This window comes from Columba livia, chromosome 2 (genome assembly GCF_036013475.1).
Source record: "Columba livia isolate bColLiv1 breed racing homer chromosome 2, bColLiv1.pat.W.v2, whole genome shotgun sequence".
Classification (NCBI taxonomy): Eukaryota; Metazoa; Chordata; class Aves; order Columbiformes; family Columbidae; genus Columba; species Columba livia.
In genome coordinates this window covers 33,782,894-34,031,934 of record NC_088603.1, presented here as the reverse complement: position 1 = coordinate 34,031,934, position 249,041 = coordinate 33,782,894, and the positions used below count along the sequence as shown (strand labels likewise).

Below are 249,041 nucleotides of genomic sequence, written 5' to 3'. Positions count from 1 at the left end.
CAGTTACTTCTGTGTCACAGAAAATACTTCATTTCTAGCCTCATCCTTGATGCAGTTCCACAGCAGCTGTATATTTGGCTATGAGCCCCAAAGGCACATCTGCCAGGTGAAGGACCACGTGAGACTACAATTGGTATGGAATTAAGGGGAATCTCAATATAAGAGTATGTTAGTTGTGTCTCTTTCTGCTTAGTTATAGGAACAGCAGGATTTTGAACCTAGGCTGAATTTCAGACACTACGTTTTTCTCCTATCCCCTTTTGTCGCCTACCTATTGCAGTTAAAAGCTAAATAGTAATTATTTCATGTATTAAATACAGGATTGCTATAACATGACACTTGAAACCATACCTAAAGTCTAGGGTTGAGAGTGAAGCTGCCAGCAATTGGATTCATACAGGCAATATAATGACTGTTATTAATTTCTTTAATACTTAGCTTCTGCCTATCATACCTGAGAAAGAAAATGTAGCTTGATTAATATTTGTGACAAAATACCATGCATTTTCCAGGCTTAACCTCAACTGAAGAATCAGGATTTCTGCCCTATAGGAAAGTGCAAAAATATGAATGATAATATCATTTAATGAGGACATTTAACCAGGAAACTAGTGTGACGCCTCCCATGCTAAGGAATATCAAGCTGATTGTCTTAAATTTCAGCATATTCTCCAAAACGCAGTGCTTACATGGTGCTGAATACAGATTATCAGATAAAAAAATTACTACAACAGTGAACAAATTAATTCAAATGCCCTACATATTTATCAGAACCTTGAGATGTAATTTTAAGTTTATACAATTTTTATTCAATTGCACTGCTTCCCTTAGAAGTGTAAGGAAAAGAGTAACTCCAGAAAACTCTAAGTCATCTTGAAAATACAGAATGTGTTAAGCATTATTAAAATATTGAACTTTACTATGATGCGATCCTCAACTTTTGCCACTTAGGGAAGTACTCCCCAGATTCACAAGAAAGGATTCATCGTCCATGGAAGCTTGATTTCTAATTGCACTTTTTCTATTTTGTGCATGGAAGTAAAAACCTGCAGAAATCATTAGGAGTTTGTTAAAACAGGACTAGAAACTAACAATCTCTCTTCCTTTGAAGGTTGTATATTTTTGTTGTCAAAACGATCACACAAACGTTTTGCACAAATGAAACTACAGTAATTGGTAGACTTCAAGGAAAACTTTCCAGAGTATCGCAGTGACTGGGGCTCTAATCTTCAGCAAGCAGCCAGATTTCAAAAGCTCTCTCTGCCTCATTCAGAGTAGAGACTTGAACCAAAGGCAGTTATGAAACATTTAGATCATGGTTACAACCCTTACTGCACAGAATATAATTTAATTCAGATTTTGTAAGCATGAGATTTCTCACTCAATACTGCTGAGCAAGAATAAAAAGATTTCTCAAAAATTTTGTGCATCTAGCCCAGATTTTTTTTTTTGTCCAGTCAATAGTGTTTTTTAAGACTTCAATATTTGTCAAAAAGAGAGCGAGAAAGAAAAAAAAAGTAATGAAATGTAAGCATATGTTTTATATGGTTTTACAGTGAAATAAATAATTCACAAACCTTAATAATGATTCTGTCTGCCCAATTCAAGAAAGGTAACAAATGTTTCCGACGACATTTCTGGCTAGTTGTAGACAGATAAAACGATGGTTACTGACTGGAGAAGAAAAGTAAATAGGTAAAAATTAAAGGTGTGCTGGAGAACAAGACAGAAATGTAGGATCTCCATATATTTGCAACTGGATGATCATAAATTCGGGGAGGGAAAGCTGTGCCTGCACTTATCCTACTTTTCTGCCACGAAAGTGTAAAAGCTTTTTGCAGAAACTATGTGCACACAAAAGGCTTAAAGTATCTTAATACCTCAAAATCTTAGGTGAAAGAAAACTTTCTCCTTCTGTTAGTTGAAGTACATGTATACCTGTCCTTTTAACCCCCAAATTAGGAGTACACCTTCTTGATTCTTAACCTTATCTAAATTTTAGATCGTGTCCACAATTACAATCTATAACTCCTATTTTTTAAAATACTTCATTATCGCAATAGGGAAATGTATTTTACTAAATTCCATTGTACATAAATGCTTATGCAAATTTCTTCTCTGTTCCAAACTTCAGTACTATTGAAGAGCCCAAACTTAATGTACCAATATTAGTTTGCATCAGAACCTGCCTCCAGGTCCTGTTCTACAGGCAGAGAGGGTGAGATGTAGGCCTTGGGGGAATGCTAAATAAAATTGAACACTACGTGCTAATCTCACCCACTCTAGCAGATACCTCAAAAAAAGTTATGTGGATACAGATAAGATGGGAACTGGCAGAAAATACTGCTGATTAAAAGTGATATGATCTGTAAGAAAAGTCTTCTAACCTCTAAACTATAGAAGGAACATGGCAATGTAGTGAATAACTGTATGTGAACAAGTTGAGGTCTTAAGCTCTTCTTTTTGAACTGACACTTAATTTAAATTGCTTGTTTGTGCAATTTGATCTGAATGCCTCTTTCCATTAAAAAAAAAAAAAAATTAAAAAATTCAACACTTTGCTCCAAACTATTGCTTGGAGTGATAACCTAATATGCTTAAGGAAGGCATTTCAGTGTACCGCTTGAATGCATTTTATAGGAAGAAGCATTGGTTCACGCAAATACAAAAATAACAAGCAGCAGTTTTTAGCTATACATGACAATACAGAAACATTCCGTCACAGCTCATTGAAAAAAATGTTGTAAACACAACAGAAAGCAAACACAATATATTTTTTTTCCTGAATTCTCATGGAGTTCTTCACCCTCTGTGGTTAGCAGAGGGACTTGGCTGAATAGCAGTGGGCAGAAGGAAGAGCTGCAGACAGCCAGAGAGTCCACTTCTCTGTTCATCTCTTAATATTTCCCAGAAGGAGTGGTGGATGTTTTACAACACTGACTTAAAACCTGGAGGAATACTACTAACATTTCACAACAAGTCCTTAAAGGTTCATAACCTGTCAAATTTTACATCACAGTACAGCTGACAGGTGCTAAACACTTGCAGAGAAAGCCCCTGTGATGCTGACTTCACTTATTTGGTTTATATAAGAAGTTTTCTGAAAGAAGAACACACAACCTTTGCTGCCTAGGAGCTCCTTTCCTCACCTTCAATTTGCAATGGAATGTATTATGCTTTGGTGCTCCAGTGCATTGGTCACGGGTGCTGCTGGAGTGGCAGTCATTCGTTAAAAATCCCCTCTCTAATCAGAGGAATACCTGAAAACGTTTCAAGGCTGATTCCCCATTGAAAGACCTATGACAGTTTACGACAGCTCATGATCTCACTCTGACGAGACAGCAGATTTCTTTTCTCCTAATCTCTCTGTTCATTTTGAGGGGCAAAAAGGTGACTAAATTTTGTTAATCCAGGATTCTATGTTAACATGAATTTGGAAACACTTCAAAGACTAAAATAAGGTACAAAGTAAACTGAAAGTGGTATTTGCTTATCTGACCGTAATACAGAAGAAATCAATATGAGATAAGAACGAAAAAGCACAGTAAAAACTTATCCAATGGAGATTTGAGGATTTATACATATTTTAAGCCTACTAACAAGCTGATCCTTTAGCAGCAATGTAGACTGGCTAAAAAAAAAAAAAAAAAAAAGATTGCAAATTAGTTGATTTAAGCATTAAGCAAACTTAAATTCTCCTAAAGATTTTATCTGAAGACTTGAATTTTGGAAAGTTTTTAAAAGTGAGAATTTGCTGTCTTTCTTTTCCCAGACTTTCTCCAGTGCTTTTTAGTGCTGTGAAAAGTGGTACAGTGAATAGGGCACATAATTTTTTTTTCTGTGTAGTTGCATCAGTTCAAGTTACTGCAAGGATTAAAATAAAAAGGCGAAGAGGGGATATCTGCTGACAGTTGGGCTCTCCCTTGATTGTGCTGCTCATGAAAAGCAGAAGAGACATGGAGCTTTAATGAGTCTACTTTACTTTGACTGTCTGACTCCTCTTGTTCCAAAAGCTACCAGCAGTGTAACATTTTCAGCCAAAATACAGCCCCCGTTTGCTTGTGTGTTATATTAACATTTCCTTTGCTCTGCATCCATCTCACCTATGGAGACTACAAACTTGTCTAGAGCGGCATTGCCCTCCTTGGGGATTGCACAGTGCCCAGCAAAAACAAGCTCAACTCCTGACTGCCCTCATTGTTACATCTACAGGCACAATGCAAGGACACCCAAGCTAGCCAAACCTGGCTCAAGGCTTCTTGACAACATAAATAAAGCCAAATTTTCTCTTGTTCACATGCACCAAGCAACTTGTGGGAGCACAGTGTCAGTTTGTCCCAAACAGTTTCATCCTTCTCCTTTCCTCTTGCCCTCCCCAACATCACTACACCTCCCACTTTGCAAAGCAACGAGATTGCCAAGACTCAGAGAATGACAGTAGCCAACAGCTGTGATGACCATAAAAACTGCGCAATATTTTTCACCTTTGATGTTGAGGAAAGGTAGATTTCTTGCATCTAAATGGAAGTTACTCTGGAGCACTGCTGATGTTGTGCAGTGGTTGAGAGGGATATTAGCCAGGAGATAGTCTTCAGAGAGAACAGCAAACCTATCACTTAGAAACAATGATTTTCCTCCTCCAGCATTTCCAAAAAGCGTGACTGGTTTGCCTTTTGTTAAGAGTAAATCAATGAAATATTTGAGATATGTAGTCTCAGATATGTGAACAAAGATTGCCTATAATTGAAAGGGAAACAAACCAAAATAGTCAAACACTTACACAATACAATCGAGCTTTAAAAGCAAACAGTAATTTCTGTCTCTCTATGGCTAGGACTGATTCTAAAAAGCAATGAAATGGAATACACCATTCTATTATTCTCAAACATAATTACTAGAACAAAATGTTCTACTGGATTACTTTTTACACAGCCTTTCTACTTGGAAATATGTATTCCATCTCCTTTATAGAAAGATTTTGAAACCAGGTTGTAGCTGAAATGTGTTGGTTGCACCACAGCCTTTACAGAATGCCAGTCTCCCAAAAACTGGTAGAGAAACGAAGGTTGGTGCAACAGATAGTTTGTTTAATTTTTCAATTAGTATTTCCATTTACTTTTTGGCTTAGCTTTCAGCATACCTAAAGCTTTTTGGGCAAATAGTTGGAAATAGACTGTCTTTACTTACTGTAAACATTGCCTGATAGTAAACCTCAAAGAGAACTTGTCACAGGATAGCTGGTAATGGATAATGTCGTCTGATGGTCAGCTTCACGTTTCTATGTCCACAAACTTCTAATCTCCCCAGGAAAACTCTTACTCATCTATGCATTTAAAAATACAAAGACCCACAAGTTAATGCAATCAAGACACCATGAAACATTTGACAATATCCTATGCAAAATACTGAAAAAAAGAGCAAAGACAACCAAACCCCCAAACTTAGGCAGTTGCAACCAATAGCTCATGCTTTCTATTTCTCCACTGACAAGTGTATTTCATACTATCATAACTTCTCTAATTTGTATTCCAAAAATATAATGCTAACTTTGTAATTTTACCAAGATTGTAGTGGAAATGTGATAAAGTGATTTACTTCCCTTAGAACTCATACACTTTTGTTAGCATAAAAAGAATTTAACTGGCAAAAGAATACCCATGTATAAAGCTGCCAACAGAAAAATTAACATTTTACTTCAATTGGTGGTGTACAGCTGCTGTGGGCATTATTTTCAATGATTATATAGACTTGGAGACTGAATTTCTCCTACTGTGGAAAAAGGGTATAAACCACTAACAAACTGAATACAGTGTGTCTTTGGTAGTGCTTTAAAAATACAAAAATCAATAGAACTTCATTGTTTATACTCAACACTCAGCTCAGTACATGGCCCAGATAGCAAGATCCAAATGCATCTAGGGGATGTTACTTCCAGAACATTTAAGATGATGTCAGAAATGGTGACAAGGCCATAAACCATCCCTGTATCTAGTAATGCTCAGCATGAGGTCACTGGTGTGCACTGTACCTGCAGGGGTGCATCTGGATGCACATCGGGACTCAGGACCTCATCCACCCAGGGCAGGAACTTCCTCGTCTCTGGATCAAGGTAATAATTGAGCACTGTGACCTGGGATGGAAACTTCACTGCTTTCATCTTCTTATGCCACCAGAAGCTGAATTAATGTTGGTGATCTGAAAGCTATAAATTGACTCTGCTCCCTCCAGTCAAGTTAGGTTATTTACAGATGAGGTCTGATAGCTAAAGTACACAGTACCACAGGCCAACAAATCAGATGCATGGGCCATTGCTCTCCACCCCATCAATATTAGTGAGTAGAAACCTGCATATACAGCTTTATATTTGTTTAAATATGTAGGTAGGTGTGTATATATATACTGTTTTTCAATGTATCTGTTTTTCAAGCATGGTGAGATACTGTGGTCATTTTCATTAACTTACCTGATCTTGAGAGAGCAACCCACCAAACACCCAAATACAAAAAAAAAAAACAAAATACATCTCATAGGTCTCTCTGGGGAAATCCATTGGCACACTTTCAGGGATCAGCAAACAATCCAGCAGAAAACAGTGTTTGCAATAAATAAATATGTGAAGAGAATGATCTGTGAGTCTTACTCCATTGGAAGATGACAGTGACCTCAAGAAGGTATTTAAATTTAAGTAGTGAGACTGCAACTTCTTGCTGTGCTTCTTATTGTCCAGGAGCTCCTTTCTGCTCTACTCAAAGCAAGGTATATGAAGAAGACGACAAAGCTCAGGCGTGTACATTATGGCAAGTTTTCAGCACTCATACTCAATAATTAGTTTATTCTTCTCATATTGACTTATTTAGAAGCAGGTAAACACTCAGAAGAGTTTAGAATGAAAAAGCATTTTAAGTACATTTAAAATGTCAATGTAAGGATGTGCAGTATCAGATCATTTATATATGAAACAAACAGAGCTCAGCTCCATTCTTCAGTAACATTTAATAATGTAGGGACTCATTATCAGAGTATGAGAGTAACTAACACTAATGAATTTAGAGAGCATTTAATTAGAGAGAGGCAGAATGCGTGTATAGAGAGATGAAATGGCTAGCCGTAAGCTACTTAAGACATTACTAACAGAAGCAACAAAAGAACTAAGGAATCAGGGAATTACATGCAGTGCCGCAGATTACATTTCTTCTTGTTACAGTGGATCGCTACAAAACAAAACCTCTGAATCTCTGTACGTCTCCAAAATAAGGGTCCAGGTTTGCTATATAAGAAACTCTCAATTTCATCTCACATACATTTCAGATACACAGTAATTTTAAGTATTTTTACTCCTGCATAGTACCACATACTTGGTGGATGTTTTAGAAATACTGTTTCTTAAAATGCAAGTAGTTTTAATACTAATGCATACCTAAACCATATTATTCTCAGGAATAGGAGTAAGAGTTTTAAATCTTGTTCTGAGTTGTTCTAAGCAGGGAGGCACATATTTATCAAAGAGAACAGTCAAGTTGGCCTTTTCGGATTGGTATTTCCTTCTTTCTATCCAGCTGGCAACATACCTTCAAAACAAATTGGAAAACAACTTACCTTTTTTTTTTTTTTATCAAAAAGAGGTTAAAAAGATAAAAAATTTCTTCCCTCTAGCTTTGAAATCCCAACTTCTGTTGACTTTTGAGAACTATTAGTGACTGCCTTTAGTGCAATGCACAAATATTACTGCACTGGCTGCAAGTCAGACATAAGTGCCAACAGCCTTACATTTTTATTTGTTCATGCAAAGGTCAAGACACTGCTGCATTTCTAAGAGCTATTATGATATTAGCACATGGTTACACTCCATTTCCTTGACTCTATGTTTTATCCCAAGGAGGGCAGGAAAAAAGAACCCAGATGATACTTTGTTCCTGCTGTCAAGGGGATAGACCACCTAAAAGCAGGTGAGAACAAGAATTCTGTGTTTGTTTTATGTTCTTTGAGAACAGATTACTTAAAATACCAGTGTGTAAGATGTACACAAGACCGAGGATTACATGACATCCAAGTTCAATGTGACTTGCATTGCAGGTATCTATAATTGTATATATAACCCCATCTGCCTGAAAAGCCTGACTATATGTAATTAAAGACAAAAAAGTAACCCTTCTCATTTAGTTCCTATCAAAACCAAGTCTAAAATTGCTTATCATTAAGCTAATTATAGCATGCTTCAGGTTAACAGCCACATGCCTTCATATCCCCAAGGATTAGGCAATTTTATCCTCTGCTCGTGTTCACACAGTATTAGTCAAACAGTCTAAACTGATTATTTACTCATTGACATCTATTCTATTTGGGCAGTTTGTTGCCCACTGTTTCCATCTCTACACTCCTCTGTTTGCTGTGGGAGATTGAGTAGCCTCTCTATGTCCTCACCACTCCTCTGATCCTCATCACCCTACGTGGGCAGCTTGTACAGACTCATACTGCTTAATTAAAGTCTCATACTGACAAGATTTCTCTGGGAAATATGTGCACTGAAGGCTTCTTGTCCCAATGGCATACAGCTCTAACACAGACAGAACCAGCTGAAATGTTGATGACATACTGCAATGCTGCAAAATTGAATTTTGACATGAAACAGCAGTAATACTGCTTGAAAATAAAAACATGGACTGACAAATGTTAAAAAGATTCCCTTACTACCTTTTTTAAGAACTGTTTTGGATCAACTCAACAAATGTAAAAGGAAAAGGTCACGTTGGACTGCTTCAAGTTAATGTATCATGCCTTGAATAACTAAATTCCCTTTTATACATGAAAACTCATTATTGAGAAAACATTGTTCTCATAAGTAATTTGCATGAAGTATAGATAGGAAACAAGTTAAAAGAGCTATATTGTGATTTAGAGGAATAAGAGAAACCAAATCCAAGCCAATGTAAAGCAGTCTCCCTCGCAGTATCAAAGATGGTGATAATTACTAAAAAAGCTGTCAGAAAAATTAGGCAAGCTATTTACTTCTTGCTACTGCCAGATTTGCATTACAAAAAGCACAGAGTTAGTTCACTACTTGTATTGGGTTTATCTGGCAAGGTTATGGTAACTGGGAGGCTACAGGAGTGGCTTCTGTGAGAAGCGGCTGGAAGCTTTCTCCATGTCTGACAGGGCCTGTGTCAGCCAGCTCCAAGATAGACCTGCTTCTGGCCAAGTCTGAGACCATCAGCAATGGTGGTAGCACTTCTGGGACAACATAGTGAAGGAGGGAAAAATACCCTACACAACTTCTGCTGGAGAGAGGAGTGAGACTATGTGAAAGAAACAACCCTGCAGGCACCAAGATCAGCGACGAAGGAGAGCAGGAGATGCTTCAGGCACCTGAGCAGAGATTCCCCTGCAGCCTGTGGTGCAGACCACAGTGATGCCAACTGTTCCCCTGCAGCCCATGAAGGTCCATGGTGGACCAGAGATTTATCTGCAATCTGGGGAAGACCCCACATCAGAGCAGGTGGATGCCCAACGTAGGCTGTGGCTCCACAGAAAACCTGTGGTGGAGCAGATTCCTGGCAGGACCTGTGGTCACATGGGGATAGGAGCCCAGGCTGGTGCAGATTTGCTGGAAAGACTTGTGACCCCGTGGGGGACCCACACTGGAGCAGTTTGTGAAGAACTGCAGCCCGTAGGAAGGAACCATGCTGCAGAAGTCCATGGAGGACTGTCTCCCATGGGAGGGAAACCACGCGGGAGAAGGGCATGTGTGAGAAGTCCTCCCTCTGAGGAGGAAGGAAGAGCAGATGTGATGAACTGTGATGAACTGACTGCAAACACCATTCCTTTGTCCCACAGCACTGCTAAGGGGGACAGGGGTAGAGAATTTAGGAGTAAAGTTAAGCCTGGGAAGAAGGGAGGTGGGGGGAAGATGTTTTAAGGTTTTTCGTTAGCCTCATTTGATTTTGACTGGTAATAAATTAATTTCCCTGAGTCAAGTCTGATTTGCTCATGACAGTAGCTGCTGAATGATCTTCCTGTCCTTTCCTCAACCCATGAGTGCAACGTTGTACTTTTCTCCCCTTGTCCAACTGAGGAGGGGGAGTGATAGAGCAGTTTGGTGGGCACCTGGCATCCAGAGAGAGTCAACCTGTCACACCTCTGCCTTGATTAAGCAGTACACATAAGAGGGGAAAATAAAACACTTAACTGATGGTGAAATTTTCTAAACTGCATATTTGAGAATATACATGGCCATCAACTAAATCATCCCACTATTATCAGAACAAAAACTAGAAGTAAGAATTAATATAAATAATGGAGTCTACTCCCACTAATCTTCAAGATTAATCCTAAAAACACTAACTAATGTTATTAGGTACCCATGATTCCACCCCAGGTCCTGGGTATTCAGATAGAGAACACCAGCTCTAGATACTGTAGCTGGTGTAGTAGCTTTTAAATGGTGTAGCTCAAATAGCAGCCACATTGATGGAGTCATAGGTACATGTTCATTGCTTGTAAGGGTCAGAACCTAGAAATCATTGGTAAAATTTGCATCAGAAGCAAGCTAAGATACATTGTCTAACACGAACATGATCAAGGCAAGCATGGATTTATTATAGACCCACAAAGGAGCAAGGATTGTCTGCAACACCACACACACACACACAATTTCTTGGATGTAGCTAAACACACTTTATTTGAAAATTGCTACAGCTTTTTACTTCAGAAACACAGATGAGGAAAAATTCAAAAAGTTTTACTTGATCTTGTTTGAGTTTTCCACAGTTCCATTTATTCAGAAGATGACTAGCCTGCTTCATCAGTGTGAATTCTCTTGAGAGCTGCTAGAAGCAGAAGAGGCAAAGTCCCTCTCAGTGTCAATAGAAATAAACAGAAAATGATCCAGTGCAGGAGCCCAAAATTAGGTGCTCTGACACGTCCCTTGGTAAAGCCACTTCCTGTTCATTAGCTGAAGGCAGGCTATGTAGCTAGCCCCAGGGAGACACCTCACTGAGGAACCAGAGACCACGTCACTAGGTAGGTTTAAGTTCTTAAGACAGGAAAGCTTAAGAGGATGGGCTAAACTAAAATCAACTTCCCAAGGTTACATTCAGATTTTAGATTTGGATATCATTGCATTATGGCATTTCAGATAGCCAACAAAATTGGTTTAACTGTATAATGAACAAAAAGAGAATACGAAGGCTGGGTACTACTGCTTAAAACTGAATTATTTAGATTTCCTAACACTAACTTCCTAATTACAGTGAATAGAGAACTTCATGTATAGAATCTTCAGTCTGTTTTACTAAGAGGCTTTCCAAATACCAGTTTCAATAATCTTATGATTGACATCTTGAATTACATCCATTCATACACTAGGAGGCACAATCCACCTTGCAGTATACATAGTTACTTGAATTAAGCCTTTTAGTTGTACAAAATGAGCAAGACACAATGTGTTACTCAGATGCTAAAATATTACTTAGCAATAGTGAAAACCAAAGAAATTATAAGAATGGAAGAAGAAAGGAATACACACTGAAAAACTATCTCCAGAAAAATAAAGGAAGAAGAAAATGTGAAAAAAGGCAGAAGGATAGCCACTGTACTTGCTTCTCTGATGCTCACCTTGTTATCATCCATAACAGTGTTGGGTGACTCAGTTCACCTAGGATCTATATCTTCATCCAGAACTAACACTTTTCATCCTTCATGGGTAATATTAACTCACTCTCTCAGAAGAGATGATAGGAGACCTGCAAATTATATTTCAATAGAATCTCATCACTTCAGTGCTTAAATAACAACACTGCACAGCAATTAAAACTTCAGAAGACTTAATGCATCACTAAAACAAGAAGCTTTTGTAGCATCAAAACCATACTTCTCTCTTTGGCTTGCTTATTAGATGGTAATTCAAAGTAAAAATAAAAAATATTTTCAGTCAATACCCGATACAGCAAAATGACTGCATTTTATGTAATAATGACCTATTTCTGTTATGATTACAGGAGAGTATGTCATTAGTCTTAATGATATGGGTGAGATACGGGAGGTTTCATAGGCCTGGGGGGAGAGTAACTTACCCTTCAAGGCAGTAGAATTGGCATCATTCAGGCTAGTACTCTTCTATCTACTAGCATCCTGCCCTGCCTCCAATCTTTCTATAGCCACCAGTGCTCTGAACCCACATTTCATTTCACCAAAACATAGAAAAACACAATAATTTGGTCTCTAACACCTCCTCTGAATTCTGGCACTATTCGTTTCTGATTGAGAATGATGCCTCCAGGAAGAGGTTCCAGTAAGAACATGTGTGCTACTTCCCATCTTTCCGTTCTCGTGTTGCAGGGTGTATAAAACCAAACAGCTCATCAGCTGCCAGAGCTTTTGGGTTAAGGTCATTCCAAACAGGCTTTTGTTTCACGTTCATGTGTGAGTGCTTCCAACACCTAAAGAGGAGGCAAAGGCTGCATGTTAGTGTCACAATTTTGATACAATAGAAATCGTTGACTTTCTTCCTGAACTGGGCCTTTGACTGAAAAACCCTGCACTCAGTCAACTGTTCACCCTGACTTAATCTTGCCTCTGTGCTAGTTTAGCCTCAAATTTCATTAGGCCTAAGGATAGGAAAGGAGAATCCCATTCTGAAGTGGCTGTACTCTGCAGTCCATCTTCTCTAATAGAAAGTGCTGAATGGGAAGAAAATCTGCACAGCTGCCAACGTTTAGTAGCAGAAATGGGCAAGCATTATCTATTAGAAATATTTGTCTAGTGTTTTGGCAATATATTTCACAATTGCTGTCTAGAAGCCTAATTAAACCATCCTGCCTCTCCTTTCAGAACAAATATTTCTTAGTCTATCTGTCAAACTGAATGCTCATTACTTGGTGCGATGACTAATTTTCCTTTGGGACATGCAAACAACACTTAACAACATAGAATTTACTTGTAACATTTAAGCTTGGCCATTGCACAACATGTGGCTGACTGGATGGCATGAACATGTGTTGTTACACTGCAGCCCAAGGCAAAGGCAACATGCAGAACGTTTTCTGCAGGACCCATGGTAATTTGTTTACAATGTGAGACATAAACCATGCTGTGTAAGTAGGCAGGTACCTTATTCTCTCCAGTCTCCGCATTTCCAATGACAAACACAATGATGCACTCCCAGCAGCTCCTCCAGCTGAACAAGCCACCACAGAGAAAGGATACAGGGTGAATGCCTTTCCTTTCCCGTGGTCCTCTAAACAGACACAATTATTCACAAAAATCATGTTCCCTTCATGTTCCTATTTCCTTTAACAGGATAAATGGACTTACACCTTCTCAGCACATTTGCTGTATCAAGCAACACTGTTTGTCTCCCAGAAAACAGGAAGAGAATTGGCTTATATTAATTAATGCAGTTACCTCAACAAGTGAGAACAAATCTTATTCTGTTTTACAGAAATATAGTCCAGGAGGATTGTGTCAGCCCAGGGATACAGAACAGTTATGACAATTTTGCCATCAATTTAGCAGCATGAATTCCACACTCAGAACAGTTGTGCAGCTATAATTCCATAAACTACAAAATCAGTCCACTAAAGGAACATTTTTATTCCAAATATGTAGTTCTGTGAGCTGTAGAATGGCAATACCTTGTCTGCTTATGGATTTCTGTCTTGGTGAAGAGCATCCACATTAAATTTCTAAAGTCCAATAGGAAAAAGTCAGTGTTCCTCAGCACTTGTCTTCTGATAAACCCAGTGAGCAGAAATCAAAATACTCTATTATGAAGTATGCAAACTTCATAATACCCCAAGGTATAGATTATTGTCTTTCACCTTTCTGCCAGGATAATGGAACAAGATAGACTACAGCAGAAAATTATTTATAAATCCTGAAGTCACATCTAACCAGCTTGGTTATTTCAGTTTCCAATAAACACTAATAAAGGAATGTGCTACTGTGTACAGCAGGTGTAGATACTTCTTGAAGGTGGGTGGGAATGGACCTTCTTAGTAGTCCAAAGCAGCACACTTTTTATTTGGTCTGTATAATAATCAGTGTTTCTAAGTTTCACCTTTTCACCCTGCCTGTCATTCACACTAAAATGAGTGTTTAAATTTAGCTTATAGATAATTCTTAAGCATGTGCATGCATACATACATGTACATGCACATTTTTAGTGCACAGCACAATGGGCATTATATCATACAAAAATACCAGAACACAATAAAGGCACATATAACCAAGCACATTCCAAATCCACACCTGCTTATTTATAGGCTTTTGCCCCTGTACTCTTCTTTCCTCTCTATAAATAATCATGAACAATTAATTTGCTGCCGAGTACAAAATGCTTGGTGTTGTACACAAACAAACATGTTTGTCAATGTAGACAGATTTTTTTGAACAGGATGCATATTTCTTTATGGGCATATTTATCATACTGATGTGTGTTACTGCCATGACAAAATGCCTTTGAAATACCAAGACACTGAGGACACCTTATCAATACCATGACATACTCAAAAATAACCTTCATGTCTAATACAACCCTTTTGCAATTATTTTGATTGAAACTCTTAAGGGGAGTAATTAAAGGCAATGAATTCTTTTACTTTGAGAATAAAGCTCTCTTCAGGCTGCAAGAGAAGCTACAGGGTAGATTGTTTAACCATCTGTTCAAATTGCAGGTTCCTCTTCCTCAGAGCATCCAGAGCTGGAAACAGGTCACTGATCAGGCCCATGAAAATTGGAATATCATCTGTCACTACGTTAGGCCAACTGAAGTCTCATAAGGCTTGCATAAGCACCTGGAAAAGGATGGTAAACAACACATAGCAAGAGCATTCAATCTTCCCCTTTTTAGTATTCTGGTTTTATGCAAAGGCAGAACACCAGAAACAGCTCCTACTCTTAGTTGCTTTTAAGTGAAGATTTTACCTGATCTTTAGATCTGTTCTTGTCTCCTTGTTTCAGTGATCCAGCAGCTACCAAAATGTACTCGATAGCATGAGGTCCCCAGCTGTAATGGTCCTGTGAAAACATTAACTATCCATGCTAGCAGAGGAAATAAAACTCTGTGGTAGTATTTAAGAAGAAAACAATCAGTTTACATACAGAGTAAAATGACATCTTTTTAATCACTTGTAGTCTTGCAGTGGTTTCAGGACAGTGTTGGAAGTCTAGTAAAGAAGAAAAAAAGCAGGGTGAGTATCTGTTTAATTTTTAGTATTCCACTGCTTTGTTCCATATTTTAAATGATAACATTTGTACTATCAAGTATTGTATTAATTGCAACTACACCTCCATGATGAAACAAGGCAAGCAAAAAATTGCTGCCAAACTTGTACTAATTCAACCTGCTGCTGGCAATACTTTTCTGTTTCCAAAAGAGAATACTGGACAGACTATCAACATATTTTGCAAACAGCTCCAGCAGCAAAATTTAAGGAAAAAAGAAACATCTTCTTAGCCTAAAGGGAAAGCCTAGAGAGTTTTGGTAAGCGAAGGACAGAGAAAAAGCCTGTATCTTCCCCTAAGTCTTGCTAGTGAGAAGGCAGATACCCAATGCAGAAGGCACAACTATTTAATCACACATAGGCTCTTGCATCCCTCTTCCTCTTTTTTCTGGGGCTGCTTAACATTCACCGCTTTCCCTTTCCTTCCTAGGTAGGATAGAAGTAGAAAGAAAAAGAGTTTGGAACATTTTGGAGAGGTAAACAATTTGAACAACAGCAGCTTGTACAATTGAAGGAAACGCCTCAACAGCCAATTTTGCAATGGCTGAAAGGCTCAACATTTAAGGCTACACCTACACTTAAAGGTGTTCTTGCAGCTACCATATGAACAGCTGGGTAAGTATGTGGATGATCAGCTCCCCTCTGAACTCTGTGTGGCTGCAGCCAAGAATTACATGGCCACCATCTCTTTATGTTAGCGTGCATCAAATCATTCTTGGTGGTCTGAAGTTTGTTTCCTTCATGTGCACAAACTACCTAACTCTCAATTTCAAAACTCCATCTGGGGTTGTGACTACCCTACTGTCAGCACGCAAACTGGCTACCAGGCAGGTAGGGTTTCAGAACATTAGCTGCACCCACAACTAGGGCTTCAACATAAATACAGCTTAGTTGATGTTATTACCCAAACCAAAATAAATTAAAAAAAATAAACAAAAACCAAACAAAATCAAACAGACACGCAAACCACCACCAAAACACAACAACAGCAACAACAAAAAACCACAACTCCACCACCACCCCTCAGCCCCACCCCCAAAAAAGAGGGAAACAAAACCAGTAGCAAATCCATAAGTTAACAAACACAACTTTTAAAAGATGTCACTACCTGCTTCCACGATAGCAGCACTCCATAACTGTGAATCAAATGCAAAAGATATATCACAAAGAAGAAAAAAATAAAAAGCAATTTTCAACTTCAGAACACTTCATCATCAGTAAGAAAACCTGCCACTTTTTTTTCTGAGATACTAGACACTGAGTGTCCACAATGAAAATGAGTCTCTACATTTTATAAATGTTACAGCCAGCAAATGAATTTAAACATGGAGATGGTTAGGAAAATAGAAAATATTAGGAACATACTGGGCTTAATGAGATTTTCTTAGATTTAGGTAAATTTTTTTTTTTTTCTTCTCATTTTTTTTTTGTTTTGCTGTCTGATGGACTGTTAAAGAGCAAGCACCTTTACAGCAGCCTGTCATGTGGACTGTACAGTATACAAAGACTTTAAGACACTCAGGTTATTTACTATGGGATGACAGGACCAGAAATCCTTTCCTTCACGGCATATGATCTGAAATCCCTGACAACCCTGTTCTGAAGCAGTTTCATCAGCTGCGGTCCTAAGTGCCACCAAAGGTTTGTTGAGAACCCCAAAAGCCCCAACATTGGACCAATATTTTAAGAGTTCTCCAAACTGCTCTGTGTTTTCTGTGGCAGCCCAGATTTTTAATCAAAGGGATTTTTTTTTCTCCCATTTCCATTACAACAAATAATATTTAAAAAAAAAACCAAAACAACAAAACAAAACCAAAAACAACAACCCAAAACATAACAAGAACATTCTAGCTTTTGCTTCAAATGTTAATATTGTGTATCATTGTGTATCACTATTATTAATATTAAAATTGAAAATAAATGTACGAGTGATTTTTCTGACTCCAGAAAATTACTCCAGGACAAAGTAATCATTAAAGTTGACGAATCCCTGTTCTAGCAAAGCAGACAATATTGCTGTCTTAAGATGTACAACATTCAAATTCATTATCTCTTGAAATATTGCAAGAATGTGTCAGAAAAACTCCACGATATTTAAAGATAATTTCAAAATTATGCATACATGAATATAAAGTTGCTTTTGCTTTCATAATGGCCCTGCCTGCTAGAGTTTATGGCTTAAGGCTGAAGGGTTCTCCAAGTTCTTCTTTCACTAATAAAATTGAATATTAAGAATGTCTTGTGAAAAATGGTTCAGCTGGAAATGAGTAAGCAGCATGCATATGGGGAAGAAATTATAAACTTTCCAAAGTCTTATTAATTGTAGATTTTTAAGATAACTGTTCTGAATAATAATTCTTCCTAGTATACTAATTAAACTTTAGCAATGCTTTATTTCCATTTTCAAACAATCCTCCACTTACTGAGGAAAGCTTAAACAACATACATCCAAACAGAATACATTATTTTTTATTCATAATAATTCTTACTTCAAGGTTTTTCTCTTCTCCATCAGACATTTATATTTCTAATATAGATACTACACAACAGCACAATGCAGTTCAACCATCCCAGGTATGAAGCAGTGATATACAATTACTTAATGCAAAATTAATGCATTACAAATGTCCTAAGATCAGAGGAAATGGGACTTTCTTCTAAATTAATATTTAACAATTTAGTAAGGATAGACATGTGATTTAAAGTGTCTTCAAAATAAAAGATAAGACTATGTATAATAATAGATATCTTTTATCTATAATGTCCAGCCACACTGTTTCCAAGTGACTCTGTGTTAGTTAACACATGGAACAAAAAAGCCCAAACAGACCCTCACCTGTTTAGGAAGCAGTTCCCTGCAGAGAATATACAAGTTAATAAGCTTCTTGGCTAACAGGCGTGTAGCAATAAACTGTTCTGCAATCAACATCATTTCACAGATCAGTTCAATGTCAGGGACAGCCATGGCACAGGGTCTAAGAAAGAAAACAGATTTGTTATTTAAACACAATAAGAGTAAGTCCCTTAAAACAAATGACTGTTGTGTGCAAACATTTTAAAAGACAGAGCTGGAGAAAATCACAATTAAGAGTGTCAGTCAAAGCTAACAAGGACCTTACTTCAAAGCAAGAGGAGCTAATTAGGTACTGTTGATTGTCAGCATTCAGTAGTGTTTCTGTACACAAAGGAGGCAGTGGAGAAATGCAGGGTTGGGAGACAAGGTACAACCCGGAGCAGGCACAGTGCAGTGGCAGTGTCACCTGCCACCAGCAACTGCAGGACATGGTAAACAGCTTTACAGGGTCTGGAAGACAAGTGCAACACCATGCCATTGCTAGAAATGACTTTTTTTTGTTCAGGGTCTTAACTCTTTTACATAAGGTTACAGTTCCTTTTGGAGGTTTCACTGTTCCTTTTTTAACTATAACCTTTAGTTCAAACTTTTAGAACAAACCTATGGTCATTTTAATGATATAGAAGAGAAAAAACTCCAGTTAAAAATGTAACATGAAGGAATAATGCAAAGGCTAAACAATTTCCTCACTAATAATCACTACTTAAGTTACATAGTAGCAGAGAAGAGACCTTGAACTTGGTTTTCATGCCAGCTGCAAACCAAGAAATTTATCCCTTGGAGCTTTTCTTAGTACTGACAAACACAAAGATTTCTCTTGTTCCCAATTCATGTTTACATATTACAAAAATAAGACCGGGGGTTTATTCCAGCAATATATTTCTGACAGAAATCAATAACGTATGGTCTAGAAAAAGAGTACGCACCAATCTGTTAAACAATTTTTAAGTAAGCTATTCCCTCAGAAGCATTTATTCGTAAGCCCAAACAAGCGCTGCTATCTGCGTTGTGGTCAATTATAAAAAATTATACACTATTCTACCTAAGGTAACCAACACCTTTCTTGCATTTAAAATAATAGCTTGCACAAGATACATCGGGCTGGTAGTATTTAATATATCTTCTCTACCTCGTGAGATTTTATTAGGTGATAAATATGAGGATTTAATGCTTTACCAGTTACCTCCTAGCCTTTCCTGTGCCTTGTAGAATGGATAAGAGCTACTACAGAAATCAGCTACAGCACTAAATTTCCGAGTCTCAAATGGAGCAGTGCACATTTCAATTCCAAAGGCTTTTTCTTTCTGTGACAACTGAGTAAAGGTAACACGTTAGCTCCATGTAGCAAGTACATTTTGAATTCTTTTTTTTTAAGCAGCAAAACCAAAGAAAATCATAATAGAAAGCATATCAAATAAAGCAATTATCTGACTATCTTTCAGTAGAGATTTTGCTAATTAGTATTATTTCATATTTCCTACTATTTTTTTTTCCAAAATTAAAAAAAAGAAAAAGTAACAACAAAAATAATCAATGAATGACAAAAAATATTCACATGCATTTTCTATGCTCTGTTAGTCCACTGAGAGATGAAACACCTGGTAGCAACAGCAATCCTTCCTCCTCCCTTTTCAAACGTCACATCGAGCTGACTGTGGAGGACGTGGCTGCCAAGACAGCTGACTGTTCAAATGCAGAAAGAGTGGATGGAGTCCCTGTCACCTTGTCCTCCCCTGTACAAGGTTCTGAACTGAGGGGCTACCCAACATCGTTCCCTTGGTGGGCACCCATCCTGCTTTGCCTTGAAGGGATCTGACATGGCAATTATGAGAAAGCTTGGTAAAGCAATGGCTAAGTTGACAGTCTTTGCATAGGCAGATGAATTCAAAGCCTAACCTCCTCCTCATAAACACTTGTTACTTATTGCTTGTTACAAATGATTGTAATTTAGACTCTAAGAACAAGAAAGCTAATTGCTGCTGCTGCCCATTCCTGCCATCTCAAGCAGGATGTTTGATTGGCAAGAGGACGTGATGTGCCTGAGCAAACAGCTTTCTAACTTTAGCAAACTTTGCGTCTTTCTGCAATTAAAGCATGAAGGAGTATGGTGTGTCAGGAATTCCATGGCTAAAGCAGAAATAAAAATCAAACATCAAAATCTTGATGTACTTTTAATACAGAAGAAAAAAATATCTGTGTTTCAGCTTGCTCACAGAAGCCACAGTGATGCCCAGTTCTGCCCTAAATTTCTGCCTTTAAAAAAAATCAAAGGGATTTACTGCTCAGAGAAGCAGATCCCAGATAGCATGTCTCTACTTGTGGCTCCCCAGACAGCCTGGCAATGCCTTGCAGCTTGCCCCATTGAACTTCAATATGTTGAGAAATGAAAACATTTTTTTTTTTTTTTTCTCAAGTCTTGATTAAACCAGTGAAAAGTGTTAATGCAGGAGGAAGGATTTCAAATAACATTTCTTTTTTTTTTTTTAAGCAAGCACCATGTCATTTAAGTCAAGGATCATTACCACATGGTCCAAAGTGCAGCTCCAACACTTTGAAAACTTTCTTCCTTGCAGCACTAGTGTTAAGATATAAAGAATAGTACTTTAAGAAAAAGATGATGGACTGTCCTACAGTGCCCAAAAGCATATTAATTTTTTTGCTGTGCACAATACTTTTCACAGCTTCTCAAACACACATCCAATATCGTACTGGGCAAGGGTATGCAGCTTTATTTTCAACTGGTAGTTACAAAACACCTATGAACATATGCATGCCTAAACCCATGGAAGAATGTGATAGTTAGACACTTTCCAAATGACCATTTTACTAGGTTAAGCCATCTGTGAGGATTCCTACTTACCACAAAACAGCAAACACTCCTACACATATTTAAGTACATTCCATGTGTTCACAGGTACCTTTAAAATTTTAAGTAGATTAAAAAAGGCAACACATACATTTAATTTCCCTTGCACTTACAGTGTGCAGGCAGGCACAATGTGAATACCAAATTTTATTTTTTATTTTTTTTTTTTTCCACAGAAATGCTGAATCAAACCCAAATTGCAATTCACTGCAAACCAAGGCTGGTAACATTAGGTGAAATATGTACTCTAAGTGCAGACTTGAGATACTCGTATACCATAAAACTACACTATAGCATACTTGCCTGAACAGAGCTTTGAGTTTTTTAGGTAGTTCTGTCCAACCTGCACATCCTGGGTTCATCATAATAAACATTCCAATTGATTACTTTGATGTAATGTTTTCACCAAGGAGAAAAAATCTGTTATAACAAAGATGATACTTGAAGAAATTTTGCAGTTGGATTAGACGTAAACAACTGCATCATACAAAGCCAGCCATGAGTGGTCAGATGACAAAGGTGCTTCTGGGCCTGGACCCAGTCTCACATAACAGCCAAGGCAAGTGCCTGGGATGGTTTACTGGAGCTGAGCAAACAGAGAGAGGCATTTCCCTGACAGGCACCAGCTTTGAGTAGTCTGTGCCTCTGGCCAGCACCGAATTTGGAAGGGAAGGACTGGAGTGTTAGAGCAACAAAGAGTGCATATGGCTGAAGTATGGCTATAGGAGGAACTGTTTTTTAAAACATATATAGAATAGATGAGTCTGGCAGGGATGTGGGGAATTTGAAAGGGCCAAGAGGCACCACTGAGTAAAGGAAGCAGAGGAAGGAGAACATGGTGTGGTGGAAACACAAGGTATGTCTCAAAAATGCTGGGAAACCCTAGAACCCCCGAGACTTCTTCCAAGGCTGCAGCCCATCACACTTCTCACCCACATGATACAATGTTTTCATATGGCAGGACTCGAATAAGAGCAGAGTTTCAACAGCAAAGTTGTTGGATTCCTGTAGGGCCAGGAGTTCACTCAGGTTTATTGCTACATTTTGAAGAGAAAGTTTTTTGTTATTTAATATCATTTGTTATGCAGGTGATTTAATGTTACCATCTTCTCCCTTACTGCATTTACAAAGGACTTGCATTTCAGAGGAACAGCGGGAGAAGATTGTACTGATTCAGTATTTATAGACTGCACAGGAAAATAAAGCAGCACTGCTAAACCACTTATTTTTCTTGTTCATAATGGCATCATGGATAGTCTTTATTTGTACTGCCACCACTGACAGAACTTCTAAGATGTGATTGAATTCATCAAAACATTCCCAAGCTCCTGTCTGGACCAAACCTTTATAGATACTCCCCACAGATTAAAATTAAAAGTGAAAGACTCAAGATCTTTTTATTCAAAGCAACAATTTCCAATATACTTCATAAGAAAAAGAAACTAAAACAACTGTATTCTATTTTCATACAGCTTAACAGAACATCTCACCTTGTAACCCATCTGCTCAAACAGCTGAAGACTTACACCATCATACCAAGAGCACAGCTGAGATCTTTGGTGGTCTCTTACCTGTGCTGGCTGGTTCCATAGGAGCACATCTCATTGTTAAGTGCAGAGAATGGGTTAGAGTAATGTAACACCTGAACACAAGAAAAGTGATTGTTAACATTGCAAGGAACATCTGCAACATTGGGAGTTGTTTTTTTTTTTTTCAAACCTTGTGTTTTGTGGGTGATACGAGTCAATTTTCTGATTATAATTTAATGTCCTAAACCACAAACATAGCTCTTCCACATTCATGTAAAACCATGATGCGGTACTACCAGAAAATGCTTATTATGGATATAAAAAACAACCACATCAACATTTTAAGAGAAAAGGAATATCCTATCAGTGGCCACACAGGACAGGAAACAGGAGGCTGTAGTTGCGGTTTTGTTTCTTTGAAAGATTTAAGTCCCAGGATTGTCCCCCTCAACTAAGGGTCATAAGCATGAAGCCAGCCAGGATTCCTGAGTGCATCTTTCTGCATCACTGATTTTGACAAGAAATTCTGTTTTGGAGCCAAAATATTGCCAGAAGAATTCTCTACTGTTTGCATGAAAAAAAAAGTACTGGTTTGGAATTTAACAAACACAATATTGCTGAAAACTCCTGATTAACCTTGGTATAGATCCACTCATACTCTTCTTCAGACTAGACACTGAATATGCAAGAAATAATTCAGTTATTTTAAAAGTAATGGACATTAAAATCATACCATTACTTAAGTATGCACAGCCATGCTCAAAGACATCGTGTCTTATAAAATACAAATGAGGTATGAAAGAATACTGAACTTCTGAGAAACATTTAACTTTTTATTCACTGAAATAGATAGACACTGTTATTAGTAATAGTCACCACCTGTCAGTCAAAGGTGTAATAACTAGCCAAGGGGTATTTCCCCGAGTACTCATAAAAGCACTGAAACTGCGTATTGCAAATGTTGGCAAAACAGTGTTTCTGGCCATCATCCCATCTATGGCGTAGCTGTGACACCCAAGCAAAAGCTGGGGAACTGGTGACCTAGAAAGCCATTGCAGAGCCATTATGCCAGGTAGGAACTATTCACATGACAGAAATGAGACCTATCACAAAGCTGAAGCTGTCATCAGTAGATCTCACACCTCATTCCTAGCCACTTATGAATAACAACGAGTACAACCAATTATAAAGTATTAGATGCACCTCGAGGCACTTGTGCTTTTATACAGATGCAAGTGCAATGCAAGATCTTTTTTAATAGAGCTATTACAGCAAAACACACTGCCACTTATTAAGCCAAGACCTCTCCTTACAAACAACGCAGTCTTTGCCTGGGAGCAGACATTACTTTGACGAGAATGACTCATTTTACTCCTTGAGCCTTGTTCCTTCTTGTCTTAATGCTATTCTAGAAACTCATTTTATTCCTACAGCTCAGGAGGTCAGAAGGAAAATGAGAATTCTTTCCCATTTAAATCCCCATCCAATGAAACTTTCTGTGCATTCAAACCAGCAACATGTGCAAGCCACCTTAGTTTTACTTAAATAAAGTTACACATAAAGCAAGCATTTTGGTTTAAATAAACACTCAAAATTGCAATTGTTTGCACTTAAAGAGTCACCACAGTACAGGAGTGCCTTACACATGCACATGTATGCCTCTAAAAGGAGAGCAAAACACACTGTGAACAAGTAAAGGCCAAATAAGTAGCAACATTTGAGAAAAATCCTCAGAATGCCCAAGGATCATCTGCGCACAGGTTTGTGATCTGATATTTAAAGGAAATATCTTGCTGCTTACAGAAAACCTGCTAAAAATTAGAAGGGTTAGCAGTAAGCTAAAAATTGACGCCTGACACTTTTTCAGGTAACTTTTAAATCCAGAAGGCAGTAGCCTGTGAGAATGTGGACATGGCACACAGCTCTGAAGCAGGGTGTCTTCATTATTATACCTATTCCACCTCTACTGTCTTGGTGCCCACATGCAGATCCAGACTTGGCTTAAGCACTATTAATGCCTGTCAAAACCACTAGAATTTTGCGTGTAAAATATAGGCAACCTAAACACCCACCTTCTGAGCTACAAAGCTTGCTACTCCATCTCTGGCATGAACATCTATGGTGCAAATGGTCATGATTTTCTGTCAATAACACACAGAAAATTCTCCAAGGAACACAGTAATAAGAGCATTTAGCTGAGAGACCCGAAAGGATTTAGGTAACCCTCTAAGACCAGATGGGTCCCAGTACCATCTACCATTATTGCTACTAGACATTAGTTCTGCCTACATCATTAATTAAATCACCACAAAAAACTGGCCTGTATGTACAAATTTACTCATATTAAACATGATATGCCAGAAGAAATCCTGGTTTAAACAGACATTTGAACCACCTCCAACACAATGACAACCCACATTAGCACAAATACTTAAGATGGTTAGCTAGGCAGGATAAGAGGAATGGATGGATAAGAAAATGTGCAGGAAGACGAGTTGTCAGTTTTGTGGTTACAATCTCTGTAGAGATATGCACAAGAGTCTGCAAAAATTGTACTAATTGCATGAGAACATTTATTTGCAAACTGTTTGAAAGTAGACCTAAGGTAAGATTTTAAAAGCAGGCAAAGAAATGAAGACCATAAAATATTATATTAATTTATTATACAGAGTAGAAAAACCATATGGAATTTTTCAGGTTTCATATTAATAGGAAAGAAAAATATAAACAGGTACCTCATGTAATTCTAAGGAGACAAATATAACTAACTTTAATAGAACAATATAATTTATGGGGTAGTTAGTGTGAGACAGAAATATGCTCGTACATGTTTCAAAACTCTGGCTTAAAAATGGGCGGTGAAATATTGAGGCCTAAACCACTATGTTTTCTGTATTATTTTTATATTATATAGAAGAAGAAAGTAATATTTTTATATAATATACAAACAGAAGGTAATGGTCCACGCAAAAAAGTTTTGAGAATCACCATCTAAGCCCTAACAGAGTTTGAAAATGCTTACAAAAATAAAGCCAGAGGGTAATTTCACTGGCAGTGCACTGCCACCTGCAGAGGTGTCCGGATGATCTTTCTTAGTCCATTCATTTTACAGCAGAACCACTCGAAAGTCCTCACCACGTGTTATGGCCAGTCAGGAAGCAGCAACAACACGAGGCATCATTCTGCTCTGCTTGCAAAGTGATCACAGAAATATAACCTGAGCAGATCACAGAGAGGGAAGCAGAGATGGGGGGGAGGGGGGCAGGGCAGTTAAATAAAAAAAAGGAACATAAAAAACTACTCCAGGAGATGGATATGTTTGGAACCTATGTCACAACTTGCAGCAGATACATTAGCCAGAATTTACTAAACAAACAAACAAAATTAAAATACCACACACACCTCAAAAAACCCCCAAACCAATCCAGCAAAACCAAACCATGCTATTTATTTCAGCTTTCTATTTAATAGTCATGAACTGGAAATTTGGCTAACACTTTTATCGGACCTTTTTTATACATCTGTTCTTCAGTGGCCAAAAGTTCTGTATTTTAAATGGTACACTGTGTGAAGGTATTTCTTTTGTTTAAAGCTTGCTACCCAATAGCTTCAGGGAGTGCCTATTAGTTCTTGTACTATGCAAAACAGCAAACAAAGACTAATCTTTATCCAACTTCTCTATTTCAGGGGTAATTTTAGACACCTCTATCAGATTTACACTCCTCCTTTAAAGTCTCTTTCATATGTAATATTTTCCTTTGGCAGATTTTCTAGGTCTCCACAAATAGAAAGAATACTCACACCAGGACAGAGACATTCAAGAGAGGCTGGAGGTAAATAAGGGCAAAGCAAAATTGAAACAGTAGAAGGAACCCTTCTGAAACATGATCAAAACTAATTAGAAGTAAACTGCTTGGTTTGACACCGACAAAACCAACAGTTTTGGCTTCCTTACACAAATACATGGGTTTAATATGTGTGTGTGTGTGTACTGGTTGAGTACCCTGTTCTTGCCACACTGTTGTGGTTGATGTTTGGCACTGTATTTGCTTTTATCTTTCATCTCAGTTCAGAATAATCACACAGGAAAAAAAAAACCCACACAGTAATTAAGATGTGATAAAAATGTCCATGATATAACAGTAATGGAAGCAAAAGGCATATTTCTTTTTTTCCAGCTGATGCTAACAGCAGTTTATTTACTACAGGATTAAAATTATTAAATATGCCACTCATCTCTTTTTATGAAACCATTTTCACACTGCACTTATTTTCACTGAAATAAACAAAGAAAATATACATACCTGCTTCTTGTGGCAATCCCTCAGGGCTGACACCAAGCCCTCTTCCAGCTTACCAAATGCCATTTCCACATCTGAAACCCACCACTTCTACGTCCAAAACCCATCAGATTTATGAACCAGTAAGTGCAACCTGGGTGGGGGAGTCAAAACCCTACTGTTCTCTGTGCTTCTCTTCATAGGCCAGTATCACTTCCATGAAACAGACACACACCATTTTGTGTACAGTTTCCTCAAGGTGTTGCAACCAAGAGACTGCTTTTTGAAAGAAAAAGCCAAAACATGCATAAGTTTATGCATGTAACATAAATGGTATATTTTATACTAACAATATAGGAAGTTCATCTCATTAATCTTTACAAAGGATTTTCTTTACATCAACATGCTTTATAAACTTGAACTGAGAGTGGGGTTTTTGTTTGTTTATTTCTTCTGCTTTCTCTCTCCTATTGCCTCTTCAGTAGGATTTCATTCAGAGGAACCCCTCCCAGTTACCAAGATACCAGACATTTTGTTTTACACATCCATTTGGCTTAAACACACAGACATACTGCCTTAGAGCTCCGAATATGAAAGTATGAAGTTTTGCTCCATGACTGCAGAATGGAAAACACAGACAATGCAGTCTTTCCTATGTCTCCGTGCACTCAAATGTAGCTGTGTCTTGGAGAAACTAACTCTAAGAGGCAAGCTGCATACATTTACTCATTGAGTCTGGGGCCTCCCTGCTGAGACAATCAATCATTAGAACCACATGCAACATTGATTTTATGCAATGTGAATGCTTATCCATTCAGCACTGTTCTGAGAACAATAAGTTATTGTCTCAGAAGCTGCTGAACTGTTCTTTCTGACCTACCACTACCCAGTTAGCACACATACTGGCTGGCCAATTAGCAAACACAAGGCTCAAAAACAGCTAAAAACCCAGTTCAGCTGACAGGGGACATGGGAGAGAGCTGCAGATCTGGAGAGGCGTGTGCTAAAGGATAAGAGGGGAGGGAACCTGAAAGTATAATGGAAGACGAAATAAAAGGACAAAGGAAGAGAGGAAGTATGAGAAATTCAGCACCCAAATGTAGGCTTCATCAGTTCTGTGGCTTTTAGTAATTTTTTTCTTTTCGCTGCTTTTTAACACTTAAATCTCTACACTTCTTGCATGAATCTTACAATTGTATTTCTTATTCTAATAATTTCAGCTCATAGTACTTCAATTGATCTTAGCAAGTAATATGCACTGAATGTCCAAGTGATTCATCAACATTTCGTTCTGAAATTTTAAAGACAATTAAAAAAAAAATAGTATTGTCCATAACTGGATGCCAGTTGAACAAATAATAAGAGTGCTTCTGATTTCCCTGATGGCACAAACTGACATGGTGATGTTATCTGACTGTGTGATCACTACACAGGAGGTTTTTATAGGAAAAGCTGGGGTTAATCACTTTATTGTCAGTCATAAGGAGAATCTGAAGGACTCAGTATAGCTCAGTATAAATAGCTCAGTATAAAACTGAGAAGTCTTAAAATTGTTATTACTTATGGCTAGTGAATATTTCACAAATTGTCAATTCAGATCTAAATGCCTTGTATAACTACACACCTCTCCAAAGACCATGGAGGCTGAAGATGACTGTCTACACACCAACGTGCTCTATGCCTGAAAACTAGAACAGAAGATACGTTGGGTTGCTCTTTTTATACGTGGCACATAGCAGTGAGTGGATGAAACGAGCCACCGAGATTTAGTTATGTAAAGAAGCTAACAAGACTCTGTCATCATGTTTGAAAAGGTTCACCATCCAACCGTTTAAGCCTCACAAGCCCTTCATCCTCTTGGAGAATATCAGTTCTTCTGTTAGATGTCACATGGCATCTATAAGGGCTTTGCCTCAGACACATGAATAACTCTGGCACTCAAAAAATTAATGGCCACAGCTGGATAGTCACTGAGGCCAGGACTATCATCTGGCACATAGATAACATAGTATAAAGCTTGTGAAATACATCAAAGTGCCTTCGCTTTTATACAAATTGGTCTCAAGGTGTCAGAAGACCTAGCAGATTGCTGTTCAAGGGAGGAAAACAGAAGGAGAGCTACAAAACCCAAAACCATTCCTCGTACAGTGGTCAGAAGATCAGTCAGAAACAGCCTGACAGAGACCATAAAATCATTCAGTCTTACTTATCATCACTCCACATAGCATGCTTGAAATTTGATCAATCAGCACCAGAAGCAGAATAGATTTCCTAATTTCATTGACCTTTTCTATTTCTAATCCCCACAAACCTACAATTCAAACATCCAAATAAATGCAAATTGCACATATCTAGATTTCCAACATGAGCCAGGACAGGATTTGTAACACTTTTCCTCAGCACAGTGGTTTCATCGCCCCTTTCTGAACACCATGTACCTGTCCTAGCTAGGGGGAAAACGTTCACTACCTTCTGTATACAAAGTGTTTCTATTTGTAAAGTAAATTAACACTCGGAAGCAAAAGTGTTGCTCTATGATACTCTTGCCTTGCACGGCTAGCTGGAAAGCTTGCCTTTCTGTAGACAAAATGAAGTACAATAGTGTGCAAGGAGGTTCACATGTTTCAGCTGTGTTCCTTTGAAATGATGTCTAGCAGGTCTGGTGAAGAAACAAAATAGAGGCAAGGAAAAGCTATGTACTTACTTTCCATTCAGCCAGAGCTTTTTTCACAAAGAGAAAGTCTAAAAAGAGTACAGAGATCTTAACATTGCCTGCGTTTAATCACGTTAAAGCTAAGAATTCCCTCCTAGTTAAGGAAGAATTCAGAACAATACAATACAATCAATTTTTGATTTAAAACAGTAACAATGAATACTACCATAAGGACGAGATAAGGTGGTGAACTTTACATGGTGCCAGTCCATGCAAGAGAAAAACAAGGTAAATAATTACTTTTATTTTAATAATAAAGAATGCAAATTTCACTCCTGTTATTCTCCCTGGTAAGGCAGAGACTCCTGTAATAATGTTAATTCAGTATGTTATATACACACCTATCAAATCAATACTCAAACTAAACTATCAGTATGTTATTATTATTAAAAAAAAACTATTTAATAACCCACTGTAAATAGTTCAAATATAAGATATAAGTAAACACAAAACGTTAGCTGTACTACGAAGCCTCTGTTGATTTCATCAAATCTGTTTGCATGTTCAGGCAACTGGCTTTTGATATCTCCAGAGACAGTGAAAATACTTTCTAGATGAGACCATGTGTGTTGAACTTCCATCCAAATGGAAATGACAGAAACTGCCACGTTTAATTTATTTTGCCAACCTTTCACTTGTTCAGTGAAATATACCACATATTTACTTTTCAGAATCATTTGCAGCTGAACCTAGAAAAACCAAAAACAGTGAAAAACTGCACTAATCAAAATAATTTATCAAACAGAGGAACTAGAGTTAATAAGAGTTTAACTAATCCTCCTTTGACTCATTATTGTATATCATAACAGATACCTTTTAATAAAATGTTGTCCATTTACAGTGTTCAATGATTTGCTTTTAAACGTAAGAAAATATAACCTTAGAAAGCTGTAATTTTGTTAACTCCTACATGGAAACAGGTGTTTGGCTTTTTTTTTTTTTTTTTAGTAAATATAGTTACATAGCATACATATAATTTCCCAATACTAACATCTGGATAAGACATTACTCTCTGCAATAAAGACTCAGGAAAAAAGTTTTAACTAAGCAAGTGTATCAAGGGAGTAAATAACATTGATATACTAATGTTTTTCCTATTAATTAAATCCTTACTTGATTGTGGTCTAAAGTTTGAAGCAGCTGTCCATCTGTCTTTAATAAAGGAGCTCCATTCCTGTGATGCTCTTCATAAGAAAATTCCATGGCAGTACATTCTTGTCTAATTTCTCTCAAAACCTTGGGACAAGAAAAGTAGTAATAACATCTGTCTATACATATCATATTGCATATTTTGAGTTGAGAACTTCAAATTATATTTAATTCACAGTAATGGTAAACTACACCACAGACAGGAAGTTAGTTTCACTAGGCTGTGAATTTTGCTCCCTACGTAACATGAAAATATTCACTTCTATTATTAATTTCTCGAAACAAAAACCTTAATCAAATAGATAGTTTGTTACACACTATTCTGCAAAAGCAGGAGGAAAATATAGGCACTTCTCACCTTTCCAGTACCCAATTCTTTCACAGCATCGTCAACTATACTTTGGACTTCATCCTCTATAATACCTTATGAAGCTGGAGTCCCAGAAGGCATGTCAAGGTAATGTCTTCTGCTACTAAAAGCCTGACCTGTAAAACAAAGAGACAGCAGAGCACAAAATAAGTGTTCAAATAAGAAAAGTCAGATATAAGCATATAACAGTATTCAAACAGAATCCAAGTAAAAAACAATGAAAAAAGTTATATGCATTCTAAATACTGGACATACTTTCAGATCTGTACCAAAACCATGAACTTAATCAGTCTAGCTGAAATGTTTCTTCATGCTGTTGCTGTATTTTTTCCATTTTGAAACAGTTTCATACTGTGACACATTGTATATCATAACACTAAAAGGCAAATTTATTTTCACGGCCACCATTGAAGCTGATGTAAGCTACGGGCACAGTAGTTGCACACCAGCCTTCTTTGGCATGGTGAGGGCAGTGGGGGTTTCCCATATTTTGTTACTGGTTTGTATTACATCAATTAAAAAAAAAAAAAAAAAAGCTTTATAATTTTAATCAAGGCTTTGAAAATATTTAACACAGGCAAAAATATTCAATACAAACAAAAATCTTGTGCTAGGCCTGTTTAGGAGCTTTTGGCACTAAAAATAATTATAAATGTTCTTTTTTTTAAACTGTATGTGAAAAATCTTTGGTATATTGGAGTAGAAATATTCTGTTATACTCACACTCTTCTGTGGTTTTCTTTCAGCTTTCCAGATTATTTCATTTTAGAATGACTGAGAGTTGAACCTCAATTTATTTTTTTCCAAAATGTTTAAAACACTTTTTATTCAAATTTTGGAAACCAACAACCTGCCCATGTTATACCCTAGGAAGAAAATCTCTGGGAGTCTTTTTGAGAAATTAAAATAACTTTTGGTGGTGGTGGTTATTTGTTCATACAAACTTCTTTACTTTTCCAGCTATATGATCAACAGTCAGGTAAAATGTATACATCTTTCCTTGTTCTGGCACCCCTCTCTTTTTTTTTTTCCTCCTTCTCCTACCTGCTGTCAGGTCAGTAGTCTCTCTACACACAAATTCTTAAAAACATATTAGTAGGCTTACACTTCAGGTGGCCTTTCTTTCCTTACCTTCCATTTCCTTCTGCCCATCATTTCCTCTGATCACTATTAAGAGATGTTCTCTTTTGCTCTCCAGAAAAGTTTCTAGCCACGTTGCTTGGTTTTCTTATAAATATTTAACACGAATTATTACTGGGAAGTATTCCCCTGTCCCAGACAAGACAGAGAACCTTTCAAGCTTACTCCCATTTTCAGGCTCAGCAGGGGCAAAGTCAGGTGTGGAAGAACCTTCTAATTTAACAAGCCAGATCTGCCTTAGAATCATGGAATCATTTTGGTTGGAAGAGACCCTTAAGATCATTGAATCCAACCATAGTTCTCTTGAGATAATTGAGTCCTTTTTTTTTTTTTTCTGAGCAAGGACCACAAATTCACTTCTCAGCCCACAAGATGCCTGTCTGAAACCTCAATCTCTGCTCCACTTAGACATTGTATAGTTGGCAGCAGTGTCTTTGCCACATGGCTGACAGTTCTGCTGCATCTATGGGTAGAGAATGAAAGACCATTTCAAGAGTCTCTCTGCCTGAATACTTACACTTGTCATGTTTGTGACCCGGTACTGGTGTCTGTCTCTAATTGCGGCATTTCGCAACTCCAGTATTGCTCTCCATGATGACATCAGATGCTTGGCCTTTTAGTCCAAGGCCCTATACACATCCCAGGAATGAACTTTTCTATCCAAAGACCACATTTCCTAATGAATAGGATTGAAATAATTGCAATAATTACTTTCCATTGACAGCCACCTTGTTTATAACTTCAAGAAAAATTTAAGAGGTTTGTCAGAAAATTCTGCTTTCCTGTTGCATGTGCAGATACGTGGGGCAGCTGTAAGTAGTACAATGCTAGGGAAGATTTTATTTGGAGTAATTGGTTTATGTGGAAGATAAAGCAAAGGCTCTGGAAATGTACTTTCCAGTACAGCACTTAAAATAATGGAACTGTGTTAACACTGTGTTTGCACTGTGATTTTATTATTACAGTTGGATCAGAGCCATTTACTTTACCACAGCCCAACAAATCAAGTCAAATTTTCTTATTGGAGATAAAAGTATTAATAAATTTAATATATTCAAAGCCCCCATTCAAAGGTATAAGGGAGACCTCATGCACACTGAAGCATGATGAACATGACACAAGCAATCAGCTCATGGGCAGTGATCAGCACCTTCTCTAGTCCACAACCTGTCACATGTGCCCAGTGACTGATGCAAAAGCAGAAGGAGAACACATTTATCTCAACACTCTCCTCATTTTTACCACCCCTATCACAGCATATGACCCCTGGTATTGTAACAAGTAGAGTGTTGTAATTTTGAAGCAGTTTAAGCCAAGACATCTGCTGATTCTTCTCTTGAACCACTACTGATTGGGTATGTGATGAAAGCTATTTATTCCTGAATTAAATCATTGTGTAAAGAAAAAGAAACTTTATACCCATTAGGTTAAGAACTTCCTTGCATACTCAATTATTATTGTTCCGTAGGTGTCTTACAAATAGCCTGGGGGCCTCTGTTATTTTTGCTTCATACTTCTCTTGTCTCATGGGAACTGTCTTCTGCAGGGCTAATATCAACAAAACATTGAAAATACAGAGAAACAGAGAAAGAGTGCTCCCTTTAGAAAGGAGCATCTTTGCTGCAACTCCCAACACTCTGGAGCTATGTCTTAGATCAGAGCAGATAAACCTCTGCAAATTTAATCTGTCTCTCAAAATAATGCCTTCCTTCTAGTCTGTCATAAACCCCACCTTCTTTATTCCTTCATGTACTGCTTCAATTCAGAGACATGACAGCATGGTTTGGCCCTGTATAATACCTCCACAGGGACTGCAAATTGATCCAGAAGAATAAAGTTTTAAAGGAAAGCTCCCAAGCCAAAACATGTCCAGAACAATCAGTCTGGATTCAAGCAATAAATCCACTGAAACACCAAAGTGGGAGGGAAGAGTGAGAATGGGGTGGCACGAAGACAGATAAATTGCAGAAAGAGACAGCTATGGAACCTGCCTTGGCAAAGCTTCTGAGCTCCATGTCCATCTGTTCCACATTAATCTGTCTCCACTGGGTTTTAGCCCAATCATCAATGCTGTTCTGAAGCAGAAAGCACAGATAAGTGTCAACATTTGGTAAAGACAATCTTCTGCTACATAACAGATAAATGGATGCAGGGTAAAGTCAGTCAAACAGCAACAGCTCCTGAACCTTATTTTTTTCAACCCTACACTACTACTACCTAAAAGTACACAAATATTCCATCTTCTCAAAATTGAACCCAAAACCCAAGCATTTAAACAGTTTCAATATTTCAGTATCCGACAGGTATGCATACATAACCTTCTTGTGCTATTAAACACACACCTGTATCTACTGCTAATATAGATATACTTGAGAGATGTGGCAGAAACTGCCCTACACCCCCTCTTGATAACACAAATGCCAAGCAAACAACTGTGGAAAGAAAATCTAGTGCATGTATTTTTAACCTTACCTATGAAAAAAAACTTCTAGAGGCAAAGAGAACTTTACAAGGCTGATTGCCCACACAGGTCTGTACACTGACTTTTCTGGACTCTTACTTCTTGTCTTCTACAGTCTTCTAATGTACAATCCTCAGTTCTGAAGTGGAATTTTCTGGCTTTTTGAATTTTTACTCATTGATTTTAAGTAGTCATGCAGGTTGTTTGCATTAAAAAGGCTAAAAATGAAACTACAAAGGTTGTTTTGTTTTGGGATTATCTTGAAATTGGTTAACTTGAGAACAGAGATATTTTTGCTCTGAGTATCCTAAAACATAGCAACTATAATTTCAAAAACAAAAGCAACATGAAAATATTCAGTATTTTAAACTTAAAAAAAAAAAAAAAAAAAACAAAAAAAAACCAACACACAAGCAAAACCAAAACAAACCCAAAACTATAAACACTTATAGGATCAAATTAAAGTATAAAATTGAGAATATAGTCTAACTTTATATTTTTTCAAAAATCTTACACTAATATAAACACTAATATACCAAATTTCTTGAGCAACTGCACTTCTTTTTGGCATTATTTCATTTGCTTGTAGCCTGGAATAGCTACTTCAAATAATTCTGTGGGTTCCTGTGTTGGTAATATGTCATTTTCCAGCATTTCAAGCTCTTGATTAAACTCGAATAGGAAGAGAGCACTCAAAAAAGCACAGTTATAGTGTATATTGAGCTTAGCCAAACCTGGCAGTGAAATCTACAGATCCCGTATATATTATTCAATATAAGAAAAGCTGAGATCAATTATTGTAAAGAGGTTAAAAAGCTGCATTTGCATTGTCTTTCAAAGCACCCAGAAGGCATATGAAATACTCTACATTCAAACCATAAAATTAAAAGTGGTACAGAAAACAATTATACTCATACAATAAACCTCTTAACTTACTAAACCACTACTTCTTAAAGTTGTACAAATATGAACAAACTCTCTTCACAATCTTTTTAAAAGATCTACTAAATAATCCACTTTAGATTACTGCATTATGCACATTATGCTGATTTTTTTAAAGAACATGAATAAAGAGTATGAGCAAGTACTCTCGTTTTTGTTACTTATTTTATTCGTGAGTATATGCAACACTAGAAGAGAAGCAAGAGAAACCTAGATTTGTTATTGCTAGAATTATACCAGCTTCTTGAAAAAAGAAGAAACAAGTTCCATCTACTTACCCTGATGAAACACAGGTAATGACACCTGTCACTAGTCATATTCTCATAAAAAAACCCAGAGATAAAAAAGACTGACCACAGAAACCAACATACATCAAGTAAACTGCCTTTTCTTCTGATAACTGCAACCTCAGATGCCTGAAGAGGAGTTACTTTGTGCTTTACTGACACAGCTCTCTTCTTAACAGCATTCATTTTTTCAGGCAATTCCAATTTAATAAAGTAACATCATCTTGAAGGAAAAAATATAACAGTATCTCACATGGCAGAAATGTATCAGTAAAATGTGTATATTGACAGTGAGGATACCCGAACACCTGCATATGAATAAGAAATAACAGTGGAGGATTTATTTAACCACAAGCTAAACTCTTATGTCATAGCTTTTACTCGAATTTTTGTCAGCTCTAAAATAATTAATTTTATGGATCATTTGTAATCATAAACCAGTTTAACTTAATGAACTCAGTAATTTTATGTACATTCACATAAAACTTAATTCAGAAATATGTTGGGGATCTTCCACACAGTAAAACAGCTCCACTCCTGCTGTTTTATTTTCAAATATAGAAAGCTGACCTGGAAATAGCTTTCTCATTCTACAAATCTCCCCAAGATCTCCAGGAAAAAAAAAATAAAAATCAGTAAACAATGAAAAACAAACAAACCCACAAAACAACAAACCCCCCACACCATTCCATCAGGATGGGAAAAAAAAACCTGACAGATTCTTTGTCTGTGTCAAAAGAAAGTAGAACAACAATAAGCCCGAATCCAGGTCACTTCAGAGTAACTAGAAGACTAGTTTAAGGTACATGTCAAAAATCCAACATTTACGTTCCTAGTCATCCCCTCTATCTGGCTTGGATCACGTTGACAGAGAAACAGAAATTCCACTGTGGACTGGAAAACTTACTGAAACTGGTAAGATGTTTTCAGATTGACTAATTAGATTATCTGATTAAAACTATCAGTTGAACTTCTACCCAATTCTATGTAATACTGTTTAGAGTGTAGTGCATCTACCAGAACAGACCACATAAAGGTCTCTCATATGCAGACGCTTCTCTAGACAAAAAGGAGGATACACCCTTGTGTATTAGCAATGTCAGTGATCAACAGCTGGAATTGTTATTGATTGTTATTTAATTCACGTCTGTCTAGTGCTCCTACAGGAACTTTCCATTCCTTGTGTTGCCATGTAAAAGCACGTTTACTGAAGGATCAGGAGAGAAGGAAGAGATGGGACACAATTTTCACGTAACTTGGATGTCTAAGTCCCACATAAGTATCTTTGAATGTCTTGCCACCATAGAACAATAATGTTTTTCTTTCTTCCAATCCCTAACATTCTGTGAGTCACATAATCATAAAATGTTAGGGATGGAAAGGGACCTCAAAAGATCATCTAGATTTTAGTGTTGACTGATCCAAAAAATCATTGTGCAAATCTTTTACAGTTATTGAAAATAAGTTCTGAGAGTACTACTGAGTACATTTCAATGCATAAACAGGAAGTGTTCAGAATATACCAGAAATTTTGAACTGTACACACGCACAACATGGATGTTAAATTTACTGGAGTAAGAGACCATATTATGCAGATCACACTTGTTTAGTGATTAGTGATGCCTCATTTAAGGGCTGTTAACTTTCACCAAATCAGTGACTATAAACACTTACAGATGAGGCAGAGTAGGATCAAAATATTTCTATTTGTTCCTTCAGTTCTTTAGACCATTTGAGGTTTACTGAAGTAACTGGTATATTTTTGTTAATTATTCCACTCTTTTTTCTGCCTACTTAGTAGAACAGAAGTGAAGCCATTATGTACCGACAAGACGTAACGTTTTATTTTCACATTGCGACATAACTTTTTAAGGTGTTCATCATGTATACATCTGCATTTATTCAGTTCTTCATAATATGTTTCCAATCAAATATTGTAATTTGGGCTAAATATCTCCATGATGACTGATTTTTGTAGAAAGCTTCCAAAGATAGCTAAGAGCTTGAAAATAAAAATTAGAAGCACAAACCAAAACAACAAAAAACAGCAAAAAAGAATAAAACAAATTAAGCATCAGAGTTCTCTTCCTTTAATACTCTACCCTCTATTTGATATCTCATCCAAAATTCTTCTGAAGTATTGGAACTGTACCAAGCTATACTATGGTTATGTGCCATGTACTGATAAACAGACCACATATTTCCAAATAAGCTCTTAAATTGTGCTAAATAGATGAATTCTAGAATGCCAAAGAACAAAAAGTCAGCTTAGATCTTAGAAAGTATAGAACGAGGATTTCCAGACCCAGGCATCTACCCCACACTCAAGATTCTTTCTAAATCCTACCCTGCATGTTTCTAACCTATCTGTTTTCTCTCCTTTTTCCAGATATAGTCTCTCTCATAAGTCAGTAGGATCTTCCTCCAGTGTCTCACATCAATACAGTCTTAATTATATGTTCATTTTTTTTTGGGGGGTGGGAACCCTACTGCTGTAAAAAAAGTTACCAAACAAGACAGAAGCAGAAGTGATTTCTCTGAGGATAAGTCATCTTCCATTCTTCTTGCTATGATTAAAGACAAGTTATCTGCCTTTTGAAAAAATAAATTTAATACTGTATTGTCTGAATTCAGTGAGAAAATAAGTTTAGAAAGAAATGGGGTAAACACCAATGTTAAATGCAAGATACTCATTTAAGTGCTAACAATGCCAAAAGCAACAACCTAAAGGAAATTCATTGACACAAAATTTATAGTTGTGTTAATCATTACTGCCTTATACTTACGACAACTAATTTGCAATAATTTGACACAGTTCGAGTGCAATGCGTACAATGCCATAGACATGTATGGCTAAAAGGGACTTCAAGAGCAAGCAGACTGTATTCCTGCCCCAAGGTGAGGTGTGCTATAGCTCTGCCATTTCCAGTAGATGTTTTTCTAGCCCTCCCTGAAAGACTTTTGAATAATGAGGAGTTTGTCACTTCCCCTAGCAATCTCTTCTAGAGATTCATTACATTTGGCATAAAGTGGTCTTCCCAGTCAGACTTGAACTTTCTGTACTTTAAATGAAGTTCATTATGTTCTTGACGTAGAGAACAGAAGTCTTTAATGCATTTGTCTGTTCTGTCTTTTCTTCTTTAGCCTCAATAACCATCAACAGATCATCTTTCCTGATTTGTAATGCTTATACTTGTGCACAATACTCTGTTGGAGACCTCATCAATGGTCATTAAAAGGTGAGATTTCTCGTTAACAATCTTACATACTTACTTCTTTCTTAATAACATAATATCACTTACTCAGGTTCTACATAGGACAACTCCTAACTTGTATTTTGAAGAACTGTTGCTGATCAGTTGTTCCCTTTCTTACATCTGAACTATTCCTGCCTAAGAATAACTCATACTACTGCAGAAACACACTCCAACTACCCAGGCCAACTATGCCATACTCTGGATGGAAAGTCTGGATGCATCTGTCATCCATGAGATTCTCCATACCTTGTGCAGTCAAGTGCAAATACTGAATGTCAGCGAGTGGGGAATCTGCCTGTTTCTTTGAACTATGAATCTGGCCTCAGCCATTAGTTAACCTCTGGAAAAAACCTGTATTCAGAACATCATTAAAATTATAGTAGAATCAAAGAACTCAGTTTGATTCTGCAACTGAAATACATGTTAATCAGTATTTCTGGGCATTCCATTCACAAATATCTTACCTAGATATAAAGTATAATTTAAACAATGCACAAAACTATTTTTTTAATAATAAACAAAGAACAGATTCATGTGTATGGATACTGATCTTGAACATGGATTCTAACCCTGAACAGTCATGAAATCCTATACAAAGAACTGAGGCAGGACATCTGTCAGGATCCAGGATTTGGGCTTTGAATTCAGTATAATAATCTTCAAACTCCTGTAATATTAAAGTGAAAATAAAAACATAAAATGCATTTCTTTTCAATAGGAAGAAAATAGGGAGAAAAGATAAAGAGCAGCATATGGTTACACTAAACACACAGCTGGCCTCTGACACTGAACAAGCTTCTGAGATTATTTTATTTCAGGTTTTTCAGTACTATTTTAACTGATGAGCTGATCAGTGCTACCTAACAGCGAAGCTTTTTTTTTTTTTTTTACAGAAACTGAATTAGAAACTGAAGCACTGCCTTAGCCATACAGATTATTTTCAAATAACAGTGTAAGATCTATACGTGTGTGTACTAGTGATAGATCTATACCTGTGTGTACTAGTGATATAGACATTTAAGAAAAACAAATTATTAAAATATTTTGTTTAGGAAGCTTGATAAGAGTGACAGACACCTATGTCAAGTAATATCACTCCTTACTTTTATGCTGTTTCACCCTGTTAACCCTCCCATTAAACAAGGGACTTCCCAACAAGTTTATACAAGCCCAAATTATCTCTGTTTATAATCCTTAAGTAGGATATTATAAGCATCAGACTTCAGCTACTCAGACACTTGAAGTCAACTCACTAAGTAAACAGTATCTTTTGACTCTGACTCATTGTTACATTTAATTAGATTATCTTAAGAATCCACAGCTACCACATGTATTAGGCAACAGAACAACAGGGGTTTTTTTTTATAGCACAGCTGTACTTTTTTAATACTCAAGGTGATTGACCGTGGTCACAAATGAGGTCTTTTGGATAAATAATACCAGACCAGAAAACATAGGTCCATATTAATGTAACTTCATGCTGGCTCTAAAGGGAGAGCTCCAGCATCTTCTGCCTTGTCCTGTAACACAAACAGTAACATGTCCATGTAAAGCTACACTTGTCCCTTTGTAAAATATATTAAACATTGATCATCTTTGAGAAAATATTACTTTTTTTTTTTTTTTTTTCTTTACAGTTTGGCTGTATCTCCATTCTGTTGCAAGCCACTAGAAAAATAAGTAAAAAGCAGTACCAGTAGCCAATATGGACATTTAAACAAAATGCAGCATCTTTAGAAAGGTATATCAAATTAACTTGTTTATTTAACAATTTTCTTTTCTAACCCACTCCCCCCTCAACTAACATGGGTTTTGTTTGTTTGTGTTTCTCTTTAAACACACTGCACAAACCCCCACATATATAACAAAAACATATGATAGGATGAACTACATGCACTTCTCCATAGCAAATAAAGAAACTCAGATTTAGTTCTGTGACTGGGTGTGATATATATTTAAAAATATGTATATTTAACACATCAAGAATGCTTGTAAAGCAATCAGTCTGAGAAGTCCATATTTGTGCTCTGAAAGCTAAACATCCTTCGCTCCTCTTTGGATTCAAACCCCCCTTGTCATGCCACCAACCAGACCATTGCTCTGTTCTGGATTTTGGGCCTTTGCATCCACATATGAACCAAACACCTCACATTGCCTATTCAGAAGCACGTGAAACTGGTTTTTGGAAATATGCGGACACTATTCATACATCATACACTGAATAACATGAACCTTGAAGCTTCTGACAAACAAATTAGCTATAAGATGACAGCTATTGTTTGATAAACCTCCTGATTAGTACTGTCAAACCCAAAGGCGAATAGTTTCTGAAGAAACTGGGGAAAAAAAAAAGAAAAAACGCTTTACTGATGACAGTAAAAATAGCACAGTAATTGGTGCTTGGTATTCCACTTGAACTTCTGTCAACATTAAGCCTGCCATACATGACTAAGAATGGCTCAAACTTGAAAACTAACACTCATTGACTGTGCTTTACTTCACAATAAGCTGGAAAGTCAACAAGCTTACAATCCACAATGATCATCCAGAAACATGCTGTAAAGGCTTCTTTTGTCCTAAGACAGGTCACTAAGGAAGGACTCACTGCCTCAAAAATTGATCCTTACAATTGATCCTTACCACCTTACAATCTACATCTGGCCAAATATGATAATTGCTGTACTTTAACTAGTATCTTAAAACTATCATTCCAGTGTCTCAGCACCATTTACATTTATGTACTGAGTATGTAGGGAAACCTTCATAGGAGTAAATGCAAAACCAGGCGAACTACATACAGATGTGAGAAGGGGTGTCTTGAAACCACGTCTCCTACAGACAAGGATGTTTCCGAGCATCCTGCTGCCTCAGAAGGCAGGCAAAAATAAAGAACCAAAACACACAACCAGCAGTAGGTCTCTGCTGCCACTCATCCTTTCTGAGGCTGCTTTGTAGCTTTGTGTGGTGATTAGCAAGAGTTTAGTGTGAATGGGAAGGGATTTTATCAAGAGTGACGAAATTGAGAAGCACAATATAGTGAGTCCTAACCTGAAAATATGGGAAGCTTTGCTGTGGATTTTAAAGCAGTACCAAAGATATTAACAACTTTGCAAGGCTTCTTCATGAATTAAACCTGTGCTATTCATTTAGTTCAAATCTGGTTTACAACTATTCCTTTGGGTTTTTAATTACCTGGATTAAGCCACATATTTGCAAGAAAAATCAGCATGCATACACACAGAATATATTTCCTACCACATCTAACAGAACAGTACATTTTTCTGTTCTGCTAATAATTACTTTACTAATAATATCTATTATTTTAATAGCAACTTTAAGATTTCAGAAAAATTTGCTTGTTAAAATAACACTTTACCCAAAGCATGTGTTCCTTTCTCCTTGCTGTGCTGCCAAAAACATCGTGCAGTAGGTCTGAGCTGAATGCCAGCAAAGCTGACACCCATCAGGGAGGTTGAACCCACCTCCTCATTGTCTGCAGGTGTGCAAATCCAGCATGGCTTGTGGGTAAGCAGGTGTCAGGAGCACGGCAAAATGGCAGGGACACACCTAGGAAAGTCAGCTGGTCTGAGGATTTTGGGGGTCATCCAACAGAGAGACAGAATTTCATTTAAATGAAGTGCATTCAGCAACCAGATTAGAAAAAAAAGTATGTTTTTAATGTCAGTTGCTTGGGGTGATTGAATCGTGCTTATGATGGTGACCTTTTGGATTAGGATGGCAAAGAAGAGAGTCATCCTGGGGCACCCATTAAATCTGCAGCTGGCACTGGGGCATTGTTACTCCCCAGCTTCTGCATTACCTTCCCTGGCCAGGACACAGACCTGTGAGGGGACAGGTGGGGTGGGGCTCACCAGCCTACTCACTTCCAGAGAAATTTAATCAACACCTCCCCATTCTCAAAGACAGTGGGTCCAGGGCCAAAAGGGAGAATGAATTTGGCTGCTGTTCTGCCGGCCATACCTGTGAGGGGAGCAATCACTGGGCACCTCTGTTCCCCTCCCCATGCATAAAGCTGAAAGCATCCTCTGCGCTGGGAGCGGAGCCTGCTCTGAAGGCAGCTGAGTGTTCCAGCCAGCAGGCACCAAGGCCGACCACATGATGCAATAAGATACTTCTATATCTGAATTTGTGTTAAAAGTGAATTAAATCCTTCCGAAAGCACCATTTTCCAACTTCACAGATAGCTCTAGCTATGAATTAACACCAAAAATGTTTAAAACAACCAAATAAGCCTGCTATGAACAGTAATAAACATTCTTTCTGTCTTATCAGATACGTGTACTGTGGCTGTTAGTGGGCATTGTGTTAAGAACTACTTTAACTACTATTGCAAGACTTCACTATATACCAATCATTTTAAAAAACTTCTCTATTTTTCAAGTAGAATCAACTGATTTATTTACACCAGAACTGTATATAAATTATACCCTAACACTCACAAAAAAAAGCTCACAGAACTGACTGTCAACAAAAAGTAATCAATAACCTTTTGTTGTTGTCATTGTTTGTTTTTTGTTTGTGGGTTTTTTTGTGGGTTTTTAAAAAATAATTTTGGCAATGTGTGTGTGTTGGGAGGAGGGGGATTTCATTTCAGTTTCTCCAAATTTATTTCATTCTCTCAGACTTCTTTGGTAAGAGTCATTTGAATGCTTCTCCACATGTAGCACTTCTAAATAATTCTGTCATCTAATCAGGAGAAGCACCCAGAATTCTTTTCTTAAGAAAATTAATTTCTAATTTAACTAGAAGTGGGAGACACTGAACACAGCTGCGCAGTCATGTCATGTCTAGTTCCGTTCAGCACTATATGATTCCCAGTTTCACAACCTTCAAGTTCACAGACATTTTAAAATAAACAAGAAAATAACAGCACAAATGCCCATGTGTGGGGTACAATATTACCATGTTATTATAATCTGAAGGATTGTGTGTTCTCTTTCTGAAAACTTCACAGCTTTCCAGAAACTCTTCATTCTTTCTGCAGACTTGCCCACTTAAAATTTTCCCTGCTGTTCCACCAAACTCCAGCTTTTCCAACTTTTGAAATTCCAACAGGTCAATTAAAGTTTCCCATATTAAATTAATAAAAATTAATTAATGGTATGTCTGTACAAAAAACAGTATCAGACCTTATGGTTTAGATGCTTTTTGCCTCATCTGACCTTCTCTCTTCCAGTTTGGCAGAGTGAGAAGTTAAAATCTGTGCCATCTTAAATAATTAATACAAAACAGTAGTGGAGGAACAACAAGTAATTCCAGTAAGGCTTTACCCTGGTTGAGCCACTTATAGGATTAAAAGACAAGTGGAAGCTAATCATCCCATAGAACATACAAATTTAACTCCATTTTAATTTTATCAGATTAAAAAAGCCTAGATTAAAAAGGGGAAGTACTACTAAATACATACATTCCTGTATAAACACATGATTTATTATCATAACACAAAATGTTGCTATGAAAATTAAACATAAATCTTTCTCAGAGGAGTAAAATTGAACCCACTTCATGCTCCTTTGCAACATGTGCCAAGTTAATTTCTGTGGTCTCTGATTTCACTTGAATGAAGTAATTGTTTTATGCCCCAAAGGGATGGAAATAACTATTTCCTTGTGTGTCTAGAAACACATACCACCTATTCTCTTCAGGAGCAAACCAGAAGAGCACCCTCATCAGCAGCCAGTCTGAACTCCTCCTGCAACTGCTTCCAGGCTCAGGAAAGCATTAAAAAAGGCCCCAGGAGAAGGAACCAGAAGCTATGGCTGTTCCCACCTTATACAACTATCCTAGCCACGATATTAGAAAAAATATTCTACACTCCTTTTCCAGCCTCAGATTTATCATCTTCCCTTGCTTGTTGGCACAGATTTAAAAGGGAAGCCGAAGAGTACTCCCTCATCCAAGGACTAGCCTAAAACACCACATTTTTTTCTAGCTATAAACAGATGACTCCTTCTTGGTTCTTAGAAATAAAGAGATGAGGTCACTGTGCTCGGGAGGAAGTCCCAGCCATGGGCTGCATGTGAAGGGCAGCACTTTTCTCCAGCAGCGTTCAAAATTCTGGGAAGGGCTGGATTTAGGAAATATGTTTTTCATTTTTCTTACTGCTGATACTAGTCTGCTTCTTGCACAGCATCCTATTCAACATTCCTAATTTTTCCTACACACTCTAATTTTGCACTCTAGATATTAGAAACCTGAGTCTTGCTGTCTGTATAACAGAGAATAGCCCATGTATCTCAGATATTATATTTATCCAGCAACATAGATGACAGGTGATACCTCAATCTTCAGTAAGCAGTTCAGGGACACATCAGATCTGGAAAACAACATCTCAGATCTGGAATCCCATGGTTTAAATTTCTTGCCACAGGTGAAATAACTCCACAATCTCTTCCTGTGAGTAAAGAATGAACTCTTAAAGCTTTCTAAGGTAGTTTTAGCTATTTTCACATGCTTCAGCTTCTCCTTTGAAAAGATTTTTCTGATTAAAGATACAACCTCAACTACATGGAATGAAGAAGAAAATTTTTTTAAAAGTAACTTTTAAAAATTCAGTCATAATATGAGTCATAAAGTTACTTTCCACTTTGTATAAGAACACAAAAATAATATGTATTATCTTTTAAAATTGTTATCCCTAACTATCCTAGTTTGTAAAGTATCTTATCATGCATCTCTCACTTTTGAGATACTCCCGTAGTATATTCAACCTGTTACAAATCCCTCCAGCTAGACTGACCCTGATGTATCAACTTTTGTACAGTGAACTTCCAACAAATAATGATGAAGGGACTTTTCTCCCCCAATAAAATTATATTGGAAATGTATTCACCTGTTTGCCATAACACAGAGCCTTCGGCTACTAATTCTCACATAGCATACGTTGTGCCAGCACATACAGAAGTGCCAACATAAGTACTTCTAGTTTTTCTCATTTAGTAAATTAACAGTAGAGGTCTTCCCCCAAACTCAGAATCAAACCTAATGTATAATTCCAGACAGTAACATGAATAACCTGAAAGAGAGAACCAGGATTCATGGATAACACTGTCTGCGTGCAGTAAGCCAGGAGCAGGGCGGGGGAGGCCGGGGTGAGTAGTGATGAGGACAGGACTATAGATTGTTTTTTGTTGTTCTTACTTTATCCCAAACCAGTATAACTTGCATTTATTACAAATTCACAAACACATAAGGTTAATATCTTTAATTAAGGCAATGCAAGTAGCATTGGCAGACGAGGAGTGGGGAAACTAAAACCTTCTCCTGGTTGTAGTTTTCATTCTATCTCCCCCTGCCATATTCTTCTAGTGCATATTGCCATCCCTCCTAGGCACATCTTGCCCTCTCTTTCTCCCAGCCTTACAAGCTAAGAATTATGTATGATTCCATCCAAACTTTTTGGCACCACTTCAAAACATGCCATTTTGGGCTGACATCAGGTTCTGTCCATCAGTGCTTGTCTTCTAACAGAGCACAATAATTTGTCAGGCATTCCAATGAATTTCAATGAAAATTTTATAAGTTAGCCTGTTAATGTCCAGTTTAAACATGTGAGGAAGGAGATGGTGCAAAGTCAGAGTGGCAAAATGGGCCTTGCCATATTTTGTAACACAAACATATAAACAGACAAAATGTACAACTCGTTCACTCCACCATTACCATCTTCTATTTCCTAGAAAAAGTCCTGAGAAGCAGGATAACAGCTGCTTTCTTTGGCCTTTAAGATCTTAGTAATTTTTTGAACAACAGGACTCTGAAGCTAGAATTTAACAAAGGAAAAAGCAAGTAATTAAAGATCAAGGCCACCTGTCAAAAGCATAAAAAAAGAAGGGAAGTACAGTACTGTGATTGTACAGAGCTCTTCTCTCCCCACTCCCCTTTACATCTAAGGATGAACGACACTGAACTTTGGAATTTCGTTCTGATCAGAGGAAAACCGTAAGAAGAAACCTTGGCTGCAACTATGGGAATGGGAAGAGGAGTTCTTCCTGACACCAGTCCTTTCAAAATTTGTGTTTTATTTCACATGATTTCCATGTGATATTCCATATCTTAGGAAACACAGCCTGTCCAGGACCTATGGTTTTCCTTATTGCTTTGAAGAGGTACTAACACCTGGAAGCAAAGCAGGAGAACTAACATTACAAATCAGTAATAACAGTAACTTGGCTATTAGTGCCACATTGCAAACTGCTCATTTAAATCTGAGGAAGACAAGCTAGCCCAAGCCACGCTTGTCAAACTTCTGACTATTTGAATCAAAAACAGCTCTATGTCTTCTTTTTCTAGCCACATAAACACATACCTGAATCTCAGTCAAATTGTACTGTAGATGGAAATTATGTTTTGGGAGAGTAAAAGTTATCAGTCAGCTGAAAATTAATATTGAGCAGCTTCAGAAGTTTACACCATTTGTATTCTCTTCTCCTTCCCTCAGGAAACAGAAACAGATTGCAAGTAGGGGAAGAAGGAAGCAGGCACAGTTCTATATACCCTATACCAAATATTTTCCTAGCAGGAGAAACAAATCTTTTAGTAGCACAAACCCTCCTTTCCATGGTTTAATAGCCACTAGTATATCCCATTTAAAGCCAGTTTACTTGCAGGCTATAAGCTCATATTTAAAAATATTTCCTAGAAATAGGCACTCATGTATCCTTTTGAAAGATATTTTTCTGTGATGCAAATGCATAACACTGATTACGAATTTTTTAAGTTCACACATCTATTTTAAATTCTTCATCTTCTTTCACTACTTAAACATTTCCTAACTTCTCTCCACATTGTTTCTTATACCATGTCAGTACAGGGTTGTGCTTAGGATAGTATGTAGAAACTCACAGCATGTTATTGTTTGTTATGACACTTAAAATTAAGCATGTGCTCAAACAGAAGTTATTTTGCTGAATTACGTCAAAGCCATAGATTCATTAAACTTCACACCAGCATCCCAAGTGAGCTTCTTGGAGGAATGTCTTCATCAGTGTGTGGATTTGAGTCACTTCAGGTCCTCATAAGGGTTAAAGTACATTATTGCAAAACATCAGAATAGATGAGCAACCTTTGAGTGCCAGAGTTCAGGGAGACAGAGTTCTTGCTATGAACTCAGTGCAGATGAAGATGTGCTGCTACATGTATACTGTGTCTCCTTTACTTCTCTCTGTGCCAGAGTTATTTACAAACAAAAAACTGAAAAATAACACAAACGGAAGCAATAAGTAAAATAGTGGTGCAAGTCTGCCCTTGCATAAGTAGTTACAAATCCGAGGTTCACTTTCAGGGTTTATTTTTGCTTGTTTTCATGGTGAAGGCATGAATTGCACAAGTGCAGCCACAGCATACCTGTTGCTTTGCACTTACAACTCAACTGTGCTGTGTAAGCAAGTAGGCAAAAACACAAGCTAGAGAAGCTAGGATGAGCAGCACGGTGTTTCTGTTTATCTGTTTTGACATTAATTCCTCTCCTGAGACCTAATTTATTAGGCCCTGATAGAGTAACAAATGTTTTCTTCAGCACTTTGGAGCTCGCACTCCCTCCAGGACTGCACTGGAAGACCTCCAGCTGCTCCAGCATGGTGGAGCCCACACCAGCTCTCCCCTCCTCAAAGCCTTCCCCAGATCTCCCACTCGGACCAGGTCCCATCTCGCCATGAAGAGGCCATGCCTTACCCTGCTGCATGCTCCTTAGAGACTCATAAAGCTGACATTAATTTAATGAGTTCATTTGTGGCTTTATGAAGGAGGTTATGCACCCTTAACATACTCCTTAAACTTCCCAACGTTCATAGATCTGACAGGGTTTGGGTTTGCTCCAATATGGAAAGAAGGAGCAAAAATGACATTTTGGGGGTTTATTTTGCTGTTCTGAACACTAAAGTCACAGTATGAGATGTCACTGGAGTTTAGAGATAAGATTTAAATGTCAAGGCTATAAATGAAACTCCTCATATATATACTGAGCAAGCACTAAATTCATGTCAAAATCTCTACACTTTCATTTCTCACTTAGTCTCTTCTTTGCAAAAGTTTAATATATTTTATTCTAAAAATATTTTTTTAAGCACTTTTTGCTGAAGACTATTGTTTTTATAACACAGGAGAGCAACACATGGAGACTGGAAGTTCCGAGATATTTAAGTTGAAAACTTCAGCAGGTGATACTGCTGGGAAATTTTGGCTTCTCTCTGCACAATATGCTAGTTAAGTAAACAGCCACAATAGTGCTACAGATACTGTTTGTGACAAGTATATCTTAGATATTTGTTTCCATAACATCAAACCAAAGCAGAAATAATCCCATTCTCATTTTAAGCAGAAATACCTAAACCAGCTGAATGCTTGTATCAGGTTTCACAAAATCAGCTTCCTTAATAAACACAGATTTAGCAATGAACTGCAAACTTAGTTGTCAACTTCCTCTTCTCTTTAAGCCAGCCCCGATTTGCCCTCAGCCTTTTTCTCTTCCTCACTAATCTTCAAAAAAACCAAAACCCTAACCTTTCCAAAGTGCCCAGCAGTGAATTTCAGATGCATTCAGGTTGCTGTGCTTGAAATCCTTCTCCTTTCAAGCTGATGGGAGTTTTGTCATGGGCTACAATCAGGAAGAGATTTCCTTCTCGGCAGGAGAGTTGCCGTTCTCTCCCTGCCCCTATTCATAACTCCTGTCTCTCAAGATCAAACTGCTGAGATAATGACCAGCCTGAAATCTGAAGGCTGCTAACAAAGTACTAAAGGACAGAAGATGAAAACTACTCTTTTTGTCATTGCCACCAGTATTTATACACAGTATCTGGAATACTGTGGCATAAATTGCACACACTTATACCCTTCTTGAAATCTCAATTTTTGTCATAGAACTGTAAGAGCTGTAAGTGTTCTGTGAAATCTGTTTGGCTGTCCTGGTCTTAAATTTGTGCTTCCTGCATCCCAACTATGGACATGAATCACTGAATATTGGTCTCTTCCTCAATCCAGAATTTGTTCCTGGGATCTGTAAATACAGAAACTTACTCAGAAGTGGATATTTCCATTCAAAACATGTTATTTTGATGAGCCAATTATTTTCAAGATTTTGAGAAAGAGTCACAGATAATAGGGATTAGAAGCACAGACATGACTCGGGACCTGCAAAGAGCAGTACGTCAGTTTTTGCTCTCATGACACTGCCTTTTCATACCAAGCATAGATCCACTGTCAATTGAAAGCAGAGCTTCAAGTGCAATTTTAAGGGAATTTTTACGGAAAGGTAGGAGTCTGATCTGGGTTATGGCCTCCCTGTAATATTCTTTTTAAGATATTCACGTAGACTCAGCTACACTTCAAAATGAAATATTTTGTTCTATTCCCAGAACTTTTACAAGACAAAGAAAACCAGACATTTTGTACCCAGCCCTAACTCTGAGTGTCTACTACACAGTGTTGTTAATAAAGCAAGAGGTTTCTATGCAACTTTAAGACGTAAACACTAAAAGAAATTGCACATATATTGATTTCATTACTTATGCCTTTTTCTTTAAGAATTTCTCGTGTAAATACTTGTTCTCATGTCTTATAAGAGTTATCAGGAGTTAAGCTGAGTTTTGAAACCCTGTATGTGAATCTCCTATGATTTACATTTCAGAAGCAGCACAGTTTTGGGAAAACCGGTAGAAAACTAAATACTACTTCTGTTTATTACTGCCCTCTTAGGAGCTTTCCTCCTTTATGAGCTGTAAAAGTCTTTAATCGTGTGACTTAATAAACTGTTTTTACATCATATAGTCAGCAGAGAGTCAGTTTGAGGTGATGATTCCCTGCGTGCTGGTGTGGCAGTTTCCCCATGCCGCGGCTCCTGCAGGAGAGGCGGTTCATCATCGGTGCCCACAAGGGAAGTGACTCATCCCTCGTCTTTCACAATGACATAGACTGGACAAGAAGGACAACACCTATCACTGCATCAAGGATGGCTCTAGACACCTGAGCACAGGAAAGAATATATACCTCATGCTGCAAACAATTCAGATGACAGCAGTCACATGCATTATAGGAAAAGCAACAAAATGAAAATAAGAGTGACACGCCACACAGAAGTTCGCCTCCAGCAGCAAGCCATCTCTGAGGAGTCTATAGAGAGTGGAGTAGCTGCTTTTTTTAAAGAGTCACTTTTTTTCTTTTCGTAAGAGTTATGCTGCATCACTTGTCTCTGCTGCCAGTTAAAACCTCATCCTTGTTTTTTACTGCTTTATTACAAGTATTTGGCTATAAATACCTCTTCTATGAATGCTATCATATGCTCAAGTGGCGTTTGAGACAGCTTCCCAAACTGAAGGTTCTTTCTGTTCTCCATTCCAAGGCCTTCTGTGGTCTTCCTCACGGCACTGATAGCTTTCTGCATCACTTCATGTGGCATCTGAAGCAAGTAAGATGCAGGTTATCAGTTTGACTGTGGCACTGTTCGGACAAAATAAAGACAACGAGGAGAACCTCCACTGCCCATCACTGGTCTCCAACAACCAATGCATCACAGAAATCAAAATCTCAGCCTGTTTTGTTGGGACTGAGGGGAGAAAGCAAGGTATATAAACAGGCAAGTTGCAAATCCAAAGAATGTTTTCCAGAACACCTATACTACATATACACACTCCTAAACCTGCTTTTCCAGCTTCCCTATAGATGTGCATTGACCTTTCCCAAGCCTTTGGGCTTCGAAACATGGTCATGCAAATCACCTTTTGAAAACTATACCTGGATACTTCACACCACCTTTCATCAGTACCATATTTCAATATACATAATTGCATTTAGTCATCTATATTCTCTCTGCCAAAAATTATTTATATTCATATCTTCCGGAGAGCTTGCTTTTTCACTAGCAGATACAGAATTACTGTCATGCTTCCAGACACAAGTGAGATTGCATTTTAGGACACGAGATGAGACTGCCACAGACCTAACTCTGCTCAACTCTATACATGTGATTCTTAAGTTAGTGGGCACCAAAATAATATTTCTGACAGCATAATCGCACTATAAATTATGTATTAATGTCCAAAAATAAACTAACTCTTCAAAATCTTGTTTGCCAGAGCTCTGTATTTCATGACTTGGCAGCTGTGCAAGTTACCGCGAATTTCACTGCTTGCTCAGAAATACAGAATCTGGATTTTTCATTGAAGCAAAATACTTTTAACCTACCTGAGAAAGTTAAAAGCCATAACTGAGTACAGGGTGGTCCCAGTTCACCCCACCACACCAACAAACATATATAGCATTAAGCGACACTTATGGCCATGTTGTAGCTCCCTGAATACCATCAGAGGACAAAGAGGGACTGAGGCATTTCCTCAGCAGAAGAATAATCCCCTCAGAGAAAGTCATCATGCTCCTAGCATAGACCAGCAACTAGAAGTAAGAAACAGCAACAGCCCTGGCCATAGCACAACTCCATCAGTAGGAGGAGAGGGGAGAGAAGGGGAGCTACACTGCGCACAACTAAAGTTTTCACAGATTTTCCAGTTGGACATTACATTAATGAAAACAACTAACTTGCCACAAAGGTTTTAACTGGGACCGAGCTTCACACAGTTCTCATATTTCTAGTTTTCAGCACAGATATCACATGGCTGGTACAGCAAAGAAGAAATCAATTACTTTTGTCCAAGTAAACAGCACGGAAGATCTTCAAACCACATACCTTAAAGGAAGAAAAAGGTGAGGATGGCAGGAAGACTACCACTATAAAGCATCAGCATTTCTAACCCTTGGTTAGTATCCCAGAGTTAACCTATTAAAATATATACAGCTTATTTGAGAAGAAATATACGTGAAGCCTCACAGTGATGCAAAGAAGAGTTACACAAACACATAATATTTGAGCCTGCTGATCAAATTGAGAATCTGGAATGAACTGGAAACTTCGTCCATTCCCCACTCCCCCTCAAAGAACAAAAACAAACAAAACCAAACAAACTAACAAAAAAAAACCTTTTTGTTTTGGGCTAAGAGTAAATTTCATTGAGACGACATTCTCACCACCTTCCCTGCTAGCCACTTCACTCTTTAGACTTCCAAAATAACCCAACCCGTGGAATTGAAAAACAAAACCAAACCAAAAAACCACCTCTGCTTTCTCCTGTTATCCACACTGCGCGAGGGAACAACAAAACCTCCTCGATTCCCCGGAGAACGCCCACCACGATGCGGCCGCGGCCCCCCGTAGGGCGGTAGGAAGCACCTGCGGCGGCTGCCGGCGTTTCCCGGACGCTGCCTCCCCCAGGCGGGTTCAGGCTCCAGCCCCACTGACCTGCCGCGCCCGGAACCGCTTCACAGAGCCGCGATAAGGGCACCGAGAGCTGCTCCGCTTCCTCCGCCGCGGCGATTTATTCCCCACCCGGTGCACACACCCCCCGCCGTCCCGTACTTGCCGCTCGCCGTGTCCCTTCTCCTGGGGATGGCGGTTCTCGGCCCTCCCCCGCTACCGCCACCTGCGCCGCCGAGGGCGGGCGGGGAGCCCAGGGACTGCTCAGCTCCGCTCCCTCCGGCGGCTGAGCGGGGGCGGCCCGGCCCGCCAGCCGCCTGTGGCAGCCCCAGGGGAGGGCGGCGGAGCCCCGGGAGAAGCAGCTGGAGAGAAGACCACAGGCGGAGTGGCCGGATTTGGAGGAATTCGTGATCATTAGCAGCATCGGGTCCTTATAGAGCAATACTTATACATCACTCCTCTCCCCACCACCTCTGGGAACGCATGAAATTCGGGTCCCTATCTCACCATCCCCCTTAACAAATGTTTACAAAACTGCCATAAATTAATTGTTTTCTTTCTGCTCATACTTGCTCCCCAGCACACCTCGGGGATTCCAGGACAGCCTATCAGATGGAAGCTGTTAGAAATAAAACAGACCACAAATGTCCAGTTCCCACTTGTGGCTAGCATCACTGCATCCCCTGGGACGTGTCCTGCCTGTCCTCACATAGGGACAGGGGCTTGGACGGAAACGTCACAGCTATCATGCCTTTATTTGGACAGCTCTTAGTTAAACTTCAGGTCATGGGAAAAGTAAATGCCTCTTACACAGTGGTGTGAGGACAGCTGCTTTCTGAAGTTACGCTCTTTGCATAATGAATATTTTCTATCTTGATTTAAGACTTCTCCGCGATTTGCTTTTTTAACAGCAGCAGAAACAGGTCACTAGTGATGGCCTTCACAACTTCACAGCTGCTTGAGCTGGCTGATTGTTTCTGATTAAGCACAAACGAAATACAGATACTTGCAGAGTATGTTTTCAACATAGTGAAAGCAAAAAATCTGTAGATGTTTGAGAAAAACGTCCATCATGTCAGCTGCAAAGAAAGACAGATTTATTTGGCATGTGATGGGTTTCTCTCCGAGGTTTCTTCAGTTTGGCCTGTACAGGCTGCTCATTCCTCTGTCAGCAAATGGTGGCCAGCCGTCTTGCTGGTTAGCCAGACTGTAGAGCACCTCTATAGGTGGCCACCCATCTCAGAAAAAGTTGTTTTCTCCCATGTGACTAATGCAACAGTACCATTATAAAATATGTGCATGCTCCTGGCATGGGCATCTACAAGATCTCTGTGATCAAGGAGTTTTTTTTTTTAAGAAAACCAGGTTGCATCAAGGGAAAAAATGAAACATTGACTATAAGCTGAGCTCAACTACTAGTGTATCCAAGAAACCAGTACCTGTAGGTGGGCAAAGCTCTGACTGTGCAGAGCCCTTCTCTGCTGCATTAAAGCTCTCATAAAAGTTAAGCACAGGTAGTGAGGTAACTCTCATCAATAGCAATCTACTGCCTGCCAGCTGCTGCCTGCCAGACCTAAGGAGCTGGCTTTCCCTCTAACCTTGTGCAATAAACTAGTGCTCCTTGATGATTTTTTCTGTCATTCTTCTGCAGTACTGAGGATGGTATATTTCTTCCCCCCTCCCTTTTTTTTTTTTCTGTGAGCACCTTTGTCCTCATATTCTCAGAAAAGGGGATTACTCCCCACTCTGCAGGGACCAGCTGGAGTACAGCACTGTGGCTGGGGCTTGGAGTTTGGATCTCTCACCAGTGCCATCCTTTTGCTTTTCATGTTTCATTTGGTTGACATTTAGCATGTAACCAACTTTTAGAGCACTTCCTACCTCTCTCAAGGAAACAGCAAGGAAACACTTTTCTTTCAGCTTCTCTTGCTCTTTGGAGCCATCGATCTGTGCAATAACGCTCCTCACTGCCAGGCTTGATCTACTTCTCTTTCTGGGATCCCAGAGCAGGAGAGAAAATAGCTGTCCTGCTACAAGTGCAGGGGTTTTTCTAAGACTTCCCTGCAAACAAACTTGCATCTTGGGCCACATCCAGAGCAGTCTACAAACTTAGATGGGCACTGGTGAAAAAGTCTCATCTGTCTGTCTAGATCTGTTGAAGGCAAGTAATTTCCCCATATCCTCAGGGAGAAACCAAGTGCAATATTTTTCAAAGAAAATAATTCCACCATTAAACAAGGGCTAAAATTCCTGAAAATTGACCCTAAGTATCTTACTGACTTCCTCTGTAATCTCAGTGACAGACATAATTTGTTCTCAAGTTTTATTTGCCTTATTCTTTTCTGATAATCCTTCTGTTTCTTTAAATCTTGTTTTAAGCAGTCAGCAAAGCAGAAGGTCTTCTAGCAGTGCAATTCAGTAAGAGTTTGGTTGAAAGCTTCAACATAAATTTTGTAGTTACCTGTGGCAGTAGTAGCACAATGAGTTAAACATTAAACAAGGTATGTAGAGTGGGTGTTTGAATCTCTTAGCTGGCCAGTGAGGACAATTAACAGACAATTAAGAGAGAAATTCAACAGTAATTTGAAATCATAATCTTAAGGGACACAAGCCGAGAGTTGACTAGATGTACATGGAATAGGTATTTGTCCCTAAAATCTCAGTGAAGTAGTTGAATAGAAGCTTTTGTTCTATGAAATCAAAATGGTTGGCACCTTCAGAAAGTAATTTTCTGATCCTTATTATAAATTCCTGTTCACAGAATCTTTGCAGAGAGCTTTGGCCAGCTAGTTCAGCTGAGGGATTATATGGGACATTCCGTGATGTCATTTAAATGATGGGGTTCATATAGATTATTGTGATACAGGAATTTTCATTTCTTTGATATGACAATAAGCTAATCTGCCCAAATTCCTTCTCTGAACCTGTGATATGTTTGAAATCTGTCATCATTTTCCACAATAAATTTCATTTTTATTTTCCTCAGTACATCACTGTTGTTCAACTGGCAGGTCCTGGTTGCACTTCCCATCTGTTTCAGCTAACTTTTTACTTTTTTCGCTGCATGTCTTCCTGTGTATTTGTCAGACATCTTCTCAGGACCAAGGATAATGATTTACTTTTTTCCTGCAGGCCACGTGTAGAACTTGAAAGAATTGGAGAGATCAAATAGAGACAGAATTAAAGTTAGTGTTTTTCTAGGTAATGCCTCTTTACATATTGGTATATTACATATTCCATTGCTCTCCAGCTCTCTACTCTTCACATGCGTGTTACTGGGTGATCAGTTGGCTACTGCCAATAAATTAGATAACAATCTAATGCAGACTAGGCTTCTTAAAAGACTAAGAAATTTTATTCTAGCTTTGTGGTAAGACTAATATGCTGAAACAAACAGAAGACAGAGGCTATTGAATAGTCATAACTGAAGGAAGAACAAAGTTGCAATCACTCATTATTACTGGCTAAATAGTAATAATAAACAGTAACAATAAACAGTAATCAGAGTGGTTTCTAGGTGATCTACAATAGCAAACTAGTTTTGAAGGCTTAAAGTGTAAAAAGGGGCTACCCAAAGGTTTCAATATTGTTTCAGCAGAGGCTTAATGCATTCAATTCAGCATAGGTGAAATTTATAAATGTTAATGTAGAAGTAAGGTCTATGTTTAATGCAAAAGCCATATGGACCATAATACATCCGAATTACATCATTTGAACTCTTTTGGTAAGTTAATGTTGGACGACAGTGAAATCAGTTCTGCCCATATTTAAGAGCAGGAGCTTAAATGTATTGCTTTTTCATGTCTTAAGCGCTTACCATTTAAGCCACAGTATTTTTATTCCATCAAAATTATCAACTTGATTTCTGTGCAGTTTCACACTGCTATAAAGAGGAGGGAAAAAAGCTGAGGGAAATTGAATTTTTTTTTCTATGTAAGTGGAAAAATCTTTCTGTTTTATGACAGCCTGTAAAAACTGATTGCCTGTCTTAATGTAAACAGATGGTAACAGATCCAGGATGACTGACGTTTACTATGCTCGTGCACAGCTCCCAGGGGACTCTACTTTTAACGTAATCCACTGTGCCTGCACACCCTGCAGTTTAGAAAAATAAACACTAACAAGAATTTCCACTTTTAAAGAACTTCTGGTAGTGACCCTACTGAGTACCAACTTCTGCTGCTCATCAAGAAAGAAGCTGCCTGCACCATTTGCATGATCAGTGTTGTTTCAAAAGTCAAAAGCATAAAAAAAGAAGTCTGTATGCAAAAGGACAAACCCACCTATTTTCCACCTCCTGCTAGCTCAAAACGGGAACTATTACTTTTCCTGCTCCTCTGTTATCATTTCAGATCCCGTTCAGGTTTGTCCTTGTTCTTTAGTCTCCTGTTTTTTAATCTACTCTTTTATATCAGCCTTTTTTCTGCTAATTAGATATTTTAACATTCCTCTCATTCCATTCTCCAGTAATTCTTGCCTCCTTCAATTATTTTGGCTTCTGTTCACCCTGCCAGCTTGTATTAAACACCTTTAGAAATAACCAAAAGCAGCAGTAAACTTTAATGACAGCTGTCAATAAAAACCTAAGACTTAAGTGGAAAAAGCTACACCAACTACAATCCTGTTTAGGCTCTAGCTACATTTTTTCCTTTAAATAAACACTTCTTCCACATCTAGTTATGGAAGTTTCCTGTTAGGAACTGACAGGAGAAGGTGATGAAAATCTGGCATGCCTAAATAAAAATTGTAACAGGATAAAAGTAAAGCATGTGCCTAGAAAGTGTTAATTCACTTGGTTTCGCTGTCACTTTCTTGGCTTTTTTCCACCTACCTGTGTAATTTTATATACTAGTTCCTTAGATTTTTAAAACTGTAAACAGAGGATGTGTATTTGTAAGACTGAAATAGAACTGACTAAAAGGAGTCAAAAAGAGGATAGTGTTTTATATACATGCGGATGGACAAACTCAAAAATCTTTCTAGTAGCTCCTGAAAGATGCATATGCATCAGTTAGCAGACACACACCTTACTTAGTAGTAGTTTAAGCTAGTAAATTGAACTATGAAAGTAAATCAATACCTTAAAATTCAATTACATTTTAAAAAAAATCTGAATGTGTGTAGGTCTGTGGAGAGTATGCGTCTCTTAATTCTTGTTTTTGGTAGTTTAAAAATCTTTCGAAACTTTGACAAATGTGTCAACACATTTGGTCAGCCATCTTTAAGATTGGGTTCTTCCTGGAATTTGTTCCCAAACTTTCTTTTAAAATATATACAAGTAACACAAAACTCTGCATTGAATTTAAAACAGCTTAAAAATTACCAACAGAATTTCAGACCAGTAGTACAAACATTTTTTGAGAAACATCCCTTGCTCTGCAAATTTATGCTCCATTTTAAATTCTACTCTGGGCCACTTTCATAGTGTGTGAGGATGGAACAGAAACCTCATTCAACTCAGGTACTTTCCAAAAGACTTTTCCAACATAAATATTTGAGATGGATTACTTCTTTTGTCTAGTCTATGTGTTTCTGCAGTGGTTTTGGCAAGAAGCAGGAGATGATTAAGATACAAAGCTATAGCTTTTGAGAATGCAGTAAGAGAGGTCTTAATGGAAACCTAGGACAGGATACAACATAGGGGACAGACGTGAGAGATAAAGTGAACAACTCTAGAAATGCTGTAAAATATCTCTCTGGTAAAGAAACCCCTGGATATTTATGGTATACAATAGACTTTATTTTAGAACAGAAAGCATTTCTTCCTAGAGGAAACTCTAAAGGTTGACTTAATTTTTGTAGTTGTGGTGTTTTTTTTTTGTTTGTTTGTTTGTGGGGTTTGTTTGTTTGTTTGTTTTAATAAAAAGTTTGTGCTAAAGACATTATTATTAAATGGTTTCCAAGATACAGACATTTTCCATACCAAAAAGTATAAACACTAGGCAAAGCTTAGAATCTACATATTATGAGTCTTACATTGCACACTGCTGCTCATATAAGACAAAGAAATGCTCATGTTCCTTGACCTTGCAATTTAGAAGTAGATAATTTTTGATCCTTGCTAAAAAAACCCCCACCCAACTGAAACAAAAACAAAAACCCCAAACAAAACCCCAAACCAAACCAGCCCAAACAACACCACCAGAAAAATACCTCAGCAATGCTAGCAGAGACATTTCATTTGAACAATTCCCAAACATCAGCATCTATTAAAAATCCTGTGCAAGATATAAATCTTTTATCCCAAATGGTTCTGGAGAAGAGACAGGCAATACCATGGCAAAATGAGGGACCTCTCAACATTTCTCTTAATGTTAAATCACTTGCAGTATGGAGTGGGCACACTAAGCCACAGTGTTTCACATGTAGCTTAGCTGAAGAAAGTGCCTTTAGACACATGCGCTTCACCTGATGACATCACCAATTACCCAAGGATGACTTTAGCAACTTTTAGAGCGAAGCAGTTCTGCTAGAAAAGGCATCTTGCTGTCCTTGCCCAATGAAAGTTATTCCAGCAAACGAGGATAGCGGCTGCTTGCGACTGGTCCCCACAGAATTTCCACATGCGTTCACAAGTCTCAGGGTATTGGGAAATGATGGAAGTAGCTTTGGTGAAAGGAAAAGGAATCGGAAGGAAAGACATGGAAAGCTTAAGGAAATGAAGGTGACAGCATGAAATTCAATATGAATTAAATATGAATTTTACATATAGAAAACACGACCCTTGTATTTGCTACCTAGTTGGTCATAAAAGTAAGCTAATGGAATAAATATAAAATGTAATAAAATTAATAGCAGTGGATCTGAATGTGAAGTTGTAGAAGAAATTACTCAGATTGGTATTATACTTTGTTTCACAGAGCAAAATGATCACATTTAAAGGACTAAAAGGGTAAAACGGAATATGCATATTCATCCTTAATGTCTTCACGTTAGATTTTGTTACCTCATCTGATATTGTACCACAATGGTGGCTGTGTGAGTGGCTCCTCTCTTATCAATTACCTAGAAAATGCTCCAAAACTCTACATACCTCCTAATTCACAATAAAAATGCCAAAGCCATAATAGCGAAGAAGTAGGCAATAAAGATGTATTAGTTGGTCAGATGCAGCTACTTTGAATTACGGCATAGTTTAACTTCAGTTAATAAATTTGTCTAGCAGTAGAACCATTGCATTCAAATAGAGGCTAATAAGACTTAAAATTAAACAGGTATTTAATCAACCACACAATAAAGATAATTGATTCTAGGTCTCAGTTAGGAAAGATTATTCTGTTTTGCAGTACAAGGCTAGAAGCCACAAATTTTAACTTCCACCCTTTTTGGAAGATGGAACAAGCAAATGTTCTTGGTATTTATTTCTTCCTTTGTGAAATACGATTACGTGTTCACTGCAGAAGTACTGTAAGGTTTACCATCAAAATTCTCTTAGTATTAAAAAAAATTAGTATACATTATAATTAGCAACTTAGCATACCAAAGTTGTTTTAGTATAACACAATGCAGGAACCCATTTACATTTCACTGAGAGAAGCTCAATATATTTTTCTATGAGCTTAAGTCAATACTTTCAAGTTTCCACTATCTGAAATACAATCACAACACTTCTATTATTTCTCTCTCTCAAATATAATCATCTTTTTTGTTATATATATCTATATCTATCTATCTATATATATAAAATTATTTGCTTGTGTGCGTCTGTATGTTCATACTCCTTACCTTAGAAAAGTTTTTCCTTTGGTTATTCCTCTGGTATGTTCAGGAACAACCATAACTTCCACTCGCAAGAGCTGAACAAACCCCACAGAATTCATGCTGAGCTGGAGTCTGCTGGTTTAATTCCCTGCTGGGACTCTGCCAGTTGGGAAATGCTGACCAGCAAGTCCAGCCCTTAGTTACACAAATCCAGAAGCTGCTGCCAACCTTTCCCCATTGAGAAGCATTTGCTTTCTAGTGTTCTTGATGAACAGATTATCACTCAAACATAATTTATTGCTGCTTTATACTGTAAGTAATTAAATGAAGAAACCTTTTAAACTCAAGGGAATTTTAATAGGTTACTTGCAAAATGTTATTGCAGGCAACAACTTGTACATGATTTTAGTTCCAAACCCACCAAAAATTATACAAATCAGCATTGTAAAAGTGTCAAATTAATGCCTTACAGGCTCTGCTGGCAGAATTAATTTCTAAGTTCTAGATGTGGGGAAACATTACTCTCATTTTTTTCCTTTTCCATTTTTTTAGAAAAATTTACAAGTGAAATATTACTACAAAACTTTTTTATAAGGAATTTTTGCAAAACATTTACATTTTTACCATCAACTATTTTTCTGTTTCAAAATCATTATGTAGATTTAATACCCTATGCTGCACATCAATTCTTGCGGGATGACAATTCAGTGACATGCATAAAAAAACACCACAAGGCATTAAAATGAAGACTTAAATACAAATATTGTTGCAATAAAACAGTTATAAAATTGAAAAATAGGACCTAAACATCATGCTTACCTAACTTGGACAAATTAACTTTTTCTCCTAGATTACACACTTTTATTACTGCTCTCGTGAAAGAATGTGATAAATAATGACTTAACACCAATTTCTAACGTAATCGGCAACACATACACAAACCTAACCAAAGAAAGTATATTGTAAGAAAAAAACTATTCTAACACTGGAGTTCTACCATGGTAAATACACTTTGCACTGATAATTACAAGAAAGCAAAATTTTTAATGGTGGCAAAGGGAATGAACAGTGAAATGCCATTAAACAAGATACTACTGCACATCTGTGCCCTATTACTTACAACAGCTATATCCCACTGAGTCAAATAAAGGACATTGGAATTTACGATCCTTTTAAGACAGAAAAGTGGATTCCGAATGGTATGCAGAACAGACTGGCAAAATGTTTCTAATTCCAGCGGTAAAATGCGCACCTGCTAACACAAGTTAATGTACTTGAGACGCTATGAAGCCAACCAGATTTAGATTTTGATACATCTATAATAGGGATTCATTGCAGATTAAAAATTACTTCGGTTCCTATCTGCATACGAAAGTATGCATGAAGAAATTATACATGAAATGGCTGTGCAGAATGCTCGTAACTTCAGTTTACAAAAATTGTTAGCTTCTAGGAAACATGGTATTAACATTAGGAAAGTTTCTTCTTTGCATAAAGAAATTTATAGCACTGATTGTGAAGCATAATGATAAAATATATATTTGACGTTTCAGTTCCTATATAATAAAATTAACAGTTAATACTACCTAATGTTCATCTGTATTAAATGTAACATCTAATTGATTCTGATGTTTTAAATCCAGATACATCAGTTAAGAGTACTTTAAATAAAATATACAAAATAATGTACAAAACCCAACTAAAATTTAAAGACTCTGTTACAAGTCTACAAAAGCTTTAAGAAACTTGAAATTTATAACCACAGTGTAAAATTGTTTTTCTTTAATCTCAAAGCTTTTTATGTAAACTGAAAGTATAAAATACCTTCAGCTTAGTATTTTGCTACAAAGGGCTGGCCTAAAGTGTACACAGTGTAAACAATGATTGGTATTTCTTTTGCTTCAAAAATACAGAAAACACCACAAGATTGATAAAGTATTCAGATGAGAAGTGTATGCTTTGTGAGAGAATGCACAAGGTATCTGTTATGTGTCTCAAACCAACAGCTACCAAACACATTCTTCCTTTTGTAATTTGCAGGGAAGAAAACCATACTTATCCTTCTTGCACTGTACTTCCTTTAGTTACATAAAAATATTTTGGTGTATAAATTTTTTAAAAAACTGGTAATGAGAATTATTACCAAATGACTCTGTGTAAAAGATTACATTTATGCCTATGGGAAGTAATTAAAAATCCTGAGTATGAAATATTTGGCCATCTTTCCTCCTTGTACATACTGGAGATTTCACAACAAAATGCAGTTTGTTTTTGTTATCATTGTTTTTCATTTCCTCTATATTCCTACTAAACTGGCACAGCTGAAAATGTAACCAAACTGTTGAAATCAAAAGTCATGTAGTAAAAAGTTATCTATATTCCTCTTACCCCAGCTTGTTTTGTCTTTGGAGGCTCAATGTAGAATTGGATAGATAAGAGATATTTATTACCAGCCCACATATTATCCTTGAAGAGAAAACAAAGACAGTAATATTTAGGGGAAAAGAGAGAAAATGTTTACTTGTAATACCTTTTTTTGGTTAAAATCCGGTAATTGATTCTTCTCTTTGGCTATTAAATCAAAGCAAAAAGAACTCAACACATTAACCACAATATAATAACTGGTATTTACAGAGAGAAGATACTGGAGAATGAGCTACAACACTCAATTATCTGATTAATTTGCATGAATTTTAACAAAATTAAAACATTTAAATAACTAAGACTGAGTTCTTATGATTCTTGTTACCTACGAGTTAGAAATGGACCATGGACATGAGCCAGCAGTGTGCCCAAGTGGCTAAAAAGGCCAACAGCATCTTGGCATGCGTCACAAACAGTGTGACCAGCAGGCCTAGGCAAGCGATGGTCCCCCTGTACTGGGCGCTGTTGAGGCCCTATCTGGAATTCTGTGTTCATTTTGGGCCGCTCACTACAAGAAAGACATTGAGGTGCTGGAGAGAGTTCAGAGGAGGGTGATGAGGCTAGTGAGGGGCCTGGAGCACAAGTCTGATGAGGAGCAGCTGAGGGAACTGAGGCTGTTTAGCCCGGAGAAAAGGAGGCCCAGGGGAGACCTTATCACTGTCTACAACTACCTGAAAGGAGGTTGTAGCATGGAGGGTGTTGGTCTCTTCTCCCAGGTAGAAAGTGATAGGACAAGAAATGGCCTCAAGTTACACCAGGGAAGGTTCACATTTGATCTTAGGAAAAATTCCTTCATGGAAAGGGTTGTCTGGCATTAGAACAGACTGCCCAGGGAAGTGGTGGAGTCACCATCCCTGGAGGTGCTTAAAAGACGTATAGACAAGGTTCTTAGGGATATGGTTCAGTGCCAGAGTTAGGTTAGTGGTTAGACTCTATGAACTTTAGGGTCTTTTTCAACCAAAATGATTCTATAATTCCATGGATGTTGAAAATATAATGAAATGAAATACCAAAAATTGACACAAAAGTTGCCAGATTCATTTTTCATATTACATAAAGATACCACTACTTTTGTAAAACCTCACATTAATATTTTTCTATGGGTTTATCTTTCCTACTGTATAGACTAATTCTACATAACCTTAGCTCTCCAAACAGAGAGAGGAATTAGAACTCACTGATTGTCATTTATCCACACTACTATAATGTAGTGGTCAAAATTAATCTGAGGGCAACCTCAGAACCACTTTGCAGCATGCATCATCCAGCTGCTAATTAAGTAATTCCAAAACTCGAGAAAAGACGGCCAAAATCAACTGACGTGTTCTATGGACTGAGCAAAACCTAAAATATTTCCACTATCATTCAATCTGTATTCGGTTTTGCTGTGCCTTCTGGGGAAAGGATGTTCTCATGAAAATATTACAAATTTCTTCCAAAAACAAAGTACCTTCATCAAATGATATTAATCCTAGTCAAGGTCCACCCTGATTTACATTGATATTATCTGATTTTATAAACACATTAACATACAATGCTAAAATAGAGGGGGAAGTTCACTTAAAACCATTACATGATATACAGACATATAACTAAAAAAGTACAGTATGGAAATAATATCCCCCCATCTGTTAATCCAGTACATCAATTTGCGCTGTTTGTATTTTTGAAATTTTTGTCTTGTTGCACCAGTGTACACTTCCCATGCTGACCCTCCAACCTGGAACACTTACAGAAGTCATGACTGAAAACATGATTTCCTGCTCTGTAATCCACTTTACCAGCCCACTTCCATATCCTGAAAGGTATGTAAACGTAAGTGCAGCACTAGGCGTCCATATAATTGATCCTTTCAGAATTCTTCCATGTTTGTTGAAACATTAGGAGTTGCTGGGTTTGAATCTTGAGAAATGGCAGCAACAGTGACAATTCTTGGAGATCCAAGAACCTCAGTAACTGAAGAGTCCAGTTCTCCCGAGGTAACAATAGCAAGGGCCGTTCCACCGCCCTTCTTGTTCTGATGAGTTTTGACGTGTTTAGAGAGATGGTCACTTCGCATAAACCTTTTAGAACATTCTGGGCACTCAAATCTCTTTTCACCTTTTTTAAAAGAAGAACAAAACCAAATGTTACTGAAAGACAGCATTGAACACTTTGTTTGAGCATTTGAATATGACCCTTTTCTAGTCAACATTTGAAGTGTCTTTAAAAGGATCCAATGTTTTATTCTCTACCTGTCCGATTTCCAGGTCACAGGCTTTTGGCAATCTACTCTTCACTACTAAAATGTTCTCAACAAATATCTGCTATACTGTGATTGTCTGGTGAGAAGTTTGAATTTCAAGCCACCAAATAATTTTCATAAACTCGTATAAGCCTGACAGAGTAGGAGAGGTAAAAGCCCTGAGAGAACAGTTTTTAATATTACAGTGATGAGAAGGGAATTAGGAAACATGAATCACAAGGCTCCATGAGGATGTATGAAATCTATGCCAGGAGAAATAAATTCACCATACTAAAAAAAGACTTGTCACTTTTCAAATGTAATTAGTGCTTAGACTTCAAACTCTATCTTCCGCTGCTGTAAATTGTGGGGAGGGGAACCTTCTTGGAGCTAGAAATATAAAGGCTGATCAAATTTTCAGTTTCTAAAAGGTTCACCTTTCCAATCTGAACTGTAAAGAGAACTTGCTTTATCAGTTCTCAATTGAAACTCCAAGAAACTTCCCAAGAAGATAAAAACTTATGTGTGGACTAGGTTAATACATTTTTTAAGGGCTGAGCTAGACCAAGTCAGGAAATGACAACCCTGGCCCATGGCCAATCCTACATGCTCAAGAAAATTTGCCAAATTTAGATCAGGTATTAGCTAATGTACATCAGCTATCTGTGATAGTCACTTTTTTCTAGCACAGGTACAGAAGAACAGTTTGACCAGATGTCATTTTATTTATTTGATTTCAGTCAGCTTGCATTGATGAAAACTGAAATCTACTACTTCCTCTATTTTGAAGTTACTTTATTTACTCTTAGAAATAGTTTTCAGAGATGCTAATAAGTGAGATCTTTGATATCGCTGTTTAGCTATGGCCACTACGGTGCAGACTTGCTCTATTATGCACACAGAAAGGGCTGACCAACCTGTGTGGGTTCTTCTATGTCTTTGTAACTCATCACTCCTTGTAAATCGCTTGCCACAAAAAATCCAGTTGCATACAAATGGCCTTTCACCAGTATGCCAGCGCAGATGTGCTCTAAGATGAGATGTCTTGCCATAAACTTTTCCACATCCTTCGATGTGGCAGATATGTTGTTTCTTTTTTCCTGGCTCATTGCTGCCTCTAAAAAGATCAAATTTAAACAGGTGAGCAATTATATTCTAAAATATTATTAAGTATTAGGAAAAATATTTCATGCTAATAGAGACAATTATAATCCCCTGTCTAAAAAGAAATATATAAATATACTTTGTAATAGAAAGCATTAAAAATAATGTAGGCAATATAAGAAAATCTCATGCCCAAGTGAAGGCAAACTGTGATAAGAAGCCTAAATACATACTGAAAAAATTTACATTTACCTTCCTTCTCCCTCTCTGCAATTAGGACATGAGCAGGCAACTCTTCTCAATCTCTTGCCAGGTTGCACTTCCTGGTCCGAAGCTTGTTGAGCTTGCTGCAGCTGCACTTGTGTGATCTGATCAGGACTAACAGCACCAATTGCTGCATTAGCAATGCCACCTACTGCTACAGTAACAGGAGCTATTGTGGCTTGCTGTACTTTTACTCCATCCTGTCCTTGTTGTTGACCTGTAAAACAAGAAAGCATTGGTACCTTTTATTAGTCACTTCAATAAGTGAAATGCACAAAGACACTTCATATGTTTTGTAGAACGAAAATCCACCTAAAGTTAAAGGAAGCCACAAACCAAATATTAAATCCAGCCATTTTCCTGCAGCACTACCAGATGACTTACCTGCTAGCTTAGAGAGCCCCTGTTTAATGCAATGTGTTATTAGAACACTACAAGACTTCAAATTACTGACTGTTAAGCAATGTGAACTAGTGTAACAAGCATCTTCTTTTTCTCAAAAACTAAGATAAATGACAAAACATTAAACAAAATCTTAGACAGAAAGCTTTTTAAATCTATTGCCAATTAGTATCTCTCTAATGACCCTCGAAAACATCTACATTCAGAAAACTACAATTAGCTAATTTAAAAAGTTGCTTTATGGTACATACAGAATTGTCACTCCTACAATCTGTCCTGAATCAACAGTGAGCCAGAAAGGAAATTTCACAAAGAAAAAGAAATGTTTTAGGACTGGACTCGAATAAGGTAGCATACCAGAGTGTTGGGGGGTCTTTTTGTGTGTTTTTTTGTTTGGTGTGGGGTTTTTTTGTTTGTTTGTTTGTGTTGTTTGTTTTTTTCAGGATTCTCCACCTGAAACAGAGTAATCCTGGTTGTATGTACAAATTGAGGGACAAGAGGCTGGAGAGCAGCCCTGCGGAAAAAGATCCAGGAGTCTGAGTTGATGGCAAGTTGAACATGAGCCAACAGTGTGCCCTGGCAGCTGAGAGGGCCAATCATTTCCTGGGTGCATCCAGCACAGCATTGCCAGCCAGGCGAGGGAGGCAACTGTCCCACTTTGCACTGGTGCGGCCTCACCTGGAGCACTGTGTGCAGTTCTGAGCACCTCAGTATGAGAAAGCCATCAGACTGTTAGAGTGTGTCCATAGGAGCACAACAAAGATGCTGAAAGGTCTCAAGGGTAAGACTTAGGAGGGGCAGCTGAAGTCACTCAGCTTGGCTTGTTCAGCTTGGAGAAGGTTGAGGGGTGACCTCACTGCAGTCTACAGCTTCCTCAGGGAGCGGCAGTGGAGGGGGAGCTGCTGATCTTTCTGGTGACCAGCAATAGGATGTGAGGAAACGGGATGAAGCTGCATTAGGAGAAGCTCAGGTCAGACATTATGAAAAAGTTCTTTACTGAGAGAGGGTGGGCGGTCACTGCAACAGGCACCCAAGGAAGTGGTCATGGCACCGAGCCTGCCAGAGTTCAAGGAACATCTGGACAATGCTCTTGGTCATATGGTTTAGTTTCAGGTAGGCCTGCAAGGAGCTGGGAGTTTGACCCAATGACCTTTATGGGTCCTCTCCAACTTGAGATATTTTATGATTCTATGATTTTGTTTTGCAGAAGGAAGTATGTTTTCCAGAAGACTGGAAAAGCAGCTTGACTGAATCAAATGGAATTCTAAGACTGACTTGATGAATTATGAATTCAGTTTCATTGCATAAATTCATTGATCTCATTGACTTTCTTGATCAAAGGAAATCAGGATTACTGTCTTGATATTAAAGCAAAATAGAGACTACTCCATTATAGACAAGAAGTGTAGTTTCTTGAGTAGCAAGGTATTACTATGTTTGCTTAAAAAGTTAGTATTATCTGGTCCAAGAAAATAAAGTGACAAATTAAATCTGACACAGAGATATGAACTCCAGCTGCAATCTGACAACACTCAATGCTAGTCCTGCCAGCAACAGGGATGACACAAACTATCATTAGATGCTGCCATTTTAAAAAATTCAGTGCCTTCATGCAACCAAGAAGAGGAACAGACCAACCAGAAATCCTTAGAATAAACTATAATATTTTAAGACTTTAAAGTCCTCAGTATTGAAGCATTAATTTAAAACTTAGAAATCCCTTCAGAGAGATTCAAATGGGTACTCCAATTTACTTCTCAAGCATCTGTAACAGACACCATCAATGGGGATAAAACTGAGAAGAAAACTCTCTCAAGTCTAAACTGCCTAGGTACCAAGTGAGTTCACATATAACACAGCATGGGATAGTGACTACTTGATCAATGTGATTGCTGAGGAGCAATACATGCTATCTTGTTTAACACTACGATAACAGCCATAAATGAAATCCAGCACACAGCACCTAACACCACCACACACATGTAGATAGGTTAGAACTAATGAACATGATATAAAGAGACTCTCCCAGAGTGACTTGACAACTATCAAACAGGCCACTGTTGGCTACAGGAAACGGAATAAAACTGTCTTGTGCCTTGGTCAGTACAAGGTTATTTTTACTAGAAACACTGACCAAATTTTCCCAGTTGTCTCTCTTGGTTTCCATCTGGAATTTGCACCTGCTCTGCCTAGATAAGTATAAACATAGACTCCTTGTTTTCTTAAGAAGGCCACAAATATTGATAGATGCTAAGTACTCTCAGTTCTCTGAAAATAATTAGGACAAACCCAGAAGAGATGACATTTGAATCCCACTTGCTGTTGAACAGATAGGTATTAAAACAAACAAACAATTACTAAAAAAGTCTCGTGTTTGCAGCAGAGGAACCACAGAAAAAGAATTACAAGCTTAATCTTGAGTGCAGAGCCTCCATATGTCTAGGACAGAACAAAGTCTTTCTTTTCAGAATAGCTATGTACTGGAAATAAATTTATTTCCCATATTCTGATGGGAAAGAAAAGCATGCACAAAAAAATCCTTGAAAGAGAATATGATAGGGTAAGGAGAACACTGTGGTATAAATGCAAACAGTAATATCTACTTGGGTCTAACAGTAGCAGAAGAGGACACAGGAGCGTCCAAACAAAGTGCTAGTCCAAGGGCAATTCCTTGTCAGGCTGTCAAGCTGCTGAAGCGCTGACCAAGGGCTATGAATAGCCAGAGTCAAAGGCAGCTGATAATTTTTGTTATATCTAATGCTCATCTTAACATGACTGCTTGTGTTGAAAACCATCTGCAGGTTTTGCTTAGCCAAAGGTAACTAACTTAACAGGAAGAACTTGCTCAGCTTGTAGACTTTCACAGAGCACAAACCACTCACACATCTGTTAAACCTAAGCAGCAAACTCCTTTAATTCACAGAGCATCACTGTAAATTATAATGGTTGCTGCAAAAGTTAAAGATATAACAGATATTATGGCCACACCTACTGCAGTCTCATGCTATTTTCACTATCAGTCATGTTTTCAGGTCCATTTATAAGAATTATCCTTTGTCGTTACAGTCAGTTAGAGGGATGACTTCATCCATGTCACAGCATCCTATCTGAGCTAAAAAGTTGTGGGACCTAACTAGTCTGTGGTCTGAACACAGTTGAAAAGCATCATTTCCTCTAAATTTTCCCTTTCTCTCTGATTTTCTTGAATTGCTATTCAAGTTTCAGTGCAACTTTCCCCCAGTTTGTTAGACAAAGGCTTTCCAAGTAAGATGTGAATTAAGGCAAATGAACCCTGAGGAGAATGACTCAATTTTTCACTCCACAAGTAGCGCTACAGTGACGAATGTCCAGCACATAACTCTTGCTGGATCTGAGCAATCCACATTTATGGGGAAGCCTGTTCAGCATTTGATATTTGTGCTGATTTGTTATTAACTGACTTTCAGTCTCTAAGTTGTTAGATGGCCAACTACACAATGGTTTTCTAATACTTCTTCAGAATACTGAGTACTACTGCTGACACACACTTAATCTGCTCCAAACTTTCCCTCCCCCATATGAGGACCATCCCTATCTTGGAGTAAAGGATACACTCTACAGAGCTACAACCTTAATCTATTTATTAAACATAATATAGTGATATACCCAAGTAGAAATTCTTCACAATAACTGTAAAGGTGATAATAAAAATACAAAAGAGAAAATGCCAAAAGTAAGGTTGCTCAGGCAGACAATTACATTATCCACGTGGTTTCAGTTCAAGTGTAATAAAATTACTGTTCTTTAGATGGCATTAACAAAGTTATTACATTTTATAATGTGAATGTTGATTTTCTTCTTTAAATTAATCTCACAGAGTTGTTATTTTAAAGCCACTTCTCTCGTATTCCACTTACTAAATTCAGAACAGAAGTTTCTGAAACTCTCAAAATACCACACAAACAGCCTTATTTAAAGATCCAGGCCACACAATATTCAGTAAGCAAATCTCTGCTTTTTGAGTTAAAAAAGTAACTGAAGTAGGTATACAACTGATAAATATTTTTTTTTCCAGAGATTTACATGGTTATCAGAAAATGCTGTAAAGTTCAACAATGTAATTTCAAGACTGAATTTTTGTTTTGAACTCCTGAAAGATCATTCCAACAAGCTAGCACACTAGTAGCATACAGAATAGAAAGAAAAGCATCTTATATAACTTTAAATTTGTTAAACATAAAATTCTTCATTGTTGCTTTTTAAGACTAAAATTTAGACAGGTTGAAAAATCTTTTCTCTTGAAGAAAATAATCAGAAAATTTTCACAAATCATCTGACAGAACATGCCCTGGGCTAAATCACAAAGGGAGCCTACTATAGTCTTGAGTCATATGAGATTTTGATTGTTTTAAATGATATACTAGAATCACTATGGATCACTAAGGGTTTTAACTCTTACATTATTTATTCTTATTAAGGGATGATAAAGGAATTTCACGGTTTCTTAAATCAAGCTTACTGAAGAATAGATACTGAGAAAACTTAGTTGTTGATACGAGCTTGTCAGTATCCTCCAAAATTAAATTCGGGCAACTTCTAAAAATATATAAAAATAAGAGTTTTTCAATAGACACGATCTAGATACAAATTAGCTTTTTTTCTTTGAACAAACCCTGCCTATTCTGAAAACAGGTGGCTGAGATAATGTTATCTATACAGGAACAGAAGGATCTCCTGACACTTTCTAGATGGAGAAAAAAGACCTATTAAAAACAATCCCTATGACTTCTTACTAGTGGCATTAAAATGCCATTTAAAGCCTCCCAGAAATTCTGCTACAATCACAAAATCACTTGTCATTATATCTTGCTGACATACTCCAAACCACGAGACCTGATATCACTATACCATTCATAATCAAACCTTTCAGTAACAAGAGCTCTCATGTTTCAACACAGATTTCAGAAAGGGGTCTAAACAAATCATTACATGGGTGAACAATGTCACACTTCAGTTCACCTATGTTATTCTATGAGTTGTCAAAGTAGTCACCGCACGTTTACACCTGCTTTTAGAAGAGAAAAAAAGGTTTTCTCAGGTTCTCAGGATTTCTTTAATAGTAATTTCCAGCAATTCTGAAGTTTTCTTGATTAACAAAATCATCACTGAACTTGTGTATGACTGAACTTCATTGCACAAGTTGTCAAGTTACTAAAAATGTTAGTGTACAAAATTACACCAATCCCAACTACTCCATTGCATTTCATTTACTATCAACAAAAAGATGGCTTTTTCTTTTGTTGACAACAAGGCAACCGATATGCTATTTATTTTGCAAATCAAGTGCAATAAGACTCTCACTCATTGCAATATTGCATATACGATTATGACTGAATGTAATAAAGAATAATACCACATAAGTTTTTAAAGCTTCTCAAATAGAAGAACCTATGTGATTTTACTCACTATTTTTTTCCCATTTAAGCAGTTAAGTGAATGCATTACTTATTATCATAAGATATAGGATTATCAAGATAAAAGATCGCACACCCTTTGTTCTTCAGCATCATTTGCTCAGTTTCCCAATTTTGCAGTAAAACTGCACCTTAGCAGTTATAACTCATATGTGCTTTATCATACACATGAATCTGTAACACATTCAAGTAAGAAAACTCAATAGTAATTACTTGAAATTGTTAAGTCAAATACTATCTCTATCAATCAATTGTAGGCTTCAAAGCTAATTTGCAAATAATAACTTCCATAACACCACCTGGATAATTAAAGAAAGCTAATGCATAGTACCTAGGAAGTATTTTCCTATAGTGTGACTGACCACTGAAGATGATGGTTATTAGGCTTGGCCATCCATCCTAAGTCGAAACAAGTTTCCTTTTACTACATATTACACTTTCATTCCTATTCTTGTTCACCTTGAATGCAAAGCATGAACATCTACTCTTTGAGGCAAACAGGGCAAAAAGGGAAGAAAAAGACTTAATTTTCCTGATCCATAGAAATACGAGCTTAGAGAAATGGATCTTGGAAGGAAGAGACATTTAAGACTAACAAAAGGACACTTCTAGTTTCTGGTACTCAGTTCCCCAGAACAATTTTTATAGATTTCCTGTTGGTGTTGTGCAACCAGCATTCAGCAGTCAAAAAGATGATAGCACTAATGAGTTATCTCAGTAGCACACACCTTACTGCAAAATTTGAGGAACACTTTGCAAAATGTACCTAGAGACAGAGTGGTTAATGTTGCAAAAAAGAAAATTTGTTCAACTGCATAGTCTAAAAATGAGAGAGAAGGTTGCAACAGACAACCATAGTTCCATGTATATCACTAAAGGACAGCTACGTTAATGACAGTCTGTAAAGTTCCAAAGCTCTACAGGCATCAGAGTTGATGCAGCAACTCACCTACTCAATAACTTACTCACGCAAAGCAATGGGATAAAAGAGATTTTTCATCTCTCCCTGCATACATCAAATGCAGTCAGCTTGCAAATATCCTTTACTCTAAAATTCTTTCTCCACAATGACATGCAGAAAATCTATAATACAATAATTTTTATTTTTTATATATTTTTATAATATATTTATATTAATGGATTTTTATATGTTTAATAAAAGATAATACTTTGATTCACATATAGCCAAGACTTTAAAATTTTAAAAAAGCCCGTGCCAATAGTATACTCAGAGATCACATTTGTCCAAACAAAATCTACTAGGAAGGAGGTTTCATGCTGAAAAATGAAATGCAAATAATCTCTTAAAATTAAATACATGTGAAGACAACACTGAATTTTGGTATTTACACTGAAGATTGTGCAATTCAGTGCTACTTAAATGGTATGTAGAGAGGTCTGCCTTCTCTTATAACCTGAAGTAGTGGTTTATAAGGATTTGTGAAGAAACAACCACATGACAGAGGAAGAATTACTCAGAAGAGAAACTTTACAAGGGCTGATGCAAGGACACACATTCTGTAGAGAATAACAGTTTGGAGGAGAGAAATGAACTGGACCCACCCAGCTACTACAAGAAATACGGGTTATCACAGCACAGCATTGTGTCCAGATGGTACTACAAGCAGAAAGTTTAAAGTGCAAACTGCAGCATCAACTAGACATCTGTCTTTTCTACCTCCTACAGGGACACTGAAGCGAGTTTCTACCTTTTGATCTTTTGCCTGTTGCTAAGTTTGACAAAATTTGTAAGAACTTGTTACCCTCTCCTCCAAAAGCTTCCTATGCCAAATGGTTCAGTGTCTACAAAAATTACTGAACAGCATCATAATTATGCCTAAACTTCAGTGAAAAATACCACTTAAAAGTAAGAGAGTTAAGGCTGTAAAAAGTTTGAAGGTTTTAAACACCTTAAAAAAAAAAACCCTGAAGTCTTTTTCATTTTGTGCAAGAATCTTATTGGCAACACAAAGACAAAACAATGCCCAAGTTTCATGCAGGTATTTTAATGACTTTTCAAATATGTGATGCTTTACCCAAGTGGTTTAGGACAACTTGAAGTCACTTCAGTACTTTGAGACAGCAAAGAAGTTTTCCCAGCTGGTAGTATCTTTCACTAAGCTGAAAGCCAGTTTTTATTGCTTTATTAAACAAAAGAAAGAGCTACTACAAATACAACGCTGAAAGACCCATACAGAAACAACATAAAAATCAACTAAGGAGCTACAGTTTCACAAACTTTAGTCTTGCACAACCAAATAGAGGTTTCAGTCAAAGTAGGGCAATGCTTCTGGTTGTTCTGGATGCTGTGGCTTCAAATGGAAAGAAAATATGATCAGCTTATAAGTGATTAAAGAAGAAGTTGGAATCAGAAAAATAATTTGTTATTCTACTGTTAAGGCAAAAGACCCTTCCAAAAAAAACAAAACAAAACAAAACAACAAAACAAAACTGGTTTTCATTGTCATTGAAAAAACAATCAAAAAGAAAAGTATATTTAGGATGAGTGCTCAATAACACTTCTCTGCAGATGAATACAAGGAGTTCCCTGTGCTTTGAACCTTGGAGCAAAGAGATAGCTGAAAAGTTAAGTACTAGTTGTGCTGCAGAACATCAGATGCACTGCATGAACCGTATTAGTAGATCCAAGAAAGTGAATTTTTTAAGTTTACTTTAATGGAACATCTCCCTCTATCCCATCACTCTGCCCCAACTTTCAGGTTATTCTACTGCTTATAGCCAAAACAGAACATGGCCCAGTTCTTTTTTCCAGCTCTTCCCCTTAACTCTGGAATGGGGACAGAACTCAAACAAAACTTTTTGGCTGTTAGTCTCTGCAGTCTGACCAGAGAAGCTCAATACATGACTAACTGTAACAGAGGAGAAAAAAAAAAAAAAAAAAAAAAAAAAAAAAAAAAAAAAAAAAAAATATTCAAATGCCTATCTTACCCACTTCCGCTGTATGGAAACTAAAATACTGGTCTCAGGAAGTGTGTTTTTCAACATCTCCGTTCAATTTCTGTATATTACCATGGAAATAGTAATAGTCTAATCTTGAAAGGACAGAAGGAGGTTGACATAAAAAAATGCAAGCTAAGCTTCCAGTACGCTGTTTTCTGGGGGAGGGGTAGGGAGAGGTGGGGAGTTTTTGGCTGGGTTTTGTGGGGGTTTTTGACTACAGTTTAGCTAGCTCACATATTTTACACTTGACTAGAAGGTTCATGAATGTAAGTAAACATTTTGGATATACAAAATGTTATCTGCACATTGATCAAGATAAGAAATACACCTCTGTGCACAGGAGGGATTATTTAACAGGTACATACATGGAAAATGGAAAATCCTTTCAAAAGAAAGGAAGATAGCCAACTTTAAAACTAGGATAGTTGCATAGCAGTTGATAATTTATTCAGAATTAAAAAAAACAAAACAAACCACCACACGCTGGCAAGGTGATTAAAAGTTATTATCAAGTAAAACAAGATTCATAAAACATTTTTAAAGATCTTTTAGAGTAAGACTAAACATGAGACACAAGCCTTTGTTTTATAACAGTAAATAGGCTAACCAACACAAAGACTAATTTGTTTAGTAAAGATGTAAAACGTGTTACAACCTTCATCAGGCAAGGACCAAAGATAAGTATTATAGAATTACAAAAGAATCACAGAATGTTAGGGATTGGAAGGGACCTCGAAAGACCATCTAGTCTAATCACCCTGGCGGAGCAGGAACACCTAGATGAGGTTACACAGGAAGGCGTTCAGGCAGGTCTCAAATGCCTCCAGAGCTGGAGACTCCACAATCTCCTTGGGCAGCCTGTTCCGGTGTTCTGTCACCCTCATTGAGAAGATGATTCTTCTCAAATTTAAGTGGAACCTTTTGTGTTCCAGTTTGTACCCATTACCCCTTGTCCTACCATTGGTTGTCACTGAGAAGAGCCTGGCTCCATCCTCATCGCACTCACCCTTTATATATATCTGTAAACATTAACGAGGTCACCCCTCAGTCTCCTCTTCTCCAAGCTAAAGATACCCAGCTCTCTCAGCCTTTCGTCATAAGGGAGATGCTCCACTCCATTAACCATCTTCGTTGCCTTGTGCTGGACTTTCTCCAGCAGTTCCCTGTCCTTCTTGAGCTGAGGGGCCCAGAACTGGACACAATATTCCAGATGTGGTCTCACCAGGGCAGAGTAGAGTGGAAGGAGAACCTCTCTCGACCCACTAACCACCCCCCTTCTAATACCCCCTAGGATGCCATTGGCCTTCCTTGCCACAAGGGCACAGTGCTGGGTCATGGTCATACTGCTGTTCATCAGGACTCCCAGGTCCCTTTCCCCTACACTGCTCTCTAATAGGTCTTTCCCCAACTTATACTGGAAGCTGGGGTTGTTCTTACCCAGATGTAAGACTCTAAACTTTCTCTTGTTATATTTCATTAAATTTTTCCCTGCCCAACTCTCCAGCCTGTCCAGGTCTCGCTGGATGGCAGCACAGCCTTCTGGCATATCAGCCACTCCTCCCAGCTTCGTGTCATCAGCAAGCTTGCTGATAGTATACTCTATTCCCTCATCCAAATCATTGATGAATATATTGAATAATACAGGCCCCAGTACTGACCCCTGAGGCACTCCACTAGATACAGGCCTCCAACTAGACTCTGCCCCACTGACCACGACTCTCTGGCTTCTTCCGTTCAGCCAGTTCGCAGTCCACCTCACTATCCAATCATCCAGACCGCACTCCCTCAATTTAGCTATGAGGATGCTGTGGGAGACTGTGTCAAAGGCTTTACTGAAGTCAAGGTAGACCACATCCACTGCTCTGCCATCATCCATCCATCTTGTTATGTCCTCATAAAAGTCAATGAGGTTGGTCAAGCATGACTTCCTTTTGGTGAAGCTATGTTGACTGCCCCTCATGACCCTCTTATCCCTGATATGCCTTGAGATGGCACCAAAGATAAGTCGTTCCATTACTTTCCCAGGGATGGAGGTGAGGCTGACCGGTCTATGGTTACCCAGGTCCTCCTTCTTGCCCTTTTTGAAGACTGGAGTAACATTTGTTTTCCTCCAGTCCTCAGGCACCTTTCCTGTTTCCCAAGACTTGGAAAAGATGATGGAGAGCGAGCGGTCCAGCAATGGCGTCAGCCAGCTCCCTCAGCACCTGTGGGTGCATCCCATCCAGACCCATGGATTTATGAATGTCCAGATTGCCTAACTGCTCCCTAAGGACCATATAAAGAAGGACCACATAAATCTACAAGATCCAAACCCTTAGAAGTTCTGCCATCTTCTTCTGTAACATTGTTATCCCTATAAAACCTTATGTTTAATCTTACCCAGCCTTCCTTTTTGGTTCAGAACAAACTGAAGAGCATGATGTTTTAGTCAGTTACTTCCTGATGACCAAAGAAACAAGACAACCAAGGCCCATATTTCTTAGACTTCAGTATTTTGCTCAAGGGAAAAATGGTCACATCATCACCTGAAACTACTCTACAACTAAGGAAAGTCAGACTTGTACCTTACATGTATCCCAAGTTCATTTTGGCAGAAGGATATTAACTGATCATTTTTTCTTTACAACAAAATGCTACTAGTCTGCCAATCTAATAAGACTAATAATGCATGTTGGGATAACATGGTTTACCAATAACCAGCTGATTAAGGTATATGACTGTTAGACACGGTCAGTAGTATTAAATTTTACTCGAAACTCCATTCTTAAGAATGGATGCATACAGAAATCCATATTACTATAGTCCAAAGTAACCTAAGTGTGTGCTGAGTTGCAACATTTCTCAGGAGACTGCAGATGTCCAGAGCTATTGTTTTGGTCAAAGTGTCATGACAAGGGCAAAATATTCATTATAAAAATTACATATTTTTTTTTATGTAGCCCTGAGTACTTCTAAAACTAATATGCTACATCACATGAATCAAACAACTTTTCTTAACTAGATTGTTCATTAAAATTACTGACCATTGAAAAATGTAGTTGTTTGTCAAGAATAACATTATTTATACTTGAAATTAACGTTTCCTTTAGAATGACATTTCTAGTTAGATTTCTCAATAATCACCACTGTCACTAAACGTTTTTAATATATTTAAACAGTAAGAATTGATTTATCTATTAGTACCAAAATCATGAGAAACCAAGTACTTAATAACTTAAATTACACTGAGGAAGCTATTGAAATTAGATTTTGAACATGCTTCCCGCTGCTCCCCCACCCCAGGCAGTAACAGAAGAACAAGAAGATTGGCTTAGTATGGATCTAAGCACCCTTAAAAGAAAAATAATAAAATGCTAGCAGGCTGATGAAGATGACTCAGTTTGCTCACCTGACGTTTTCTGAACATGAAAGTTCAGCCAATTCACTTCCTGCTCTATATGCTTCAATTTCTGACAACAGGGAATGAGAGGGGATGGCAAAACCTGACATTCTCAGAGAGTGCACATGTATTGATGAAGCATTTTTAGAAGACCACATACATACTCTAACAGGGAAATACAGTTTCACTAACACTCTTCTTTGAAGTTTTATGAATATACATTTAACTCTTCAAGGTAAAAGCATAGAAATGGCTCATTAGAAACCTTTTTCACTTCACAATCATGAGCAAAGTTGGTACCTGAAATGCTTCTCCTTCCTATTTTATCTAGAATTAATGATGAAGTCATGCCTTGCTACTCACAGGCCAGGCAGAAAAAGCTTGTTTTACTGAGGCATTTTTACCAAGCTATTGTCCACAGGCAATTTAGCTGAACAGGTGGACTGTGCATTCCTTACGCATCAAGGTCAGGAACAGTATATTGATATTTTATTTTTAAGCTACCATCACTAAGGCAAACATTTGTTTTCACCAGTGTTTTTTGTTGTTAAACTGTTTTTACCACTATTTTGAATTTCAGTTTAAGAAAATCCCACACACAAGGCAATTTTTTCAATAGAAGACTAAATGCTTCTACAATTACTCTGAAGCAGTGCTACAATATGTAGAACACTGTGGTTCTTCAACGTTTTCAGCTCAAGGCAACCCAAGAGCACTTATAAGTGACCTTTCATGACTTCAGAAAAAGTATGCTAAATTTCTACACTCCTCCCAACTACACCCTCAGAATGCTAAGTAACACACTATGAAGTAAAACAAACTAAGAAAAACTCCTGCATTTTTTCTGGGTTTTGTGGAAAGTAGCTCAGTTCTTTGTACTTATCTCTTTTTAGTGCAGACTCCATAGCTTGCAGCTTGTTTCTTTCAAGGTATTTGCTGCAGCTTCTTTGCCAATGGACATCCAGGGAAACACTGGATGTTGTTAAAAAACAAAAAACATGCAAAAACCATCCTTTAGCTCCTCTGACTTCCACCCTTGGTATTTATATTTGTCAGGTTGCCTGTATATACTGTGACTGTTTTAAGCTCTTTTCACCTTGTTACCACCTACAGGCATCCTTCCTTGCCCAGCTACACAACTGAGTTTTGCTTCTACACATACTCACTATTCCATTAACACAAGGAAGGAGACCCACAGGTTAGATGTTGTAATGAAAATTGATTTTTTTTTTTTCATTCAACAACACAAGTGTAATATTCTAGGATTTCAGACTAAGCACCTACCCCTCACTCACTAACTAGCTTATGTGATAGATAATAGCAGACTGTAAGTTGTATAAAGGTGAATTAGATAATTTAATTTTTCACAATGCAGGAGTTTGAGAACATTAAATAAATATGTGTCATACACAACAATTAAGACACAATTTACTGCAGACAAGTATTGAAAATGTAAAGAATTTACACAGCCTCAAAAAGACAAATTCATGGAAGAAAAGAAATCCATCATTAAATATATATTAAAAAAGTGATCCCACTTCTGTCTCAGGAAGACTTGAGATGCAAATCACTGAATGGTGGGAAGAATATATGAGATTATTCTTGTGTGCATCACCTGCAGGCAGCATCAGACAGGGTCAGAAACACCTTTGACTCTTATATTCATAGAATCATAGAATGATTTGGGTAAGAAGGGACCTTAAAGATCCAGTTCCAACTGCCTCCTCCTGTGGGCAGGGACACCTTCCAAGGGACCAGGTTGCTCAGAGCCCCATTCAACCTGGCCCTAAACACTTCCAGGGCATTGACAACTTCTCTGGGCAACCTGTTCTAGCATCTCATCACCTTCATAGTAAATAATTTCTTTCTTATTTTCAATGTAAACCTACCCTTCGTCAGTTTAAAACTGCTGACCTTTGTCCTCTAACTACAGGCAAGCCTTGGTAAAAAGTATCTCTGTCTTTCTTATAAGCTCCCTTTGTATATTGAAGGGCTGCAATAAGGTCTCCCCAGATCTTTCTCTTCACCAGTCTGAACAACCCCAACTCCCTCATCCTTTAAGAGGAGACATGTTCCAGCCCTCTGATCATTTCCATGGCCCTCATCTGGACCCCTTTTAACAGGTCCATGTCTGTCTTCTACTTGGGACTCCAAACTGGACAAAGCACTACAGATGGGGTCTCACAAGAACAGGCAAGAAGGAGAGGATCATATCCTTCAGCCTGCTAACTGCGCTTCTTTCTTTGCAGCTTTTTATGCAGTCCAGGATACGCTTCCTGGGATGCAAGCGCACATTGCTGGCTCATATCCAATTTTTCATCTATCAATATCCCCAAGTCTTTCTCCACGTGGCTGCTCTCAATCCATTTGTCACCCAGTGTGTATTGATATTGGGGACTGTTTCAACACAAGTGCAGTACCTTGCACTTGGCCTTGTCGAACTTCATGAAGCTCACATGGGCCCACTTCTCAAGCTTGTCCAGGTCCCTCTGGATGGCATCCTGTCCCTCAGCTTGGTGTCAACCACAGACTTGCTGAGGGTGCACTCAATCCTACTATGTCATTAATAAAGATATTCAACAGTATTGGTCCCAACGCAGTCCCTTGAGAGACACCGTTGATTACTGATCTCCATCAATAGATTGAGCCATTGACCGCAAGCCTTTGAATGCAGCCATTCAGTCAATTCCTTATCCATCTAATAGTCCATCCACAAAAATCCTTATCTCTCCAATGTTATCATATGGGACCATGGCAAAGGCCTTACGTAAGTTATGGTAGATGGTATCAGCTGCTTTTCCTTTATCTACCAACACACTCGCTCCATTGTAGAAGGCTGAACTATTTGCTCTTTGTGAAGCTGTGTTGGCTGTCTCTAATCACCTCTCTGTCACTCACATATCTTGACATAGCTTCTAGGAGGATCTGTTCCATGATCTTACCAGGCACAGAGGTGAGGCTGACTGGCTGGTAGTTCCCAGGGTCCTCCCTTTTACCCTTTTGAAAACTGGGTGTGATATTTCAGTCCAGTCACTATGCCTGAGTTACATGTATTTAATCTTATGTATCATTTTATTCCTGTTTGAAGAATTTGGTGCAATGTTTCAAACTCCTCAGCAAAGTTTGAACTAGAATTATAGTAATATCTAAACGATGTCTTCAGTCCTTGAACAGCAAGTCATAGAAGTAGTGACTGTCACACAAGAAGAGTTACTAAAGGAGGAAAGAGAAAGGCTTGAAGGCAAGATGAAGCCAGATGAAGACAAATGAAAAAAGGCACAAGAAAGCAGGAGGAGACCTGGAGGTACTGACAAATTGCATAACTACTCGTAGTGCAATGAAGGTAGCTGGTCAAAGAGAAGAATTCCCTAGTAACTCACATTACTAGAGAGTATGAAAGAGAAGTGCAATGTTCATTATGTTTTTAAAGGCCTCCAATAACTACGCTTGGTATTGGCTTTCATTGTCATTAGTAACTGCTTTAGGGTACACAGCATATCCCTGCAAAAGACTTGAAACTTCCCAGTTTCAGTATTGTCAGGCAACAGACTGTTCCACTGAACAGAAGGAATCCCTCCAGGTTATTCTGGTGGATGAACTCCAAATTCCCCATAATTCAGGCCATGTCACCATTCATCTTAAACAAAATGGCTTGAACTTGAGTTGCAAGGTGCTGGAATCTGGTGAATTTTGCCTAACTAACAAAGCTTGGAGAAGTATATATAAAAGTAACATTTTTCACTATTTTTAAAACAAAAGTCTTTCGTACACTTTTGGATGGGAGAACCACCTTCATCATGACACAATGAAAATACTTCAAGATGTTTAAGTAAGATAGATAGAAGTCTGATCTATTACTTTTTTTTTCATAGGGAACAGGGAATTATTCTGAAAAGACATCCTTTCCATCGCCACCCCTAGATTCCCACTGTAAGCAAAAACAATGAACAAGTTCAGAACAAGCTTACAACCTCTTCTGAAGGCTCCAGTGAAAGGAAACCTACAGGCAAAACACAAAACTTTTACAGGGAAGCCATTAATACTCAGCACTTCAACACAGTTTAACCTGTCTCTTTTTATCCCACCGCATATTCTTCAGCATCCACAAATGTTCACATTCTGTGCTGTTCCTAAAACAAATATACTCCAAGCCAAATGTGCTGAGGGACAAAGAAACAGTCCACTAAATGGAAATGATTTTATGAACAATATATTTTTCTTAAAACCATTAAACCCAAGACAAATTCCTTTCACATAGACACATGTTGTCAATTAACACATCCGCACAAATAAGAGGGCCTGAAAATAAGCTTTAAATGATACCTTATTTTAAGAAGGGGATGGGGGGCTGAGAGGACAGAAATCCTTTGAACTTGTATCTACAGCTATCACAGCAGAAGTCTTGAAAAAAGGCTTGTCCCCAAGCGCATAAGGGCTAAAGTCAGGAAGTCACCACATATTGACATTAAAGGCTATCCTGTTCCATAGGGAATCATGTATTAAACAACAATTCACACAGCACAGGGGAAACACCATTTACTTTGTACAGAACTAGGTTGCTTAAAGGCCATGACAAGTACTGATCACACAGCAAGGCAAGTATTGGTAGATTGGTAGATCCCTGCATGTTCAAGTAAATACAGTTGCTTTTATGTAGTCCGTTATTTGATTAGCTCTTAATTAAATAATTGCTTAAAGATCTAGTTTTAAGGCTCAGATACTTGGTGTCTATCTCCTCATCCAGCTTTCTTCTGTACATTTAATTACTCCTTTGACTGACGCTTTGTACATCTCAAAAAAAAAAAAAAAAAAAAAAAAAAAAAATCACAGAGCACAGAGTGATGTGGACTGGAAAGGACCTCCAGAGGTCATCTGGTCCAACCACCCTACTCAAACAGAGCCATCAAGAGCAGGTTGTCCAGCACCATGTCCAGACACCTTTTTAATATCTCCAAAGAATAAAAGTCCACAACCTCTCTGGGCAACCTGTACCAGTGCTTGTTCACTCTCACAGTAAAAATGTAGTTTTCCTCTACATCATTGATATTGAATGAGTTTCCCTCAGGCCAGAAAGTGAAAGGGTGTGAGAATTTCTCTGCTTTGTCCTGCTTTTTGACCACACACAACATAAAATTCAAGGTGTAATACTTACCATGGTTTACAATACAGGGGATACACCTTGTTACTCAAAGTTTCTGGTTACAAAGGTTATAAAAAGTAGACCAAAATACAATATTTACTTGAAGATTTTAAATGTTTTTCTTCCCAATGGGAAAGTTGTCTCTTCTGGAATTTAGAATCTCTTTGACAAAAAAAAAGATACTTTCCCAAAATAGTTCTATAGCTTAACATTCCCATAATAATTTTAAGCTAAGAATTTTTGTTATTTGCACTTAGAGTTCTTTACTATTTTATTTGCTACTGAAAAACTAAGAAAGAGTTATTACTAAATCATCCCATTGTAGAAACAACTATGAAAACCAATGTTGATGGAAGATAAGTACCACTCAAGTAAAATAACAGTTTTTTTCAGATAAACACTTATTGCAATTTCTTTTTCCTGAAACTCAGCTGGCTTGATCAGTTGGGTTTGCTTAAAGGATAAAGTAACCTTTTTTTTTTTTTTCCCCCTCTAACAAAGTTAGTGCACCTAAGCCAATTCATAGGATGAGTCCTTCACTCAGTCTTTTCCCTGACACTTTCTAGACATCCTCCATACGGTTCATTTCTAACACCTACTTCTAGGGCTCACGTGTAATGAATGATCCACTTCTACAGAGTTCAAATAATGTGCAAAAGAGTTCACACTGACAAGCTTAGGTACAGCAGAAAAAGAATGGAAATATCATTTGGCAGATGTTGAGGTAACAGAGTGCTTTATGTTTTTAAAAGGCTTCCTGTGACAATAATAGCAAAAAATATTTCAAATAAAACCCAAAAAATCCAAGAGAGTTGATAGCTCTGATCAAAACAGCTTATCCTTTATAACAGGCAAACAACATTTAGAATTTAGCATATTTATAATTTTCTACTTCATAATCACTGTTTCCTTGGGTACTTAATATAATATTAAGGGCTGCACACCATGCTCTTCACTCTGCCTTCCATGCTGCCATGTCTCCTATTCCCAAAACATGGCATCAGGAAGTTTCACAGGAGAAAAGATAAATATGAGAAAGAAATCGTAACTAATCTCTCACATTCTCAAAGTTTGTTCTTTCTCTATAACCTCGAGAAGCCCTGGAAAACAAACAATACCTTAAATACAAAGGAATGGAGAAAAGGCTGGAGGACTCACTGCTGCAAGCATAAAATTATAAGTGCTGTGGAAACAGCCGTAAGGCCTACCTGAATTAAAGAAAAAAAAGAAAAAAAAAAAAAAAAAGGAGGAGGGGAATTCAATGATCACAGAGCTTCAGTTTAGTTAACATACGAACCCTGTGTGACAAGGCTTGGCTTCTCCAGGACCATACTTATGACTCATTTCCCTTCTTTCATCCTCAGTTACAAATCTCAATCTCTTTATTTTCCAAAAGACTTAACATGCAAGCAGACGTGCAGCCAAAATAACTGAGCAGATAATATTCAGAATCTCTTTTTCTAATACCTATTAGTGTGGACTAAACAGCTGTACACCATTACTAAGCAAGAAAAAAAAAAATGCATACAGCAAGGTTTTTCCCGTAACCCTCAAACCTAGGCTGTTCCCAAAGCAGACTTCCTATGAAGAGCCTCCCACCGAAGCAGGAACTTCTAACAACAGTAGCCAACCAGCACCTTCCCATTAAGAAAAACATTTTCCAAGGCAAACTGGACTGCAAGACATTTAGCACCTGCACAGCTCCACCTAACTGAAACTTCTTTTTGAACTATTAGAGCTAAATGCAAGGTCAAGATTTTAATTCTGATTACCCAGATTAACATTCCTGTAACACTCCTCATGTAAGCCAGGTTTAGTGCATCCAACCCAGCTCTTAGCATTTCAACATGCCATTCAAGTTCTGAAGAGTACCACAGCAAATGAAATTATCCCACATTATCAAACTACATGTAATTTCCTCAAATGTGTTTCAACTAAAGACAACAATGCTTTCTGCGGTTAAGCATTTTTCATCTTAGCATAGAATTAAAAAAAAAAAAAATTAAGAGTCAATATGATACTAACATTTGTTTATGCAGACTGGACAGTATTTGAACATGAGGTTTTTCTTACAGTTTTATACTAAAAACCTGTGTCTATAGTCAGATTGCTGTTAATACAATAGTTTATTTTAACTACTACAACAGAAGACTTTTATTTGTATGAAATAAAACCAAGGTCATGTAAGCAGTTATTAAACTGGCAGAGAGAACCCCTAAATCAAGTTTTACCTGAAATGTTAAAAGTATGCAAGTTTTACATATAGAATTGCCCCCCTGGGACACTACAGAGACCTGGCACAGAATCTGCTTTAGGTCTAAGGTCCATTATCCAGCCTAGAGCCTTTTAGTAGCTCCTTTCCCAACTATTAAGACCAGCATAACCAAATAGGCGTTTCACCATACATATCAGAAGTTTATCAGCAAGTACTGAGGTACAGTTACCAGTTGTTTTTATTTTTTAAAAAGTCACCGGAACCATGCTGCACACAATCATACCTTATTTCACTCAATCTATTTGCAGAACTCAAACTTTTAAGGGAACAACTTCAGGAGTTAGTGCAGAATACAATCAACAGTTCCATACAAATGCATGCCATGACACAAGATACCACAGTTCACATGCTGTCACTTTTCTTATCCTACATCCCCCGTGCAGAGACCAGGAATACTGCCTGGTTAAAAAAGCTTGTTATTGTTTTTTAAACATATCAAACATCTAACAGTAAAGTCTCATGTTAATTTCCAAAACCTACAAGTCTTTAACAAGATGGAGAACAGGATAATTTAAGGATACTTTATCAAATACAAACAGTTCAATTTCAATTGACACAACTGGTGATATTAGCTCAATGTTTAGAAGTGTCAGCTATTCAAAAAAAAGAATAATTTTAGTGGTAAGTATAAAGTATTTCCTCACAATTAAGGGTTTAACATTTACTACGGAAAATCCTGGGGAAAAAAAAAAATAATTTAAAACAGTCTGGTATTCTTGCACAAGTGAAAAACAAACTGACCAACCACCAAAAAACCCAAACAAACCCAAAACTTTGTCAGACCACTCACCTGCAACACTGGTAATGGTAACAGGAACTCCTTGAACTTGAACACCTGCAGCACCCAGGTTGGCAACACTTACTGTTTGAAGATTAGGTACTGAAGCAAGCTGGGCAGCGTTCAGAGTGATGGGGGTACCAGCAACAGCCACTGGTGCAATCTGGGCAATGGTTGTGCCACCACTTGAAGACACTGGGGTAATGGTTAGTTGTTGGGGTAACCCAGCATTTTGAACTTGAAGATTTGAAAGACTTTGCAGATTCTGAACCTGTACAGTTTGCCAGCTGATCTGCCCTGAAGGTGTTAAAGTTGGAGCCCTGATGAGCACCTGAGTTGGACTCACTGCCTGCAGCTGAACATTCTGCAAAGGCTGCTGCTGGATGGTCTGTATAGTCTGCCCCGACTGGAGCTGAAATGACTGCGGGGGAATGGCCTGAATGATCTGCTGTTGAGGCTGCTGGATCTGTATCTGCTGCAGAATAGGCTGACCTACGATTTGGACCTGCTGAAGGGAACCTGACTGATCCTGGACATTCTGAAGTCCATTGGACTGAAGTTGACTGGAGCTCTGGGCTTCAGAGTCTGCTGTAGCAGTTGACTGAGGTTCTTCATTTGTCTGCTCCGAACTGCTGCCTGCTGTGCTTGTGTACTGGCCTGTTTCTGCAGAGCTTACTAGCGTGTCACTGCTAGTTAGAGACGTTGAGGCAGTGGTTGTGGAGGTGGAAGATGAGGAAGGAGACTCTGGCATTGTACTACCAGAGGCAGAAGTGACAGGCGTAGACGCCAGCTGATTTCCATTGGAAACTCCACTTTCAGTAGACTGGCCAACTTGACCCGAACCTCCTCCAGCTGCCACATTGTTTATCACAGGCAGTGCCAGGGTTACCCCACCAATGTTTATAGGTAACGTTGTTACAACTTGCGCCTGAGTACCAGGAATAGTTTGCAGTTGCAGCGGTATGGAAACACCAGGCCTAATTTGGACTGGAACTGTCTGATTTGCTAGGTTTTGAGCAATAACATTCCCTGAAGCTGTCCTATTCGCAGTCGTGAGGATAGCTTGATTATTCCCTGCAGGAATAAGCTGAATTTGACCCTGTATGTCTTGTAGACCAGTAGTATTAGATGGATTGATCTGAAGCTGTTGACCTTCTGTTGTCTGAATCTGTGGGATGACTTGGTACTGGACGCTACCGCTTGGATTTTGTACTTGAATTACCTGGAATTGTCCAGGGCTAGTTGCAGAAGAATTGCCTGATTTGGTTTTTGAAGGAGATGTACTTCCATTGTTACTGCTGGAGGGACTTGCTGCACTTGAGGCAATGGAAGATCCTTGTTGAGCAACACTATTTTCTTTTGAAGCAGAAGGAGCAGCAGCCACAAGCTGCCAAGCATTTCCAGCAAGCTGAGTTGTTACCAGTTCTAACTGCTGTGGCTGATTCTGAAGCTGCACCAAACCTTGATTTGGATCTATAATAATCTGCTGCTGTCCAGTTCCTTGATTCTCACCCGGAGTTCCTATTTTGCTGCAAGTGGCTGCTAGCAAAGCAAGAGGTGAAGGCTGAGAATCCTATCCATTAAGAAAGAAAACAGAACAGATTCAGGAGAAGAGCATGAGTACGAACCATTAGAAATTAGCATTAAGGTTGACACAGGAAGCAGAAAAAAAAAAAAAAGTGCTTCTGCACAGAGACCAATGTGATACAGCTCTGAAAAAGGAAGTATGCATTTCTGTAAATAATCTTTAAACATAAACCTCCCAATTATCAATGAATATGTGACAGTCAGGAGCTCAACTGCATCCTCAATCCAGTCCTTTTTTTTTTTTCCCTCTATAATAAAGAAAGTGCTTCTATTACATGGAAAGCAGCTGAACCTTGCAAAATGCAATTACAGAAACCATGTCTAGGCAGTAAAAATATTGCACCCAACCAACTATGTTTCACCCAACCCAAAGAAAGATGCCCTGAGCAGGAAATGCTATTAGTTGAACATTTAATCTTAAATGCTAATAGTTTAGGCGCTTCCCTATTCGGGTATGCATGCTTTACCTGTGAGCCTCCAGTTTTCCCTTTTTTATTATTATTGTTGTTATTCTCTGCCTCGGGAGATTTCTCTCCCTCTGTGGGCATAGTTTCCTCCTTCTTTTGATCTGCAAAAATATCAAGTGTAACAGGTTAATTATTCACCTTCATTTATACAATAACAAAAGCTACGAGCATATCCTTTTTGGTTCCCAGCTTGCCGCCTTTACCTCTTCATAAAAACAACACTGGAAATCATTATTACAAAAGAACGAGTCCTAAGAAACGTGGTTTGAAACCCAACCCATGGGGGCTGGAGAGTTAACACCCAGAAAGGGGAGGTTTGGTTTCCTCTCCCAGAGACAGCAGGAAAAAACCACCCACAACCCTCCTCCTCCTCCTGCCCCCTAAAGCATCGACGGCCACTGAGTGGCCGTCGATGCTTTAGGGGGCAGGAGGAGGGCTGTGCATGGGAGGGAAAGAGGGAGGAAAAGAGGAATGAAGGAGGGAGGGATGTGCACAGGAGGGAGGGTTAAGCGAAGAAAGGGGGAATGGAGGAGGGAGGTACGGAGGAGGCAAGTCGGAGGGGCAGGCTGGGGAGGAACAGAAGAAAGGGGGCATAAGAGGAAGCAGTGCGGATGGGTGGAGGGGCAGCAACAGACGAAGGGGGTAAGAAGGGGGAGCAGCACGGAAGAAAAGGGGGAACCCGGGAGGGCGGGATAGAGGGGGGATGAAGGGTGGAGGGAGGAGCGGAGGGAGGGAGGGGTGTGCACAGGAGGGAGAGGGAGGGGGTTACATACCGCTCATCCCGCATTAATGCCCCGCTGAGGCGCCGCTTTAGGGGGGAGGAGAAGGAGGAGGAGGAGGCGGAGGGTGGGGTGGGGGTAGCGGGGAGAAGGCCGGTCGCAGCCGGAGCTGGGAGGAGCGGGACGGCCTATTTTTCCACGAATGGCCGCCGCTGGGCTGTGGCGTAGCTGCCTCTCTCTCCGCCCGCCGCCGCCGCCGGCCTCAGCCCCGCCGCCTTGAGTGACAGCTGCGGGCCGGCCGGGCGGCGAAGGGGAGGGAGGGCGAGCGGCAGCGGGGGCGGGGCCCGCCGGGGCCCAACTGACGCCCACTGAGCAGAAAACCGAGCCCAGCCACCAGCCTCTCGGCCGCCCCTCTCCGCCTCAGCCGCGCTCCCCACGCCGGAGGCAGAGGAGGCGGGGCGGGGGCGGGACGCGGCGCCCCGGGAGCCCGGCCCCGGGAGCCCGGCCCCGGCAGGCAGCGGGGCAGGCCCGGGCCCTCGTCTTCCTCCTTCTCCTCCTCTTCTGGCCGCGCGCCGGGTGGGGGCGGGGGCGGCGGCTGCCCACGGCGCGGGCGGACGGGCCCGGCTCCCGCGCTCGTGCCGCTCTTGACAGCGCGAGGGGCGGGCAGGCGGAAGGCGGGGCCCGGCCGCCGTGGGGCGGGGCCCGGGTGAGCCGTGGCCCCTCGGGCTGCCTGCGGCCCGCCGCGGCTCGGGAGCTGATTGACAGCGCGCGCGCGCCCGCCGACAGCAAATCCGGCGAGGGGTAGGCGGGGGCCCGCGCAGCGGCTGGCCAATCGGGTGGCATCTGCCCGCCTCGCGCGCTCCTAACTGACAGCGCGCGGGAAGCCGTACCGCAGCTTCCTTTGAGGAGAGGCTTTCTCCCTCCGCGCGGGACCCCGCTGGCGGCCCCCACCGCTTCCCCGTCCCGGCCGGTAGAGGCAGGAAGAGAAGAGAGCCCCGTGATCTGCACACAGCAGCTGGGCCCTATTCCCTCCCGTTCACTCCGCTACTCCTTTGTAACAGCCTTCCGAGCCAGCCTCTGCCTGTGCGCCTAGCTCGCAGGGACACGGGGGACGGGCGGCCCACGGATTTCTCGCGCACCTGCTGGGGATATTTCTCGCAGCGGGAGGCGAGGGGGCGGGGACTGGCCTTCTCCTTTCCCATTGGCTCAGCCGCGGCGGCGGGCGCGAGCGGCACGCCGGGATATGTAGTTCTCGGAGTTGGCGCATGCGCAGGAAGGGCGGCGGACGTTGGGGGCGGTGAGGGGGCCGCTCCCCGGCAGGTGCCGTCAGCCGGCGGCGGGGGCTGGAGAGGCCGGGAAGGCCGGGCGGGGGGGAGAGGACTTCGGGTCAGGTTGGGTCAGGTCAGCGTTTTGCGTAGCCTCGCTGCAGGTTCGCAGAATCCGTTGTGGTGGGCTAGGCTGGTTGCATTAAAAACGGATAAACTGTGATGTTGGTTTTCTCTCGTTCTTGTATTGCGTGTTCCATGTGGGAGCAGGCTCGGGTGTGTGTGTGAGCGGGTGGTGTTGCCCACTCAACCTGACTGGTTTGGAAAAATACCTGTGTGAGCCAAAACTGTTTGTGGTTGTGGTGTGGTGCAAGAAATGGTGGGTCTGCAAAATTTATAATAGCAGTTTGGCAAAGCCCGTTAAGCCCATTTGATGTGGAATGTGGAAGAAATTTGGTGGCAGTGGTGCATATGTGCAGCTCTATCAGTTTAAATTTTTTATACTCTGTGCACAAATTCTTTGTCCAGTCATACAGAGCACCTACTAACCACAAGTCAGTGACAAAAGCACCAATTTCTCTACCAGCTGTTCAACAGTTTAATCCTTCAAAGGGATGAGGACACCCTCAGTCTCCAATCCCAGGCCTCCAGGACATCCTTTGGAAGAAAGAAAATGTAAAAATATCAGGCTTGTCTGTTGTACAGTAAGAAAATAATCAGAAATAAATAGGGTGCAAGCCCTTATCGGGCATTGTACACAGGTCACAAGCAGATGTATCAGAAAATTACCCTAGAATGCTGAATAAATTGAGTTCAAATAAGCAAACATCTCATGGTTTACAGCTCAGCCAAATCTGAGGTGGTGACAGGACCTGCCGATGGTCCAGTGATCATCAGAGGAGCAGGAGATGGGACAACGTCCACCACAGGGCTGGTTTGGGGCCAGGGCTGAGCTCTGGTGGAGCTCTGGCCCCGGGGCAGCGGTCAGGGGTCCTGGGTGACAGTGGTCAGGGCATCACAGCCTGCCTGTGTGCCCAGGGCATCGAGGAGCAGGGTAGGGAGCACATTCTGAATGTGGGTTTGCATGGAGAATGAGCAGATGTATTAGCAAGGCCCTTCGATTTAGTGGGAGACAGGTGTTTTAAGTACGGTAGAAGCTTTTAAACTGTGGCTGTATGTACAATGCTTTGGAAAATCTGGCTCTAGTGTGCAAAGAGTAAAAGCTCTATCTCAACTCTGTGAGTGATCAAAGTGTCAGATAAAAGATGGTGGTGGTGTAGGTGGTTTCAGTAGGGGCATAATGATTTTTATATATTTTTCCCATCCACAGTTATTCCTATACCACCTACTTTTTCCCAAATTCCGAATGTCACTCTTCTTCAAATTCTTTCTTCCAACTTAAGCTTTCTGCGTCTGCCTTTCAGCATTTTTCCCACATGAACCAGTACCCAAATACTGGTTGCTTTCCATGGGCTCCCACAGAAGTCAGCAGAAGTCACCTGTTGAGTTGAATGGAAGTAAGATTAGGTGTGAAGATGTATATTTGTTGACCCAAGAATCCCAGCTGCTGTTGGAATGGATGAGGGTGGCTGGTTTGCACAACAGCTCAAAGAAAAATAAGAAAATCCAATTAGTGCTGAGTCTCTACTGCTTGGCATCTCTCATAGTGTATATATATTTTGTTTCATTATGAAGAGTTTAACTCATTGTTTTTAATATTTCAATTATCCTTTCTCTGTAGAGATATGTGCAGTTTTCTCTCCCTCTCTTGTTTATGATTTCTGCATTTCGTTTCTGTTTTTCTAATCTTTTGATTGCATTCTTTAGTAGCATGACTTCATTTTCTTTATTTTCTTCCAACTCTGTGAAGTCACTTCCCTGGATCTTTGTTTCCCACTATTTTTTGCAACTTTCTTTCCTATTTCTAATGCTCACGCTTTTCTCCACCTCAAGAATATTCTTTTGCCCAAATTGCCTGTGTTTTTCTTTTTTTTTTTTTTTTTTTTCCTTTGTAAGCTCCCAAACTACCTTGTATCTTCTTTTATGTCACTTCTGGCTTGCTCTGTAAGTTGTCCTTGGTGTTCATTGATTCTTCGCCTAACATAGTGACTGATATTTTTGAACCTATTTAGGCATTGCTCTACTGAGCACAGTGAGGCTTGTAATGCTGAACAGAGCAACACCTAAATATCTTTACAAAGGACGAAAAAAAAGAGAGGGGCGTGAAGGGGGAGGGAGAGACAGCTGGCTGCGTGCTCCAGTTTCATTGGTTACCCTCCCTGCTATCTGCCAGGACTTACATAGGTTGCATTTGGACAGAGTGAGCAGAGAGGACAGCAGCTGTAAACAGCAGAGACAGTCACGAGACGGTAGCTTCACAAAACTATAAATCTGCTTGTAGGATAGCTCAGATTAAAAATGCTACAGCCTTTAGACACAAGATGCACAGCTAGTATAAGACCACTCTGACTGAAGGTGGGAGTGGGGGTAAGAATACATGAATAAACAAATGAAAGAATAATTTTTATCTGTCAGGATTATGCAAGATCGGGTATCAGATATCTGTATTTCTGAATGAACCTTCTGTGCCAGCCCAAAGGCTCTTTTGCCAATTCTTTCATGCTCCTTTTCTACTCTTGATGTGGCTTTGTCATGAAACCCAAATCTTTCCAAGAAATCGCCTTCCTTTGGTGTCTGCAGGTTTGGGTGCATATTTTTCCTCTATCATGTGGGCCCTTGCTGGAATCAGTTTGGTGTTTTGTTGTAAACTGTCTTGGCTCCAACAACAGCAGCTTTGAAGAATTTGATTACAACATAGTGTTACTGATCAGACAGAGCCTGGACCAGGGCCACAGAGGAAATCGTGTACTTGGCAAACACACTCCCAAGGCATTGTTCCACATGGTCCCAAGTGGACCGATTCAGAAATATTTGACCTGCTGGGTTTCTCTGGAAAACATGTATGCAAAACACCATGGGGAACTCAAGGCATGAATCCTTCTGGAATGTTGTTTTTCTGCAAAGGGATCACCTTGGGGTACCTCAAATAGCTCAGGACTGGATTAAGAATCCTGCCTTCAGGAGGACCAGTGGTAAAAATGGGTGCTCCAGTTCTGCCTGCCATGGCCTCAACTTGTCCAAGCCTAAAACACAGAGCTCCCTTTCCCTTCTACGTCATCTATGCCCATTGCACCTGATTTCTTACTCACTTGATGTTCTAGGATTTTTTCATCTCATAACTATGTGATGGTAATTATGAGAAAACAGGTCTCAGGCACTGAGTCAAACATTTATTTATTCCATTTATTTATTTTTGTAATAATGTGAGTCTAGAAGGGATCCAGGCACCTCCCACCCCTTCACCATATCAACCCTGACAGTTAGGTGACATTGCATCAGACATTGTAAAAGTGAGCTTTTAGCTTAGGACAAAAAAGTGGGATCTACCTGACATTACTGAAGACATCAGACTTTATTCCTTTTCACAGTAACAGGTCACAGCTACAATCCAGGACTTCAGCATGTCCAAGGACAAAGCATGGACATCAGTTTCAGGACATTCATTGAAGGGCTTCCCCTGGCTTAGTCAAAGATGTCCTTTTTCACCACCCAGAATCACATCACCCAGCATGAAAGTCATGTGCACACCTTAAGGGAGAGATCATTACCTGCTGTACACTTTTCTATGCCTGACCTATTGCAAGTTTGAAAACTGAAGTCATCCTGCCCAGTCTGTTTAAACTCAGGGGGCTACTTTACTTGCCATTGTTATGAAGTGTCTTTGGCTTCTCTCCTCCTATCCCTAACTTCTGACAGATCTCAGTCTCAGCAGACATCTTGCCTTTCTCCCAAGCCAGAGAGCCCCCGTTTCCAAGTATGGGACATAACCTGCCATCATCCATGCTAAATTAAACAGGAAGGAGAAACCTTGGGATGCATATCCTCATTATTAGGTGAGAGGTAGTGATAAATATGTTAAAAAAAATGTAGGAGGGCATTGATTAGAATCAAGTCTGACAGAGGACCAATGATTATTCTTCCAGCTGGACAAGCACACATCCCGCTGCCATTTGACAGCAACTTAAGCAGTAATTGAAAAGGCTTTAGTGGAGATTGCCAATGGATGAGATCATGAGCTTGGATATTGGGGTGCAGGCAGAATCACCCATGGCTCTTGATGGGTCTGTCTGTTGCTCTCAGCATGCTGGGAACTTGGGGGATGCTTCTGTTAGCATGCCTAGGAGAGAGCTCTGGGACACCCAGACATCATGCACCTTGCCAAACCACCCGACACTGCCTTTGTCAGTGATCAGCTACAACAGCTTACAACACAATTATTCCTTCCTTTTGATCTAGAGCATGGAGACCTGAATATTTGGAGGGTATTTTTTCACCTTCAGTGACCCTGATGCAGCCAAGAAAGTATCTAAGAAAAGTCTGCTACCACTTCTTATCAGAATGGGTGTTTTCATTTCCTGAATAACCTTGCTTGCTGCTGATTTTCTGGTCCTGACATGCTGTCACAGCACTAATATAGTGGAAGTATGCTTTGAGTCTCTGCATGACTAGTTATTCTTCCCTGTATGTTCAACACCACACTTTTACTTGTCATTACTTCACCAAAAAAGGACTGAACTTATCACAAATCTGCCATTAATATTGTACTTCCCATTCTACAAATCTCATTTCACTGCTGAGCTGCCCCACCTGCATTGCAGAACTCTTCTCCCAGGGCCAGACACGACACTCAAATGGATCCTGTCTTTGTCATCAGTCACAATGTCTGACTACACGGAAAGCTGTGCCTGATGTAACTCCAACTTTGCAGACTTGTTTTATGTGGCCCACTGTGTACAGGAGACAATGCTTCTGGCTCAGGAAGCGTGTGTGCATCTGCACAGCTGCTGAAAGCCCTCCTGCTGGGCCAAGAGACGTGCTGCTTGCTCAGTTCATCTTGCAAAAGTGGAGAGACTCTGATGGTGGGTGTGGTGACAGGTCCATGATATCTTACGTGAGGTTTTTTTTAAGCTGTTGGATACTTCAAAGACAGAAGCGTGATCCTACTTCCCTATTCCATGCAGTGAAACCAGGCTGGCAGCTTCCAGAGTACCAGAGGATGGGAAAGTGGAATGCAGTTCCAGCTAGGACACTAGTTATCATGCCTATAATACACGTGAGCATAAACAGGACATCCTATGCTCTGCGTAATCTGCAATTTGTGATCCAGACTTTGTACGTGCTACCACTCATCCGCTTCTGCACAAATCTTGTATTAACGAATGTAAAAAATGCTACATGAGGTGTCAATAACAACACTGGTTCTTGTGTAAGAAAACCCATATAATATACCTGGAAATTCAGGTCTACAGGTACAGCAGGTGTACGGGAAGATGTGAGGCAGAATTTTTACCCCTGAACTCTAATAGAAAAAGAAACTGACAGAGCAATCACATTCCATAGTCTCAAATATATTTTCTGATCTTGACACAGTTTTACTTTAATGAACTTTCTGAGGTGAGAGGACAGAAAACATGAGCCATAGACTCCATTTTTATCTAGATTCAAGTCTCAGTGCATTTTGTTGCAGAAGAATGACCCTTAACAAAGTGCACAAAGAAAGGTACAAATGGAAGTAAAAGTAACAGATATTTCAAGTAACCGGAATTAGTGGCTCAAATGCCAGTGAAGGATATAGCTAAGAGTAGCAAATTCTTGTTACCACAAACGACTGCTTTAAGCAGTAGGTAGCTTTGCTGGTGAACAGGAGATTTAGTCCTAAGTAACAAACAAGATCTGATTTAAGAAGTAATTACAGCTGGCTCCCTCTGTCACAGTAGCTGCAAGATAGTGAAGATTAGTGTACTGATCTTAAGTACTCTACACTCTACAGAAAGAGTGTCCAAAGGTGTAAAATCCTGAAAGCAGAGGCAAAATATTTAAGAAAATAAAATCCTTAACATGAACTTGGTAACTATTCAAGCACACCGCAGGAGAATGGTAAAAACAACAAACATAGGTATGCATTAGGTAATTTATTCAAGTACCAAGAATTAATAGCAGTCCAGTGATGCCAGGAAGGAATGTCATGAACAGCGGCAGCTGGATTCTGTAGCTGATGTGTGTGTCAAAGGGGCTCTGTGGGGAAATGTAAAATTCAAGTGGCCAGAAATAAATCCAAAAGAAGATAAATATTTGGAATCAAAGGCCTGCAGGCATCAAGAGATGTATTAAGCTGTCTTGAGAGAAGGATCAAAGTCATCAGCAGATCTAACCTCTCTGCAGACCTTACTACTTACAAGGAGAAGACCACCTGGGCACGAATTTCCTTTTGCAGATAAGAAAGGCAAGTCACTGTCAGAAACTGGCATGAAAATATTTAGTATTAAAATTTTAAAAAGCTAATTTAAGTTACAAGTTTCTCTTTCTTTGATACTGTAATAGTCACTAGAATGAAAAAAGCTTCAGGGACTCATACTATTTGCCTCTTTCTCCAAGGGACAGAGAATCTCTGATGAGTATTTTTCTAACCTCTTCTTAGAAAGCTGAATGGTGCAGATTATACCACATCTTTAGGTGACCTATTTGTGTCCATAGCTGTCCTCAGAGTTAAAAGTTTTTCTTGTCTTAGCCTTAACCTTTCCTGCTGCAACTGAAGCCAGTTAGGTTTAATCCTGTCCTTAGTGTCATGAAGAACAATCAATGGGATCCCTGCTTGTGAGAACCTTCTACATATTGGAAGGTTATCATATCACCTCCACACCTGCCATCAGCCTTTATAGAGCCAATATATCCTTTCAATGTTTTAATTATTCTACATCTTTTAAACCTCTTTTTTTTTCTCAACTTATTTTTGTACTGTCCTATTAAACTACACCAAACTAAGTCTTCCAAGAGGTGAATTAAGAAAAAAATTACTAACCCTGTCTTGCATATGACACACCTATTAAAATGTCCCAGGATGAGTTTTTCTATTTTTACATTAGCATCATGTTGTTGACTCATATTCAATATGTGGTTTACTGTAACACCCAGGTCTCTTTCTACAGCGCCATCACTATTCTCCACTTTGTATTTATGTATTTGATTTTTTTTCTTGCCTCAATATAGTACTCGGGACTTGTGCTTATTGAGTTTCATCTTATTGATTACAGACCACTTCTCCCATTTATCAAAGTCATTTTGAATTCTAATCCTTCAGCTCCCTTGCAGCCTCTTCTGCTTTAGCATTATGTACATATTTTTTAAGTGTGCTCTCTGTTCCATCAACCAAGTCATGAATGAAAATGTTGCATTGCATCAGATCTTGTCTAGACCCCAGCAGTATTCTATATTATATTTCCTTTTTGTTTGAAAACACAATATTGGTATGTCTTGCAGTATTTTCTGTAAGCAATTGTGCACCTACTTTGTAGTGATTTATCCAAGAACGAAATATTTCTGTAGACTGTGTATGAGAATGTAATGTAAGATAGTGCCTGAAGATTCCCTAAAATAGATACACATCACTTCTACTGCCTCTTTCACTGCTGGCCAGATACTCTGCTAAAGAAAACAGCAGTTTAACAAACTTTTGTCTGCAACAAATCTTTCCTGGCTGTTTCTTTTTCACTGACTCTCTGGGTGGGGCTGTTTAATAATACTTCAGTGTTGTCCTTGACATTGAAATTATGCTGGTTCCTTCCTTCTTTCTGAAGATAATAGTATATTCTCCTTTGTTCGGACTCACCCATTTTCCATAAATTCTTGAAGACAGTGATGGCAATGAGGTGTTAAAAATGTTTTAGCTCTAGAACCACTCCACAGAAAATTTTTGAGGTAAATATTTAGATACCAAGCCAAGGCTTGCTTAAAACAAATATTTGCCTCTTGGTATAAGAAGAGGTAAATTAGGTAAACACTATTAGAAGACAAAATTTACAACACAGAAAAGAATAAAGTAGAAAAACTTATCAGAAAGAAAATTGTATGACTGATGTATTACTATTCTTTGTGACTTTGACAGAATTTTCCTTTTAACTATTGTGAAAGGTTATTATAAGAAGCTATTTAAGTACTTATTAATTTTTTTTACCCAAACTACATTGTCATAAAGTGCTGGTTGCTAAATTGCTTACTTGAAAGTTGAGTGGCAACATGTCAATGGGCAGAAGGAGTTAAAAAGGTGAACAAAATGTTAGGATACAAGTAGTGAGATACAGAAATACTGAAAAATACACTAGTTACATGGCTGGCCCTTTTTATCCCCTGACACCTCTATTTTCCCAGTCTTGTTCCTTTGCAAATCATCTAAGCCTCTCCCTTGAACACTTCCAGGGATGGGGCATCCGTAACTCCTCTGGGCAGCCTGTTCTATTGCCTCACCACCTTCATGGTGAAGTCCTTGGGCCACAACCCCACTTTGGTCCAAAAGGTGATCCAGAGAGCTTCTTACTCATGGTGCCTCATCATGATGGGTTTTTCACCTGGACACTGGGGCTGAGGGTCTGCTGGGACAGCCCATGGCAGGGCCTGGACAAGGTCTTAATTCTCCTATGGTACTTGTTTCAAGTTCCTGTCTGTGACTCTGCATCCCTGTGCTCCTTTGGGCTTGTGAAGGTGGGTCTTCAGTGGGCTGATGGCTCCTGTGATGAGCCTGGCATTCCTCTCCTGGCATCTCCCTAAGCTCCTTTGCGGGTGTGTGGGTGAACTTCATCACACAACCTAGCACAGAATGACTCTTCTGCCACAGATGGGACTCCAGATACCAAAAAAAAAATTAAAATACAGTTGGAATCTTTCAAATGTAACTGATTTCTGTTAGTGAAACTCAAACCTCTCTGGAAAGCACCCCATTTACTATTGGCCTTGGAAGCAGTGCTATCCATGTTTGATGTTATGGGTTGTGGAAGATCCAATGATTACTGTTCTTTCTTCTGTCTTAAGGAAAAAAAATGTTAACAAACCAGTGAGGAAATTGACTGTCATTTTACACTGGTTGCATTTCATGTCAGTATTTTTTGTCTTGTTTTTGAATTTAATTATGATGGAAATGTAAAAAGCGCTTTCTGTTATATAAAGAGCTTCATGCAGATTGCCAAGATTCACCTCCAAAGTGTTAAAAGTCACATTCTGAATCATGACATAAGTCTTCTCTTTTCATCAAGTTTTAGTTATCTTGTTAGAGAAAAAAAGGAAATTGCTTTTGGATGCTCCCTGGAGTTATGTGATGCTATAAGGTGCCGTTGTTAAGAAATGGTAGAGTTCAAGCTTTGCTGCTTGGCGAAAGAACATGGCCATGAACAGCTCTCCATCTGACTTAGAAGAGCACTTTAATTTATAGCTATATATTTAAATTTCGATTTTAGAGCCCAAGCACAGTTGCCTGACATCAAAGGTAGCTTTCCTAGGCTGCAAATTTACTGTACTTTGCTGTCTCAGTAGTTGCATGTTGCAACAAGCAGCTCACAGAAGTGGAGCGAAACAAGTTGACACCATGTAGCCCATTCACATTAGTCTTCAGATGAAGAACAACTGAGGAGTTTTAACGTCATCTGTACTTCCTATAACGGTAAATAACAACTCTGAACTCACTAGATGCATCAATAGGCTTGTGCTACTCTCCAAGCTGAACAGGAAATCTAATTCATCTCATGTGGTTTCCTGCTGAGATACATTTTTGCAATGACAAATGTATGAGCACCGTAAAATTCAGGTACTAGTTAGTGAAAGATATCTTACTTATTTTGGTATTTTTTCCTACAATGAAACACTAAACTTGCCAAACAAGTGACTAACCTCAACATAAAAGATAATATGGAAATTTTTTTCTCTTTACTGTCTTGAAAAATAATTAACAGATGGGTAAGAGAAAGATATCTAAGCTTTCTGTTTTAATGTGTATATTTTACATATTAAAAAATGGAAGATGTTCTCACTACAGCAAATTCTGCTCCCAAGCTTCACAAGGACACCTCACAGCTCTGGAGTTAGTGCTGCTCCACTGCCTAGCTGAGATGGCTAAAAAGCACATACAGAGAGCCAAACTCTTTGGGTGCCATTAAGTTTCCCCCTGTGGGAAAGCACACATTTAATCACCAAGGAGAGGTAAGGGCAGAAAACAGCTGGGCAGTGGCTGCTGTAATTACACAGTGGTGCAGATGGAAGATTTGGCTCCAAGCAGCTAAGCTGTTTTGTGAGTTTGACAACAAAGTGTACTGTAGCTAGAATTTCATGGTACCCATCCCTATGCTGACACTACCTATTTTTCCTGCCTCAGCCAGAAGGTGAGAAAGGGAATGTCAAGGAAAACCATGATCAAACCTGATGCCTTCTGTTTCATGTGACCAGCATATGCTTTATGCAAAGCTTTGCAGAGTCTCTCTGTAAAGCTGAGAAGAGGAACTACAAGCACAACATAGCAGGAAGCATCTCTAGAAGCAGAAAACTGGAGTAGGAGAAAATTGCCAGTTTGTTACCGTCTGCTGTCCTATATCAGAAGACTTATTTGGGATTCCTTAGTTTCAACTTTTATTTAAAAATTGTTCTCGTTTTGCCAGGGTTTATAATCTGTTGCTACAGAAAGTAACAGAAGGACTTCAGAAACATTTGACATTTATGCTTTCTCTCACTGTGCTTCTGCTTGACGAACCACAGTGTTCTACAGCAATCTCACTGGCCATTGCAGTGCTACTCATTAACAACTGCAGTGCTGCGTTAACAATAGTCTAAGGTCTTCTGAATTTGGCATTTAGTTTTATGTGTTGATTCGCAGCCACATACCTGTGCTGGGTTCATACTCAGCTGTGTGGTTTCACAACTATCTTCAACCAATTTGAGAATGTACTCTTCCCAAAAGAACGATTCTCCTCGCCCCAACGTGTGTCACCATTGACTCCGTTGTGGTAGTGCCAGCACTTGTGTGGCTGTGAAGTGACTCAGAGAAGCTCGCCTAACCCAGCTGGAAAGAAAACAATGATGAAAAAGGTATTTTCTCAGCTAGGTCAGCAAGCTGTTTCAGCTGCCTGTGCTGACAAAGCAGCACAGCCCCAACAAAGAGAAAAGGTGAGAAGATGTGGCCAGGCAGAGACTGGAATTGCGCCTTTCAGCAGCAGTGGAAATCAGCTACAAGAAATGTGAAACCACTCCTTCATCATGGGGTTAGCAGAGTAGCTCTGCACCAATTTGCTTGCTAATGTGATGTTTTTTCTTCTCTCTCTCCTTCACAATAGGCTCAGCCATGCTGTGAGACTGTAATCATAGCATAGCTGAAAAGAGATGCATGTTGTGTTTGGACCCTTGAGCTGCCTTTGCTGGCACCGTGGCACACAAGTACCTTGTGGTTGTTACTTCAGCTCAGGTTTCAAGCCCAGACTCCGCATTTATCCTCACTGGTTTTCACTTCAACTTGTATGCAAGGACAAGTTGACTGATGTTCTAGGAGGAGAAACTCAAGTAGGAAGTCTGGATGAGAAGAATTAGTCTGACCTTCATAGGCCACATGGGGCAGACTTAGCTTAACTTACACATAATAATCAAGCCCAGAATGAGGAATGTCTCATAAAGACTCTGGATGAGACATGGTATACTAGCAGCATCAGGACATATAATGGCCTCATAGGGATTTTAAAGGATATAATTTGAATTTTGCACAGTATGTGGATGAATAGGGATGAAACTATTACCATTACTTCTCAAAACATTTTTGAAAGTTGATCCTCTGTCTACTATGCTGCTACAGATATTTACAAGGAGAGGATAATGCTGCTTTAACTAATAAAACACAGTAACATTCTCTGGAGAGCTACTATGGCATATGAGAATAGCTGGTCCAGTATGCTCTTTGGCCTTGCTCCCAGACATTTCTCTTATGCCAGAAGCTGAACTGAGTGATCAGGCACTGCTGTTCCACTGGTTTTACAAGTCTCAAAGTATTCTGTAATTTGGGGAAGCTCCTTGGCTGGACATTTCATATTGTTTAAGAACTTCTGGACAAAAGTCTATCAGCTTGCTTTTTTTTTTTTTTTTTTTTTAACTACAGACATTTTCTTATTTGCTTTCAAGGGAAAAAAACCCAACAGTACTTGATCAACCCAGTAGCCCCCAACTACACACGTAAGTTAAGGACCATCATTGTTACATTCTGCTATTTGGTTTCTGGGGAGAGGTTGCTAGTCTGATTAGCTGTGATTGCAGTTTTGGGAAAAGCTGTCAAGGCTGGTTAGCCCAAGTGTCTGGTCTTCTAGCTCACCAGAAGTCCCCAAAATCTGAAGAATGTGTCTGTGATTCATCAGCAGATACTGAACACACTCCAGTGTTAGGGAAGACACTGCCTTAGTTTATTGAATTGTTTGGTATACTGCTTCTTATAGATGTTGTTAAGAAACTGCTAATTTATTTTATAAGAATTTCTGGAATCCATGCCTGAGTCTCTGCTATAGGAAATCTAGGGAAAAGGAACTTCTCTAATACCAGGAAAGGAACGCTGAAAATATCACTTTAGCATGAAGAAACCTTCCCTGCCTTCTGATCTTTTTAGCCTGTATTTACTATTTGTGAAGGAACACTCTAAAGACAGGAGTCAGCAGTGAATGAAAATGATCTCGGTGGTCAAGAAAGCCTTACTCGCCTTGCTCCCGCTCTTCCTCATCCACACGTTCCTTTTCCTTCAAGCCCCCCCTTCTTTCCCTGTTCCAGCTCTGACAGTATCCAGGCTTTGCTGTAAGTTGATATAAGGATTCTTAAAAGGGGCCTAAAAGAAAGATGGTGACAGACTTTTAGCAGGACCTGTTGTGATAGAACAAGGGGTAATGGTTTTAAACTAAAGGAGAGGAGATTGAGGCTAAACATGAGGAAAAAATTTTTTACAATGTGGGTGATGAAACACTGGCACAGGTTGCCCAGAGAGGTGGTAGATGCCCCATCCCTAGAGACATCCAAGGCCAGGCTGAACGGGGCTCTGAGCAACCTGATCTAGTTGAAGATGTCCCTGCTCATTGCATGGGAATTGAAGTAGATGACCTTTGAAGGTCCCTTCCAACACAAACCATTCTATGATTCTATAACTCACTCCTGGATTACTGGGTTTGATTGCTGCTCATTTAGTGATTGAAATGGCTCCCAGAGGTACCTCAATAACTCTGGAGCTGGCATGGTGTGAGCAGGAGTGAGTGATTGACACTGGGACAGAAGGGAAGGATGGGAAGGGCAGGGACCAGTGTGTGCATCAGCCATGGTGGAGTGTTAATGCAGCTTACTAGAGCTGTGAAACCATCCCTTGAAGTGGAACAGTCTGTCTTGCAAGCAAAGGCAGTAAGATCCTATCAACTGTGGTTAACAGTGTCACTACAATTACTAATGAAAGCAAAAGCTGGAAGGTGATGTTATTCAAGTCTTCATTTGCTGCAGATATACCATTGGTAATAGAGTGATACACAGTTGAAAGATAATTGGAACACTGAGGAAAGCTTAAGCTATTTATAGTTTTTAATAATTAATTTAATAGTAAAAATTGCACTGATTGTAGTATTCATTTTGCTATTTAATTTAATTTAAGCTTGTATTTCTTAATTAATAATGTAATAGGTCATTTTGTATAGAACCTTATTTTTCATAATCAGCATTTTGCATCAGAATTTAATCAAGATCTTTCTGTTGTTCATAAAAAAACATACATATCTACATACACACATTGTGAACAATTGCTTGAGACTCTACATGTTGTAATCTACCAGAGCACTGCAAGAGTCATAAAGAGTATCTTACTCCTAAATCCTTATTCCAGCATGTGTGTCACCTCTAATTTTTGTCATTCTTATGCTCACAGCGCACTGGTAAACTCAGGAAGTTTTATTTCCCCCAGTACAATTGGGATATCAAAGCACAGAGATGTTAAAGTCTGTATTCAAATAAGATGTTTAAGTGCATGGATCCCACTAGCTGACTTTCCTAAGGCAAAATGAAAAGCCTTTGTGGAAAAGGCACTGAACTAAAGCCTGCCAAATCCAAGAGCATCTTCCTTACTACTGGGTTTATCTTTGTTGTCTCATTAAGAGTGTAACAAAGAGTTCATCTAAAGCAGAATTTAGACTACTTCGTTGAGTATGTAGGCAGATTTTTATGTCATGGGAGTTTTGGATGTAGGTCATGGGAGGGCAGAAAGGATATAAAATAGCTGCTAATGCATATGATGCCTTTTATGACTAAGGAAAATTAAAGGTGTAAAATTTTGGAAATTTTGGAAAAAGATAATATCCATGACACCAAAATATCCATTACAAGCTTAAATTAAGGAATACCAGGTTATGCTGAAGCCCTGAGGGCTTGAAGTCAGCAGAGCAGACACATTCCTCTGGGGGAAAAAAAAAAGGAAAAAGGAGATACTCCATAGATTAGTTTAGTATTGCTTTAGAACAAGTTGTTATTGTTACTCAGAAATCTAGGGTTTGGAATGTATAGAATAAAAAAAAAAAGGTTGTCTAAACTGTGAAGAAATAGGTTGCTATTATTTTTGTATTATGGGCTTGATTTGCTATATTAATGTTAAAATACTGCTTAGTGTTTCAGATCATTTATGAATATAACCATGACTCTAAATTTTGTAGCTCTTTTATATGAAATCAATTTGGTGCAGATATTTAGGGGGGGCTTGCATGAATTTTTTTATGGCTAGGAAAGGAAATTTAAAATGGAAGTGCATAAAGCATGGAACAAATATTTTCCACAGGAATTTTTGCTGAAGTGAAAGGAATTCTTGATAGAACTTCTAATTTCCTATGCTGCATATAGGAGACCAGCCTAGAGAAACAAAAAAGTTGAATTCCTAATAGGTGACATACAAAAAACATGGCTTTATTCTGGTGTGCCTTCTGGGAGTTTTAAATATCACTGGCAAAAGAATAGGACTTTGTAGCTGTGCATGATCTTCCTCAGACCTATATGTCGTGTGCAGATACAAGCATTGATGTGTCGACATTGCCTCTTGAGAATGGTCCTAAGGCTGACCTCAGGGTCCATTCTCAAGGTGCTCAGAAATGCTGTCCATTGGTAGCGCTCAGAAGCTGTCAGGCTTTGTGTGAACCAGCTTCATGCTCGGAAAGCTTCATGCTCGCCTACAGGGTGTCAGAAGACACTTTCAGGATGCTGTATAGGCAATTGCCCTGTAGATCTTAAAAATTGTGTAATTATTTGTTACTATTTTTATCTAAGCATTTATGAAGTGAGTGTATAGAAAATCAGTATTTAAGTGTTGTTATTTTACAAATCGTATAGATAATGCATTTTCTATTAAAAATATTTCGGTTTTATTTGGTGCTATAATACTAAATCATTATTTTCATGACATTCAGAGTATTTCATTTAATTAGTGAAAATACCAGAAAAAGCCCAGAAATCCAACTGTACCCCAGGCAGCACCAAAAGAAGGGTGACCAGTAGATTGAGGGAGATAATTCTCTTCCTCTAATCCACTCTCATGAGACCCCACCCCCCATTCAGCTCTGGGGACCCCAGCGTAAGAGGGACATGGACCTGTTGAAGCGAGTCCAGAGGAGGGTCATAAAGATGATCAGAGAGCTGGAGCACCTCGAGTATGGAGACAGGCCGAGAGAGCTGGGGTTGTTCAGCCTGGAGAAGACTCCAGGGAGACCTTATAGCAGCCTTCCAGTACCCTGTTTAAAAAAGAGCCTAAAAGTGGCCTTCAAGAAAACTGGAGAGAGACTGTTTAGAAGAGCATGTAGTGACAGGACAAGCGGTAATGGCTTTAAACTGAAAGAGGGTAGATTTAGGTTAGATATAAAGAAGAAAATCTTTATCACGAGGGTGGTGAGGCACTGGAACAGGCTGTCCAGAAAAGCCATTGATGCCCCAATCCCTGGAAGTGTTTAAGGCCATGTTAGATGGGGCTTTGAGCAACCTGATCCCTTGGAAGGTGTCCCTGTCCTTGGCAGGGAGGTTGAAACTAGGTGATCTTTAAGGTCCCTTCCAACCCAAACCATTCTCTGATTCTATGATTCTGTAACGGAAGACAGATAGTATTAGGTAGACTTGAAACAATAAAAAAAAATAAATACATGACACTTGTCAGAAACAGCAATATATTTAAAAAACCAAACCAAAACAAAACATGTGCTGAACATGTGCAGTGGGTTTTTTTGTTCTTATGTTTGTCCAGGTTAATACTGTTCTCGCAATTTTACCAAGACAATCTGTTTTCACAGTATTTCATTTTCCTTCCTTCCTTCCTTCCTTCCTTCCTTCCTTCCTTCCTTCCTTCCTTCCTTCCTTCCTTCCTTCCTTCCTTCCTCCCTTCCTTTCTTCTTTCTTTCCTTCCTTCTTTCTTTCCTTCTTTCTTTCCTTCTTTCTTTCCTTCTTTCTTTCTTTCCTTCTTTCCTTCTTTCCTTCTTTCCTTCTTTCCTTCTTTCCTTCTTTCTTTCTTTCCTTCTTTCTTTCCTTCTTTCTTTCCTTCTTTCTTTTTTTCCTTCTTTCCTTCTTTCTTTCTTTCCTTCTTTCTTTCCTTCTTTTCCTTCTTTTCCTTCCTTCCTTCATTCCTTCCTTCCTTCCTTCCTTCATTCCTTCATTCCTTCCTTCCTTCCTTCCTCCCTTCCTTCCTCCCTCCCTCCCTCTCTCTCTCTCTTCCTTCCCTCCTCCCTCCCTTCCTTTCTTTCTTTCTTTTTCTTTCTTATTCTTGGCAATACTTTCACAAGTAAACACTGACACAGTTAAGAAAAAAAATGGAGGATTAATTTTTCCAGGGTGTGTTTTCATGAGCTTCTGGGCTTTTCTAACATCTCATTGACCTCTGAGAAGTTGAGGACTTGCTCCTCCTGTGCTCAGAGGGCCTCCTTGCAAGTCTCCTGTAAGCACTGTTGGTGACCACACCATCCTTTCTCCTTCTCTTTTTGCTCTAATACCTCTAAGTCCCCTCCTGAAGCCAACTAAGCTCACTCTTGGAGTAGAACATGCTGGTTTGTTGTTTTAATTTTGTTTTGGTTTTGTTTGTTTGTTTGGTTTGGTTTTTTTGCCTTGTTTTGTTTTGTGTTTTGTTGGGTTTGGTGTATCGTTTTGTTTTTTTGTTGTTTTTGTTTTATGTAGGTTGACTTGTTTGTTTCTATGTTGGTATGCTGGATTACTGAGCTGTGCTGGGTCACAGAGAGGTCCCCAGTGCTACCTGCATTGTGGGGGCAGGTAGGTGCTGTAGAACACAGAGGCCAGGAAAGGCAAGAAGGCATTTTCCCTTTTCAGTGGCAAGGAGTAGGTCTAGTGGAAAAGGGAAAAGAAAAAAAAAAAAAAAAAAAAAAGGCTTTTTTTGCTAAGTCAGTTAGGGTGGAGACAGAGAGGGAAGGGAGCTGCTGGTGGGACTGTACCCTGAGTGACTCACAGCATAATACTGACCATGATTAGACAAACATGGGTGTATTGTGTTGATATGACATTTAATATGGTACTGAATTAACCAATAAGAAGTTTCAGAAGTTGTTTGGTAAGCTTTTTCCTGAAATGATTTATCTGGAGATACTATGATGAAGACTTTTTTCCAACAAGCAATGTCCTTTTTATTATATATATATTTATATTTTTAATGAGGCTTTCACACATTTCCTAGCATAGGTGGTTTTCAGTTTTCTGCGATTCAGTCAGTGTACACACTATCAGCGCTAGCTCTTCATAGCAGCCTAACTAAGCAAGTCTTCTCCCAGCGTCCCAGCAGTCTCACCACTTACTAAGGATACAGTTTAAAGCACAGCGAGCACCTACCAGGCTGTATCTCTAGTTTCTGGATGTGTTCATAACAACTGGGAAAGAGAAATTGTGAGAAAGCAGAGCTATTTTTCACTCTGTCTTCTATTCCACATAAGCTGACATGGCTTTTTCCTTTCACCAAGTGTGATAGAAACCGTAGCTAGTCCATCTCCTCCCAATCTAACCTGTCATCACCACTTGGGGTGAAGGCCTGTGTAACTGCAGGCAGTGAAAGAATCAGGCATATGTCAGTAAAAGCATGAAAACAAGCTAAAGCAGAACCAAAGGCTTCCTAGAGAGGCGGTCAATGTCCCATGTCTGCCAGTGTTTAAGAGGCATTTGCACAATGCCCTTATTACCATGCTTTAAGTTTAGGTCAGCAGTTGGACTAGATGATAATTGTAGGTCCTTTCCAACTGAACAAAGAAGTAAAAAACAAATAAACCAAAGCAAAGTTTAGAGAGACTGATCATCCAAGACTCATCAGGCCTGCTGAAGACACTCTAGCACAAGTGGCTGTGTGAAGGGTCTCTGCTGCTGGCCCCTTCCAGCTAGATCCCCTGCCAACTTCAGAGAAAGTACAAGAATGGGCTAGGTTTATAAATAGACAGCTCTTCCAGATCCAAATATTATTTTTGTACTAATGAAGTACTGTTAAAAAATGAGCAGTTTTCTCTTTTAAAGGAAAGTTAACGAGTAACAGTTATTTTAAAGGATATTCAAGCTATCAAGAAGTGCAAATTTCAAGAAGCTGTAAGCGATGTCACTTGTGGCTGTCAGACACCTTAAATATGTGTGATTATTCTTGAAGGGAAAGAGTAGCAAGTGTGACTTTTTAAAGGAAAAAGCCAATGGCTTTTCAGCATTGAAAAAATAGGATCCAGTACTTTGGCGTTTAACAGGAGTTATTTTTCTGTGTGCCTGATTGAAAAGATTGAATGAAGAGAGAATGATGAGCTCAGAACCCAGATCCTTCTGCTAGCTTACTGAGGTGGAAAAAAAGAACAGTTATAATGAAGAAGATATAAGATGCAAGTGTATCAGATTGCCAACACAAAAGATTATTTTCTAATGACAGATAGCAAAACCAACTTACCATTGTTTTCTGGAAATATTATGTTTTCATTTTATGAGGCAGATGCTTCTAGGGAATATCATAAACACTTTTGGTTATTTCTTCAGTGGCTATAAAACCAGCATCTAATAATAGGCAGACTGGCCTAACCATTTTTTAAAAACACAAACCCCATTTTCTTTAGGTGCATTCAGTTTCAGATTGCAATATTTGCAAAGGCAAATATGAAGCCTTTTTACTTAATTTGAAGTCATTCTTAATGTTGTAATTTTGCAAGTGCTTCTCTGCTTTACTCAAGCTTGGACACACTCTCGAAATGGCCCAGGCTTAGACTAGTCCTAAATTCTAACATGGCCCAGATATTGGGATAGGCTCTGGTTGGCCACATGAGTAAGAATCTGTTCAGAGTCAGTAGGAGCATCCAGCTTTCTTGTGGCTTCCTCTTGTAATCTGCCTATACCCTTCAGGCCAAATGCAAAGCAGCAACAGAAGTCATAGTCATTTGGAGTAATGTTAGGCTTGGGTGGAGGTGGTGAAGGTTAAAGATGATCAGGACCGAATGAGGCACAGAAGGGCTGTGGTGACATGGCCTGGGAAACTCCTGCTGATCCAGACTCACCGGAGGACTCAGCAACCACATTCTGACAATGGACTCTCCAGCTTTTTTTCCTCAGCAAGGTGGTTTATTCAGATGTTCTGTAACCACAGCTCTGTTTTTGTTACCACTACAAGGAAAGGAAACCTAAACCTACTGCTTGAAGTATCCAGAACCAGGAGGATGTGCTCTGAGATTTTCATCTATTTCAGAGTGAAAACAGCTATCTCCTGCAGGAACACCCAGGTAGATGAGGAAGAGATTGAAGACAGTTACGTAAACAATGGATTATTCTCCTTTAACTGGATGGTAGCACAGAAATATCAGAAACCATTTGTTATTTCCATGGTCACAGACACCATGTGGCCACAGGTGAAAATAACTCTGTCTCAAGCAAATTTTGCAATAACATTGTCTGAACTGAAAAAAAAATGAGCTAATAAGCTGATGACAAAACAGGAATAATTTGATCTACATAAATACATTATTTTAGCATGGAGGCATCCCAGAAAACTATATGTCCCAAGCAGATGAAGTATAATTTTGGGGTTGTCCTATGCAGGATCAGGAGGTCGACTCAGCGATCCTTCTGGGTCCCTTCCAACTCACGACATTTTATGATTCTATTCTATGACATATAACACTACTGCAAACCTTTGTTCCCTCTGTAGGAGCTATCTTGTAACTTCCTTTATTTTTCACATGTGTTAGCAGCATAAACATTGCAAGAGTTTGTCCTAAAATTATTAAAATTATTGTTATTAAGTATCTTAGTTTGCATGCTCTCTTATATTTGACAATCCACCACAGGCAACTAATAGATATACCCCTGCATAAACTTCACTAGGTCTTATCTCAATTTTTGCTATTTTTACCCATCTATGCAAAATAAATTTACCATTTATCCAGGTAAGAAAAAGATTGATTGTTCTTTTTAAAGGGCTGGAACAGTTGCCATCAGTGTTTTCATGCAAGCAGAGCCAACTTGGCTAATAAAAAATATAAAGTAGATTATTTATATCAACCTCAGGTCTATACATACTCTTTACACAGCACAACTGTATATAAAACAAATAGGTTTAGATACTTGAGCCTTTTATTGCTACTATTTATTATGTGATAAATATTTGGGATAAGATCCTGACTAGCATGTGAAAAGACTGATACACAAAGAGGTTCAGATAAAGCTGTGATTGATTGATTTAACTTTAAAAAGCTCGTCAAGCATACTTTAAAAAATGCTAGTAGTAATGGGATTAATTTCTGAAGGAATTTTGTAGGGAAGTGATTTTTTTTTTTGTCTTAAACTTACTGCATAAATGTTATCTGTTGTTTGACATCAAATCTGTGAGATTCTTTATAAATTTCTAATGTTTTCTTCAAAGACCTGCTAGTAGCCCGGATCAAGGATTTTACATTTGACTATAAATTTGGGACAGACAGTCACAAAAACTCATGTGTGTATCCTTTCCTTTGCTGAAATATAATCTATTTAATTTACTATTATGATCTTTTGCTGACAGAGTCACATTTGGTAGATAATTTACTTCAAAATAGAAACATCGATCCCTTACCTTAAAAAAACCTCATTTTTAGATTCAGTCCTCCTCCCCATTTTAATTTTACAGTTTATTATTTGTACTAGTGGTTTGAAGTAGGTTGGGTTTGTGGCAGAATCCCACAAACATATGACTTCTGGCAAAAATAGCTTTTGGCAAAAAAATTACAAAAGTGGAGACCAGCCTAAAGCTAGGGTGAAAATATCTTCTCAGTACAGAGAGTAAGTCAGTCTGGAGAAGGAAATGTAGGAAGAAGGGAAGGCAGTTCTGCAAAAAGATGACATTGTAGTCTCTAGGAATTAGTTTCTAGTGTATCTGCAGCAGTGACTCAGTATAAGAGAATGAGCCGTAGCCATCTCTTATGGCTTCTGGACTTGCCTCCTAACCTTGACTCTAGAAGTAAGTTGTACTTGCTCTAACACATACCCACCAGCAGCCATCCCACCTACTGATCAGCAGATCACCATTCCAGCACAAATACCAAGAAGGATATGTCATACCAATCTTGGGCAAAACCACCCAATTGTCTTAAAAGCATTTGTGTGGTTCTCTGTATTTGTGTGGTTCTCTATATTTGAATTGCTATTCTAATGAGGAAGCTACCAGTATGTGCAGTTATTATGTTGTATCTGTGGTGAGGACGTGAATACTTTTTTACCGGTTATTTTCTCAAATTCTGGTGACTGGCTTTTTCAGCAACTGCATTAAGTAAACTAACAAGTTCTGGGTCAGAGTTAGTGTAGTGAGATCAGGAAAGAGTTCAACTACACATACAGAAGGACTGGTAATAGGGGGATGTTAGTACACAGATTCAGCACTCCAGATTGCAGGAAGCAAATAAAAGCTGTTGGTTTCTTCATTGAATCTCATACTCTCTCATTTTTCTGCAACCTACCAGTCATTATCAAGCTCTGAAGGCAAATGAAGGACCCAGCATGGTTCAGGCTCTAGCAGGAGAGGATGACAGGTCTTTCCAGCAACTGTCCCTCATAGTCTGAGAGTTCATGTTACTGATTAACAGCCCAGATGCATTTGCTTCAGTTGAGTCATCTAAATTATTCTAGATCTTCAGCATGCATATTAGACTTTAACTTTACTGTAATTGTCTAATTTAATGTTATTAAAACATTTACCTCCAATATTAATGGAAATATTATCATCTTGCTGAAATATAGTCAGCTGATGTCAATGTGACCTGTGAATTCCTGTCTGCACAGGGAAGCAGAAAAGGGGTAGGAGAATGAAATAAGGCTGGAAAAAACATAAAAAGGTCCCATGAAGATGAAGAATAAGATATGAAATGGATATGATAAAAATCTATCACTTTATTTTTTCCAGAAAATTCACAAGGTGGATGGGAAACAGGACCAGGACAATGGCAGATGTGTTTGAGCACTGACACTTTCCTTGGCAGCCCATGGGGTGAATTCTGTGAAGAAACAAGGACCTTGCTACCCCTTTTACTTGATCTGTCATTCCTGCAGGGCAAGAGAGATGAGGGAGAACACAAGATTCTCTGAAAGTATGTGTTACCTCTGCTTTTTAAAAATCAAGTTGCAGCATGAGAGTCATACAGGTCCCTGGAAGATCTATGTCTCCACCTATGGATAGACAGGTGATAAGTACTTATGTTAGCTGTATAGCTGTCTGGTATTTAACGCTGTGTTACTTTCTGTATGCACTAGGGAAAGTACAGCTATAGACTTGTATAGATTGATTCAACAGCTCTAGGCAGTGGTTATTGTACTCCAGGAAATTCTGCACAACTAGGACCATCCTGATCCATTTAAGTAGGTCCTTAAGCACAGATGAGAAACTGGGCACCAGGCTCCTTTTAGCAACTGAGACTACAATGAAACAGGGTTTTCTGCTTGCTTGTTTGTTTAAACTTTTTCTAAAGGTAATTGAGAGATTTTCTGCTTTTAAGTATATGAGGTCTGATCCAAACCTCAGTCAGATGATGTAACTTATAGTGAAATGCGGTGATTTGTTCCCTTCAGTCTCATCCCAGCATGGTGATGACCACCACCAGTTCCCATTATAACCAATACAACCACAATGGCGGTTGAGGCCACTCAGTTGAGAATTGTCCCCTTTAAATTAGATCAAAGGTAAGCTATAACATAATGTTCATATAATCTTTAATAGTTAGTAAAGCTGCAAATATGGACTTTTGAAATAATATTAATGCCTTCTTTTCTGAAGTGGCTGTGATCCTAGGGGCAGTTATTTGATGGTCTGGTAGTAAAAAGTCTTATTAATATGCCTGTAAAAGAAAGGTATACGGAAAAACTTTTAATGCACTTTGCCACAGGAAAATTTACTAGCTATGTACCATCATGAGTCACATATGTTTACAATGAGATTAAGAACTAGACATATTAATATGTAAATGAAAATTACTTATACTGTCTTTTTGCAATTAATCTCTGGCATAAATCTGGAATGCGATCCATAGACATCTCATTGCAGAAATCTGAAGTACAAGATTAACAACCTGAAACTGTGCACTGCTATTGCATTTTAGGTAGAAATATTGTATTTTTAAATATAATTAATTTCATTGGAATTCCTCATACACAAATGATGAATGTGCTGGAGGACAGTATTAAGAAAAAATAAATGGATTAGCAGGTAGTGCAGATCTTGGCAAACAATGTTAATCTTGCCCTAACAACCTCAGATACCAAGGGATTCTAAATAAAGGCTTGAGTTTGGATTTTCCTTTAAAAGGAATCGTAACACTCTATACAACATTTTTTTTAAATACTTGAAAAAAAAAAAAGAAAATAAATCTCTCCTTTAAAGCATATCTAATTCATTTCCACCTTGGCTATAATTTATTACTTTCTGAATAATGAAAGCACAGGCTAGCAGACACACTTGTGAGAAGCAGGAAGAGGAAGTGGATGTCACACCAGTTGTCCATATTTCTGTGGTCTAACCCCCCTAAGATACCAGGGAAAACAGTACAGCATATTTTGGTACTTTAAAATGTTATTGTGTGATTTTCTTTCAGCACTGAAAGGACAGCTGGTTTTGTTTCATATGCTGTTATTTCCATTAAAATAAACCTTTAGAAACAGACACAACCAACCAATTAATAGACACAGGGTCAGGGCAGTGTTACAGAAGGATATTTTGGTATCCAAGGCAGGATGTCAGTTTGCCACACCCAGCATTCCTTCACTGCATAAAAAGGGAAAAGAAGATCTTTCTCTCTTTTATTACAAAGCTGCTGTGATACATGGCTATTCAGAGGCACCTGGGTTTCATGTGCTCAATATATTTGTTTTCCAGTTTGGTGTTGTTTTGAAAGAGGCAATGGTGAAGGGGGACTCCTCTTCTACTGTCTTGCATCTTGTTTTGGATGGAAGTCACCATTGTGATGATCCTAAATAACATAGTCCTCAGGTTTCCTCACATTGCTCCCTTAGACTCGCAGTGTTTCTCTGAAATTTATTTTCTTGACAGGTTTTGATATTGATTGGGAGTTGTTAAGTGAAGTCTTCAGACTCCCTTTGGCAGGTTGCTCATAACCTCACTCAAATAGAAGGGTCAAAAAGTAAAGTGAGAATAAAATGATAGGTAGAAGAGGCCTGAGAAACAACTTTTTAGGAAAAAACCATGCATGGAGAAAGAGTTGCCTCTGCACCTTTCCTAATTTAAAACCCCATGAAATTAAGTTCCAAAAAGAAGATGAATTTGGCTTGTATGCAGTGTGCAGCCTTTGGGCTGGTCATACTAGCAAAGAAATTTGCCTGGAAAAACCTAAATCAGCCTTAGCTGATTCCCAAAACCTAATCAAACTTTTTATATATGGCTGACTTTTAAAAAAAAAAAAAAAAAAAAACAAAAAAACAACAACTCAGAATTGGGCATAAACGTATTTTTATCTCTAAGAGCATATGTCAATTTAATTTGGATTTCCTGTGGATGCATTTTCATAGGTCTTGGTTGTGGTTTTTTGTTTGTTTGTTTTGTTTCTGTTCAGCTTATTTCTTTCCATTTTAAACACTATTACATTTGAAACTGGGTGGGCTTGCTGAAAACATGTTCTCAACTGGCTTTTTTTTTCTCTTTCTGTAGACAAAAAGCTATTTTACAACATGTCATAGATAGGTTCATACTGAGAAAGTTTGCTGATGTTTTGTTTTCTGAAGTTTAATATAGGAGTCATTTTTGATTGCTATTTCTTATAATTCAGGCTTCATGCCTGGCAAGCTGACAGATGGCAACAAGTTCACCAGTTAATGAGAGGGAGATACCAGTAATCTCACTTTGCTGATCAGCATCTGCCCCTTCCTGGCAAGTATTGTCCAGCAATAGAGATGAATGCATGCAACTATTAGCATATCTTATCACGAAGAACCATTACTTAACAAATATTTTTCTTCACTATCTGACAATCATTAAACATAGAAACATAATAAAATAGGGCTATAATGGAGCTCCAGGGTAATCTTACCTGTCTCAACACCTGAGGAGCCAGAATGTCACTGCACAGCTGTTTGCATGAGCTGTTCCAGGGCCATCAGCTGGTCAGAGGGAGTTGACCAGAGAAGATTATATCTGTAAATGCCAGGGGTGTTTCTTGTTGCTGCTTTTAGAGGAGTAGCTTCTGAAAGGACAGTTGGGAAGCAAGTGACTATATAGGTTGGAAGGAAATAGAGCAAGCAGGTCTGAAGATAAAGGGAGGACAAGAACTCTGGCAGTCTATGGTCAGTCTGGGAACATCACCTGGGGACAGGATCATGAGACAGGAGTGGTGGTAGAGTATCAAAACAATGTAAGTGAAAAGGATGCAAATGCACGAGAATGGTGAATTAGCACATACCAGGAATGGAGAAAGAGTCAAACATGGCCTTTTTTTTAGGCTTCACTTTCAAACTGATATAATCCCCACACTACTTGGGATGAAAGAGCATAGTTAAAAGTTTAGAACTTTAGAGTCTGATGCAATGCTGCCTACTCATTTATATGTTTTTATTTTAAGCACAGAGCAGAAAGAATGATCTGATTCCAAGAAACAGTGATATTGACAATGTTTTTGAAATGCTGGTGATAAAAATAGTGCTCATTCTCTGATCTACATTAGGAATCCATAGGTTTAAAAATCTGGGATGAGAGTCCCTACACTAACAGGTGGCATCTATAAATTAGCACATTAAGCAGCTGCCTAATGAGTTGTGTATATACGGAGAAAATTAAGTGCAGGAATAACGTTTTACTTGTCTTTGGTTGGCAGTACAGTGCATTAGTACAGAACAAACTTTCCTTCTAGTTGCAACTTTTAGTAAAAGTTTTTGCAATACTATTTTCACTGAAGGCTGAGGTCTGTATTTTTTCTCCATGAGAGGGTGAAACTCCTGCATCGTCATATTAGATGGCAGAGAATAACTGTACATAATGCAGAAAGATGAAGTTCAAATTGCCATGACAACAAGCTGGTATCTATGTGGAAATGTAATGGGCTGTTGAGAAAATGTTGTCTTCTGGCTTTATAACCACCAAGATTCCCCACTGAGGAATCAGTGACAAGAGGGCTACCTCAGTTGCACCCTGCTGTAAGAGGACATACAGGAGGAAATTACTGTACTGCATAGTCTCAGAGTAAAAAGATATTTACAGAAAGAGTGCTGGAGAAGAATGATACAGAAATGCAGAAGAGAATAAAACAATTTTTGAAGTTTTCTAGCACAGAGTAGTCTTCATGTTTGTATTGTACCCCATTCAAAGGCAAAGATTAATTTTTTTCTATGAAACATTTCACCTCATACAGTCCCAGAAGAAAGAAACCTTTTGAAGCAGTTGAGAAGAATCTCCAAAGTCTATTGCTCTGCCTGCATTTCACAGCCAAGAGATCCAGTATTTGTGGATAACCGGACGCTCAGAAAGGGAAGTCCTTCCTGTAGTTTTCCTTGGAAAGCACAGATATAAAATCTTCTTGCCCAAGTTTATGTGTGCACATGCATATGCTGAGAGCTGTAAATCTGGCCTGTACTGTACTTTGGCAACAGGTGTTGTTTATCTCAGTATAACAATGATATCAAAATATATTAAAAAAAAAAAAAAAGTAGGAGGTACTGTAGGCAGCACTGACAACTTGCAAATACTATTTGTTCAGAAAGAAATAGAAGTACGAAGGAATACCTAGAGAGAAAACTTACAACTGCTAAGAAGAAGAATGGTTATATTCTAAACATAGGTCTTAGGACGTCAAAGAAGATTCAGACTGATTTTGTAGATACTTTAGAATAAAAGCAACAGGAATTAACAGGAGTTTTTGTATTTAAAAAAAAAAAAAAAAAAAGAGAAATATAAACAAGTTAAATCAAAAAGGAGTTCAATATGTTACTTATTAGGAAGTCACTGGTTCTAAACAAGACATCACAAGAGCAGAATAGCTACAAACATAAATAGAAGTATGGCCCTGTTCACTATATACAAAATGCAATATTGCCAGAAAATGAGGTGCATATTTCACCTCTCCCAGCATAGATAGTTCACTGATGGTTTGAATGTGTCCCAGACTTAACTGATATTCAGGAATCAAGAGAAAGAAAAAAAAATAACAGTTTCATTTTCAGTTTTGGAAGGCTTAGTCCTGTGTTTCTCTGAGAGCTATATAGCTACTGAGTCCGATGCATTGTCATAGTGACTTGCACAGTTACGTTTACTCCTTCAGATTGGTGCCAACATCCTCTGCAGCTTCTTTTTTTTGGAGGGGGAAGGGGTGAGCCTAATAAGATACATATTTATGCCATCATTTGCTCAGAATTATTTATGATAATATGCACCTAAGTACAGCTGAGTCAACACCTCAGAAAAAGAAAAATTAATGAATATAGATATGAAATCAAGCATCTGTATAAGGGAATAAAGGGAGATCCTTTGCACTCTGTCTTCTATGAAGATTGCCTTTACAAGGGAAAAAAAATTATCTGTGCCCTTTATTTGAACTCAGTAAATGCCCTCTGGATCACTTGTCAAAGAGGAAGGGTACTACTTTACAGTCATTTTACTAAAGGAATTATAGAGCTTTTTTAGGAGGTGACATGCTTCTGGGTACCGTAATACCCACATCAATAATATTAAATACCATTTACTCTTAAAGGGAATCCTGTTGTGAATGATTTTCTGGTCTAAAACTCAGATTCCATCTAATCTTTTAGTTGGTTTAATTCCTCTGAGAGAGTTTTGAATAGAAGCATCAGGTTTGCTTGTGCTGTATAGCATTTCTTTAATGCCAACAACTACAAAGAGGCCTTTGCTGAAGAAAAGGATCTGGAATTTCAGGTATTACTTTGGAACTTTTTCAAATCTGTTGTTTTCCAGTAGTATGAATTGTTATATTTTTTTCTCTTAAAAAGAAAAAAAATCTTCTCTGCAGCTGCCCCTAGAGTCCAGTTTTACCCCTTCTCTTTGAAATCACTAATAACCTGTAACTAAATGCCTGTCATGTCCTATCCTTAGTTGACAAGAATGTTTGCTGCATGGATGAGTGCACTCACACACAGAGAATCACAGAGGAGTGTTGTAATGGATGTAAAGTGATCATCTGTCTGTCCTTCATCCACATGCTGATTGATATATATAATATGTGTGTTTTCATGTGCACTGTGTTTGCCTATGTTATCTACATACAAGAAGATGGTTTATTTTTTCAGATTAGTCATTTTTCTGCATACTTTTTTGTAGCTTTTTTTTTAATTAGTATTTTCCTTGTGTGTAGATAGTCAGCCATCTGACACCTAATTAGTAAACTAGTTATATTCTGCTCAAAGTTCTTTTTCTTCAGGGATCTTATCTGCTGGAATATAAATTGTCTGGCAGATATAATATAAAAAGCCAACTAAATGTTTAAAAAATTGTTTGGGGAAAGAATCTCCCAAAATAGAATAGATACCAGAATCCATCTGCAGAGGCAATTGTGCTCATTAGTGTTAAAAACAAATGTTTTCAGACTGGGATCTACAGAGTGTTGCTAACAATCCTTGGAGAGGAGGCTTGTCCAGCTTAGCTGCCAGGTAAAAGCACATTATACCTTCTGTAAAATTCTGGCCATGCGTGTAGTTGCTGTTGTTTCCAGAAGGAAGTTATGTGACCATTACTGAGGGATGTAAATGATACAAGCAAAGTGTCTCTATGCAGTTGTCAGTGGGAGGAAAGGAGGACTCAAAGACCTTTCTCTATTACCAAAAGATATAAAAGTCTTATTTCAGGATACAACTTCAAAAATCAGTAAAAACAGGACTGTTTTTTCAGAATCTTGTTAAGGAAACTGTTTTCCAGTTGCAGGCAAAGAATAACAGCCATGAAGTGTGGAACGTATATTGAACTCAGAAAAAGAAAACACTCCCCCATAAATCATGAGCACATATATCTACCTTGTTTCCAGCTCAACAGGATGGATACCCATACACCTTTTTGCCCTCTCTGAAAATACTTATTTACTTGAGATATATTCCAGTAAGTACTGGGAGCAGAGAATGATCCTGAGGGTGGATGGAGTCACTCTCCATGGTCCTGCAGAGGAACCACCCGCTGTGCTCATGACTGGGTCACGATCATGGGAAAAGACCATTGCTCTGACTTGGAAGTAAACCAAAGCAGAAATTAAGAGGTTTTCATGCACAGAGTCTTCAACATTTTTTCTGATTTTCTAGTTAATAAGCACAATTAGTAATTCAGGGGTGCATATAACTCATTTCTTATCAATTGTACATTGGCTCTGTTGTGTACAGGTTGTCTCCCCACATAAAAACAAACAAACAAACAAACGCGCGCACACACACACACACACACACTTCATGAGACATGTATTGCACAGAAGGAAAACTAGCCGAAGAGGCTGCAGCAAATGAGAACAGACAACACACAAAGCAGAGGATCTGCTCTGAAAGTGTGTGAAACAGGAGTTGAAACTACAGTTGGACAATTTAGCAGAGCAAACAAGGTTATCCTCTCCCTCTGACTGAGGAAGCTAGCAGAGATTTGAGGAGTAATGTATTAATTTTCTTCCCCACACTGCATATTGGAGATTGTCTCTGTTTCTTTTTACCCAGTAAGAAAATATACCTAGAAGAACCAATACTCAGCATATCCTAAGGTAGGCGAGCTTTTTCTTACATGACTGGTGGCTGTAGATGTAAAATTGAGTTGTGGAGAAATCATTGGCTGCTTCTCTGAAAATAAGCTGAAACTTGCAAAAAAGATGTACTTGTTTAGGAAATTAGCTACAAAAATGATACCAGGAAAGAAAGTGAGTGAATTAAATACTCTTTTTTCTATGCAACTTGGTTGTGTGTCATGTCAGTTCTCCAAAGCCAGTCTATTTTTTCATTTTCTGAGTGTAAATTTTGTGTCCAGAATAGTGTGTCCAGTCTTCTCTTTTTCAGGTCTCTGCTACAATCAGGTTTGCCTAAGTTGACCATTGTTCTCATGTTAAGGGGAGCTGAAAATGTAAGAATATTCTAGGTTCATGATAGAAGGTACAAGGTGCGACCAAGATTTGGGATGAATATTTATATATAGAATTCTGAAATGAGCTTACTACCTTTTTTGAGTATGCAAGGTGAGGTCTCCAGCTTCTTCCAGGCTAGTGTTTGTGAGATCAATGGTAAAAAGACAAAAAAAAAAAAAAACAAACCTGAAAGCCCTTTTTAGCTTTGGACATACAAACCTATGCTATTCCAAGGAACTTTGAACTTGGAATCCAGTTTTCCCAAAGACATTCTTCTCTCTCCTCTCTCACCATCTCTTCTTTGAGATTTCCTACTCAGTATTCGTGCAAGTCTTAGAGAGGGAAGGTGAGAAAACAAAGCATGAATTAACCCTTCTTTTGCATGGTGGCTGATGTGTTTCCTGACCTTGGTCACTGATTATCCAACATTACTTTCTTGAGCCCACTGATTGACAGTCTCTTCAGTACACTGGATTCCAAGAGCCCCAAATTCCCCAGCAACTTCATCAGGTTCACCAAGTAGATGATTCAGAGGCCTATTGTTAAGCTATATGAAAGAGTCATTTACAACTTCCATCTCTGTGATGTGTTTTATAGCTAGAGGAGAATGTAAGGCAACATTTTTAAAGCCTAAACTGTCATAAATTATAAATGCTGACATACCTTGTGTTGTATAAAGTTTTTTACGTTTATTTAATGTCATTAATTGCTCAGGAAATAAAATTCAAGCAATTAGTATGTCTAAAAAGAACAAGTACATATAAAAGTAAGATTTGCCAACACAGCTGGAAAGCTAGAAAGGAGGGTATGAAATAACTTAGCTCTATGCCATCTTTTCATAGCACATTCAGTACCACTGGCCAGTCGTGGTATTTCACAACACAAGTAGTAAATCACATCTACTGTACTGTGCCACACATATCAGATTAAAGAGAAGTCCTGTTTTCATTCCAATTGCACTTTAAAATCATCATTAGCAGCTATGATCTATTACTGGGAAACTACTGTCAAATGGTATAATAAATCAATGGCTTAGAAGCACTCAGTGCTCTGCATGCACATCACACTTGCACTTTTTATAAATTTTTTTTGTACGCTATATCACTTGTAGATAGAAACAGATGTGCCTCTTTATGGAGTTAATTGTCTGGTAGTTTCCTTCGTGCTATTCTTCTATCACAAAAATCTTTCAGCTTTTGGCCCTTGTTTTCGTGGTCTTGCAACATCATGTGCAGTTTGCCTAGTACAAGTTATATTCCATGCCCTATATTAAGAAGATCAGACCAAACTCGTTTCTGGCAATACAGTACCTGGCAGTAGGACTGCAAAGCATTTGCCATAGACACAGGGTAATCCAAAATGCTTCCCAAATGCACAGCTGAATGGGACCAGTCCAGAGCAAAAGCGATGAAAACCTGGATGAAGAAGAGTCAGGGCTTGATCAGGCAATGCTGATTCTGCATATTTTGATTACAGTTCTTTAAAATGAGATAAAAAGCACAGAAACTAACAGTTCTTTCTGCATATAGTGTGCTGATTATTCTCTACACATAAAGCATACTGTTACACCAGATAACTGACTGAGGTCTTAAATGGATGTGTGCCAGATAGGGAAAAAGTGGGATCAAAAGAGTATTTCTGTGACATGCAAGCACTTCCTCCAAAGGCCAGCAGTGCACAGTAAGGGTGTGTAAAGATGCTACTCACCTGGTTAGGGGTGCTGTGCAACTTTAGTATAATTCAGCAGTATTGTACCAAACTGGGAAGGCAACTTGTTCTTTTGTATTCGGTCAGCACCTGCTCTGCTTTGTAAGCTGTCAATGGGCAATGTGTGCTTGAAAATGGTGTAGGAGGAGTTTATGGTAGGGGACCTTGGGTCACATGTGGATAAATGAACTCCTGTGCTTAGGAAACAGAATAGAGGAGACAATCTACAAGGGAAAAGTGAAACAAAATTCATACTACCTGTGTATAGCCACATAATGAGTTCCTCTGGTCTTCTAAGGCTTCATCACAATGAACAAAGTGAGGTTCTAGATTAAGACCAAGGATTTTTTTTCAGTTCAGAAGAGATTCCATGATGAATAAGTATGTTGAGTAAGATTCAACCCAGTTGAGCTGGATCAGCTGGTCAACCCACCCAGCAGCATACATAGCAGTTTAAATGCTCAGTTATTGTCATAATGTATTTACAAGTTCCAGTGGTCCTCCAGATAAATAACTGCTAATAATTGAAAATGGCAAGGAGAGGAAATTATTTACCATTACTTTTTTTTTTTCTTTTTTCTTTTTAAAGTTTTATTTCAGGAGCCAGTATACATCCAAATCTGATGGTTTCTTATTTTATCACTTCTGAAATGTTAGGCAACATTTCCATACCATCTGATAAAAAATTCTGTATAGGACTTCTTTTCAAAGTGACTGTTTTCTTCAATCCTAAGCACATCATAAAGTTAACATTTAGAAAATTTTAGAAAAAAAAATGAGGACTGTGACTGCTGATCAGGCTGGGACCCTGTGTTTCCACTCTTCTAGGGCATTTGGTTTTATCCTTGTAGACTGTAGAATAGAAACATTGAGAAATACCTACATTGGGTCATCCTTATAACATTTAACATTCTGTTATGGTCATTTATCTCTCCTTTAAAGGTCTGTACAGTTGAATTTATGATTGTAAGTCAGACTGCTGGGAGGAAGAATGTGATAAAGACAACCTTACACATTTTTTTATCCTTATCCCTTAGGACATTTGCTAAAATATTACTTCCTGTGAAATGTGGGCTAAACATAACTTGTGATGATGTGCTCTGGGATTAAGAACTTTTTTGTTATACATTTCGTTGATCTGGAACTCATTTATGACTTTGCAGTTCATATGAATTGCAGCTATTCACATGTATGTATAGGTGTGTAAAATTTCCTTTAAAATAAAACAAACATATCTTAAAAAAACCCCAACAACATAACTGAGTTCTTTTGCCAAGATAAGCATATCCTTCAGTGCAAAGGTGTGACAGTGGTGACACTACAGGTCAGAGTATGTAAAGTAATGCTCATTATTCTGTAATTTTTCCCCAAAGACTATGACCTTCAGTGAAAAAAAATAACATTTTGAAAGCAAAGGTAATGCAATTATTCATAGACTGTTTTGGATTAGTTGGCAGAAAAGCAAATATTTCAGTTTCAGCTTGAAAATCAAGCCATTATTTAACTTTCAGTGTGCAGTTCCCATAGTAAATTCATTTTTAATAGGATGGTGTACCTGGTTTGTGCTTGGTAATTCAGCTATAAGAAATCTGAGCTGTGCCACATAAATCAATCTGAATGGTATGCCATAAGACTGCAATAAATTTATGAGCTGCCTTAAAAAAAACCCAGAGAATGTATTAAGTATTTTATGTGTTGTACAGATCACAAGTCAAATCTTCGACTCTAGAAATACAACCATGGGAGGTTTTAAAATGGTAAAGTCTTATTTCGGTCACCTGGAATGTTTTGTATTTAGTATATTCCCAGTCTGTAATTGAACTTCAGGATCCCTTTCAGATTTGCTCAAAGATCTGACTGTGAGTCACTTCCAGGGAGTCTTGCTCAAGTGCCTTAAAGATAATGTATATTTGTGCTACTGGAAAACTTTTACTAATAGGAAAGTGTAGCTGTGTATGTGACAACTCTGTCTCTGCAGGTCATCCATTTTATGGATAACAGTATAGTCCCAGAATTACATGACACCAGCCCCTCACAGAGGCTTTTTCTTCTGTATCTTTGTTATTAATATGTGATGCAGTAGTCAGAATTATGAGAAAGGTGTAGAAACCTAAGTAGGTAACCTTTTGCTAGTATTTATAATAAGCGATAATGTAAAAATATAGAAAAAGTTCTTATAGAAAATAAGAACTTTTTCAGTTGCTTACATTCAAAATTCTGATGACTTTTTAGTACTGTCTATAGACATGTTTGAAATTAAACTTGAAAGATTTACAATGTTCAAGAGATACATGTTGGTTAGGATATTTCAGGTAGTGGTGATGATACTGCTCATGACAGCTCAGGTGCAGTAGAACCAATGCAGAGCTGAAACTCTTATGCCTAGCCAGTCCTGGCACGACTGCTGCTCGGCACCGCCGCACTCTTGCTGGTGTGTTTATTAATTGAGGGTTAGCAGTGGCTCCACAAGTGTATTTGTGATATTGCGTTCCATTAATATGCTTTCATTCAGGCTCCTCTGTTGAGGTGTTAGGACTGGCTCTGCCCCATCGGCTGGCCAAGGGCTGTAGGTGCAGCTGGTTTAGCCTCTGGGTCCTGCAGAGCTGCTGAGGATGTGCAGGGAAGCAATGCATTGACCAGGGCACAGCCCAGCTGGGAAACCTTTTCTCTGAAGCCTTGCTGGAGTCCTTCTCATTTCTCTCTTTATCTGTGGCACAACTTCTCTGCAGGGGAGAGAGGCTGCTGTTTGGTACCTGACTACAGCCTGTGCTTGGTGCCAAAGTTTCTACATCTTCCAAAGTGCAGAATTGGTAGCAGCACTGGGTGAGCACATGGAAACACGTCTCTGCTGAGACACTAAGCCTGCTATGGACAGCTGCAGCCTCTCCCAGGGAAGTGGAGGGAACATTATACTGGTTCCATTTAATGACTAGTTCATGCAGAGCTGAAAAATCTGACAAAGCAAGCAGTATTGATGTAATTTGCCTCTACCTACAGAAAAAAAGGTGGAATTTACTAATTCTAAAATCCTGATGGACATGCTGAAAAAGGGATTTCTTGATTACATTATGCTTATTTGATAAATCAGAGAACAATATGCCGTGTTGTACTGAACTTTTCCTCCCCTCCTGTTGCATATGCATGCCTTGAGTAATGATCTCAGGTACTGTTTGAGGTCATTTTTAAGTGAAGTCTAATTTTCATTCAAGCATAATTGGTCCAAACCATATTAAAAAAAAAAAAAAAATGCCATCCCTTACTCTATAAAGGATTTAAAATGTAAAAATTAGGAATATGAATTAACAAGTTAGATATATGATAATTTAAATAAATATTCATGTACATACAATATTTGATATTATTTTATACCAAAGGAACATTCTGTAAAGGAAACAAATTGAAATTTTGTTGACTTTTCATGTTCTTGACAGCTCATACCATGAGCAATACTGGTGGTGTAAGTGTTTTTTATATTAAGCAGTTTATTCAGGCTGACGTATTTGGGGCAGACCTAAAGGGGTAAATTATGAACTGAAGTCTTGGGTGCAAGACAGTTATAGTCTCCGACCCCATTATTTGTATTCCCAAGGAGTGATTAATGGCTTAATATTTCAGTTTTCAGGATGCAAATGGAAGTCTCTTTTTTTCAGCATCTGGATGCCAAACTTCACTCAGTATCAAGATTACTCAGGATTGGTCGAACATTTTGCTTCTTGTGTGTTACTAACCTCCAGATATTTTGAATCTGTTTCCCTCCAGAAAGAAGAACTTAAAGGACACTATAATCCATCACACTTAACTTCTCCTGCAAGTTACCAAACACCTGGTTTAAATAACGTAAAAAAATGTTGTCAGGTATTTCAGTGAAATGAAGTTTCCCTATTAATAGTTCTAGTTCTTTTGGTTATTTAGCACACTGACTAAAATACTAAAATGCAAAAATCTGAAAATGCACTATTATTCCTACTGTACACCTGTATTTGCATCATCAATTTTTGCTAATTAAGTGCTTTTCCATAGTTTAATGTATTTAAAGATTTAACAGATTCTGAGAAGGCTTGTTATTTTAGAAATTAGTGATCTCAAGATTGCAAGGAATCTTTTTTGGTGTGTACATTGTAGGTACTCTGCTGAGACGACCAAAAGCTATGTGATTTCATTCATAATATAGAGAGTCTAAATGTAAAATCCTACCAGGTACCACTGCTTAGAGCTGGGGTATATTAGGGGGTTATAGGGTATATTAGTTTTGAGTTGGTGTTACTTTGGGACAGTCATCTGATTTTTAGTCAGTTTGGAGAGTGAGCAGTGAGAATTTGTGTCTGACATCTGAAAAAAAATTTGATATAGCCTCGCTGATTTTTTAAAGGTTAGCATGATCAAACTCGAAGAAGTACACTTTTAATGCTGAGAAAAAGAAAGATAATATTGCAGTCAAGTGAGAGTTGCCATAAGCAGACTATCTGTTCCAGTTCAAAAACAAAGCCTTGCATGTTTCACGTTGACTTTAGCATGAAGACAGGTCTTAAGCAAGACCAATTACAAGAATTTAAAAAATAAAAAAATTATTCAAATGGTCAGACTCTTGTCAGCAGCAGTAGTGAGGCACTAGGTGAGATTCAGAAGCCACTCGTGTAAACACGTATAAGCTATAGTGTCAGCTGTTCCCCGCTGTCTGCCTCTGTGCATACAGCTACGTACATGGTAATGGCAAGGCCAACAAAGTTCTCCTACCTCTTTCACTGAGGACCACCCTTTGTAGGGCTCTGCTTTTCCCCTTTTCACCCACGTGCCCCATACACAGCCTATGAGAAAACAGTGAGTTTGACTGATCATAACCAGCCTCTATGAGTATTCCTCCTTCCCCTGCTCTTCCTTACATGGATATTTCCTTACCCACAGGCAAAGAAGAGAAATTCTGAAAAGACCTGAGTAAAAAATAAATATTTTTCTGATTCATGTATCAAACGGAACACAGTCGCATCAATAAGGCACAACTCTTCCAGCCTCCACATCTGCCTTACAAAACTGGCAAAACCTTGTCTTCTGCATGTCCTCCTGGGACTTTAGCTACCTTTGATATGTGGGTAATCAGCCACACCTCCTGAAGTTCCTCATGATCGTGAAACCTGTAATTAATATTTTTTAAAGTCTCATTTGACAGAAGACAGTACTATTTCCTTTTAATCTCTTTATGCCTTTAAAACAGAATTTTGTAGTGACCTGCATGTTTCCTGTTCTTTTGCTCTCTCTCCAAAAATCTCTTTATAAGAAGTGCGGAAGCAATTTTTTTAAAGAAATCACCAAAAAATTATACCTTTCTAAGATGTTTTGAAAAGTAGCCAAAGAAACACCTCTAAAAGAAAATAGATTTTAACATCTTTCTAATTTTGCGTTCCTCAGTAACTTGGTGTTTTAATGCATGTTAGCGGTCATATACCTCCAGTTCTTCTGAAAAAAAAAAAAAAACAACACTTCAGAAGGTAAACATACTGGATGTTGTGAAGAAACAGTGTTTCTCATGAAGTGTAGCCTTAACTTAGCAACACAGATCTGATCTGGCAGAAACATCAGCAACAGACGTTCTCCAGGCTATGGAAACTCTTTGCAAAAGCCACATTAGAGCAGAGCCCAAGTTGTTTGTGTGCCTCAATCTCATATTTCATAATTCAGTAAGTTTGAATTTCTTTTAAACTGAACTTTCACTAACTAGATTTTTTGAGTTGTTGATAGATTTACAATTTCTGCTTTTAAAAGTGACAGCAACCTCTCTTAACAGCTCCGTGCTACCTTTCAAACACTTCTTGTCAATCCTCCCTCTATTTTAATGTACTTCTAGTGTTCAGTGTGTTTTTAAAATGTTAGGAATTCATGCTTTTAATGTAAAACTCCTAATTTTATAGAGAATGGAAAAATAGTTAAGAAATCCACTTAAATAAAATGTATAAATATTTGTTCATTTTTCTTAGGGGATATGACCAAGCTTCATTGCAAACAGCATAGAAAATAGCCTTCAGAAGTAGTATTAACACATAAAGATTAAGACCAAACCCCATTTTAATATTGTTAGATGATAAGATTACACACTTGCTGTAAATGTCATCTTGATTTTGAAGCTTCGATCTAGACTTTCATGATCCTCACTTAAATAAATGTGTACATTATTGAAGTGCAATTGCCATGGACTGATTATGGTCGTTGTTTCATCAGGTGGAACTACAGGACTTTATTCTGAGGTACTCTAACATCCCTTTGCTTACCTTTGGGAGTGGTAAAGATGCTTTGTAAAGTGTGAGTTAAACTGGATCCAGTACTCAGTTAATTTAGATCCAGGTATATTACAATGATTTTCAATTCTTTTTGGTTTGCTTCCCCATGTCTACCTCTGAAGAGGTAGATGTCTGCAAAATGAATTATAATTTCATTACAATGACTTTACTTCTCTTATTTAGCTTTTCTGGATGTCTTGGAAACAGTTCATCCATGCTTAGGTTTCCTCAGGCCACCTGTTGAAAGCTGCAGCTAGAGTCAATTGAAACTAGTGAGTAATGAAGATAAGTAAAATGGAATTCACTAACTGGAGGTGAGGTCAGCACAGTGAAGTTATACCTGTATTATCAGACTTAAAACCATCTCTAGATTTTTATGAATGTCCAAAAGTGATGTTAAAACTTCAGTTCTGCAGCTTTGCCAAACCAGTGGAACTCAAGTACAGGTCTATCACATAATCTGTACCACCCTGTTTTGGTGTTATTTGAAAAATAAGACAGCATTGACTGAGGAAGAAAAGAGCAAGCAGTGCAGGATAGAACCTCCTCTGCTGCACTGACAAGTATTTTGATGGAGCTGCCTAATCCCGCTTCTAAACTAGACCCATTCTGTTTCATAGAAGAGCTGAAAAAAAGTCAGATCTTGAGGTAGGAGAAATGTAGACACTCTAGTTTTTCTTATATCACAATATACAGACATGTGATGTTATTGCATACAGCTGACAGAAGTGTTTAAAATGAATAACAATAACTGTGTGCAAGATAAATTAAGTGATTTTTCATTGTATAACTGTCATAGATCTGTCACATGATTTTTTTCTATGTGTGAGTATTGATTGCTGGCAAATTTTGCAAATGGTAAGCAATATTAATTTCAAAATATTCAATTCTTTTCTTTATTTTCAAAGGAAACATTAATATAAATTATTTTTATTTAAACATTATTATTTCCAGGCAAAATAACAAAGAAGAAAGAGAGAAAAATATCATCTCTTGTATTTCGCTGAGATAAGCAAAGTTCCCAAAGCACTTTGCAAGGCTGAGTGAAATGAAACTCATCAGATCGAAGTGTCAGGCTCATGATGTTTAAGGCCAGATGGCAACTGAGCACCACACAGCCACTCACTTTCTTCCCCCCGTCCCCGGTGGGATGGGAGATTTGTGAGGGTAAAAGTAAGAAAACACATGGTTAGACATAGAGGCTGTTCAATAGGTAAAGCAAAAGCCATACACAGTGAAACAAGGAAATAATTCACTGCTTCCCATTGGCAGGCAGGTGTTCAGCCACTGCCAGGACAGCAGGGCTGCATCACGTGTAACACTTACATGGGAGGACAAATGCCATCATTCTGAATGTCCTTCCTTTCCTTCTTCCCTCAGAATATATAATGAGCATCACATCGTATGGTGTGGAATATCCCTTTGGTCAGCTGGGGTCAGCTGTCCAGCTGTGTCCCCTCCCAGCTTTTTGTGCACCCCCAGCCTACCCATTGGTGCCTTGGTGTGAGAAGCAGGAAAGGCTCTGACTCTGCGTGAGCACAGCTCAGCAATAGCTAAAACATCCCTTTATTATCAGCATTGTTTCCAGTTCAAATCATAGCCACATATTAGCTACTGGAAATAAAATTAACTCTATCCTGACCAAATCCAGCGCATTCCTGTATTACAGCTAGGGGAACTGTAGAACAGAGCTACCAAGTAGACTGTGTGAAAGTCAGAAGGAACATCCATTTCAGCTTCCTTGTACACTTTACCAACTTAGAGGCAGACCTGTATTTCCAGGCTGCCATTTCAGTACTGTTAAGGATAGGAGTTCCTGCTGAGCTGTGTAGTGGCCACCACCACCACCTGCCTGCTCGGAAGGACTACATGGGACTTGCAGGCCTGGTCCCTTCACAGGTAGCTACATGACAGCATCTTTGCTTGCTCACTCTGCAAATGGTCAGATCTCTTTCCTTGCTCACTCTGCAAATGGTCAGATCTCTTTCCTCTATTAAATAAGGACCTTTGTAAGAGACGGGAATAGAGTGAGCAGAATCGACCAGAGGAAAGTGTATCTGGCATATTCAGGCTCTAAGCAGGTACATTGTTAAGTTCCCAAACTTGATACAATGTCTAGAACAGGGGTATCAAACTCATTTTCACTGGCAGCCATGCCAGCCTCTGGGTTGCCTTCAAAGGGCCAAATGTAATTTTAGGATTGTATAAATGTAGGAGTAGTTACATGTCAAAATGAGTTTGACACCCCTGGTCTAGAATCACTGATTTTTCAGAGAGACATTTCCAGGAAGTATCTTCTCTTCTTTCCTCTTTCACTGCTTTAGGGGTGATTAACAGTGCTTGTACATTCACTGCTGCACCTGCAGGTAGTGAAGAGATGTATTCACAACAGCAAGCAATTTCACAGCGTGAGCACTCAGAAGCATTATTTATTACTACCGTTCTAGCTAAAAAGTCTGAGACTGCAAAATGGTAACACATACAAGATCTCATCACTCATCTGTAATTTGCATTTTTCATGGATACAAACCTGGCTGGCTAATTGGGAAGTCATTTGACTTGAGACGTAATATACTTTTACCTTCTGATTGATTCAGCATGGAGAGAATATATTGTGTTTTCATTACTCAGAGCCAGGAGCAATTTTCAACTTTGTGTTTTCTCATTTCAAACAAGAGAAAAGATTTATACGCCAGAGTAATGGATTGGTCCATCTAATTCAGCATACTTCCAGCAGTCACCACCAACGCTGTGGTTGTTGCTGAGAGTGTGCCCTTTCCTGATGATTTTGCTATCAAAGAATACAAAATTGCACAGTGGAAGCAGAACATGGGAAATTCCACTCTGTCCAGTGCAGGTGACAAACATTGTAATGGATGAAATCAGACGTCCAGTTGTTGTATATTCTGTGATTGAGCTGAAGAAAAGGGGACTCAAGCTTGAACATGGCCTTTTGACAGGTCAGATCATGCCCTGTTCCCTCTCCAAGTACTGGTTATCTTTATTTCCAGAACTGCTCATTTTTAAATACACATAAGCAGGCTGATAATTCTTTTTTGTTCATAACTCAGAGAAGGGTCAGTTTTGAAATGAGAGGAACATGGATACCAGCCTGGGACAGAAGGTGGTTGACGAAATGCTGCCAACACAAAATATGACCCAACACACAGCTGCTGACTCACACAGGGGGTGGAGGGTCTCCGTCTCCACAGCTACTACCAATGGGGGCATTGGACTCATGTCGTTGCCTGTCATGGCTGACTCCCTGGGTGGAGAAAGACCACAAGTAATTACAGAAAAATAGAGAAGAACATCTGGATGAAACCAGTCTCACTCAGTAATCACTGACATTATTTGACTTTCTAACAGCTATGATGTTGTAAATAGCTTTACCCCTCTAAATAACCCTCAAACCAAACCCAGCCCGTAATTCATTTTCACCTACCCTTCCATGAGGCGTGTCTGCAAAGACTGGCAGTAGGTTCAGGGTGTGGAGATACTCAAGACGATACAGAGAAATGTACCTGTTTCTGCACTCAGCTATGTTAAGCATATCTTGTTGCTCTGGTTGTGTCTCTCTTGCTCCAAGAACCTGAAGTTATTTAGACAGAGAAAAGAAAAATCAGTGCTATGCAACCTCTTTATGTGACTGTGCTTTAAATTCTTTATCTCTTATGGCGGGGTTGATCATAGGGATAATACTATGGTATTGCTATAATATTCTCAACATCTTAATACCTTCTAGTTCATTCATGCAATGAACAGTACACCCCTTGTGGGAGCTGTGAAAGTGTCATTCATATGTCTTAATAGTCTATGGACACTTGAGCTCTCTGATATCATTCTAGCAGCACACCAGGGATGTTGCCACGCAGAAAACAGCAGTTATGTTATAAAATTCCTATTTCTTGGTTATTTGTCTTTGTTTTACAAAACCCTTTCCTACGCCTCCAGATCTCCATAGAGTGCTATTCTAACAGTTTGTGCTAGGAACTTTTGCATGCAGAATCCATCTAGTTCAGGCACATAACCTGAGGTTGAAATTTAAGCAATTTGAAGTTAAAAAGCAGTGCCTGAGCTTTTCAGTCAGCATGGAGAGGGAAACGTCTTTGCAGGTTTCCAGAGAGAATGTTTCTGTGGGGGAAATCCTGTCGACTTTCTTGAGCATCTGAACTGAAGTTTGGTGGAGAGATGGTTAACATCTAAAGTATGACACATAAACCACAAATATAGAGTGCATGTTCTCCATCTTTCTGTGTGACAATGTATACCAGAACCCAGTATGGGTCTTGTAAAGACCCAGCTAAAGAGACAGAGCTTACTTGTGTTTTTGTTAATGACAAAGTGTTGAGAAAGCCCTTCCAGGTGGAGACAGACTGTTAAAAGTCTGAAAAGGTGGAAGACAACAACATCGCTTCCCTTGCTGTGGTGCAGCTCTCAGGGAAGAACAACCTTTGCTTCTGAAAAGGAGTGATACAAGGGTCCTAAAAGCTCTGGTCTGTGCATTTCCTAGACAGCTTTCTTCTTGGAAAGCTTACTTGGAAATCTAGTTAGAGGATTGCTCTTGCATGGTCTAAAGCTATATATAGTCTAGGACAGGGGTGTCAAACTCATTTTCGGTGGGGGCCTTGCAGTTGCCTTCCAAGGGCCAAATGTAATTTTAGGACTGGATCAATGTAGGAGTAGTTACATTAGTAACTGAAATCATCAGTAGCCGAAAATGAGTTTGACACCCCTGTTCTAGGATGCTGAGAAAACAAGGCAGCCTTCTGTGTCTAGCTTGGAGATATACCTATTAACTTTTGTTAATGTTTTTTACTTATTATACACAGTGGAAAATATTATAAATTACAGTAGAAAATATAAATTTTTGAAAAGCCATGTTTGAGCTGCTATGTATCACATTTAAAATGACTAATAGAATAGATATTTCAGGAGCAGGTACAAAGAGTACAACCTACAATTAGCTGTTGACTGTATAATACTTTGTAGTCAAGGTATAGCCTGACAGCAAAAATGAGATTTTATGGAGGTGTGATTACACCCACACCATCTTCCTTCAGTGTAGTCCTTCTCAGGTACTAGAGAAAGTCTGCACCTGCTGCCTGTGGGACTTGGAAGAGCAAGTCCTGCTTCTGTTTTAGTGCTGCTCCAGAGTTCAATCTTTCCATAAAACAAATCTTGCCAATGGTGGTTTGGGGTGTACTGTATATACTCAACACATCAAAATGTCTTTGTGGGAGCTCCAGTAGTGTAATTGCAATAGGGGTACATCAATGGAGTGAGTCAAGTTGTAGAAGTACAGTGACTCATTGGGGATTTTTGAACCTATTGTTTCATCAGTTTGTCATATAGAGTGGTAAAATATACAATCTTAGAAATGGGAAGAAGAAGGAAACAAAATGAATATGACTTGTAAAGCAGCATACCCATAAACTACAGGTAGCAGATGAACCAAGTTACAAACAAAAGCAGAGTGCCCTCTTGTGGCTTCTAGAACAGCCTGAAAACACGTGAATATATCAAATGTTTCGTGTTGTCATGGGAATATTCTGCAATTAGAGTCTTCTGTAGTGGAAGTGATTTCTACATGTTCCATTATTTTTAAGGGAATTTTTAAAAACTATTTTGGTAATTCAAACGAAACTTAATTTAAATGTACACACTCCAAACATTTTTTTTTCCTTCCAGCTTGGCAATATAATACTATATTATTCTTCATGAATGTGAGACTTCCCTTTTTAAAAAAATGCAAGGAGTATTAATCTGGTTACTCTTCCTCCCCTCATTCCGCGCCCCCCCCCCCCCCCCCCCCATTTCCCATGTTGTTAAATATTATTTTATTATTTTTAAAAATCAGTTTACTTTTCAGTAATAGTTGCCAAAAATATGTATGAAACTACAGAATCATTAAGATTGCAAAGAAAATAAATGACAATCATTATGAATGCTAACCTATATTGTTAATTTTCCAACACACTCTTCTGTTTTTCTTCTGACATTGATTCTGTCTTTTTTTTCTCTCCACAAAATGTACTTGAGATATTTCATTTCACAAGTGAAAGAGGTTTAATCTATGGACCTGACAAAAAGAAGATTGTATGCAAAAATGGTATTGATGAATGTACTTAAAAAAAATTTGTATTACCATATTCTCAATTTAATAAAACCTAGGTTTCATGAATATATGTTTTAATTATAACATTAGAAAAAACCCTCACATTTGGAGAATAAATACAGTGCAAGCAAGAGGCAGGATCATTGAAGAACAGTTTCTGTATTTTTTTTCTCTTTCATTTCCAGACTTCTGGCTTAAGCCTAAATGTTTTATATCAGGAAATTAATGTTAATTTAGTGTATTTACTAGTAATTCAACCTGACTCTAAAGGTGAATTGTCTGTATGTTTTATACTTACCACCAAATTTCTGAATGCACAGACATTCAGCATTAGAACCTGTTTCTTTAACACTTGGTACTGAAGTCCTAATACAGTAAATTAAAAAAAAAAAATAAACTACACAACTCTTTTTTTTTTTTTTTTATTACATCTTCAAATGACTACAGATGAATGGAAACTGGATTTCCTTTATTACAAAATATCACAAAACAATTACTTCTAGAAATGAATCATTATCTGTACAATGATACAGGCACATGATAAATTGAACTATTTAATTAACTAACATATTAAGTATACACTATTACTTATGTCAACATTAATGATGAAGTGTGAGTCTGTTCTCAGCATTTCAATAAAATATATAAGAGGATACATTATTTTATAAGATTTTTAATGCAAATTGATCACTTTCGGTGTCGACATCTCCAATCAATTAACATATGAAACAACCTTAAGCATAACAATGCTTTGACTCAGCCAACAAACAGATGAAGAATAAAAAAACAAACAAGAAAAAGCAATAACAACAATTACTATTCTCAACCTTCTATGAATTCCTGCTCAAAAATTTCAGTAAAATTTACTGTTTTATCAAGGCTCGCTGGAACTTAGTTTCAAAGTGTCACCAGAAAGCCAAGTCATCAATTTTTCTGTGTCATTCAGAGACAACATGGAAGCTAAAAGCTGCACTCAGCTGTTTTGCTTTTTGGGAGAACATGGTGGGGTTAAGTAATCACCGTTTACTACACTGTTTTTGTTGCTCACTTTGTTCTGTGGCATTTAGGATTGCTGTTTGCATCAAGTTCTAAAAAATATTATATTTCATTATATTAGCAGAAATGTTTATAACTATGTCTGGGACAGCAGATATCAATCGACAGACATGTGCATACCTATACACATGCAAGAAAAGAAATTGCTTTCAACTAGCATCACCAGGTATGCATTTTTTCAATAACCAGTATTATGTGTGAATATTTAGTAACACAGTAGGTGTGGGTTTGGTTTTTGTTTGTTTGTGGTTTGTTGTTTGTTTTCTTTTTTGGGGGAGTGGTTTGCTTGTTTTTAATACATTTCTTTCTAACACTGCTCTTTAAGTGAATACCTTCATTTTTGCAAAATTAGCATTCTTTTTAACTGAAACATTGGAAAAGACGGAACTGTAACATTTGCTGTGTGAGAGCTTTAATATATTAAAGGAATATGTTCCATCAACAGAGGGCACTCTATGGTTTTCAAAGGAGCCTAAGAGAAACTTAAAAGGGTTCAGTAGGAGATAATCAAGTATGGTTTTCGAAGAGTCTTTAGTACTGGTCAATCTATAATTTATTGGAAATGCTACTGATTTCCACAATAACATACAGAAACGAAAGGGAACCCCATCATTTGATAAAGTCAGATATTAGGATTAAACCTGTAATGTACTCAGTCAGCTTTTAGTTACATCTTCAAAATTGTAAATTATGTGTAAAAGTTGTAGCATACTCTGAGTTAAAAGTGTATTTACTCATTAATAGTGAGTTTACCCTTGCTGGTTGTTTAAAAATGATGACTTTGAATACCATAAGTGTAGACAGCAGAGACATCACTGCTGTTCCATATAAGATATTTCTTCCAGTTCATTAACAGGTTAGTTTCCTAGCACCAGTCTATCTCATGCTATTGATTTTACTACCCATTTTTATTTCTATTGTTCAGTTATTTTCAAATTAAAATAATTGCATTTAAGTCTAGAACTTTAAGGGGAGTTTCTTTAGAGTAAATTAGGTATTTTTAGGCTATCTGTCTAGAATGCACAGAATTAGAGTGCAGTAATCTAACAAAGATGTAACACTAAGTGATTCATTGATACAACATAAAACTTCAGAAACCACTTAAAAGTAAATTGTGATTTTCAAATGGAAGGCAAAGTGTGAGAACTCGGCAGGAGTAGTGCATGCAGAACTATCGTGCATTAAGGTGGAATGTATGCATTTGTGTAAAGTAGAATGAGCGTACTAAAACCCCACAAGTAAAACTGGAAAAGCAATTTTGCCTGCTAGCTCTGGAGAGCACAGCAGCTGGGCACAGGCACAGTTTTGTGTGTTTGATTGTCTTCAACAAAACCTGCAAGTGTGTGATCCACATGTATAGGTGGATGCACATGCATTAGGCAGTATAAACATCTCCAGCTAGAGATAAGATACTAAGGGTTAAGGCAGAGAAAAGTGCAGTACAGTCTTCATTTTTTCAATTCGTCTACAATTAACCATCAGAGAATTACTGTATAATACATGATTGTAATTACAGCCTATAAGAGAGCCAGTGAAAAACTAGTCAAAGTTTAGAGGGCAAATTCTTATCTTTTTGCCGTGCCTGTGAATGTGGCATGAATTCAGGGATTTCAGCAAAGCTGCTGGAAGTGTACATGGATCCCAACTTAGCCCTCACAAGGAACGAGGATTCCTTTATTGCAAACATGACTAGTTAAAGTTAAAAGCTGTTTTCTGTGCTTTAACACTTAAATTTGCCAACAGCTGTTTCAACATTTATAAACACAATTCCTACTGGCTGCCAAATAGCCATAAATTCATTTCTGCATATTTTTGAGTAGTAGGCATAAAAATAATTATGTCTGATTAAATCCACTTATGCTTTCACATCTTATAAATCTATAATAGATGTGAACTGTTGAATTGTTGCACTATGTTATTTCTAAACAAAAATTCCATGGCAAGTTCAAGACAGGTTATCTGCAGATTACGAAGAAATAATTTACTAGATACAGTTGAATTGTTGTATTTCACAGTTTCATTTCAGCTAGAGCCCGCAGTGTCTGCTAAGCGACAGCCTGACTCCGGGCAGCATGCTATAGGAGATTCAGGTGTTCTTTCACAAGCTTCCTGTCAGTGAACATTATAGATGCTCAGAAAAATCTTGTCTGTAGGAGAAGGAGACCTTCAGAGCGCTGCTACAAAACAGCACTTCTCGACACAGTATGTTTTCTCCCATGGAAATTTAAACTGGCTGGTGTTGCTGTTGAAATTGGTATTTTCCACAAGGAAATGTGCATTTGACTAGTTCAGATACGAAACGTGCATGATGCAGCAGACACTGTGCTTGCGAGTGTGGAGCTACAGAGACCGAGTTCTGCTTCTTCCCGCTGAGCACATAATGCCTTTCATCACATAATATTTAACCTCACGTCTTCTACCACAGTCCCCGGTAACTCTTCATTTTAAATATGCCAGCATTATTAATTCATTTGGTATTCACTGTAATAACACTGATCATAATTAACTCATTCTGTAGCCTCATGAATGTCGTAAGTACTCACATGGAATTCCATTGCAATTCAGCATTAATTAAGGTGCCACCTCATTTTCACAGAGAATCAAGAGCGTGTGATATGTCTCATGAAGAAACTCCTTTAACATCTCAGAGCAGTCCAAATATTTGGAGTGCATGGGTGTTGTGAATATGTTGGATATATTCTCTCTCTGAGGAAAATTGTGTATACTGTCTGGATAAATTATGCAAGAACAACATTGTCTAAAATACAATACGCACATGGCTACTCTGTTTGTCATTATGTAAAGTATATTGCACTGCATTTAATACTGATAAATATATTTCTTCCTACTTTATAAAACATGCAAATAGCCATGCTGTCTTTCTAGAGTTTAAAAGCAAAGCTATACAAGAAAAAAATTAATATCCCCTTTTAATTTTCTAAAACTACACCACACATATACATATTAATACATAGCAGATGGAGTAATATTGTAATATCAAATGCCGTGTCATAGCTTAACCAACCTGCTTGCTGCAATGACATTGTGAACTAAATAATCTCCTTTAATTGAAAATAGGCATAAAATTGTCATGCTTTTTTAAGGCATGTTGTAAATCTGAAAATTAGTATACTGTAAAGTAAAAATACATGTTACATTTCATAGTAAGTTAATGAAGTACATATAAAGCTACGTGATGTCAGCACATTCTTTAAACTAATATTTTCAGGGCTTATTTTCTGGGAAAAGTGATTCTAGGCAAAAACGGGGCAGACAGGGTCTCAGCCTGTAAACTGATTTTCTGTGCTACAGTTTCCTGAACATTCTTTCAAAATGACCCACTTTTGCTCATTTTCTAATAGTGGAGAGGGCAGATATGTGTGAAGTATATCTACATAATGTGCGTTCACACAAAACCAGATCATATCAGCAGGATATTTGGGATGTCTGGTTTGGCTTGTTTGATAATGTTTGGTTTGTGTGGGAGTGTATGTGAATTTTTCATTTTGCTATGCTGAAAAACACCTCATGTGTAAAAAGAAAGTTTGAAAACTGAAAGCAATGCCATATGATTTAGGCTATTGCCTCATGTCTAAATCATATTCATTAAACTATCAGTCCACAAAGTCATCTGGACGAATTTCTCTTGGTCTACACAAAGGAGCCAAGGGAATTAAAAATAAGCAGAATTCAGCCAGTAAATGTCTTAAAATAATATTGATTTTTTTTTTAATTTTTTTTTTTTTTTTACAGTACAAATCTGAAACACTCTCACCATTGGAAATCAATGGCAAAATTTTAATTGACTTCAACAGGGCCAGCATATCATCTATGAAATGTAAATTTGAGACTGTGCTACATTTTTAACCTGCTAAACTGCAAACCGCAGCTTGAATAAAGATCTGCTCTTCTTTAATAAGTAACTATGACTCCCAGCAGCAATAACAGATGTTATGTATTAAGTGGAAGAAGAATCCCAGTGTTTTATATGCTATTGATTAGTAGAGACAGCAAATATGAGACATTCAGACACAACACAGTGAGGTTCAATCTTAGAATTCACAGAATTTAGATTTTTTTGTACAGAAGGCAAATAATTTATTTTTGAACACAGGTACACTGAAGAAATATGATCTCACTTTAGGAAAGAACCTGCAATATTCAATTTATAACTTCTTAGATAGAAGATCTATCATCTTGGCTATTTTGTGAGGTGCTGTCCTGCTTCAGAGAGCGCAAGCAAAGGTGTTTAGGTGCCCATCGTAGCCACCAGTGGAGTTTTTCATGATTTTTTAAAGTCAAGCCCTGAATTCAGCTCCCTAATCTGAACATATATGACTTTCACTCTATGTTTTCTATTCCAGAGTTTGGGGGTCTGCATTTTCTAGAAGCAGTGAAATTCATGCCTCACAATCTTGCTAGTTTATTTACTCCGATTTTATTTAGGCAAGAACCTCCTAAGAGGGAAACTGACTTGGAAAGTCTCACTGTTGCAATAAACATTTTTTAGCTTGTCTAGTCATTGTAATCTCCTGATAACTCCCAGAACAAGAAGTTTCAAAACCCATTTACTTGCATTACTAGGACAGCATATTTAATTTCTCTTTGAATTTCTGCAATGTTTCTTATGTGGAAGGAGAAGTGGATCCTGAATCATGAAGCTCAGCTCTCAATTTAACCTTCGCAAGAGCCATTTGGATTTTCATCACCTCCTTGGAAATACTCTAGGTGCAATTTTTATATTGATGCATTTGATGTTTATTATTTTGGGGAACAAATCCATCTCCTTTTTCTCAAAGTTCTGTAACCCCACCCCCCAAAATTATGAAATAATTTTGTCAGTCTCAAAAAGATTCAAATAAACCCTTTAAATATATGAGAGAGACCCTGATGCTCCTTCTCCAGGTGTTTTCTGTTATGCAATGGTACAGCAAAAAGGAGCACAGGAGGATTTTGCTCCTTGCTTATGAAAATTAAGCTGCAACAAGAATTAGTTGGAGTATGTATTTTGGAAAACATGGCAGAGTACTTGTGCCGATAAAAAAAAACCTGTAATTGAGACAGAATTAGACACTGAAAACAGAAAATAATACTTACTCTTGATACTCTAAAATAGATTAAGAAGAGAAAGCATACTATAAATGTAAAGTTGTAAGAACAGTAGCAGTGGAAAGAATGTTAAACAGGTAGGGTTGGTATGAAAAGAATAAATAGAGAGAACACCACAGAACTGATTAACCCTGCAAAAATCTCCTACTAAGGTAGTGTTTACCATAGTGGGCTAGGCCCACGTTACTACTCTGCGTCAGCACAAAAGGGGCATTCTTTCAAATTAAATAGAAGGAACATGAATACAACATTGTCATATGGTTTTGCTTCATTTCTGATTTGTTAGTTTCTCTTCACTAGTGGACAAATTAATTTTCCTTCCAAATAGGTATAGTTGTTTATTATGGTAATAATAATTAGAATAATGATAATAACAGTAATAAACAACAACAAGATATCGAACAAAAAATTTGCTTTTCCATGCCTTCATGTACACAACTTAAATAAATTGCTCTCTAAATCATAAGGAAAATACTATTTGAAAGAAATATCTTCTTTGAAGAAACCAAGCTAGTAACTACAGTCTCAAGCTCATGGATATTTTTAGCTTTTAAAAACCCCAAATAAAGGATGGTTAAATTTTTATCACATTTTCTTCAGGGATTATAAAGCCTGTGGGGGAAACAAAGATCAGAGAAAGATGGTGGAATTGTGACAGAATCACCTAGTAGTTGAGGTTGGAAATGGTCTCTGGAGATCATCTAGTCCTACATCTTGCTCAGAGCAGGGTCAGTTCCAGCAGGCTGCTCAGGAAGACACAAGGGCAGTTCTGGGCACTAAGATAGTAGGTTTTCATGACCAGGTCCCCTCAGCTGCTGTTTGACATCAGGCTACTCATTAACTACTTTCTACCTCAAAGGCCCCATCTGTCACAGAAAGATGTTAAATTCTAGCACAGTTCCTAAACTTTCCCCTAATTTATTGAAAAAAGTCCTTTCCCAGAGTAGTGAGATATTCTAAGATTATTTGAAAAACTGCTTTAAGACTACCTAAAGCACTAGCACGATACACTTCAACAATGTCGTAACGCCTGTGTTCACAGGATTTGTCAATATAAACTTATCCATCTGTCACCATCCGAGGAAGCTTGAATGAGTCTTGCTGACTCCTGCAAGTAGTAGTAGCTGAGCATATAGTGCTGAGCATAAAACTTCTTGCACAAGTGTTGTGAGCAACACTTTGCAGAAGTGCTGTCAGCCAATATTTGTTATACATCTACAGTAATTACCCAAGGAAGCACCATGTGAAGAATGATGGAAGATAGTAATTTCTCCTGGACACTTCTACCATGTCCTCTGCCCTAGTTACATCTGCCTTAATTTGCACTCAAACTAGTACTCAAAAGCAATCAATCAACCAAACACATCAAAACAGAAGAAAAAACACACAAGGTGTTGTTTATCCACTTGAGAAAAGGCATCTGACATGTAAAAGTTCTCAGAATTGAGGTCATGAACAGGAGCACTTTCCTAGTTGTGCAGCAGATCAGGGTGTGTTACTCTGGCATTTTAGCTGGGATTTGAAGTGTGCTTGCATAGCAGATGTCCCCGCTGTCCTTAGTGAGTCTTTGCTTGCCTTGAGGTGCAACCTTGGCATAGCAAATTCCTTTTGGAGTGAAGCTAAACTAGCAACTGCATTAGGAGAGCAGCTAGTGCTCTAACTGCTAGTGGGCATGCAGACCACGGGATCAGGCTAGAGAATATCAGAGGTGAAAAAAACCCTGAAATGTATATAATGAGATCTTCAGGTCTTCTGTACCAACTGTTCACTCCACTTAGCCACTCTTCTTGGCCTCGCACTTCTTGCTGTGCATATAGCCCCTAAGGGCTATCTCCATTAATGCTGTTTCCAAGCGGGAACGAATTAAGTTGCTTTGTGTTACAATAATTTCTTGCATCTCCTCCTTTGGCAGCTGCATAGGATCAGAACTGAAATTGAGTTAAAATACATCCCACCACATCAGGGTTTTTTAAAATCATGTGCAACATATACCTCTGTTTGACCACCAACAGTTTTCTATGCACTGATATGTTGTTCCCACGTATCTAGCACTGGCAATGCCTGCTGGATATTGCCCCTTCAACATCATCTAGCATTAAAAACTAAGTAGCCTTTCCATTAGTAATCTTTAGTTTCATGTGACTCCAATTCTTATATTCTAAATCTGAACATGTATTGCAATGTGCTTTCTTATCTTGTTTTTCAAAGAGATTAAACATATCTTACATTACTTCTATTACAATTGACTATGTCCTTTATAGCTAGGAAAGAATGGCTTGAAATACTCATCAATAAGAAAATAGTTTTAAAAACTGTAGTTAAGTGCAATGTAGCAGTAACAATAACTAGCATATGCGGTAGTCAAGGATTCCATTAAATTGTATGGTGCTTCAGAAAAGTAAGTGTTTTAATCAGTTGCACAGGGCCAGAAAATAGGTTTCTGCTTCTGAAAGAGTAGGAGACAAATAAGTTTGATAGAAGATTCATTCAGAGTAGCTGATGGTGGGGTGAAAAAAAAAAAAAAAAGTAAGATGTTCTCCCCTCATAAGAAGGTTGGATGAGGACTTCAGTACAGCAGTGCTGTGGCAGTTCTTCGAATGGGAGGTGACTATGGAGTGATTCTGTAAAGAAGTCATTCCTAGTTGGAGAATAAACTGCAGCATTTGATCTAAAGCAATTATTTGGCTGTAGCCGTCAGGGTTTGTGCCAGCTCTGGAGGCTGATGGCAGCTGCAGTTTGTTTCATGCACTACCTGAGCTCTGCTGGTGGTGAACGTCCATTTCCAGTCCCCTGAATGCCTGCTGCTCACCAAGTTCAGGAGGTCCTGTGTTAGGTCAGGAGCTAAAGATTGAGGTGCCAGTGGGCACCCATGGTTCCTCACACCTGGGAATTGTGGTCTGAAATTCCCCAGTGCACTTCAATTTTCTGGGATCAGCCAGCACAACAGCCTCCAAATGGCAGAGCAGAGCACAGGGCACTGGCCCTCCATTCTGAGCTCAGACTAAGGGTCAGCTCCTCCTCCCACATAAATCAACACCCTATATTATTCCCAGTCCTCTTACTGATAAAGGGGAACCCTACAGCTGGGACCAGAGTTTTCTTATTTAAACCAAATGAGGAAAAGTGACTTACTAAGAGGTCATTCATTTCAACTTTCCTGAGCTAAGCAGCAAGGACTGAGTTATGTCACATTTGCAAGACAATCCCAAGAGAAGCTGGTTTCCAAAGATCAGCATGCATTTTAGTCCTTCATTTTTCAGTCACACTGAGACCAATTTTACACGTGACTGTGTGCAAGGACTGATGCATAGGCACATCATCCTAGCTAGGGTGCCAAAGGGGGGTCATACTTCAAAGTAGAGGTAAGATTTTCTTTGAGTTCCCTTCCTGAGTGTCCGCAAGGTGAGTGTCTCCCCTGCGTTGGCCTCAGGGATGCTGCTTGTGGTTCTCAACACATGTAGCCAGGCAGCAGGGGAGAACTGGGGCCTTTGCTGCTTATACTGTCTCTTGTTGGTAGCATGATGACACTGAGAGATATGATGGGAGCTTTTACCTTTATGGATCAGTGCCACTTGGAGACACTTATTGACTAAATAGGCCATAGAAGGGTCTGGGATGCTTTGCATGCATTTATACCAGCTACTGCTTTTCTGTGGCATTTATTCCTGTAAGTTCTACTTCAGCAAATATACAGTGCATAGTATTTTTCATTAACTTGAGATACAGATGAATATGCTCAGTAAACTTCTGAAGTGTCCCTTCACAAGGTAAAATAACAAAAATCTTTGTAGCAGTCATTAAATATCTTAACAGACATATTTACTACTGCAATCAGGACAAGGCAAATGGATGTTTTTGGCAGAAAAAAAAAAAAAAAAGTCTTAAAAAGACACAGGGTCTTGTTGTTTTCCTTGCAAAGTATAAAATTCCTCAAAAATTACATGGTGTCACAAAGCCTGCCATAGCTTATAAAAAAAATTATGCACTGCCTTTAGTTTTATTAGGAAAATTACACTGTGTTAACTCTTTATGTCTTTGAGGGCACATCTTTACATTGCACAGTAAAGCTCCCTCCAGACAGATCTGTGCCATGTACACGGCACAGGGTAACACTGTATGGAGATACTTGCTCTTGAAAGGATACATCAGAGCATTTCATTGGCATAAACAAAGCCTGAGGCCCAGGGGCTGGCAGCCAGATTGGCCATGGGAGGGGGAGAGTTCTGGACAACGGGGGCACCTGCAGGGGAACCTCTCTGTTGCTGCCATGGGGTTGGAGGCATGGCAGCCGTGAGGGAGGCTGCAAGGATAACGTTTCTCTTTGATGCCTTCCTCAGTAGCACCAGCCAACTCAGTTTTTCTTGGTCTGTGACATAAGCGAAGTAGACAACAGAATATGTCTCAGTGCCACAGGAAACTGTTTGAGTTGTCTGTGCTTAATCACCTGATTTGCCTAAACCTGCCTTGCAGCAGGACCCACTGACTCCAGAGGTCTCCATCAACAGGCTGCCCTGCTCCTAGTGTCAGGGTATCCTGGCCAGTGCTGTCATGAGGATATGTGTCCCACACGTCCTTGTGTAGGGCAGAGCTTCCCCAATACTCCAGAGCAATGTATTTTCACCCACAAGCACAAAAGAGATCACTTTGTGAGCCTGATGTTTGGAATGGTAAGCCAAAACCTAGGCTCCTAAGAACTGTTTGAGAAATTATTCTTCTGAAAGTATGCCAGCTGAATAAATCTAGCACTATTACACCTCCCATAAAGCAAAACTATATGAGACAACAAAACAAAAAACACATGGACAGTGTGTATCAAATAAGTTTCTAATTCTTAGAGATTTTATCACACTAGTGAGCACCCTCTGCAGATATTTGCCGCTGCTTCCAATACCTAATACATAAGGTCAGAAGTTTTGTAGCTGCACTGTCACAAAGCAATGATTTCCAATCTTTTTCACCAAATGAATTCTTTAACCCTTTGAAGACAATCTCACCTGTAGCCAGGATTTAGCTGAACAAGTACTCTGTCCCATACAAAAAACATGGGTCATCACTACCTGTTTGAATTCCCATGTTGAAAGTGCCTTCCAAAAAGTCTAGGTGAAAAAGACACGGTGCTAATTTATATTCAAATCAGTGATGAAAGAGGGAGAAAAGCACAAATGAGGTCTGCCTGCTTAGAGCAAGAAATGTGTTTGCAAAAATCAGTCACTATTTGCACACAAAACAATGAACTTCTGCCTAAAAGGCCATGTAGCACATACTTCTGTTTTGAGGATACGAAGAAAGCAAGTTGTAATGAAGGTACTATGTCTGCATCAAGCCTTTTCTTTGTGGTTATCATTGTTTTGTGGCAATATTGGTAGAATCAAGTGGCATTAGTTGAAGTCTGATATCCATGATGAAGGAGTGTGGGGCAATAAACTGCTTTTTTGAGCTACAAAAGGTAGCCTGGAGCTGAGGTATTCAGTATGCACATAGCCATTTATTGCAAATGAAGTACTGAGTAATGGAAAATATTCTCAGGACCATCCTCTTGGTCCGTAGTGTAGGCTTGGACAGTGGGAGAGAAATCAGAAAATAACAGACACAAAATGTAGAGCAACTGAGTGACTCCGGTCTGACTATCAATCAAACCCTTTTCATGGCAGTGGTATTCTCCACTCTGTCAGCTTGACCATGCAACACCAATACCTGTTCCATACAGAAATACTAAATAAAAAATCTTTTCAAAAAATGCAGAATTTGATCAAAATATAAACCTTGAGATTCAAGGACTCCATGTTTGTCCTAGCCAGTATATTGCAACGTTTTTCACAGTTCCTTACTGATTTCATAAGTTCAATGATCACAGACAGATTCAATAATAGAAACTTAAGGACTAGCATCATTGGTTCAAGAGGCTTCTGAGACAGTTGGTCCTGAAATTTTTGTTTATGAAGAACTAGAAAACAAGTGCCGCTATAGCTTAACCTCATTCAATGTCTGATTTTAAATATTGAGTGACTGAATGCAGAATTGAAAATATCTGAACTAAACTACATCTGTTGTTACATCTCTCTTTGTTAAGGACATGCCGATAGGGAACTGATCTGCTGACAGCGGGAACTTAGTCACCGACTGTGAAAAGCAATGAGTGCAGCAAGTGCAAACAAATGTCTGCTCTAAGTCATGAGATAAAGAGGTCATTGCAGTTATCAAGAAATCACTTGAATTTAAAATAAGCAATTACTGGTAAACATCCAGTGAAAGGCACAGTAATTCTTCTAGTTGTCAGGGACTTCTGGTTGCTCCCGCCAGCCTTAAGTCTAGACCTCTTTACTAGTTTTTCAAATTAATTCTTCATAAGCCATCTAAGAATTGTGAAGATGGCTAAAAGTTTAATAGACTGATTGGTGGTTTGCCTCCAGCTTTCCATCCTTCAGGGGCTATTTGGTTCATATTTCTCAGAATTTCTCTGTAACCTTTAGGACTAGGAGTTTAGTTTGGGGATTTATTTTCCTCTCTTTGGCATCTCTAAAGCTGGGCATCTAAGTCTGCCCTTGTCATCCTTAGCTCTCTTCGTAGCCAAGGAGGAGTAAAAGGCACATCCAGTGGGGATTTACTCCAACTCAAGAAAAATGTCAAAGTTGTGTGAAATAAGTTCTTTCTGTAGCCACTGGTCTTCTTTATATTCCCTAGCTTTACATGAAACAAGGAATAACTAGCGTAGACTTCAGCATTTACCTCTGGGACACCTACAGTCAGATGAGATGAATCTCAGCTCATAAAAGAAATATTCTTTTCAGTGCCAGCTGAGGTTATTACACAACATCCTGCTCCAAGGAACTAGTAATGTCTGGAAAAAATATTTAGGAACCAGATCACAAAAGCTGGCTACAACTATTTGCATTGTTAATTTTGCCATTTTCTGATTGTTACTTTTGACCAACATCTCTGTTTTGATGTTTATTTTAAGAATGTTCAGTGTAATCAGTAGCTGCTAAATTTTTTTTATCCTTGAGATCACAAGCACCAAGAACTTAACATAATCTTTTATCGATATGTAATACCTTGCTGCATGCATTTATTACCATTACATAGTAATAAAACCTGAGAAGCAGATCTGTGTACAGAAAGCATTTTAAACATTTGTACTATATTAGTTCTAACACCAAATAGTCAGGAATCACTGGGTACTTTGACGCAGACTACCTGCCCACCAGAGATGGTCAGGAATGGGATCATGTGGAAAGCAGCCATACCAGTCAGTGTTTGTTTTCTCTGTGTCAGCTTTTGTGGCCACCAGAAGAAGAGGTGGGGGATGAGACCAGATACTGTTTAAAAAAATCAAAACCCAAACAGGGGCAACAAAACTGTTAAAAAAGGAAACCCTGACCAATGTCTGAACTAAACTTTAATTGTATTTATGGTGCTGCAGATTTAGGAAGCGTGCTCATGACCAGGACAAAGTCAGTGAGATGAATGCCCCACCAAACCCCACACAGCTGTACATACAGACAGATTTTCAAACTGGGAGAAGGGGCTTCAGTAAACTAACGCCTGTATCTGTGTTCTGGGCCTTCTCCTGCTTCAAAATCCCACAGCCTAAAACTATTTTTAATCTGTGACATTATCAAAACAAGTACTGTAATTCTGTCTTTGTTTTAAAGAAAAGGAATCAGCACATCTACACTATCAAAAAGCAGAATTGCCAGTAGTCCTAATTGGCACAACTTCTGACATCAATAAGGCAATACAAAAAAGAGAGCAAGTAAACATGTATTTTTTCTTAAGAAAGGAGAGCATACTAGAGATGGGAAGTTTTAAATGAAGGGAAAACTTTTCTGATCAAGAAGAGCTTCTACTCTAGCAGCTCAGATTTTTGGTGTGCTTTTTGCAATGTAGCCCATTAGTGATTTGACATGTCAGTTTCAAGAGAAAAGCAGGATCTTTATGGGACAGCATGACGTGAGTATGACATGGTTGCTGGGTGCTAGGAGCATTCATCAAGACATTAGTATCTTTTATTAACTTGCAGAAAAGAGCGAAGTTCACACCATGTGAGTGAATTAGAGACTGCCATGGCGTGCCAAGGTAGAAGGACCCATCTCAGAGACCCAACCTACACTCCATGTCCTCAAGGAATGTCTTCCCCAAAATGTGAACAGGAGGAGGAATCCACAGAGGCAAGGGACAGAGACATATTTTTGGGGCAACTGTGGCTTCCAAACCAGTGTTTTATTGAGGATGGTAAGTGTCTTCTTCTAGAATTTTTCTGAATGCTTGATTGAGCACATTATTTTAGATTTACATCTGTTCTACATTTTTACGAATTAAAAAACCCCAAACACTTCACAATGGAGGAGATTATTTTCAAGTTACGTGCTTAATATTAATGATAAGCATTAATAAATTCAGTCAACTCCTGTACAGCAGACATAATGCTCTTGGCATCCCTGCAAGAAACAAAGCAGAACAATTATGAGTCATCAAATGTATTTGTCAGAGGATTTTGTATTGCAAAAAAAAAAAAAGCCTGTTCATGTTAGCATAGTGCTGAAAGACAAGGCGTGAATTATAGCTTGGAAAGTGATGGGATAGATATAAAATCCAAGGGTCCAGAGGCCAACCAACTATATAGGCTCAGCTGGAGACAGAAAATACATGTTATGTATTTTTTCAATGGATTCTTCCGTTTATCCTGTTAAGAAGTAGTGACTCCCCAAATCAAATGTGAGTTAGGCTAGAATTTTAATGGTACTGGAAATGTTGCCACTGCAATTGGTATGTGAAACTCTCCTAACTGATTGTTATGCTGTTTGTTCTACTGTGAATGCAGAGAACCAGCAACACAGAAACAGGCACAGTGATAAGCATGCAAGTCCATGTGAAGTGTATTGCTCCTGATGCAACGGCACATGTATCCTCCATGGGTGCTGCTATCAAGAAGACTCCTGGTCCTGTTCTGACAGAATTTGCAGCAGCTTTCTCACGAACATTAAATCTCTTTTGTATTGTTGTCTCTGCTCAAAGAGTACTCTGGGAAGTGCCTCCAGGAGTACACGGAGATAAGCATCTGACTGTTGGCATTCTAATGTTAATGACCAGCACTAACTTAGAAAAACGACATAACTATCTTTTTATATTGTAGCAGAAGTGCTTTAATTACTCTTTGCACATTTTTGAGGAAAATAAACATGGCTGCCATTGGACATTTTCACTTTTTTTACAATGAAGTTATGAGATAGGCGAACAGCGTAGTTGTCCACTCACCTTCAGGGTGTCATTATAACATAGTTAATGAAGACTTTGAAAACTGATGGTTGAGGTTAAACTTCACATTGAATAGAACTTGTACTCTTATAATTTAACTCAGTTTTTAGGCTTGCAGAATATCAGGAGGATTTAATTAACGTTGTATTGGAAGTTTCGGTAGGTGCATGTTTATGTTCTGTACCATAGGAAAAAATATTTTTTGTAAGAAACCAGGTCTGACTCCACAAGAATACTTTTTTATAGATCCATTGTAAGATTAAAAGCAATAACTCCAAGAAGAAAAAGTGAGAACCTACTGATTGCATGCTCAGGAAGGCTGAGATTCAGCTTTCTGTAGAGGCTTGCACTAGGTCCAGGGTATAAGCCCTTGACATAAAGCTTTGATAGCTTTAGGACCTTCTGCAATGAAACGGAATTTTAAGAAAATGCATAAAACCTTCAGTTTGATGCAGGGATATTTTCCTGTTGCAATACTTTGCACAACTTCTCTTTCTTTTTTCTTTTTTCTTTTTTTTTTCTTTTTTTTTTTTTTTTCCACCAAAGGAAGGTCAAATAAATATGCTAATTGAGCTTAGTTTTCTATCCAAAACGAACACTAGGATTTTTTTGTGCACTGGAGTTTATCATGACTACAAATCATGGAAGAAAAATCAAAGTGGGAAGAATTATGGTGATTTCAGATACTTCTGTCCCAGAAATTGTCCTTGATTGGGTCAGCTGTAAAACTGGAATATTTTTCAGACACTCTCAAGATATCCAAAATCTCCTTGCAATGGAATTTCTTATTTCAAGCATGTTTTTTCTCCATGAGAAACTGTTAAGACTCCTCTGTGGGTCTCTGTGACATCTTGTGGGAGTTCCAAGTAAAATTTTAATTTTCGGAGGGCTTCATGCGCTGATTTCTGTCTTTGTAGTAATATTATTTCATTATTATAATAGGGTAGTTTTATTGTAATGGGTGATTTCTTCCTTATCTTTTCTGCCATGAAAAAATAGTGTGAACAAAGAAAGAACATGAAGGGCTTAGTTAAACTCTAGCATGTTATAAGCTCAATACAATGCTGTTCTCAAAGCTGTAATGCTTATTTGACATGCACGACAGTACAATATAACTGAAGATAAATAAATATCTACAAAAGTTTTTTGTGATGTTTCCAGACTAAATTACTTTACGTTAAACTGAATAGAAGTTTACATCTCTGCAATCTAGTTTGGCAATCCAACTGTTCAGTTTCTCAAAGCGAAATCATCACAAGAATTGTTCAAATCAACTCCTCAGCAACATAGATGCACTCTAAACAGCATAACCTGGTTTTCAGCATAGGTCACAATTGTGACCATCTATCAACTTTGGGGGAGCTTGTCCTGATCTAAGCTGGCACACTGTTAGAGGGCTTCTCATCCCAGATATTAACCCACTGGTGGTAGGTTTGATATCGCCTAACATTGGTTATCAAAACATTGTGTTACTGCTCTAAACTTTTTATTTAGGCTCCTTCTACAGGCAGTGGAGAGAGACAAGCACCTCCAGAGGGTACTTCATCTTAGATAGTCTTAAATATATGCTACAGCATAGGATAAATCTATTCTCTCAGTGCCTGTCTTTCTCTTCAGAGAGAGCCTAAGAAGACAAGCAAACTGGATGCTTAACTTCAGGCTGGCTAAATACCCCAAATACATGAAATTACTTCCATGTGATGCCTCTGTTAGACAAGCTGGCAAACATTTTGACAGCACTTGGAAATCCTACCTGCCAGCCCTCTAGCCAGCCTACAAGCTAGAGGTTAATGCTGCTGCAACAGGGATGTTAAAAGGCAACATATGCCTCCGACAGCCACCCCAGTTCAGTATGGTATGTTCACTTAAACACATAAAACAAGTGAGTTTGTGTTAATGTGTGAGGCTGTGAACTGAGATAGTGAGGGTCAGGTCGACTGTTTGCTGTTCCTGCCACTCAAAGTTTACCTCTGGAAGAAGTACAGGGCAGAGGACAGCCAACACAGATCATATCCCAAACTCCTGCAGCCAAATTAGCAAAAGATGCTGCCACGCCTGCCCGAGGAAAGATTTAAATTACAATGGCAATTCTTAAAGGAGTGAAGTTTAGGCCTAATTCTCACTCGTTTCCCAAGCTTCTCTTTTGTGCACTGAAAAACAACACCTAAATAAAATTTTGAATACATCATGACATCCTCTACTCTTGCACCATTGTAACTGTGAAAACTATAGCAATACAGAAAAGGTGCTGATGGTAAGGATATTTAAAACCATTCCCTATATTACAGCATAACTGACAAAGGGGTTTTGATCTGGAAGGGAAGGTGCAAATTCTGTTTTTAAAGAACTGCTGAAGAAAAACCAGAGCAAGGGACCAGGAAGAGCACCATGGGTTAGCAAGCCCAGCTCCCTCAGGGCAGGCAGCTACGTGGACATCAGGAATCAGGGCTATCGTTTCAGCTCTGATGTTCTGGCATGCAGTCAAAGCCATGCCACAGGCTGAAACAGCCAGGATAATCCTGCCTAAGATTTATGTTGCCCGTGGAGACTGGCTATGGGAAAAGGCAATTAGCACGAAAACAACATAGTGAGTAGTGGAACTGTACTGTTCCCTACTATAGATATGCCATTTGCACATATTAAACCAAAGATGCACAAAGGTGTGCTATTAGCCAGGCATTCACAAATGCATGATACATACATTAAAAAAAATTATCCATAGTTAGTTCCACTGTTCACTAGTAAGATTGCCTGCAGACTGGAATACAAAAAGGTTCTTTGTGTTGTATAAAAGGGATTCCTATGACATTTCTTAGTTTGACCCTCATTCTCCAGCAGTTTCATTTTAAGATGGCTGAGAATACACAAATACATAAAAAAAAGTAATTCTAGGCTTATAGTTAAATAATTTAAAATATCTAATAACACATTGGCTTATAACATGATTTGTCTTGTTATACAACTGTATTGGTTTTCCTTTCCCTGGTTAGATATACCAGCGTGTTTAGTCACCAATTTATGAGGGAAATACATATTTCTGCTAGTTCTTTAAATAACATTAGCATGATGAAAAGTTATTTAATAAGAAAATATTTATATAGATGAGGTGCTTTACAAAAACTTGTTAAAGAGGCAGTAATCTGAAGATCTCTGGGTTAGTTACTTCAAATATTAAAATATTTTGCAGTTGTCTACGCCTTGCCCGATCATTTACACCTATGTAAATGTGCAATGATTTGAACAGGCTGCTGTGATATAAACGGGATAATGTTAGCCACTAGTAACTGTTCATTAAAATGTACAGTTGTTATTATTTTTTTCTGGTCCAGTGAATCTGATTTGTCATTTCTAAGCATCTTGTCATACCCTCCAACCGTGCAAGCTCTGTCAGAGTGCCACCAAACTTGAATTCTCTCACCAGGATGGGGGTTGGGTACAACTGGAGATGGCTGGTGAGTGTCTGAATGGACTGAAAGGAATGAACTGGTAGCTGCTACATCCAACTGAGGGAAGCTGGAGTCCTTTCACAAGAGGACTAGCTGAAAAGCTCACAAAACAGATCCTAACTTGTTGTGATTTTCAGCCCTGTGTATGGAAATAAACTGACTCGAATTTCAGCTTCCGCTTTGTAAACCTGTAGGAATGCTGGAGCTCCTCCATAGCTTTTCATTTAAGTGGCTGACTGCCTGGATGAGTGGTGTGGTGGTCACATCAGCCAAAATTCATGAGTGTTATGTTAACATTGTACTTTCATGTGTGGATTAAAATACCTTCACAGGATGGGAACACATGTCATGATAGCTGATTCTGATTTTGCTTCTGTTTAAAATAGTGTAAATTCACAGATGTAGAGGTTTAAAGTAGTGTCTGACAAGAATCTGCCTTTGATTTTACAAGCACCCAATAGAATTTAGATAAAGCCCCAAGCTTTTTGTTTATGATATTCTCAAAGGTAAAGCAAACTCTAGTATGACTCTAAATATAAACAGGCAGTAAATTTAAATCTCTATAAGTAGTAAGGTATTTCAATAGCATTTTTAATGATAAAAACATAATTGTTTATCAGACTAGTTAAGGTACTTTGCAGTACTTAAGGTTTCAGAATTTTTGGCTCAGATAACCAAATATGGACAAATAAGAGATTTGAGAACTGACACCGGTAGGCAGAATGCTAAACTTTCCAGTGCAAACACTTTACCTCAGTACAATAGAAAGGGAAGAGAGGTCAATAATACCTAACTATTTTTTCAAAGAAATAATATATACAAATATACTGCACAATGCTACAGTAGTAGCAGATGTGTTCTTATCAGGGTTTGACAGCATTTTCACATAAATTATTGTGTAAGCACAGTTAATCATTATGTACAGGTGGTTTGCCACCTGTTTAATTCAGTTTCAAGCTGATTTACACAGCTTTTAAGGCAAACAACCCCCCCTTCCAAAATTACAGTTTTGCTTGTGTATCAACTAATGTGGACAGTTTTATTTCCCTTCACTTCCCACCACCCCGCTAAGATACACAGAGAAAGCAGCAGCTTCTGGCCCCCTTTACAGCCCTGTTTTAGCTGGTAGGTTGTAGGAAGTGCAGTTATCCGGGTAGTAACAGATGGTGTCAGCCTCTCCAAAATGAATTTTTACCTGCTGTATGAACACTGGTGATTTCATCACTTATGTTTCACCACTGTGTCTCTATGTTTCTGGTTGTACATTAGAACCAGTGCAAAAGATCAACCCCCTTTTACAAGCTGAAATTCCTCTTCTGCAGGTGTTATATAGACCAATTAGTTATGACAAATAAATTCTGGTTATTGCTTGGATAGTCCTGATATGAAGCACATATAAGTCATAAGATGTTGAGAAATGCCAACAGATTTACAGTAAAGTAAAAATGAAGCAAAGCTGTCATTGCACCTGCATATGGGAATCCCAGCATCAACATGAGTTCAGCGCATACAGCTACATTTATGCTAATACGACAAGGAAAATTAATTCTCATCCTGCTTTTGGACAGATTAGATCTGGATTTCAGTCTAAATGTTACATACCTGCCTGAATCAGGCTGGTATCGTACCCTAGGATAGGTTGTAGCTACCACTGACTTTTTTTTCCCCCGAACTTGGATTAAAGATCTAAAATAAGCAGACTGTGTTCCTACAAGTTAATCTAAAACCTATCAAAATGCACAGAAAACTCTTAACAGTATAAAGTATCTTCTGGCTTCATTACTACACATCCCCTACTTGCTTTTAGGGATATCAGCAGTTTTTTTTTATTTCCGCCAGCACTCCACTAAGCACAGAGGAGCACTGGTCTGGGAGGGACACTTCAGGGCTGTGCAAGAGATCCACATTTCACAATATCCTCCAATTTCTATGTTATCTCAGTAGTGCATCTTTTACCTACTTCCATCATGTCTATTTGTTAACACCTCCCAAACTCTTGGATCTGCGTTTCCAGCTCAAGATAGGTCCATCTTGCAAATCTTTGTAACTGCTCCTCACAGCTCACTTGCTGGTGAGTACTCCAAGGGGACACAATATTCTCCTTCTCTCTAGCTCTGAAATCTTACTCTGATGCTTTTCTCTCCAAAATATGTCCAAGATGATTAAAAGTTATCAAGTTATATCCTGATTCCATTCTGTGCTCTCTGCTTACCAGCAGAAAGGGAGACAGCTTTGTCTCTGCCTACATGGGAATAGTGATTTTGTTGGGGTTAAAGTAACACCCTAGCATGGACATACAACACACTTTTGCACACATCACTGCCACTGTGTTAGAATAACATTATCTGGGCTGCTGAGATCAGGTTTAGTCTAGCTGGAAATGCCAAGCTTTCACAAAAAAGTCTAATCCTGCACCCTTCTGTGTCCAGCCAGTGCAAAAATGACATCCTGAAGTTGAATTTCTCTATCCAGCCATTTAATAACTGAGAGCATCACAGTGTACAGACAGAAGGTCATGTTTAGGTGTGTGCATAAATCTGATGCTTCAGGAGGTGTTTTGTTTTCTTTATGTGTGCATATATGTGTGCATATGTGTGCATGTTCTGCAACAAGTGTCTCAGCAGGACGTAAACTCTGCAGCACTGCAGGAGGCTCCTGCTACCCCTGATAAGAAGATAAGCACAAGATAGGAGGGGCCAAGAAATGCCTGTACATCCTAAGGAAAAGCTTAGCTATGCGTGTCCCTGAGCTCAGGCAAGAAATGTGGTGTTTGGTAGATGCAGCGTCCCAAGACAGCATTCTTAACTCTGCTTATCTTTATAGCTCTCAGGTCCTATGTGCTCATGCTAAAGTAGCTACTAGTCATAATGACTTTGTCAGTTGAAGAGATTCAGTCTTTAGAAGTTTGTGATCACTTTTTTTTTTTTTTTAAATAAATATTTTTGGGCATACTGCCAAAGATTTCCTGAGGAATGCAAATGCCAGTGGGGAAGCAGTGATTTTCAGCACTTTGTCTTAGCAAATGCTTAGTTAAATTTCATTAAATTAAAACCACAAAACCAACAACACATGGAGAATCAAGGCACATTTTCTCTTGTTCTTTATCAAATTTCAAAAACCTGCTGAGATAGGCAATGTGAAAGTGCAACATCTTAAAGGTTGCGAAAACTTTTTCTGATACAGGAGGTTGTATTTCTAGTAGTTTTCTAACAACGTACAACAAAAGTCATGTCCTTCCTTTAGAGCTGAATATTGCACTGCTGATGTAGACTAGGAGAGAGAAAAAGACACCCAGTTGTTGATTTATCCCACCTACAAAAAAAAAAAAAAAAAAAAAGCATTTTCTATTCTATAGGACTGACCTCCACGTGGAAGGTGACAGAGTGGGTCTTTGGGGAATAGTACTTCACAAGACAAAGCTGTGGCCATTTGCAACATAATGCTACTCAGACATGAGCTTTACCTCTCTGTTCATCATACAACATATCTGTATGTCCAGGAGCTGTCAGAGAAGGATTTGGCAGATGGGTATGATGGGGTGTTGTACAGAATTAGACAAATTACAGAAGTTTTATTATTACTCTTTTAGGTTATGGAGTAGGAATAGGGACAATGTGATCCAGTGTCTGGAAAGAAGATGGGCTGATCTGAAAATCTTTTGCTGGTGAGAAGAGGGGAATGGGTGATGGTGACAAGTGCATTTGTCTTCAGTTTGCTTGTCTAATTTACTGGAGGGTACCTAAGGGTTAAGTCTGTCTGATAGGTCCAGAGTTCATCCAGAATATTTTCACCTGGGTGCACCTAAAAGCAGACACTGGGCTTCACCTGTATTTTTGTGGTTATTACTCAGGAAAATGGCACTAGCATCTATTCATTTGCATGGGATTGAACACAGGTGGATTGTGCATTTTGTTTTCTAAGTAAACAGTCTGAAATGGATTTTCCTAGTTAGGATTGTATGTGAGCACTGCAGGTTAGTGTATAGGTAACATAGGTGGCCTATTTTATTACAAGCTGTTAGCCCCATTGAGAGGGTGCAAGATTCGTCTGATTGTACCCGACTATCATCTTAATGTGTCATTTACCTTACGGCTTCTCCATCACTACTCCCTGTCCAAATATTAGCAGGTGTGTTTGCACAATTATAAATAAAGGACCAGAGAAAACATTCATGGCAGTGGTCACTTAATGAGGGGACTTATTTAATTGAAATCATGAATCTGACTAAGTTCCTACTCTGATGTGATCTGACAAAAATGATCATAGGATAAAATTGCTGCTTGCTGATCCCCACCTATCTTACATCTCAACTTGCTGCAAGATTGAGGCAAACTGCACCAATTTACTGCTCCCAACTGCCTGATAATGGACACTTTGCTGTGCACTCTCCCTTCATTACAGCACAGGTCAGGGCTGTTAACAGGGGCTCTTGCCACTTTTGACAGATAGTCACTACCAAGATGAATGGCACTAGCCACATGACCACTTAGTACTATGCGTTTCCTTTCTAGCACCTTTGAAGCACTTATATTTTTTAAAAACTCACTTCATCCTTTAACTCTTTATTAACTAGGAGAATCAATAGAAATCTGCTGAAACTGACCTCATGCAATTCTTCTAAACTTAATTGGGTGCATCACTATGAATACATCTTGGCATTTGTTGCATGCCAGTAATGAGAGATTAATTTAAGCATTTATTTTAAATTCCTTAAGGACTTTCAGACAATTTACTCAGATTTTCTGTATGTACCTTTGTGGTATGTTGTGGAATGATTAAAGGCATAAAGGTTGTAAGGACCAAATCAAAACACTAATTATCAAATTTTATGCTTTTCTAAAGAAAATCTTTGGGCTTGAATTTATGGCTTATTGTTATATAAAATATTTATATTTTTCAAATTTACTATGTCTTCTTTTGGCACTGTCAAATTTCTCTTTAGTAAATTTTTGTTTTACTGGCAGACTTGGGAAAGAATACCTTAAGCATGCAGATGCCAAGCACTTAATAATGAAGTTGCTTGGGTACATTCAGTTAGCTAAGACAAATTGTTTTTGAGACAGTGCCAGACATAGTTTGAACATGTTTTTTTCTTAGCTCACTGCATTACGTGACAGATCAGTAAATAGCCTTTAGTTTCAAAACAGCAGAGTGATTAGGCAGAGAAACTTTCTTAAAAACATGTTTATATTCCTTTATTTTTTTTTTTCCAATGGTACTTTTTATTGGAGTGTTCCAGAATTCCTGTGTCTGGAAACAGAAAATTAGTTCTTTGTATCAGCTAGGATGCTATGCTTTCAGCATGCAGCAGACCAATGCTAGAACCTTACTGAAATGTGATCAACCAAAACAGTATCTTGGTGCTGGAGGTCCTACATCATCTGAAAGTCTTTCCACCTGGGCTCACTTAGCAAAGAGACTTTCTTAAACCAAAAGCATCAGTTGGATGCTAAGCATATTTTGGGTAATGGGGCTGCAAGGAACATCAAGCTAATTTTTAAGAGCCAGGTATGAACATTTTGCTGAAAGTGATATTTCACAGATAACTACCATGGAAATTCTCTGGCCAGCTTTGAGTTACTGCACCCAGGTGCACTGTTTTAAACAGCAGCATGCAAGAAACTACACTGAATCTGCACACAATGTTGATGAGTCTTTGACTGTAGTTCACTCATTTTTCCTGTGCTCTTTGGCAGACGGCTGGAAAACAGACATGTCTGCTAGAGAAGACCGATGCATCCACTAACCTGATGAAGATACACTTTCCTTTTGTGGCATCTATTTACCCCTTCTTTGTTCAGCCTATGTGTGTATCTCTTTCCTATTTTCAGCTTTGTGCTGTGCTCCTCCTGGGGTTGACACCCCAGAAGACCATACTGTGCAGACTAGGAGGGTCCTGTTTTGTTTCTTCTCATCCATCATCTCCAAAACAAAGGGAACCAGCAGAAGACCAGGAACTTAGGGTTTTCTTTTTCACATTAGTTCAATATATAAGCGTAAGGTTTTGTAGCAGTACATGTCTCCAAAGGGGTAACTATTGTGTAAATGTTTCTCTTTCCTACTTAGGCATTAGGCATTGCTGCTGGGATGAGAGAAGCGGCTATAGAGGAGAGAACTCAAAAGAGATGGTATCTTACCTTGCTAGGGAACTTCTAGGAAGCCCTTTCAGCCCTGGATGTGAATATTGTCCTCTCCTGTCTGGATCTGGATTCCAGGGTGCTGCCTAGACCCTGCTTCTTCCATCTTTCTGTTTGGGGTACCAAAACTACTGTCTGAGCTGCTTATCAAAGGTGAGCTGAGGTTTTTCACTGCTCTTGGTAGAGCATGTGGAGTACCAATATCTTCCATTCCTTTGGCGTAGTTGGATGCTGGATTTTCACAACCTGCCCTGACAGCTGCTTCATGTCTTGTGCTGGCCTGTGCACCTCAAATCCCAACTGCTGCTAGAGGTAAGAGGGATGGGAGCACATATGCTATAGGTCAGGCCATATTTTCTGATTGTAATTACACTACCAAGACTTTTTCTTCAGACTATAAACAAGAAACATCACCCATAAAGTTATGCTTCCTTTGCATTTTGTTGTAAAAAGGACTTTGAGTCTTTCTGCATTTTTTTTAGATTTTTTTTTTTTTTCATATTAACACACAGAAGCATGATGCTCCATGATTCTATAGGTTACCAGTGTCACCAAACAGTAGGCAGGGACCGTTGCTCTAAAGACAGACCTGTATCCATGGCAACGTGTATTTCAACATGTATATTTTTGAACATATACAAGGGCAATCCCTTTATATAATGTTATGCTTTAACATGATCATGTGATTTGTGACACGCAAGCTGAGGGCCACGATCTCGCCACTGGTGCCCCATGCTACATTGGTAGCAGGTGACCGCTCACAACCGCCATTTTGCTCAGCAAGGTGAATGCCGTGCGACATGGGGAGACTTCATTTCTGTTCTTCTGTGTTTTGTTGCTTTCCTCAATCTGAAATAAATGTCACTCAGATGGAAAGCATATGCTTGCTCTCTGTGCATGGAAAAAACAAAACCAACACAACACCAAACAAACAAAAAAAAATCAAAACAAACAAAACAAAACCCCGAAACAAAGAAACAAAACTGAAAAACAACAACAAAAACCCCCATAACAATTATCATGGATTCGACTGATGGCAAGAGTGACCTGGGGGTCAGGCTTTTCCCCAATGTTAATGACCACCCAGGTTAAGGACCCCTGCTCAACATCAGGCCCTCATATCTTCCAGCTGGTCATTAACAGGCAGAAATGCCTACTCTCTGGGTCATTATTGTTTAATTAATGCAGACTATAAAATAATTTTCACATGGTTTCGCTCTATAAATAATCACTAGCAATTTAATAGTACCTCTAAATTGAAAGCACAGAAAAGTTATTTTGTATTATTTATTAATTTGCCTGCTTAATATGAATATATAATTACTGATACAGGACAATTTTAGGGAAAGATCTAATAGAAATAATTGCACTGAACTTGCAGGCTTTTAGGGTTACAAGAAACTGTCACTCGGTTTACACACAATTAGTGTTTTTCTCTCTGTGTAATTCTTGATCATTTCACTGTGCTTTGCTTTTGACAAACAGTCAAATTATGTGGTTACAACTGCTATTAGATTTACATTGCATTGTCTAATTCACTTTGCCTCATGAAATTAGATGAATTATTAAACACATAATCTGTTATTCCCTATTAAAATTAATTGATTTTCATGTCAGTTTAAAACTAATGAATTGCCTAGGGATATTCTCATAAACCTCATCACATAGTAGAAAGATTATTTTATTTCTCATCATTTCTGATAATGATCTTGAGAATATGATACCTCTATGCCTTCACACAGATGCAAAAATATAATTATTCCAACACAGGCTTTTCAACTGGTTTACAAAGAACTATTTCAGCTGTTCTAGGTCAGAATAAATATATGCAAAAGTTCTAAGTGGCCTGAAAAACAGAACAACTACCTGTAAGCAAAGTTACTTTAGATTGGCATGAATGCAACAAAGACCACAGACTGGTCCAAGATTCCAAGATTACAAATTTTCTGAAGATACTTCTCTGACATAAAAAAAAAAAAAAAAAAAAGCAAAGTGACCACACAAATTGCCATCTGTCTTCTGGCTGGTAAAGTAAGTGGTGAGGTAATCTCCTCTCCAAATGAAAGCAATGCCTTGACAGATTAAAAAACAAACAGTGTCATGTTAAAGTGGAGAAAACTATGAGTAGTAGCTTCTGAGAGACACATCTAATATGTTATTCCTCAGAGTATTAATATTTCAGGGAGTTGTCCAGCTATGTATGAATTTTAATTTTACAATTAATTTTATTGATTAATTATTTTATTCAGATGTCCTTACTTCATCTCCCATTTCTCCCCACCTTCTTTCCCACCCTGGCTACTTTAATTTTGCTGAATTAATATGCATCATTTGGTATATTTGACTGTCAGTATTGTCTGCAAAACCCCATTCAGCTCTTTTGTCTGTGAGCAGCTCTATTGCTTCATGCAACACAATTCACCAACTTACTTTTAATATTCCTGATTGCAGTGCTCATCTAAACCCGTGGCACTGGCATCAAACAGTGGTCTCCAGCATGTAACATTGACACAATAGCTTCCCAGGGTTTTGAGAAAGCTGTTAATTTTACCTTTCAGCTGAGATAAAGCACCTGCAAAACTGAAACAGCCCAACAGTGTTCCATGACATTAAAGTTCTTAGGATTTCAGTTGAATAGACTTTCTCTTTAATTATTTATTTCTACGGCTCCTTCCCATTTTATGCGTATGATTGCTATTTACCAGGAAACAAGCATTATTTATACCTCACGTTTTAAAATCTTGAAAGGTTATGTGTTCCCTGACTTGTAATGCATTCTTTGACTTTTCTTTCTTTCAACTCTCAGAGACATAATTTCAAACAAGCCCAATTATGCTTCCTTTAAACGTCTCTATGTTTCACTTCAAAAAATGCAATGGCATGATGAAAATTAAAAATGTTTGAAGGAACAAAATAGTATTTTGCTATTGTTTTCATAGACTTACTATGCATAAGCCTACAAATATGTCTAAATAATATTTACAGTATAATTTTAAGCAGTTTGTAAAGCTTATTGAATTGTACTCTGTATTAGCGTTTGGAATTTCTATGAATTTTAATTGAAATAAGGAGGAGTCACAACCCTTTTAGAAATGTTTTCTGAATACATAAAATTGGTGCAATGGCAGCATGAAAACTTCTGTAGTTAATCTGTATACTGGTGTCCAAACTAAAGTTTTGTCTATAGGGTTCTTTCAGACTGCTGAAAAGGCACATTGGGTTAAGGGAGGTGGTTGTGCTTCCCAAAGCCAATTTGTCTGATCTGCTCTCTGGTTTGGTTTTCTTTACAACTATGACCATCCTAAGATCCAGATACTTTCTGCATATACTGCATCATTAAATGAGTGACATTGAGGGACTTCATGCAGTCCCTGTGAGTCCTTCACAAATGTCATTGTCACCCAGTCCTGCTAATGGGAAAGCCTAAATAAGACAATTCTTTTCTTGTTTAATTTTCACCATCACTCCTCATTTCAGTTGCGGTGGCAAGTCTCCACAGTCTCATCTTCCTCAAAATTCACACTGTAACTTGTCAACATTTCGTCTTGTAGTCTTGCAAAATTGCTCCATCTGTTGTACTCTGAGCTGCATTGTCCTGGATAAGCACAGCTTTGGGACTGACCTGGTAAAGATCTTAAACAATTGGACCAAGGACCTGGCATAACATGGTGTTTTGTCCAGAGAAGAAACAGCTCACCATATTTTCTACTTCCTGTTTTCCTCAGTATCAGCTACATCTTGCTCATATCTTTCCTACTTCTTCACATGAGTACTGGCTCCTTGTATGCCATGTGTCACATTACCAGGGTCCTGTAAGACATAACTGGTAGACTGCTTCCAGTGAGGTCTGATGTCTCTCTGTACAACAGTGTAAGGGCTCCTGTGTTTATGGGACCAGAGCAGGGATAAGGTTTACCACTATGGTAGAGGTTTCTGTGGATTTTTCAGAGTTTTTTTCACACATTACACCTTTTCTCTCCGGTTAGATGAGGTGAAACAGATAAGGTGTGTCAGCTACTCCAAAGGTCTTTAAGTCAGCAGCCAATAGTATTAATAGTTTGCAAGCAAAATCTGAGGTGAGGACGTAAGTCACCACAGAGAGGTGACTTATATCACTAAAGCTACTTCCACTCTGCACCCTTTCTGACAGTTGAGTGGCAGCTGCTGTCTAGTGATGATGAAGTTTGGTTGAACCCTGCCTAAGTGATTTGTGTCTCAAGGACAAGAAGATTTCCACAGGACGTGTGAACTTCTGGAGGCTGGAGTAGGCCACTGAATGTGCTTGGTCCCTGCTGACTCCATTTCCTTTGGATTCCATGTCTTTTTGTGTGCTGGGAATAGCTCAGGGAGCCACGGGAGATCTTTCCCCAGACTCAGCCCATGACAGGAAGCAGCCACTGGACTTGACCTGCGAGCCTGCCAGGCCAGGGCAGCATGGGGCTCTCCCCTGGATTGTAGGAGATGAAGAATGTCACCTAAAAGGCTGATGTCCCAGGGAATAAGAGATGTGAGGGAGAGGAGGAGCCCAAGAAATGGGATTTAACCTTTGTCTCTAGGAGGAATGAGGACTGGGCTGACTGTGCCAGTGGGGCCTTTCCGAGTCCAAATGTAGTGATAGCAATGCAATCACTATTCCCCTATAAAAATCTACCAGTCTCTGCAGTGGCATGAGGCATTTCCATAGCCACACAATAGGGAGGATATACCCACCTAATAAAGCCATTGAAAAATATTGCCCCAGGTCAACACAGTAAAATGTAGTTTATATGTTATCAAGGCCCAAATAACTTGCTTGGTACTACTGGTGGAAATTAAGATTCCACTTATTTAGTGGCATTCCAGCTGCAGCAAAGCACCAGGGAAATGCACCTCCCTGAAAGATACCATGGAAAATGCATTTATTACTGCACTCTTGTATTTATTAAGAACACTATGAAAACCTAACTTCAGAACAGCAATTTGTATCTTTTTCTTTAATAATGCATAGCTTTCTAATCTTCATGACCAAAAAGAAATGGATCATTTTAATTATTTATTCTTTATTCGGTAAGTATGTGTATAATAAATTCAACAAGGTATTTACTAGATGATTACTGTTATTATTTATTATTTGCATTGCCTTACCTCTTAGTACAAAGATTATTTTCTGAACAGTAAATGAAAAATGAATTCTCTTTTTAATTTTAATGGATCCATCTCTCTGGTTTGTACAATTTATTCTTTCATTGGACTGGAAAATAAAGAAAAGCCACATCTATATCTTGAATTCATCTATTCCAATATTCAGTATGAGTTTTGTGAAGATGGTGTAAGCAACAAAAGGTTGTCATCTATGTTTATGGATGGGGCTTTGAGCAACCTAGTCTAGCGAAAGCTGTCCCTGACCGTGGTAAGGGTGTTAGAACTAGGTAATCTTCAAGGTCCCTTCCAACTCAAACCATTCTATGATTCTATGAAAGGCAGAATACAGAATTAAATGAAAATTTTGAAAATCAGGATAGACTTATTCAAAGGTAGATTCCTGTGTGGGGCCATTTTTTCTTCAATGTTAGCTGTATCAAAAGTTTTAGGATCAGTTTGGGTCCAAAATGCTGTGCAAAAATAAATCGTTGTGATAGTTTTAGTCACTGCTGAGGTGATTCCTACAAGAATGACAACCTATGGTGTTAATGTGAGATTTTTCTCTCATATTCTTGTAGTGGAAATTTAATCTGTTCCTTTAGATACGAAGCAAATTCCTTGCTTTGTTAGCATGGAGCCAAATGTCAAGACTTCTCTGTGTGAACAGTGTAACCAGTTTATTGGGAAGACGTAACATGGTAGTAAATAAAGTTTTATGTCAGGCAACTTGGAATGAAAACTCTCCAAGTGCTAAACAATTAGGAGCAGGTTAAATGTTTGCTTTGTTGCAAATAGCAATATGTACAAGAAAACAAATATAAATCTTTAAAACCGTACAAATATAAAAATAAATATACTTCAGCATCATACCCAATTTAAAAAAAAAAATCTCCATACACACCCCAGATGCATAAGCTTGCAAAGAGAACAAAGACTGCTATAAATATTCCAAGAAGCCAATAAAAAAACTAGGAGTGGTTAGTTCTCCTGTGTAATGGGCTGCCATAAAAGCTTTTATTGTTAAGGGAGTTACTTTACTAAGAGCTGTATGAAGAAAACTGAATGAATGTGAAAAATTGCATGCAATAACCTGAACTGAAAGATGATTATCAACCTCTGAGTTCTATGCTTTTGAGTGGGTGCTGCTGTTAGAAGATTGCCGTTGTGGTTAAAGAAAAGCTTGTTTTGTACTACTACCCCTCCTCCAGGTGTACAGAGAGTCAGTGTGTTCTTCTCCGGTGCCTTTGTCTGTCCATATTAAATGTCATTTTTTAAAATTGAAGGGCCTGATCCTGCAGTTCTGCTTCCAGGAGGCACTTCTCCTATGTGCTGGAACATTTCCATTTAAGTAATTTTTAGGATTTAAGGGTCTGATCGCCTGATCCTGGAAGGAGACGCAATCACGATTCACTATGACTGAACCAAGGAGCATGTTAGCTTGTAGGCCAGAGTTTGTAAGCTGAGCTCGACCTAAAACCACGGAACTCATTCCTTTGCGTGACTCAGATGACCACTGAGTCCATCACTTCCCAGGAATAAAAACGTATTTTCTTTTTGTGACTTTTAACAAAGTATTCACAAGTACAGCAAATGCATACATTGACAAAAAATAAAAACCCCAAAAGTTGTTTGTCTTACAACTGCAAAGGAAGGAAGTAAAAGACGTGGTTATTTCTATACTTGACTATATGGGAGTTGCTCTGAGTGCTGTGCTAATTAGGACCTTATCAGTGGCTAAATGAATAGGCAGGTATCATACACATTCCATGTCACTTCAAAGGGAGCTTCAAACTCTGAACATTTACAACATCAGGCTTTTAGATATTGCCACTTTACAAAATATCTTTCTGCCTTTGATTCTCTGGCTACATTTTTTCCTTAACAAACATGACAAGGCCAGAGGATGGCTGCAAATCAGAAATGTAGGTACCAGTAGGTACATCTGCCTAGAGTTTCCCACGGAAAATGCTAAAGCACCATGTTTGATGCCTCTGTTTTAGAGTTTCGTATGCCTTCACATTTCTTTGTTGTTCTTGCTGACATTCTCAGGGATCAAGTCAAGGAGTAAAGCACTAACATAGTTTTCTTACTCTCTTTCTGGTTTGTTTCCAAGGGATTAAGGTATTTTGAAAGAAAAATTGGAAGGCAGATAGCATTCGATCTTCCGCAAAATTGTTGCAACAAAAGTTGAAGCACAGGAGTTGAACATGCTTTCAAAAATGAGACCCAGATTGTCCTAGATTTGCTGAAATTTGCCTCTTTTTTTTTTTTTTTTTACAAATTTCCGAGTATTTGTACACTGTTAATATAATTGTAAGTAATGCTGACATTTATAACTTTATCCTAATAAAAATATGCATTCAGAAGCTCTGAAGCACTAACTCATTTTTGACATTACCAATCACAAATAAATTTCAGATAACTCTCCACACCAGACACTACTCTTAATACAAGTTTTGCCCTGCCATTAGGCTGTTCTTCTCAAATGTTAACAAACCAATGTTACTGCCACCCTACCCTGAACACAAGAGAGGAAGTGCTGTGTCACAGCAGGAGCCTATTTCAGTGATATGAGGTTCTTCTGAAGAGTGTCTAGCTAGAAATCATCTCCCCCCAAGACAGAAACATCTCTTGGACTACATAAATGCCCCTCGGGGAGAGAGAAGGCTGGTTTCAGACCACTTGATTCCCTAGATGTAGTTTCTGCTAAGCAGCCATAAATTGTGTAAACCTCAGACTGCCTGAAAAAAAAACCAAAAGCAAAACAAACAAAAAATCTCACACAAAACATACTTCTCTTTACTTGTAACTGCTTTTTGGAGGAGGTTCAGTGGCTGTAATCAAGTTCCCCAAGCCATTTTAACACCTTCAAATAAGAGCAGCAGAACTAGTTCATTATTTTCAGGTAGCATGTGCGATTTGTATTATAACCGGGAAATTAAAGGTACTGTCTGCTCTGCTTTTTCCCTATAAATCTCACTGGATTGGGAGAATAGGCTGCACCTGTCATGTTGAAATGTGGCCTTTTTTGCTTTTTAGCATCAGGAAGTTGCCTGTGTCCACATCTCCAAGAGGAGAAGGAGGTGCCTAAGAAGGACCGCCTGGTCAGCTATGTTAGATCTGGCCAAATTTGCCACTTTTACCTGCTCTGTCGCTGGTGGAGGCCACATTTGACAGGGAAGTCAGTCCCATTTGCCTCCTTCAGCATACAAACAGTTGGTATAACCATTAGGCTGGGAACTGAATACTAGGTGGGACCTGTGCTGATACGTTACATGTTTGCAGCAAAACATGTAGTTGTTGGTGACATGGCTGGAGACTAAAATCTCTCCCAGGCATGTGGGCTGGAGGGCATGGTTTGGCATGGCGCTTCATCCCATCTAAGCTCTGGACATCCAGCCCGAGCTGCTTTCTACTGCTTGCACAAAACACCTGCTACAAAGCCCAGCTAAACATATAACTTGTTTGTGGCATTTCCAGGTGAAATTAAATTCTGTTTCTCTCATTGTCATTCATATAGCTGAGCTCGTATGTTGCTGCAGACCACCTGCAAGGACCTGGGAGTGTTCCAGATGGAGAAATACTTCTGAACATGTTACTGAGCCGGAAGTAGAAGAGCACTATTCTGAGCTGGCAGTTAGAGGAGCAGTCGTGTAGCGGCACTTGCTTGTTCAGGGGAAAGCTCAGCTCTTGAAACATGCTTGTAGTGCACCTCGAAATTTAAAAGGTATGTTTAGTCCCAATTCTGCTAAAAGTAGTTGTGCAAATGGACCAGCCCATAGCGACACCAATACTACACATGTGCTTGGAAAGTCTCAGCATCTCCACACATGCCAGAACTACTTAATTTTGCTCCACACAATTATAAGGCATGATCTCATTCTCATTCTCCCACTCCTGAACATTGACTTACTGCTTTTCAGTGAGTTGCTTAAGCTGCTTGTAAGGCAACAATTTTAACCACAGAGGTGCTCCCTTGTCATTTCCCCAGGAAATGAAGGGTATTCTTGAAATCCATCATAACAAAAAAATTGACATAAGAAGCATTTAGAGAACAGTGATGGCTAAACAAAAGAAATTACCTAAAATGCCAGTGCTGCAGTATCACTCAGGCAACGTTTCCATTGCAATTGATTAGAGTTTTATTTGAGAAATTACTTAATTTTGGATCTTGAGAGACATAATTGAGGAAAAATGCATTATCATGTTGGGCTACATACAGTCACTTGTTGAGCAACAGTAGAATATTTTGTTCATAATAAGAGCTTATTGAGTTTGGTTGACTTAAGTTTTCAGCTTCTAATTATGGTCTTTAGAAGACAATGGAGATGGCTTAAAATAATAAGAATGCTGCTAAAATTGCTATGGCTGCTGCAGTATTGCAAAGACAAATTTTGTCTCCCTGTGTATAGTATACGTCTAGCCTGTCACCAAACACAGAGCATTTTACAGGTAAAATGTAAAGGGATGCTTTTAGTAACTATCAAATGAGCATTTTTTGTTGTATTTGAAAGTATCTACTTAACTACTTTATTAAATTATAAATTAAAGTATGCTACATCAAAAATGCTTGCAATTTCCTTCTGTTATTGCATGAGTCATTATAATGCAAAGTTACAGGTTTCTGGAACATAATGAAATTCAAACTTGCATTCTTAGTGTAGTTACCACGGACAATTCAGCTGAAAACGAGAATTATAGTGAGAGCATTTCCTGGTCTTTGACCCCTCTTATAGGCCTTTAAAAAGCAGGGTTTTTGTAGAGCATTAACCTCATTCTCAGGCAATTCATTTCTCTGAGTAATATGAGAGGTGTTAAAACACTTCAATAAATGGAGAAGTATTTAAACTTCTTTTATTCTAAGTTTCAAAAGACTGGACATTTAACTTCAAGGATTTCTGGCTGTGTAATGCAAGACTTTTACAATAGAACTAACTGTAATAAAATACAGTCTCTGGCATATACATACATTTATCAAGATAATGCCCCATGACAGGTAGACAGTAAGAGACAGACATATTTGACAAGTTATAGTTACATGTATTTTATATTTGTGTATTTGTCTCTATTTTACTGTTAACTGCACACAATAAGAAAGTGGGGGGAGTGGGGGGAAGAAAAAAAAAAGCTGTTGATACTGGACAACTAAAGGGAATTTCACTGGTCCTTATGTCATTCTGTACTTCTTTCTAAAAAGTTGTTATATGTGTCTTATAATCCTACAGCAGCACCGACTGGTCCTGAGTTAAACTGAAATGCATACATGAAATATGTTAAAAGTCCTATTTTAATTTACTTTACTTTCAGAAGCTGCATACTTGCATTAAATTTTGTCTATGGATTCTTGCAAAAGTGATTCCTCCTGAATTCAGTAGGAGTTTGTTTATGTATATATCAAATGTCAGTCTTATCCTCTCTGGCATAAAGAATAAATGTATCTGAATAACAAAACCTAAATGTTAAATATTAAATAATAAAGACTAAATGCTAATAATGAGCCAGTTCAGTTCCAAAATTCTAGGGGCATTATGACAGAGGTAAGAATGAATCAGTGCAAATACTCTGTTATTAACTAGATGGACTTAATTGCTTATTGCAGAGTTAAATCCTATCCAGGTTTAGTTCCTATAAACTATACTAGCATTTTGTAAATTTTGAATTTTGCTTTCTTATTTTTAAGCCTTGACAAATAAACACCAACTCAGCACTTAGGTGGCAGGTCACAGTCTTTCCTTTCCAAAGAATATTAGAAATCACAATGAACTTTCTACACAAAATACTTGAGAAAAATGAAGAAAAGATCTGACATACAGAAATAGCATTACTTCATTATCCTGAAAAAGAGCTATAAATAACGGTGTAAAAATTTAGTGCTGAGTGAGGAAAGACTTAACAAGACTGTTTTCAAGTAGGTTGCAAAAATGTGAGAAATGTCACTTAACTGTGGTGACATTAAGCACCTAATATGTTGACTGCAGTCTGGAGTGTTGCTGGGTTTTGAGGCAAAACAATGGCAGAACGTTGTTATGGGGCTGGTCCTGTCAGGTACTGTTGTGTGTACATAAAGGTATGTGTCTGATGGGAATTAATGGGATTTCTCAAAAGGAAACCAGTCTGGCTCTGATTGTATGTTTGAGATTGGCCCAATATTTGGGAAGATTATACATATATATATATATATATATACACACACACACATATACATATACATATATACACACATATATATATATGTGTATATATATATATATATATAATTTTTTTAAAATTAATCTCATCATGTTTGATGTCCCTGAAACTCCCTTTTGACTAACTGGTAAATATCTACCAGCCCTTGAGCCTGATATAAGGATGTTTTAACTGCAGTGCAAGACACCAGCATACAATTCTCGACATTTTGTTTCTGGGTCACAGAAACTAGCACAGAAGGGTGTATCTGGTGGAAATGGAGCTGCAGCTTCAGATGCTTACTTTGGAGGGCTGGGAAGATTCTTAGAAGCAGCTTCTCCAAAGGTAAGTAATAGAGCACAAGGGAGTTGTGTGCTGCTCGAAAGAAGAGATCTCTTGCTAAAACGCAGGGCTTGGGTCACTTAGTGAAATGGGTATTATAAGCATCTTTACAATAGCAACACTTCTACATACAGCAGAGCCAGCCCAATTAAGGAAGAAAGAAGGTAACCAAATGCTGCTGTTATTGAAGATCCAAAGCATAACAACTACTGGAGACTGAAGAAGAAAAAGCTACGAGCTCTGTAGCTAAATCCAACCCTAATATGAGCAGCTGTGCTTTGCATAAGGTGCAGCTGAACCTCTCCACCCCCTATCATGTGTTACATTCTTGGTCCACTCAGATGCATCCATCCAAAGTGCTGCTTCTCCTTACTGGAGGTAAAAGCACAATGCATCCATTGAAATGACATACCAAAAGTGTTAAGAGTGGAATTGCTATGTAAACACATTATTGCTTGCTTTATGCTGCTGGAGAATGAAAACATCAGTTGAAGAACTGGTTTACAACAGAATGACAACTACTCAGTAATGTGTATTTCTTGAGATACATATCTCTTTTGGAAAAGAGGAGGATGTAAATTAATTGACACTTTTGCAAGCAATGGCTGCTTCCTTTTCAAGCATTTACCTTGCTGAGGAAAAAATTGAAATGCAGCCCAAGATGTAAAACATTGTTGTAGCATTATTCAAACAAGAAAGCTTTGATGTGTGTCTCTTTTGTTTAATAATGCTAAAAGCAGAAGTGCACGAGGCATAAATGACAGAACAATAGGGGTCGTGTGTATTTAAATGACATCACAGTCACAGTGCAGAGCAGAAAATAAAATGCCTCTAAACCTAACATTTCCTAAAAAATCACAGAAACATGGAAAGATTAGAGTTTATTAACACGATCCTGATTATTATTATTATTATTATTATTATTATTATTATTATTATTATTATTATTGGAAGTATTTTTAAGAATGATGTTACATTTATATGTGCTAATGCACACAGAGTAAATGTAATTGTGTATGTCAAGCTTGCCAACTTAAACATTCGAAGTTTGGTGATTCCTGTGTAACCTTATTTAGGCCACTTTAACTTCTAAACTAAAATGCAATTTCTAATGATATGATCATATATTGTATTTACCACCGGCCTTCTGCCTCTTTCAGAATGCAGGATGGACAATGCTCACTTAACAAGCCACTATTCAACATTACATGTCATCCCTATTCAGCATGTGGCCTTATGACATGTTTATTGCACTCCTTGCTCTGAATACCAAATTGTTAATATTCTCTTGTTTTTCTTTTCTATTGTACTCACCACTGTGATGTTTTAGTGCTTCATAAATGACAGTGAATTTATCTCACAGTGCTCCTGTGAGGCAAGTTGATTTTTTTTTCCTGTTTTACAAACAAGGAATTGAGCTAGGCAGATATATATGTAGGTCAAAGTCTCTGATTTTAAGTGTCCAATCTGAGATCCCTATAGTCTGATTTTTCACAGAATTTCTTATTTTATAATGCTAAACAAGTCTGCAGTACATAAGTTCATATATTTCCTATCGTGTTAATGTTTCAGTATTGCCATCACTTTATAAAATTGTTATTACTGTGTTATTTCCATAATTTAAAAGAAAAACTAATTAGAAGAAAACAGATACTCCATCCATATTTTAGGGCTACAAAGTTGCTGAAGGGTTTGGAGGGGAAGCTGTATAAGGAGTGGCTAAAGTAACTTAGTATGTTCATCCTGAAGAAGAGGAGACTGAGGGGAGACCTCGTGGTGGCTACAGCTTCCTCACCAGGGGAGGAGGAGGGGCAGGTGCTGATCTCTTCTCACTGGTGACCAGTGACAGAACTCGAGTGAATGGCAGGAAGATGTGCCAAGGGAGGTTTCGGTTGGACATTAGGAAAAGGTTTTTCACCCAGAGGATGGTGGAGCACTGGAACAGGCTCCCCACAGAGGCAGTCATCTCCCAAAGCCGAGAAGAGAGTGGGCAATGCCCTCAAACACATTATGTGAACTGTGGGGTTGTACTGTGCAGGGAAAAGTGTTGAGCTCTATGATCCTTGTGGGTCTCTTCCAACTCAGAACATTCTATGATTCTATTCTATGACTCTGTCCTGTGGCATCATGTAATGGCTGCCTGTCTCAGACAGGTAATATGGTGCATAGATGCTTGTTACCAGGCTGAAAAAGAAATTGATACAAACAGCAGTCATGATTTTGTATGCAGAACAGAGCCAAAAACACAAAAGAGAAATATTTTGTCTTTTGCTGGTAGCAGACTTCAGAATCTCAGATTCCTCTTTGGTCTCTGAAAAAAAAAGAAGTCCCATGATAGCTGACCTATCTGTCAGGTCCTCATCACCAATCCCTTCTACGTGAACCTCCTCCATCTAATTCTTGTTCCAACTCAAATACTGACTAGATAAGTGAGCAGTGAGGAAGTCTGGGAACTAGTTAAGCAGCTAGGCTCAAAGGGCTGTGATCAATGGCACAAAGTCTGGCTGAAGAACCTTCTCCAGTGGTGTATGCCTGGGGACAATACTGGCACCAATACTGTTTAGCATCTTCATTAACCACATGGGCAATGGTACAGGGTGTGCAGATGATACAAAACTGGGAAGAGTTTCTGGTCCACCAGACAGGTGTACTGTCATTCAGAAATGGAGAACTGGTCTGACAGGAACCTCAGAAACCTCAATGGAGCTCAGCAAAAGGAAGTGCAAAGTCCTGCATCTGGGGAGGAACAATCCCAGTCAACAGCACATGCTGGGGGACAACCAGCTGGAAACAACCTCTGCAGAAAAGGAACTGTGGGTCCTGGTGGACACTGAGTTGAACATGAGCCAGCAATGTGCTCCTACAGCAAAGCAGGCTGCATTAAGCAGTGTGTTGCCAGCAGATCAAGTCATGTGATCCTTCCACTCTACTCAGCGCTGGTGAGATACATCTAGAGTGCTTTATCCAGCATAGGAATCACCAATAAAAGAAAGACAGGGACAAACTGGAGTAAGACTAGTGAAGGCTTCAAAGATCATGAAGGGACTAGAGCACCTGTCAAACTAAGAGCTGCTGAGAGAGCTGGGACTGTTCAGCTTGGAGGAGACTCAGGAGGATCTTACCAATGCTGATAAATACCTGATGGGAGGGAGTAAAGAAGACAGAGCCAGGTGTTCCTCAGTGGTGCTCAGTGACAGAACAGGAGCCAGTGGCCACAATCTGAAATAGAGAAAATTACATTTAAACATAAGATGAAAAATTTTTACTGTGAGGGTTATTGAACACCAGAACAGGTTGCACAGAGAGGTTGAAAACCCAGCTTTGCATGGTCCTTGGCAATTTGCTTTGGCTGACCCTGGTCTGAGCAGGGGGTTGGACTAAATGATCTCCAGAGATGCCTTCCAGCCCCACCCACTCTGTGAATCTGGGGTTCTGTGAGATTTTAGATAAGTTAGCAACAATAAATTGTAAAAGAGAAGGAACCAAAATGTACAGACCTTGTATTGAGTGGAGTTGTTTTTATTTAGATTGATACTTCAGTCAAATAAAGATAATATCATAAATTTAAATTCATGAAAAAATGTATAGCTGTTTTTAATCAAACTTGATTAATATTCCATATCTCTTTCACTTAGATTTAGTACGAAGATTGTGAAATGAAGCTAAATATTTCATGTATTAAAAGGTACCTTCAATCAAGGAGAGATGACTAGTTTAAGGTCATGGAGTTAAATGATAAGCAGTTGCAATGCAAATTAAAGAAAATTTATGGAAATAGTTTTAATCTAGGAAGGCAGATTATTAGAATTTGGAAAATATAATAATTAATACTTGACTATCTGTCTAGGCTCAGTGTTTCCTTGTATCATTTTAAATTGCCTCTTTTTGTAACATAATAGAATAAAAATATGAATTAATTTTAATACAATATAACTTATGATAAACATATGTTGGAGCATAATGTATAACATTTAAAGATTCTGTTGTTCAAGGTAGACACCTAAGCAACCCTGTGAAACAGGACCCGTGATGCTACTCAGCCGTTTTTCAGAAGCAGGGGTTACTGTGTGATGCAAAAGGACTTGCGTACCTCTTCACCTTCCATGTGATGAGAGACCTCAAGCAGGACCCTCATGGGAATTGCATCACCTCTTGCCTACTGAGGGACAGGGGAGCATCTCACAGTGTTGGATCACAGGACAGAGAGCACCTTCCTGCTCACTGTTACCTGGTGGGATCGGAGCTCTATGAGATGAGGTTGGGGCTCTACATGATGAGACTGGGGCTCTGTGCAACAGCATTTGGGGTTGATGTGGTGGGACTGGGATGCCACATGACAGGGCTGCGGGTCTGTGCGATGGGATTGAGGCTCAGTGTGCCACAAGCCCAACAGAGAAAAGCCCACACTACAGACTGCAACAGTCCCTCTCACACCTGTAGAGCTGCTAAAGCACACAAAGCTGACTGGTGGGCTGATTAGCTCCATACAGGGCTGTGGGGCTAATGGGGCATTGCAAACGAATAATAGAGGAGATTAATATGCCCCTAGCATCTTCATGGCTCTGGCTAATGCTCAACCAAACATCCTTTACTATTAAGTGTCTTCCCATAAAATGGATTTTTAAAATATTTCGACCAGCAGACTAGTAGCCCCCTAAGTCTTAGCTCTTGCAGTGCTGTGTGTCACAGCTCTTAAGATCTTGTATGGATTCCTCTATTGATGCTCAATGTGAGCACAGTTTTAGACACCAAAGTTTGAAAATGCTGTCCTAAGCCCTGAATATGGATGTGACATTTTATCACGAAGAGAATGCAAATGAGACCAAGCTGGAGTCTGCATGTGCCAGGGAAGACTGTAAAATTCTCTTTGCCCACAAGATGGTACATCCCACACTGCACCACTTCTTCCATCAGTATAAAACTTCAGATTAAACAGTCATAATGAATGTGGTGTAAAACTGGCAACACTTTAGATACTTTATCTCTTACACCGAACAAGATAAAAGAAAAAAAATCATTGCTGGAAATCTAGAGAGAAGGAAAAGACAGGAAGACATGAAAAATGCTGGGCTGTACAAAATCAGCCTCCTATGGCTTTGAATCAAATAAAGATGGAAAGAAGAAAACAGAACAGCATCATCGTACTTTCTTCAGGTCAGGATCCTGTTATGCCTAAGAGTGTCCACACACAAACACACAAATCAGAGAATACTTGTCCTATTACCTTTTCAAGTATTTATTTAGCCTGACAAAATATCTTTAGAAATAGGTTTTTTAAAGTATAAATCAATTATTTGTGAGAAATCAAACCCAGAAATGACTAACTCCCTGGTAGTCAATTGGCAAATATAAATAAGCCTGAATTTAACAACATCCATTATGTCACACTTCACAAAATTCTTACCATGTTTACTAGACCTTAACAACAGAAAAGGTCATCGATCTTTGACTTGTAATAATCTTCAGTTTTATTTGATAAACTCTACAAACATCTCTTAAAGCTTACACACAAAGCTTTCATGTGTCTGAAAATAACATAACATAACATAACATAACATAACATAACATAACATAACATAACATAACATAACATGGGATACAGCACCGGAGAAACACAATTGGAAAGCAGGTGGACTTAAAGAAGTGTTCCTCAGTATCTGGTAATAAACAGTTAGAAGATGTGAAGGGAAGGAGAAAAAAAATCTTATATTCATAGGCTTTCTTTTTCTATTTGGGCATGTCTGCAGTAAATAGCTTTCATTTTAAGGGAAGTCACAGGGCTGTCTGCATATCTCTATATCTTCAGCTTTCATACAGTGTCTTTTTCACTGATATCATAAACTAGGTATCCATCTATGGAAGAACACAGATTTTTAATAAGACAGAGCTATATCTCATTCACTTATATTCAATGAAAGAGGCTGGTTCTGAGGATTTGTGGCCTTCCAATACACATGAGAAAAACCAGAAATCACAGACTGCAATTAAAGACTGCATTATAGTGCATGTGCAAAAGGAGACAACATGAAAATTTGAGGAGTAAATTTAATTCTCCCATTCCCTATAATTAAAGTGTTTGGCTTTATAATTTCAATATTTTAACATCATTTTTGTTATGTTGTATATATCTGTAGGACCCCACTTTTTAGTTTACACCTCCTGAGGGACTGAATGCTTCAGAGTTAATGAACTTTCTCATCAGTTGGCCATTAGTTTGAACTGAAGCCAACTCATCAGGATGAAAAGCATCTTGCATCTAATGGATGTTTGGGGTTCTGTATAGAATGAGTTTGGCAGATATGTTTCTCTAGCTGCCACAACACAAACATGCCATAATGCTCTGCACTAATTGGCAGATTCAGTGAAGAGGCCAAATGGTGGCTGATCTATTGAGTCTGATCTTCCCTTTTTACCCCTGGAGGAAATCTTCCACCCCAGGTATGCTGTCAGGGTTTGTTAGTGTTTGTTAAGCTTACCAGACTGCCTTCTTTCAAAATCCAGAGGACATCAGTCATGAAGGCTGTCTGGTGATGCCTCTCATTATTACTAAACGCACACAACTATTTGAAGAGGCGTTTTACCATGAATACATCTTTTGCACAAATGCAAACATCTCATTAGCCAAACTGAATAAAGTGTCACCCAGCTCCATACAAAACTCAGCAGATACATATAAGTTTACAAAACTACTACTTGCTTCAGGTTTATCAATTCATGCATGTCAGAATTTGTATTCCAGTCTTGTATTGATAAATGTTTGTGTTTATCCAGAATTCCCTTATATTGTAATCTTTCAGCCTTTTATTTGTACATTAGAGTTGGGGGTGTGTGTATCTGTCTATCTATCTATATCTAATCTATATCTATATCTATATCTATATCTATATCTGTATCTATATCTGTATCATGTACCAATATCCAATATTTTTCCTTGGATGAGAAAAACAAGAGTCATTTCCTGATTGCCCATATTCATTGGAAACTATTGGAATGTCAGTGAATGGACAGGTTAAAAAGCACGTTCTCCAAAAGCATCTTTTTGATTCTGATCCTTTTCATCTTTTTTCCTCATTAAAAATATAAAGTAACTTAAACTTATATACCTAACTTTCACAGATTTGTATCCTGAGTTTATGTTCAGGATGGATACAGAGTAATGTCGTCATTATGTCTGGACCAGATGTCACAAAATGGGGATGGAAAGAAAGAAAGAGAAATTGAAATATGCATGCTTGTCGCTTGTATCCTTGCTCAAAATCTGCTATTGCTGCAGTACTTCTGCTCTTACGGACACCAGCTCCTGCACTGAAACAGGACAGTCCTCTAAATCCCTTCATTTACACTGCCTGCAAATGACCAAACAGAAAAGTGCCCAGACTAACATGGAAGAGGGATATCTGAGACACTGTTTGAGACATGCCTACCAGCCTTTTCTGCATTTACCAGGGAGGGGGAGGATTTGAGGGTAGACTTCACCACTAGAAATAAGCCATGTACCCAGTGCAGCAGGTTTTGATGCATGTTTTCTGATGTACCATGCTTTTGGGCTTTTCCCCAAAGCTAAGAAAATGTGTGAACCTTTACCTGGTGTGCTCTGCTGGAAGGTATCTATTCTTCCCAGGCACCTTTGTTATTTTTCATTAGTCCAGCAACAAATAAGGATTCTGTACAGAGCAGACTTCTTTTGCTTCAGCTGTTTGCAAGATACATATCTGCAGGTGAACTGTGCCAGTGCTGGGGATGGAGTATAGCATTTGTGCTGCAGTCCACAGCCTCCTCCCTCTCAAAAATGCAGCAGCTGGGCAGCATCCCCCTCTGCTTCCTTCACTCCTGCTCTCTCCATGTTTTGATATGCTTTCGGCACTCCATCCCGTTTGCTCTCTTTTATTCCCTTTCTTCTGACAATGAAAGAACATATTGGATTTGTATCCATGACTTTATGTTCATGACACAGCAGCACTAAACTGTGAAATTTTTGTCTGCTTCCATCCAATATAAATTCCAGCGATTCTCATGACATCATATGAGGCAGGAATATTGTTTCTTGGATCATTCCTTTTATTAAAGTTACAGATCCTTTTTTCTGCATTGAAAGTATTTATTTCAACTCAGGACACCTATCCATTACTGCTCAAAAAGCTTCGTAAGCATTTAACATGTGTCTAACTCTTTCAATAGGGAAAATTTTGGTTGCATACTTTGGAGAATGAGATGGGGATCACTGAGGCAATAATAATCTTGTTTTATCAAAGCAGCTTAAGAAATTTGACTTAACACCATATATAATTCAAATGCTTTCGAAATACATATGTGAATTTAAAAATTACACATTCATACTTGCTAAACTCATAGTTCCAGTTTTGGAGCAACTAGTTAGTACTAATCCATGAAAAATTACTTCAAAGTAACTGTTAATTCTAGCTTTGTTCTTTCACCTCTAGCTCGGACTGTATCTTAGATCAAATATGTAATGAATGGAACAGAAGAGTGGATCATAAAATGGGCATGTTTAGACTATCAGCTGAGTCTGCAACTGAAAAAAGGTAAATTTATTATACCTTAGCATCTTGTCTTTTCCAACGTCAGTAACTGAAATCAACAGCCTAAAATACATTTCCGTCAATGCCGCAATCTTGCTTGTAAAAGTAACAAACATTACTTCTCTCACTGGGCTTTGGCACTGATTACAATGTTTCTTTCTTTTCCTCCAGAACCACCTGAAAAGTGCCCAGTTTTGAGGCAGGACTATGCTGACAGACCTGATCCAGGACCTGTTCCATCTCATATACTTTCACAGTTGTTGAGGTCTCAACTCTGCCAACCTCTTTGTCAGACTGCTTTTCGTCTAAAATTCAATAAAAATGAAGGATCAAGCAACAAGTCAAACAAGAAGTCTGTAAAGTCAAAGCTTTCACAGTAGAAGCAGAGGGATAGGGACTATCAGACTTGTCTTTGGTATTTTACACCTTGTGGTTTTAACATTTTTTTCAATAGCAAGCTTCCAGAGTTACTACCATGAAGATCTCTATTTCAGTTAAACATTGATAAGGGTACAGCTTAGATCTGCAGTGGAGTCACATGCCAGCGAGTTGCATCATGCAACAGCTTTAGATCTGCTAAAACCACTCCTGCTCTGACCCAATTGAACTCTCTTTTTGTAGAGCTTGCTGCACAAAACGTAGTTTCTTTGAAATATTTTTTTAAAAACTGCAGAGGTGGTACTTTTTTTTTCTGTTTTCAGCCCCCCTCACAAGTTACCTTTCTTTCAGTGTAATCCACTGCAGTTTATTGAGCCTTACCCCTTTTTCTGCTTTCAGCGTAAGGTCTGGAAGGGGAAAGAGAGGACTGAAAAAAAAGAGAAAGAACAACCAAAAGTACAGGAACCTTGAAGAAACGAAGTTTCGAAATGTCTCAAAAGAGGTTGGATCAGTTTTGATAGTAAATATAATGTTCTAAATTCACATAAGAATCCAAACTTATGAGACACTGTGTCATTTGCTTCCTGACTGAGGGCCAGAAAGTGCTCATCTTCTCAGAATTTTTTAAAAAGCTATTAAAAGCTTAAAAGCAGATAAGACTGTTGCACTTTATATTTGCATTTACATAGACATTTTACTTGTATTATATAGACATTCTAAATGCCCTTAATTATCTAAAATGAAGAGGTTTAGAAACTGCATGTGATAGGTAGGTACATCTCAAACTCTTTGTAATGTTTTTGGTTTTATATAAAGTTATCCATCTACAAAGGCAGATATGAAATGATTATATAGTGATCTATAGTAAAATGTCAACAATTCTTCCATGGGTCTAATTAACTCTTCTTTTGTCTTTTTAGTATTCCCTATGCAAATGAGTGTAATACCACAGGAATGCAACAATTGTTATTAGCAAGTAATTAAAGGGTGCCTTGGTGACTAATGTTCTATCTTCAGGATACTGCAGAATATCCTAAATTCTGCATCCACAAAATGGTGTACAGTTTCTTGTGAAATTACAAAGTGAGCTAATAATTCATATTTTATAATATTTACTGAGTAAAAAGGGGTCATGCTACACTTTTTCCATTCACAAGCTTCAGCCCCAGACTTTTCAACCCTTTATTTATGAAAAATGAAATATTATGCTAACCATGACCTTTTAACAACAGCCTATTCACAGTGGCCAAAGGTTTTTATTGCTGACCTATTACTCTATTATAAAACAATAATTTACATGGGTCTCCTTTTTTTTTTTAAGCAAAACAAAATCACAAAGATTAAAAGAGTAAGGATTAAAATTCCCTGAAACATTCACCAAACACAGAATTTATTCTTGTTTCCTCTGCCAGAACACGTCAAGCAAATACTACAATTTATAGCTTCCCCCCATCTAAATCATGAATCTAAACAGAAAAAAAAAATCAGTTCTGTACATACCTCTCTTCTAGTAATTTTAAGTTTTCCCATGTCCATTAGGCCCTTACAACCTAATCTTGCTCTGCCAATTGCTCCCATGGTGAGATCATTAAGTAAATTATTTAAAGATCAAACAGCCTGCAGTGACAATGGAGTTCCATGTAAGGTAAATGCTTCAAAGCCCCCCTCCCCCCTTCTCAAATTATAGCTCTACAGGCTATTCATCACCTCTGGATGGGGCATGCCCCACCATTACTTGGCTTTTTGCTGCAGGCTAAGGTAGCACCACTAATTGGCCTTTGTAACAAAACTGACCTGTGGACAGGATAAAACTTGTTTGGAGCTTTAGAGACAACAATTATTCAAGGTTAAAAACACATCAATGCCACAGCTACGTCACTATAATAAGGGTGAATGAATTTCTTCCTCTTGGGTCTTAATGTGAAAGAATGCGTTCATGTTGTGTCCATGCCAAACAAAAGCTCCTTCAGGTAGTTGAACTAGTCTACTTTTCTTTCTTTCCCCCACCCCTTCTTTTTTAGCTCAAGGACAAGTAGGTCTATCATTTTCTTTATTTCTTCAGAGCCCCTCACAGTGAGGGCCCTTTGATCTCCAAGAATAATGGTAGATGGAACAATTTAACCGCTTCATACAGGTGCAGGAGTTTATTTGACAGGTTGCGGCTTTTATTTCTAGCACATTAGCTGCATGCATACAAATGGGCTCTTGACAGATTCAAGCAGGTAGATCAGATTTTTTATTTTTTTTTTAAAGAAGCCTCAACAAAAACCTGGCCAGACCTGCAATGATGATACGATTTAAAATGCTGCATAAATTAAAGACAGGTAAGGCCACTGTGTTCCCTGCTGTGAATGAAGCCTGGCCACACCTGCAATGATGGTATGATTTAAAATGCTGCATAAATTAAAGGCAGGTAAGGCCCCTGTGTTTCCTGCTGTGAATGAATTTTACAATTTGGGAAGACAGCATGTAGGAAGAAAAGCAGCTCAATCAGATAAACAAAACAGGATCCAGTCACTCGCCTCTTAAATTTAAAGAGCCTTTACTTGATATGAATTAAGAACAGATTACTCTGCTAGGCAAGAACATATGTTAGATTGTGTATAACAGAGAACTGAATGTAGGATAGAAGCAAAGTGAAGGTAAACGTTTTCAATTCACATTTATTCAGACTCGCGCTTTTCCCAAAGGAAGATTATCTGTAGTCACTTATGATTATTAGTAGTGAAAATCTGCCAGTAGAAGCTTTGTAAATTGAAGGATTTTCCCCTTTTTTTTTTTGGTTTACACTTAGTTTAAGTGTCATTGAAATAGCTTGTGTAAGGAGATGCTATTCAATAGCCTACCAGCTAATAACAAGTCCGCTAAATATTGCTTCTACAGACTGTTACCACTTAACGGAAGCCACACATGCATTTTATGTTTATTTGCCTCCCCTCTCCTCTTTTGAGCTTGACATTGTTTTTTTCAGTGCATTGCAGTTCTTCAAAGAATACCCTGACCTTCAAATCATGTATTCAATAAAAATAAGACCTGGGGATGCACAGATCTCCTGCCAGCATAAATAATTTGTTTGGAAGTGTCATATCAAAACTGGTAGTATAGACACAGTTATGCTTGCATCACGATATTTTGTACTGGTTTAGCTTGTTTGATTTATGGGAATATTTATTCAAGACTAAATGTCTTTATGACAATATAAGTGCTTTGGTACTGCAGGACTATATAAACTTAAGTGTGCCACTGTATTTGAAATTATAAACCTGGAGGTCACATTTACATTACTCTCCATCTCCACTGACACAGCTCTGACAGAGTGGGATGTGAAGAGGTAAGACAGTTAGGTAGCACCAAGACAAACCCTACGTAGCAGAGTACCAGTGATGATTAATCCTTTTCCATCTGAACTACTGCATCCTTAGCAAGTGTGTTGTTGCAGTGTGCTGGCAATGTACTGCCTCACAGCTAACATGTTCCTGGGAGGCACGTTGCATGTTCATCACATGTGTGGTAACTATAGTAGTTGTTAAACAGATTTGGTGAAAATTACACTCCAGTTTTCCAGGCAAAATAATGTTCTCATAGAGGTAAGAGAAGCACAAGACTGCACTGAGGAATAATTGCTGAGGACAACTACTAGTCAGTTTAACTGTTTCAAATTTGTGCATAGTGAGTCACATTCAAATTTCATTTAAACATGGGGTATTTTTTCAGGTGAGCTGGTGTTTCGTTCCACATAAATAACTCATTCCAGAAATGAGCTTGAGCCATGCTAAAAGCTTAAATCTTTTAGTGGAAAAGTTGTGAAGAGAAGGTGCCATTCCTAGAGTGAACTGTTCACTGATAGAGTACAGAGTACTGAAATTCTGAACTGGGTGTAAATCACAGTATTTTGACTGGCACAGTAGAAGGCCTTTGCATGATAAAGAAGGCCCTGGGAAGATTTCTGCTATTGGCACATCCCTATAATATTTGTGGGATCAGCTGATGGGAAAAGCAGTTTAACCATGTTGTTTCATGCTCCTTCTGCCTATCGTGGTTCCTGTGCTTACCCCATTGCTGTCATGCTGCTGGGTAAGAAACTGTCTAGTGTATGTCAGTGTAACTGCCTGAAAATTCTGCCTCCAGACAGTTTTCTAAGATGCTCTGCCACTGATAAACTGGATTGCAAGCAGTTGCTGTAGAGCAGGCTAACACAGCTCCTGCTGTGGCCATTTCACCATGAAACTACCACCAGCAGAAGCGATGTGTCCTACCCTGAAGCGCAGCAGATGGCTGGAGAACTCACAGTGTCCATGTCCCTGAGAGATTTGCTGCCAAAAGCCCAAACACAAAGGCAGGCAGCTCCCTCAGGCCACTCCATAGGCTCTGCCATGGTCAGCTGTCACCTAGAGGGACCCACTGAGAGATCAATATCTGAAACCAAATTCGATTCAGTATTAAATTCTTTCTTCTCCACTCTGCAACAGCTGTTCTGGGATGCTGACAAACAGGCGCTCCTTGTTCTAGAACAGACAGCCTCCTTCTTGGTTTTGTTTGTTTGTTTGTTTGTTGTTTTTTTTTTTTTTCCTGTTAATTAAAAAGCAAATTGTCATTTAGAAAAAGCCAAACATCAGGATGTGGGAAAGACTGGCTCAGAGACACAGCAATGAGTCCTGTTGGCAGTCTTCTGCTCTAGCTCCCACAGCTGGAGCCCAAGAAATAAATGTGAGGTGTCCCAGCTGCCAGAATAGTTTCAATAAAAAAGGAGACGTGAAATACATTAATGATCTGATATTTCAGAATATCTAATGAAAAAAAAAAAAATTGAAGACTTATCCTGCTCTGCCTGTTTTGCCTTTTCTATTTTAACGTTGGAAATAAAATATGCTGCTGCAGATTGTATTTCTGTTAAAGCTATTACAGGTTTATGACAGTGCTAAAATGGTGCAACAAACATGGAAATTAGTATTACAGTCTTCTAGGATTCTTTATTGCTTTTATTTAACTAAATATATAATAGCTTTGTGACACTTAAATGTAAGTAAGTAGGTTTGTTTTTCAAAAATTTGAATTTGTGTCTGGCAACCAATCAATCAGACTTCAATTCCAAGCATTTTTTTAATATAAATCTTAAAGGACTCTGGAGCACCAGTTTCCCAATATTCAATATTGAAACAAGAAAGAAGAAGTTGGTATATGTTCATATACTGAACCAGTGACAATGTGTGTTCATAATAAACACTTTCTGAAGTTTTTATTTTCACTGAAGAAGCGTATAATTTTAATTCAGTGCTAGTGGTAGTCAGAGATGACACAAGATAGATTTTTAATTATTCTCATTTTTTTTGCAACGGACTTTCAAAAAAGATTGGTGCTTCAGTGGACAGTGTTTGCCCCTCCAGTAGATAAGTAATCAGCACTGTGGCTTCATGTTTTGTGTCGCTGGCCAACTGAAATGGGATTCTCTTTCACACCATGGCACTGATGACGGAAACATCCATTAATTGTTTCCATGCTCCTAATGACTGTGAAATGACTGTGAAAAATATCTCCAATGACTTTCTCCAGAATCACCCTGACTGTGATTTCAGCTGGATTGATATTCATTTCTGCAGTGGTTTCCATGTACATGTAGGAGCTACTGTATTTCCAAGCAGAAATCCACTAGGAAATATGGAGAGTAAATAATTGTAATCATTATTTCTACCAGAGACAGCTTAATATCACAGAGCATATAGATGCCTTACACAGCCATCACCACACAGTTCAGCTGCAGACTCTTGGTAGGGTTGTGCTGCAACTACCTGTGGTTCCCAGAAAACACGACAGCTCTACAGTGCTGTCAACTGTACCACTTTTCTCTGCAATCTTTGCACCTCATCTCAGTATGGTTCCTAGCTGGACAAAGCACTTTGCTACACTTACAGAGAACTCTGCTTTCACAACAAGAAATAAGTGGCTCAGCAGGTTTTTTTCATTCTAGATTCTCCATCTCTGCCAGCTCATTCCCTCTAGAAAACTCAGAAAATAACTCAACAATCCAATTTTGGGTTTCACTATTGAAGGTTGAAAAGCTGTCGCCTTTCTATATTTTTCAGAAATCTGGGTTTATTCTGTTATTTAAGTGAGATATTTAAATGAGAACTAAAATTTATACTAGTCTTATTGATTAAATTACATAATCCTTTTTTTTCCATATCCAGTTGATGATCTTAACCCATCATAAACTAAGCTATGTTTGAAGTTAGATAGAAAGTAAGAGAGACAGAAAATTGTCAGCTCACAAATGACCAGTGGAGAACTGTCATGACTTGCCTGTCATAGCGCCCTGCTCCAAACTCAAACAAATGTCAGGGATGAAGGCCCAAAATTGGATTTGTCAAAAATGGTTCCCCTCAAGTAACCACCTAAAACAATGAAGATTTTGGCTTGCTGAGATCAGCATAGACGTAGTAAAATAATTATTAAGGTTACTATAAATTAATTTTCAATACGCACCTCCCATCAATTATATACTCTATTCAGTTCCTACATCTAACAATGACAGGTTAGCATATCTAGTGTGTCTTTTAAGTTATTATTTTGTCATCAAAATTAATATAATAATTATATATTGTTCTAGGCTATCTACATATAGAATATTAAGCAGCACCGAAACTAGAGATTTTTCTCATCTATACTGAATAACCAAGATTTCTTGGTTTTACAGCTCTTGAGGTGTCCATTTGCAACATTAAAGACAATGTGTTTTTTGGCCAAAACCTTCTTCATAACATTGCAGATCAGGATCACAAAATCTTTCTATAAAGAATTGGAAAAAAATGAATGCCTTGCTCACAATTAAGGTATAATCCATTGATCTTATAGTCCATCTCACACACACCCAGCTCTAGTACAGAATGGCAGCACAGAATGCTACACTACCGTCACAAACACAATTGCAGTTTGAATATTGCTGACTGATGCAATGCTCCTTTTGTTCACTTAGAGCTATGATTAAAAAATCTTCCCCTATTCATGAACAGACCTATGGCCATCAATTATGCTTGTTTATAAAGCCCAGATATTTTGCAAATCTTTTTGTGAAAAATCATGTATCTCATCAGAGTGGCACAGTGTATGACAGATACTTCTAATGCTCCAGCTAAAGGTACCAAATATGTTGGATCCTGCATTTCCTATTTAATGTTGTAATACTTTCTTGTTGAGCAAAACTTTTTTCCAAGTTTGAATTCAAAGCCAGTGAAATCAATGAGAATATTTCCAGTGACTTCAAGGGCTTCAAATCTGACTTCTAACTGAGCTTGGAATTTTCCAGATGTTTGGACCTGAATACATATTCAGCCAATTCAGGTAACTTTGCAGTCTTAATTTCTCAAAAATCTTACCTGTCCTGTTTCTGGTTTTCTATGCCAAATAGCTCAAGTGACTTTTTTTCTTATTTGTTTCTTTTCTGTTTCACAAGCCTCCTCCAAGGGGCTTTAATTTTAGGTCAGCTGCATTGTCAACCCACTCCCGAAATTTGTCATCTAGACTGGTTAGTCTTGTAGACATGATACTGGTTTCTTCACACTTTCAAGCAGATTTTGATCTTGAGTATCAGATCAGTTTAGACTATTATATGAGGCAAAATATAATTGTTTTTACATCTCCATTGGCAAAATATTAGCTGCTTTTTTAAAATTAGATTATTTTAAAAGCAGCTATATTCTTATTTTACTGGTTTGATGCAGTTTGGTTGGGCTAGCACTGACTGCTTGCTGTGGTGAGTACAGCTGCAGGACTAAGTCAGTCGTTTATGGCTAGTTGATTTCTTTAATAAAAACAATGCTATACTATTTACCAGTGCTACAGGATTATGTAAGTAGCATATTACAATTAATAGAAGGTGTATTTTCCTGAAAACATGGATTTTTTTCTTCTTAACCTATGAATACTGTGGAGTATTATCACTTTCACTCCTGTAGACTGAACCATAGCACCGCATAATGCTACTTCAGTCCATTTGAGATGACTGCAAATTGTCATATTTTTTTTGTTAGAATAATGATCAAATATTGATATTTCTTCAGTTCATACAAATGGATACAACCTTTTTACACACAACTTTGTCAATATATTCTGATGTTCACATTAGGGATTTGGAAATCAATGTAGTTTTCCTGTTATTCTTTTATGATTAAATCAATTGGAGTTATTTACTCATAGCAGAAAATATGGGTGATTGCCAACCCTACGGCTTGGTGAATTGCTTTCTCACTGCTGCTGCCCTGTAATGAGAAGGTACAGGTTCTCTTCAGGGGTTGACTAAACTTGCTCATGTATAGCAGCAATTTGAGGTGCAGAAATTGTTTATTATTAAAGGCTAGCAATGTTTCCTGCCAAAGGGCATCTTCATCATTTGCCATTACATTAACATTGACAAAGCACGGTAATGCTAAAGCCCAGCAGTGCTGATCATATGGAGGAAAATAACAGATACTTGGCAATTCAGCTTAAACCAGCACACTTCATACTCCTGGGGTAGAGAAAACAGTTAAAAGACAATAGAATAATCAAATAAGTGTGCAACAGGACTTTTGGAAATACAGTTCCTGAGATTTGGAGCTATAAAAAGATTTTTGTTAAAACTTCACATACAAGCTGCAGTGGCACGATCTAATGTTCTAGACCTGGCAAACAGATTTTGTTTATCTTTTAGAGGCAAGAATAAATATTAGTTTGCACAGAAGCTTTAAGTAAAGCTACAGTTAATGTGCTGGAATACAAAGCTTACATTGCTGGAGTCTAAGTTTCCATATTAATTTTATTTCTGCATGCATCATACATACTTTTTCTTTTGGAAGGCTGTGTGTATATATGTAATGTGTGTAATTGGCAGGTCCCTTGGTGCATTTAGAGAAAAGCACCTCTCATTCATTAAAATTATGTGAGTTACAGCCTATTAGGTTAACCTAAAACCTGATTAAGCATGAAGTCTCTCTATTCTTATTTTGTGTAGCTCATTCCAGAACCTTAAATATGGAAGCACTATGATCTGACACCAACTGTTAAGGAAAAGAAAAATCACCTAGAAATACTTCTTTTTGCTGCAGTGCCCTCTGCTTGAAATTAAGGCAAATGAAATGGCACAATGAGTTGGTGAGCTTCCAAAGCCTTAAGCAAACACCTTTAAAAAACCATCATGCTGTGCACTCCTATATGGCAGGTGCCATTACTTTTGCAGGTGATTGCGTAAGAGGTTTGCATATAATTGAGGAAATCCATTTTGGTTCTTTTTCAAACAAACCTCATAAACATATAGATGCCTGTTATGTGTACATTTCCACCTCACAAACTTCAGTAGTATCTAAGAATACACTTAACTAACTTTTCATTAGAGATACTTTCGTACTGTTAACACCATGGAGATAACTATTTGTTTCACATTCATTTGCTCGCTTTTCCTCCTCAGCAGCAATGTGCAGTGGTACACAAAGAGTCATGGAATTATATGTAGAGCTGTGGTCTTGCTCCATACATCTTCGGACTTACTGTAGAAGTCCTATTATCCTGAAAACAGCAAAATGTTTCAGCACTTTTTTTGGCTGGGCAGAGGTGATGATAACCGTAACCTAAGAAGTTTAACATTGTATGGGGGAGGGAGTAGCAAGTCTTACATCCGATGGAAAACAGATTTTTCAGCATTTAATCCACAGAACGTGTTACCATTCATAGACAGTTTACCAAAATTTAAGAGCCTAAAGCTTCCAAATCAGATTTTCTCCTGAAACAAAATACTTTCCATAAGTGAAAAACAGAAGAACACAGGTAGGTGTGTCATAGTGCCTTGATTCACTAAACCTTTTGAAGTTAGAGCAGCACAAGTCTTCCACAGGTTTCACCAAAGGGAGGTGGTTTTTATCTAGTTCTGTATGCACTCCGTTGACTTTTACTGCCTATGGAATACATCTCAAAAAGCAAAATTTTTATTTTGGCAAACATAATGCTAAAGCACAGTCTTTTTTCGTGTAAAGGCATGAAGGAAGACAATTTCTGCTGTTGTCCCTTATGGCTCTATAACAAGCATATAGTTCTGCCATTTAACAATCATTATTATGAATGCCCAGAATGTCTTCTGGAGAATTATCAGTTTGAGAAAGCCAAGTGAAGAGGAAGAGAGAAGGAAAACCCTCAAAAAAGGTAAGATTTTAAAAGCAAAATTCTGGAAAAAGGTCGTGTCTGCCAAGCCTTAACCAAAACTGATTTTTATGGCTGAGTTTTAAACTTCTTAATTCTGAGTCTGTAATGAAAACCCTTACAGGCTCTTAAGTATATCAATAAGACTGAGTGCCTCTATGATAAAAGTCAGGTGCCAATTCATATTCCTACATCTTAAACTAAACGCACAGCCAAACATGAACGTGAACAATGGCAAACTTGATAAGGCAGCAGTGTATTTAGTTCTCACTTAAAAATTAGAGGAGGTAATTTCTCTTCCTTGGCAGGAGTGATCCCGTAAATTGATCTCATGGATTAATGTTTTAAAACATTTTCTCTTCCTTCCTCCTCTTTTGACCCAAACTGGCAAAGATTGAAATCTCCCATGCATATAGCTACTCAAGCCAAACCTTGCCAAAGCATGACTAGAAAGGTTTTGTTTCAGTGGAAAGTGGCCATCCAAGTCTGAGTAATTTTAAGAATCTCAGTCAAGACCCAAGAAAGTGGACACCAGGAGGGACAATGAAAGTGTGTGGATTTTTGTGAAGTTCGTTGCTCTGGATTCAATAGTGCTTTAAAGTTAAGAGCCAGTTCTCAAAATCAATACCAGTATGAACTTAGACATTGAAGGAATGACTTAAAAATGTGTTATGGCCAAAATATTTGAAACAGACAACAATGTGACTGGCAGAATGGGGTGAAGTCTGCACACAGGGGCTGCCAGGACCCCTATTAGTAGGAACAGCAGCAATTCAGGCTGGAGGTAATGAAGGTAAGTACAGGTGTCAAAATATCTGAATGCTTAAGGAGCACTGAAAGTATTTTTTAGCAATGGTAGAAAAGTGACTGTGTAATATACTGAGCTGATTCCTACTTCGACTTGTACAACTGCGAATCTACTGTAATTCTCTTGATTTCACCACTGTACCAGAAAAGCAGAAAGTCTCTCTGGATCCTTAAAAAGTGATGTTAATATTGACTGCACTTCTGAAACCGGAGAACACTGCAAAATTCATACGTGTAATAAAACGAGTTTTCACTCATGAAGGTGACTCCTTATTTCCTTCTCTCTCTTCCCTCTGTGAAAGTGACCTTGCATACCTTTGCGTCTTTGCCAGATGGCGAAGGGAGGCTTCCCTCATGGCTGGTGGCTCTGTATGTTCAGAGTCCTGTGTTGGTGGTGTGCTGGCAAAGGGCTGCTGCGCTGCTTCCCCAGCACCATCAGTGCCTCATCAGTGTCCTCCTTCTTTACCAGCCTGAATATGGCTAAGCATTCCAAGACCATTTCCAAACCTGGCTGTCTTTCAAGCCATCATCTTGGTACATGTCGTCAATTAAATGTCAGTGGCCAGGTCTCTCTGGGTAAGCAATCTTCTTAATGAAAATAGGTCTGAAGTCATTATAAAAAATAGTGTTTTGCATATAAGCAAAACAGTAAAATACTTTGATGTAACCTATTAAATTTTAAGTACAATTTTTTTAGGGTATGAATGACAGGCCCTTTGAAAAGAGGAAATGTTAGTGTTCTGCGACTGCAAGCTTGGTTTGCTAATAAAGACAATACCTTACCTCGAAGGTTTTTTTCCAGCTGCAGCCCCTGAAGCACAAATGTTGAGCATGTATCACACAGAACTGTCAGTTACTACTGGAGCCAGAAAATTGTTGTTTCAAATGTTACAGTACAGGAAAATCGCCTCTCTGCACTTGCTGCCAAAAAAATGACAGCTTAATTTATGCCATGCTGAAGCTACATTACAGAGCCATTCAGCCTGGCAGTTAAGTACACTCCATGCTCACATCTTCCCCCTGTGCAAGTGCACTGGGGAGAAATACACAGGGACTGTAATAAGGACAATTGGCTACAGTGTTTTCCATGTCACTGGAACTAAATACAGGTGAAACAGTATCAGCAATAAAATACATCACCCGAACCCCGTATGCAAAACACAATTCAGTGTGTGGATTCACGAATAATCAGGAAGGATGTGTGACAGAATTGTTATGCATGAAGTGGATTATAGAGAGGTTTGCTTGTGTCAGACCCCTGGGTTTTATGTTGAAGGGAGGTGCTGAGGTATTACCCATGCCTTTGAAAATTATGTCAGTATCCTTGGTTCAGACCTTCAAAACTTGGCAATGTTTACACTTTCTGAAATTAAAAATCTGGCAGTATTAAAGCACAGCCTAGTGTTGATATTTGTCATCAGGGTTTTCAGAAGATATTAAAGATGCACATGACATTATTTAAAAATGAACCATAAGCCAAACAAACTCCATAAAATTATCATCTTAAATGGATCCTAAGATTGCTATGTAGTTTTTTAAGGGCAAAGCTTAATTTTGTTTGACGTTGAAACAATGATCATCCATGTAATAGAATGAAAGGAAATTATCATGTCTGTTCTTCTGCTTAGTTTATTCATATTAATCACATGGTAATTATGTCCAGAAAGATTGATCTTAAATAATCTTGCAAATGAAGAATTGTAATTCATTTCATAAACTCATCAAGATGAAAACCAGTTGATCTGGATGTCAGTTAATTTATTTCCCGTCTCCTTCCTTTTCCACTCAATGTTTGTACGAATATTAATGTGTGCAATATTAATGCTTACCATTTACCTTTAGAACGTTTTTGCTATGAACTAACTCATTCACAGCAGACTGGTTTCACAGCTGTCTGGTGAGGTGGAGGGAGGTAAAACAAAAGACTCCATGAAATAAATCAGATGCAGTTACTGAGATTATTAAAGGGTAGGAAGTCTTCTAATGTACTCACTCTAGATTTTACTCTGAAAGCTACTCACAGTGAGTAGGACTGTGTATAAAGCCATTGTGGGTGGTTTGAAGAAAATATTTCTTAATAACTGGTAAGAATACTTGGAAATTCTGGGAATGATTAAATAGCTTCAGAATTCATCGTAATGTCATAAAAATGTCAGGCTTAGAACTGGCATGGTTTATTCAGGAGCCCTTGTGTCTTGTGTGGGCTTGTGTCCACATTTACTTTGGCCTGAATGAAAGGTTTCCCAGTCCTGTTTTCACAGATTTTACGTTTTGAATGAATGCAAATACAGGAAAAAATCTCAGTTGAAATGAGTGAAATGTCTCTGTTAAACTAGAAATAACCAGCAATTTTTATGGTCTTTGTGCTGAACTGTAAATCTTGTTCTGGTTCACCCAAAAGAATCAAATGTTAGGAAGCATTTCAGCAAGGTAAGATGAATTCTGTCATTAGTAAGGCAAACCAAATGAAAATAACATAATTCCATAATTTCACTTAATTTTCAATGGCAATTTAGTACATTAATACTAAAATACAGTTTAGTCTTTCCTTGAAACCTCTCATGAGTTTCTAAATGCAAGCCTTTTCAAGCTTCTGTCATGTAAAACCCTATTCACTCCAAATTGGTCGTATAGCAAGGTTTTATCTTACCATGTTTAGGTGTTTGTTTTTTTTTTTTTTTTTCTCTCTCTCTGTGTAAAGTCCTTGAATTTAGTCACTATATTTTGGTGCCCGTTCATAGATTGACACTATCAAATCCATAAGCTCTTAATACACACAGGGCATTTCACACAAGGTGTTTTTTGTGTGATTAGGACTGCTGTAAATTATCCATTTTCATTTCATGAGAAATAGGTTCCTGTATTACAAAGGTCTGTGCCAATCCTATTCTTTGGAGAAAGAAACATGATGTTCTGTTTCTTAGGAGCCATAACTCATCACTAGTTCTGCCACATAAACAACAGACTTGTCTTAATGTGTATCTCTACTTATATGGACATGTACAAATTGTCTATACTTAAACTGTGTTGGGATTTAGAATATTATTATCGTACATGAAATAGGGGAGGCAATGAACTACTGCAATAATGAGTTTCACAGTCATCAATGATTAATGACCAGTTAATCAGACACCGAATGTGTTTCGTCATAATATTAAACAACAAAGACATAGGAAGGTGCAGAGATGTCCCAGGTTTCAACTACATAACCCTAGTAATTTAGTATATTAACAAGAAGAAATGAGGTTTATAAATATAAGACAGTCATATTTTCTGATTTCTCCCTAGAAGACAGAAGCACACTGATGGAATCAAAGTCTATCTAAAACTCCAACTTTTATAGTATTAACTAAAGTTTCATGGTTTAGGCAAAGGATTCAAACTCTGAGAATCCACTTTATCCTAGAAACTCCCCCAAATCAATGTAAGGCTGGTCATCAGGAAGAGTCACTGAATGAAATTTAACATTGTTAGAGTGCTTTGGGCTTTCAAATTTCTAATTAATGAATTCTAAGTTTACCCCAACTCAGTACTGATTAGTGTGAGGTTTTCTAGACTGGGAGAGACTTTTATTCTGTATGCCAAAATGCTTCAAATCATGAAGTTGTGTGTTCTGGAGTTACATAGATTTTCTGTGTCTGCCTTACACTCTGAGCGTATTTTGAAGTATGAGGTTTCATATGAAATACAGGAATGTGTATGTATAACATCACATTCTTTGTTAGATTTCATGAACATTTAAAAAATTACACCTGCAGCAAACATGCAATTTTGATTGTGTGTAATATGTGCCAACGCAGAACTGCTTTCTTTGTGGTTTTCTGTAGAAAAGAGAACTTGAATGATTGTGGATGAGGCTGAGCCATTATTTATTCCTCTGTGCCTTGGTTTACCCATCTGCAAAGGAAAATAATTGCTTAGTTTAAAAACTGATTGTCATTTTAAAAGCATTTCAGACTGTTATTATGACTATATAGTCTCAGAGATATACCTCGTTCCTCATGGAGGAATGATAAAATAAAGATACTTCTGAGCCCACAGAACTTCAGTTGCTGTATAAAAGAATAAAATTTCTCAGGCAGTTTTTTCTGTCTTTTTCATTTATTTGTATAGTTTGCTACTATTTGCCAGGGAGTTTGTGGTAGTACACTTCACAGAATCACAGAATGTTAGGGATTGGAAGGGACCTCGAAAGATCATCTAGTCCAATCAGTCCATTGAGTGAATTATTCACTAATCTTGTCTATTATCCTAATGGATGTGAGTGATTCATTGGCCACATATCATATTTCTTTCTCTGAAGCTCTTTAGAACAAACAGGGACTAACAAGTAGAGAATGATACGAAATTTTCAGGAGAATGGGTGTTTGAACTAAAGTGACACAGCTATATGTTTAACATTTTAATTGAGTAAATAATGCTGAACAACAGCTATGAGATTCACTGTGTTTTAAGGGCTACCTTTGATTCATTTAGCATTAGTCTGGAAAGTGTAAGAGAATCAACTTCATCAAGTTAGAAGATAGTCACATGAGTCACCAAAAATTTCAGCAACATGAGAGCTAACCTCAGACCTTTTGGACCACTTCAGTTATTTGTACTACACCGACCATATTCCTGGAAAGATAAGTGATTTAGGTGTGAATTCTGCATAATCATTATGGGTGAAATCTTGCCCTATTTACATGAAAAGAATTGCAAGAGCAATGACTTTTCCCATTGATCTGGCTTTTTTTTTTTTTTTTTTTAATTAGGATGAGAGTACATCTTGTATCATCAATGACCTAATGTAAAAAGGAACCAGTAAATCTGTAATGGTTCAGATGAATATGTAGTATATAAAACAGTATTTTATCATATTAATTCATTAATTCCATTACTTATTGGAAGACTGACAACTGACTTCAAGTAAGTACAAGTGTCCAACAGATCAGAAAGGTAGCAATACGAATAAATCATGTGATAAAAAATAAGACTTCATTGTGAATATAAGTTATTTAAAAGAAGAAATGCAAAGCCTGAAGACCGCAGTTAAGTACTTAAAAGAACATGCTCAAGTTACTTTTTAACTGTGAATTTCAGCCATTTCCACCAACCAAAGCTGATTAAGCTAAAGAAGGTACCTACTAATTTCCATGTGTCAGACATTTAGCTTTTCAAGAATTAGTAGAAAAACAATTTCCAGAATAGAATAAAATCCTACATTTTTCAACAGGAGATGACAGGACATTAGAGCTGGGTTTGGTTTAATCGTGTATGAAACATACCCCGCCTTTCTAAATGAGTGCTGCCTACAAAATCTGCATGTTTGCATTGGCCCCCCAGTACGGCTGGGAGATGAGAGTCCCCCTGTGAAGGCTGTATATGTCCATTTTCACTGATGTATAAAGCTGGTAGGTTAACACTCATTGTCATGCAGACTTCGGTAAGCACCACAGTTTTCATTTGGTTCATGTTGCAGTAACAGAAACCTAGATCTAGCCCTCCTACAGGTTATTGATGAAGAGTCTGAGAAATGCATTTACAAATTAATTAACTGCACAGATATGTGAATGAGTTAATTGCATATTAGATTAAACTGATGTGGACATACCTGATGATAAAATTATTGAAAAGATAAAATTCTTTGCTTCCATTTGTCAGAGTCATTATTGCATGTTTAATTTATATTTTGGAGGAATATAATTAACAAAGATCTTTTAGCAACTGGAAACAGATTACACCATTATTCTTCCTTTTACCGAAGGAGAAATATAGATGGAGTAGATTTGTTTAATGTCAACAAGCAAAAGTTACTCTATACTATGGTCTGTAAAACAATGCTTAGATAAGCATTAGCTGCTGCAAAGTTAATACTAGGATGCAATTTCTGGGAGCCTGTTCAGGACTCAGAGCTGGAATGCTCTTGCCCATGGTGCAGGACAGAACCACATCACCTTGGCTGGCCCATGGCACCCTCTGGTCCCTCTGAGGAAACTAGCCATTGGCTGAAAATACCCTGGTTAGCAGGTTAACTGGCCGTAGCGTTGACCAAAGCAACTATAAATCAGGTCATGGGGAGAAGATGGCTAGAGGCATTCATCCCATGCCTCTGACATTTTTGTTGCAGTGTAGCTCACCCTTTGCTGTATCTGTGTTCACTGGCTAATTTTTAACTCCTTTTACATCACATGCTCTCTTAAACTAATAGTGTTTTCTTTTTCTAGAGCACTCAGTCTTGTCAGGTACAGAATGTGCCAAACAAACTTCCTGATTGGGTTAATTATTTAGGAATGGGGAGTGTAACACCTCATCAGACATGCATTGGGAAAGCCAGATTTTGCTTTTTTTCCCTTGGGGTAGCGTAATCCTTACAACATATGAAGTGTTGGGATTCAATTGCAAAAAAAATCAATGGCTGTACACAGAACTAGACTTGCATGTTGGCAGTCTCAAGCTGACTTTTCAAAACTGGAGATGTTACCTAAGTATTGCAGTATCTCACGAGCAATCTTTCAATCGGAACAGAAAATAGTGTGACACAAGAGAAACCCTGTTTCTGTTTTCCCTTTTATTAGGAATTTCAGCATTTCCCGCATCTTTCAAGCCAAACTCATACAACCTTGATCTCATTCAGACATATCATTAGGAAAATAAGGTACCAGCAGATGTTTCTTCTTTCAGCAACATGACCCATAGCCGATATCTCTAAACTAAAAAAAAAATTAAATAAATAAAAAAAAATCACAGAATCACAGAATCACTGAATGTTAAGGAATGGAAGGGACCTCGAAAGATCATCTAGCCCAATCCCCCTGCCGAAGCAGGAACACCTAGATGAGGCTACATAGGAATGTGTCCAGGTGGATTCTGAATGTCTCTAGAGAAGGAGACTCCACAACCTTCATGGGCAGCTGGTTCCAGTGTTCTGCTACCCTCACTGAGAAGAAGTTTCTTCTCATATTTAAGTGGAACCTCCTATGTTCCTGTATGTATCCATTGCCCCTTGTACTACCATTGTTTGTCACTGAGAAGAGCCTGGCTCCATCCCCATGACACTCACCCTTTATATATTTGTAAACATTAATGAGGTCACCCCTCAGTCTCCTCTTCTCGAAGCTAAAGAGACCCAGCTCCCTCAGCCTTTCCTCATAAGGGGGATGCTCCACTCCCTTACTTATTTTTGTTGCCCCGCGCTGGACTCTCTCCAGCAGTTCCCTGTCCTTCTTGAACTGAGGGGCCCAGAACTGGACACAATATTCCAGGTGTGGTCTCACCAGGGCAGAGTAGAGGGGAAGGAGAACCTCGATCAACCTACTAACCACCCCTCTTCTAATACACCCCAGGGTGCCATTGGCCTTCTTGGCCACAAGGGCACAGTGCTGGCTCATGGTCATCCTGCTGTCCACCAGAATCCCCAGGGCCCTTTCCCCTCCACTGGTCTCTAATAGATCATTCCCCAACTTACACTGGAACCTGGGGTTGTTCCTGCCCAGATGCAAGACTCTACACTTGCCATTGTTATATTTCATGCTTATATTTCTTTTTAAGGAAGATAGAAACTCTGGAAGGCCTTGATTTGTCACGCAAACAAGTAAGCAAATAGCAAGATAGAAGTAATTAATCTCCACAAGCTACCTTTGAAATTGTGTATTGCAAGACATACAGTGTGCAACTTATTGTGGCATCTATCAATATCTGTAATACTATGTAATCTATTCCAATACTTCAACTGATTTGAATTTTATTTCAGTCTTAGGAAAGGTAAGTTTTCTAGAAAGGGCATATGAAAATTTCAGAAATGTTATTACTACTAAACATTCATTAAACTACTAAACATTCATTAAACATTAATTAAAAAAATCATAAAACCATTTAAATAGTTTGTTAATAGACAAATATTATTTTTTTAATAACATGGTAATAATATCTCTAATGAAAAAAGAACAAATAATTAAATAAAAAAATACTAGTAATATGTCCACATATTATTCTAAATGGCTTATGTTTCTGAACAGCACAGCAGTATGAACACCAACACTAGACCTAACCCCCAAAACTCTACTTGTGTCAGTTTTGTAACTTCAAGGGTATAAAATTATTGGACTAATGGGACTAATTACAGTTACTCAGGTAACTGTTTTCTTGATCAGGAACACAAAGACCACAAGTCTGCAGCAGATGATCAATGGCAACTACATATTTTTCATTATTTTTTTAATAAGATTATTAAGCTTTAGAACATAGTATTTTCAGTATTACAGTATAAAACCACAAGTTTTATTTTATGCAAATGTGTGACTTCTCTAATTAAAAAAAATGCCATATAGTCAGCTGGAATCTTCCTCTGTATCATCAGCTTAGGAAAAGAAAAATATATAAAATGAAGTTATGGACCTTGCCACCTCTACTTCTGACTGAACTGCCCTCTTCCTGGTTAGGCTGTGGCACTGCTGTGTTCCGTTGGCCCAAACACAAACAGGACAGATCTAACTCCTTTACTGAAACAAAAGCTCATGGTCTAGTCACTTAAAGCCCAAGAAGCAGGTACCCAGACACCTTCTCTATATAATTGATAACCATATCGCAAGTACAATAATGAATGCCTACACACGCTCTTCCTTTCCTCAGTTTTCCCACCACTTGAGGATACTTGGGACATTTTTTCCCCAAAGCACACCATTCTATCTGTCCTCATCTTCAGTTGAGACTGTCTAGTCTTATTTGGGTCCCCAGAGAAGCACTGATGAAGACTGTGTACTTTTGGCCTCTTACACAAAATTATTCTTCCCTTTGTTCAGCTGAAACAGTGATTAGGCCATCTCAGTGGAAGAAAGCCTAAGTTACATTCTGGATTTTATTGGTCAATAGATATAAGTGGATTTTTATGCAAAATGAAATAATAGTTTTCTGTCAAAACGCTAGGAGGATACATTAGCTCATATGCAGGGTTCAGTTCAGGACAAAATTAATCAAGTGTTTAAGCATGCCAGTACTCAAACTCAACACAAAATAATGTAGTTTATTGTCTTAATTGCATAATTTTGTGCACTGCGATACTTTGCTTTCTTTAATTTTACGAATCATACCTTAAAATAGTAGCTAAATCACTACAAAACATAAATTGTAAAATTTATTTAGTAACAAGAAATGTCTTTTTATTTTTTTGAAGGTGCTAGACATTGGAGGCACTGATCCTTTAAACTACCATTAGCAAAAAAAATTCTCATAATAGTAAGTATTAAGATTTTCTTGTCACTCAAAAATATTGTAAGTCATATTTGGAAACAACTTTCTAAAAAAATTTTTTTTTAGACTCCATCGACACAGATGGAGAGGAAGACAAGGAGAGCAACTAAAATGAGAAATGTAAATTCTTTCCTTCAAAACTGAAGTGTTTTATAATAAACAAAGAGCTAAATTTCTAGTTGCTAAGAGACCTACGTCAAAACAACTACCTTTTCCTTCTAAATAAGGACCCAGCATAGGCTACTGTTTAACTCTTTGTGGTCTCCAGCTTTCTGCATCATAATGTGGAGAACGAGCAAGAGAAAAAAAAAATGTAACTACAACAAAGACAGTTAATAAAACATAATGTACTTAATTATTTCATTCGTTTGTATTTAGGGTGTTATCAAAGCTTCCTTTTCTTTTCCTCCGGAGAAAAATGCAAGGACATGTCAGAGTACATAAAATGACTGTGTTTTGTTTAAGTAATAAGATAAACTGTCTCCAGAATGTGAACCTTTTTTTAAAAAAAAAAGAAGGAATGTTTTGAGCAATATGTTTAAGTAGTGTCTGTATTGTATTGACTAGCTCTCACAGTGTTTGTGTCTTTGATCCACCATGTGAGAGAATGTGTGGCTGCAGGCCAGCAATAACAACCACAGAAACATTAAAAGAGTCAAGAGCTTTTCCCTTTTTTTCCCTTCCTCCACCAACACCCCCCCCCCCCCCCCCCCCCATTTTTATGTCAAGGAAATCAAACACACAGCTAAAGGGCATCATAAATATATCTGATCACTGTTCAGGGGGTTTCCAAAATGAGCCACTGGAGAGACTATCTTTATTGCAAGGCCAATCCCAGATTTAATCAAAGCAAATGCGCTTTAAAACCTAGTTGATTAAACTGGAGTAAATGTCAAAACAAAGGCCAGAGAACAGTATTTACAGAGAAGACATGTCCCTCTCATTTGTGCAATGCCAAGGACAAGTTTTTGCACCATTCTGAACGCTGTATTATTCATCAGGAAATCCATCCACAGTACCCTCTTCTGGGCTTTGGGTGAGGATGAAGAGGAGGCACTGTATAATACAGAAGGTATTCTGTAGCATTTCAGGTGCTTCAGTGTCTCCATAGATACTTCTTATAACTTTCTTATTCAGCATTCAATGAGGCTCCTCCCCTTCCTTAACCACAAGACTATGAACTATAGTTATTTATAACTTTTGGGGTCCAGCTCTTTAAACAGTCCTGCCTGTGAAGCCAAACTTCCTCACGAAGGACCAGCGCATGTGGTGTATGAGTTCCTCCAACAGACCTTGTCTCCCTGCAGGTCTAATGGAAGAGAAAAATACCAACTCTTGGATTGATTTAACTTGAGCTCTATAGACAACATGCCATCGAGATTATAATTTCTGACAGTAGAAGAGGTGGAAATTGACACCTGCTTCCAGATTCTTGCTGTCTGCTGAAGTACTTGGGACCTTTTTTTTCCAACAGAGAAAAGAATTTCAAAAGACAGAAGATTAAGATTAGCAGACTGTGGGAAACTTGATTGTTGCCAGACTGAACCATAATAGGGCAAGTGCTGCTCTTTATCCATAATGAACAAATGGGGTATAAAAGTGCATACAAAAGAAACTTAACCAGTGAAAAGGGTCAAAATATTCTGAGTAATTTGTCATAGCTGGCAAAACGCTGAAAGCCATCAGGGGAGTCATGTATATAGCAGTTCTACCTTCAAAAGTTGGCTCTGTTTCTTACAGCTTTCTAATGGACCTACAGCCTTTTAGGAATAATGTGATTTTCCAGCTCCTCCTCCTGATTACTTCAAATACCTTGACTCTCTTGGAGAACAGATCTGTCCATCACTCCATACTTGTCTGCTGAATTGTCATTGGGAAATATGTGATATTTCAGATCCTTGGCCCTGTCTGCAGCAACAGTTCTTTGAGAAATAGAAATGACCTCTAAATTCTATCCAGCCTTAGGACCATTTCAATCATAATAAGCACAACAATAATGAGCTGTACCTCAGTGTACACAAGACTTCAATGTCAGTGAAAAGGATTGCATGGGCCCTTGGTTTCTCATCTTTGCTTTTTTAAATTCATCTAAGTTCATTTTTCACTCCTGCTTTGTCATTTGTTAGGAGATTACATGCAAAAAGTCTATGGAGCATGATACCATTGTTTTTACAATGCAAGAGTCAACTGCAGTGGAGCTGAGTCATCTCTCCTCCATACACTATTGCTATGTTAATGTTCAATAACTTTTGGTGATTCAAAGGTCACCAGAGTAGTGCAATGCATTTAGTAAAGTTAGTTCAGATATATGCTACCAATAAACAAAAGAAGACTTAGCTCAGTAATTAAAAAATACTTCTTAAGAGAAGGGAGAAGCTAGCAGAGAGAGCTCTGAAAAGCCAACTGCTAAGTCGGGTGTGTGACATACCTCTTAGACATCCTAAATACTTTGATGGGGGGAAAAAAGGAAGAGGGGAAATCATTTGCTTTTAGCTGCTGCCAGTTCTCTTTCAAGAGTATTGTGAGAAAAATCAAGTGTGGCTGATCCAGTATAGAATATAGAACTACAAACATGAGTTAGCAGAGTTAGTTTCCTCAACAGCCAGCAAGAGAGAGCTTCATCTTTCGTTTGGATGTTATCATCATATGGATTACCTTATGGGCACAGAAATATTATTCTTCTTGGAATCTGCTCTCCTACAAGATGAATTCCTGAATTAACTTATTAGTTAATGAACTCTGGGCTATTTAGTATTAAACATGGCCTCTAGAGGACAGCACTGCATATCTGGGAACAATGCTGATAGCATCATGATAATGTCACCATTTTCAGTTATGATACTTTAGTCTTAATTTTCTTAGGTGCTAATTCTGTGATCCCTGTAAAACACAGTCATTTTTTACTCTAAAAGGACAGACAAATCAATTTATTTATTTAATCCTTAGTTTGCATATACTCTCATGATGGTAATATCCATCTTAAACCAAAATCACAACCTCATTGCCATCTAATAAATGCAGTTTTTTTGATCCAAAATTATTATGGGATCGGGGCCAAAACAAGTCACCAGATCATAAAGGGTGTCCTTATTGATTATTTAGGTGTGATTACTTTGTAAAGCACTTTCAGATGTTCAAGTTAGCTTTTTTTTTTTTTTTTTTTAAGCTGAAGAAGGGAGCTTGCCCCACAATATGGAAGGTTATAAGAACGGGAAAAGATTAGATGTTTTCCACTTCCTGTGGTGGCTGACTGTCACTTGTGTCTGTCACATAACAATTTCATGCCTGCCATTGAATGAAACGACACTTCTGAGGGTCAGTGTTCATATTTTTGAAACTAACACTGCTGGACAGTGTCCAAAATCAGTTAAACCAAGAGAGACAGAGCTACTGCAACAAAAGTGCACAGAAATTTGCGGTGCAATAAATGAGATCAGAATCTAACCCTTCTCATGGCGGGTGATGGAAGGATAAGATAATGGAACAGCATTGAATCTTCGGCCTCATTTTCTTCTCCCTTAAACCAGACAGAAAGGTATGGGAAATATTTATTGTAAGAAAATGCCTTCTAGAGAAACAGCGAATGCTTGATATTTATTCTTCCCTGTGATAGTCTGGAAATTTATGCATAACTTACAAATTCTGACTTAATGAGCCCTTCATGTAACTATAACCACCACTGTTTCTGGCAGGGTCTGTGTCTCATATTACATACTTTATCCAGAGGCAGCTAGAGGACAACTGAAAAAGTTGTTAGCACAGGATAAGCGCGTTGGGAAAGAATGGCTATGACAAAAGACTGAGCAAGCCATGCAGCCTGCAGAAATAGCTGTGGATATTAACTGGCACGAGGGTTATCATTCTACGCCTGCCCTTGGGATTGGGAGCATTGTTGGACAGTCAGCTGGATACAACCAACAACGCAAAGCAGTAAAGGAGAATAAAAAGTTGTTTTAACAGAGCTGTTTAAAATGAGAGTGGTCTCTTGGTTCTCTAGGCCAGGGGATCTAAACCAAAGAAGTTGGCCAAGGAGAGAGAACCTGAAGTTGAAGAGGAGACTGTGGGGGTCAAAAGGATGAGGGGATAAAAGAAAGGGTGAGAAAGTCAGAAGACTTCTGTAGTGCAGAGGAAATTAAACCAAGTGTTTTTATGTGCAGATTTTGCTACCTTTGTATGGACCTGTAAATAGCCCTTTTTGCATATGAACAGTGGGAATGTGTTTGAAAGGTTAGTCTAGAAAGCTTGCCTTCTTTGTTGTGAATGAACTGAAAGACCCTGGAAAAAAATCCTAGTGAGAAGGTAGCAAACTACAGAGCAGACAGGAAGAAAGAAGTGGTAGCTACCCTTGTTTGGGGTACTAAGGAGACTGGTGAACGTCCTACCCCTTCTGGGCAACGATGCTGAACTGGAGTGACTCCCCCTGCAATGAGTCGGAGCTGGGCAACTGGGGTGCTGTCAGGCTCAATAAATTGAGAAGTGTCAGTCCCAACATAATTTTCTAAAACAAAGTGCTCTGAAGCCTGCCATGATCTGTTTAAGAAATTATTTTTCTTGGAAGTAGAACTTGCTGCTTTGCATTTGCTTTTGAGGAGCTGTTGACAGAAGCCAATTTCCTTCTGGCCACTCTGGGTTGAAATTCTGCCCAGCTATGGGTTGAGAAGAAAGAATGGGATGGACCCTATTTCTAAATAAGCACATTCATGCAGAACTGTACAGGGGTCTGTTAATACAGAGCAGAGTCTATATTGTTTATAATTAAGGTAATGATATATTAACTTTCTTTTATTATAGTCAGTAGCCTAATTGCTGGCTATAAGATATGAGTTTCAGTACTGCATATGTTAAGTATGTCAAATATTCAGAGGAGTGGTGCATGGAAAACTTTACAAGATTAGGTTGGGTATTTGGCCTTATTTTCCATTTTTTGTTACTTGTTTTTAAACTCCCACTTTGTCTTTAGCATGTCACAGTGCTTTAGACACATGACCCATTCAATGGTGCGATTCAGTGTTAGTCTAATCAAAACATGTTAGTCACATGAATATTTGTGAAACGCACGGATGACAGCTTCACTATAAGCATCCAGGATGAACTATCTCTTCAAATGAATGACATCAATGTAATCGCTGTGAATTCAGCAAACTATAAGTCATGTCAGCTATGTTCTACCAACTTTACAAGACTGTAGGACCCTAATCAATCTCACAGTCATGTTTTTAATCCAAAATGTTTAACCTTGCCCGTTTACAATGTCATGCCTTGAAACTCACATAGGAAACCAGACTCATTTCCTTTCTTAGAAATTGTCTTTAATAATTTCTATACTTGCTGACTCATAAATGATATGATTGTCAGGGAAGTGTAACTACTTCCTGAAAATTACTTTCTTACATGAAATAATATTTGGGGTGTTATTTTAAATTAACTGAAAACAAACATGAAATGAAACATTAAATATTAGAAAGACACATTATTCTATGGTGGATAAAAATATTTTCCTATACATTTACAATTTAGGAGGACAATTTAATCTTCTAGCCATAATAATTATATATCTTTTAATCCTTATATGTTAAAGCTGCCTTGTGTGATGGAAGCATAATTCTGCCAAAAGAATTTGCATATGGCATGCTGGCATATTAAGTCCCCCATCATAATTAACTGATTAATTTTAAATTGTGCAATTATAAAAGAAGCTAGAAAAAGACACAATAAAATACTTAAAATTCAAAATACCAAATTTTACAGTATGAGACATGATCAAACAGAGAATCACACAAATATATCACATCAATGAAGCTTTTAAGTATATTTTTGCATAAATTTCAGGGGCTATGCTATTAAGGGATTACAGTATAGGCAATATTTTCCAAGACTAAAGAATGTTCCACTGTATAGTAGGTACTGAAGAGAAGGCTAATGAGAAAAAGAGTGATTGTGACAAGCAATTATGTCACCTATGTGAATGGCTTAATTTTCTAAATTAGCCACTTTGATAATTATGACATCCCATTTGTCTTTTAATTCCATGAGCTGTGAAGTTTACCTTTGATTTTTTTCCAATCAGATAAGAGGCTTTGATAAGCCAAGGGTCTATTATGTGCCTGAAAAACTCACGTTTCAGTTTGATTGTCTTCTCATCTGCTTGAACTGGAGCAAATAACACTCTTCACAAGAGCTCTCCAAACAAGGCTTCCACTCCTTCTATTTACATGAGCTATTAAAAAATATTTGCTAAGCAAATTAATAATGTAAATAACACCGCAAGTGGGAATGTTTAGTCTGCTTAAGAGGGAAGGCAAACAAACTGATTTCAAGCACTTTTTAAACCACTTGAACAACAGGCCGTTTGCATACAGGCAATTACCATGTTAATTACAAAAGATTCTTATCCACTCATTAGAACATTTCTGACATTCACTGACAAGTATAGGTCTTTCTTTAATTATCTTGACTCATAAGGGAGTCATGAAGCTTGCATTTAGTTAAATTAAAAGGGAAGAGTAGTATTTTAAAGAATTAGTTCTGATTTGGGATTTAACTACAGTGATCCTTGTAACTTCTGTATAAGACACATATAACCCCAAAATGCTGTGCATGATTTATATATAATATGGAAAATAAATATTTCAGGCAATTTTTGAATATATGTGTTACTCAGTCTTTCTTTTCCTTTGCTGAATAGGTGTTTTGTTTGTTTTGTTTTTCTTTGGGTAAATAACTGTGAAGGAGAACACAACAATAATGACTTACAGAAGAATCTGACAGATGAAATGCCATTTAACATGCAAATTTTGGAGTGCCATCTTCTCCTCTATTTGAATGTGCTGGTTGCTACTCCACCCCAGAGGGAACAAGAGCAGACAGATTGTTCTTTCCAAAATAAAAATACACTGCAGAAATCAATGAAAAATATGCTTTACTCTCTGATAACAACCACAACTGGGCAGGATACAGTCCACTTACTTTCGTCAAAATGTCAATATTTGTGATATTGAAGCCCAAGGCATGCAAGCTTTGTAGTGGGCAAGAGCGATGATACTCAGTTGAAAAGCAGTAGTACACATGCCTCTTTGTGTAAAGTGCTTGTACGGCTCTTACTCAAAGAGCCTTTTTTGTTTATTTGCTATATAGCGAGGGAGGATTTTTAATTGCTTATTTTTGCCAAAAGCATTTGCCACTTTTATTCTAAAGACTACACAGATGCAGGAAAGACATTACAAACTCTCTTGGCCAACGCTAAATGACTAGTGTGCAAAAGTTATTGCTGTTCCAAACTGTCTTTTAAATGATACTGAATCCCTCTGCTCTCCAATAACTACCTAGGTGAGACACCAGACAACACTGATGACAGAGTAAATCACAGCTTCATGAAAGTAGCCAATCCATTTGAAATGTCATGTGAGTTTTTGCAGTATATTCTTTTTCTGACAAGTTTGAGTGATTATACTGCTTTTGGAAGCATATTTAAAACAAACATCTGTTATTTTTAAAAAACGTCATATGCATTTCACTTGGTTTATCATATTTTACCAAAAGGTAATTGAAGGCTGATGTCCTCAGCATGTCCAGAGCTCCAAAGTTTTTGTGAAAGTTTGCAAAATAAATGTTATGACATGCTACAATGTGGTTGCCTGCAAAAACAGACCACTGGGGCCTTTTCCATCCTCATCTCCTACATTTCTCTTTTGCCATTTCTTGTTGTCCTTCTCAGTCTAGGTCTCCTGAAGTATCTGAGCATCCTACTCTCTATTCAATAGAGTGAGGCATTCAGGACTGAGGTCTGGATCTCTCATGTAAAGGGTTTTGATAACTTTCTTTTTTGGTTTGGTTGGTTTTGTTTGTTTCTTTGGGTTTTTTTGGTGGTTGTTGTTGTTGTTTTCCATAGAGAAGTTCCTGAGGCAGTTTGTGTTGACACTTTGGCCTCACAGAAGTAATTGATCATCATTTCATTGCCAGGATTTTGCTCCCAGTTGCCTGCCCCCTTCAGTAAATTTTGGGTTGAATGCCCCAGATTTCAATATTTTTGTTCTGTGTGGTATTCACTAGAACTTCTATGAGGTGTCTTAAAAATGCACACTATTATATGGCACTTTAAGGCTTCTTGTTGTTAAACTGCCTCAAGAAGAATGCAGCTAGAGACTTTTATAAAGCTTAGATTAACTCCTGCTTCTGAAAATCAAACCAAATCTTTAGTAGGGAATTACTGAATTTCTAATGACCCCCCAAAATTTGTGTCATTCTCATTCTCTCATTCTCTCCACACCCTGAAGCTCTGAGTTTATTTTGCAATATGGGAAACAATGACACAAAAATGGTACAGTCCCAGGTACCAGAGTTAGATTAGATGATAACAAGAGGTTGCTTCCAAACCAAAAGACTCGATGATTACACGATTACCAATCTCTTACTGAAAAAACCTGAGACAGAAATATGTGTTTAAAGCACCTGGAATAGAGAACGTTTAACTATTATACACATTTTATACCATTTGCAACTCAGCTTTGTAGAAATTGCATACCGAATAATTACAATACAATAAATCTCTCTAAATGCTAAAAAGGAAAATAAACAAAAGATCCTATTAAGTTAATATATTTTAAAAAAATAGTCTTCTTTCTTTTTTTTTTTTTTTCCCCACAGAACACTGATTTCCTGCTCCAGGGCCAGGCTATTTATAGTTGGACATTAAGTAAAACCATCATATGGAGATGATTACATCTAAATTGTACTGTAGAACAAACCTTGGATGCCAGTACATCTTTTTTATTAAAACCATTGACAAAGCAAGGTCAACTATTAAAAAAAAAAAAAAGTCTTCATCACACACAGACATTGAAACTTCCTAAAAATGTGAAAGAAATATTGGAGGTATTTTGCAATGAAACATAGATAGAAGAAGACATCCACCATATTTGGACAGAAACCCTATTCTATCTCCCTATGATTCCATTTTAAAAATGCAGCAGAAATCCATTTGTTTCCTTGCCTGTTCAACTTTCCACTGAAGTCTCTGAAACTTTTATCTGTTTTCTCAAGTTTCTCACTTTTTTCCCCCTCTAAATTTTCACAGCCTTCCTTATGGCTCTGGTTTTTATTTCTGACTGTCTACACTTTAATCCACTCAGGATGTCAGATTTGCTATTTCAACCACCAGCTTCTCCTTTCCCTAGTTCTGCCTTCCCCATAGCCAGGGACAAGTTGTCTCTATTTTGTGTTGCTCATAGATATTGAATTGCTAATTTAATAACTGTTCCTACCACTTCTAGTGTTTCTTCTGAAATTCCTACCACATCACTCCTATCTCAGTTTCCATTCGAGCTGCAACTTAATTGATTTCCATTTCCACAGGAATATTTCCAACAATGCACACATATTTCGGTGGCCCTGATTTTCAGTCAAGTGGGAGACTCACAGTGGCAGACTTTTTCAGATTTCAGCTCCAGCTGAAATCTCCACAACTAATGAATAAATTTAACAAGTCCTTGTTCCAGTAAGAGTCAATGACTAGAGCCAATACACATAGGACTACAGAAAATAAAATTATAGACCTGTTTTTCATGGATTGATTTCCCACAGAAGTTAAAGGGACTTATGCGTGTCTTTATGAAAAAACTCAAAATCCCCTAAAACAGGACAGTCAAATAAAATAACAACATGTAGCGTGGAAGACTGATATTTTCAAACCTACAAGTGGACAGTCGAAATTCTGCAGAGTAGTGAAGCAATTGCACGCCATTTAATACTTAGGAGTTATTTGTCTGCTGACTTACTTAAGCTTTCAACAGCTGTTCAAGCTCTCTCCATTTTTCTGTTTTATTTTCTCACAACCGCTCTACCTTGACCATGAGGAGCCCTGAAGAACAGCTGGGGCAGCACATTGAGTCTGATTGATGGCTGCAGGACCCAGATGGTAAACTCTCAGAAATGTTGCTGGCAGATACTTTTACTGCTGGAACAGGTTTTTTGTTTGTTTTGTTTGCTGTGGTTTTTTTTCTGTGGTTCCCTTAGCTGAAGCTTTACTAAATGTTGAGCAGTCACGTCTTGGCTAAGGTCCATTCAAGCTGCATTTGGATCTTGCTGGGATGGCTACAACCTCATAAAAGTTCATTGTTTATACTCACTCTCACTCATGGAGAGTTTGCCAGCTCATAGGCACTTGTATTCTTATGAATTCTTCAAAATAGCTGCCATCAATGGGATGTTTTGACATTACTTTTACTGCAAAGAAAGTCCTTTCAAAAATCATTGTGATGCTCTCTATACATACTGTACATTTTATGTGGAGTTATTTATAGAGCTGTGAGAGTTTTGAAAGACTGGAGCTCTCTTTGTTGAACACGTCTTTCAAACCAGAAGCATACCATAGGTCAATAAAAAAGTCTCCAAGACAAATATTTTCTTTTGTAGGGTAATCCTTTCTGACTAGTCTTCTGAAGTTTCCATTCATACCATAATACACAAATTCTGGTGTTTTTCAGGCTCCCTTTTCTCATGCTTAGACTTACAGGTGAATAATGCCTAGTTTTAATCTGTCTCAGACTGATCATTTCAGCCAAGTAATTTTGTGGAAATATGATCCCTTGCTGATGACTCATCAAGCATGGTTTGTCTCCTGAATCACAGTTAACAAATGAGTGCCACTGAATAGTGAAATTTTCACCTATAATATTGAAAATGCTGCTCATGAGGGAAAACATAAAACAAAAGTCTGCAACCCTGAAAAACATTCATCAGTCCTGAAAGTGTCACAGCAAATTTTGCTGATTTTGTGCACTGGTATGTGCAGTGGGGTTCACTTTGGTAATTTTTTTCTTCCTTTTTGAGTAACCTCTCTAAAAGCTACTTTTAGCATCAGAAGAAATTGGTATTCTTAAGTTCTTCTCCTAGATTTCTAGGTAGTGCTGCTGTGTTCCATTCAATATCAAACAAATGCCCCAAATACATGACATGCATTTTGAAAAGGGCAATCAGGGATCTCTACATCTCTAATATTACTTTATGGAAAATAATGACATAAAGAGAAAGGTTTTAAAAAGAGCTGCTTATTGAGCAACCATAAGAGGTGAAACATGAGAGTGCTAAGAAGCAATAACATAAAATTATGTTGAACTATTTGCATCTAAGGGCCTAACATAAAGCTCACTAAAGTCAATTGGTTTTTCAACTTCTTTGCTAGTTCTACTGTCGAAAAACAATGGTTTTAGAGACTAATACTGGGCAAGTAGCCATTAGTCAAAATATATAACTTCAATAAATTTATTGTTACAAATCTTCTGAAGTTAAAATCAAGATTTTAATAAAATAGGTTGGTTTTGTGACCTTCTTTGGTAGAATAAGGTGTTTCAACTTTTTAGGAACACCATTTTTATCTAATAAGCCTATTATATTAATGCCAGTTTTCTTTATAAAAAGAGCCTCAGTTCACATTTCCTCTCTCATCCTTGAGTCATGAGAGAAACTGGACCTTTAAACTTTTAAACTAATCCAAAATGGGTACTTCGAAATACAGAAGAGAAGGACACCTGTCTCTAGGTGTGATGGGGAAGAAAGGAAAAAGATGTGGAGGTGTTTGGGAAGAAAGGAAAAAAAAATAATTCTGGCAGGTTTCAACAATTCTGACAGCAGTTCTGAGCTGCTCAGAGAAATCACCAGCTGAAAAGATAATGTGGCACAGGTAAGGCAGGCAAAGGGTGCTAACTACAGTAAATATAGTTTATCACATGGTTATAGACATTTATTACAGGGATATCAAAATATGTATTTAGTATAAATATCTATAAATGTATATCCAGAGGCATAAATATAAATCTCTACATATAAACTCAAGGATTCTCTCACTCTGTGTTGTCACCACATTCCCCATCACATCCACATCTAACAATAGCACTATCTCCTGTTAGACTATTCAAGATCTGCTTAGAGTGAATTTTCCACTGTTCCTTGTGATCTTTTATCTAACTCTCTTACCTGCATTAATACATTCATCATTCTCTCTTTATGCTGTCATCTCTGTTTTATTGTCACTCTCACCAGCACATTGTTTGCATCCATCCCCTGGTGTTTTTATGCAGTGCCCTGTCACGGCAGGAAAAATATATGGTTTGTTATTCATTCTTTCTATAGCTTGTTGAGTTCTTCCATATTGCCTTTTCAGGCTCTCACATTTCAGTCTCCTTCTATTAATAAATCCTAACATTAGAATCAATTCAAAGAGGGAAAAAAAATCCAAACCTATCATCTTTTTGTCTCTTCTTGCAAACAAATAAATTTTCCTGCAATAAAGCCTGAAGTCATCACCAGTAAGCAAAGTTAGTAATATTGCTTTTACAGTTTTAATCTTCAGTTAGCACGGATGAGAAATTGCAGTAGGCTTTTAGAAAGGAGGTGAACTAATTAAGTTCTCTTGCCAGAACACTGTACACTGTATTGCACATATCTTGATGTATTTCCTTCAGTTACTCCCTCTCCAGTGATTTTTACAGTGTCTCGCTGTATTGGACCAAGATGCATTTATAAGGAATTTCTACAACTGAACTTTAACAAATTTAACTCAGAAATGTCAGATGAGGTCTTTTTGACCATCAGCTGTAGTAATACATTCTTCATCATTTCAGATGCAGACACAGTATTTAATGACACATAAGTGTGCCTGGGCTGGCTCATTGAAACTGCAGGGTCTTCTGCAGAAGAGGTTCACGTGATGAAATGCTACCTGTGGGACCTTTAGGAACACAAAATTAAATTTGTTAAGAGACAATTATTAACTAGTTAGTAAGAAAGAAATAAAGAAAAAAAAATGAAAGAAAAAAAAAAGAATTAATGAATGAACAAATGAATTGACCTAACCTCTTTTTCAGTATTGAAGTATATCTATTTTTGTAACTAAAATTTACTAGATGAATGTGAGTGTAGTTTGTGATGTTGAATCCATTCAAGACAATATGAATTTTGCCATTAACTGTGGTGAAAACTAAATGCAGACTGCAGGTTAGTTTGTTTTTTTCTTATGAAATTTGAGATATTTTGTTTTCATCTGTACATCTTGATCTATCCATTTTTGCTCCTGAAATGTGAAGGTTGTTTTTCCAGACAAAAAGCTTAATAAAACCTGATAATTACCTTCAAAACCAGGCTTTTTTTTTAGCTTCTTAAAAATAAATTATCATATTTATATTTTACATGAACAGATTCACTCAAACAGTGGATCTCTTTGATACACCTTATTCTTGAAAGTTGGTAGTTACACCATCAGTCTTTCAAAAGATAGTATCCCAATAAATAATATGTTAATTTTAAAAAGCTATTTTTTAAAAATCCTGATAGCATACATTTAGCTTCATTTTTATACTCAAGGAAATAAATGCTAGGAAAAAAAATGGACTTCTGCTGTTTTATATTTTCCTGAAAATCTTGGGTGTGATTCAGAGGGAGATGAATAATAAGCCAGGTAATGCCAATATATTAACAATGCTGATGTGGTTGTCATGTATGTTCTTTAAAGTGTATGCCAAAGAAAAATGCTGGCACACACTGTGTTGAAATATCAGCTTAGTTAAAGGATTAATGATGAACCATTTGTCTTTTATCCTTACCTCACTAGTTCTGCCAGCAATCCTGTGTCTGCCAAAACGAAGAATGGACAGCTGCCAAAGAGATAGATCTCAAAGTGTGATTTTTTGTTCGTTTCAGTTTTACTCTCTCCCATCTTTGAGATTTTTTGCCCCCAGAAAATGCAGCATGTTGGATAATAAGATGAGTTAATCAGGAAAGCTGTTAGCTTTGAAAGCTCTTAGACTGACTTTTCTCTGAATCTTTACACAGAAATGGACAGAAGACCTGCAGACATCATTGGCTTTCTCTAAAATGAGGATCTCTGTATCCAAAACAAATTCAAGCCAGAAAATATATAGCAAATAGCAACTGCCCACAAATTTTACTCTGTCAAAACCTTTATGGACTGTACGGTCAAAAACAATTAGTCAGGAGCACTGGTTTTAAGCATACCTTTGTGTAGCATCTGCAAATTTGACTAAAATAAGACCCTTCCTACAATTTAAAAAATGCTTTCCCTCAACCTGCTGTGTTGAAGGCATGAGGAATAAATTCACTCTTCCCAGTAGCACAGGAGAAAGTTGCTGACTTGGTAAGTATTTGGACCTCCTGAGACAATAGTGACTTGAATCTGTAGATTGAATACAGGCATACAGTATTTTAGCCCAACAAACTAAGGAGAGGCAGCCCTGGAATAGAGTCTGAGCTCTCGCTACCCATACACGAAGGTGTGACCTTTCAATCTGATTGAATGATTTTTTATCGTGGTGGCAAATGATTGCTGCTTTTGATAACTCCTCTTATGTCTTTAAAAAGGTTGAGTGCACAGAAAGAGTGGCTGAGGAAACAGTGCTTATACTACAGGAGAATTAACAATATTAAAAACGAACATTTGCATAGGCCTGAAGTTTCTAGAAACAAACACTGGATGAGTCTAGAATTAAGAAAATATTCCTGCATGACTGCAGGTTAGTGTTCAGGTCCCACAGCTGAAGTGTGCATCCCTTCCCACCTCCTTTTGCACTTATCTAGGATGCTCCCCTGCTTGGTGTTTCTGTGGCCAGTCTTCTCTCAGGTCCATACAGGCATTCCTCATGTGAGAAGGCAAGCCAGAGGACAGCACCTTCCCCCTTTAGAACATCCTTCTATAGAGGATATTTCTCATCAGTAAGAAAATAGCAGTGAGAAGGTCTAACAGTGAGATTTGAATATTGAGTGTATGGCAAAAATTTTGCACGGGGAAGGCTCTGAGTCTCTGATTTGGTGACATAATAGAATATTTTTCACTTTATAAACTACTTTTTCAAACCCTCTCTTACTTTCCTGTCATGGTGGCTTATGTCCTCACTCTATAGGTCTTTGCGCCTGTGCCCACATAATAACATTCCCACAAAACAATTGCAAATGTTCAAATTGATGAACAGACCCATTGCAACCCAAAGAAGAACTGAGGTATAAAACTGTAATTGTCTTGGAGCCAAGGTTTGTTAAAACATCTAGTTGAAAAGCCCAGCCATTGTTCTCAATGGGAGGAAGACTGCAGTCTAAATTCACTTCTCAAACTAGATATTGAGGAGTCCACATAGCAACTGTAAGATACAAATTGATAGCAAAATGTGTAAAGAGTAGTGATTGTGTTTCTCATAGAAGTACTTGTTTTTCTTCTAAGGCTGGCTACAGAATTATACTTGCTAGTGGAATATTTGGTATAAATGGAATATTTGAGTAGGATAGACAACACTACCGATGAATCTCAAAACCAAAATTGGTCTCCCTCCCATGCAAGCTGGCTTACACAAGGGTCATATGGAAATGCAAATTCCTATGGAGAATGCTGATCTCAATGATAAAGAATAAAAAAATTAATTAGTTTTTGTATTGCACCCTGGGGATGACATTTAGACTTAATCTTGCAAATAAACTTCTAATGCCTCACTGTTATTGTCACAGAAGTTTGAGCTATGGCTCATAAAAGCGTCCAGAATACCTTTACAAGGCATACAGTCCCCAAGCTATTTACTGCCGACACTACAAGCCTTTTGTCCATTCTGCCGTAAACAAAATGGAAGATCCAGACTTGCCGGCTGTTCAACATATAATGGCAGGGTTGCATTTTTTATAGTTCACCTACCATACTCATGTGCAATTGAATGTGTTTCCCATATACTGCTCTTGCCAATTCTATCTCCAGCAATTATCTGGTTCTAGCACTTCATTGCAAAGTACCTGCCAATAATGAGAGATTTGCAGGTGGCAGCTACAAAGCACTGCTTCTCTCTCTTCTCTTCGCAGGCACCCTGTGGTGGCAGATGAAACGTGATGGCACTGATGTTGGTCACATAGAAGGTCATGACACAGGCCAGGGCAACAAAGGTGCTGCCTCTGTTTAACCTGATCCAGGTGACAGTTGTGCTCCCTTTTGTCCTTTATTTTCAAGTGAAGGTGCTATCTTCAACTAACTAATTTCAAACTACATGCTGATTAAGTTAGGTTTTTTTTCTTTGATTTTTGTTTGTTTTTTTCTTGTTTTAAAATTCCATTTAAATGTAAGTTTTTTGGGTGCGGGAGTTTTCAGATGTACTGGATGTCCAAAACTAGATGCAGCCCTGGCTCGTGCTCAGCCCACTGTCTACCAGCATCTTCTGTGCCTTTCCAGTAGAGTTTCTCCCCATGCAGGTAGACACCAGCCTGGATCAGTGCAAGTGGTTAGTCTGTCTCAAGTGTGAGACTTGGCATTTGCCCTTGTTGAATTTTACGAGGTTATGCTGCAAAGCCCCCAGCATCTGTCACCAACAAGCAGCAACCTCAAAGAGATGGCCTCTTCAGTGGCCTACAGCTAGAGAAGTACGGTGCTCAAAAATACAGGAACACCAATTCATCCTTCCCTATCTCCAACCAAGCCTGTAGGCTATGGATCCAATAGTTCTCCTTACCACAACTAGGCAATCTGCTTTTAAAGTTAAGGGACCTAAGTAGTCAAAAGGCAAGAAATATTGGTTACAATGCAAGTTAGCAGGCTTTAAAATCACACATTCATTCTGGACAAGCTACATAAGAAAATTGTTATGAGTCATTTTTCTCTCTCTTCTGAAACATGTATCCACTCCCGATGCCTGTGGTTTTTTATTTGGTTGGGTTTGGTGTTTTGTTGTTGTTGTTGTTTTGTTTGTTTGTTTTGTTTTGTTTGTGTTTTGTTGTTGATGTTTTGTTTGTTTGTTTGCTTGCTTTTTGTGTGTGTTTTGTTGTTGTTTCATTTTGGTTTTGGTTTTGTTTGTTTTTTGTTTTTTTTTTTTTTTCTTTTTCTGGTAGTAAAGTACCAAAAAAACATAAAATACAAAAAGTTATCAAAGAATATTTTTCCCCTGAAGTGTGTGAAATGGCTAGAATATCTGATGATGAAGTAAAGAGTTTAATAAGATAGACATTAGTGCCATATTGGTGTTGAGAAAGGCAGCCACTCCAAAGTCTTGCTTTAACCCTTTATTCTGAATATTTGCATGATTGTGCTTATTCTTGCTCATTGTATTCCACCCAGGGTGGCATGGGCTTAAACCAGTGACAGCAGGGTACTTTTTAGTCAGTTCCTTTAGAAAATCACATAGATCTGTACTGTTCCATACAGAAAATTGAAATAATATTAGCTATAATTCAAAGTGGACTGATTTGGGGAAGGGTGGAGGCTGCTGAACTGTAACAAGTTCTTATGTTAGTTCTCCCACACTTTCCATCTCCCGCACTTATTTAAGGAGAGCGAGTACTATCACCACACAGGGCTTTCTGTACCTGTAGTGTCTGACCTGGCCTAAGCAGCAATGAAAATGGCTGTTAACAGTCCTATCTCAAATGAGATTAGTACCAAAGCAGCCTAAAGTGGCATTAACTTTAATCTTAAAGTATGAAAGCAGGTAAAGTGAAACTGCATCAGCCCAGCCTTTCTGGTCCCTGCCTGTCGGAGAGGTGAGTGATGATTTCTCATCCATCAGCCCCTGTGGAGGTTTGTGGTTAACTCTTTGCAGGTGTGACTTCACAAGGGCTGTTTGTATGAAAGTGGCCTCTTATGGAGAGGTTTAATTCCTATCGGCTTCTTCCTCTTGAATGGCCAGAGGCTGCTTTTGACCTTTACAGGCTTTGAAATTTGATTCATTTTGTATTACAAAATATCCATTCCTCTGGGCAGTGAATAAAGTCTTTGAAGTCACTACCTAGGGCTCCTTAAGTGTTTTTCTGAAGGAACAAGAGGTGCCTGCTGGCTGCCATTTCAGTGTCCTTGCCTGCTTCCCACAGAGGCACCAAGCAGCACATCCAGTGCTGCTCTGTTCTGCTTGGGTGGAAGAAGGTATCCAGAGAAGAACCTGCTACTGACCTTGTCTGCTTCTCTTCTAGGTACGAAACATTGGATAGCAATGGCTGTTCATACGAATGTGATAGGAACCTGAGAAGAAAGAGGAGACAAAGAAGAATCAAGACAGGGACAGCGTAATGATACTGCCACAGACACAATACCTAACCATGACTGTCTTTCCACCCCCAAAAACCGTGTACATGCAATGGCTACAAAAATAGCTTGTAACCACAATATGAAGAGAGCTGGAAAACAGCATCAACAATAAAAGCAGTGGTTTGCTTCCTGAGAAAAATGATTTTTTCATCTCTTATCCTCAGAGACAACTTCTCTGCAAAATTCATTCATATGTCAATGCAAAATCTGGTCTTAAAAGCTGTGCGGTTGTAATATTCTCTGCTTAATGCGTGCAACACTTCTCCACTGCAACTGACCCACTCCGCACCTTTTCCCAAGTTAACTGTTGTTGCCTTCCCTGGACAAGAAAGCACATTATGTCCAGCATTTTTACCTCCTTCACAGCACTGGAAAAAATCTTAATAAGTATCTCAGCAATATTAGCTGACATTCAAAGTTGACATTTGTACAGGTTCAAATTAGAGTGTGTTAGTCAGTGCTGAAGTGATAACATCCTAATGGAGTCACAAGGAGGCAAAATATTGTCCTACTGAGGCAAAAAGATGAGCTTTCCATCATGCATAAAACTATGTTTTTACATTGTCAGTTGGTTGTTTGTTTTAAAACTTCTCGTTTGCATTCTGAACCTTTTATTATGTAGAATGCTGTATCTTGCTCAAAGCGAATCAGAAAAGGTAGGCATTGCACATAGCGCAGGAATTAAAAACAGTTATTGTTATGCAGAGCACCAGAATTATTTGATTACACTGTCACTGAACAGACCCAGGCAAATCTATAGGAAAAGAATTTTAAAATCTTTTTTGTTCAATCTTTGCAAGGAATAGTAACAATTTGTAAGCAGTTGTTAATGCAAAAAAGACACATTCACAGTGCAAAAATGAATGCCATTATTTTTTCAGTCTTTTTCAATATGTCTTCATCAGTTGCATATCATCATAAAATTAAGGGACACCATTTTCAGTTCAGTAATTTTTTTTCCAGTTAAAACATCACAGCAGACATTCAAATCGAGATGATTTCTTTACATACTAACACTATTTGAAATAACTCAAGCCACCTCTAAATCTCAGTGGTAAAATGTGTTTTTAGACCCACAGACTGCCTGAATAGGAAGTTATGGACTGTATCTTCTGGATAACAACTGAGCAAATTCCCCATTTTTGACTAACACAAGACGTTGTCTTTCAGTCCTTTGCTTGAAACATTGCAGCAGATTCCAGGACTTGCAGACATGACACATAGGCTGTAGTGGGAGAGCTCAGTTCTGTGACAAACCCTCACCTGCACCCGGTGAGCAGTTTACAACCCAGCAAAAGGGAGATCCTTGGAGTGCAGCTCCTTGGTTTGCATTTTCATAGATTCCCATAAATCAAGGCCAGGATGAATAATTTAGACTAATCTATCTTTTCAATGTTTAAAAATCAGTTAAGAAAATCTCTTTCAAAACAAGGGATCTTCTGAGTCTGCTTATGCTTTTACTGCTGTTGCAAGGTTTACAAGTGGAAACTAATTTTCTTTTCCTCTTCAGAAAGATCTCAGTCTTACACAGTATTTATCAATGATACATACAAACAGTGTTTATCTTAGTTCATTTAATCCCTTTACAGTGGTCACTTATCTATAATATTTTAGTGAAAGGAATAATGGAAGCAGACCTCAAGAAATAAACCTGAGGAGGAAAATAGTGTGTATTTTAACCTTGGAAGCATCCTAACAAAATAAATGTAAGTGGAACACATAAAATGGTACACTTGTTTTTTCAACTACAATTTAAGAAATTAAATATCTGTCTGTCTATCACAAGCCTTGGATAAATTCCAAAATGCATCATGAATTCTATCCAGAATGACACATTAGCTATGTGATTATATTTATCAGAATATTTACTCCTTTGTTACTAAAACTTATCCCTTGCAGTTTTATAAGCACAAAGCAGAAACAACAGGTTGTGAGTGCTCATCACCTGCAGCAGTGACAGCTAAAATGAGCACAAATTTCACAAAGGGATTCAAAGTTCATATATTCCTGTGTTGTGATCTCACACTGAGAAAGGAGAAAATGTACTCATTGTAGCTGTCACTACTTTTCAGCCTCTTCATGTTGCCTTTTTAATTTATCATTTACAGAAGTATTGGCCTAATAGCAGCACCTCTTTTCTTTTTGGCAATTTTGTAATGCTTATATAGAATTCTTACTAGCTACTGCTCTTCTGAAACAAGATTTTTATTTATTATAAAATAAGAGAACCAATGTCAGGTTAAGCCCAGCTTAATATAAAAAATAGAAGACTGTTAGTTATTTCATGCCAAATTATATATCTGGATGTGATGAAAATACATCACTGGCACTAGAAATAGAAACATCCTCCATGATTTCAAGGAATTTAACTGAAATAAATAAGAATTTGCTCCCCAGAGACATAGCTGCATTTTCATACTATTCTCTCAGATAGTTCTATCACAACATCACACATTCTCTCAAAACAATAGCGCACCAAAGGTTTATACCTGTCTTGCTCTGACTGCTTTAAATCACTACAACAATGCTGGCATTGGACTTTTAAGAAATCATTGTTTTTAACTACAGGCCATTTACTGCAGTGAATCACTCGGGGAGTGGGAGAGGCTTTGACAGGTTTTTTGAAGTAACCTTCAGAGATGAACTTGGAAGCCAGTTACTTCCGTTTAAGATGCTGTCCTGTTGTAAAAAGCAAGGTTTTTAACAGGCACATCTGTTGTTTCAAAGTGTTTTCCCTGTGAGATGTTTGTATATTATCCTCACTACTACATCTAGACCATGAAGTATAGCTCAATGAATAACTAACAGATTATTACATTTATGAGTAAAGACTACTCATAGCAGACAGCTACTTCCTACAGGTGACAAGCAATCTTCAGCTAAGGCTTCACCTGACTAGTCATTTTGGGACATGATCACAAGGGCTGGAGACTGATGAAATTATCCTGTCCAACATCAAACACAAAGTGGTTGTAAATCAGCTGGGGCTGTGGCAGGAGGAGAACAACTCATTCTTTATGTGATACTGGCAGCTCTTTCACCTAGTTGCTACATTATGAATCCTAACAATGTCATTAAGTGACCCCAGGAAGAACTTGGTAAATTTTTATTATTGACATTCGTATGAATTTAACATTCATTCAAAGGTGAAAAAAAAGTCCTATGGAACACAAAGCTGCATTATTGTACAGCAGTAAAATGGTTTATTGGGGGGGGTTGGAGAGTACCAGGGCAACACTCACAAGATGCATACATAAAATATGCCCATTGTAACTCTCTGCTTGACCTTGTAGAGCCATATAGGTGCTTAGCTGACATACCATTATAATATCCCAAAGGCTTACTCCATAAAAAGAAAATGATAAAATTCTGACCTCTGCAATATAACCTTTTCTTCCCACAGAATAAATAATTGTTTTTCAAAACAAATGTAAGTAAAAAAGGCTGCATCTGCTGCTGCTGACCTGACATAGACATGATATAAAGAAACACATATTTTGAAAGAATTTAGACGCTGCCTTTAGAAAGGTGCAAATTAATAAATAAATTTATAGTTATCCTTATGCCTAGCAGCTTATTCCTCTAACTCCTGCTGCTGCTATTAGAAAGACGATATGAAAATCTTCTTACAAACAAAAACATTATTGAAAAAAGCATTTTCTGTGTAACTGCATAGGAATAAAAATATACCTTGTAGACCTAAAACAGCTGATAAAATCTTCATTAGAGAAACATATACTGAGGTATTCTGGGGGAAATAACAATAACAACAATAACAACAACAACAGAACACCCAAAAAACTATCCAGAGTAGAGAGAGATTCAGTAAAAGCCACTGTTTTGATCTTTGTAAACATGTACAACTGCTATAAAAGAACATATGAGTAGATCCACATGAAAGCAAAATGCACATTGTGATCAGCGGCTTGGTTTGGGAATGAGAATTTAAATTATGTTCATACATTTGTGCATCTCTTAACTCCAGTAGATAATTCCCCATCTCACTCTCCCCTGCCCTCTCCAATAGGCTTTTGCCCGTCTATTAACAAACAGACTTCAAAGTTTCATATTTCATATCTGTTACATTTTGTTACTGAATATCACAAAACGCAGTGTTGGAATTATTTGTAGGATCATTTAGGTTTTTCAATATTAAACACAGGTTACCCAAATTACTGATAAGGCAATTGTGAATTCATTTTAGCAGTGCAGACCTGTTTGGAGGATGTGGGGGGAACACCTGACTTTGTAAGTGTTTTCATCTTGATGAACAGAATCATAGGCTTTGTTTTGGTATTTATATGTAGTTGCATGCAGACTGGTTGTTCTCTATAACATTCTGCAGCACATGATATGTACATAGTGCACCCAATCCATGTATTTTATAAAAACTCTATTTCATAACATAATTCCCAAAGCTTTTTCTCTTTATTGTCCTCTTGTCTCAATTCTCATAACAGAAAAATCCATCTTCCGTGCCCCCTGAAAAAAATCCCCTCCTCACCAAGGAATCCCCAAACTTCTCTAAAGCATAAAAATATTTAAGAGGGAAAAATAGATCCCCTTCAGGGGAAGACATCAAGGGAATGAAATTAATCGATAGACCAATACTCCTCCAATATGCCGAAGAAATATATTTTCTAAGTGCTTTACTTATTGGCTATTTCTGTGCTCTCTCGGCAGTGTTCCTTTGGTGCTTACACTTTAATTGCCCTGCACTTTGTTCGCAGAAGGTATGTGTTGGCTGGCCGCCAGTGTTGGCTAAGACTCGTCTTGTCACTACAGTGTCTAACAGCATGTACAGAACAATATTCTAATTAGATCCCTAAGTGCTGGAAACATGATACACCGCCGTTATGTTTCTCTGGGACCCAGAAGAAGGAAGTTTTGAAAAACAGATTAACTGTGAATATTCTTTCTGATCTCTAGCAAGGTAACAGTAAAAGCCTTGACAAAATTATTTTTTTTAATATTATAAACCATGGTGATGATCCTACATTAGCGCTTCTAGTGTGGGTTAGAGGAGACAGAGTATAGTATCCCCCTATGAAGACTTACATCATTAGCAAAGTTATCGTTTTATCTTTCAAAAGATCATGAGTTAAAATTACAATCCCATCAGCATTTTTCCTGAGGATTCCCTATCACATATTTAGAAAAGGGATCTATTTTATCCCTCGCTATACAAATCCCACCTAAAGTCCTTGTGACTGTTTCAAGACAGAAATGTTTAAAAATCTTCTTCTCCATTAAGTTGTTGAAGTACATTCTCCAAAGTGCCTTGAGAACTAGAGAACACTTCCCTGTAAGACAAAAGGAATAGAAAGCATCAAATATTGTGAGGAAATTTGACTTGGAGAATTTCCCTCTGTCCTCCTTTAAAAAAAAATGCCGCTATGAAAAATGACTAAACAGCTACATTAAACCCTCAACAGTCAGTTCTGATCTTTGGTGTAACATTTTATCTGTTCCAAATAGCCAAGTTTCCTTCAATTTTTAAGAAAAAAAATCTTAAAAGTGGAAAATAATCTGGATTCCTCACATTTTCATTGCTAAAATTCACATTTCCAACTTTATGTTATCTTCTAAAATGCATTGATTGAAACACTTTTGTAAGCTTATTTGGAAAAATACAGTGAACTAGACATCCTGCATCCTTCCTAACTAGTTCATGGTGTCTCAGGAATAGATGTAAACAGGACAACAATAATTTAATTGCTGTGCCTAGAATTTCAAAAGAGAATTCAGTGCTTGTGAATGGCAAAAGACAAAATCATTCTCTAATGTGGGATCCCATGGATGCAAAAAGTGTCTGGAACCCCACAGACTTCCTTCTACTTCTTATTCAGTGTTCTAATTCCCAAGTAAGTCAAGGTCTTTCGCTGCAGAGGATTCATATAAAAGTGCCAGATATCTGAAGAATGAACAGTTTTCTAGTTCTCAACTAATTTTTTAATCTCTCACATGAACCCCAAAATTCCTGGGCTGCCTTCACACCTTGGTTTACATGTGGAAATCTCATAGATGCTGTAAGCACTAACATTGTAAGAAGGATGTTGACTACAAAACTGTTCTGTGGAGCAGGCTGAGCAAATCAGACATAACATGTTCTCACTGCAAGGATATGAGACTCTTTTCCCTGGAATGATTTTCTGTGGCTGTGAAACGAAAGAGGCCAAGGAATTTCTTTGACTTGGCTGACTCTTATAAACCTGATAGTATTAAACTCCAAAACACAGATATACTTATCTCTGCACCTTCCTATCAGCCAAAATTATTTACAAACTGAGTGTACATAGGCTTAAAGCGGTAACATGGCAAGGGAAGCCAAAAGCTTTACCTAGATAAAGGCCTGGAAGCTGACTTTGCCACAAGGGCTGCCTACAGGGACAGAAGTAAGAGGCCTCAGCCTCTCACCCCTGTCCCACACAGCAAGAGCGTGGAGTATTTATCCAACATGAAGCATCTCTTTGCTCCCTGAGTGAGCTCCACACAATGGTGGAGCAGCTGAGTCCACTCACGGTGGCAATGAAAGAAGTTGCTGCCCGTCAACTTCTCTGCTCCTTTCCACCTTGTCTGCTGCCCAGTCATGTCCAACAGAGAGCAGGCAAAAGGGTCTCGCCATTTCTGTGCAACACCTAGGAGAGTATTCAGTTTGATGTCAAGGCGCAATCCACATTTTAGTGGATACATGTGAGACATTTATCCATCCAGGTTATCCCTATCCCACCTGCACTGGGGATCCTGCTAAATTTGTTTCCTGCAATTGCTTTGCAACTCCCATAATTCCTGTAACTCTCAAAGTCCCATAATTGCCTTGCAGACACCTTCAAAACCCTTTCTCCTCCCCTTTTGAAATAACCCCAATGCTGTTACATCCAACTTGCAGCCAGTGGAACAGTATTTGCCTCAAGGAAAGATTTGATTGTAGCATTTATAAGAAAAAGATACTTAAAAGCAGCACGAATATTAAAATGAAAGGTTGGGTGGCATATATCTTAAATTTTCATAGTAGGTAAAAGTGCGTGATATCACAGAAAATTCACCCACATTAATCTGTGGTTGAGTTCTAGATAATAACTGGGTATGCACAACCTGTCTATGTGGGCCCCCTAATCTTTAAGGAGATTCAATTGGTTATAATTAAAGGTTTCAACCAAAATACTAAAAAGAAAGATACAAACTGTCTTTCCCCAAAAGAACCTAGGCTGCAGTAGTGTAAACTATTTCTTATTTTACAGCTTATTTTCACTCAATATTGAAAAAGAAATATACAGATTTAAGTTCAATTCAAGTCTTAACTACTTCAAAATTTGTAATTTGCCCTGTAGCCTGTCTTTTTTTTTTTCCCTAGTTTGCAGGCATAAGATTGTATTCTAATACAATACACACAATATTATTGTTTTATTATTCAAATAGCAATCCAGATGTTTAGAAGAGTCTGCTTTGCACATAGGTTGAGCTAGTTAAGTTTGCTGTAAAGCTGAAATGTGGGTTAATATTTTGAGCCATTAATTTGATCTGGTAGCCATAAATGATTGTTCATGTCTGTAACTGTTATGATTCTGAGGAAAAAAATCTTCCAGTTAGTTGAAAATTGTCAGCCATTGTCAAATGGTAGTAGTGATCTTAGATCTGAAAAATAGTATATCTTAAATTTTTCTGAAGTATAACTCAGTTTTTAATGTAACTGAATAGAGTATGTATGTTGAAGGCATGATCTAACTCAACTGAAATAAAAAAATAGATTATTGTAGTAACTTAATGCACTAGGAAACTTTTCCTCCTTTTACTGTATCACATTTTTCCTACTTTGAATGAATAAATTTCTTTGTTGTAAAAGATTTATACAAGCAACAAGGAAAAATGATCTAAAACTACAATATTTCAAGGAGAGTGTGAAAGATTAAAAAATGATTAAAGTTTAATCCAGAAAGATTAAAAATCTGAACATGTGTTGGAACCTATTAAAATCAAGCCTGCATGTGTGATTGTAAATGATCACACAGAGCAAACAGGAAAGTGTAATTTTCGTACAACAAAGGTTAACATGTATTCAAAGTAAAATATATTTATAGCTAAAGAATAATTGAACTGCGTGATCTCTCTGTGCTAGTAATGTTTTTCTACTATTGAAGTAAAAATCAAAAACTTTTCAAATAGAAATGTGGGATTAAGTTCTGGTGCAAGTCAACAGTAAATTTCCACCAGCTACAACAGAAAGAAAAATTTCTCCTGACTGGCTTTTACATTTTTGTTTCTGTCATCAATCTGGGATTGGTCACTTTCAAGTTTTGTCTTCCCTTCCCCCATTAAATTAAGTAAATACACAATATTAATCTAGTGAACTGTGCGTTGCAATAACGTATTTTCTCGTGATAGGATTACTGAAGATTAATTGTAATAGTTACTTGCCATTCGACGAATTACTTCAGTGACTTGAACCTTAGTGAGAAGGTAAAAATAAAAATAATTCAAAAAAAATCTGGATTATTTATTTTTATATTCCATACTCCCGTCCTAGAAAGAGCTGTGCTTTGTGGCAGCATACAGATGTATCTGGCAGTGAGACCCATCTTCCGTAAGGACATTTTTTCATTTGCTGTAGGGTAGACCTAACAGTCCAGCATTGGGAAGGGAAGATCCTGTTTTGGTGATTCACTTGCAGCTTGATCTTCCCAACCACGACATAAACTTACATAGCTGGTCTGATCAGGCTTAAACAATCCCACCTTTGTCTCTGTTCATGAGGAGCAGCTGAACCATTAGCTCGTGCAAATGCACAGTCATTAGTTCACTATTTCATTTATTTTCAAAGGAGAATGTAGACCTTTCCAGCATTTGTACTTCTTTATCTAGCCCGTTAGTGCATTACTTGTACAAAGGAAACTATTTAAATGTACAAATACCTCCTGATGTTGATTTGCATTAAAAATTTTGCTGTTGCTTTAAAAAAATTTCACCCATTTCCACTTTCTATAAGACCTGTTTCTCTTGTCTCTCCTCTCAGTTTCCAAAAGCCTGACAGATAGGAGCATCATTCTGTCCCAGGTGGGAACCCTGTTACCTAACCAAATTCCTTCCACACCAGCAAATATTAATTGAGATATGTGAGGTTACTTTGCTCCTTCATATCTTGATTAATCCCAACCTTGCAAAAAATGCTACACTTCAACGCTCTTCATTATTGCCCTCCTCCATGCCCCTTTCTTAAAGACAAACATGACTCTATTTCATTAAAAGAGGTAGAAAGGTTCCTGAAGAACTTAAATTAGAGTAAACCCAGACCTACAAGAGCTCAGTCAGTTCTAATTGGGTAATACAGAGTTTGCTTCCATCTTGCATTTACCAACCAGTTGAGTATAGTAATTCTTGTATACACTGCCACAACACCAGTTTTATGATCCTGTCCCTCCTCCTCCCCTATTTCCATAATGAAAACAATTTGCTGTCATGTAGAGGGTGGAGGAATGAGAAAAGAAAGAGAGAGACGTAGGGGGAGAGAGAGAAAGTGAAGTAGTGTTAGTCTTTGCTCCTGTGGTCTTTAAGTTATCTCTGTTTTCATGACTCCTGAAAGCTTGCATTTTGTGAAGTTTTCATTTTATTTTAGATAACAGTCCCCAGAATGGCAAACCCAGTGAGTAAGGTAAAAAAATCATTCGTGTATGATAATAAATGGATTTCTGGCGATGACAGGTCATGATACAGGAAAAAAAATCTGTGATGACCCTCTTTCCTCTGCTCTCATTTATCTCCTACTGGTGTCCACTGATAGATTTCTGCTGCATGATTTATTGCAGAAAAACACCACCTAGAAATGGTCTTTTGATAAAATTGTTCAAGGATTCCTGGACAATAAATCCTAATCTTTACACGCATGCTGCAAGATGTTTCACCTTTCTTATGCTATAAATAATATATGCCAAATGTGATAATAAATCCATACATCTAAGCACTATCTCTGTAGTTTAAGAAATAAAATTACAATATGTAAACCCAGTGTTAATAGCAGCTCTATAACACTGGCAAGGTTGATGACAATATTTGTTTATTTGAGATCCAACTTTTCAGCACTGTGTTGTACTGAAATGTCATTGTTTTTATCAGTCTGTATGGTTATGTTATGTAAGGAAATCTGTGATAAACACAACAGACACTAACTGCCTTGAATCAACAAAGATGCTCCTGTGGTTCTGCCAAGAACATTGCTGAGGAAATCAGCTGAAATTTTGAGGTCTAGTCTATGCAATGATCTCTCTTCATAATTAATCACCTACAGTACGAAGTGTGTGATAGCATCTGTCACCTCCCTGTGACCCCGCAACTGCTACGGTGGAGTTAAATGTGCAGAAACCCAGCATTTAAAACTCTCTACAAACCACAGGCTCAAGGTCAGGATCTGGCTTAGTTTTACTCAGAAGTGGGAATGAAGCATAACCTGTGACAAGAACATTTTTGATAAGGTAATGGGTCTAAGCCCAAAGACTAACTTCAATTACTGAGTCCTGTACAAGGTATAAAATATTGCAAGCATCTTTCCCCTCATGCATCCAGACAAAACAAACAAGCCTTTATTTAGAACAGGAAAACAGGCAAATCGACTATTTGCTGTCAGAGCTGACCACATGGAATGTGGAAAAGGAGAAAATACATCAGAAAAATAAGAATAATAAAAATTGTAAGAGACAGAGGCAAAAGGTGATATCAGAACAGCGAATGACAGAGAAAATAAAATTACTCGATGAATCACACTGTTCTTAACTATTGCTTCTGTGAGGACAACACTTTATCTTTGTTAAGAGTCTTATGGAGCCAACCGTGACTGAATTTTCTGGGTATTTTTTGTAAAATTTGAACATTACAATACTTGCTTCTTTTTTATTTCCTGCCTAAATGAAATAAACTGTCTACCATGCACCTGTGTAAAAGAAAGAATGATACCACAATATTTTCCATACATAATGACTTGTAAAGGATTTTCTGATACCATATGTGAAAGAGGAATGTATTCTACCCAAGAAGACTGAAAGTGCTAAGTTTGGCCACTGAAACTTAAGATAAAATAATACTGAGGCACTGAAGGCAAAAAAAAAAAAAAAGTGTGGGAAAAACCCCAAGGAAAAGAAAATTCTTTAGCTGGAAGGGGCCAAGCCCACATAAACAATGTATTTGGTATCAGCTGTGTCCCCTGATCTATACTGAAGGTCAAACAAGAAAATGCTGCAGAAGTGATGATTATGTGAAATGAAGTGAGAAACAATGATTTAGCATAATAAACACTTCCCGCAACTACAAAACGTTCTGCTCACTGAAATTGTCTCCCAGGTGTCTGCTTGTCTCCAGGACACATGGATAATCCCTGGCTGGAATGACAGTGAGAAATGTTATTCTTAGAAATACGTGACTAATGTTTGTTTATATGAAAGAAAACTCACTTCATCCCTCTAAAATACAGCAGAAACCTCTCCCTTATGTTTTGCCTGAGTCAAAACATCAACTTTCCACTTTCAATTCCTGGATTTGAATTTCAGTCGACCATAAAAACCTATACAATTTTCTTGATAAATTCTTCTGTCCCCTCAGACACAAGACAGACTAAAGTACTCCCATACTTGAACCATGTTCTAAAGGGCACTTATTTCTCTACAGGCAACAACTCTAACAATTGCGAGAGGAAAAGCTTCTGACAAAGCATTACAGGACATCAAACCTCGGCTGTCAGGCTACTACACTTGCAGTTTATGTAACTATCAAGCTCAGTGTCTTGTTTTTACAAATGGACCCCAGATTCAGTTTGGGTTCAAATCTGTTTTCTCAAATCAGATATTCTGCCCTATCCGATAAAAGAATCCTTAATTTATTTTTGTTTGGTTTTGGCAGTTGCTTTCTGAATATTGAAAAAGACCATTAATTTGTCAGTTTTCTTCTTATCTCTCCATATGGAGTTTCCTTACCCTTATTATTTTCTGCCATTTGAGTAAATTTGTAACCATTTTTAAATAAAAACAAACATTAAAAAGAAAATGGGTAGAGATGGCTGAGCACAACTTCAGATAATGTATTTTAACAAAATGCAATCTTCAAATTCAGAATAATATTTCACATTTTCTCCAAGAAAGCACAAACAAATCCTACTCTGAGGAGACATAATGCTGAGTAGAGTCCTCCACAGCAAAAAGGAATTCCTCTGAAAGGTCCAAGCTGAAAATTTTCTCAAGTCTGCTGAAATGTATACATATGGAAAGTGATTGGTGTTCTTATTTTGCTAGAAACTGGGCCATGTGGAAGCAAATAAAATCCTGGTTTTCCTTCTTGCCTTGGGAATGACCTCATGAAGGCACTCAGTGTTCTGGCCTGAAAGTGTCAGAATAGCGGTATGGAGATGAACACAACCACTGTAAGACCACATCCTTCCCCAGCATCACCCAGCTTGCCCAGTTCACTTCAGCAGCTCCAGCCTAAAATATCTGCAGATGGACTTTAAGGACCATTAGCAGTCAGTATCTAGTACATTCCATTTCCATATGGAAGGTGTAAAACCATATCTGCTTCATCCTCCCCAGTGCAAGTGAAGCAAAAATACTGGAGTAATTTTGTTCTCCTTGGAATAATTTATCTTATTTTTGTACAGAACCTTTTTCAAGGTTCTTTGAAAAAATATGGACATACATATAAACCAAAATAACCCAAGAGTTTGTTGAAGCAAAACTATGAACTGAACTCAAAGATATCTGGGAAACATTTGTTTTTCCTGAAAGCTGGGCAATTTGGTTTTGGAAAACTGAAAACTGGAACATGTGAAACCATTTGGCTTAGTTTTCAAAGACTAGTTTTGAAAATTGCTTTTTTATTTTTTCGTATTTTAATCTGTTTAGAGGTTTTTTTCAGAAAAAAAAACAAACTCAAAGTTTTCTGTTTTGATTTTTTGTTGTTGTTGTTTTAAGAAAATTCAGAAGTCACTAAACTAGTATCTACTACTGCATAAACTTTCATCACATTGTGTTATATACCTATAATTATATTAGTTCTTATAACAGAAATTTCATTAAGATTTGCAGTTGGATAATATGAAAAATTTATCAAAGAAAGGGGTTCAATACTTGAATACTAAATATATCAATAGAAAGTTTATTCAAAAAATATTTTCTATTTCAGTGATCAGTTCAATTGAGAGTTGTTAATAAATTGTACATACACATAGGCATAAGCTCATTAGAAGTAAATACTACCTTGAATGACGACTGTAATTTTTTAAAAATAGATTATGGTTCACTGAAGTAATAATTAAAATGGAAAACATCTCCTTCCTTCTCCTCACTGGACTGGGCTACTATAGGAATTTTATTTTTAAAAATTTTGGCTTAAGAGTAGAGAGTACCTTCCAAAGACAGTAGTACTAAGCATGATAAACTGTTCAAAAAATAATTTGTTCTCCATTCTGCAAGTAAAGGCAAAGTGATGCAGGATAGCAATGAAAGACAAAGAGCAAAAGGAAGAAAACTCACCTGACAATGTCTGGTTCAAACCCTGGCTCAGGTCCTTCCGAGATAATTTATGGGAGCGTAATGATCTGCATCAGGAATCTTAAGCTCAACCTGCTGCATGACTGAGCTAGTTTCTATAAAGAACCTTGCAAGCTGGCGCCACAGCAAATGAAGAAAATGAGTTTAATCACTTTACAAGCTTTCTGCTTGTGGTCTTTCTGGCTATATCTAAATGAAACATAGAAAGAAGATAGTCACAAAAAGGAGTGCTGGATGCCTCTGTAGTTGATGATTGCTGGAATTTGAGTGGAAGAAGGGGAATTAGTGTACCTAAGGGGATGTCAGACAAGTGAAAACAAGGATGTTTTACAAGCAATACGCTGGAAGTCTGGGGATCACAAAGAGAAGGATGTGAAAGCAGTTAAATGTCTGTCCCCTAGAAGAGGACCGAGCAGCTCTGGGGATAAGGGCATGATAAGTGGATAAGAAGTGGAGCTGGTCACAAAGGCAGCTTCCAAACCAAGGTATGGACATGATCAAAAAAGATCTATCTGTCTGCACAAGCAATATTTCTAAATTATATTCTTCCCTGACCCCACCAGAACTGGAGCCATTGATCTGCAAAACAGCAATGATTAAAAACACATCCAGCAAGATCTGTTTTAATGTTACATAGCAGGACTGCAAATCTGTACTCTGACACAACTTTGCAAAATCATACTTGGGAAAACAGGAAATTTGAATCCTAATGTACCCTGTCACACCCACAAATGAAATACAGAATAATACATTAAAATAAATAAAAAACATTCTTTCGAGACCGCACAAAAATGTTTTGTTTAATACAAAATATTAACCAGAGTTGTTTTGCCGTTTCAGTGAGCTCTTTGCATGGAGCAATACCACCACTTATCAGGCAACTCCAGGTCTTACAGAGCAGCTGAAAGGCAGCATGCATGTGACATGGCAAAACAAGTGTAGAAGTTTTCCTGCTTGGCAGAAGTTCAGAGATGACCAAACCAGGCCCCCTACTACCATCCTCTGTCACCACTTTGTCATCATGCTCATGAGTATTTCCTGTTCAGCCCAAGGATTAATTCCAAATTTGCTGATCTTATACATCCCTCCTTCTGAACTATATGGCAAGTTCTTTTTTTCAATTTCTGAATTGCATCTTGAGGATGCTAAAGGTTTTCAGACAAATTAATGGAGGAAAAATCCATTCTGGGCCATCAAAGACCCTACTTGTGGTAGACTGTCACTCCCATCAGATACTGGAAAGATATTCTGCAGAGACCTCACTGTGTGTGATTGCTTTGTACTTACACAACTCCGTGAACAACAGCCCTCAGCTGATGTTGGAGACAAGATATTAGGCTAGATGGATGTCTTTGGTGTAATCCAGTGCATACATTTAGTGCTCTGATCTCACTTCTGCTGTCATGTGGAAAACAACAAACTCTCTCTGCCTTTGACAACAAAAGGATGTCAACAGCTTCCCTTTGCTGGCAGAGAAACATACGAAAAGAAAGAACGCATAGCAATTCACACTGCAAGGCATAAACAAAATATTTCTCTGACATTCTGGCTCTCACTGTCACCAGCTGATTTAAGAATAAAGAAAGATATTTGTTTACTAAAGGTTGACACTGGGGCTAGGATTCTGCATGACAACAGCAGTCTAGTAGGTGCTCAGTCCATCCTCACGGTGTGTATTTATATACAACTACACATGCAGGTTTGAAAGCAAATATGCATAAGCAAAGTAATAATTGTGTATGATACAAATAGACATAAAAAGAGGTTTAAGTTTTCAGTATAATACTGTTATGCTATCATCTTTCTTGTGAAAAATTAGGATTGGTACATTTTTTTTTCAAATCATGACTGACTTTTCCACCTCTGATCCGTAGTGTAGTTCAGTGATTCAGTCTAAATACAAAAAAAAAAAAGAAAAAAGGTAACTAAAAATATAGTAAGGCTTGACTAATAATCGATTTGCAGACTTCTAAGAGCTGTCATGACATGTCAGTCTTAGAAAAGCAGGTAAAAATTAGTTTTCCACCACTAAGCAGAGTCACAAATAGCAGTGGTTTCCTTGGAGATTTAGCAGCAGTTCTCAAAACACTGTACTTGCAAGGAGTGACTTATAAAGATATATTCCTTGTACAAACTTCAGTTAATCTCCCACATCAACTGCGTGCATTTGGTAATTATCTCTGTACACCCTCCTCCCAAGTCCTCTTTCATGATATATGAGTGGTATACAGGGTGTTTCAAAAGATGGACCCAATTAGTGAAATATATGCTTTGAAATTGGGTCCATATTTTGAAACACCCTGTATACTGTAAATGTGTAACTTGCAAGGATTTTTTTCTGTATTTATTCTAATGTGCAAAAATCATAATTCTATGGAAGGATATTTACAATTTTAAAATGTTAAAAAAAAAAAATTAAACCCAGATATTTTCCTTAATTGTCCACAATGAGAAAAGTCACTATCAGTTCAGAAGCTCTGAGTTTCCTGATCTAAAAAATACAGTGAGGTTGAAAAGAGCATTACCGTCTCCTAAGCAAACAACATGAAAATAAAACCTTGAATACTCCTTGAGGACACAGATGACAAAAAGGCAACACAACCTGCCAAGAAGAAAGTTATATCTCATCACTTTTCAAGGTGAACTGATAAGTTAGACAATAGTTTTTGTCAGTGGGTGCATGCTGTCCTGCCTTCAAAAACTTCTCCCTGTCTCCTGCTCCATAGGATAGAGAAGAACCATCAGGGATTCTGGTTTTGTCATCTACCACCTTTTCACAGCTCCTCTACCTGCTTTCAACACCAGAAGCATAGTAGAAAGCCACATCATAAGTGGTTCTGCAGTTTCTAAAGAGAATGTTTATATTATTTGTAAAAAAAGTGTTTGGGTATATCAATGTGTACATCTATTGATAGCTATCTGATAGTTATATATAAGAAAACTATAGCACATTATCTATAGGTAAACGTATTCACAGTTAAGGAAAGGTCAGTGCAATACTAAAAATATTCCAGTTACTTTGTCTAATTATAACTGAAAAGTTAATCATTGCATTGTGTCTTCAACAACTTAAGTAAAATGCAAGCAAGAAATTCTAGCTTCGTAAAAAATTCCTTTCTATTGCAACTGAAATAATTCATTTGCCATGTACTGAGCATCATGGATTTTTGAGGACAACAAAAGGCATTTTTTAAGATGATCTAATTAAATGGAATGTTAATTAAGGTTCTAAGAGTACACCACTAATCATTATAAAGTTCCAACATTTCAGAGCCGCAATTATACATTTATAAGTCACAATATACCCAAGGAAAATGTTTCATACCCAGAAGATAAGATCATCCAATGAATGACCTAGAAAAGAGAAAACACAACTTCCTGTTGGTGGGAGTTTAACTCCTTGTTGTATGACAATTAAACAACATACAACATAATAAGCTTAATTTGGCCTGTTGCAGACATTATAGGTGTACAAATCATTTAAGGCTCACCCTTTAAAACGATGTGAGAATGTATGTCTTCATCCCATAAGAAATCTTAGCCTCTTGAATCAACAGCAAATATCACATTCATTTTGTTACTCCATGAAGATTTCATCCATGTTATCTTTCATCTTTTTAGACTGCTAGGGTTTTTTTTACATATGAAGCACATAGACGTACCTGTTTGTGTGTGTGCCTATGCTTTCTCCAGTTCTTTGTTGTCAACTTCAGCTTCTTCAGTTGTCTTTTCTATTACTAAAGACAGTGTGTATGTTCTAAGTACGACACTTGCTTATTAGTCGATTTGGACTTCTACCAAATCCCGTGTTGCCATTTATCTCTGATCTTAACCAAACCTATATATAAGCCAGCAGAATACTGATTTTCTTTCAATCTCAGTATACACCGAGGTAGGCCCAAACTGGGATCTTTAATCTATGTTGCTGTAACTTTGTAAAGGTTTCAAATTTGAATTCAATTCACATTCAAATAAATAGAGATGAACTCAACCTAATAATTTCCTTTAAGGGGCAAACCAGTTCTGCTTTTCAGGGCCAGTTTTAATGAAGGCATTTTTTCACCAGTGCAACTCACAAATGGTCTAAGATCATCGTCTTAGATGGCAATCTAGTAATCTAAGACAAATCAAATACTGTTTGACAATTTTGAGAGTAGCTAGCCAGACCAAACACATAATTGGTTTTCAAACCAATATCAAAACTTTAGGCTTAAAGTCTAACATACTTCATAAACTCAAGTTTGACTCCCATAGGTCTCGTATTACTTTTCCAGTCTCGGGCCATCTTTTGGTGATGTCCAACAACATCTGCACCCTGTAGCCTCTCCTGAAGGTGTTTCTTCTTTCAACACTGGTGCAGAAGGGATTGTCTACAATTAATAATCAATCCCTCAGTGCATCTTTCTACATACAGGTTACTGCTATAGTGCCATAGTGGGTTCATATTTTGTCGTACTTGATCAAGTCTGATTTAATTTGTTTATTTTTCAGTGGTAAAACTCTTTGGTCTATGCTTCATTTTTTTTCACTTACATGAAAAGATAACTTTAAATAAGAGATGTCAACTCTGCCCTATGTACTTACTATCTGTTACACTTTGGTGAACAGATCTTCTGTCATGCTTCTATCGTCTCTTCTGCTTCCACAATGCACATTAAATTTTTACTGCTACACATATATATCAGAGAATTTCAAATCAGCAGTACCAGGGAGTTGAGGGTGTAAATTCCTTGTATTAAAACCGTTGGTTCTAGTAACCCACATAGCATCCACCACTTGAAATTCCTTACAAAGAAGCCATGTAAGTGCCTTTTGAAATGAATAACACTCATGAAGGCATGAAACCATGCTGTGATATACATGAAGAGACAGTGGAAGGTGGCTCAGGCTGGGAATCAGCCTGGCTTCTGCCACAACAAACAGAACGTCTCATGTTGGCCGGAGAGGCACTGAAATCTCATTGTACCTGTGGCATTTTTTTTTCTCCATGGCATTTCAGCACACCTTTTAGTATTTCTTTTTCTTTTTAGTATATTCTTGTACCACTTCTGCTTTTTAAGATATATGTATAAATACAGCAGAGTTCACTTTGTTGTATTTTGTGCATGCAGCTCTGGTAATGGGAGTTACACAGACATTTCAATATTTGAATAGATTCTTGGTTTTTATTCACTCAAGTATTCATTCTCAATTCAGTGGCACCCCTCCACCTTGATAGCCTGTAATTTTAATAATCTTTAACAGAAATAAATGAGATGTTTGAAAATACTTAATATTTGGCAACCTAATGTTTCAGTATTTTGTTTTAAGGTTAGACTTGCTGCTTGTAAGGACTCTTTTTGGGGTGGGACTTCATTTTGTGAACTTTTAAATCAAAATTTGCAGACTGTGTAGACTATAATTTATATTTGAATGCACAAAGCTTGAGTTCTTAATTTTTGTACTATGAATCCTTTACATTGTAAATTAATGGAAGATCTTTAGTTCTAGGAAATGTGATCAGACGGATACAGAATATTTCACGTTTCCTGCCTGTTGCAGTAGTTTTTTGTATGGTTGGAACAAGTCAATGAAAAGGCAAACCTAGTACCTTACGTTTCACTGTTTAAACTCAATATTTATAGAACCGGTATTTTACTCCTTACTATTGTTAATCTACGTGTATAAGTTGAGCCAGAGGGTTGTAAATCTATTGGTTAATATAATATTTCTCAAGTGGTCCCAGTACAAAAGTTATAGATTTTATGTAAAAAACTCTGTTTATGGGAATCTGGAGAAGAAAAGAGAAAGGGAAGTGGTTGGAGGGGCTTGTAAAGGAAGACCTAACACTGCAAAGTCCTTCAATTATCCCCTGCAGATATCAGTTTAGGGGCAGATCATAGGTCTCCCTTTCTTCTGGGATCTCACCTATTGTCTGCTAATCCATAGGAGACAGTGGTTATGATTTGCAACAAATTGTTACCACTAATTACTGAGTATTAAACTGCCAAACCAAAACTAAATTGTTTTGTGGTACGTTTATGAGGATATGTGAGGTGAAAAAGAGTCACATATTTCTGCCAATTTTATCACAATACAAAAATCCTACCAAGAGTAGGTTATCAATTATACTCACAGCACCTTAGAAACGTAGAACCCAAATTGCATTACAAGGACAGAGAGCAAAAGGTTAGAAGGCAACTAGACAAAGATGATGTGTTCCACTTGCTCTGTTCTTCATACCAGCATTTTTCTCTTTTAACATACTAAGAAAACCCCTACAATTTAGAAACCAGCGCCATTCATGACCAGTTATTCTGATTATTTGCTACATCCCTGCTTCCCAGTCTGCACAAGCACAAACTCATTTCTAAACATTAAGCACTAACACAATACAAATGAAGAATAAGAGGAAAGAAACCTGTCTCTTCATATTTTTATCTCCTCATTGTGAGAAATACATAGGTACAAAGCATCCAGACTGTTGGTGAACTGTTACATTACCTCAATCAAATATACAACTTAGATTTTAGTTTCATCTTCCCTCTTTCAAGTCTACTCACTGTCTCTGCTGAAAGAGGGAATACCTCTTCTAGTGTTCCTATCCCACACAAATTCAGACTGACACAACAGCTGGGTAAGTGGGGGAAGGCTGCAGCACAGAGTGATGAAGGATGCTCTTTCATTTCCCCTGAGAAAGTGCAGCATCCAGTGGCACATCTCAAGTGCTTGTACACAAACACAGGCATCTTGAAGAACAAACAAGAGGAACCGGAGTCTCATACATGGATGCAGTGCATGGACATCTTGGTCTCACAGCAATGTGGCAGAATAACTTGCACATCTGGGGTGCTGTGATGGGTGGATGGATGAAGGCTCTTTAGGAATGACTAGCAGGGAAGACAACTGTGGGGAAGATGGAGTCTACACAAAAGCACACCTTGAATGCCCAGAATTCTGCTATGAATTTCATGACAGACCTGTTGAAACCTTATGAGTTAGGATTAGAGGGGAAGTCAATGAAGTACGATGTCCTGGGAGTTATCTGGTTTAGACTGCCTGATAAAAGCAGGCTGGTAAAGCCTACTTTAAGGCTTAACACATGCATTCACAGCAAAGGGAAGTCCAAGGAACATGTGGGCCTGATGATGGACAGAGCACGTGATGTTGTAACATCAGACAGAGAAAAGTGGTACTTCAAGCTTTCTTTCCCTCAGACTTTACTGACCAGATCTGCTATCAGATCCCTGTGCCAAACAGCATGATTTTGGGGGAGAACAGCAGTACAGTAGATAGGTATTCTGTTCAGGACTACTTAAATAATCTGGGTATATACAAGTCCATGGAATCAAACGACATCAATCTGAGCTGGACAATGTCATTGCAAGGCCACTTGCTATCATATTTGAAAAGTGGCAGTCCATGTCGACCAAGAAAAGTAAATCTTATGCCAATCCTCAAAGTAGGGAAGAAGGAGAATTTAGGGAGCTCCAGATGGTCAGCCTCACTTACTTCCTGCAAAAATTAGGAGTAAGTCTTCATGGAAGCCATTTACAGGGACTTGAAGGACAGGAAAATTAATAGAAGCAGGCAGCAAGGATTTATAACTGGCAAATTTTATCCGACCTAACTGCCTTCTGTGATGACATGAGTGGCTTGGTAGATAAGGAAAGAGCAGTGGATGTAATTTACCTTGAATTTAACAAGGCTTTCAACATCATTTTCCATAATTTCCCTGAAACCAAATTAGGATTTGGACTGGGTGAAATATGGGTGAAAAATAGCTTGATCGTAGGTTCAAAGCATTGGGGTTAGCTGTTAGAAATCTAACTGGTAGCCAGTTATAGGTGACATCTCTCAAAGGTCAGGGTGAGTTTAGCACCATCTAATATCTTTGTCAGTGAGTGATCAATGGGATGCTATGCATCCTTCAGCAATGTCACAGCTCACACCAAACTGAGGGAAAAGGGTTGATACACTGGCCAGCGAGGCTGCCACACAGAGTGAACCTGACAAGCTGAAGGACTAAACTGACAGGAGACTTATGTAATTCAACAGGCAAATGCACAGTTCTGTATCTGGCGGAGAATAACCCCTTTTGTTGTTACAGGCTGGGGACTGTCTAGTTATGCTGCAGCTTTTCAGAAATGAATCTGAGGAACCTGGTGAAGAGTTCATCCACCAGGCCAAGGGAAGTGGGGATTTTTTGCCCTCTACTTGGCATTAATGAAGCTGTGTCTGGAGTACTGTGTCTGGTTTTGACCTCCCCAGAACAAACTGGAGTTCAGAAAGGGACCACTGAACGGTTAGAAGGATGGATTTGTTATGTTTTATAGAAGCTAAGGGGAAATCTAACTGATGTCTTCCATTGCCTAAAGGAAGGTTAGAGAAGGTTGAGTGGGACTCTTCTCAAAGATTCATAGTGGAAGATGGGAAGTACCTGCCACAGGTTGCAGAAAGGAAAGTCCCATCTGGATATAAGGAAAGCATTTTTTGCCATGAGAGCCAATAAGCGCTGGAAAAGGTTACTGACATAGATTATGAAATACCCATACCTAGAGATGTTCAAAACTGAATAGTAAAAGTCCCATAGTAGTTTGATGTATCTTTTAAGTTAGCCTTGATTTACGCAGGAGGTTGGACTAGGTAATCTCCAGGAGCCTTTTCCAGCCTAGATTTTTCTGTGATTACAACATGCACCATTTGTATCTGATTCAGAATGGATATTCTTTATTTGTGGGTAAATCGCCAAGTGCGAAGTTGGTATCTGTTAAATAACAACAATAATATGTGAATCATACATCACTGACACATGGAGCTAATGCTTCAGATCCATGAGAAGTGGCATTTCCCATAAAGAAGTGGCCTATTAAATGCTTTACATCTGCTCATCCAAAACTATTGTCATTTGTCCACTGTATCATAGTGAAACAGGCAGTCTAACTTATCAGTACAAGCTGTCATCCTAGCAGACAGAACTAGACATAGGCAACAATCTGTACATCCTGAATTTATGGAACTGCAAAATAACAGCATATTTCAGGATGGAAGGGACCTTCAGAAGTCTCCAGTCCAAACTCCTGCTCAAAGCAGGGTCAGCTATAAGATCAGATAAGGCTGTTCAAAGGTTTTATCCAGAATGTTCTTGAAAAATCTCCAGGGATTAATGGAGATTATAACCTCTATGGGTAACTGTTGTACTGCTCAACTGTCTTCCTGGTGAATAAGTGTGTCCTTACATCCAACTGTAATCTCTCTTTTAAATTTTTGTCTATTGTCTCCCACTCTGCATTACTGTCAAGAGACTGGTTCCTTCTTGTCCTGTGGACCATGCCAGATTGCTTCTAGGCCCCCTGAAATTGTCTCTTCTAGGCTAAAGAAGCCTCAGTGGGCAAGTGTTCTAGCCCTGATCACCTCAGCGGCCCTCTGCTGAACTTGCTTCAGGTTATCAGTGTTCTTCTTGCACTGGGGGCCCAAAACTAGATGTAATATCTAGATGCAGACTAACACCAAGTAGAAGGGCATAGTCACTTCTCTTGATCAGCTGGGGCTTGGCCTAGATGACCTTTGAAGGTCCTTTCCAATCTAAACTATTCTATGATTCTATGAATTATTCTATGATCTTATACCGGCTCTGCTCCTATTACAGCCCAGCATGCTGGTGGCTGCCTTTGGTGCCAGGAGACGTTCCTGGCTCATGTTGAACTCACTGTCCACCAACACCTGCAGAGCCTTTCCAAGAGAGCTGTTTCCCCAGCCAGGCAGTCCCCAGCTGTATCATTGTAAGACATTGTTCCTTTCTGGTGCAGGACTTCTCATTTGTCCTCATCAAATTTTACCTCCTCCATGTTACTGATGAAGACATGAAATGCTACAGGTCCTAGCGCAGGTTCCTGTGGTATTCTAATTATAAGCAGCCTCCAGGTACAGTACAGGCTGCTACTCAACACCTTCTGAGCCCAACAAGCCAACCAGTTTTTATCCATCTGCCTATCCAGGTTGTGAGATCCTGCCTTGAGTTCAAGAATACTGAGGGAAACAGTGTGGAAAGCTTTGCTGAAGTTGTGTTAAATGGCATCCACTGCTCTATTCCTATCCACAAATATAACCAGGCATGGTCCACCCTTGGTAAATTCATGATGGCTGTGGCCTACTCACCATCTTCTCTTTCATATACCCAGAAATGCTTTCCAAGAGGACTCAACCCATGATTTTTCCAGGGACAGAAGTGAGGATGTCCTTCCTGTAGTTCCCCAGGTTATCCTTTTGGCCTCTTTTGATGATGAATACAACATTTGCCTTTGTCCAGCCGTTGAGGACTTCCCATGATCCCCATGATTATTTATACGCTAAAAGATGTGTAATTTTTAATCTACATCTGGAATAAATCATCTTGTAAATGACAAGTGTAGTTTTCTAAAGAAAAGTTATATTTTTTTCTAGATGGAAGAGAATAGGGTGTCTGTAGGAAAGGCATTCTCAACATAGTGATTTTTTGTTCTAATACTCATTGTGAGTCAGACAAGTATTTAAAATACTAACTAATTTTTGCTTGCCGTCATTAGAGGATGATAGTTTGCAGATGACTGAATTCATAGGCATGAAAACAGATATATTCACCTAAGTTGCGACTTTTCTAAAACATCCTAACTTATTTTATCATTTAACAGGCTCTCTCACTATTTTCTTGCTTGTTTTTAGCAGTTTAGATCATGCAGTCTGCTCCAGCAGGTTATTTCTGTTTGAATATAGAAAAGCAATTAACCAATGATACAGCAACGGGTCTGAGAATATCTATGGGAAGAAAGCTGAAAAGAAAATAAAACGATCTGTTGAAAGGCTTTTTTGTGATTTGCCTAGAGGATAGTAAGTAGTTAGTAAGAACACAAAATGTGTATACACAAGTATCAAAAGAAGAACAAACCAGAGGAACTACTGAAACTGGCTGTAAAACCAGAGAGAGATAACAGAATCATACTGTAACAGTGACTGTGATTGAAATCCAAGTGATTCAGTTTGTGTTGCTTGAAAAGATGAGAAATAAAGGAAAAAATTGGAATAGCATTAGCGTAACTTCCATCTCAGAATTGCCCATCAGTTTAGCACCAATTGAGAAATGAAGAATTTTAAGAAATCTACCAAGTTTCAAGAGAGATCATACTACTAGAAGCTTTTCTTTGATGAAGAAGAGAATATGTGGATCTGATCCCATTACTCTGAGGTGAAGGGTATAAAGTGCTTGAGACCATAGTTGAGGAAAATTTTAATTAAATTGTTGGGGTAAGAGGAAACTGGGTACATTGCAGCACAGGTTTATTAAATGTAAATTGTGTCAGAGTGACCCACTAATTTTACATTTCAAGCTACCATCTTTCTAGCAAAGGGGAATGTGCTACATGTATTTCATTTGAGTTTTAATAAAGCATAATACTGTGACAAAAATTACAGACTCATTATGATAAAAGATAAAAAAAAACATTACAGAAGACCTATAAAATGCATAAGGATGTGGTTAAAAGGAAGATGACAGGGAGTGGTGCTAGAAAAGAAGAAACGTGTTGGGAGGATATTAAGAGTGAGTTCCTCAAGGTCAGTTTCTAGCCTTAGGATGGGGATCATGGAACAGAATTCTTTTGACATCTTTTGAAGCACTGACACAAAACAAAGTGTGTTGATGAAATTTGTTAGGACACATATTAGGATACAAACATGGATAATGAAACCATGCAGAAAGATGGACTGAAGAAGTGGGCCAAATTCAACGGCACAGTGTGCAAGGACATCCACTTGTGGCCTGTTAACAAGAGGTGGTGTTGTGTGGGTGGCGATAACTTCTTTAAGAGGAGGATACAGATGGCATTTCCAGGAAGGTCAAAACTCACCATGTATAATGCAGATACCATCACAGAATGCATCAGTCAATGTACCTCAGTGAAAGCAGATAAATATTGCTACTATTAGATGAGCTACCATTGAGATCTCATTTGGAGTACTGTGCATTGTTTTCATGGTTTTGCACCTTCACGTTGAAGAGCAATAAGCACATACTGAAACAGACATAGGACAGCTATTGAGACAACAGGGCGAAAAAAGGATAAGTACTAAATTAGAACATTAGAAGAATTTGAAGTTTTTACTCGAGTGAAATGAAGAATAATCAAGAAGATGGCTGGAATCAAGGAGTGTGTTGAGTCAACAACATAGGGAAGAAATCTTAGATAGATAACCAGTAGATAACCAGTAGATAACCAGTCTGTCCCAATAATGGATTTCCAAAAATAGGCCATGAGCAAACACGGCCTGGAAGTTAGAAGGACCCTTACCTTTGCCTAGAGAAGCTAGGTAGTGGGCCTGACTTCCAAGAGCATTAAAAAGAGAAAGGAATGGGGTGGAGGTGCTAACCAGCCTTTACATTACTCAGGGACTCCACTGTGCTGAGGGACTGCTCAGGCAGCCAGGTCTATTGATGTCGTGGGCAGCTCATGCTGAATGGAGCAATCCAAGAGCTTGAACGTGAGCTTTTACGCATACAAACAGAGCAACAAGTCTTTGGAGAAGTATACAAACTTTGGCCCACCTAACCACATAAACAGCTGGTAGTGTCCTGGACATATGTACCCACATACCCAAATGCACACACGCAAGCAAAAGCACTTTAGTGCTACATATGTTCATATCAAAATTAATGGGAATTAAGCATCTAAACAGCTTTGATGCCTTTGAAAATCTCCATGCCCTTTGGGTCTGAATACATTTGAAAAAAAAAAAAAATAAAAAGGGCTGTAATGCCTAGCATGCCATTAACAGACTTGTAACATTCACAGAAGGAAAAAAAAAAAAAAATTACTAAATGACCTAACCTACTCCACCACCAGGAAAATCCATTTAAACCCCTAACCTACTCCACCACCAGGAAAATCCATTTAAACCAAGCTGTTTTTAAATAAATTTAAGTGATAGAGCTTCCAGCATTTTTTTCTTGGAGAACTACTACACAGTTTAATAGGTTTAACTAATGTACTCTGATTTCTATCTTGGGGTTTAAAAAACACTTGTATGTTCACAGTCTTCTCATTAATTTTTATATTCAGCCAGCAAGTGCAATAGTTGCATTTTTTAATGTGTTAAGGTTTCTTCTGACCAGGCCTGGCTTCACATTTACCAAAAAAACACCTTAAGACATTTCAAAAAACTTTATATAAATTGTTAATATACACAGCTCATACATGCAAATAAAGACAGGTGATTTATATCAGAGTGCATTCATAGCATGACTTGGCTAATTAAAGTACACCTTTTTCGTATTACATTTTATGGACTCCATTACTGTAATGCAAGAAGAATCAAGCGGTGAGGGCAAATGAGCCAGAGGAGAAAAATATGACACATTTGTACCTTTTGTATAAGTCCGGTGACATTTTGGCTAATAGAAGACAACATGTTGCTCTCAAACAAGACTAAGAAAGAGAACCAATATCTAAGTATGCTGATAGAAACGTAACATGCCTTTGAAATGTCAATATTGCTTTATGAAAGTGTGTACATGTGTATTATGGAGCTTCAGGAAAGCATATTCCAACTCTTTTATGTTAATACAATAATTGTACAGTAATAACAGCACATGTAGCCAATGTTTGCACTTTTCAAATGTTACCTAAATCATATAATCCTTAGTCAGGCTTATTTTTAAGCTCACCATCACAGTTTATGTGTTAAAACATACAGAATTTTAAAAATATAACACATTTAAAAAATGACTTTTTTAATAAGTATGTATTTTATGGTTTCATTGACATAAAGAGGAAAACCAATTATACTAACATGAGGATTTTCAGGTGAATCCTTGTTATGTATTTTTCATATGCGCCAAGAATGTCACCTGACACTAAAGGGACAAAGACATCCTTGTAAATGTCAACATACAACATTAAAATAAATATATTTTCAACATGTTTTGGTTACGTCATTCTTAAATTACTGATGAAATAAAATATTTAGCTGCTTATTCAAGTCATTGATGATCTGAAATTTGTAGCATCTGTCAACTTTGGGCAACTATGGATAATGCAGGTTCTTGCCAAGAAAAATTGTTTCATTCTTAAAGCTTTTTTTCAGTTTCTCAGAAATATCTGTCACTACTGATCTGTAAATAAATGATCACACAAAATCTTGGAGCAAACAAACAGGAAAACAGCTGTGCTGTACCAAAAGGCTAAAATTCTTTTTAAATTATTCAAAAGCAGGATAATCTTCCCAACAATCATTCCAGTTTGTGACATGGTCATTTAAGGGAATCTTAAGCAACTGCAGCATTCATATTCATCCAAACAAGAGAACACTCGGATTATATGAAAAAATTGTGTTATGTCAAAATATAATGACAAAGTGTAGCCGTGCTTTCTTATAACATACAGTTTTTAAATGGACAAAGTAATATAAATGAGGTGTAAAGAGAATAGTCAAGACAAAATGAGAGCATAATTAATTAGAGATGCTTAATAATCCATTGTTTTTAAAAATATGCATTTCTTAAAGAAATTAGGTGACATCCTGCTTAAAATGTAAACATGACATTTTTTTAAAGAGGGAAGAGTTAAGAGTAGCTAAGCATCCAAAATTCCTCAGGCAGATCAAACATGTTGGTCCAAGAGTACAGAAAAAATGATCCTTATAAATATTTTTATATTGTTTGTCACCAGGAAGGGATTGCCTACCTATATCAAAGCCAGGTACGTGAACTGTACCATGCCAGCCAAACATGGTGAGTTGGGCATGAGAGATCCTAAAAGCTTAAAACAGCTCTGGCTGGACTGGAGCCATTCACCAACAGCATAAATTTTACTTAAATGTACATCTAGTGGACCTATGTGCAAGGTTTGCTTTTTAAACTATGTTTTTAAGTAGTAAATAACCCTCGTTCTTTAAGTAGAGGTTTCCTATCAGGCCAGTATAACCCATCCAAGATACAAATATTCAATAAGAAATAATAACAACGATAATAAAATGTATCGTATCATTGAATCAAAAGAGTAGGTTTTTAGCACATTAAAATTTACAGTAATTTTTTTGTTGCTGTTTTTTACATCATGGCAAAATCTCTGCTATCTAATCACTAATAAAAAAAAAAAATCCTGTATCTCATTGTAGGGCATACAAAAAATTACTCAACTCACCATCTACATGGCCTCCAAAAATATGTTTCCCTGTTTGAAATGGTGGCATTGCATTTAGCCTGCTTTCCCATTTTTGTGTACCATAAGAATAAGGGTTATGAAATCTTATTTAAAATAAGTGTATGCAGGAAGAAGGAAATAAACTGCGTTAATTTAATCTTCTTTCCTAAATGTTAACAGCAGTGTAAAAATGGATGCTCTCATCCTTGTAATCAGTTGCACGGTGCACAAGGGCAGCAGTCTCTGGTGCCTCATCTGTGAACTAATCTTTCATTTCATAGCAGATCTTTCCATATCAAACAACACAAATGACTTAATTTGCATGACAGGATTTGTAACGGGGCAAATCTAGTGTCAAAGTCGATTAAAGATTACACCGGAGAACTATCATAATCAGTACTCTAATGAGCCTAAATAGTACATGTAAAGTCTCCCCTTTTTGCCATTCCAGTCATGTATAAAAGGGAATGTGTTTCTTTTCATCGGTGAGCCAGTCCTTTGGTTTGCACATTACGCCCTACGTTGAGCTAAAGTCATGTCAGTCTGGTTTCAGAGAGAGAGAAAGGGAAATAATAAAGCAAACATCACTTCACAAA

At 38.1% G+C, this 249,041-nt stretch overlaps 2 protein-coding genes and 1 long non-coding RNA gene across 6 annotated transcripts; 1 reads left to right on the top strand and 2 right to left on the bottom strand.

Moving 5' to 3' along the window:
- Positions 1–14,940: 14,940 nt before the first annotated feature.
- LOC135578454 (dynein axonemal heavy chain 11-like) lies at positions 14,941–61,009 on the bottom strand. The gene is made up of 13 exons (XM_065051286.1): positions 53,486–61,009; positions 52,760–52,849; positions 51,335–51,475; positions 34,111–34,194; positions 32,637–32,795; positions 30,968–31,095; positions 30,574–30,696; positions 22,510–22,580; positions 18,055–18,193; positions 16,327–16,354; positions 15,544–15,644; positions 15,097–15,161; positions 14,941–15,012 (listed from the first exon to the last, which is right to left on the bottom strand). Exons 7-11 carry the CDS (start codon positions 30,661–30,663, stop codon positions 15,562–15,564), a joined length of 411 nt encoding a protein of 136 aa, XP_064907358.1. The 5' UTR covers positions 30,664–30,696; positions 30,968–31,095; positions 32,637–32,795; positions 34,111–34,194; positions 51,335–51,475; positions 52,760–52,849; positions 53,486–61,009; the 3' UTR covers positions 14,941–15,012; positions 15,097–15,161; positions 15,544–15,561.
- Positions 61,010–61,359: 350 nt separating this feature from the next.
- SP4 (Sp4 transcription factor) lies at positions 61,360–90,849 on the bottom strand. 2 transcript variants are annotated; one of them, XM_013369886.3, is made up of 6 exons: positions 90,256–90,849; positions 89,483–89,583; positions 87,441–89,001; positions 67,029–67,257; positions 66,590–66,789; positions 61,360–65,548 (listed from the first exon to the last, which is right to left on the bottom strand). In XM_013369886.3, exons 1-6 carry the CDS (start codon positions 90,260–90,262, stop codon positions 65,301–65,303), a joined length of 2,346 nt encoding a protein of 781 aa, XP_013225340.1. In that variant the 5' UTR covers positions 90,263–90,849; the 3' UTR covers positions 61,360–65,300. The 2 variants fall into 2 exon arrangements, with proteins under 2 accessions (XP_013225340.1, XP_021154699.1); XM_021299024.2 differs by lacking the exon at positions 90,256–90,849 and adding an exon at positions 89,686–89,842.
- LOC110365061 (uncharacterized) lies at positions 89,898–186,480 on the top strand. Of its 3 annotated transcripts, none has more exons than XR_010470074.1 (6): positions 89,898–90,124; positions 150,156–150,367; positions 169,615–169,821; positions 172,509–172,607; positions 181,046–181,147; positions 181,316–186,480. It is a non-coding gene; the product is annotated as an uncharacterized LOC110365061 (long non-coding RNA). The 3 variants fall into 3 exon arrangements; XR_010470075.1 differs by lacking the exon at positions 89,898–90,124 and adding an exon at positions 135,749–137,192; XR_010470076.1 differs by lacking the exon at positions 150,156–150,367.
- Positions 186,481–249,041: the final 62,561 nt, after the last annotated feature.

What these genes read in the sequence shown, in the direction of transcription:
- LOC135578454 (XM_065051286.1), bottom strand. Translation starts at nt 30,663, where the DNA reads ATGGAATTTTCTTATGAAGAGCATCACAGGAATGGAGCTCCTTTATTA. An exon ending in TATGGAACCAGCCAGCACAG is followed by an intron (nt 18,194 to 22,509) that starts GTAAGAGACCAC and finishes TTTCTTTCTTAG; the next exon opens with ACCCTGTGCCATGGCTGTCC. An exon ending in TGCTGCTATCGTGGAAGCAG is followed by an intron (nt 15,645 to 16,326) that starts GTAGTGACATCT and finishes TATCCTACCTAG; the next exon opens with GAAGGAAAGGGAAAGCGGTG.
- SP4 (XM_013369886.3), bottom strand. An exon ending in GGAAAACTGGAGGCTCACAG is followed by an intron (nt 89,002 to 89,482) that starts GTAAAGCATGCA and finishes CTTAATGGATAG; the next exon opens with GATTCTCAGCCTTCACCTCT. An exon ending in TACCATTACCAGTGTTGCAG is followed by an intron (nt 67,258 to 87,440) that starts GTGAGTGGTCTG and finishes CTTGTTTTACAG; the next exon opens with GTCAACAACAAGGACAGGAT.